Consider the following 249,474-nt stretch of genomic DNA (forward strand, 5'->3'; position numbering starts at 1 on the left):
CAGAAAGTGTGGACATTAATGGCTGGAAAAATGCTTGTAGTACAGATACAGTAAATGAATTACACAATCACAAAATTAAATCGTAGTGGAAAGATTGTTAGGCATGGAAAGATAAAAATAAGTTGGTTTACAGTTACTGTAACTATAAATACCTTCTAAAGATATTAAATGGTATCCTTTCTTCCCTCTACAGATGACAGTGGAACCTCCACAGGGCCTAAAGGCCAATATGCTGCGGGCATTTGGTAGTGGAGGGACGGGTGTTGTTACGGAGAAGATGTATGAGAATCCAGAACTGGGACCAGCCTGGAAAAAACTTCTCTTTGGACTCTGTCTCTTTAACAGTGTCATTCATGAGCGTAAAAAATATGGACGTCTTGGCTGGAATATTGCATATGAATTTAATGACTCTGACTTAGATGTAAGCATTGTCTAAGATGTGTTTATTCTTAATAAAATAAAGTGAATATTCTTTCTATACACAACATAATACAATTTTGTTATTAAATGGATGCATATGATTGGTCAAAATTTTCATAATAAGATTTAAATTCAGATTCAGATTAAGATGAAAATTTGATATTTGAGGTTTTGAGGGATACCAAGCATTAATACATAGTGGGATTGTTTTAGGGATATGAATGATGATTTCCATCACAATCTGTACTGGTAGTTTTTGTTAATAACATAACATATAATCAAATCAATATCATATTACCACAGCCCTTCACCTTAGGGACTCAAGGTTATTTCCCATGTGGGGCAGTTGCCAGATACTGTTGAGCGGTGATTTTCTCTGGGTACTCCAGCTTTCCTCCACCATCTGGCATGTCCTTAAATGTCCCTGGCTCAGTTAATGAGACTTTAAACTAATCAAACCAACCCAAGATATAATCAAACCAACCCAAGTCATATCTTATTGACTATAGTCCTGAATCATTAAAAATAATATTTCAGGTCTCAATGCTGCAGCTTCAAAATCTACTACAAGACCATGAACCAGACGATATTCCCTGGCAGGCTCTATCGTACCTGACAGGGGAGGTAATCTATGGGGGCCGAGTGACGGACTGGTGGGATAGACGATGCCTCGATGCTCTGCTTGGCCGGTTTTTCTGTAAAGATGCATTAGACGAGAGCTACAGCTATTCTCCAGATCGGGTAAGCTTTGAAATAACTACCGGTAGATAAATTTATCTATAATTTTGATCAAATTAATCAGTTGATAAGAAATGTTAAAATCTAGACAATGAACATATTTGCTAAAATGTCACAAGGTCACAATATCAGACTCAAGGTCACAATATGGATAATCAAAGGGGTTTTAAAACTGCATGGAAAGCATGAAGGTGATATCAACCTTAAGAAGGGCTGACGCAATATATATAAACTGTCACATTTCAGCATGAGATTGTTATATTTTGCATGCATGGACTAAGCTAGAATGTTCAGAGATTGGCTCACTGGTTGCTACTAGCTACACAAAGTATATAATTCAATGCTTTAAAAGACTTCAATAATTATTAAATGATAATATATTACATTCTATGAAACTCAATAATTAAATCTTATGATAACTGTAGTTGATACTTACATTTTCTGAGAACTTTAGCTGAGAATATAGTCTAGGCCTGAAATTCAAGATCTGATAATTCTAGATAAAATAAATGTTGAAAACAATGAACAGTGAACTAGAATTGACATGATAATTGTATGATGTATATTTATTGTCCTTGCTCCACTAGTGTATTGTCTGTTGTCATATTATTGTGTCACCATTTATTGTCCAGGTCATGGTAGAGGTAAGCGTAGTATTCACCTGCATGTGTCCTTCAGTTGGACAAACGTTCTTTACATTGCTCCTAGTGGGGCAGATTATAAAATATACCATTTCCCTTGGCTGCAGACATACACAAGTCTCATGTCTCTCTTGGTAGAACAGGACCACACATTTTTTTAATGCTGCACTTAGAGAGACAGACTATATCGGACATAAGTTCTTAATATCGTTACTGAAAGGACAGATACAGTCTGTATCTCTTTTGGCACCACAACATACAAAATCCTGTGTCCATCTTTTAAGTGGCCTTCTAAGGACAATTTTGTCCCTCTTGGTGGGACTGACAGTCGTGTGTCCTAGCTATGTCCCCTCTTCTTTGACAGAACTACAATATTTCCATGTCCCAGATGATATTGTATTGCTCTATCCAGCGTGTACAGTAAATGTGTGTCCAGAAATTGCATATACTGATCAAAGATGTTGAGGAAGTAAATTGCATATACTGATCAAAGATGTTGAGGAAGTCTTAGAATTCTACTAAAGGGAGATAATCTGTCTTCACGTTGAATTCAACTAAGGGGAGATAATGTCTTCTCCTAATTAGAACAGTTGGTTCTTTCCGGTTTGAGCTCTTTAGTAAAGGGCAGATAAGTATCTTCTGGATATCTCTCTACCCAGTTTGAGCATTACTTCATTTACTGTATCTATAAGCTGCTGAATTAAAGAAATATCATCTGAATACAATCTGTTATAGTTTCTTGGTCAGTTCAAATATATTTTCTTTGTTTGGGGTAAATATGGAATTAATACAAAATGAAACCAAAATAATATCAGAATGTAAAATAATAAGTAATGTTCATCTGCAAGAAATACTTAAACAAATCCTATACCTATATTACTACATAGTTTGAACTGACCAAGGTGTTACTTAAAGCTTCTCCTTTGCATGCATGCATGGTATTACATGATACAGATAAATAAATAAGTCTGTTATAGGTCTCACGCATATGTTTCCTGCACTCCCTACAGACTGTAGTACGATGTATTTATCATATGTTACTTACGGTATTTGCATGCTGAGGTTTGGAATTGGAGATTTATTACTATTGACTTTGATTATTATTTATCATTTTTCTTTCTTTTCACAGAAAAAAACTTTATCAGTATATTTATGTTACATATGCTTTTGTATTATCATTAGCACACATGACATTACATGTGATTTTAACACGTTATATTTATTCCTTAGAAGTTATATTAAGTTCTGTCCATTATCAAAACTTACATACCATACCATGATGATGACCCAGTATACACCTATATTGACCCCTCTCAGTCTCCTTATATAAGTCGACAGAGATTGTTCCACATAATCCCAAACGATTGCTAGGTTTTCCTGTTTCCATGCCCTTGCCTTAAACTTTGGGGAGCGGTATAGTATTACCCATGTCCATCCTGTATCACCTTGTTCAGATTGTAAGGAGGCAAGAGCATTAGTTATGTTTTACAGATATTTCTAGTTATGTTTTACAGATATTTCTAGTTAAGTTTTACAAATATTTCTAGTTATGTTTTATAGATATTTCTAGTTATGGTTTACAGATATTTCTAGTTATGTTTTACAGATATTTCTAGTTATGTTTTACAGATATTTCTAGTTATGTTTTACAGATATTTCTAGTTATGTTTTACAGATATTTCTAGTTATGGTTTACAGATATTTCTAGTTATGTTTTACAGATATTTCTAGTTATGGTTTACAGATATTTCTAGTTATGTTTTACAGATATTTCTAGTTATGTTTTACAGATATTTCTAGTTATGGTTTACAGATATTTCTAGTTATGGTTTACAGATATTTCTAGTTATGGTTTACAGATATTTCTAGTTATGTTTTACAGATATTTCTAGTTATGGTTTACAGATATTTCTAGTTATGGTTTACAGATATTTCTAGTTATGGTTTACAGATATTTCTAGTTATGTTTTACAGATATTTCTAGTTATGGTTTACAGATATTTCTAGTTATGGTTTACAGATATTTCTAGTTATGTTTTACAGATATTTCTAGTTATGGTTTACAGATATTTCTAGTTATGGTTTACAGATATTTCTAGTTATGTTTTACAGATATTTCTAGTTATGGTTTACAGATATTTCTAGTTATGTTTTACAGATATTTCTAGTTATGTTTTACAGATATTTCTAGTTATGTTTTACAGATATTTTTACAGATATTTCTAGTTATGTATTACAGATATTTCTAGTTATGGTTTACAGATATTTCTAGTTATGTTTTACAGATATTTCTAGTTATGTTTTACAGATATTTCTAGTTATGGTTTACAGATATTTCTAGTTATGGTTTACAGATATTTCTAGTTATGGTTTACAGATATTTCTAGTTTTTCCATCTGTCATTGTGCCTATTGGGTCAAATATGGTAAAACTATTTGTATGCATTTTCTCTAAGACTTACTTGCTAATATTGTCAATCAATATTTGATAGCAGAGGTAGTGAAAAATGAATTTGAAAATATATTTCTTTCCCCACACATACCATTAAGAGGATTACTATGACAAAAATAGATAAATTTGTTCAGAATACTTTTGTCCAATTGTAAGGTACTGATAATTTAGATTGGATGTTCTAAAATAATAAATGGCTCTAATTTTCCTGCTGCAAACATTTTCAGAATCAGCTTTGGCACTTTATATAAATATGATAGCTTGACTTCTGATCAGACTGTCTTTGATATTCAGATTTACCACCCTGTGAAGGACTCGTACACTTTCCCGGATGTTCTGAATTACCTGGAAAATCTCCCAAACTATGACTCTCCGGAGCTGTTTGGGATGACGGAGAATGCAGAGAAAGCGTGTCGAGAATTACAGGCAGTGGAAATGGTCCAGACCATTATCACAATACAGCCACGAGTGTCACTTGAACTCATGGGGTAAATATTTCACTGTTAAAATCATCTCATATACACGATAAAAACTATATCCTTTATCTGTCATAAATTTAGAAAAATATAAGAGGATGTTTATGAAGTGGCATATTGAGATTTCATTACTGAAACATGCATTATGAAATTAGTGTTTTACTTCGTTATTTATTAAATCACTTCAGTACCAGATTTAATGACATCATCAAAAATTGTGTACACATTTAGACTACATTTACCATTGTTTCTAAGGTTGTTAATGTAGTATAAATTTTGTAATCCCTTTAGAGCTGAGAAGAGTAATGATGAAATAGTACTGGAGATTGCCCGTGACATTAAATCTGCCCTACCACGGTTGGTTGAGGACTTTGAGGAATCGTCTGGGCCAATCCACACAATGCCCACACCACGACCTACGCTGAAGAGCATCCTGTACAAGGAGGCACCAGACATGAAGGATAAGGAGAAAAAACGAAGTAAGACTTACAAGTCTATTCAATCTGAACACCCTAAGTCTAGTGTCCAAAGACTGTCCATGATGTCTCAAGAAAAGACCATACTCATGACATCAGTGTATCATTTATGTTCAGTGATATCATACAAGTCTTCTTTTTAAGTCTGAGGCTTTGTCTTTCTGTTTTAGTGAAAATAACTGTTTAGTGATAATAAGGAAATGGTCATTTTTGTTTTGCTAATCTCAGTCCTGCCATATTTCAGCAAGTGAGAAATGTCATGAATTATCATCTTTGATATCATTGATACTGTAGATATTTTATCAAGTGTTTTATCCCCTACAGTTGTACAAGAAGCTATTGATACTGTGGTTGGAAACTCGGCACTGATGACGGTACTCAGACAGGAAGTGGACCGGTTTAACAACCTTCTCAACATCGTACACACTTCATTACGATCACTGATTCTCGCTGTGAAAGGAGAAATTATCATGTCTGAAGTTTTAGAAGAAGCTTATAACGCTCTTCTTAATCAGAAAGTTCCTAAACGTTGGATAGTAAGTAAACATATATTTATGTGACAACTTTTGAATTGGTAGAGTTAAATGCATCTTAGGGGAGAATGATTTTAGAAGATTTTGGCCATACATCACATGATTTTCAATTATGAGAATATAAAATTTGAAGGTGAAAGGCTAATGGCAAGGTTACTATAGGTATTCCTAGATGTCACTATCTTAGTGACTGGTGAAAGTTCATGAATTTAAAATGCTTCATGTCTTTTTGAATTGGACTAAGAATGGAATTTCTTTGATGCCTTCATTGTTTTACATGATCTCTCCACTTGTGTACAGGAAGCAGCATATGAGTCTTGCAAGGCTTTGGGGTCGTGGATATATGACTTGAAGATGAGGGTACAGTTCTTCTCCAGCTGGGGAGAACTGATCTCAAACAATGTGGAGAAGTTGATAAAGAACGCCATATTGGTATCAAAGAATGCAGCGCCTGCAGATACACAGGACCAGCCTCCGATGAGGAGTGTACCGCGGGCATACTGGCTCTCCGGATTCTTCTTCCCACAAGGTCAGTACTTCATGTGTCTAGACAATTTTAAGTCAGTTTGTACTACACAGTACTTGTCTAAACATCATGATGAAAATTTGAAATAGATAATACAGAAATAACTAACAAATATTGATAGCAAGCCTTGATACACAACACAATGTCATGTATATAGATAATTTACTGTACTAAAAAATATTTTGAATGTGAAAGGCCTTTTTACTAAAATAAGGGAAAATGAAGATTCCATAGTGTGTAAATGGTTTTGTTTGTTTAGGGTTCCTAACTGGGGTCCAACAGAACCACGCCAGAAAATTAGGAATATCCGTCGACTCTCTGGTGTTTAACTTCAAAGTTCATCAGACCGTGGAGGATACAGAGGAGAAACTGGGCGACATTTCACACAAAGTTTCTATCAAAGATGCAGCATTCAAGGTAAATAATACTTAGTGGCTCGGCTCAGCTTCTGCAGAGGCACATTTTGGTCTACTTATAGGAGATATCAGAAGCTAGTTACTGAAGACAGGATAGCACTGGTCCTATTCAATCAATTTAAAAAAGCATGATATAGCTATAGATACTAAATTGTAAATAGCTCAATATATCTCTTATAAAGCAGTTCTAGAGTGAATGTTAATACATCTAGTACAACTTAATCACATGTAAAATATCTTAATTTGATGAAAGGTAAACGTTGAATGATTAATGTAACAATTATTCTGTTCCCCTCATTTTAGTCAGTAAAGAAAAAAAAGTCTACTGCCTGGCAAATATTTTCTTTAAGGGGAGACAAGCAAGGAGAAGATTACTTTATGTTTCAATGTGTAGACTCCTGATTTAAAGGACTTATTCAACTTGTTTCCGATCTGTAAGAGAATTGACATGGGTATCAACTTATTTGTGATCTGTATGACAATTGACATGGGTATCAACTTATTTGTGATCTGTATGACAATTGACATGGGTATCAACTTATTTGTGATCTGTATGACAATTGACATTGGTATCAACTTATTTGTGATCTGTAAGACAATTGACATGGGTATCAACTTATTTGTGATCTGTATGACAATTGACATGGGTATCAACTTATTTGTGATCTGTATGACCATTGACATGGGTATCAACTTATTTGTGATCTGTATGACAATTGACATGGGTATTTCAGGGTCCATCACCTCCTGATGACGGGGTGCTCATTTTTGGACTTTACCTGGACGGAGCGCGATGGGACCCAAAAGACAAATGTCTGCAGGATTCCAGAGCTGGGGACCGCTTTGCCAGACTTCCAGAAATCCACTTTGTCCCAACACAGGTATTTATATACTACCATCAGCCCAATAAGCATCCAGGCTGCTAACATATCAGAAAACTGACTGTCCTATCAAAGCTCTCATGGCTTAAATTAAAACTTATTACATCTTGGTAATTGATTTGGTCTGACTTTTTGATATTTGAAATGTCTTGCAGCTAATATTGAAAATTAAAAGGTAAATGTTCAACTGAACTAATTGTATTTAGTCTTAATGCAGAGTTGTCTGCTCCTAGTAGCAGAGGACAAAAATGCATTGTGCTTCATTTATCTAAGAGTATGGTGTTCAGCCCTGTATTTAATAAATCTGAGAAATCATAATCCCATGGACAAGATTCTTACCGTAAGCATTATAAGTGTTCAGACAGCCTCATCATACTAAATTGCTATTATATAAGATAAAAAGATTGTATATTAGCCTCAGACGTGAAAAAGAGTCGACAGAATTGTTTAATATTTGTATCACCAATACAGGCACATTAGGCCTCTTTTTTCTGATAGTCATATTGTGTTTTCTGTTACAGACATCCCAAGGCACACCAAGTACAGAGAGGTCAGACAGTCCAGTAGTGGACAATGGAAGTATGTACGAGTGTCCACTGTACAGGACATCGTCCAGAGCTGGAACGCTTTCCTCGACTGGTCACTCCACAAACTTTGTGACTGCGGTCACTCTTCCCTCTAACAATCCGCCACATTTCTGGGTGATGAGGGGTGTGGCTATGTTATGTCAGCTGGATGATTGATAAAATGTGAATTAGTTGTTGATTTCACCGATTGACAGAAATCTTGATTAGTCGATACTTCTGAGTGTTTCTACATAATACTGCAATTATACATGTTTTGGTGGTAATCTTATTTACACATACCTTCAACTCTGAACAATAATTGTGATAATAGCAGTTTATATCGCTTTGAAAACAAGTGTTGAAGGTTTTAATTCCTATGACTTAAGGATGTATCCTACATTCATGAAGTAAAAAGATACATGTGTTATCCTGGTATGTAGATTTTGTTATGCAATGCCAAAATGAATTTAACAGCTAAAAAAAAATGTACGAGAAACTGATCCCCTGCATAATGAATGTTGTTACTACAATCAATGTTTCTAACACTAGCATTATAGTGTATAGTTATTATTGTCACAGACTCATCAGAACTAAAAAATGGCTCATTAACTTAATGTCTCCAGTCTATAGCTGCAAAATGTATTCTGTGATAATTCAAACTGCTGAATTTTATTATTATAGATTTTGCGAGTCTGATATGCAACTATAATTTCACTTTTGACTTTGCACTTTATTCGTTTTTGACTAGCATTAGAACTTCAGAAAGTAAGGCCTTCTCTGCATCACCACTTTTTACTGCTCAATATCATGTTGGAATGTATAAATGTACATTTGTATATACACAAATTACTTAGTGTCTGTTCCATTCAATGACTGCATGTTCATTGAGTATTTATTAAAACCTAGAAAGTGCTTATTTATTATTTTTGGATAAATGGGTTTTTATGATATATTGTTCTGGAAATAGAGATTGTTTTAAAGCCAGATTCAGCTGACAAAGAAAAAAGTTTGAATATATCATATGCATGTTACTAGACTGTTTTTAAATACCCATCCAAAGGAATTTCTGTTTCAAAAGATTCATTTTGAGCCAAATACAACTACATGTTACCAGACTGATTTTTAAATATCCGTCCAAAGGAATATCTATTCCAAAAGAATTATTTTGGGCCAAATACATTATACATGTTACAAGATTTTTTTTAAAATATCCGTCCAAAGGAATTTTCATTCCAAAAGAATTACTTTGAGCCAAATATATACATTATATACATGCAAGAAGACTGTTTTTAAATAAGAATTTATTATTTGGACAGTATTACTGGTTATTTCTGTGATTGAGAAACTAACTGGCGTTAATCTAACGTCTGATCCAAGAGACGCCTTTCTCCTAATTACCGGTATTTTGCCAGTAAAAGCTTGTGTGATATTACAGCATTCTACAAAGACTTATAAGTCACATTTTAGTTGTTGTTTTTGTTGTTGATATGTAAATAATAAACAATGTATTATTTATATTTTTGACAGATTTATTTTACTTTTGACTTGTCTTATCTGTGATAGAATTTACAAACAAAATAAAATGTATTTGAAGTCAGTGAATTATTTTTATATTTTGTTGTTCTTAAGCTTTTTTGTCTCCCTTTCCTTCATTTTGTAACAACAGATCAAATTCATACTGAGAAGGTGAGGACTAATGATAGAAGGTAAAGTATCTCTGCTTTAAGCCAATATGACCTAAAGATTTAGGATCCTACTTTTGCAGTTCCACTGCAGGTCGCAGTAATAGTATCAGATCACCGTGTCCTACATGCATGCATGGTGTTCTCTCTGTTGATCACATACCATAATCACTATTAAGAGCCAGAGTATTCAACTTGATTTCCCATTTGCATGCCAGATTGCTAAGTAAATGTACCAAAATATGTTGAGAAATAGACTGGTCTGTGCTATCATAGTAATTGTTTTAAATGACATGTGAAGGGTCTGTTATATATCTTTCTATCTTGAGGTAGCCACAAGCTACTACAAGGAGGTCCATCTTTAAAATGACACTAACTGTGTCATAAGGTCACAGCAATCTACAAACCTAGTGATCCGAATCTTGTGACCTATATACTCTATGATCAGTGGTATAACATGTATTGTTGGGTAATAGACCCACGAAACAAACCGATTTTAAAGTTTACTGTTAGGTTCCTATTGTTATCTTCCTGTCGGATCATCAGGATTTCTCAATGTGATTTTTTCAGAACCTAAATACATTTAGACGGTAGTGTTCTACGACAACATTTAGCAAACAAATCACAAAGTAAATCAACAGTAGCAACATATTTATTTTTTGTCAGTGGCAGGAAAACATCAGGGTGTCATAGATAGGACAGATCCTGTAGTCACAGGCAATACTGATAGGCAGCAGGTCATAGCGACACATTCAGATAATAAATTAGGTCCTACATAGTCACAGTAACTATACAAGAAATAAGATCAAAGTGACCTACATATTAAATAAAAAGGTTGCCATGACCTACAAATATATAAGAAGGTCACAGTGACAGATTCGGGTCATGTTGACCTACAAACATAAGATCAGTGACTTGTATGTATAAAAAATGGTCATAACTATCTTCATTTATATGGTAACATAAATACATGAAATATATATTATTGGGTCATAGTGACCTATATACAATTTACTTATAAATATAGTGACAAAGTAGCCCACAATACATAAAACAAGTCACTGACTTTAATGTAGGTAGAAATGTCATGCTGACCATTATAATAAATAACATTGATATAAAGGAAAGGCCACTATCATTCATACTTAGGTCAACGTGACTTACAAACATGATAAATAAGGTCACAGCAACCTACATACATAGCAATCAGAATCTGGTGACCTTTATACTCGATAATCGGTGGTATAACATCAGTTATACATATTTTGATACAGACGCATACAAGTGATTTAATGACTTGATTTATAGAGCAGTTGCTTTACAATGACATACATGTATGACTGAATTCTAATAGAGGGTATTACTTAACTTAAAAGTAAAGTCCAAACTTCATAAAATAACGTTATATGTAGTGAGCGGAGATCAGAGATTAACAAGTACATGTTATCGTCAGCTTTGATATATTGACCTTTAACCTATAGAAGGAAGATTGGTTATAAAGAGAGTGTGATAATTCACGTTAACATATCCAAAAGTTACTGAGCAAATGTGACCTTCGTTTACAAACAAATATATATCATAGAGAAGAATATCACAGATAAGCTTTAATTGGAAAACGCGTGGCAATATATGTCTTCTGATAATATCACATTCCTTTTAATGTAATATTCCACATAATACAATATTTCATATAATAAATTACATATATACTCGAATTGATATCCCTTTCCACAAACTAACATTTCATAATAAGTATTATTATTTGGTATTTTGAAATTAAATGTTAATCATCAATTAATTTAATTTTCCACTTTGTTGAATTTGATATCATTAATTATCTCTTTTACATCTGCTTCAATACAAAACACATAGAGATTCTTTGAATAATGCCAATATCGTAAAATTAAATTATTGATTTTAATTTTTGTTCAATACTTTTTGGCTTTTTACTTATCCGTAGTCCTGTAAAGCTGTAGCACTGTAACATGCCACTTACTTTAGGTCTTTTATAAAAATTATTGCACTTAGTTCAGAAAAGATGCAAGTGAAAATTCCATTGGATCCATAGTATTTCTAATATATGTATTTAGGCTAGTATCAATAGATTCAAAATCATATGGTTTCATTTCCGATCTTTGTATAGATATCAAATTATTTGTTTAGATATCAGATTATTGGTATAGATATTATGAGTCTTTTGTATTATTTCACATAGAAATTCTACATCAAAACCATACATACAGTCTTCTTTGGAACCAAATGGAGGGCCCTGTAGCTATCAGCCAAATATTATTTGAATCTTAAAAGCAATATTTTTCTGACTATTAAAATTTAATTATGTTACAGTGTCTCTGAATTTAATTTGAAATTTCAACACTGAACAGCTGCCCAACAATAGATAGGGGACCATTCTCCATCTCATCACAGAATATTTTGATAATAGGGATGACAGCTTTTAATATAGATGTTATGTATCGTAGATCAATGTTTGTAGTGACGTCAGTCTTTGACTGATACTGAATGTCCAGGAGAAGTACGACCTGAACTCATTCCAGGTACACTCAGGTGTGACTGTGATTTGACTCGTTTCCGTAGCGACTCCACGCCGCTTTTCCCACCTCTTAGAGTTGTCGCCGTCTCAGATCGGTCGATAGGACTTCCTAATATACTCTGAGCTTCTTCAGTTGAAACCTCCTATCAGAATTAAAACAAAAATGATTTAATTTCATGAAAAATTATTTAGATCATTATCCAAAAGATAGATATTTATTCATAACAGAGGATATTATAAATGTGTATTGTATTAAAACAAATCTCAAAACATTTAATTCATATTTGATGAAAACGCAAAAACAAAATAGCGATACATTTTTCCATAGAAACATATGGTTAAAATTATACCTACATATTTACTACAATTTCAACCTGATACTTTCGTTTTCTATGAATTAAATTGTGACTGTCTACAATCACAGCAGCTAAATAATGTTTATAATCATGTTGAACCTTTGTAACTAGTATAGAATATCCTGCTTGATCAGAATATCAAAAGAGTTATCTGCCCTTATTGATTGTTAAATCATTTTTAAGTAACATTTCATAACTTTCACATGCAAACATCTGACTAACAACGGCTAACAAGGGCAGATAATTTGATATTCCAACAATATCTCGCTGGAATCAAACAGTCAGAACATTGAATATTTTACTGATATTTACACATCACAGCATCCTCGATATTCCAGGGGTTCCGATCACTTACGATCTCTACACCCCTGGACTATTTCATAGTAAAACTGGAGGCAACAGAATAGAACAGGTAACTTAGTCATTTGATGTACATCAAAAGAGCCGTATAACGGTACACTGTGGTTGACTCTGTGGCTTTGATGTTAGGCGTCGCTCTCTCTGTAGTCTTCAAATGAAATATTTGCTAGCCTGTGATTGGTCAAATGTTTTCCGCTGAGCTGCCTTCAATTTCACTATGAGATAGTCCAGGGGTGTAGAGATCGTAAGTGATCGAAAGCCCTGGAGTATCGAGGATGACATCACAGTAAAAGTTGTCTAAACCATATGCCACTTGGACCAGCATATCTTGCCCAAATTAACAAGGAATCAGATTAGACAGGGGCCAGTTTTGACAAGTTTTTAACTGTACTAAATTTGATTTAGTCTTACCAAGAGCTATATTAGCCATTGGGATTGTTATGGGTTTGTATGAGAACCATGTTCTTCGGATTTTGAAAAAAACACAATATAACAAAACCTGAATGCTTGTATAACTCTACATAATGCACATGATTTATAAATAGTTTAATTTTCCACTTCTACTATGATTACTAAGGTAACTCTACAGGTTAACCAAAATCTGTGACAGTGCAATTATCTTGGTATGGATCAGGGGAAATTATAACTACATGTACAATAACAATATCAATATGTGAGCATTCCCAATAAATTTACCCATTTTTTTTTTAAATTCAAATTACAATGCAGTTACTGACATGGAAGGGGAGGTAACAATATCAAAAGAAAGAAAAAATCAATAACTGACTTAGAAAATTAAAACTTTTATATCACAAAAATATATGGGGGACAATAAATTCACAATATCAATTCAATAATCTTTTTTATGAGGAAATTAACAATTTACGGTATGTAACATTGGGTGAAAAAACAACTACACATATTTCCAAGTTATATTCAAGTCAGGCCCAGTTTCATCAATATGTATTATCTTAAAGAAAACCCTTAACATAAAGAAATTCCACAAGTGCACGATACAGAATAGAAGTGTGTTCCTTTACTCATTTAAGATTTTTTTCTCCGTACATTCTGTAATACATGTACTTTTCTTTGGAATATTCTAAATTAGGAAATTTCCTTTAGTTAATGTCAATGTTGATGAAGCTGGGGCCTGAAGAATTATGACGTGGTGTAAGCTGACAGCTGGGTCCAAGGTGTTTACAACACCAACATTGTCACAATAATGACAACAAGCAAATCTACCTACTTGGAGATTCTATTCCTCATCGCCACTACCGACAAAAAATACACATCACTTTATTTTCTTCAACATATAATGTCATATTCAGTGAAAATGGTAATTCCATTTTACTTTATCCCATGAGTTACATATATCAGCACTTTTATCCAGGGTGAACATAAAGTGAAATGTTTGAAAAAAAATGTTTCTAGCAATAGCACTAACGGAAACTGTGATGAAATACCAAAGCTCTACTGGAATTAAGAAGGACAATTATTCTAAAACTCTCCAAAATAAATGCAAAAATAAGGCTTCCTAAACATCAAGTGGCTATATTTGGCTCATAAAATGGACTTCATGTATTACATGGTGCATAGTAGCTTTCATTTCTATTCTAAATGGATGAAATTTTATATTCCTTAATTATAAAAGAAATGATGTCTATGACTTCAAAATTCCTGAAAAAAAAAATCATTTAAAAACATTTCATATAAAACATAATGTTAATATGATAAGTAAAATAGAAATCCTTTTATATTGACCTTATCATACATAAAAAAGAGAAGTTGTATAAATTCTATTTCACTGATACAGTTTGGTGGTGAGATCGAGCTACAGATGCTGGGCTGTACATAGTGTGCAAAGGTATGATACAAACTCCACATATATACTACTTCAATGGATCTGTTTGTCATGCTGAGGTACTTGCTTTTGTAAGCAGGTAATTATGTAATATAGAATAGAGAATTGAAGACAAAGCATTGTTTCATAAAGACAGAAAAAACAGGCACTAAGCAATATTTCTTAAATGACCGAAGGACAAAAGACAAACACTGGCTTTGGACAAGAGCAGATACTTTCTAAAAGACAGAAGACACAAAACAACAAAGGACAGACACAAGACAATGATTTAAAAAGACACATGTCAGACTTCATAGAGGACAAGGACAAACAAGAGTTATTACTTAAGAAGACAGACATTTTGAAGGACACAAGAAATACACTTTTATGGATAAGCTTCGCAAAAAGACAAGATAGCTTTGACAGAGGACAAAAGATATTTCATTGCAGTATTTGAAGGGCAAAACTTCAAAAGGACATAGATGTACTCTGTAGAAGACAAAAGACATGAACAACTGTTGTATACATATAGATATAATAAGACCTGTACAACTGTTGTATACATATAGATATAATAAGACCTGTACAACTGTTGTATACATATAGATATAATAAGACCTGTACAACTGTTGTATACATATAGATATAATAAGACCTGTACAACTGTTGTATACATATAGATATAATAAGACCTGTACAACTGTTGTTAACATATAGATATAATAAGACCTGTACAACTGTTGTATACATATAGATATAATAAGACCTGTACAACTGTTGTATACATATAGATATAATAAGACCTGTACAACTGTTGTATACATATAGATATAATAAGACAATAGTAAAGTCAGTTGAAAGGAAGGACATTTATAGTATTGTCACTAGGTAGCAGGATCAGTAAACTGTTGTAGAAATCAGAAGGCGTTCCAAGATAGTGGATAAACATATGTTTATCTGATTACATATATTATAAGGAAAGACACAACTACGAGTCAGATAGGCTAGATAAAGTATCTGAGTGGACCAGAATAAAGGATACACACACAATGGATGGACGTCTGTAAGAGACCTAACTACAAACAGTTTTCACATTGGAACACTCACCGAGAAACTAGAATTACTCGTGAGCAGCTTGAATTCAAAATGTAAACAAACATCTTTATCTCCCTGAATAACTTAACAAAATTAACTCTTCTAGCCATGTTTTAAATATTTACTAGTTCTACCCTGAAGACATATTTGAATTCTTCAAAATATGAACATTTGTTTCAGAAATTTAGAGGAATGAATTAAAATTACAATACTGAACATGATAGTTAATAACATGAAAGTATCTCATTAACTTTGAATTTTCTTGAATGAAAGAAAAACTTTCCAAATTTTGAAATTCTAAATTTGAAATCTATATGTCAACTCATACCTAAAATCATATACATTGTACCAGTCAATGAGTTTAAAGATTTTTATCAAAATTGCTTTTAAAAATCTAAATCTGATGGATTAAAAAAAGTCAAGAGCATGCAGTTAGACCATTTTTTTTGTATTCACATATCTGATTTAAAAAGATATTAAACTTTTAAATGAATTAATTTATCATTTTCTTGCAAACTAAAGATTAACATTAAAAATAACATGCAATAAACAGATTTAATTGTTAAATAATTCCTATTTAATTCATGCAGTTAGAGAACAAAGTCAAACTCTAATTCTAACCTTCTAAATTATTACTCCCTACATCATCTGAAATAAGTATAGGACTTGATCTTAATCAACTTGCCATAATTGTGCATGTGGTTACATATTCGCTACATTTGGAAATAACCCTAAATCTGTATTCCAATAACCTCAAGACAGATTCTCTTCATTCAATGAAAGCATTACTTCATTTTGAAAATCTTAAAATCCTGCACTTCTGTCCATGAAATAATTATCCATGCCCACTATAATCCTGTTTCAAGGCAGATAGTGTAATGTCTGCAGTATTAACTGACTGACCGACCTGACTGACCCCCAACCCATCCGCTCTCTTGGAAAGGCTAGTACTGTCTGCAAAACAGCTCCACCCAAAGATTATATCCATTAATATATTCATCTTGAAAATCTGTTGAACAAATTACAAACTGAACTTTAAATGGTAAACTTTATCCCAATTGATGTTTTAAGGTAAATTTTATAGAAAAAATCTTTCCCCCAGTGAAACTTACCCCTTCATCCTATGTGTGTGCATGCATAAGAAATAAAATTAATTAGTTTAGAGCTGAAACAGTCTGATCACAATACTGGTGTTTAACAGTAGCAGTCAGTAAGCTGAGAAGGTCGTTAATTTGTTGTATTTTAATTGCCCGTTGTTCATTGGCATCCAAGGCAGGGTGAGATTAACCTTTGACCTTTTATCAAACCTTTGGAAGACTTGCAAGAACTACAGCTGAATTTTGTCTTTTGTGAAGAATGGTGTTGACCAAAATTTAAGAGAGAAAAAAAGAGTAATAAGCCAGAAAAAAAAGAATGAAAGCAATCTTTTTATGGTCAAGAAATAGAAAATTGGAGACTGACAGAAATGTGATAGAAAGATTAAAAGAAAGAAAGAAAGAGAAAGAGATTGTGTATGAAAGACTTAAAAGACCATACAAATTTCCAATGATGAAGGTCATTTTAAAGGTTATCATCACCATGGTTACCTGGATGTCAAGGTTACAGAGATTATAAATAAAGCCTGCACCCTCTTTAGCCTACCTTCAGGGTCGCCTCACGCTGGAAAGTGTGATTAACCGATACATATACATACAACAAACATTTACCTGGCCTAATAATTAATTAGCATTTTATGCACACAGGTAACATCCACAGGTGAAATAAACATTGACATAACAGTGATATCTGAAGCATTACCTTTTTGTGTCATAGTTCAATTTGTATCAACTAAGTACAAAGTGAACATGTAACTAAATCATTACTTAGTACTTGTATATGTGTCTAACTTAAAAGTACATTTTATTCTATAATTAAATAAAATATGAATTTCTAAACATGTAAAAATTCTAAACATTCATAACATATATGTTATCCTAGTAATCACTTACCAACTCTCTATAAAACAAGAGAAACAGTTTTATAGTAGACCATAAATTACAGTTCACTATATGGAAATTTCTACATTAAAGATGCTCCACCGCTGACAAATGGTGTTTTGTCACTATCTAAAACAGGAGCAGACGATTTACCTAGTAGTTTTCTTCAGTTACAAAAGTTACTTACTTTACACCATTACCACCACTGAAAAGTTTGAGCTTCTACTGAAAAGTTTGAGCTTCTAATTTGACTTCAAATTTAAAATATGAAAAATAATTAATTGCATCCCGAAAAAATTACGTGGCACTATATCTTATATGGAATGAAGTAATGATTGCGCATGCACCAAAGGCGAAATAAATTATTTCATGTTATTTTCTGTGTTAATTAGGCATACATATACTTGATTCAACCCCAAATATTGTTCAAATGATGAATACCATTTATGCTCTGTCGGCGGTGGACCATATCTTTAAATGTACCATATAAGAAAAAAGAGCACAAATGAAAATGCGAATGAATGTATCAGTATGTCTGAAAAATGACTTTAAATGTTTGTGTAAAATATCATTGGACTCAACACAATCGTTAAAGCTGTGAAGAAAAATGGACCAATGAACAGACCATTATTTTCATACTGCATATCAAATTGACTTTTACAAATCAGTTTTATCTGACTTATTGACAGCAAGGGCAAGTAATACAGAAGGAACAACCATTCAAGGGATTCTGGATTATATAGAATTCAAATGCAAGTCTAGCTACCAGGATACCATCTACATGAAAAGCAGAAAATAAACACAATCTGTCAAACTGGACTCCATCCTAGCAAGCATGCTTCATAACATAGCGGGACTAGCATATCAAAGGACTATTCAATCTACAGAAGACTTTTACAAAGGTTTGAAACATTCTCTTGAAATATTTCAATGAAAAAAAAAATCAAAAAGACTAGAAATCTATTATCAGATTCAAATATTTTACGGAATATAAAAGAGAAAGCAAAGTATGCCTTATTTAGACTAGGTACTACCGGGTATCTATATCCTCCAATCAAAGCCTAGGAAGCTACCCTAGGATATATACAGGCCTAGCTCTGGTTATCCCTGCCTTTACTCACACATACTGTTATAACACAAGGCTCTGGAGACTTTGGGAGCTAAAACTCGCAGCCTCATTCTGACTCAGCTGACCAGATGAACCATGAATACTAGTGATCCCTCCATTTTGTACAGAGTCGACACTTGCATGCCGGGTGCGGACAGGAAGCCCTCGGACTGACCCCTGGTCAGACTCGGAACGAGCTGATCCTGGCTAAAATGTATTGAGCATCCAAACACCCATGATTCTGTACTTATTTATTTTACCCTCCAGGCTTCATTAGGTAAAACTGATCAATTTATTTCAAAAAAGAAATATTTTCAAATCATGTATATTGTCTCCAGAATTTGAACTTAAAATTACAAATTGAAAAACTTTAATTAGCTCATTGAAGATTTCACTTTAATTGTTAGTCAAGAATGATCTAAGTAATATGATGATGAAGCAATTTATTTGTCTTGGGTTTTCGAATGTTATCAAATAAAGCAATTTATTTGTCTTGGGTTTTCGAATGTTATCAAATAATACCTACCTATATCTTGTCAGTAGGTGAAGAATTATAATGGTCGTATGTATTAATCATATAATTCAAAATGAAATGATATGATGGTTAACAGTATACTAACAATGGTGTTAGCTGCTCACTGCTACTCCAATTCCATTTGTTCTAATCGTATTTTATTCATCATGCTTTCTCAAAACATGCCACAAACATGTAATATATTTTCAATCTTAGCTAGAAATCTAAAACGAATTATTCAATTCCTTTTACCACAATCTCTACCATTTAGTTTGACTACAAGTATGCCATGCGTTCATGCAACCTACACGAACATATATTCACAAGGAAATTTGGTGAATTATAAAGGATGTTAACAAAAGAGGACAGTTCAGGGGAGATAACTCAAGGGAGATAACTCCATATAACCACAACTTACCCGCCATCTGACTCCATCAGAAAGTGAAAATGTATATGCTGCTATAGATCCCTCTGGGATGGATGGAAGGTGGAATTCATTAGATGGGATCTCATAGTTCTCAATGGCCTCTAGTCTCTTCTTTAGCATTTTCTCATGTTTAGTGACTGAAATAGAAAATATTTTCAATATGGGGTCAACTGTAAATTGCTTTTCAAATTTACAGATGGGACCATTCAAATGCTTTAACTAAAAGTTGAAATACAAGAAATATTTTTCGGTATATGACTCCATATAAAAATGAAAATGCAAAGGGACAGGACAAAATATGAAAGGATAGATACAAGCAACAATTTTGCCCTCGACCTCTTCCAAATTTTATGAAGAGAAGATGAAATAAAAATTTTCTAAGATCCATGACCAAGTATGACCCACAATGGGAAGAAATTGATTGTTACAAGGGAAAAGCACTCTTTGATAATATCCTAACAACAGTGAAAATTTGAAATGAGGGCGGCATCTAAGGATTCAAATACAATAATTAGGATCAAAACAAATACAGTAGTTGCTGATCAACATAAACAAAGGATTATTATAAATGTATACCTGGGCGTTTGGTTGGATCGTCTGGAGGTTGGAATGTCCGTCTAAACCCTGCCCAGTAGGGTAGTAACTCTTTGAACACCATTAGTTGTGGCTCGTCAAATATACTCGCCATCACATCCTTCCCTTGTAAGTAGCGCTGGGCTGCCCGGATGGCCTTATCCTGAGTGGCCTGAGTCACGTCAATCTGATCAATAAAAATTTCAAACCCTTTGGTGATTCATTGAAATTATCCAATGCTTAACCAATCAAAAAAAAATTCTAATGATTTAGGGATTCATCAGAATTATCTAATGACTAAATAGCATTTTCTTCATTCTTAAATATCTCATTAATGTACATTATTTCTCTTCCCTTCAACAGGAGGTAATTTAAATGATCTTCTGGCACAATTACCTGAAGAGCTGGGCTGGTGATAGCGTCCAGAAAACATTCCATGATAGACTGTACTTTCTTTCGCAGAGATTCCTCATCAGCATAAGCATGGCTACAGTCCTGTTGGTGAAACGTTTAATTGGAGTTGTTTTATGTCGAGAAAAGAAACACAGAAGAGCAGTATCAAAAAGAACTCAAAATCTTAATTACAATAAAAAATCTTAAATAACAATATATCAAAGAACATTGTACTATAATAAATTTTTTCCAACTAAATTTACCTTGAATTTCTGAACTTCAATGTAGAAGAAAAGATCTTTGTCAAGAAGTGGAGCATTTTCTTCCTCGCCATGTTTCTGTAGATATTTATAGAAATACAGCATTGTTAGGGTCAGGTGACCTGCAGCAGACGATTTCAACGCCTTGAAGAATTCCTCTCGGTCATCTTTAGTTGGCTGGGCACGTCCAGTCTAAAAAAGATAATAGGAAAAAATGCTAAAAAGGATAAATTTACTTCACAAGCAGTTAAACTGCTTTCAAAATGTCTTAACATTTGAATTAGTATAAATTCTTTATATGCATGAGTTCAGTAACTCTGAGATAAAATTAATAGATCTTAAATCTTTGCTAAGAGGGAATCCCGTATTAGTAATAATGTAAAATGAATGAGAAAGAAGAGGACGCTGAATGCTGCGAAAGAAAGATAGGTTTTACAAGTTTTATCAGATCATTTGTACCCCTGGTAAATGATTTATGTAAGAAATATATTTAGATGACAAAATTTGCAATGGAAATTTTTTATGTATTGAAAACCGTAATTTTTTATTTCATGTTAGTAAAGTTTAAGCATATTGTGTGAATCCATACATGCAAGCAGTGTTATTTATTTTAACTTAAGCAATAATGAAAAATAAACCATTACATATAGCAACCCAGTCTCCATGCCTATAAGACAGCATATATATATATACACAGTGTGCCTAGAAAACTCTCCAAATTAAAGCAACACATTTTTGGTCAACCAACTTTACAAGATTAAATATATTTTGTATGTCAATCCACTCATTGTAAGATAATTATAAGAACTCTGGCATGCTATAACCCTTACCAATACATCCGTAAATACCGTGCAATTCCATTATATGTCCTTCACCAATCCAGAAAAAAAATCCTGAGATTCAAATCTCTGCTAGATTTGTGCTGTCTCTTTATCTACAAAAGTGGTGCTGGGGTGGCATATAGAGGGGATGGGAAGTCCAATCACCAGGTATGGGATGTTCTTGACATCAAAATAAGATTGTGCAAAAAATCAAGAAATGTATGTTGTGAATAGAGTAGTAATTATTCCTTGTAACTCAACACGGTGAAATTGGTGCAATCTTGTTTTTGATGAAGCTGCGATGATAAATGGAGGTCAAAGATTTAAGAGTAGGTATACTTTCGAGTATGTAACAGCAGAGTATATATTACAAGCTTGATAAGAATATGGTCAAAGTCCCAACAATAGTCCAGTCATCCACATACATACCACCAATATTCACTAATACTTGAATGAAAAAGCCTTTTTTAAATGGGTAATGTTTGAAAAATTATACATTATCTCTGATACTTGGCCAAAAAAAAAATACCTGAAATATTGAGACTGACTTGTTACACTAGATTCTTCTTTTAGAGACAGACTTAAACCTTCAAAGTTATCTTGATAAAAGTTGTTATCTCTAGACAACAAGTATTGATGATGTCATTTGTTTGTGAGATGTACTCAGTATGTGAAAAAATATAGGTTTTTTTTCACACAACCAAACAACACTACCATGGCAACCTGTTTAGTAGAGAAGAAATCATAACAGAAAAGATTAACTAACTAATTAGTAACTATCCTCATTACTAATAGTTAATTACTAACTACAATGTATCTTCAATACTATTAGTTACTAATAAGTTCTTTTTGTTTAAATTCTTGCTTGTTTCTTTTTTTCTTTGGATTGAGGAACAGACCATTTTTCCATTAAAAACTTTTTAAAAACATCTTTGATACTTTTGTCAATTAAAAAAGAATCTGTTTTTTCTTCTTTTTTTTGAGTGATAATGACTTTCTCAATTTAAAATCAAATGGTTTCAATTGATTCCTTCCGAATTTTGTGATGAAAAAATCTTAATGAAATAGGATTCTTTCTAAGGCAGGTAACTCTATATTGCAGTTTGTCATGCAAAGCAAAAAAAATCTCAAAGCTGAGCAACCCACAGCAGCAGGTCTAGGACGGTATAGGCTACACCGTCCTCTGACAATACCTTCACATTTAATTTATTTCTGCGTCCCCGCCGACCACCAGGCCCCTGGTCGGTCTGTGATGCAGTTCGTGCTGATTCATCCTGATAGAGTGACCAATCACAGAAGGTTTTACAATACAGACACATTGTTATACAATTCAACATTCCAAAAAAATAAGAATACAGAATTAAGTACATAATTACATGTAAAGATATTGTACATGCATCAAATATACATAAAATAATTTTAGAATCTCAAATTGTATTGGTAATAATATAAAAATTACTCTTTGACAACTATATCAATACAATATTTTACAATACAATAAATTAATTATAGTATAACAGTGAATCAAAAACAAAACATTTCACCACAATCAGTGTGAACAATTTCCAAAATACACGAGTGCCAAAAAGATCAAGGCAACATTTAACATCTGACTGACATTTACTCAATATATACATAGACCCAAATCACGCATCTTGGCATTCACTCTGATTTTTTTCTACTATAAATCCAATCAAAATGAAACTTTCTCTATTTTTTCTTTCTTTTTTTCTTCCCTCACACTGTGATAATAATACCAAGAACAGTTAGTATGGGTTTTAACAATTATATCCACACTTTCAAGGATCTTGATGACTTTTAAAAGCTGCATAAAAATTTTGAGAAACATCTTTTCATTTCATTTTATGTTCCAATTAGAGTCTAACTTTAAACTTTTTAGATCACTGTACATGCAGCATTGAGAAAAGATAGACCAAGAAGAAAAGGCGATTTGAATTAGATCCACAACTCTTTGGTGATACATCACTCAGTGGAACATTCATGTAAAATTCAGTACATACCGTAAATTTAAAGATTCAAAAATAAAAAAATAAATTTTAAAAATGTTAAAAAGTTTATAAAAATGAAAAGTTAAGTCACTTAATTTCTAAAATTGAGATGTGTTATTTTGATCAGCATGCTTAGTTACCAGAACTTAACAATAGATTTCAATTGGTAATTATTTATTTTTTAAAACAGGAATTTTGTTAGAAATTAGACCGTATAAGAAAATTAGATGTACTACACTTTATCTGGATTAGAATTTTGAGACAGAGAATTTATTACAATGAATTGGGAAAAAATGTGAGGTACTTATCAAATGTATTTTAAATTACACATTAAATAACAACTTAACAAAAATGAAAATATTGATAAGTGCTATAAGATTTTTACTAGTAATAATATTGTTTTAATAGTGTTATTACACTTCTTACTAAATTAAGAAGCAACTATAAATTTTTGATGCCTAAAATAATTAAAATTCAAATATTATGTTTTTTATGTGAAGGATTAGATCTTGAAGAGATTTAATGAAAACCTTTATGTTTCTTTTCCTTGTATTTTGAGGTCTAGAATACAAAGTTCTCCTGATGCTGGGAGTGGCACTTTTGTGCAGTTGTACCTGTACAGGTATGGAAACTCGTTAATACAGGTATGATATTGTGTATCATGAGTTAACTACATTAACATTCACAATTCATGAGGTAATATTGTATTTAAATAGCATCTTTTTGTAGCTGGTTTGTAAATTATATCATTTTTCCACATAAAACATTTCAACAATAAATAAAACAACAATCAAACAGAGAATTAGTAGATCATCACAACAATGTTTTGTTGCCTTTACCATTTTTTAAATCTTACAACATAATGAACAACAACACATGTTTAGTTATAAACACTGCTAGGAGATAAATAAAAACAAAACATTAGTACCAGATACATTTTTAACAACCCCATTGACCTTGATGGTATATACGCAGGAGACATGACCTTTACCCTCATAGTTTGACCTTGCTACCACAGACCCTGTATGACCTTTTGGGTACATACTAAGGAGACCTTTAAGATTGAAAGTAATAACTTCATTTATCAGTAAGGGTGTGTTAGCATTATGGACAAAACAGCAGCCCCACCCCTTCCAATTTATCTTTTGTTAAGTCACAGGTGATTTAGTACATTAGCTGAGTACCATATTTTACATTCTATTTCTTCAGAGTTCTCTTGGTAGTAGGGATTTTTAGTACTCCACATGCTCATGGATTTTGTCAAACAATACGAGAAGAATAAATTAAATTCCCATAACAAACAATAAACAGGAGTACTAATAATGACCACCAGGCAGACAGAAGTTTACCACCTATATTTCTTTTTCAGTGATCGAATGGTGTATTATATATATATATTTATATATATGTATTATATATATATTTATATATATATATATATAGTGGTTATAATTACCGTAGTTATGCCTTGTATCTAGCTTGCCGATTTGATTTATTTAGTAACACCCTTTGTGCACTTCAGGCCATCGTAAGTGAACTGTATAAGTTGCTCAACTATTTTACAATCAATTTTGAAATAAAAGAAATTTTTATTTAGTTTATGAGGTGTTTCTTTCTTGAATGTGAGTTGTCTGCCCTTCAACTACGTACATATTAACTAGAAGGGTCAAAGAAGTAATATCAACTGGATTTTCCAGATGACACGGGATCCAATCAAACGTAAGTCTGTTGGATACGAATTACTTCAAATGGTAAATATGGGACAAGGAAGTAATTCTAACCGTGTGGACAAAACAAAATTGTCAAATTTTCGAGGCGATCTGCCCCGAAATTGCTGCCTGTCGTGCAGCATGGGACAGACGTGTGTCTAACCATCCGTCGACCCAGAGTTTAGTAGATCTCTTTTAACTTGTCCTCACCCTTAACAACTTTAACAAGTTTAGTGACGACGACTACTTGCAAATCAGTGGTACATCTATGGGCACCAAGATATGCCAATGTATTCATGGGACACCTTAAATCTGCAATTTTAATATCAGCCCCAATAAAACCTTTCAGCTGGCTCAGATTCATTGACGATATTGAAATCAAATGGACCTCCAATCGACAGTCTCTCGATGAATTTATTGAACATGCCAACACATTCCACAATACCATCAAATTCACTGCAGATATATCATCAGATACCAATATATTTCTAGACACTAGATCCACCTTAGTTGAAGGGGCCATTAGTACTGACTTGTATTCCAAACCTACTGATTCTCATCTATACCTCCGTCCCACCAGTTGTCATCCCTCGCATACCACCAGAAGCATTCCCTATTCACATGCATTACGAATCCGTCGAAAAGTGTCCGACAATTCCACCTTCTAACGCCAGTGCAAAGAGATGAAATGCCACCTTCTCTCTAGAGGATACAAATCACATCTGATCGACCAAGAAATTGACAAGGTTCACGCCCTCTCCTCATATACCAAACCAGAATTGCCACTGAACGTGTTCCCTGTGTGGTATCATTCCATCCTAACTTACCACATCTCCCTTCTATCCTCAGGAACCACTGGAAAATCGTTACTTAGGCGTATTTTCCCAGAGCCACCGCTTCTAGCCTACCGCAGACCAAAAAATGTAAAAGACCTTGTAGTGAGCAGCAAACTTCCTCCCCTTGCTCCTGCTGCACAAACGGGTTCATTCCAGACATGCAGCAATAAACGGTGCATGATTTGTCCATACACAGCATCCACAAACACATTTGAATGTGCTATCAACAACAGAGCATACAACATCCGACAGAACCTGACATGCAAATCCAGCAATGTCATCTACCTCCTCTCGTGTAGGAAATGCACAATGCAACTTTGGGGAAACCAGTGATCCACTCAACGTCAGAATCAACAATCACCTCTGGTCTACTAAACAGAACAAACCTGACTATCCGGTTGCCAGACATTTCAACTTTCCCATCCATAGTTGGAAAGACATGCAGGTGATTGCAATTGAGCACTGTTCCTACTGGACACAAACCAAGCATCGATCGAGAGAGGTATTCTGGATTACCTATCTACAGACCCGCTATCCCAAAGGCATTAACGAACGTTAAATATACTTATACCTTCTTCCAGCATTTTCCTGTTCTGTTCTATGGGTTTTTTATCCTTTACATATGCTGCCCAGCAAAAGGCGGCTAAATTTGGGACTTTGCTTCTTTGTCAACACACTGAGAAGATAGGCGAATAAATTTGCATCCTATACCAATAAGCACTATATATATATAAATTTCGCCACACATTTGACGTCACACGTGGCACGCTTTCCAGTCATCGCTCATATTTTAGCGTTCTGCCGAACAGCATGGATACTTTTTTGTCGATCCGGCCTTCTGCTGCCACTGCGAAGGGTATATTGCGCTCCATTGTGCTGTATAGTTTGATATTTGTCTACTTTGTCCCGCATTACTGTTCGTATCCTATTATGTAATCATGTTCGTTTTGTTTGTCTTGATAAAGGGGCAGATCGCCTCGAAAATTTGACAATTTTGTTTTGTCCACAAGGTTGGAATTACTTCCTTGTCCCATATCAACTAGAACACACAGTTGGGGCCAGAATCAATAAACTGCATAAATTGATACCATTATGGTGAAAAACTCCTTTAATGTTTTTCAAATGCTCTTTTCTGGGGTTTTTCTTAAAAAGGACAGCTTCTAGAGATAATTCTAAACTTTCTGTTACTAAATAGATGAATTAAGAAATAGAAGTGGTAGACCTTTGTATTGTTTATTCAGTGATTACACACACAAGTCAGCAACAAAGTACTCTTTTATCTTTGATACATGTGAACTGTATACATACATATTTTAGCTAAAATTTAGGTTTGCTATTATTTGAATGTGCTAAATCTGAGTATTCTATTATTTCAATATAGTAAATGTCTGAAAGCTAAAACATGTGTGTTTACAGTAACAACACCGGACACATCATTTAATTCAATGACAAACATGCTTAGTCAAAGTTAAGTAAAATTAAAACAATATTCCTGGTTATCAAAAATGTATTAAAATCATCATAATATAACAGTCACACACCATTGGACACAAATCCATATTAACATACAGTAGTCACACATCACTGGACACAAATCCACATAAGCTCCATCATGCATGCCACAAACGTGTGTGGTTACCTGGAAATTTTCATCCTCGTTATCGCCCGCAAAATGCACTTTGCGGGTCGCTCTATTGTCCTCATCTTGTTCGTGTTCGTAAAGGCTAACAGTAATCGCAGGAAATTCAATCTCCCGAATCACTTTACCATTAAGTCCTTTGCTTAAGTTGCTATTCGATAATTCAAGTGGATCAGGTGTCTGAGATGAAAAGTTGTCATTTTTTTACCTACCTGGATTTTATGATTAGTAAACTAGCAGTATACATTCACATCTATTTTGCAAAAAAAGCATATAGAGTGAAAACATATTGTTCTATAAGTTCTGTAACTATCCAGTACTTTTGTTAAATACCATATTATTCATTATGTGAACAGTTATTGATAATTAAAAGTTATCAACAAAGAGAAACTTATGAAAATAAATGATCTTCAGAGAACAAAAAATCAAACTAAAAATGAATCCTCCACAAAGAACCAATTTCTATGAAGTACTCATTCCTAAATAAAAAACAATTCAATTACTGGTAAAGAGTGCTTACTAGATAAATTATACTTCAGTATCACCTTAGAGAACAAAATATTAAATGAATGATTTTCCCAAAGAGAAAAGTACAGTTGTATTGCCTGGAACAAATTTGAAGTTTTACCTCCTGACCTCTAAAACATACACAATATATCTTATCTAGTGGAGAAAGTGATCAAACTGTTTATAAATAAACGTGAATTAAAGTGGGAAAAAAGAGGAATAGTGAAAATATGTTAAACCAAAGAAAACAGAAAAAAAATGAAATATCAATGAATACCAAACCATTGTCTACAGATATTTATGTATTATGTAAAGAAAGTGATTTTTTTCCAGTTATCTGAATATTGTGGATGAAGATATAAGCCTTACCTTTCCCTTTCGACCCTTTTTCCAGTTCATTGATGTTTCTGTGCCCATACGAAGGGCTAGTTCTGCTTGAGAAAGATTGGCAAAGTCTCTGGGGTCCATTCCATTCTCAGAAGCTTTTTCCTACAATCAAGATCACAGATATTTTCTTTAATTTGATTTTATAAAATTTCTTCCATATTGGTGACCCTGCCATGCTTTCCCATCTACTGTTCCTCCATTCCCTCCTGTTATAAGCCCTTCCCTACCATCCACACCCTTCTGTTATAGGCCCCTCCCTGCCATCCATTCCCTCCCGTAATAGGCCCCTCCCTGTCCTCCATTCCCTCTTGTTATAGGCCCCTCCCTGCCGTCCCTTCCCTCCTGTTATAGGCCCCTCCGTGCTCTCCATTCCCTACTGTAATAGGCCCCTCTCTCTCGTCCCTTCCCTCCTGTTATACGCCCTTCCCTACCATCCACTCCCTCCTGTTATAGGCCCCTCCCTGCCCTCCATTCCCTCCATTCCCCCTCCTGTTATAGGCCCCTCCTTCCATTCCCTCCTGTTATAGGACCCTCTCTCTCGTCCCTTCCCTCATGTTATACGCCCTTCCCTACCATCCACTCCCTTCTGTTATAGGCCCCTCCCTGCCATTCATTCCCTCCTGTTATAGGCCCCTCCCTGTCCTCCATTCCCTCCTGTTATAGGCCCCTCCCTGCCGTCCCTTCCCTCCTGTTATAGGCCCCTCCCTGCCCTCCATTCCCTCCTGTTATAGGACCCTCTCTCTCGTCCCTTCCCTCATGTTATACGCCCTTCCCTACCATCCACTCCCTTCTGTTATAGGCCCCTCCCTGCCATTCATTCCCTCCTGTTATAGGCCCCTCCCTGTCCTCCATTCCCTCTTGTTATAGGCCCCTCCCTGCCGTCCCTTCCCTCCTGTTATAGGCCCCTCCGTGCTCTCCATTCCCTACTGTAATAGGCCCCTCTCTGCCGTCCCTTCCCTCCTGTTATAGGCCCCTCCGTGCTCTCCATTCCCTACTGTAATAGGCCCCTCTCTCTCGTCCTTCCTCCTGTTATAGCCCTTCCCTACCATCCACTCCCGCCTGTTATAGGCCCCTCCCTGCCATCCATTCCCTCCTGTTATAGGCCCCTCCCTGCCCCAATTCCCTCCTGTTATAGGCCCCTCTCTCTCGTCCCTTCCCTCATGTTATACTGCTCCCTTCCCTACCATCCACTCCCTTCTGTTATAGGCCCCTCCCTGCCATTCATTCCCTCCTGTTATAGGCCCCTCCCTATCCTCCATTCCCTCTTGTTATAGGCCCCTCCCTATCCTCCATTCCCTCTTGTTATAGGCCCCTCTCTCTCGTCCCTTCCCTCCTGTTATAGGCTCCATCCATTCCCTCCTGTTATAGGCCCCTCCCTGCCCTCCATTCCCTCCTGTTATAGGCCCCTCCCTGCCCTCCATTCCCTCTTGTTATAGGCCCCTCTCTGCTGTCCCTTTCCTCCTGTTATAGGCCCCTTCATTCCCTCCTGTTATAGGCCCCTCCCTGCCACCCATTTCCTCCTGTTATACGCCCCTCCCTGCCATCCATTCCCTCTTATTTCCCTCCCTTCCTCTTCTTCATTCTTTTTACACCTTTCCCTCCTATTTCTCCTACCCTTCCCTCCCCTCCTGTAGTCAGCTTCCCCCTTGTTAATCCATCCTTTCCTCCTGTTATTCCCTCCCTACTCTTCATTCCCTCCCTGATTTATATACCCCTATTGCTGATCTCCAATAACAAGAACTTACCACTAGGAAGGCATTAAAAGCTTCCTCTAGTTTTGGTACGACAATGCTCTGCATTTCCTTGATGGCTCCAGTCTTAGGTCTCTCTCCAATCTTATTTGTCAGCTTGTCGGGGAAGCTCAGGTGCTTCTTACCATGAGAATCAACGTAAGTTCTAAAGGGAAACAGTAAACAATTAACATCTACCAATAAAGGAAAACAAATTGTAGATATCAGGTTTTATCCAAAGAGAAAAAATAAAAGGATTTTGTACATGAAAATTCTAGCAAAATCTTATGATAGGCTAATTCCATTTTGTAATGATCAGATGCTCAATTGCAACATTTAAGGAAAATGCATTGTATATAATTAACATGTAAAAGAACTTAAGGAGGAAATGTTAGATGAGTAAGATGTAAAGAGGGAGGTGGTATTGGGATAGCATTAAGAAATCTGAAGCAAAAACAAAAAATCTTCACTCAAGATCACATCTAACAGTCACTTAAGAGAGTAACAGTATGGTCTAGATGGTGACTTACTTGAAGATAAATCCAGCGTGAGTTTCCTTCTTTTTCTGGTCAGTTTTACTTGAGCCTAGGTTGAGGTAGGTGTCGGTGTCCAAATACAGACTGACCATGTTGAGACGTTCCTTGTCCTCAGACTCTTGTAAATGCTTTTTGAAGTTTGTCATAAATCTAGAATGTCATTAAAAAGGTGTACTTTTTTGTAAGTTTCTTGCAAGCATTGATTAATATCTTTTTTTTTGTGTGAATTGAATTTTAAACATGTATAACAGATACAACAAGAGAGCCAAGAAACAAGAATTACTCCTAAGAAAGTAGACATCTTTGTGCTACCCAGTCATCTTCGGTATTTTTTAAAATCTTTTAGCTATGAGGACTTGAATCCCCAATTAAAAGTATATAATTTTTTTTGGTGTCTTAGCTGATCAACAACGGTTAATGACAATTAACCCATGGTACATATCTAAAAGAACAATGCTCTAATGAATGCCTTTTTTTAAGTTGGACATCTTTTACAGTAATAGGTAGCATTTATGGCTAATTCCCACCATTTTGATGATCACTTACTGCTTGTTGTGTGTCATCTCTGTAAATGGTGGCGGCGGTTTGGCTGATCTTTTCTCGTCTCCTTCTATGTCATAATCCATATCATCCCCATCTTCTTTCTTCTAAAAAACAGTAAACATACAAATATCAGCATTTAAGGAGATCCGTGGTTTTGAAGGTAGGTGAGAAAATCCAATGACCTATGGTTGGTACCTTAAACAATTGCTTCAGGCAGGTTTGAAACTCACCACCTCAAAGTAGACGATAAGAAGTAGAATGTTGCAATATTGTACCGTATTCAATCTACCACCCATGAGAAAAGATCATTTGACTAGTATAGAGAAAAGCAAAAGATTCAGGTTTCCACTTGAAGCTCTAACATTCTTCTAAATGTTTTTAATCTGAAGCTGGTTTTTGATATTTGCTCATACATCAATCAATGATTGGAAAATTGTATAAATAAGACTAAGCTATGTACCTATAAATTATTTCTTGTCTCATGCTGATACTGTTCTATTATCATAGATTATCATATTACAGTAAAACCTGCCTTAATATTCACCTCTGTATAAAGACCAACTGCTTATTAAGACCATTTTCTTTGGGTCCCAGTGAGTTTTAACCTATTTGACCTGTGTATAAAGGGCACTACCTATACAGTGCCTTAGGTAGAATTTATAGACAGGTTTGACTATGTAAACGAATGTATAAATCAATTACTGTAATCTTATATTCATTAGGATTATTTTCAATAAACAGACCTCAGTATCCTTCTTCTGTTTTGCCTCCTTCACTCTTCGGTAAGCCGCCCTTATCGCCTTTTTCCTCTCTCGTTCCATCTCTTTACGTCGCTCCCGAGCTTTAGCCCTCATCTCAGCCCTCTGTTCGCTGTTCATATCAGCACCGAGACCCAGTGCTTGCCGTAACTGAGCTGCTCTCTGGGAGTCAGTTGTTGGGACCCTAAGAGGAGCAAGAAACTTAAATTATCTTTTCATAAATCCCTTTAAATTGTCTTAGTTTACATCTATATTTCATCATTATTTTATAATCAGGCAGAGCTCTATTAATTGTGGAAGAAATGTTGAAATGTCTATTCAAATACTACACACAACAAGGATTTAAATATTACAATGGTATATGTATTTAGATATAGAATAGGAAAATATGATACAAATTATCTACTCAAAGATAGGTTAGCTTTATAAAAATAATCTTATTACCTTTCTATAACATAACAAATTTGTTTAATCATTTATTTCATTCCATTTGATAAAGTATCTAAAAAATAATTTCATTTTTTTTATGTTTTACTTGTGACAATTAAAAAGCTTGAAAAAATACTACCTTGGTATATGTGATTTTGAGGTATTTTTGACATAAGTACAATGATAAGCTAACGTGTGATGCCGATTGTTGTGTGAGGATCTAGATTCCTGTAGTATATTGTTATGGCTGTTTGTCGATTGTCTTTAACCAACAGATCTATTTTCCTTTGTAAACAATACACATAGCTATAAAATCTGTCACATGTCTAGGTTTGGACCATGCTTCATTACTGACAGCTACTACTGCAGCTAGGGAAGATTGGGGTCTATTTAACTTAATGTTAAAAGTAGTTCATCACAATAAAGTTTCAAGATTCACAGCAATAACTTAGACTTGGTTTTAGATACATCATTGTCAGATAAATTAGAATCCATATTCTTGTCTTAATTTAGCTTTATAGGCTTCATACTTCATATCACATAAGTGATATTTTCAAAAAAAAATATGTAATGCCTATAGCATTATTACATTTCTGTATAAGCAAATAATGTAATATGAACTCAAAGTACATCAGTGTATATATACACAAAATATATGTGTGTGTGTGTGTTTTTAGTATCCTCATTATAAATTATACACAGAACCTAAATACATTATATGGTGTTATGCATGCATGTCAGTTCACAACAATAGTTAATTATACTGTAGGTGTCCACAATATTACATGTATATAATCTATACTGTAAATGTATAAGACTCTTATGCTGGCGCTATCATGAAATCTATAATGTCAAACAAACCATTCACATATCTAAAATAGAAAAAAATTTAAAAGTTACTAATCTTATATGTCTAAAACCTACATGAATAAAGTCTTTTTAATTCCTGTTGTATAGCTTGAGCCACCTGGCACTCTAGTATTTGATCAGTTTTAGATAATATCAAAATTGTTTATCGTAACTACGTATACCAGTCCATGAAAAACCAGACTTGGTTTGACTAAGACAGAGTAACGAGTATTTAATATACCATCAAAATAAACGACTCCATTGTCTTTAATATGTTTATCTCAGTCTTGGTCAATTAAACACAATTAAACAACAAAGGAAATTTAAATGGATTTAAGGACTCATACCTTTTGTGACAGGACTAGCATGAGAACATTTTTGCTATGGAACTTATCCTATCTTTGTCTTTGATTTTCCAGTATATTAGATAATTAGATGTGCTCTTCGTCTGACTTTAATTTTGGGGAGAAATCAAAATCAACATTTATAAAGTTTTCATAGAACAGTAAAGAGACTGATTGATCAAGTAATCCAAATGTGGTTTTTTTTCTCATTGTCCAATACTCATGCATTTTCTCATAGGAAAATCAAAGGGATTCTATTTTAAAACAAATTGAGGAAAGCTTATTAATATTTCTTTAAATCTCCTCCTGGTGTACATGTTCTCTTGAAGACATTTTTTTTAAATAATTTTTTAGGGTTGCAGAGAATGATGTGTTACGTTAGCACACAAATCAGTTCTATTAAATGAAAAATATCAATAATTAGTGCTAACATATATTTCACAAGTGCTTTCATATACTTTTTTCTATGAAGTTTCATGGAATGTTTTATATGTGATTTCCAAATGCCATAAAACCAATACAAAAGTCAATATCTTATAGTGTTAATGCATAAATGATTTTCATCTTAAAGTTGGACCAAGATAACAGTTCGCATACCGATTCAGAAGGGAGTTAACTCTAAATGGCTCTTCAATTTAATACATTCTGGAAACATTATAATGATGCATTCATGAAATATAAGCTATTTTATCTATTACACCATTCACAAGCTTTAATCACATCTATAACAATAACACAAAGTGGAAATAGCTCAGATTTATTTAACAATTTAATGAAAGTAGAGGAATTTTTAAATATGCAGGACACATTTCCTTACAAAGCAAAGTATCTCATGATAAGATTTTAATGAAATACAAATTATTTATATGATGAAGATGATTAATGGAACACTTTCACTGATGAAACACACACAAAAAAAGAAAAAAACAACAGAAACAGAATATTTGAGACCAAATTAGCACTGGAGTGTATGCTGTATTGAGGTCAGACAGAATTTAACAGCATCACACATAGAATTGTATGATATCTATATGACTTGGTTTCCCAGTAATGTTCTGCACTTAACTCAACTGATTTGTTACCTATAGGTCATTCCTTAGTAAAACAATAATATTATCTATTGTTTCAGTCAGTAAGTTTGGTAGAGGGTAAAATTTAGTTACATATTTATAGATAAGTGAAGCAAGTGGCAGATCCTGAAAATCAAACTCTAGTCCTTAGTCTTCAAAGAAAAATATGTACTGAGGATTTCTATATCAAATCTAGGTTTATGTGGACTGAGCAGAAAAGCAACAAAGAAATTGCCACAATTTAGCAGATTAAAACCCCTGGAAATGTAGGATGTCAATATAGAATGAAACTACAAAGTGATGTTACTCCATTGACTGAATATTTTCTATCAATAATTTTGTTGTCAGGATCTGCCACTTTTAGTAATGTTACAGTGATAGATCTGTAGTCCACACTCAACTGTATAACAGGAAATGTTACATTATTCTCATTATTTCTTATCACATTTCACTTTATCTTTTACTTCCCAAAAACAAAGAGATTCTTCTCTGTTGTGTCAATTTATCAAGAAAGTAAATAATTCCTGATGGTATAGTGTGCAGACTAAAGAGGTTCCACATTAGAGGGATGTAGGTAGTTTATCGTAGTCAGACGTTTACCTCCACTGTTTGGGAATTTTAGGAACCTTAGCACTAAAGACAAGAAAACCATCATACATGACATTGTACATTCAGATACATCATTAAAACTACTATAAACATACATGTTTTTGCTGTCATTGTATTTTAACACAAATTGTACTGATATAGTAAAAATTAAAAAGGCTCTTTCACTAGGATCTATTTTGATTTTACTAGATTATCTCCCTTTAGTTTGAAACTTAGGAATATAGACTCGGTTTGAGTTTAAACGTACTTTATTGCAAACACAATTATAACAGGATTGGGCACAAGTTATGACAACATATAAAGGCCCTCTCCCATATAGAATCAGACATGCTGCAGCGACAAAAATTATCAGGCAAAATTAAAGTGTTTATTTTGATATACTAGAAATTGGTCGCCAGTCTAACAAATTACTACAGTTGAAAAAGAATGAAACCTAGTAAAATATTCTGAATATAAAGGGAGATAACTGGATTACAAAATCACCATTTTTACTCTATTTCATAAACATGCTCAGAATTTCAATTTCTTTCATCCAAAATTTGTTTTCTGTTGTAATTTCCCCTCAAGAGAAAAAACTAGATTTTCTAGAATTAATAGATTTTGAACTACAGTACTTTTGAATGTAGATGACTATATCATGAATGGTATAGAATTAAAATTCAGAAAAAGATTTCTACAATAAAGGCCATTCTACTGGAAAAATAAACTACAAATAAGTTAATCAAAGACTACAACTACGTAATAAAATGTTTTTTTCTAAAACTACACCAGAATACATTTTCTAACGCAAGAATATAACTTAATGAACGACTGGATAATTATACCAATACATCTATATATAATTCTCTTTGATTACATATGGTCTTAAAGTTCTAAAAGTTTCAATATCACATTGATTTATTGTACATAATATCACAAAGTTTGATTAAGTTTTCTCCAACTTTTATGAATATAGAAACTAGCAGAAAATTACCAAAAGGTCACTCTAAAAATTACCAAAAGGTCACTTTAAGAATAAAAATTACCAAAAGGTCACTCTAAGAATAAAAATTACCAAAAGGTCACTTTAAGAATAAAACAGGGTGAAGTGTCACTAGTGCAATAAATACCACAATCAACAAAACATAACAAACCTGACAAACACCATATGGAAACATGTTTACCTTTTAACCCATGGCATGGGGCGTGTGATGAGAAGTTCATCTCCAGCCACAGAAATATGGATCACATCAGCAGTAGAGGGGGGACTCTCTGCTCCTGGTCGCACATGGGCACTGAAAAAGGAGACATCATGAAAAATTCTGATGATCGAAACAAATATATAGCTGTGATCGAGTCAGGAAAATTGGGTGTTCCATATTTGTAAGATTCTTGTAACCTTGCAATATCCTCAAATTTATACACCACAACATATATTGAAGAGAAACAAGGCCACTGAATCTTGAGACCTATAGGTTTCAAATTATTACAACTATTCATGACCAAATTATATAATGACATAATAATCTGTAATTTCTTAAGATCGCAAACTTACTCAAGGAATGCTTTCAGATCCTCTTGAAGATATCGCATCCATGCTCTCTCTAGCCTCTCCATAGCATGGAATTTGGCCATGTTGAACACAGAGGCCTCCACAAAGTCCTTGGCTTTGAGTAACGTAGCATGGAGTTCATCTCTCTCAGTTTCAGACAGACCTATTATTGGTCATGTCACAACACACATGTAATGATTACAGCAATTTCCTTTTTATAACAGATACTAATTGGTTTACATGTATATTAGATTTGTTATTCCATTTTTATCATACATAATTTCATCACTTAGATTTCTTCTAGTACACATTTCATGCACAAGGATGTTGTATAGATGATTTATTACTCTGGTAGCTAGGGGCCATATTTCAAGCATTCTGCACCCCGATTTTGATACAAAAATGCCACTTATCAGTAGAGGAAACATAAAAAATGTTATGAAATTAAATAAAACATGGCATTATAGCAATATCAACCTCTGTCTTTGATATCATTCAATAGACTCCTCACTAAACATGAATCCTCATACCCATTAAAAAAAATCCAGAATTGCATAACAGAATTTTTACTGTAAAGAAAAGTACCAGGGAGGTAAAAATGTCATTATCTACCTATACTGTAGTGACTGTTGGGCAGTAAGTATTTATTGTAGATCGTCCAGGAATGACATAGTCGGAGCAGACGGTCAGCGGATCTATCCTCAGCTTGGCCATATTCTGTCACATCCTGCCAGAACAGCAGGTTCGACAACAACAGACGGTCACTTTGCCTGAAATAAACAAATTAAAATTGTCATAAATTGCTAGCAATGCAGAAGTTATGTTCCATGGCTGTCATATCTTACTTTAGGGAAATGTTCAGCTTAGGATGAAAAAATTGGCTACTTCACTGGTTTAGCATATGGAAATTCCATTTATGAGCCTAGATTAAAAATCTCTGATTACATTTTATTTAAAGGATTGTAAATGAAAAAAATATGTTACCTCTCCAGGAATCGCTGGAACGGACCTCCAGCCACTTTGTCTCCCATGAGAGCCATGATAAACCGATTTTTGGCAATTCTGCAACCAAGGCAACAGCAATAATGTAACCAATGAAATATTGTGAATTAGGTAACCATGGCAACATAAGAAGCTATAAACTATTTACAGATGTATGAAAGGTACCAGTTGGAATTTTAACCTTATTTTACCAAGAAAATGATGGGAATGATAAATTGATGTAACTCTAGCAACCCTAAAGTTAGAAAGGGCATTATCACTGTCTGCACCGAGGTGAAAATCTTGGATAGTTTCAGACCATCAGAAACAATATCTGTTTTCAAGACAAAGGATGTCCAACTTAATCTGGCAAGTACCACATTTACTGAAGAAGACATGTCAGTATAGTTGGATCTATGTTCTTCTAGTAATAGAATATAATGCTCTAAAATCAGGATCACACATTATGTTTTATTCATTTTGTATAAAATCTACAAATATCTATAGACTCTGTGCAGCAATCCACAGAATCATGTAACATGAAACATGAAATAAAGAAAACACAACAAAATATTTACCGTAATTTTCAACAATTATGCATGAAAATACAGAATTCAGCATCAAAAGTATACACCTTCTATGTATGCATTCCATCTTAATGCAATAAAGAGTTATCTTATCTAGTAAGCAGGTATTCGATAATTTGTGTAAGAATCTCTCATCATTTTCTCATAATTATCTGAATGAATTTACACTTTCATAAAGAATAAAGTAACAATACATGTACATGTGATACCTACTAACAAGAGGAGATAACTCAGAATCACAAAAGACAGAAAGAGTTATTCATTTTCAATAAGTGACTATGGATACATGCAGTGAAAATTCAGTGAGATTCAGGCTGGTTTTTTGTTTGTTTTGTTTTGTCCAAAACAATTAAGGTAGGGTTTTCGTATTTATGAAATTATTTTCCAGAAGTCAAAGAAAAACCAAAAATGGTTTGCAGTTGAGAAATTATATTACTGAGCAGCCCTACAGAAGTAGACGGCTCATTGGTGAAATATTGTAACCTTACTGATAAAAGCTTGTCCAGCAACACGCTGATATTGATGTTAAAAGACTTTGTAGGGAATGAAAGACAGTATTAGGCATATGTCATTATTCACCAGCCTGGAACTCGGAAGTTATGGTTTTTTTTTAACTAAACCAAAATAATTTGATCAATAACTCAATGTGCATTGGGGTTAATGTAACTGTATACAGTTCAGCCTTACTAGAAGTCAAAGGTTCTGGAGTTAAACTCAGAGTTATAGAGGTATATGATTAAGTGTGTTCAAATTTTTTATGGATGTTTGGTATGGACAGTGAAATACATCCTTGGAAATATACAATTTACATTATATCTTAGTTAAATGAAATTATTTAAAGATTTTTTTTCCAGATAATAGAATTTATTAATTCAATTAATTTCTTTGATATCCAGCTCTGCATTTTTTTTCAAAAAGGAAAGACAGGAAATAAAGGAGACATATATGCGATTAAAATCAGATTAAATTTCACTGCAAACTGTGCATGGGATAAAACAATTGAGGTACATGTAGATTTATATATGAGTTAATTTGTTCAAACAACTAAAGTCATTGTTTAGGAATATAGAATTTCCAGTAGTCTCAATGGCTGCTGAAACAGTTTCCAAATCTACTATACAAAGAGGAGAGTTCATGTATATTCTACCAATCAATGTCTTTCTTGGAAAACCATGGAACTAGACTGGTTTGAATAACAATAAGTTTTTGTGAATGCATTGTCTAGGACTTTTAGAACTCAGTTTGAGTCTGGCCCTGCATCTGATCAAGAGTATTTTCACTTTTCCTGATTTGAACAAATCATGTGTTGAAAATTTAAAGAAAAATGACAGACAGAAGATGGACTGAGGGACAAAATGGATAATGATGGTAGATCACATGAGACAAAAGCTCATATGACCTAAACACAAATATATTAGTATACACTCAAACAGGTGCCACAGACATTTACCAACCTTGTCGAACGTGAATACAAAATTCTGTCACAAAAAAGACACAGAACACATATGCTTAAGTTATTTATAGATACCTGCCACCATGATTACAGTTACCATGGTAACAATAAAACAATCCATTCCCATGATGCTTAGTTGTTATGTGTAGCTAGATTAAAAACTGACACCAAATACACAAGCATATATTGTCACCTTAAAATTATTACATTATTTGTTTTTCAATCTTTTGGTCTCTCTAACAAAATGAAACAGTTTGACCTTGACATTATATCTTCATATGACCTTGAAGTTTGCCCTGCATTTAGTGTTTCAATCAAGAACTTTAGTTTTACTCTATTTGACAACGTACAAATGACTTTGTCATGACTATGAAGTTTGACCTTCTAATGACCTTGACTTAATATCTTGCCATGACCTTGACTTTGTTTTTATTGTGTTTCATATACGCATTTAAAGAAATTTTGTCAGCTTGGAAAAAAAATTTGGATTTAACATGCTAAGCAGAAAAGGATGATTTTCAATTATCTATATTGCCCTGAAGTAAAACAAGAGGCCCATGGGCTTTAACGGCCATCTGACTCATGGCACAAAACAACAAAGTCACAGTATGAAGTATTGCTTAATAATTAATATAAACAGCTAAAATTAAGAAAATTTGCCCTTTTGGGGCCCCACCCTTCAGCCCCTAGGGGTCGGACCAGACTCATTTATATAAAATATGATTTTCCTTCCCCAATAATGTTTCACACCAAATATGGATGAAATCCATCCAAGGATGAAGGAGGAGTAGGATTTTAAAGCTAAAATTAAGAAAATTTGCCCTTTTGGGGCCCCACCCTTCAGCCCCTAGGGGTCGGACCAGACTCATTTATATAAAATATGATTTTCCTTCCCAAATAATGTTTCACACCAAATATGGATGAAATCCATCCAAGGATGAAGGAGGAGTAGGATTTTAAAGCTAAACTTAAGAAAATTTGCACTTTTGGGGCCCCACCCCTCAGCCCCTAGGGGTCGGAACAGGCTCATTTATATAAAATATGATTGTCCTTCCCCAAGGATGTTTCACAAAAATATGGATGTAATTCACTCAAGGGTTTAGGAGGAGTAGGGTTTTGTATAAATAGTTTTACGCACGGTGGACGGCGCACGACGACCGATGAAACACTTTGACAAAAGGCCATCCTGACCTTCGGTCAGATGACCTAAAAAGCTCTGGTTGTTTAAATTATAATTGACAATCCTTCTTGGTAGTTTGTCATTTTCATGTTCAATCCATGATAGATGACTTCCAGTTAAGAGCACAAGCATAGAATCTAAACTAAGATATTTTCTATTACACCATCATATATCTAGCTCAACGAATATATCATCATATCAAAAGCACAAAGTGTACTCCTATACATAAAGATGCAACACAAGTCTAAAATTGAACAACCTAATTCTACATACATAGACATTTTATTGAGATCTACATACCTAGCAGGGGGCATCTGTCTGACCTTAGCAGAGGTCACCCTGTTGTCAAGGCGACGGCCTCCTTGACTTATAAATTCCCAATTCTTTGTTTTGGAGTAGGTGAGCACATCGTCTGGACGGACTGGCATAGAGTTGACTAATGAGATTGATGGAAAGAATGGAAGGGCGTGTCTTGTCCCATTTCCGAGTTTAGCCAACATGGTGATTCCCATTCCAGCACCAATATCACTATTGGAAGAATTGAATACTTTGAAATTACAAAATATTATGAATTTAAAACATCATCAATGTCTTGAGTTAGGGGTCAAATACACCTCTTTACTTTGGGGGCATATGAATGTTTATACATATGAATATCAACTTAATATAAAATAGCATCTTTCTTCTACCAGCTAATTGGCCATTCAACAATTATACCATGTTTTGGTGATGAAAGAAACCTGGTCAGGAGTTCCTAGAGAAAAACCATGAACTTGCCACAAGTACTTTTATCTGTCATATGAATTTGCAAATTTAAGTTTATAATAGCAGAGATCCTAGAGAAAAAAACATTAACCATTGAAAATTCATTATTGATAATTATATTTTTGAAACTTATTCCAAATAGTCACCTAAACTCGCGGAGGCGCTCCTGGTGGATGAGGAAGCGAGGTACCCAGTATGCCCTCAGCCTCCGCAGCACGTCGTACTGTGTACGGAGGAAGATGGTATGGCTAAGGCTGGCACAGCTGGCTGATTTGGAGATTTGGTTTCTAGCATCCTCTGTCAGATTCATCTTATAGCGGTCCCTAATATCCCTAGTACAGGTAAACAAAACATATTTTAAAAAGGGTTAAGTGCAAGGCAATGTTATTATTTTTTTTACATTTTCAAGATTGTCAAGATTATATTGGAAATCTAGATCTAATCTTTTTTAAGATTTTCAAAAGTCTAGATTATGATTTTTCTAGATTGAGGATGCTATGAAATAAGATAATAATATATAAAATGATACATTGTTATGCATACATGCATAAGTCTATACATAAATCAGATAGTTTACCTGAAAAGTCTGTTTCTGATGTCATTTTGAGATAGCTCATCAAAATTTTCCACTGTGTCTTTGTAGTACTCGCAGTCGAGCCAGAAATTGATGAGTTGGTCCCCAGCAGTCCCTTTCAGGAACTCCTTGTAGGCCTCCATACCCCCATACTATAAAGAAGATTGTACAGAATTAATACTCAATGTTAGCCGAATGTAACACCTAAGGGACAAAGAATAAATATCTATATAGCCAAGGGATCTTTATCCACAGATCAAATTATGTGCTGAATTGACCATCTTTTCTGAGAAAAGGTAGACTTACTAAGCAGGTGTTTTGTTTTTACCAAAATGATCACTAAGGCAGGTTTGGCAGTATACACTGGTTATTGATCATGGAATTACTTAAAAGTACAGCAGACAGAAGGAGGTGGAAATGATCTCTGAAAGCCTGATTCACCATATGGTGTAATATGTCTTATATAGTCAGGATTCCAATGTTGACAGTCAGCGAAGTCCTGATGACTAAATGTCTTACCGAGCCAAGGGCCTGTTCTTTGAGCTGCTGTAGAGACATTTTGAGACGCCCTTCAAGGTTTTTCACATCATTTTCTGTCTGTTCATCACTAACATGTTCGTCCTCGAATGTCACATACACCTGGCCCTGGGTGTCAGGCTCTGCTTCACCGAACAAAAAGTCAAAGTCGACATACTTTGGATGCCGCATGTACTCCTCATAGTTAACAGGGGCTGACAAAGCTCTGTAACAAGAATCAGGTAGACATTTATATCTTCTTCTGTCAACATGTTTTTTCAGGTCCTAGACCATAAGATACAACCTGTCGGTAAATATGTCATAGTTTGTGTTTGCTTTAGATCTTACACCAGAGTTCAACATTACAAAAAAACAATATCTTGAAACCCAAATTTCCAATGGCCCTAACTCCAGACTGATAGATATCAGATATAGAGACTTACAATTGTCAGAATCTATACATCTGATATAAAGGCCAAAGAAAACATAGGCATACTCTGTCAGAATGTAAAAGTCTGATGTCAGTGACAGGAAACTTACACTTCTTTATATAATCTTAGTCTAGAATAACGGTTAGAAAGTACTCAGGCTTTGCATACAAAAGACATTCATCTGTCAGAATGTCAAAGCCTGGTTACAGTGCTGATTTTTACCTGACATGTCTGAGGAAAGTCTCCTCCACATCTGAGACTGGGACATTCCTTCGACTCCGTCTTGATGATTTCCGTCTTTTCTCATCACCTGAAAATCGGAAAAAGATTATCTCTTAGTCTTATTCAGTCCAATTCACTAAAATGTTTGAAAACTTTTAGCAATAAGCATTTAGTTTATTCAGATATTCAGTACATATTATATACTTAGTGTATTTTTACTGCTAAAAGATTTAGCAACACCATGCAATTCATGGTTTCTTCTGTGATATTCCTTTCCCATTTTAAAAGCTCTGAAGGCCACTAGCAGTGTTGGTCACCATGTCAGGATAAAGCATACCTGATTGTTTTTCGTCAAACTTGACCACTGTGTTTTCTCTGGACACTGGTGTCTGGTCAGCATTAAGTTCTAAACCTGGTACAGTGCCTTCTGTAAAATTTAGCTCTCTGGAAAAAAAATCGATAATCGTTCTATCAACAATTTCCAAACCAGAAGATGTTATGTTGCTTTATTTCAATTAATTTAAAATTTCAAATTAATTATAATTTGTTCCTTCTATCATCATTCAATTACCAGGTACAGTAAAACCTGTCTATATAGACCACCTAAAGAAATAATACTCTTTATACTCAAATGGTGTTTAAATGAATCTTTTTGGACCCTGAGAAAAGTGATCTTATCATGCAGATTGTCTTTATAGAGTTGGTCATTAAGGCAAAATTGATTGTACCTTTGAACAAATATAATAGGAATGCATTACGAACATCAATTCTACATATCTTTAAAACGATACCTACTTTTTCTTTTTGTTTTTGGCACTTTGTGATTGTCCGCGAGATGAATCCTGGGTAGCTGTTATCGTACTGCCTCTTTGGGTTGTTTCTGTCATTTAAAGAATGATATAAAAGTAGAAATGCTACATTGATCCATGTATATATCATAACAGGTTGGGGCAAAACAGGATGTGATGTGAAGGGCAGGATAAAACTGTCTGTATATCAACTATCAACATTTGTATTTACTTGAAATCCTTACTCTATCTATATTGGTGGATAAGTTAAGTTCCTTAATTCAGCAAACATTTGAGATCTTCATTATATGCAAGCCAAGGAAATTCCATGTACATACATGTCTTTCAGATTATAATAAAGCCAGATTCCTTACCTGAACCTAGACACATTCGAGTGGGCACGCTCAGAGCTTTACTTCCTGGACGCTGATATCTGTACAAGCCTGAATGCCGCAGGTTACTCGAGTCCATAAAAATATCTTCATCATCATCAATTTCATCATGAGCACTGTTGTCTGCGCTGTTACTAAAACTGGACACATAGCTCTCTGACTGTCGGCTGTACCCCCTAATCATGGTTGAGTGGCGTCCAGCTGAGTAGCGGTCATCTAAGGCACGTAGTAGCAGCTTACAAAGTTTGAATTCCCGGAAAAGTTGGGTGCTGAAAAGAGAGAAATGAAATTCAAATTTGTTTGAGATTAAGAATTATTATTGAAGTCTAAATAATATACAAGTACTACACTATAGCTAACTGTTCCTTAGCTCCAGCCTCTGTCTGAGATACGAAAGCTCATCAGTGTAATTAGACAATGCTTGATGTCATGGAAAATACCAATGTGATATCACAGAAGAAAGTCTGTTGTCATACTCATAGAATCAACCAATATAACATCACAGAGGCAGGTCTCTTGTCATAGAATCAACCAATGTGACATCACAGGGGAAAGTCTGTTGTCATAGAATCAATCAATATAACATCACAGAGGCAGGTCTCTTGTCATAGAATCAACCAATGTGACATCACAGGGGAAAGTCTGTTGTCATAGAATCAATCAATATAACATCACAAAGGAAAGTCTGTTGTCATAGCATCAACCGATATGACATCACAGGGGAAAGTCTGTTGTCATAGCATCAACCGATATGACATCACAGGGGAAAGTCTCTTGTCATAGAATCAACTGATGTAACATCACAAAGGAAAGTATGTTGTCATGGAATCAACCAATGTGACATTGCAGAGGAAAGTCTGTTGTCATAGAATCAACTGATGTGACATCACAGAGGAAAGTATGTTGTCATGGAATCAACCAATGTGACACCACAGAGGAAAGTATGTTGTCATAGAATCAACTGATGTAACATCACAAAGGAAAGTATGTTGTCATGGAATCAACCAATGTGACATTGCAGAGGAAAGTCTGTTGTCATAGAATCAACTGATGTGACATCACAGGGGAAAGTATGTTGTCATGGAATCAACCAATGTGACATGGCAGAGGAAAGTCTGTTGTCATAGAATCGACTGATGTAACATCACAAAGGAAAGTATGTTGTCATGGAATCAACCAATGTGACATGGCAGAGGAAAGTCTGTTGTCATAGAATCAACTGATGTGACATCACAGAGGAAAGTATGTTGTCATGGAATCAACCAATGTGACATGGCAGAGGAAAGTCTGTTGTCATAGAATCAACTGATGTGACATCACAGGGGAAAGTATGTTGTCATGGAATCAACCAATGTGACATGGCAGAGGAAAGTCTCTTGTCATAGAATCAACTGATGTAACATCACAAAGGAAAGTATGTTGTCATGGAATCAACCAATGTGACATTGCAGAGGAAAGTCTGTTGTCATAGAATCAACTGATGTGACATCACAGAGGAAAGTATGTTGTCATGGAATCAACCAATGTGACACCACAGAGGAAAGTATGTTGTCATGGAATCAACCAATGTGACATCACAGGGGAAAGTATGTTGTCATAGAATCGACTCACATCAGAAGGTAAAGCCATTTATTGATCAGTATGTGACAAAATGAGGAAAAAATATGTTGTGAAGGAAAGAGTTATTTCAAATCATCAGCATTCAGCATGGATCTTTCTCAAAAGATGAGATTTACATTATCTCATTATTTCACCTTTTAATTCTAACTCATATACTTTCATAAATGGTATGATATTTAGGGTTAATGAAGTACAAAGTGATCAAGGTTTTGGTAGTGGAGTCAGCCAGTGCCCATAGAATCATCCCTACAGATAGTACCTGATACTGTGTTTGTGTCTGCTGTAGATCGACCAATGACCTTAACCCCTTGACCACCATGGTGATACAACATTTTTAATTGTCAATCTTTATTTAATATTTATATATTTGCTGTCATGTTTCATACTCTTTACACAAACAATCCTTGAATATTACATATAGATGAGTTTTAAAATCAGACACTGTGTATATCAAGGTATTCAGTAGATTTTTTCATTGCCTATACCAACGTTGACAAGGTCAGAACTGTATAGACACCGAGACTATTTAACAGGTTTTTTTTTGACAAGGACAGATTTTTTTTCAAGGATATTGAACATTTTAGCTGTAAATCATATACAGATTATTATGAGATGTAGTTAAAGTGTATTTATATGACAGATAAGTATTTCATGTATTGACATTATGATAGCAGATAAATATTTGAAGTGCTTACACACACCAAATTTATAAAACAGGGGCCGTCGTGGCCAAGTAGTCCAATTACAACACCCTTCTACCTTGGGTAAAAGTTTGAAACCCATTAGGGGCAGTTGATAAGTACTAATGATAGGTTGCTGGTTTTTCTCCATGTTCTCTGACTTTCTTCCACGTCCTTAACCTGTCACATCCTTAAATGATTCTAGCAGTTAATAGGAAATAAACACAAAACAAATGTGAATTTGTTGTTCCTATAACAAATGTGGAAGTGTGTATTGATACACATATGTAGTACACGTAGCAGATTGTTTATGACGTTTATAAGTACATTAGGTATAGAGTGTCTTAGAGTGAATACCTGGGAGGGATTATTATAACACTTTCTAAACAATGACAAGACCAACTGACCTAAGGTCCTGGTAACCAGTAAATGACAGAAGGAACTCCTTTAAAGTTGGTCAACTATGATTAATGTATGTCCAAGATAACACAAAAACACATCATTATGTCAATCAGTAAAAAATTTGGTTTGTGCTTGGTATTTTATAAATACAAATAATGAGTATTGTTTTTGTTATCAACTTTCACAGTGAAAGCTTTTGAAGACAATATATTTGTTCATTTACAAAGATAATTGCTATGCCTCTCAAAAATTGAATTAGGAGGTTATGGTGACATGAATGTTGTTTGTAAATTCACAGCCACCTTATATAATAATGACCCATACATTGTCTTACTTTGATTGTTAAGATTCCAAAACAACTTTTAAAAGTCTTATTTGGATGGTCTTCCAGGCTATATGCTACACATGCTAGTTAGCTGGTATGTGTTTAGGGGAGCTGTGGTATAGTTTGTCTCCTTGTGATAATGAGAACTACTGCCTATTTTATAGTGCTTTCTCACTGAAACATGTGGACAATGAGGCTGTTTCTTCTTGTGATAGTGTATGTGTTTAGGGGAGCTGTGGTATAGTTTGTCTCCTTGTGATAATGAGAACTACTGCCTATTTTATAGTGATTTCTCACTGAAACATGTGGACAAAGAGGCTGTGTCTTCTTGTGATAGTGTATGTGTTTAGGGGAGCTGTGGTATAGTTTGTAGTAAATAGAGGGGGGGAGGGGGATGGAGTCTTATAGTTGTAGTAAATAGGGCAAAGAAATCTTTTTTTTCCATTTTATAGTATTAATCTATACTGTTAAAAGTTAAAATGAATCAATTTATTTAACTTGAATAACTTCACCTAACAAAGAAAGAATATCAAAGCACAGGCATACCAATTCCTCCATAGAAAGACTTGAAAATTACAAAGAAAATTTGATTGAAGTTTGGCAGCCTTCAGATACTGGTAGTCCGCTAAACCTACCTATATTGTTAGGCTTTTTTTATTTTTTAATTATATTAGGCAAAAAAAAATATTTAAAAGCCTAATAACATAGACAGGTTTAGCGGACTACCTTCAGAGATGCATTAAATTGTTAGAACTAGATTTCAGAAGCATAACTACCACTTTCTACATGTTATCAAGAAGTTCTAGCCTCTTAAAATGTAAGTAACTTGTCACCTACATAAAGTCTTTTATGACTTATTACTATTACGTTAATGATAAGTTATTACTAATAATTTAAGATTTAAGGAATATTTTTTTCAAATACAACATGTACCTACCGGACATTACTAAAAATAAATATAACATTTTAAAAACCAGGCATTTACATATTTGGAAATTTCAAGTTGACAGTGCTTTGATCAATTAAGTCTGACATGGTGTAAGCATTGCGAGGGGAGGAATTTGGATGATGGTAGAACTTCAGTGTTATAAATAAATATCTTGATATGTTTACACATACCTGTATACCACTAACATCCCCCAGGCAGGAGGCCATTGTTACATAGCCTGCATTGCGTGTTAGCAAATAAAAGCGACATTTAATTTCAGATCCGTTTTAAACACAAAAATGAAAGAAAACATTTGTCACAATCAATTTTTTTTGCAAACAGAAGTGTGCTAAATGTTTGCACAGAAGTTTTTGATACAAAGGAAATGTATTTGAATACTATTAATCAATGTCGCAGAAATGTTTGGCACTTCTGTCAACAATTTTTCACTTTCAGGTTTTTATTTATCTTATTTTTTAAATGAATTTCGTTTCTGACAAACTGTTACAACTTAAAAGCAGTAAGACTGACACAAAGCAACAAGGGCACTTCACGGTGAAATATTGTATGTCTTAAAAGTACATAAATATGGTGCAACAGTTTATACAGTACCCCTGGTAGAACGGCTGAAATCAGTATAGTTTATGATATTTAAACAGTACCACTGCACCATTGAAAGTATTTTATATTATCATTTCAGATATTTCTTTGGTGTCCATTTAAGTAATGCAAATATCATGTTCAGAAGACTTTTAAATAAATTACGAAAGCTATTTGCATTTCAAAAAGCATATTTCATATTTAACAAATAACTTTAAATTTGAGATTGGAAATATTTCATTGTTACGGTAAGTTTATATATTAAAATGAGATCTGAGTATGTGTATTCCTTCTGGTAGTTTTAAGTTGAGTCCAAACTTTTCATATTCAGTAGTGAGTACAATAGGAGAATGCAATTTCAGCAACATAAATATCCTTTATACCCCGCGTAAATTTCTAATTTATTAATAATAATAACGAAGCACTGTACACATATTACTGTGTGTATGTAACTATGTATACTGATTATATAAACATCAGAGGTATAATCTGATGATTAAATGATAATGGTCTTAAGTCTTGTATTGAAAGAGCTATGTAATCAAATGATCATCAACCACGTCACAATGGAGGAGAGATGTCCAACCAGATTTAACACTCACGGACGATTAAATCGTAGTGTTCCCATTACCGATACTCAGGACAAACAAAACATAGTTGCTAAAGCATGACACATCACACAACTTCAGGCCGGTTATCTTAAATTCTGATTTAAATAAACCAACCTGAAGAAGATCTACATTTCTGATAAATAAACTTTCCGAACTTACATACGCATTTAATGCGATACCTTAACAGAATAACTCAGACTTACATAATCATTGATGGCATTCATTACCAGAAAAAAGATAAAAGATTAAATGTTCTTCTCAGATTCATGTCAAGATTGAAACCCAAAATGTCTTATACCAAATATCAAATCTTTGCAAATAATTTTCTGAAAATTTTCTTCACTTTCTGCATGTTACCCAATAATATGGTAAAACCTAGAATACACAAGAAAATCAGAGAAAAACACTATTTCTATGCTTTTATATAACTGATTCCTGTGTGTAATTTGTCTTGGACACACAATGAAGAATCTTGTCAATAACCAATCTAAAATTAAGTGTCTGCCTTTTCACATGGTGATAAATTTTCCTCAGTTAAGTGTTTGTCCACGTGATAAATTACACTTGACCTCTTACGTGTGTTTGGTGAATGTTATATATCTCGAGTGTCACCTGACAAGCGAGTGACGACATTGAGGTAAAAATACATTGATTAACGTTCACCTCAGTCTTACACTCTTATCGATATACACAATCATATCAGAAAACCAAATAGAAAAGCTTTCAATATCTGTGTCCTTACATCATCAAACATGATTTGATCAAATGACTATGCATTCAAGGTATAAGAGGTGGAGAAAAGCTGAAGTACCCAAAGAAAAATCATCAACCTGCAGTTGGTACCAAGTGCTATTCAATATTTGCTAGACCTAAGATGTGTGCATCTTTTGATTTTCAATTTTTTTAAGAGTAGGGTGGAGTGGGGAGGGAATTCAGAAAGAGAGGAAGGAGTTGCTAGCTAGTATTCATTGTGATGAGTCTTACCTGAGGAACAGGGGCAGCCTTTCCTCACGTGCCCACACCAAAAGCTGGTCTCGCTCTTCATCTGTTGGGGCGTACTGGAGCGAACGTTGTGACGACGCTGACGATCCACCATGGTCATCATCAGAGTAATTCACCTCTTCAAATGACCCGGTCAGACGGTTATAGGTGGTGGCGATTGGGAAAACCTACAAACACACAGGATTCAGTTTGAAGTTTCTAGTGTACTACAGTATAAAATCAGGATTTATATCGTCGACATTTGATTAGGTCAATTATATAATGACACCAATTAGAGTCAAGTAGAGCAAAACAAGGGGTTGGAGATATCAAAACAGCGTGGGCAAAATATGATTTACCGTCAAGTAGTCCGAGCTTTCAGTGATTGTGATGTCACAAAAATCACAATATGATGCTGCAATCACTGGAAGGTGGAACTAATCTACTGTAAATCAAATTTTACACACATAACTTTGTTATTTCAAAACCGACTTATTGAATTACTAGAGATGTTCACAAAATAAATTAATTGTGATGGGCTTTACTGTACAATAAATACAAAATCAATGTTAACTTTATTACTTCTTGGTTGCTTAATTAAAACAAAATGTAAGCATTTTTTGTTTGTTATCACTGAAAATATCAATAGATAGCATATAGGGAGAACCTTCAATGTAACTGTACAATTGACTATTGTTTTTAGGATGTGGATGAGACATTGTATACATTAGGGTATTCTGACAGGGTGACTAGGTGCCATATCATGAGTTGACGGCCTGATTAAGACATGATCATCCTTAGTTTGATCCAAAAAAATTGACAGCAATGTGCTTTTGCTCTGTAGTTTCTATAAGCTTAAATTATCAACATATGTAATTAAGAATTGGATACTTACATAAAATAGCGTGAATGACAGGGGCGGGACACCTAATTATAAAAAGTTTGAGCACCTGCGACCTTAACATGTCTCAACTAATTTAAAATTGTAATATTTATTCTGTGTGCAACAATCAGAACCAGCTATGAATACAATTTCACAACTTTATTAGTTTTCCTGCTAACAGTCCGCTGTGATAAATTACTCGTTTTCTCATGTCAATAAAAACCTGTTTTTTAAAATGTTAATTTCTACTCAGGATTTCAATAATGTTTGCATATATTGATCTTACTTCAAGATCTGATGGAAACGTCAAACATTTAAATGTAGATTCTCAATTTTCTTCTTCTTTGAAATATATTCATACATTGATGTCTTTTCATGGCTCCATTGATTAGCTGGTGAAAGTAAAAAAATCTGCAGGATTTAAAAACTATTTCTACAAGTTATCTGAACCTCAGTTAGGTTTAAAATCCCATATAGTGATGCATTTAAACTTGATTTTAATCAACTTGAATATGATAAAAATTCAGAAAAAAAATGCTTATAACACAGAAATCCAACAGAATTCTGATAACACTTTTTGCAAAATACATTCAAACCTCTCTTTAAAGACCACTCAGGGGACAATGGGAAAATGGTCATTGCCACTATCGGTCTTTATGTACACAGCTTAATTTGTACTGAAATTTACTATTTTAAACCTTTGTTAAAGTGGTACCCTTATAAAGAGATGGTCGCTTAAGAAAGGTTTTACTGTATTGAATCTGAATTTAACTTTCAACTTGAAAAGCTGTAAATTCAGAATCTCTTGAACCTGGGATGTAAGTATATTGATCAGATATTGATAATCTTATTTAGATTTGTAACTAGAACCTATACAATTCCATCATAGGAAATTTTAACATACACCTGGTGATATTTTACCTGTAAGGGTATGTAGGAGTGGATCAAGGATCAAAGATTTTATATTGCATTAGTGGATAAACCTTGTGTCCTTATCAACAATCATATTTATTCTGTGTGCAACAATCAGAACCAGCTATGAATACAATTTCACAACTTTATTAGTTTTCCTGCTAACAGTCCGCTGTGATAAATTACTCGTTTTCTCATGTCAATAAAAACCTGTTTTTTAAAATGTTAATTTCTACTCAGGATTTCAATAATGTTTGCATATATTGATCTTACTTCAAGATCTGATGGAAACGTCAAACATTTAAATGTAGATTCTCAATTTTTTTCTGCTTTGAAATATATTCATACATTGATGTCTTTTCATGGCTCCATTGATTAGCTGGTGAAAGTAAAAAGTTATCTGAACCTCAGTTAGGTTTAAAATCCCATATAGTGATGCATTTAAACTTGATTTTAATCAACTTGAATATGATAAAAATTCAGAAAAAAAATGCTTATAACACAGAAATCCAACAGAATTCTGATAACACTTTTTGCAAAATACATTCAAACCTCTCTTTAAAGACCACTCAGGGGACAATGGGAAAATGGTCATTGCCACTATCGGTCTTTATGTACACAGCTTAATTTGTGCTGAAATTTACTATTTTAAACCTTTGTTAAAGTGGTACCCTTATAAAGAGATGGTCGCTTAAGAAAGGTTTTACTGTATTGAATCTGAATTTAACTTTCAACTTGAAAAGCTGTAAATTCAGAATCTCTTGAACCTGGGATGTAAGTATATTGATCAGATATTGATAATCTTATTTAGATTTGTAACTAGAACCTATACAATTCCATCATAGGAAATTTTAACATACACCTGGTGATGTTTTACCTGTAAGGGTATGTAGGAGTGGATCAAGGATCAAAGATTTTATATTGCATTAATGGATAAACCTTGTGTCCTTATCAACAATCAGACATTACCAGTATGTAATATATCTCCCTAATATATGTATAAAAATTTGTCAGAGTCTGAAAGCATTTTGAATCACCCCTTTTACAGAGAATTTTAAATAGCTTGTACCTCCTGTTGCCCTCTATCAGGAGATGAAAATAAAATTATCAATAGTAATAATCTTGACATTAATTCAGCCCAGTAGGGATTTAACACTCTCTAAGGGACAAGACTACATGTAGAATAGAACTTTTCACAGGTAACTTGTGATAAGCTATTGTATACCTGTATTTATCAGGACACACCTGTTTTACCTATAATGGTAACTGTACACCTGTCTTTTTGATGATAAGTACAGGTATATTGTTTATTGAGATAGGCCGAAAGCTTTAAGTACACTTTTCAGATGTAATCGATAGAAATATAGCATTATGCTGGTAAGAAAATCTCTTGATTGCAGTAAGGGACTAATTCCCGCTGCATACCAGGGTTGGCTGGCAGAGTCATTAGCCAATCAAGATACAGGTTTATGGAATGAATACTGGGTCATTATTGACCCAAACTGTGTAATGTCCTAGGATATAAACACAAAACAAAAGCCACCAACACAGGCCATCAAAACCAGGAATATCAATAGTCTATTATCAGGGTCGCTTTAACTATCGAAGGTAAACGCTGTATGGGTTTATATAGAAATGAAATGCTTTGTTGATATTTAAATAGTTTGTATGAAAAGAAAGTTATTACAGAGGAACTTAACATGATCAGTAACATCACTTCAAAGACCACATCTAGGTTTGTATTGCTATTACAGTCCTAACATATCCTCTTGTCAAGTCAGCCCAACATCAAGCTACACATTCTGATTGAGCACCCTATATAGTCAATAATCTTCCTTATGACTCACATCCATGCTTGGTATCTTTGCCTAACATCAAGACTTAATTTTGTATTCTAATACATATAGTCTTACACCCTAGTCACCAATCCGAAGCATTCACTTCCTCAGTAATCCTAAACCTCAACTTCCTAGTCAGCAATCCTAACCCTGGCGTCAACATCCTAGTCAGCAACCCTAAGCATGGCGTCAACATCCTAGTCAGCAATTCCTAAGCATGGCATCAACATCCTAGTCAGCAACCCTAAGCATGGCCTAGTCAGCATCCTAAGCCACTCCTAGTCAGCAATTCCTAGTCAGCAACCTAAGCATGGCGTCAACATCCTAGTCAGCAACCCTAAGCATGGCGTCAACATCCTCAGTCTAAGCAATTCCTAGTCAGCAATCCTAAGCATGGCGTCAACATCCTAGTCAGCAATCCTAAGCATGGCGTCAACATCCTAGTCAGCAATCCTAAGCATGGCCTCAACATCCTAGTCAGCAATCCTAAGCATGGCGTCAACATCCTAGTCAGCAATCCTAAGCATGGCGTCAACATCCTAGTCAGCAACCCTAAGCATGGCATCAACATCCTAGTCAGCAATCCTAAGCATGGCCTCAACATCCTAGTCAGCAACCCTAAGCATGGCCTCAACATCCTAGTCAGCAATTCCTAAGCATGGCGTCAACATCCTAGTCAGCAATCCTAAGCATGGCGTCAACATCCTAGTCAGCAATCCTAAGCATCATCATCCTAGTCAGCAATCCTAAGCATCATCATCCTAGTCAGCAATCCTAAGCATGGCGTCAACTTCCTAGTCAGCAATCCTAAGCATCAACATCCTAGTCAGCAATCCTAAGCATCAACATCCTAGTCAGCAATCCTAAGCATCAACATCCTAGTCAGCAATCCTAAGCATCAACATCCTAGTCAGCAATCCTAAGCATGGCGTCAACATCCTAGTCAGCAATCCTAAGCATGGCGTCAACATCCTAGTCAGCAATCCTAAGCAGGCGTCAACATCCTAGTCAGCAATCCTAAGCATGGGTCAACATCCTAGTCAGCAATCCTAAGCATCAACATCCTAGTCAGCAATCCTAAGCATCAACATCCTAGTCAGCAATCCTAAGCATCATCATCCTAGTCAGCAATCCTAACATGGGTCAACATCCTAGTCAGCAATCCTAAGCATGGCGTCAACATCCTAGTCAGCAATCCTAAGCATCAACATCCTAGTCAGCAATCCTAAGCATCAACATCCTAGTCAGCAATCCTAAGCATCAACTTCCTAGTCAGCAATCCTAAGCATCAACATCCTAGTCAGCAATCCTAAGCATCAACATCCTAGTCAGCAATCCTAAGCATCAACTTCCTAGTCAGCAATCCTAAGCATCAACATCCTAGTCAGCAATCCTAAGCATCAACATCCTAGTCAGCAATCCTAAGCATCAACATCCTAGTCAGCAATCCTAAGCCTCAACATCCTAGTCAGCAATCCTAAGCATCAACATCCTAGTCAGCAACCCTAAGCATCAACTTCCTAGTCAGCAATCCTAAGCATCAACATCCTAGTCAGCAATCCTAAGCATCAACATCCTCCTAGTCAGCAAATCCTAAGCATCAACATCATCCTAGTCAGCAATCCTAAGCATCAACATCCTAGTCAGCAACCTAAGCATCAACATCCTAGTCAGCAACCCTAAGCATCAACATCCTAGTCAGCAATCCTAAGCATCAACATCCTAGTCAGCAATCCTAAGCATCAACATCCTAGTCAGCAAACCTAAGCATCAACATCCTAGTCAGCAATCCTAAGCATGGCGTCAACTTCCTAGTCAGCAATCCTAAGCATCAACATCCTAGTCAGCAATCCTAAGCATCAACATCCTAGTCAGTCAGCAATCCTAAGCATCAACATCCTAGTCAGCAAACCTAAGCATCAACATCCTAGTCAGCAATCTAAGCATCAACATCCTAGTCAGCAAACCTAGCATCAACATCCTAGTCAGCAACCTAAGCATCAACATCCTAGTCAGCAATCCTAAGCATCAACATCCTAGTCAGCAATCCTAAGCATCAACTTCCTAGTCAGCAAACCTAAGCATCAACATCCTAGTCAGCAAACCTAAGCATCAACATCCTAGTCAGCAATCCTAAGCATCAACATCCTAGTCAGCAATCCTAAGCCTCAACATCCTAGTCAGCAAACCTAAGCCTCAACATCCTAGTCAGCAAACCTAAGCCTCAACATTCTAGTCAGCAACCCTAAGCATCAACATCCTAGTCAGCAATCCTTAGCATCAACATCCTAGCAATCCTAAACCTCAACATCCTAGTCAGCAATCCTAAGCCACTCCTAGTCAGCAATCCTAGCATCAACATCCTAGTCAGCAACCCTAAGCATCAACTTCCTAGTCAGCAATCCTAAGCCTCAACATCCTAGTCAGCAAACCTAAGCATCAACATCCTAGTCAGCAATCCTAAGCATCAACATCCTAGTCAGCAATCCTAAGCATCAACTTCCTAGTCAGCAATCCTAAGCCTCAACATCCTAGTCAGCAAACCTAAGCATCAACATCCTAGTCAGCAAACCTAAGCATCAACATCCTAGTCAGCAATCCTAAGCATGGCGTCAACATCCTAGTCAGCAATCCTAAGCATCAACATCCTAGTCAGCAATCCTAAGCATCAACTTCCTAGTCAGCAATCCTAAGCATCAATCACTTCCTAGTCAGCAATCCTAAGCATCAACATCCTAGTCAGCAATCCTAAGCCTCAACATCCTAGTCAGCAACCCTAAGCCTGGCGTCAACATCCTAGTCAGCATTCCTAAGCATCAACATCGTAGTCAGCAATCCTAAGCATCAACATTCTAGTCAGCAATCCTAAGCATCAACTTCCTAGTCAGCAATCCTAAGCATCAACATTCTAGTAAGCAATCCTAAGCCTCAACATCCTAGTCAGCAACCCTAAGCCTGGCGTCAACATCCTAGTCAGCAATCCTAAGCATCAACATCGTAGTCAGCAACCCTAAGCCCCAACATCCTAGTCAATCCTAGTCTAGTCACAATCCTAAGCATCAACTCCCTAGTCAGCAATCCTAAGCATCAACAACCTAGTCATCAGCCAATCCTAGCTCAACATCCTAGTCAGCAATCCTTAGCCTCAACATCCTAGTCAGCAATCCTAAGCATCAACAACCTAGTCAGCAATCCTAGCCTCAACATCCTAGTCAGCAATCCTTAGCCTCAACATCCTAGTCAGCAATCCTTAGCCTCAACATCCTAGTCAGCAATCTCTCAACATCCTAGTCAGCAATCCTAACCCTCAACTTCCTAGTCAGCAATCCTAACCCTCAACTTCCTAGTCAGCAATCATATGCCACAACTTTTTAGTTCAAACCTAGATTTACAAACTAGCAATACCCAAATCGCAATATACCAATATGGCGTCCTAGCACCACATCCGAGTCAAGCCTTACACCTTAACTTATCTGTAGCATTATGTTTTCCTTACAAAGTTATCCTTATTCCATCTAAGCCTGGAATTCTTATCTCCCATCCTAGCCTAGATTAAAATCCTAACTATCCTAGTCAGGTTTTCTAGCCTCCAACACCTGGACCTAGACTGACATATCTGTTCCATCACATTAATTGACGTCCTATTAACAGCTATGGTCATGTAAGGACGGCCTCCCATGTATGCGGTGTGTTGCGTGTATGTTGTGCGAGGTGAGTGTTTCGAGAGACTATGGTATATTCATGTTGTGTCTTCTTGTATAGTGGAACTTTTGCCCTTTTTATAGTGCTATATCACTGAAGCATGCCGTCGAAGACACCAAGCAACACACCCCACCCGGTCACATTATACTGACAACGGGCGAACCAGTCGTCCCACTCCCTTTTTGCTGAGCGCTAAGCAGGAGCAGAAACTACCACTTTTACAGACTTTGGTGTGTCTCGGCCAGGGGACAGAACCCAGAGCCTTCCTCACAGGGGCGAACGCTCAACTCGAGGCCAAAAGTGAGGCGGTGCCAAGGGAGGCATTAGGAAGGATAAAGTCTGTTAGGAAGAATAGAAAAGATAAGATCCTAAATTTAGTCGCCTTTTACGATCATGCAATAGGGGCAGCAGGTACAATTCTAACGCCCTACCTGCAGGGCCAACACCTGGACCTAGACTGACATATCTGTTCCATCAAATCCTACATAACATCCAGGATCCTACATCCTAGTTTCACATTTCCTCACAAATCTATGAATCATCTGCCTAGTCTGCAATCCTCAACTCAAATCCTAGTCTAACCTGAAATCCTAACCTCTCTCCTACTCTAACATGATAAATTCAATCATACCACCCTCTGATGTCCATCCCAGCTTATGATTTCTTTTGTAAAATACTCACATTAAGAGCCAAGAAGGCATTGAAGTAATCCAGGAAGAGGTCATCGTAGGCCAGCAAGTCCTCAAAGTTCTCTCCTGTGATGTCTAGGGCTGCAACAAAATATCATACCATTAAACAACAACATAATCGATCATTGTAGTTTAGCTAAATACTTTAGAATACACATGATAAATGTCTGTTAATTTTTCCTTGTAATACAGCTAGAACTGACCAGTGTTATAACTAAAACATGTCCATACTGTCCAAGGTATGGTGGTCAGTGTCCGGAGACTAGTGGATGGTACCCTGTCACAGTCACTATCCTCCAAGTAACTCTCACTATCGCTCAGAAAAAAGGCAAGATGTTCATATGACATTGCTTCTGCAATGACTAATTGATACTATCTCAACCCAAGTAGAGGTTGAGATAAGTCAATAGCCAGCATTTTTCTTGAGAACAATCCCTGAACAATCAAACTGAATTGATGAATTAAGAGAACAATCCTTGAACAATCAAATTGTTGTTTTAGGTTTTCAACTGATTTTCAATGAAAAATATTCAACTCCATGCCATAAGACTGATCATGGTTGTACAGCGTTTCTCTTAAATGGATGGGTAAAATGGTAGAAAAACTTCAGATTTAAAAAAAATCAATCACCAGCAATGAGTAGTCCTGAAAGAAATCTGCTTAAAATATTTCCTACAAAGATCAATGAAAACATTTCGTTGCTGTGCAAGTATCACATTCAACATGGGGACAATATCAGAGTTCATAGTATATATCAACGGTCAAACTGGGTCAAGGTCATAAACGAATGTACATTAGTGTCTTGAATATTATTCTGATGTTATTGTATCAGTTTGCAAACGTAGGCCTAGATTTATATCAAAGAAGTTCATTTCAAAATGACTGATTCCTGTCAGCTGAGTTCTGACCCAGCTTCGCTAGCCAAAGGTATTTAGTGAAAATGTCCATGTAACGGCCTCACAGTCTGGTCTGTGTGTATCACTTTTTTATCAATTCTTTATTTATTAATCACTTACCACGAAATCTAAACGTATCACCAAATAGATGTTACCATCAGCTGAGTACTCGTATTATGAAACATCCGTACACTCAGCATCCTCTGCCTCCGTAGACCTCCGTAGCACAGGGACCTGGCACGATTTTTTTAAAACTAAGAGTATACATATATATATTATAGTATAATATATATATGTATACTGTTGGATAAAAATTTTCTGCCTCCGTAGACCTCCGTAGATCAACCAAGGTCAAATTTAGGTCTAAAATATTGAAACCGGCGTCGCTTGGGGTTTTCGGCAAACCCAAAAATAATGTACAGTCAAATTGATTTATCTACAGACATTTTCTTAATGAAAATGTGTGCTTGTATTTTCGCTTTCTAATTTACTCAGATAGGCCTAGAAGTAAATACGACGATGCAGAATTAACGTACACGCGCAGTATAACAACAACGTACACCGGTAGCAATTGATGTAGAAAATACTACAACTTGTTTTGTTGTTTACTTGGTGTGTAAACTGCATTTTTTGCAACACGTGCGTCAACGTCAGTTGATATATCTTTACAAAAAATGCCAGTTTTACACACCAGAAAACAACAAAAAATTTAAAACATTCCATATTCTTTACATTTCGAACCGACCATTTTTCATTTAAATTAAGTGTTCCGGTGAAATGAACTTTTGTTGTTTTTTCAACGTTATAAATTGAATACTGAGTTTGATGAATCGCGAAACAGCTGGCTCCAAATGGCGGGAAAATGTTCAAGTTTTCGGGATTAAAAACACTATAACCCATGCTATTGAGTTTTTAATCGTTTAATCAAATGTCCCATTTATTATGTTTTAATATTAACGCAATGCTTTCCATCTGCATTCCTTCCGCTATTGAACATATAAGACAGAAACACATATACGGCTACATAGAAGTACATGCACATATAAATATAATGTGCTAAGTTATGGGCGCAATAAGCCATATTTCTATATTTTACCTTCATTCCCATATATTGTTCATGTGACAGAAGATTAACATTATTAACTATTAACAATCTGACAAAACACTGTGGATAAGCCAGAGCATCATCAGCGGCCCGACATTATCTGGCCTATTTACCGTAACCTAGTACATAGTTTACAATTCTATAATATGCATCAATGACCGCTCTAAATTTAATGAGTGTATTTCAGATTAAACATCTATACAGTGTCCTCTTTACGTAAATCGACTTCAAATCGACTCAGTTCATAAACAAATTACGGATGTCATATTATGCTTTCCAGATTAAGTTTCTATAACCGAATTCACGAGTGTTTGGTAGTTACTTGTTCAAATATTTGTTCGCTGATCGCCAAAGATTGCCTTCCCGTGCGTGTATGTGTTTAGTAAGGCAATGTCCACTTGCAGCCAGCGGACAAGATTAGCCAGGTTAAAGCCCGAATCTATTTCAGCCGATATTTATTTTGTCCATTAATACTCTCTGAAATGAGCCTAGTAAATTTCCTTGTCAAATATCCCCATGTTTGGCAAAGTGTCAACAGCACCGGACGCGAGGACCTGAACGGTTTAGTGGTTCAGTGGAAGTCTATGGAATCGCCTCTATAGCACTAACAGTCTTATGACGGTTCACGACTTTTAAAGTACAAAATTACATTTATTGAATTATTGTTGAATCGGAGGTGTCTCATAACGTATTCCTAATGGTATTGAAAAGCTTAGTCTGAGTCTAATTGGTGATATATATTAATATATTGAGCGATCTCGTCATGTTTCTCATACAACCCCGTGTTTACGCCCTAATAGTATCAAAGTTAATCGTATCATATAGGACTTTCTATGACAGTTACATACTATTGGTCCCTGCTATAGTTCGTGATAGAAGTCTTATCCGTATAGCCGCTAGATTTGTGAGCCCATTCGTCGTGGAAGTAATATGAAGTAGTCAGATTCCGTAGACAGAGGCTATATGCATACATTAGACCAATTTAATTTCGTGATTCCATACCCAACGGATTTTTCCTGAAAATTTCACTTCCCGATTTAGACTCATATACTTTTTCTCTGCCTATGCTTGATTTTTTTTCGCGGCAATCAATTTTCGCTAAGTCCACTCGCACACGAAAAAAAATGTTGGTTTATTGTATCTCCTTCTCCTTCACTAAGATGGCATTAAAAACCATAAAAAACAGCCGACACTCTAACGTTCTTGTTTCTTTCTAAAACTACTTTCCATATGAGCCAGATGCCGAGAACACGGCAAGCCCTCGTGCAAGTTGATATGAATAATGACGATGATATTGTCATTAGTATCTGTTTATTTATACCAAGGTAGGTGACGGGCAATGCAACGGTGTGCAAAAAAGTCCGATTTTTAGAGTTTCCTTTTATTTTCTTAGTTTGAAATCGGTACTGTGACGTTAGTGTGGCTCACCCAAAAGTGATTATGTAATGTCGAACTGTCGATGCATTCATGTGTGAATAAATACGGATATAATGGATTTTGACTGTATATCACTAGCTTTCACCTGTGACGAGTCTGTGACGAGTCTGTGACTTATAGACTCAATACTCCAAATGAACCCAAACCACACACTTCATGCATCCTATTCCATCGTATTGTATCACAGCCTAACTAACATCAGACAGGTTACATTGAATTGAATATTAAGCACACTAGGTGTCATTGGAAGAACATGTACATATATCCTTTCCGATATATCAAATAAGGTCTGAACATTTTGCGCATATTTCTTTTATGGTACAACATTATATAATTACATACTTGGCTATCCCGAGTTTCCTGTCACATTGACATGCCATAATGTCCATGCCTGGTGCATGGGACAGAGGCAACTCGGACTATTGCCTGACTGGACATACTTACACGCTAGTTCGACGCCATCAATATCCTGTACTTCCATCTATATTCCTAAAATAACCTTGAGTGATTTAAAAAAAAATAACGATTTCACATTGTCGCTTCTTTGAGAGCTTTCCTCGGAGAATGCGGTCAGACGTATATCGCATTCCTCAGATTTATTTGTTAGATTAATATCTAAACGAAGTTTCACATTTTTATAGTCCAGCAGCCAAAGACCTTCCTCTCACTCTACAGCAATAGAGCTAAACACAACACTATAACACCACGTTCCTTAGACGTACGGAGATTTACTAATTTAAGAAACCACTTTCCAGCTTCACACTTTCATTACTTTGCACTGAAAAGAGCGTTCAAAACAATGCATCTCTCAGACTAATCTTATTGAAAGCTAAACGAAGAAGTTAATTCCAATTTTCACATTTCCACTGATGTACTTTCTCCAATTACTACCGATCATTATCGTTGGCCTGCGAGATCACGTATATGGCATAGAAGTTCCGCCCACCGTTTCTAAACAACTAATTTAATTTTTCCAGTTTTCACATTTCCATTGGCGTACAGAACTTCCACTGGCACCACTCCGAGAAGGTGGAGAGAACACTAAATCCCTCAGATAAGTTTGCTAACGAAGTTCATTAACATAGAAGGCGGAGAACTTTCCCCAGCTGTACTCGGAGAGAGCGGACAGAAATGTATAATGTATACGGTGTTGTCTTTGTGTTTACACAATACCCGGAGACTCCAGTAGATATTGGCTTACAACACCAGCACCAACTTGTTCACAGTGAAAGTAACTACGAAGTGGGTAGTACTCCGTGTTGTTCTTTCAAATGACTGGAAATCTTAGCCGAACATTTCAATATTTATTTTTTACAATACTTGACGATTGGTTGGCAACTGTCGAGTTCTGGGACACAATGAAGTGCCTGTGATATTTTTTCGCTTCGTAATTTTCAAAAGAAAAACATATCACCGATTTATTTTTACAGTACATTGTACATACATAAACTACAAAGGTTTGTTTGATTGTGAATGCATTTCACAGCACTAGAAATGCACCCCTAATACACCCTTATGCAAACACACCTTGTCGGTGACATCAAAAGGGTTACCTGTGTCGGATCGTTCATCAGCGAATTTAGATGTAATGAATCATTCATTAGGTTACCAGGACGCCAGTCGCTACCTTGGACGAAAACGTACAGTACATACATATGGCTATATAGCAAATAGTGTGATATATTATGGCACTTTCCAAAATCACCAGGAAGCAGCAGATTTTAAATTCTAGATTTTCAACCTCATGATCCCATTTCTTCTCCCTCCTTACGGCATGAGTTTTATACATTTTGCGTAATAATATACACCATTTCAAATTAATCTATTGGTAATTTAGCAACATATTTAGTCTGTGTAACCCACTCCACTTCCATTTGTTATTTCTGCTACAGTTAATGTTTGTAATAATAGTAATTAATTGAAACGAAGTATACATACCGATGGCGTAAGTTCTCATAATAGTTATAGGTATAAAACTCATTTTAATGTCTCAGATACACAATACGTTCAGGAGGGGAAAATAACCATCAACAATTTAGGTCCGACGATTGAAACGCGTGAATTTAAACTAAAGCAATTGGGGATATTGAAACGCCTTGCCGAACACCATCTTTAAATATAATACTAGCATTGAAAAATAGATACATTATAGACATGTTTTAAAATGACACAAACATCAAATTGATTCTCATCGGATATATATCACATGTATACCATTCGAATTTCAATAAAATGAACACATTTTACATTAATCATTGAAAATAAATTTACAATTGAGTATCAAATTTTAACCAAATTCAATGGATATTTGGTAGACTACATACGATAACGACTACAAGGTATGTTTAGACACCATAGGAACTTGAAAATAACTACCAAATGTGGGGTTAAACTGTTTATTATAAAGTCAAAACATTGTCATTAAATAACTACTGAATACTTGACCTGTAAAAGCAGAAAGTTGATCGTATGAGTCTACGCCCTAACTTTCTTGAATATGAGCATTATAAAACACATATGTGTGATGTATGTATACACTGTACTTAAACTTTCGCACGTCATCCGCGATGTTGATTTTATAGACAAGAACCGCAAAATTTGTTAATGTGTCATCGAATATTTCTTTATCTTGCATTAATGTACGTGGGATCATATTGACGTATTTACAAACGATTAGGACGCTACTCTACCCCTCTTCGTCGGACTCCCAGTACCTCTGCTAAACGGCAATCTGCTTAAAATACAGATCTTTATAAACACTCCGTTATATAGAGGATCTGACAACATTCCATATGAGGTCACTTTCTGGTGACCTTTATACATTTACTACCTGTACATATCAGATCAAATGCATTTTCTATACCTTGCTACAGCAATCTAAACGCCATTTCGTCCCCGTATAATATTGAATGTAGCTTTGTTGTGCTATTTGGGCAAGATGACTACGTACATGAAAATAATTGTGACATTTTTTAACCGTTTTGTCATCAGACAAGTTTCTGGCAGCAGCTCTTTTGATTGGCTATTTTCAAAGGTCACCTGAACGTGACCCCTAATGGGATGTTGTCAGATTCTCTGATCCAACGTAGTGATTATAAGGATCTGTATTTTAATCAGATTGGTTGCATGATAACGTGTGACAATCGCCCATCTCTTATCATTTGTCGATATTTTCGTCCACCACAAAAAAACTTCGGAAAGCATGATTTTATACGCCTGCTTCTTTAACAGCAAGCGTCATCATTCCCACACACCAGAGTTACCGCCCTTGGTTGACGCTGTAAGGACCACACAATTATCGCATAAAATTAAAGAATCTTCGGGCTGTTGTGAAAATTTGATAATTTAAACTCCTGATAAATAATGAAATGAATTATGACCGGTACTACGGTACCATTACCGTGAAATGACTATTTCATTGTTGTGTGCCGACAGGTGGTTTTCAGCTGATAACAGGAATCTGCCTTTTTTTAGTAAAAAGAGACAGATAGCGTGCGTCATACTACCAGATAATCACGGCACTTTATTATAAAATGTCCAAACTATGGCTGTCTCGGGAATGTACCGTAGACTAGTCAACTCCAGATAATAATTGTCCCACTTTCCTGTGAGATGCGATGACAATTTCCGCAACAATTGACATTTTACTTGGTTTCACATTGACTGTTGCCGTCGGCCCATGGTCAACTTCCTGTTTTCAAATAATTCGTTGATATTTTGAATGAACATCTCCAATGGCAACTGAAGCCTACTGTTAACTCTGCCCAATAACAGGTTTTATAAAACGTTTGATTGACCACACTGCTGCTTAGAACATGGAATTCCTTTTCATGTCTAAAATTCTACCAATAATTAGATTTAATGAATATTCATAGTACAGGAACGATGAAAAGAAGCTTAGTATCAAGGCGAGAACATATATCGATTGACTTTGAGAGCGTGTAATGGAAACATGTTTGTTTATGAAACAAACATTCAGGTGTCGGAAAGGGACGCTGAGTTGAAATTCAACACATTGATAAAGCTTTATTGACCAGCAATGTGTAATGTCAATGAAATTGTAGCATAGGTCTACGTCACGTATTGGCTTCATAACAGACGATTTTTTGGTGAGCGAAACATTTCTCAAACATGATGTACTCGTAAATACTCCTTCATTTATTGAAAGCTTCCCACTCTTTTAAATTACATTCGTAAGATTTTGAAAAGTGTTATTCCAAATAGATTGCAACAGGCCCAAATAAATAAATTAATCCAGTGGTTTGACATTTCTACCTATCCGCAATCCCCCCGCCCACTCCCACCCAAAAAGTCTGAAAATAACATATTCAAGGTAAAATACGTCCAATTATATAGTTCAACTAACAATGTACTGTACTATATGATACCCCGAGAGCAATATGATTGACAACAAATAGCCCCTCCCGGTTAGAATAAGTTCAAAGACATATGGACCGTAACTAATGCTCAAGTCCCCGTGGTTAAAATGGATTCAAACAATCAGAAACAGTAACTAATTATCAGGTCCTTGAGGTTCGAATAGGTCCAAACACACGTAAGACGCGTACGATTACCAATTCTCAGAAGTCTGTGTTGCATACTTCACTTTAAGATTACTACAGACTATTCAAAATGACGAAGCATTTTTGGTATCTCATCAGAATACAATATGTTGTATTACTAGTAAGTGTCATTTAAAATGAAAGAAGGATTATAATGTGTAGCGTTTATAGCCTAATTTTTAACGGAACTTACATCATGTATACTAAACTACATGTATGTAGTAAAGTTATACAATGAGCCTATAGTCTGCGTTTTCTCAAGGCCTAACAATAGACTTCTGACTTACATTTTGTATGTCTGTCTGATATCCAAATCTGGTGTTAGGGTCAGAGAAAACCAAGGGGAAAAAAGATTAATATTACACGTTTTGATTTCTCCTAACACTATCTTTGTTAAATGGGTGTAGATTATATACATATTCTACATATATCCTTAAGCTGCCAAATATTCCACATTATGAACACCAGAAGTAATAGTAATAAACGATATCATTTTTGTAGTGTTTGATATTGATATACAGGCTAATGGCCTGCATTCATTATACATAAATATCAAATTAACTTCAGTGTGCTATTTCCTCTGGTACAAGAATAAATTAGAATGAGGTTTTATTGATTTAGTAAGACGAGTGTTAAGCTAACTATACTGTTTCATTAACGGTAGTAAAACAACCTGCTATCATCAGCACGTTCAAATCATAAAACATCTATCGTATGTATAAATTTTAATTGGTTTGGTATTGTCATGTACCAGAGCAGACAGAACAACACACACGTATACACTTACACACACATATATCCAATCCACTGTGTATAGCCACGCCATCAAAAGTTTTAATGCCGATTTATTTGTCGCTCTGATATGAATGACAGACATTGGCTATGCAAAGGTTACGTTTATAACGTAAAAAACTTATACAACACTGGTATGTAGTCGTATTATAACTCTGACAGCTGGTCGTGTTGATTTTAAAATAGATTCCGAACGGTAGTACATTTATTTAAATGCCGATAATCGAAACAATAGCTCATATTGAAATACTTTAAATAACCTTACGACCATATGTAACTTACTGCAGAGTTTGTTTTAAAGTCATTGTTTCAACCGAGGAATGTTGACATATTGACTATATAGACAAATATATACTGATGATCATACAAGATTTAAAATAAATCATAGTTAATATCCTTTAATACTAAGTGGTGTATATATATAATTACATATGTGGTATTACCCCTAACACAAGACCTATAGTGTCCACTACTGGTCACTTACCATTCTTCATCCGCCCTCCAAACGAACGATGAGTAGTATCCTCACTCTCCACATTCTGCATTTGGCCACTTTGAATTTTGTCACAATTTTTCTCCTCTGAATAAAATCCAATTTGGCACAATTTAGCCCTTTCTCGTGTGTTGCTAGGTACGCCAGTCAGCCATGTTGGTATACGTACGAGCCGGATATCAACAGACGGTATCGGATCGTTAACTATATTGTACGTATTTACTCTACCGATCGACAGCGTACAATAGACAGATTTATGAGCGATTTAAACTCTGCAAGGCGACACTTTTAATTGCTCGATAATTTCGAAAACCCTTTTAAAGGATATCCTCACCTATGGATTTAAAAACCGACGGATGATTGACAAGTTCGGACAGATAAGACACAGGATTAATTTCCTTATCAGAGTCGTCGCACTTTTCATCGAATAAGAGGATCTATTTACCTGTGATATAGACTAGTATCACAGTCATAATCCGTAGTGTAATAATAAAATATAGATATATTATTATTATTATTATACAATAAAAAAAATGTCACTGGCATAGAAAATAACACCGTCTCCGACTATTCAACGTGAAACCTCCGTAATCCGACCACTGATTTTATTGTTGAACTACAAGGACAATATTTACGCCAGCAAATTACATATCTTCCATCAAAATTATCTAGATCTAATGATTATTACAATCAGAAATATAGAAGTTATGGGTCAGAGGATAATGAATAAAGTGTTGAACTTTCCATTAACCATGTTGTACGTGTTATACGTGTTAGAACAACGGAAATTTATGCAACTTTGTTTAGGCTAATAGAAGGTGAGATGCAGCATTTACTATAACTTCCAAGTAAAAAAAGCACACACACTGTTTTATCAGTTGAACAAATTCTACTCTACACCTTGAAGCATATAGAATCATTATTCGCTTACAATAGTTCGAAAATCAAGTTTATCATGAGGTATAGTTCCGTTGGAGTTACGTCCCTTACTATCGTATATTTTGGGTGTATGAATTATTTAGATGGTAAATTATTATCACGGTGTTCCAGAATAATCATACTGCTAACTTATTATGCTTCAAATTTTATAACTTGCGTCTGACCACGCTCACAATATGTTTACTGCATTTGACAAATGTAGACCAGTTACCGCATGACCGATCATTTTCGCGAGTAAAAAAATCGCGATACTTAAAGGCTAATAGTCGTTCCGAAACGGCCTTTGATTTTTAAAATAGGAATGTAAAATTGTCCATTTATATTGCATACAATCTTATATCACTATTGAATGTGGCCATTTCATCTTTATTTTTGTTGTGAAGCAATCACTGCTAAACTTTCTGTGGTATTAGCCAACCACCCATCCAATTCGCTTTTCGTCCGTTGTCTGTCCGTTAACATTTCTTGTTACCGCTATTTCTCAGAAAATTCTAAAAGTATCTTTCTAAAATTCCATATGTAGGTTCCGGGTTCCACTTCGTGCCCTAGTTGTGCATATTGCACTTTGGGACAAATTGGTCAACAAGATGGCTTGAGGCCGCAATCTTGTATTCTTTTCTCAGAAAGTACTGAAGGGATCTGTCTCAAATATTATATGTAGATTCCCCTAGGACCCTAGTTGTGCATATTGCATTTAAGAACAGAGCTGTCAACAAGGTGACAAACAGGTAGCAATCTTGTATTTTGATATTTAAAGTCTGTTACCATTATTACTCGAAAAGTGCTTTAGGGAACTGTCTCAAATTTAATATGTAGATTTCCCTAGGACCCTAGTTTTGTATATAGCTTTTAAGGACCGATCGGTCAACAAGATGGCCAACAGGCCGCCATCTTTGATTTTGATAGTTAAAGATTGTTACCGCTATTTCTTGAAAAGTACTAAAGGGATCTTTCTCAAATTTCATATGTACGTTCCCCTACGGCCCTAGTGGTGCATATTTCATTTTGGGACTGATCGGTCATCAAAATGGTAAAAGAAGTCATTGTTTTAAATGTCATTGAAACAGAGAATTCCATTTTGTAGATTTATATAAAGCATGGAGCTGAACACAGCAATAGTAATTCAATTGATAAACTTCATAACCATGGTGTGGGACCACAGGGACCTGGCACGAACATTTTTAACCAATTATTATAGTATATATATGTATACTGTCAGTTAAAAAAAATCGTGCCAGGTCCCTGTGTGACGGTCATTGAGGTTAACCATACAGACGTCCTTGAAGTATGGTGACTGGCATAGCAATGGAACTAAATCTGACAGTCCAACGTAACCATGGGGACACAGTAATGCTAGTCAACTTTTTCTTTCATACCTTCGGGTGTAATACTGGCTGGTCCAGGGCAATACCAGGGGTGCCAATCTGCGTCATCGATAGGTTGTTGTATACTCCATTTTTAGCCCACCATCATCAGATGGTGGGCTATTCAAATCGCCTTTCGTCCGTGGTCCGTCGTCCGTCCGTCCTTCCGTCCGTCCGTCCGTCCGTCCTCCGTCCGTCCGTCCGTCCGTCCGTCCGTCCGTTAACAATTCTTGTTACCGCTATTTCTCTAAAAGTACTGAAGGGATCTTTCTCAAATTTCATATGTAGGTTCCCCTAGGACCCTAGAAGTGCATATTGCATTTTGGGACTGATCGGTCAACAAGATGGCCGCCAGGTAGCCATCTTGGATTTTGATAGTTAAAGTTTGTTACCGCTATTTCTCAGAAAGCACTGAAGGGATCTTTCTCAAATTTCATATGTAGGTTCCCCTAGGACCCTAGTTGTGCATATTGCATTTTGGGACTGATCGGTCAACAAGATGGCCGACCAGCCGCCATCTTGGATTTTGATAGTTAAAGTTTGTTACGGCTAATTCTCAGAAAGTACTGAAGGGATCTTTCTCAAATTTCATATGTAGGTTCCCCTAGGACCCTAGTAGTGCATATTGCATTTTGGGACTAATCGGTCAACAAGATGGCCGCCAGGTAGCCATCTTGGATTTTGATAGTTAAAGTTTGTTACCGCTATTTCTCAGAAAGCACCGAAGGGATCTTTCTCAAATTTCATATGTAGGTTCCCCTAGGACCCCAGTTGTGCATATTGCATTTTGGGACTGATCGGTCAAAAAGATGGCCGCCAGGTAGCCATCTTGGATTTTGATAGTTAAAGTTTGTTACCGCTATTTCTCATAAAGTATTGAAGGGATCTTTCTCAAATTTCATATGTAGGTTCCCGTAGGACCCTAGTTGTGCATATTGCATTTTGGGACTGATCGGTCAACAAGATGGCCGACCAGCCGCCATCTTGGATTTTGATAGTTAAAGTTTGTTACCGCTATTTCTCAGAAAGTATTGAAGGGATTGTTCTCAAATTTCATATGTAGGTTCCTCTTGGACCCTAGTTCTGCATATTACATTTTGGGACTGATCGGTCAACAAGATGGCCGACAAGCAGCCATCTTGGATTTTGATAGTTAAAGTTTGTTACGGCTATTTCTCAGAAAGTATTGAAGGGATTGTTCTCAAATTTCATATGTAGGTTCCCCTAGGACCCTAGTAGTGCATATTGCATTTTGGGACTGATCAGTCAACAAGATGGCCGCCAGGTAGCCATCTTGGATTTTGATAGTTAAAGTTTGTTACCGCTATTTCTCAAAAAGCACTAAAGGGATCTTTCTCAAATTTCATATGTAGGTTCCCCTAGGACCCTAGTTGTGCATATTGCATTTTGGGACTGATCGGTCAACAAGATGGCCGCCAGGTAGCCATCTTGGATTTTGATAGTTAAAGTTTGTTACCGCTATTTCTCAGAAAGTACTGAAGGGATCTTTCTCAAATTTCATATGTAGGTTCCCCTAGGACCCCAGTTGTGCATATTGCATTTTGGGACTGATCGGTCAACAAGATGGCCGACCGGTGGCCATCTTGGATTTTGATAGTTAAAGTTTGTTACCGCTATTTCTCAGAAAGTATTGAAGGGATTGTTCTCAAATATCATATGTATGTTCCTCTAGGACCCTAGTTCTGCCTATTGCATTTTGCGACCACCATCTTGGATTTTGATAGTTTAAAGTTTGAAAAGCAGAAAAAAGAATTGTAAGTTTGAAAAGCAGAGAAAAGATCCCTCTTTCATTTGTCAGACATAGATCAATCTTTGGTGGGCGCCAAGATCCCTCTGGGATCTCTTGTGATTGATAAAGTTTGTTACCGCTATTTCTCAGAAAGTACTGAAGGGATCTCTCTCAAATTTCAGTGGGTTTTTTTGGTCGAATCTACAGCCGAACTTCGGCTGTTTCCCCTAGCCAAAAAATGCCTTATTTTCCCAATTTTGAAATCAAATTTCCCAATAAAAACTGATCAAATTCAGTGACTTTTGTGTTAATAATTTGTAATAGATTTTCATTCCTAAAATGTGGAAATATAGTCTTCATTACTTAAACAAATAATTTGGGATTAGAAACAATTTTTATTTCACAAAATGAAAACAAAATCGAAATGAGCATAAACTAGGTCGCAAGGTGCACCTTCAGTTCAGAGACGTTTTACAGACTTTCAAGCTGATAAAAACAATAGTTAACTGCTTTTAAGTTATATTACAATGTTTCTAAGGTTAACTTACATTTTTAGTCGTATAATTATAATTTTTTCGACATAACCAAGGAGTTTTTCTGTGTAAAACGATCTCTGTTCAAGGTAGGAAGTAGCACTTGGGATCTAATAATGGAGCCGGAATCCGGTTTCCGGAATTCAGGAATTTAGAAAAAATGTAAAAGTGAAACGAAAAAAAACGTTTTAAAAATGCAAAAAGTGCTGAAAATTAATTGTTTTATTTTTCTTCTAATTATAGAAGTAAAATATCCTGTGAAATAGCATTAGAAATTTTTATTAGATAATTCTCAAGTTTTTGATTTTCAATTTTCTAGTAAGTACAGAACTGCGAAAAAAATATGGTATTTTTTGGGGGCAATGGAATTCAATTTTGGGCAATTGCAAGGTAATAGTTGGGCCCTACTTGCCTGGGGCAAGTAGTTTTGAAAAATTTTTACACCCCTGAAATTTTTCCCAATTTCTTCCAAATTCCGAGTTATTTTCCCAATTGAAAAGGCATGGGCTGTTGAAAATAATAAGTGAAAAAAACACTGAATTTCACATGTAGGTTCCCCTAGGGGTGTTAGTTGTGCATATTGCACTTTGGGACCAATCGGTCAACAAGATGGCCGACAGGCCGCCATCTTGGATTTTGATTGATAAAGTTTGTTACCGCTATTTCTCAGAAAGTATCGAAGGGATTGTTCTCAAATTTCACATGTAGGTTCCCCTAGGGCCCTAGTTGTGCACTATGCATTTTTAGACCGATCGATGAACAAGATGGCCGACAGGACGCCATCTTGGATTTTGACAATTGATGTTTATTACCGCTTTATCTCAGAAAGTACTTAAGGGATCTGTGTCAAAATGCATGTGCAGGTTCTCTTTGGGGTCTAGCTGTGCATATCAAATTTTCGGACCGATTGGTGAACAAGATGGCTGACAGGCCGCCATCTTGGATTTTGATAGTTGAAGCTTGTTACCATTATTTCTCAGAAAGTACTGATGGGATCTGTCTCAAATTGCATGTCCATGTTCCCCTAGGGGTCTAGTTGTGCATATTGCATTTTGAGACCAATCGGTCAACAAGATGGCCGACAGGCGGCCATCTTGGATTTTGATAGTTAAAGTTTGTTACCGCTATTTCGCAGAAAGTACTGAAGGGATCTCTCTCAAATTTCACATGTAGGTTCCCCTAGGGGTGTAGTTGTGCATATTGCATTTTGGGACCAATCGGTGAACAAGATGGCCGACAGGCCGCCATCTTGGATTTTGATTGATAAAGTTTGTTACCGCTATTTCTCAGAAAGTACTGAAGGGATCTCTCTCAAATTTCACATGTAGGTTCCCCTAGGGGTGTAGTTGTGCATATTGCATTTTGGGACCAATCGGTCAACAAGATGGCCGACAGGCCGCCATCTTGGATTTTGATTGATAAAGTTTGTTACCGCTATTTCTCAGAAAGTATCAAAGGGATTGTTCTCAAATTTCACATGTAGGTTCCCCTAGGGCCCTAGTTGTGCACTATGCATTTTTAGACCGATCGATGAACAAGATGGCCGACAGGACGCCATCTTGGATTTTGACAATTGATGTTTATTACCGCTTTATCTCAGAAAGTACTTAAGGGATCTGTGTCAAAATGCATGTGCAGGTTCTCCTTGGGGTCTAGCTGTGCATATCAAATTTTCGGACCAATCGGTGAACAAGATGGCCGACAGGCCGCCATCTTGGATTTTGATTGATAAAGTTTGTTACTGCTATTTCTCAGAAAGTACTGAAGGGATCTCTCTCAAATTTCACATGTAGGTTCCCCTAGGGGTGTTAGTTGTGCATATTGCACTTTGGGACCAATCGGTCAACAAGATGGCCGACAGGCCGCCATCTTGGATTTTGATTGATAAAGTTTGTTACCGCTATTTCTCAGAAAGTATCAAAGGGATTGTTCTCAAATTTCACATGTAGGTTCCCCTAGGGCCCTAGTTGTGCACTATGCATTTTTAGACCGATCGATGAACAAGATGGCCGACAGGACGCCATCTTGGATTTTGACAATTGATGTTTATTACCGCTTTATCTCAGAAAGTACTTAAGGGATCTGTGTCAAAATGCATGTGCAGGTTCTCTTTGGGGTCTAGCTGTGCATATCAAATTTTCGGACCGATTGGTGAACAAGATGGCTGACAGGCCGCCATCTTGGATTTTGATAGTTGAAGCTTGTTACCATTATTTCTCAGAAAGTACTGATGGGATCTGTCTCAAATTGCATGTCCATGTTCCCCTAGGGGTCTAGTTGTGCATATTGCATTTTGAGACTGATTGATGAACAAGATGGCTGACAGGACGCCATCTTGGATTTTGTTAGTTGAAGCTTGTTACCACTATTTCTCAAAAAGTACTGAAGGGATCTGTCTCCATTTTTTTTTTTGCAGGTTCCCCTTCTGGTCTAGTTGTGCATGTTGAATTTTAGGACCAATCGGTCAACAAGATGGCCGACAGGCCACCATCTTGGAATTTGATAATTGATATTTGTTACCGTTTTATATCTCAGATAGTTCTGAAAGGATCTTTCTCAAATTTCATATGTAGTAATATGTAGTAAAAGATTTAAAAGCAGAGAAAAGATCCCTTTTCCGTTTGTCAGACATAGATCATTCATTGGTGGGCGCCAAGATCCCTCTGGGATCTCTTGTTTATAAAACGGCAGCCATATTGATCCACTTCGCCGGCAAGTTCGCCATATCAACCACAAATAACAGCCACCGGTGTTAAAGAGACAACGCTCACGGAACTCGGACAATAGACCATTTGCATTTCTCAGTGATGTAAGCGGCATATTTTGTAATGACGTAAGGAACACCTGACAAAAACGGCACTTCCTGTCTATTACCTGACACATTTGTTACCGATGTCAACACGACGAAACGCGTTGTTTTTGGTGTAAATATCGGCGTGACAACTCATGATAAGATAATAAGTGCTTGAATAAGGTATTTTTATACTATTTTCTTATTTATGAAACAGTCAAAGATGAAATATAAGGGTAACTCGTCGCTTCAATGCAATGTTATATTACACACTTTGATCATCCATTTGTCAGCTGTTTGTACGGAACGCAGATTGAAAAATGTTAAAAATCCTCAATTTTCCATATGAATTATGAAACCTGATTATACTGACAGTTTATATATGAAAGATTATTGAGAAATAATTGTGGACCAATCTCTGTGTCTGTAGTTACCGCCATTGAAATAAAAATAATAAATTCATTGATCAAAAGTACATGTACAACACGTACACTTGTAGGCCCCCTACATTACGGGAGGCAATGTACATGTATACGTATGCACATTAAAATTATACATAATGTACATGTCCGGTATATTTAATACCTATTTAACACCAGAAACATTAAGTACATGTTTTGACAACACAGTCAATTTAAATATGATGAACATTTCTTTGCAAATAGAAACAGATTGCTAATGCACTAGGTCTACTTTAGTCAGTATAAGTAAAGTGTACTAAGTTTGCTCTGGTGAGTTACACATGAGTTTCACATTAAGAGTACTCTGTAGAATGAGAGGGAGTATTACTTCAGTAGATATTTGAAGAAATCTACTTGTCTTCCTTTCATTTTATGAAACATTAAATATTTATACATGTACCATGTATATAGAATGTATTTACAAATGTACATGTAAATATACATGAATCTTTTTTGGTTTATTTGGGACAATTATGATGACACTTCAAATGTTTTTAAGAAGAGAAATCAGTCTTCTGGTTGTCTATTTGATGATCCATTCAAATGTTTCTTGTGAGCAGCAATGAAAAAGAAAACCACAATTATACAAATTGGAGAGGATAAAACTTTTTCTTGACAGCCATAGGCCAATGTCTAATATCTATGAGTCAATAACATTTATTGAATTTGAAATACTGATGGATTTATTTGAGATTAAATATTCAATTTTATTAACAAACCAAATAATATACTGTATATTCAGTTTTCTCCATGTAAATCTGTAAACAAACATAAGGCAAAATACATGTAATGATCAATCCCTTCCTTTTTGGATTTCGATAAGAAAGCAATAGAGTATGATCAAAGCTTTAATATGCTAACATTGAAACAAACAGTCATTCTAGTTACATTCAGGCTTTTCATTTATTTAATATTTTGTGCAATTTCATACTCTCTTTTCAAAGATTTTAAGATTTAACAGAGATTAAGAATAAGATGTCAGAACTTGACTTTTGATATCATTGCAGCTGTTTGATAAAATAGTTACCACTAAATCTTAAGATTGCAAAGCAGTCAACCTATAACAAAATTTATTTGTGAATAACATATTTATTAAATGAGGTAAAAAAGATAGAATTTAACTCTAATATTTAAACAGTGCAATAAAACAAGAATAACTCCAGACTTTTTTGTATATACACATGTTACATGTAAATACTTTACATTAAATCAGATCTTCACCTGTATTAGGTTTGAATGTCTTGTTACCTTTTCACATCTGAAGAAACACAAATGCATCATCACTATTCTTTTTATTGTAATAAAATGATTGTGTGTTTTTGGATGGTCCAGGTCCAGATCAGTGAACCTTAACTGAGGTGGTAGATGTATTCAGTTCAGCCTCTTACTAGCCATGTATATTTCCCCTTCTACTACAGAACAATGACATATTCATAACATGGGAGACTGCATCCTTGATACTCCAGAGGTTATTTTCACTGTCATTATATCCACTAGAAACTGTTGAACACTTAAAGCTGAATGGAAAATTATGACAAGAAATTTAAATGATATTTCATTAATCTCAAAATATATTTTTGCATCTAGAGAATAATCAGAATATTGAAGAAACTCTTGTGTTTGCAGGTCAGACTGTGAGTGCTTTTGTCCTGCAGTGCTGCACTCTGCAAAATTGAAAACTTTGAGCAAATAAAATTATTAGAATATGTGTGTTAAATCTATTTATTAATAATTTATTCTCAAGAAGAGAATAAAGGTTATGGCAGTAATTTTACCATTATAAAAACTGAATAAAAACCCCACTATCAATGGTTGCATGTTCAATGTTGCTCTCAAAAGCATGTGTGCCACTTCATAGAAATCTGTTATTAGTTATCTTAAATTATCTTAATATGAAATATATTTTGTACCACCATATTTTAATCTAAGTTTACAAAATTAATGATCCTGCAGAGTTGTATCCTCAATACTCCAGGGGTTACTATCTACTGACATTATATCCACCCTTGGGCTATGGCATAGCAAAAATGAAGGCAACAGAAGACACAGGTAATTTGATCCTTTGATGATCTTGTACATCAAAATAATCTAATAATGGTACACTCTGGTTGACTGTGGCTTTGAAGTTGGACATCCTCACTCTCTGAAATCTAAAAGGATTTCTCTGCAGACCTGTGATTGGCCAGTTTTATTCTCATGAACTGCCTCCTGTTTATAATGGGATAGTTCAGGGGTGGATAGGATGTCTGTGTCTTAAACCCTGGAGTATCGAGGGTGGCAGGGTGTAACTTTCAATAATACCTTTAACAGATGCATATACATTTGTATAGACTGTCCATATTATTCTTTTGAAAGAAACCCTGAACATTGCATTTCTGTTTAAAGACTGTTCAGTTATTACTGTATACACATCTGATGCAAGGGAACTACATAAAGACAATATTATCACTATCACTATCAGTGTCAATGGACACTGTTTCCATTTCTTGGGTAGGAAAGGGACAAGGAGCTGGAATCCGGGACATTTCGACTGACTCAAATGAAGGGAATACTGGCTACATGTAGCTGATAAAGTTTGGAATACAAATAAAACAACAAAGTGCTGTCATAACTTGTATTTTTCACTTTAAACACATTTTAATAAAAATACTGGATTACATTTGTAGTGTTCTACAATGCATTTGTATAAAATTTCTCTCTGTCTATAAGTTATGATGTCCATTCTTTTAATCCAGTCCTTTCCTCATATGCATGTATGTCCTTTTGATTTAAGAACTGCTATCAGTCAAAGTTTTCCATGATTAGCTTCCTGTAATTAAAAATAAGCATGTGATTTATTGTTACACTTTGACTAAGGTAATATGTCATTTATTGACAGAAGATCATTTGTCATTTAATACAAATGATCTTTAGTTCTGTAGTATACATGTAAATATAATATTATTGTTATTGATAAAAACTGGACTTGACAATCTACACAAAATATTAAACTTTAAAAGCTTTAACTTGTCTTATACTCTTGAAGGTGCTTTTATGTTTCATCTGTAACAATATAAAATATTTCTGTCACAATTACATGCATATTTTTTTTTAATTTTAAATAATTACTATGACTACATGTATAATATTGGATACTTCTCATTACTCTAAGAAAAGTTTGGAATTTACCTCGTCAAAAGAGTCATACTAAAGACCTGAATGGACCTGAACGGGACCTGAAGGAGGACCTGAACGGGGTTTTAGAGTATTAAATGCATATTTATATGCAATATCTCTTTATTATATGCTAGAATATATATTAATACACATCTTGATGTCTTTTTTTGTGAAAATTTTTTTTTGAAGACTTAATTATAAAGCTCGACAAAAAGGTCGCTTACCGTACCGATAATATGGCGGACCTGAACGGGACCTGAAGGAGGACCTGAACGGGGTTTTAGAGTATTGAATCGATATATATAAGTAACATCTCTTTGTTTTCCGTTTGAATATATATAAATTCACATATGGTTGTAATTTTTTTGAAATATTATATATTTATTTAAATATAGCTCGCCAATAAGGTCGCTTACCGTAACAATAACATGGCGGACCTGAGCGGGACCTGATACTGATAGGCCTATTATAAGTTACCTGTGTTAGTCTTAGTAGTACATATGTATATGTAATTTCAACAAGAAATATGTAGAACTCTTGGCCATATATGTTTCCAGACTCAACGACGGGGACGTGGTTCTACACTGAGTCCATATAATTTTATTTACACAATAGATCTTGGAGACTGAATTAAGACAAACAATTTTTTCTTACTTTTATTTTTGATACACCTGCATATTGTTTTTACTAGTAATGAATTGATAATAATTATTACATCTACATTAAGCCTACTTAACACAATAAAAATAAAGTCCAATGGTAATCAAATACTTTATTTCTAAAAATTAATTACAAAAACAGCAATTTACTAAATACTTACCATGCATATTGTTATGAAAATGTTGTACAGCTATACCAAGAAGCACTAAGAATAAATGCAAGAAAAATGTTTAACATCCGAGTATCTATACGCAACAAGGCGAACTGCAAATGGAAACATTTATTAGCTAAAAAGCACTAGACTAATTACATATATATTTTTTACATGAAAATGTGTACTATGAAAAAAAATGTTAAACATCCGAGTATCTATACGCAACAAGGCGAACTGCAGATGGAAACATTTATAGGTTAAAAAGCACTAAGACTAATTACATATCTGTTTGACATGAAAATGTGTACTATGAAAATAAAATGTTTAACATCCGAGTATCTATACGCAACAAGGCGAACTGCAGATGGAAACATTAGTAGTTAGAAAGCACTATAAATTAAATGTATATTTGTCATCAAAATGTGTAGTCTGCAAAAATTAGAAAAAACATCCTGGATGTTTGTACTGAATGGTGAACCTACTAATATCAACTAATATCAACTAACAGTGTTTATCGCAAAACCAAGTGTCTCCTGCAGATAATTTTACACAGTTTTTGTGTTTCCAAACATTACAGACTTTTTTGCCTTTAATCCATTCACATCCTACCATATCTTCCCAGCAATCTGGTTTTCCACAAGAACAATTAAATTCTATTTTAACAGATTTAATTTTGGAACTACCACAAGTCTTACTTTGAGTTTTTGGAAATGGTGAAAATGATCTTTTTTCTAAACAGCTAACCAAATGAGGTCGAAGATACTGGGGACAGAACTCTATTTTCTTAGACCCTGTGAATGTATTAAAACAAAATTCTACCAAAAATGCTATAGCAAATAGACCACAATCAAAGCTGTTACTTTGTTGTTGAACTTCCACTGATACTGATCACGTTTCCAATCATCAATATGTTTACCTTGAATCAAAAAAGCTTCCCCCCCTGAAGGTTTAACTGCAGGTGTACTAATAATTTTAGATGTGTCATTTTCCTGTAATATGTCTATAATTTCACTAATAGGTAATTCTTGATGTCTAATAAATAATGGTTCTAAACCACCTCCATGTTGACCCCTTTCAGACTCTACACTATCCCTAACCTTAACACTGTTGGACTGTTTCACTTTCTTAACACTATCTCTAACCTTAATACTGTCAGACTGTTTGTCTTTCTTAACACTATCTCTAACCTTAATACTGTCAGACTGTTTGTCTTTCTTAACACTATCTCTAACCTTAATACTGTCAGACTGTTTGTCTTTCTTAAAAATATCCCTAACCTTAACACTGTCAGACTGTTTGTCTTTCTTAACAATATCTCTAACCTTAATACTGTCAGACTGTTTGTCTTTCTTAACAATATCTCTAACCTTAATACTGTCAGACTGTTTGTCTTTCTTAACAATATCTCTAACCTTAATACTGTCAGACTGTTTGTCTTTCTTAACACTATCTCTAACCTTAATACTGTCAGACTGTTTGTCTTTCTTAAAAATATCCCTAACCTTAACACTGTCAGACTGTTTGTCTTTCTTAACACTATCTCTAACCTTAATACTGTCAGACTGTTTGTCTTTCTTAACAATATCTCTAACCTTAATACTGTCAGACTGTTTGTCTTTCTTAACAATATCTCTAACCTTAATACTGTCAGACTGTTTGTCTTTCTTAACAATATCTCTAACCTTAATACTGTCAGACTGTTTGTCTTTCTTAACAATATCTCTAACCTTAATACTGTCAGACTGTTTGTCTTTCTTAAAAATATCCCTAACCTTAACACTGTCAGACTGTTTGTCTTTCTTAACACTATCTCTAACCTTAATACTGTCAGACTGTTTGTCTTTCTTAAAAATATCCCTAACCTTAACACTGTTGGACTGTTTAACTTTCTTAACACTATCTCTAACCTTAATACTGTCAGACTGTTTTGATACATATTTCACACACAATTTGATGGAATTGACCACTGTCCTAACTCCCGACATGCTGAAATGCACGCCATCCCTGCCAAAAAGTGACCTATCTAGACAACCATTTGTCATGAAGTATCCATGGCCAATAAAGAAAAGCTGAGGGAGCAAAGAGGATACTGAGGAAAGACCTGTGTTTACAGACTTGGCTTCTTCGTTAAATGACCTGATGTAGGAATCTTTCACTATCATGTTAGTGAATCTGTTATCACCTCTTGGTGGTATACCTGAAATGACTATTTTCAGTGTTGGATGGATACCCCACAATTTCTCAACCAGAGCCTGATACTTTGATAATGTAACTTCATCACTTTCCCTCTTAGCTATCTCATCAAAACCCAAGTGAAGAACTAGAATGCTATAATTTGAAACTATGTTTCTCAACTGAAGCCATGCCTTCTCAAATGTTAATCCACTCTTGGAAATTATATGCATCTGATCATTAGCATCAATATGCTGGTAAAAATATCTAGCCTGAGAATTGCCTAATACTAATGTACTGGCCATCATGAAATACAAAACTAGAAAAAAATTCTAAGTTAGGAGCAAAAATAAAATCTATTTGAAAAAAAATCTACAGCACTACTCTTAATTATAGAATTTCTGAAAAATGAGCATAAAAAAGGATATAAAAAGGAAAGAAAAATTTATCTTAATTTCTACACATACAGACCATAGCACTAGTAATGCAGATTATGACTGGATAACAGACTGGATAATTAGAACCCTGATGACTGCTAATGATGAACACTTGTTAAATGTAACCAATCAAAAGTTGTCTGTGACAATGATAACCAATCCTTACTTGGTCCAAACTATTATAAAATGTACTCCATTTCAAATTTTATTCACTGTTTCCTTTTTCCTTGGAATACTACACATTATACTAAGATCATGGCTAAGCTTGCAGTCTTTGGTAGCAGCTATGTCACTCGCCTTGAACGATATTGTCATGGTGACCTTAAGGTAATATATGTAACATGTCTGGATATATGTAGAGTACCAGTTGTATTTTTAATCAATTTAATTATGTTACATGTAGATCAATATTTCCAATGTTGCTTTAATCAATTTAAATTCAGTTATATGTAGATCAATATCTGCAATATTTTTTTTATCAATTTTGATTCAGTTATCAATATTTTACATGGTATGTTTTTTGTAATATTAGTTTAAAATGTCTTTAATTCTTTATGTAGGTCCCTGGTACTGTTCGATTCTTCGGCAAGGGTGGTATGCGTTTGGATTCGATTCCAAGTCATCTTCTACAAGATCTCATAGAGTACAGACCCGACGTTGTTGTAGTTCAGCTTGGAGGTAACGACATTTCTGCTACTTCATCCCCCAACGAGATCTTTCAGCGACTCCAGACACTTCAGACAGACCTACTTCGAGCCGGCATACAGAAGATTTACTTCGCAGAGATTCTCCGACGAGGAAACTTCACCAAGTCCCCAGGCCTGACACAGACATCTTTCAACAAGCAACGGAACAAGATCAACCGATTGACACAGACGAAGCTCAACTTTATCAGGATCCATGTGAAGTTCCCCGACCACTACCTCCACGACCTTGTACATCTTAATGACACCGGACTCCAGACACAGTTCCTTTCAGTGCGTAGGCCAATGTTTTTGTGATGTATGTGTACATATTGACATTTTACTTCTGTAATGTACTTTTTGAACATTATCTGTAAATACCGTGCAAAATGTTTTGATGAATTAGATATGTGAATGTGAAATGTACAAATGTACCATGTAAAATAATTGTGTATTGATAAATAATAAATTAATGATGTATTTTATATCTATGCATGTATTATGTGAACTGATGTGTATGTAAATAATGTTTATATATATATATTCTAATAAATAAATGATTTAATTCACTCTGTGTCCTATCGTATTTTATTTTTTGACTATAAATATTAGGTTAGCATTACTTGCTATTAGCTAACAAGAGTCAATCACCTTTACATTGATATATCTGTATACATGTATGTGTATATACATAAATTAATTCAGTTTTTTACTAAAAAAAATGAGAAATTACTGAAAACTTCACTCATGTCCATTCAGTTCATGTTGTCTTCAGGTCCACCATATCGGCATTAACTATACAGTAAGCGACTCTTTTCTACAAGCTTTGAAATTAAGAGTTTTTTTTTACTCATAAATAGCATTAATATAGTTTATTAGTGAATAATATTGGATAAAACAAAGATATATTGCTTCCATACACGAATTAATACTCTAAAACCCCGTTCAGGTCCTCCTTCAGGTCCCGTTCAGGTCCGCCATATTATCGGTACGGTAAGCGACCTTTTTGTCGAGCTTTATAATTAAGTCTTCAAAAAAAAATTTTCACAAAAAAAGACATCAAGATGTGTATTAATATATATTCTAGCATATAATAAAGAGATATTGCATATAAATATGCATTTAATACTCTAAAACCCCGTTCAGGTCCTCCTTCAGGTCCCGTTCAGGTCCATTCAGGTCTTTAGTATGACTCCATTTTGACCCCTTTTGGCCCCACCCCTCTGGCCCCTGGGGGTCGGCCAGGACCAATATGGATATGATGTTAAAATGCTATCTCAGACTAATAATTCTAACCCAGTTTGACTAATTTCCTATGAAAAATAGGCAAATAATGTTCATAAATGTGTTTTTTCCTATATAAACTAAAGTAAACTTGACCCCCTCCCCAGAGGGAAACATGGGACCCCAGGGCCATGAAATTCACAATTTTTGTAAAGGACTTTAAGACCTTTCAATCTATGCAGAGTATTTGATTCTACCAGTTCCAGAATTTCAGAAGAAGATTTTTGAAGTTTTAGCCTATTTGACCCGTTTTGGCCCCGCCCCTAAGGCCCCTTGGGATCAGTCATAGAAAATTTGGTAATAAGATTCAATGGTCATCACATAGGGATAATTCTGACTACAATTGACTAATTTCCTATTATAATGACTAAATAATGCTCAAAAATGTCTTTTCCCTTTATAAACTACAGTAAACTTACCCCCCTCCCCAGGGGGAAACCTGAGACCCAAGGGTCATATAATTCACAATTTTCATAAAACACCATAAGACCTGCCTTTTTTATGACGAGTATTTGATTCTACCATTTCCAGTATTTAAGAAGAAGATTTTTAAAGTTTTAGCCTATTTGCCCCTTTTGGCCCCGCCCCTGTGCCCTGAGGGGGTTGACCAGGACCAATATAGATATAATATTTAAATGTTATCTCAGGCTAATAATTCTAAACAAGTTTGACTCATTTCCTATGAAAATTGAGCAAAAAATGCTCATAAATGTGTTTTCCCTATATAAACTATAGTAAACTTGACCCCCTCCCCAGGGGGAAAACGTGATGGGTCATATAATTCACAATTTTCATAAAACACCTTAAGACCTGTCCATCTAAGAAGAGTATTTGGTTCTACCATTTCCAGTATTTAAGAAGAAAATTTTTAAAGTTTTAGCCTATTTGCCCCTTTTGGCCCCGCCCCTCTGCCCGAGGGGGTTGACCAGGACCAATATAGATATGATATTAAAATGTTATCTCAGGCTAATAATTCTAAACAAGTTCGACTCATTTCCTATGAAAATTGAGCAAAATATGCTCATAAATGTGTTTTCCCTAGTAAACTTGACCCCCTCCCCAGGGGGAAACGTGAGACCCCAGGGTCATATAATTCACAATTTTTGTAAAGGACCTCAAACCTTTCCATCTATGAGTATGTGATTCTACCATTTCCAGGATTTCAGAAGAAGTTTTTGTAGTTATAGCCTATTTGACCCCTTTTGACCCCACCCCTAAGGCCCCTGGGGGTCAGTTATGGAAAATTGGTTAATAGGATTCAATGGCCATCTCATACGGATAATTCTGACAATATTTGACTCATTTCCTATTACAAATGATCAAATAATACTCAAAAATGTGTTTTCCCTATATAAACTATAGTAAACTTAACCCCCTCCCCAGGGGGAAACCTGAGACCCCAGGGTCATATAATTCACAATTTTTGTAAAGGACCTCAAGACCTTTCCATCTACGAAGAGTATGTGATTCTACCATTTCCAGGATTTCAGAAGAAGATTTTTGAAGTTATAGCCTATTTGACCCCTTTTGACCCCGCCCCTAAGGCCCCTGGGGGTCAGTTATGGAAAATTGGTTAATAGGATTCAATGGCCATCTCATACGGATAATTCTGACAATATTTGACTCATTTCCTATTACAAATGATCAAATAATACTCAAAAATGTGTTTTCCCTATATAAACTATAGTAAACTTAACCCCCTCCCCAGGGGGAAACCTGAGACCCCAGGGTCATATAATTCACAATTTTTGTAAAGGACCTTAGGACCTTTCTATCTATGAAGAGTATTTAATTCCATCACATCTGTGAGTGGAGAAGAAGATTTTTGAAATTTTAGTCAATTTTACCCCTTTTAGCCCCTCCCATAGCTCCCTGGGGGGTGGGGACCATATAATTCACAATTTTGATTGGCCTTATGCCTTAGAAGGTTTGTGCAAAATTTCATTGAAATTGCTTCAGCAGTTTTGGAGAAGAAGTTGAAAATGTAAATTGTTTACGGACATACGACGGACGACGCACGACGGACGACGACGGACAAAAGGCGATTAGAATAGGTCACTTGAGACTTCGTCTCAGGTGACCTAAAAAGCCTAATAATATAGGCAGGTTTAGCGGACTAACTGCTATCTGGAGATAATGCTATATTAATTCATTATATTTGTAGAGAAAATGGTTGAACTTTGCCGTTTTTGTGGGAAGACGTTAAAAACAAGTATTCGCTCAGACATCATAAAATGTCCCATACAGGCAAGGGGAGGTATACATGGCCTCATTGCAACAAGGTTATGAATAGTCAGTCTCTGTATACCAGACATTTATATACGCATGGAGGTGGGAGTAAGAATTTTGCATGTGCAAAATGTGGTACTGCCTTTTTTTACTAACCATGAACTTAAACGACACGAGAGGAGAGGTTGTTTTCCAACAAATGTAAGGTATGCGAAAAGTCCTTTGAGACCAAAGACCAACTAAAGGATCATATTGGGACCCATGACACGAGAAATGCAGCATGTCATGTACGCAATATTTGCTTTAAAACTTTGAAGTTCAGAAACAGTTTGAATAGACACCGGTTGATACACAGGGAGGAGGAGCACATATGCAATGAATGTGATAAAATGTTCAAGTCCCGACGTAGTCTCCGGGATCACATAACATGTTTACATTCGGAAAAAAAACATTTCAATGTGACAAATGTCAAAGGTCAAAAGAATGTCAAAAAATGTCAAATGTCAAAAGAAAACATACTTATGCTGAGTAATTTGTTTGATTTTTTCATGGTTGAACAGTATCGTTTTATGTTTTCAAAACAAAATTTAAAGGCCTACTACCTTTGCGCAACAAAAGTTTTAATTTTCTTAGAAACCATAATAATATACGAAAATGTATATCAATGGTCTAAGAGGATGTTATAACACCGACCAAATGCTAAGATTCATGTCGCTTTTAGCTGTCTGGCGCAGTGATAATCAACCGACGCGCGGTAATTAGGACGACGACGGGAAACATAAAACGACCCGTGTTATGAAAATTAGCATCGGGTTTATTAAAATTAAATTGTTAAGAATGTGATGGTAAGTGTAATATTAACGGTAAGTTAACAACTTTGTGACTCTATAAAATTATCAAGTAGGTTTTACATTCCTATTCAAAAAATTAAAAGTCGTTTCGGAAGAGTAGTGTCCCTTTAAAGTCTATTGGTTAACAACTTCAATGTATAAAAATTCCAAAGATGGAGTTACATCACCAAACAAATCCATGATACCTTTTGTAAATCTATGTTAAACAATCGGAAAACATGGCGGTAATTACGACGAAGAAACATGAGACGACCTGCGTTATGGAAATTAACATTTGCATGTCCCAAATTGTTCGTGATGTGATGCTATAGGGAAAGATTAAAATAAGTAACTTACGTTTGGAACTCTACAAAATTATCAAACTTTTTTTACTAGTACAAATGTACATGGCTACACTTTTCCTGTTTATAGACAATACTTATTTTCCTTTAAAGGCCCACTACCTTTCCGAAACGGCTTTTAATTTTTAGCCCACCATCATCAGATGGTGGGCTATTCAAATCGCTTTTTGTCCGTGGTCCGTCCGTCCTTCCGTCCGTCCTTCCGTCCGTCCGTCCGTTAACAATTCTTGTTATCGCTATTTCTCAGAAAGCACTGAAGGGATCTTTCTCAAATTTCATATGTAGGTTCCCCTAGGGCCCTAGTTGTGCATATTGCATTTTGGGACCAATCGGTTAACAAGATGGCCGCCAGGCAGCCATCTTGGATTTTGATACTTAAAGTTTGTTATCGCTATTTCTCAGAAAGTACTGAAGGGATCTTTCTCAAATTTCATATGTAGGTTCCCCTAGGGCCCTAGTTGTGCATATTGCATTTTGGGACCAATCGGTCAACAAGATGGCCGCCAGGCAGCCATCTTGGATTTTGATACTTAAAGTTTGTTATCGCTATTTCTCAGAAAGTACTGAAGGGATCTTTCTCAAATTTCATATGTAGGTTCCCCTAGGGCCCTAGTTGTGCATATTGCATTTTGGGACCAATCGGTTAACAAGATGGCCGCCAGGCAGCCATCTTGGATTTTAATACTTAAAGTTTGTTATCGCTATTTCTCAGAAAGTACTAAAGGGATCTTTCTCAAATTTCATATGTAGGTTCCCCTAGGGCCCTAGTTGTGCATATTGCATTTTGGGACCAATCGGTTAACAAGATGGCCGCCAGGCAGCCATCTTGGATTTTAATACTTAAAGTTTGTTATCGCTATTTCTCAGAAAGTACTGAAGGGATCTTTCTCAAATTTCATATGTAGGTTTCCCCTAGGGCCCTAGTTGTGCATAATGCGTTTTTGGATCGATCGGTCAACAAAATGGCCACCAGGCAGCCATCTTGGATTTTGATAGTTAAAGATTAATATCGCTATTTCTCACAAAGTACTGAAGGGATCTTTCTCATATTTCATATGTAGGTTTCCCTAGGGCTCTTGTTGTGCATAATGCGTTTTTGGATCGATCGGTCAACAAAATGGCCGCCAGGCTGCCATCTTGGAATTTGATAGTTAAAGTTTGTTATCGCTATTTCTCACAAAGTACTGAAGGGATCTTTCTCATATTTCATATGTAGGTTTCCCTAGGGCTCTTGTTGTGCATAATGCGTTTTTGGATCGATCGGTCAACAAAATGGCCGCCAGGCTGCCATCTTGGAATTTGATAGTTAAAGTTTGTTATCACTATTTCTCAGAAAGTATTGAATGAATCTGTCTCAAATTTCATATATAGGTTCCTCTATGGCCCTAGTTGTGCATATTTCGATTTGGGACCGATCGATTTACAAGATGGCCGCCAAGGAGCCATCTTGGATTTTGATAGTTGAAGTTTGTTACTGCTATTTCTCAGAAAGTACTGAAGCGATCTGTCTCAAATTTTATATGTAGTATGTTTGCAAAAGTTTGAAAAGCAGAGAAAAGATCCCTCTTTCCATTGTCAGACATAGATCATTCTTTGGTGGGCGCCAAGATCCCTCTGGGATCTCTTGTTAAAATGGGAATGTAAAACAAGATCGATAATTTTGTAGAGTCTTAAAACTTATTAACTTACCATTAATACTACATTTATCATCACCTTCTGAACGATTTGATTAAAATAAATAAAATGTTGTTTTTTTTCATAACGCGGGTCGTCTTATGTTTCCCGCCGTCGTCGTAAATACCGCGCGGTAGTTGACTATCACTGCGCCAGACGGCAAAACAGCGAATTGATTCTCCACTGTTTTCATATATTACGCAGGAAATCTTGCATATGTTTGGTGTCGTAACCTTATTTTAGGTCATCGGCATGCATTTTCTGATGTTATTAATGTTTTTTAAGAAACCTTATATTTTGCTCCGGAAAGGTAGTGGGCCTTTAAATAGAGTAATATTAAGCAAACAATTTGAACCTAAAATATAAGAATTCATAGTGATACGAATATCTAGAATTACAAGAACAATTTATCCCATACATATGCATGCTTCACAATGGAAAAACCATGTCCATAGCAGTTGGTTATCGTTAACGTTTTTGTTTGCACCTATGACACCTCTCATTAGCCATTTCCAACCTATCTTCACTCTGATTGGCTTGAAACTTTGGGCTACTTTTACAGCGCATTTTCTTTTAAAATTCATTCATAAAAGGTATTTACTTTTTTTTAAAGTATAAGCAATATAATATCGCTAAGATATTTTGATACAATATATATAATGGTTGGCATATCTGAATGTGACCAGAAACAACTGATCATCACAGTATAAAGATCTATAAACAGGTCGATACGTTTTGATATTTCTGTTGTCCTCATTACTAAGTAGAGTTACATATGTATATGGGCTATATGTTAGATTTTAAACACTCGAATGGACGACTTCTGGACACTTTCATTGTGAAATATCTCCAGATAGTAGTTTGCAATGAGTCCAGACTCTACTACAACCGTGCTGTAAAATACGTTTATACCACAACCGGGTCACCAAGATTGGATTTCGGAATCGTGGTAGGTATAACGTACAAAGTGATTCATCAAGAAAGCATTTCAGATAATTGACAAATAGGAAGAGTTGAATGTGTCAGAAAAAACATTTATTACGAAGAAAACCTTAATTTCTGTTGATATCGACAAACGATTATACTACAACCTAGCCACGGCTTTGTTATGTGCACCAGGTAATCTAAGAAATCAGACATTATACAAAAGATATTTTATAATACGTAGGTTCTATATAATTGTCTGGGTTCCGTGAGCGTTGTCTTTTTAACACCGGTAGCTGTTATTTGTGGTTAATATGGCGAACTTACCGGCGAAGCGGATCAATATGGCTGCCGTTTTATAAAAAATGGAGTATACAACAACCTATCGATGACGTAGATTGGCACCCCTGAATACAGTCATGCCGCCTGAGGCTGTATTGCGTGGCTACCTATGCAATAAAGCCTCGTGACGTCACGGCGTCAACAAAAATTATATTTCTTCGGTAAATTTTTAACATTTTTTTCACAATCTTGACTGGTTTTACTATAAAAGATGCAAACAACGGAATTTTTGTATTAAATATCACGTAATTTTTCATGTATGAAAAATGTTTTTTCAGCCGTGGATTTCTTCGAATTTATTTCAAAATGGTGAGATATTATAGTTCTAAAATTGCAATAAAACGTCGAGGTATGAAAGAAAAAAACTCTTTCATAAGTGGATATGAAGGATAGGGACATTCTATCCTCGGGATCACAAAATGTTGCAAAACCCTCGGCAAGCCTCGGGTTTTACTACACTTTGTGACCCTCGGGTAGAATATCCCTATCCTTCATATCCACATATGAAAGAGTCTTATAGTATACGTCTATGGGGTATGGCTACTGGCAATGCAATAGAGGTATTAAACTTTGTAGCTGTCCTTGAATTATATTGTTACACAAAGCAGTGCTGACAAATTGTATGCATGATATTAATGATACTTATTGTAAGTTGAAAATGATGAAAAACTTACAAGTCGTGGTCCTTGATTCAAAGTTCAGGACAAGGAAATGAGTGTAAACTTTATAGACTTGTAAAATCAACACATTTTTTTTTTCTAAATCCATCATTGCAGTTAAAATATACATGGTATATAAAACAATCCTTTCAAGAGTTATATATTATTTATTTATCTTATAAAAATGTACATATATTACAATATCCTACAGTCAAATGCCACATATAAATGTCAATACACTTTCTAACTGTTTAAAAGTTTTGTAAAATGCATGGATATATCCTATGTATCTTGATGATGATATTTTAATAAAAGAATAATAAAACAATAATTGACAGTTAACTGAGATATCAAAGTTTGAGAGCTTTGTCACAAATATTTTTTAAATCTATTCTAGTTCACAGATCACGGAAAAAATGTTTACTGAAAAATCACCTAGAAGTTCCTATAACGACTGGGAAAGCAGTCTTAAAAAGATTTTATATTCTTGTATATCCTTAGTACTCTAGGCTCTAGATCTCACCTAAAAATTTAGTAAATCAGAATATGCTCATGTAGCAAGACCAACATTTTGTATATAAAAGTAGCATGATCTAAGTTTGTTCATTAATCTATGTCTTTTGATAAAAAAGGCTACATAAAAGAAATAGCAAAGGTTATGTCATTCTATTAATACAATGGCCTATTTCAGAAAATTTCTGATGAACAATATGCTAACATGATCTAATGACTTTCAAAAATATATGATAAATAACTATATTGAAATAATTTTCTACAATATTCAGTATTTAGCATGATTCAGAATGCATTGAGAGTTAAGTATAAGAATCAAATTAATAGTATTATTCATCCTTTTGTCACAACATTATAACATGGAGTATGATTTAGAATGTATGAAGGAGATTATTTTATCACAGTAGGAGCATAGATTACATATGTACAAAACAATACACATGGATACACATCAACAAAGAGCACTGACTCTGACAACGAAAACGTTCAGGTGTGACCATATGTACAAAACACAAAACAATACATCAAAACTAAACAATAATTTCACAAAATGTACAATTATTAACTAATTCACCCCTGGAATTTCATAATGGATTGATCTACTCTTTGATTTAGAAGAGCCTGAATGTGTTTTCAGGGGTAAATGAGTTCTAAACCAAAAAGGAAAAAAATCACTAACATTATTATCTTGTAAAAAAGGATCAGATCTCATCTCAACTGTAATACTGGTACACTAGATACAGTAAAATCAATTCTGGAAAACACAACCTCCAATAACCTGTTACACTGAATATGACCAGAGGAGAATGCTGCCTTGGCTAATTTTACAAAGTTATCTCCCCTACATATTGCTACCTACATACAGATGTATAGGTACTATCATGGCGTGGACAGGTTAACATGTGATATGTTAGGGAACATGGACATGTCATGTTAAAACAAATCTAATCTTTTATACAAATGATCTACCTTTGAGAATTTGTTAAAATAGGATGGTATACTTTCATCAAAGCAACAATTCATTCAGAAACTTTAATATTTAATGACAAAAATAGATATTATCACAACAAATGTTCTGCTTAACATTACAAAAAGTTCAACATTCATCTGAGAAATCAGAAAGGTCCAGTATAATGAGACAGATAGGTCTATACATAAACTACCTCACATATTATACAAGAACATTCATTTATGTGTTACAATAACATAATATTTAATATCATATTATAAATATCGTTTTGATTAGGAAAAAATAGCACAATTTGTTTAAACCATTTATTGAAAATGTTAGAAAAGACATCTTAACAACACACGTAACTCCTGTCTCTAAATATGGCAGCATCCAAGGAATTATTTTGTAATTTAGTCGATTCAATGACATACGATCTTGGTAAATCAAAGATAGACTGATCTAGGAACAATATACACACATAGTATTGATGATACTAATAAGGTAACTGTTAAAGGGACCATTTATACCAATGAATAAGCCTCATGAATAAGGCATATAGAAGATATAGAAGGAATAGCAGTTGCAAAATTGAAAAGTTAAAAATCAAACATACATGATACTTATTTCTCACATGACTGATGCACTAGTTTCTACTTTTCCTATATTTATAGCTACTTCTCTGTTTGTCATGACTAAGGTCAATACACCATCTGATATTTGACTATTGTCTACAGCATAAGAAAACTTAGTAACGATAGATTCCCCAGAAAATGCCACTAAAACCATTGTTAAATGTGTGAAACCTTGTTTCTATGTAAAACCAGGACCTTCTGAAACTGTGTCATATTATGTGCCACCTTGACCAGTGTCACAAAAAAGTTGTAACTACCTACTGAAACTCATCAATCTGTCTCAACAAGTCAACAGAAATTATTGATTAGAACACCTAAGATATACTTGTATGCCTATTCATTGTAACAGTTCCCACACATCAGTAACTGATTTGTTTAGGTTTAGTCATCTTTCTCAGGGTTGACTGTGCCATAAATGCATTAAACTTATCCACTATGCTATCGTAGCCTCCTTTCAGGGCTAAGTCATGAGCCGTCTCTCCTCGATCATTCTTCCGACTCATATCAGCATTACATCTACAAAATCAAAATGCCAACTTATTTCATATTTTTCCAAATCTTTATCTGTATAAGTGTATATTATATTGTTTAATGATAAAGATTATCAATAGTTCCTGGTTGAAGTCTTTGCTGTTAACTTTGACAATAAGGTAGCTTTTTGTTGAAACATGACTGGTTAGAAATGTTTTCCATTTTCATTTTAATGTTTTGTGTAATGCCAACATACTTACCCTAACAAAGCATCAATTGTCTTTAAACCAGACGGGCCAAGATTGACAGCTTCGTGAAGTGGTGTGTTTCCTTTCCTGAAATGTATCAAATGAATTCAATAAACATGTGGTACTCTTTGTTTTTATGTAAGACAATGTTAAGTTTATTAGTTTTCTTCAATTATAAGTTGAAATGAAACTTATTTTTTCAAATACCTATTGGAGATACTTTTTGATTAAAGTCACTTACATGGAAGACGGTCCCTTCTGATTGATGTCGACACCATTCTCCACCAGGATGGGAATACAGTCAATTCTCTTATTCTTCACTGCTACATATATGCATGGCAACCCATCCTTGTTAGTGCATGTGGCTTCTGCACCCTGTCAACACGTGTAGCAATATATTTAGTGGAATACTTCAAATACTGCTTTGAATTCTACCTAAAATCTCAATTCAAGTTCTAATGAAAATCCAATGTAAACAAAAAGACATTGTTATTGTAAGCAAAATGAAAAATGTAAAAATGAAAAAGTCAATATACATGTATAGATCAAAGCTGATGAAGGGCGACAACTCCATCATATTTACTCTTCCCTACCTCATCAATAAGCTGCTGCACCTCTGTTGGATCTCCTTCCCCAGATGTGCCCAATTCTCTCAACAGCTTCTGGTCCATAGCCTGTTAATACACAACACAACAAATTATAGACGGAATAAGTCACTTTCAAAGTAAAACACTTGACACAAACAGAACTTGTGAAGGCTTAAGATTTCATTAATGTCTAGCTCTATAGATCACTTTTTAGAGACATTTTCCCATTACTATCAACCTCATTGATATTTGACTAGTATGTGAAAATCCAAAAGATCCAATTTCCTGTATGGCACACTTACTGCAATTTTTGGACCTGGCTTCTTTTTGGGTCTTTTCTTTGTAGTTTTTGTTTTGACAGGTATCGTTGTATCATCACTTACTGATAAGGAAAGAAAAGAACATACATCACCAAGTGCGGTTCAATTCAAAATTATTATATTTTTTCTTGATAATCAGATTCGAGAATGTTGGATGTGCAGATGCAGTAAACTGCAAGAGAAAACCTATCATTACTGGGGAAAATATTATGGCCATCCTTGAAGCTTTTCAAAGTTGGTAAAGTACCAAAAGTCAGGATGATCGAGTAAAATTCAAAACTTACCATTCTTCATTTGCACCATTTGCATCAAACTAATTTACTTTCCCACAAAATGGCAGGTAATTGAATAATTTATAAAACACCTAATGTAAATATTCATGTTTTTCAAAACAGTCCTTCTGAAGTGAAAGCATTACCTTCATCATCACTGCGATAGGTGGACATGTTGGATCTTTCTGTATGCATGCTCAAATAGTCTCCTGTCATTCCAATCTTACGGCCTGTAAGTGGGTCCTTATTTCCTCGGATGGCAAAGGTCAAGGTCACACTTAACTCGTATCCATCCTCTTGGACTGTACTTGACAGCAGCTGTGTGATCATATGAATTCCATTATTAAGAGTTTCTCACTGGATAGAGTATTGCTCAATTTTCTGATAGTTTAATGAAACTCTCTCAAGACTGAAGTTCTGATTCTTCCTAAAATTTTACCCAAAAGCTCCTATTGTTCCAAGCTTATGACCTAGAAGTGAGTATTTCTTAAATTTCCTCATATGGCTAAGGTCAAGGTCACAACTCTCTCAAGACTAAAATTCTGAGTTCTGCCTATGAGTTGTCAGATAAAGTTGTTATAACTAGTCTCCACAAGTGTAACTATACCACAGATTTATTTCAAGTCACACAAAATTGTCCAACAAGTTACATGTATGTGAAAAAAACCAGAATTGATATTTTATCAAAGTATTGATTTAATGATACAGACCTTGCCCATCTTGGGTTCGCCGATCAGGGCCCTAAACTCTGCATCATTTTGTGCATGAGCTTTGAGGTGCTGACTGATGTGATCAACCTGCTTCCTCCAATAACCTAACAATAAGATATTGGTTATTTTTCATATGCAATATATTCCCTCTTTGTATATTACAGTGTTTATACCTCTGCTGCATGAATTTATTATGACATCATTATTTTGTGAAGAAATATATATATATATTATATATATTTATATTAACAAAGCTCAAACCAAATGTAGAGCTGTCATTGATATAAATTTTAATATATCGAAAGGAAAATATCACGATGTATCGATATATATCAAAACAATGGTGTTGTTAAGAAAAGGATGAAATCTGGAATGGTCGTTTTGTTTATAACATAATCGGTTTATGAATGAAAACAATGTATCTCACTCGGGAACTCTTGCTGAGTATTTTATATATAATTTGTGGTAATTGTGAAAAAATCTAAAGTTAACATGATCAAGAACCTTACAAAATATAAATTGCTGCCATTTAAAATTACAATGTTACTAGGTAATTGGCAAGTCATCAAATACAATTTCGGTCATTGTATCAATTTTGGAAAATAGTAATCGATTTCGTACCGGAAGATGAGAATCGTCAATACATCAATTGTGTTTGTAAAGATGACAGCTCTAACCAAATGGCATCTATTGAAGACTAACCAGAACCACCTCGAACTTTAAAACAATTCAGTTACTACAAAGATTTTGGTTTGTCCTTGTCTATGATTTACCGTCTTTTCAATTCTTTCCTTATCATTTGCACTAAACTACTTATCACTTAATTTAAACAAAGATGCAAAATTGTTCAGAAATGATCAATTATAAATTGGAACCCCTTCCACTGAAATTTAAGGTAGATCATACTCCCCTTCCTCTAACATATTGTAACACAGTGAAGAAATACCTTTGCCAGGACTGACTGAGGTCAAAAGAGGTCTTCGATCCCGCATTTGTTTCTCAAATGCAATCTTCTCCTCTTCCTGTTCCTTCTTCTTGCTGATTCCCTTCTCTGAGGGGTAGAAAAGGCCCACAGTCTGGGTGCTAGTTGATGTGGTAGGGCGTTTGGGGGGTGCTTCCACCGGGAAACTTACAGGAAGAAACTGTACAAAAGGGCAATCAAAATGTAGCTATACGTAATTACACCTTTTTGTGTTCTTACATTACTACAGTAAAAGATGAGAAGATCAATAGATGAAATTTGTATGCATGGTGAAGTTAAAAGTTGAATTATGGAAACATTTCAGATAAGAAAGAAGAAAAATTTTCTGAAGACAGGAATTTCTACACTTTTTATACTATATATCGTAAAATGTGTAATATGAATTGCTTTTTTATATACAACTTTATTTTGTCTAATAGAGTTTATAAAGTTAGTATTTTCATGTATTTTGTAAATTTAATTATAGAATTTTACTGGTACACATATTCAAACATAAAAGAGGAAACAAGAGGTCATGGGCCTTCACCACTTGAGTTCAGATACAGAATGCAACAAAGACATTTAAACACAATATATTGGCCCATCATCAGGTCTTTGAAGTCAGTCAGTGATTTTATAACTTTGACTTTTTAATCTATGAAGAGTATTTTGTTCCATCAAATCTTTGAATTCTGAAGAAGATGTTTTGAAATTTAAGTCAATTTGACCCTGTTTGGCCCCACCCTCTGGTCCCTGGGGGTCAATGCAGACCGATATGGATATGTTAAAATGCTATATCTCAGACTTATTATTATAACCAAGTTTGACTCATTTCCTATGAAATTTGAGCAAATAATGCTCATAAATGTGTTTTTCCTATATAAACTATATTAAATTTGACCCCCCCCCCACCCCAGGGGAAAATCTGGATTCTAGGGCCATGAAATTCACAATTTTTGTAAAGGGCCGTAAAACCTTTCAATCTATGAAGAGAATCTGGTTCCATCAAATCTGTGATGTCGGAAGATGATTTTTGAAATTTTAGCCATTTTGACCCCTAGTGGCCCTGCTCCTCTGCCCCTGGGGGTTGGCCAGGATTGTTATAGAAATGATGCTAAAATACTATCTTTGGCTAATAATTCTAACCAAGTTCGACTCATTCAGACATTTTCCTATGAAAATTGAACAAATAATGCTCATAAATGGTCCTTGGGGGTCGGTCAGGACCAATACGACTGTGATGTTAACATGCTATCTCAGACTAATAATTCTGACAAAGTTTGACTCATTTTCTATGAAAACTGAGCAAATGATGTTCATAAATGTGTTTTTCCTATATAAACTACAGTAAACTTAACCTCCTCCAAAGGGGTCATATAATTCATAAGTTTTGTAAAGGACGTTAAGACCTTTCTATCTATGAAGAGTTTTTGATTCTACCACATCTGTGAGTGGAGATGAAGATTTTTGAAATTTTTGTCAATTTTACACCTTTTGGTCCCTCCTACAGCCCCCTGGGGGTGGGGTTCATATAATTCACAATTTTTGATTGGCCTTATGCCTTCGAAAATGTGTGCAAAATTTCATTGAAATTGCTTCAGCGGTTTTGGAGAAGAAGACGGAAATGTAAATTGTTTACGGACATACAATGGACGACGACGGACAAAAGGCGATTAGAATAGGTTACTTGAGACTTCATCTCAGGTGACGTAGAAATAAATAAATTTACAGTTACAGTGTAGCTACATGGGAGGTAGAAAGTCAGTCATAATTTACCTAAGGGCTCCAGTATTTGTTTTACTGTAGAAATAGTAGGAATGAGAATTATAGGTAAAAGTCATTTATTTTGGAGCCCTGTGGTGATTTAGGTATCTTAAAAGATAAATCATGAACCACAGAAATGATCACTTACATTGTTAGGAACTGGAACATGTTTGGTATCGACCAAATGAGCACCGGGCAGTGGACCCTCACATACCACACAATGTGTGGTGTTAAATGGCACCATAGATTTACAGTAGCTACAAATATCCATCTGTAATTCAACCATACAATTCTTTACAGAGTGATTTGGACATAATACTCTGTAATGAAATTTACAGTATTGAAACCAATTAGGTTTAGCACTCAATACATTAAAAGAGAATAAGGGTTCTTGATTGGACCAAACATTCTACCTTTAAGTCACAAAATTTAGTTATTTTTGAAACATATTAAGTTATAAATAGCAATAATTAACTTGAAAATAATCAGTTTTCCATGTAACAATTTTTTTATCTTTCATATTGGAACTCTCATCTAAATCTAAATCTGCCTTTATATATTACAAACCTTGCGTCCAGTTCCATATGGAGAGAGAGCTTGCTGTGATGCCATCATATTGTTGTTGTATGATGAGTTATAGTAGGCAGGGTTTTGTTCTGATAATCGATCAGCATAGCCGTAAACATTCCTGTAATCAATGAAATTTAGTCCTATAGTTATCAAAATTTATAAACAAGAAATGCTTTTTCATTGTCCTTATTTCAAAATGAGATATTATAAGATCTATTATTTTCATATTGTTAGATAAAATCATCAGTTTTAACACGATATCAGTTTCAACATGACCATTTTCTTTAAAAATACATTTCTTCTTGCAAAAGAACTTAGAAGGTAGAAATGAAGGCAAACTGATTAAATTGACAAATGACAACGTGTTTTATGTTCAGAGAGTTGGCATGGAATGTTCTTTTTTTTTTTTTGGTAATATTGGAAAGGCCATTTTGACTGTGAACTTTTCTGCTCCAATGATTTTGAAAAGAATTTGTGTAAAATATACTTTTAGCATGGAAATATCCCCAAACTGTTAAATTTCCCTATCAAAACTGTGAAATCAAACCCGAACTGTAAAATAACATTTTTACAGACTAAACCATCTCTCCTCCTCTATAACTAAAGCTCTTAAAGATCTTGATTAAAGATGCTCCACCGCTGACAAATAGTATTTTTCCACTATCAAAAACATGAGCAAACGATTTAGTATTTTTCTTCGGTTATAAAAGTTACTTACTTTACACCTTTACCACCATTGAAAAGTTTGAGCTTCTAATTTTACTTTAAGTTAAAAATATAAAGAAATAATTAATTGCATCCCGAAAAAATTCTGTGTCACTATACCCTATATGGAATGAAATACTGATTGCGCATGTACCAAAGGCAAAATAAAATATTTCATTATAGCTTTTGTATTAGTTAGACATATATATACGATTGAATACCAATTATTGTTCAAATGATGAATGTCATTTATGCTCTGTCGGCGGTGGAGCATCTTTAAGCATTGTTGATTGAGATACATTGATACACTACACACATAATGACTAAAACACACACTATCATACATCTTTGTCCATCCTCTACCTACCTCATGTAGTCTGCCTGTTGTTGATGTCGAGGGTTTGGAGTTATAGTCTCCTGTTGGTGTCTGTCCCAGTAACGCTCATTACGGCTTAATTCATATGACTTTCCTGGCTACATGAAACATATGGAAAGTTTAAACTTCAAACTTGAAATAAAATATAAACAAGAGTTTACCATGATACTTTTATATTACTCATACTGATTTAAAAAAAAAATCAGGTCAAAGATGCTTCATCCATATATCGATCTTATAAGTTAATCTTAAACGTTCAAGCAGATTTAAAGCAGTCTTGTATCAATTTTTTTCAAAGACTGACATATTCATAGTGTAACATTACATGACCATGTTGTAAAACTTACAGCAGAAGATCCCTCTCCACGCCTTGAGTTCAGGAATCGTGGCTCAGACTGGGGCTTGTGTCTAGAGCTTCCAGTCACATGCATGTCTGTCAAACAAATCCAAAATACGATGTTACAGAATAAGATTTAACAGGCAAACACTGTGAACTACAAAACGTACAATTAATTTTGAATCAGTACATGTATATCTATTATCAGTACAATACCCGTTGATGCAACAGAGAGTAAGTTTACTAGAGCGGTGTGGAGATCAAGAAATGATATATTCATTATGCCTATAAAGATGTCTTTTTTTTTTTACTTTTCTCCTTTCTGTTAAAACTATAAAATAATAATCCTCCAAGAAGAATTGTCTAAAGTTAGTCCTTTATACTAACCTGACATTTTCTGTGTTGTATTCTTCATGGCTGCCACGTCAGTCCAGGCTGATTTACTTGACAACATCAGGTTCTTGGCAGCTCGCTTCACATTTAACTACAGGTAAACAAATATCATTGGCATAAATAAGACAGTTGGTTCATTTTGGTAGCTTGCACAGGATTGATTGATAGAAATATACCAAAATGGACCACCATGATTAAGACTCGGGTTTACTTGGGCCAATAAATATTGATACTTACTCTTTGTTGCTCTTTTTCAATTTCTTCCTGAAATTCTAGATCATCATCTTCTGGCATCATGGCAGGACCAGGGACATATTCTACTTCAAAAACTTTTGTACAGACATTACTTTCTCGCATACCATCTCTACAACATAAACATTATCAAAATATACTTTGATATTGGGAGATTTAAATCTATAGGAGACAACAAAAGACTTTAACTCACAACTTTAAACAACCAGTCAAAATTAAACATTATTTGTACAACTGACCTTGTCCCTTTTTAGATTTGAAGAATTGAACTCAAATAACTGATTACCAACCGATCAAACTTGACCATATTTTTTCCCTATATATCCTAATGGATACTTCAGATTTACAGGTTTAAAATAATTAAACATGACAAAAGAATCATATGCATAAATAAATTATTTCCTTTGAGAAATCATTAAATTACAGCATGATTATGAGACTACCAATTTCACTATTTACGACTTAAAATTCCCAAATTAATTATCAAATGGCCCCGAGGCCTGTTTTTTTCAAACTTAAGAATAGACCCTGCCTCCTGCAATTTTATTTTTTAACATATCAGCCTTAGAATCAAGCAGCAAGGTATACCTATAAGTGAACAAGTGAAGCTATATCTTAGTACTTCCACTTACTTTGACACTGCCACACATCGAACTGTCTGTTTTCCTGGAGGTAAAGTGAAGGGACCAACATATTGCATTGTACATCTGACAACTCCTGTTTTAGGAAAAGGGTCAGGTTTTGTCCCATTAATTGTGTAGTGGATGTCAACATCTTTAGAGTCTGAAAGTTGTAATATTAATGTTTTAAAAATCTTTATAAAGTAAAGAAATAATGGCTTATGCATCAGTCATACTAATAGCACAAAATATCATTGCATTATGGATGTATTTTTAGTTTTTATGTTATTTTATATTTTGGGAATTTTCACCAATTTTCTGTCTTTCATTGTAACAAATAAAATCTCTAAAAGGGTTAAGAAAAACTTGCAAATAGTTTACATATACAAAAGAAAATAATTCTCAGTGTCCATAAACAAGAAAAAATATAGAATACCATTTTCATACTGATTTACTTCAGGTCTATTTTCTTTTACTTGTAAAACTAATAAAAAAGTAAACAAAGGAAATTGGTTACCAGAATGGAGCTCTATCTTTGTGTTTGAGTCAATGGATGTTTTAGATCGACCATGCTGAGGAAGCCGTAAAGGAATAATGGTCGGCACAGCGATAGATCCTGCTGTCATTTTGCTTTATTGACTCTTGGTCAACGTCACACAAGCAACTGAAAATATATCATTCCGAATGAATACACAGTAGAACTGTTCTAGCTGTCTTGTTACATTGTGTATATATATGTTAAGATGTTCTAACTGTGGTTAAATTAGATAGAGCATACATAGGCTTTGACAGGTTATTTATGTATTAATTTTTTCAATATCTGTTTTTATGTACGAATACAGGGGGAGAGTAGTATATAGCATCAGCCAGGCTCGAACCCACGACTCCGGACATACTGGTCTGCCGATCTACAAGCTGAGCTAAAGGGACACTCCTCCTAGCGCGTAGCTAAAAGGCGACTGTATCACTTTGTACAATAAATACCTATTCCACTACTCCCCCATTCGTAAGTACATATTTGGGGGCACCTACATTGTAGGTTCTCTCTCGATCCAAGGAAGCCTCCAATACTTCCACTTTGAGTGATCTACAGCTCCATTGAAGCCTCCAATACTTCCACTTTGAGTGATCTACAGCTCCATTTAATGTAACAGGATGGGAGTAGTGTGCTGCTAGCCGGGCTCGAACCTGCAACCTCGGACTAACTGGTCGCAGTTCTTATGAGCTAAAGAGAATTCCCCCTTAGCGTGAGGCTAGAAGGCGACCGTATCACTATGTACAATTAAAACCTGCTACACAATGTATACATGGTAACTTTTCAAATGCTCAAAATTCCTTGCAATTAATCTTTGATCACTTTTTAACTACTAAGCTTCTTGCAGCTTCTGACAAACTGATCTAGTTGTGTCACAAATTAGTTGTTGGTCTTGAAATTGTAACGTCATGTTACCCAAATTGGCACGCTACCCAAAATGGCACACTTTTCGACAATATTGCTTCCGTTTTAATTCACTTTGGAAATTTTCTTTTAGCTGTTGCTATAATTATTCCCTGATCATCATGAAATACTTTAATGGTGATATTTCCACATGACCATAGCTAGGAGGGATTTTGTTCAGCTATAAACTTGAGAAAATACCTGAAATCAAGTGTTACGGTAAATATTGCCCCGTGCGATGACTCTAGTTTTCTACTTTTCGCTCAATAGTCTGCTCTAAAAAGTGTGGAAATGGTATAAACTATGTCTAGAACACAAATTTAATCAATTTAGTTGTCAGTTACTTGGTAGTTTCATAGTTCAGAGCTGTTTTATCCTCAGTAAATGTTGATTTTCTAGTATGGAAATTTTTCATCTGCGATAATGTGCGCATGCGAAATGAAACAAAGGTGCGCTCGAATAGCACTTATTCATCCAAGAGTTACTTCCCTTATGCCATTTATATGTTTATTTACAGTAAAACACAATCAAAGCTTACAAAGGCAAAATATGCTTAAATATTGTCGTAAAAATTATGTAAGTAAGGTAAGTGATAACCATAAAGATGAAATTTTACCTGCGTAATGACTACATTGATTTTGACGTAAATCATCCAAATAATGCATATGGAGAAAAGTGTTCAATGGCATTTATTGTTGATTTTTGTATTGTAGTTTCAATATAAGTCAAATTATATTTGAAATATCCCGATATTTTTCTATGCTCACTGTTTTTAACTGGGTGTGCCAATCTGGGTACGCGCACCTGGTTGATAGCAGGTGCGTTCCAGACCTGTATCCAAGGATGCTATTTATGGAAACACGTGCAGAAAGAATTCCTAACATGAACCAACAGACAGATGATAGGCTCTATTTGTAAGATTGATAAAAAAATTGGAATTATATTGCAATCTGACAAATAGATGCTTAAAAATAAGAAAAATGTGTGCCAATCTGGGTAACATGACGTTATATACTATTATGACACACATTATGCTTTTTGAAGAGTCACTTTGGTCGAGTTTGTCCTTGGAGATCCAATGTAATTATACGGCGAAGCTGTACACATGAACATAATGTTGTGATAACAAAAGCGTCAGTATCAGACTATGCTAGAACTTCTAGCATTATAGAAGGTGTCAAATTATGGTGACAAGATAGCCAACCCGCGAATCTGGCATGCAACAATAAACCGGTTCGGGTGGAAGTGGTTAATGCGTTTAAATCCACCCTTTTCCACAGATCGTACTGATATAAAAGAGATGTTGTAACATCAGCTTTACAGTCAAATCGGCCAATATTTTGTGCATTTAAGAAATGTAACTTACCCACCGCTGGACCTGTTCGGACACCTGTTTGTCGCAAATCTCACAAATGTTTGTAAACAATGACGGATCAGAGGGAGGTTCTAGTCAAGCGTCAAAAAGACCTGGATAATGTTTTGTTCACGATAGCAACGATACCTAAATGCAAATCTGTTACAGGCATTTTGATTGGTCAATTTTTTGAATTAGTTTTGGGCTCTAATTTTTAAATTGACCTTGTTAGGCTAGATGTTGAGTGCGTGATTTTGAAATAGAATGTCGGGTTTCCCACAACGGGTTGATTATTGCATATTGCATGAAGGGAGTCAAAAACAAGTGTGACGTCTAACTTTTTGTATCAACCTTTTTGTATTTTATGTTTTGGTTACGAATGTCGCATTTTCTAAATACCAGTTAAATGTGCTGATTTTCATGATTTTAAAAAATTACATTAAATAACATCAATCGGGAAAACTGGTCACATCAAACCATGATATACTGTTTAATTTTTTTGTTGATGCAAATATTTCATGTTTAAAAGGATACACTTAGAAGAAGTTAGCCAAGGGAAAATGCCTATAAAGCGAGGTCCAGCTGCCTGTCAACAAAAACAAAGACGGAATTTCCAATCTCTGTGTATATATATATATATGTGTTTCTGCTATAATAATTCGTTATCGCCAAGGATGTAACAGCCATTTGAACAGCCGTTTGCACGTGAAGCAACTATATTTTTCTATTTCTGTTAAGTGTTTATATCTTAAAGGCCCACTACCCAGCCGAAACGGGAATGTAAAACAAGATCGATAATTTTGTAGAGTCGCAAAAATTATTAACTAATCGTTAATACTACATCTATCATCACCTTCAGAACGATTTGATTAAAATAAATAAAATGTTTATTTTCATAACGCGGGTCGTATTATGTTTCCCGCCGTCGTCCTAAATACCGGTCGGTAGTTGACTATCACTGCGCCAGACGGCAAAACAGCGAATTGACTCTCCACTGTTTTCATATATAACGCAGGAAATCTTGCATATGTTTGGTGTCGTAACCTTATTTTATGTCATCAGTACGCATTTTCTGATGTTATTTATGTTTTTTAAGAAACCTTTATATTTTGCTCCGGAAAGGTAATGGGCCTTTAAATATCATTAGTCTATTTAATAAAATTTTCTTTTAGGAGGCCTTACGCTTTGAAAAGAACACTATTATAGTACAAATAGTAATTGTCGCATGGCCACATTTCTAGGGATTATTACGTTTCAGACAGAGTTCTCAATCTTCTAAGTTATGTTTCAGAGAAAATGACAGAAATAGTTGCATAAAACGAAGCGTAATTATCAATAAATGATGCATCTTTGGTATCACCAGTGAAAAATGAGGTAATCTTTCCCAAAACAAATGTTTTAGGTATTTATTCAATTTGGGTACAATGGCGTTACTGTTAATTTATTTTGTGTTCTCATTTTAATGAGATCTGTGCTTTTAAGGGGGTAATCAAATTTCAAACTGATTTTCTTATTGTTTTATTAATGAAATACCTTAAAGGATTTGTGCAGCCAAATTTTTTTTTTTTTTTTTGATAATACGTCAGGATATTGCTTTGGATGAATGAAAAATTAAGTCCCACCCAACGAATCGCCTAACTTTTAGCGCTATCGGTTGGTTTTGGTCGTGATTTACGGGTAGTGTCGACTACGGTTCAAAGATAATGAGCTAGGTGGTCACGTAGTCTTGTGATGTCAGAGTAGTCCGCGGCTACACAAGGTAAGCCTAGTACTATACATGTATACATCATATATACGTATACGTTAGATCTACAATTTGAGTTTTTAGAGTAAATGGTTATTCTAGCTTTATGATGTAGATATTTTCAGTTTCAAAACATTCCATTTACACCACTTCAAAACTTCAAACAAGCATATCTAACTTTAGATTAGATAATCAGTCCAATTTGATAGCCATTTCCAGCATAAACTGAAATTATCATTTTTGACTGCACAAATCCTTTAAAGATCTGATGATATTATTTACAAGAGATCCCAGAGGATTCTTGGTGCCCACCACAGAATGATCTATATGTCTGACAATGGAAAGAGGGATCTTTTCCCTGCTTTTCAAACTTTTTCAAACATCAGTGGCGTAGCTACCATTGACGCAAAAACGCAACTGCGTGCACACCAATTAATTCTCAAAAAAAAAAAATCAAAGTCATAACTACACGTAACCGAGACTAACATTATACATTTTAATTTGTTATCCGAATCACCTTTTATTTTGACGTTAAGGTTGACTTTTTCGGGAAAATGTTTCTGTTCCGTTTCCACGGTTTACAATTATACTTGCTAAAAGTTGGTGCGAGGTCGTGTCAGAAAATTGACGTTTCTACAATGTAAGTTGAAAACCCGATAGGAACAAGACGGTAGGTAACTACAAAGGAGTTAAATCCCAATGTAAACAAGATCTTTCAGATCTTAAGAATCATGCCATCAACAACGGCAACAGCAGAAAGAAGCTTTCTAGAGTGTTATGATTGTGGTTCTGTTACATGTGCACCACAACATGCCCATAGATGTGGATACCGTTATTGACATTTCCGATGGGCAAAAAAACAGGAGGATGTTATAACAATGAACTTTGATGTGTGACTAGGCTTCGTCGCTATCACAATAAAATAAGTGCACAAATAAAGAGTACATTTGTATATTCAATTTTCTTTGAACTTTTAACTATGCGTTTTCATGTGAAGAAATGATCCAATGAGAGTATCAGCACGTGCACTTACATGCATAAAGAAATTGACTATCTATTAAAACTCTGTTTTCTTACAAATTGTCAAAATTGCTCTAGGCCTACCATTTAATTGCAGTGTAGTAAGTCACCAAAGACACGGCCGTGTTTGGCAAAAATACAGTACTTGTTAGCATAAAGATACGACGACATTTACAGTTATAATTTCTTAATGTAGATAACTTTCAATCTGCAATATTAATTAATCTGTTTTCAATGTTATTTTTTTCGAAAAATTACCACGTAAAGAACGCTTTAAAATCATAAAAATTAAAAATTACATCGTAAAATTCATCTCAGTCATTCTAAATTGATTTTTTTCAGGGGGAGGGGGAGGGACCGGGGGAAGGACCCCCCCCCCCTCCCCTGACACATCCCCCACCCCCCCAAACCAAAATTGTATACAGATCTGTTACCAAATGCAATATGCAAAACTAGGGCCCTAAGGGAACCTACATATGAAATTTGAGACAGATCCGTTCAGTACTTTCTAAGATATAGCGGTAACAAACTCTAACTATCAAAATCAAAGATGACTGCCAGATGGCCACCGATTAGTCCCATAATGCAATCACAACAAGGGGGAACCTACATGTGAGAATGAGACCTTCAGTACTTTTTGAGAAATAGCGGTAACAAACTTTAATTATCTAAATTCATGATGGCCACCGGTTGGCCATCTTGTTGACCGATCAGTCCCAAAATGCATAATGCACAACTAGGGGCAAAGGGGAACCTATAGCTAGTTATGGATTTGAGGGAGATCTTTACAATACTTTCTGAGAAATATTGAATATTGGTAACAAATTTCAACTACCAAAATCCAAGATGGCGGCCGGTCGGTCATCTTGTTGACCGATCAGTCTCAAATTGCAATATGCACAACTAGGGCCCTAGGGGAACCAGCATATGGAATTTGAGAAAGAACGGTAACAAACTTTAACTATCAAAATTCAAGATGGCTGCCTGGCGACCATATTGTCCACCGATTAGTCCCCGTGAAAACGAAATATGCACAACTAGGGTCCTAGGGGAACCTACATATGAAGTTTGAGAAAGATCCCTTCAATACAATTTTCAAAGAAATAGCGATAACAAACTTTAACTATCAAAATCAAAGATTGCCGCCTGGTGGCCATCTTAGTTTTTGAACGATCGGTCCCAAAATGCAATATGCACAACTAACACGTAGGGCCTCAGGGGAACCTACATATGAAATTTGAAAAAGATCCCTTTAGAACTTTTTGAGAAATAGCGGTAACAAGTACTGTTAACGGACGGACGGACCACGAACGAAAGGCAATTTGACTAACCCACCATCTGATGATGGAAAATATAGCCTTCCTCGTTTACAAGACTAAAGGACGACAACTCTTACTCTCGGCACCGGACGCTGCATATCGCCCCGCGCCGCGATTAGTAATCCTTCATAGCCGATCGCTCGACCAATCAGAACAAAGTTAACAAAATTTCAAACATTCGGCGGACATTTCTATTTCAGCTTGGGTTTGTGATTGTTGACAAAATGGACGTAGAAGAAATTTTATCCCTAAAATATAATGAATTACAGAAACGTGCAAAATTACTTGGCATTAAAGCCAACATGAAGGTTTGTGATGACTTTACTACTGTATGATGGTACTGAAAACAAACTTTAGTATGATTTTTCACATTGTGAATGTGTGGCCGTCGTCATATTACGGTCATTTGTCATGTTTACGATTTTATTCCTTAGATGAATAAAATTTTTCATTTAGCTCAGTGATAAATCTACTCGTCCTACTTATACTATAGAAATTTAAAAAGTACTTAAACTTCTTGAGAACTTGTCACTATGTATCATTGTATCCTACTGTCTATACTGTTAGGTTTTTTTGCATCAATTTTCACATAAGATAATGGAGACTACAGCCGTAGCCAATGTGACATTGTCATCATGTAGTAAACTGTTCCGTTTTCATAAGTGTTTGTAGATGAGGTGACATTAATTTTACTTTAAGTTAAAAATATAAAAATATTAATTGCATCACGAAAAAATTCCATGTCACTATATCCTATGTGGAATGAAATACTGATTCAGTTATTGCGCTGCGCATGCACCAAAGGCAAATAAATTATTTTAATACATTTTTTGTGCTTATTAGACATATCTATACACGATAAAACACGAAATATTGTTCATATGATGGGTATCATTTATGCTCTGCGATGGAGCATCTTTAAAATATTTAAAAATATCCTATACCATTGGCCAGATTTGATTGTGTGCCCTGATAATAACTAGGTAAATATTGCTGACAGCAGAGCGATTTATAGAACATTTTTTATTTACCAGGGTACTCATGATCAGTGTTTTACAATGTTCATCCCTATAAAAGAAATTTCATTTTAAAAAGAAATAAATGGTCTACTTTGGACTAGCAGAACTATGTGATGACTTAATCATGCATAACTTAAATTGTTGCAATTTACGTCTATTCAGCTGCACATTACTTTTTAGATTGACAAGTTGAGGAATGCTGTTATAGAACACCTCTTGGATGAAAAGCAGACAGCAGATCCAATACAGGTAATGTTGGTACATAAGAATATCCTGAACTATAAAATATTTGATTTGAAGAACATAAGACTGATATGAGTGATAAGGAATTTCAGATGCAGTTAATTCCTTCCAGTGATAGGGAAGGCGATTCGTTTCTTTGCAACTATGTCTATATATAAAATTTAGATGGGACATTTGATCAGACAATGTGCCAAAACAACATTTTCCAGGGACATTGAGGACCATAACTTAAGCCAGTTGTTCTTGAATTTTCTTTCCAATTTAACCCTTGCAGATCTTGTCACATAACACATGTTACCGCTATTATCGCCTGATTTTCGTCAGTGTCAGTCGTTTCATTCTCAACGGATTTATCCTTGATAACTGTACATGTTCCATCATCGCTGTTGGATAGCTTAGACAACTCTGTGGGCTTTCTTAGACCCAAATCCGCTTGACACAATTTAATTATCTGTTTTGGGGGCATGATTCCGTTGATCGTTTGTTTGTTTACAGACTCATTCAGCAGACATGGTTTGTAATATGTGTCATGTAACCTCTAGATCTGTATACATTGGACAAGGGGGGGGGGGGAGGAGAACCAATCAAAAGCGACCTTTCAACAGCGTGTTTAGAAAATGAGTTCCATCTCAAAAACCATTTGTATCTTATTGATGATCAGTCAAATGTCTATGCGTCGAAAGGGCGCAAAGTATGTTTTTTGATGAGTCATTTATTCAACAAAAATTGGTGTATGGCGCAGGGCACGTGGCCTTCCCTATCACTGCCTACCAATACAAAGTTCTGGTATTTAAATCCAGTATGGAATGTAGTCTTTCATTTTTTATTCTACAGAAAAAGGATTTCAATAGTATAAACATAATAGTAATAAAACAGAAATTTCAAATTGGTTAATAATTTAACATAATGGCAAATTTAATTTACCAAAGTAATATTTGAAATGATAACTTGCAACTTTGAAAAAACTACATTAGACATTTATACAAGTGTATGTCAGCATAATTTATTTTTATTTCTTTTAACACTATATGGCAAAAACAAATAGCATGTCTTCATTATTTTTTCAGGAAACTGCAAGCAAGGAGGAGAATGAAGAAAAACCAAATGAGACACAAAATAATAAAAAAGGCCCAGGTCGCACAGTAAGGAGATGAAAATCTGATAAAAACTATAAAACATAAATATAAGAAGAGGTCTTTTTAATTTAAAAAGTTTTGAAACAATGATTGAAATGTAATCTGATTTAGATACCCTAGTATAAAATGCTAATTTTCATTTCATTTAATAGAGGACCTAACAACATCCCATTAGGGGTCATATTCTGATGCCCTTTATACTCACTGTAATTGAGTTCAATTGTACCTCTGCCATATGACTACATCTGAAAAGGCAATTTTTTCACAGTTTACATATCTATGTAGGTATTAGTGCTTAATGGGTGTAAATGACACGAAAATGATGCTAATTTGGACAAGCCAAGTTTCTTTTTATCCTAATCCAATGTTGGAAATTCTGTAACAGAAATTCTGTTTCTGATTCAGGGAACTCAATTACTGATATCAGAAATTCTTCCTAATTTCTGATATCAAAAATTCTATCTCGTACTATTGCAATGGAGATCATTCATTATTTGTGGAGTTGATATTTGAAATTCTTATATCAGAAATAGAATTCCTGATATTGGCAATATCGGAAATTAGAATGAAAAGTAACTTAATTTGCAATCTGATTAAAACACGGATCCTTATTATCACTACGTTTAAGATCTGACAACATTCCATTAGGGGTCATGATCACATCTGGTGACCTTTGGAAATGGCCAATCAAATTACTGCTGCCAGAATCATGACCGTGGACGAAATAGTTTGAAAAAGCTGTCAGAATTATTTTTGTGTACGCAGTCATCTCTCCCAAAGTGCACAACAAAGCTAAATATTTATTCTACAATGGGACGAAATGTCTCTTTCAATATTTATGTAACAAGATGTAGAAAATTCATTTGATCTGAATTCTGAAGTACAAGTGGATAAAGGTCATTCAAACATGGTATGTTGTCTGATCCTCTATTGAATGGAGTGCTGTAATATAAGGATATGTATTTTCAGATTGCTTAGCCTGCCATATGTGACTGCTCTCTAAGACTATTTAGTTCCTGTTAGGAAATTTAAGAGTTGTTTGATTTGTCAGGTTGAAAGTTCAATAGAAGATGTCCCTAACAGGATATTGTCAGATCCTCTAATATGAATTCAGAATAATGATCTGTAATCAGATTGCATTATAATTTCTTCCTCATGAATGCGCTTTTCAAAATCACATGCTAATTTTTCTGTTTATTTTTTGTAGAAAAAGGAGAAAGTGAAGAAGCAAAAAGCAGTAATTAGTATTCCCAGACCTTCCACACCAACTATAATGAAAGCTTTTAGGCCTGGTCACCTGGGTTCAGAACGACCCATTGGATTATCTCCCTTAGTCAGAAAAAGCCTCACTTCCACTAAACCAAACACTACACCTAAAGGAACTCCCAGACCCCTTGGTACACCAAAAGGAACCCCCAAACCTGTTACACCACAGATAGCCAAAGTGAAGTCTGCAACACCCAGGGTCATCACCCCTAAATCTGCAACACCCAAAGTTATTAGTCAGTCCAAAAAAAACCAAGCTATTCCACGTTTGTCAACACCCAACTCTGCAGTGAAGTCAGCCACACCAAATCAGGTATTGCAATGTAGTTTGATAAAAATATCTGTATAAAGGGAATGTAGCTCAGTAAGGAAATAAAAATCTGATACAGATAATCAGAACTACACTTCATGATCATGATAACATGATCAAATTCATGTATCTACCAGGGATAAAAATTGACTGAATTAATTCTTTCTCTGAAGCTTTATGAATGTGAGCCACTGAAACTGAGCCCTGTGTACCCGTACCACTGGGTATAGTAGGACCCTGAATGTATGTTACGCGCCAATACATGTCAAAAATTTGACAAACAATGCTTTGATATCTTGAAAATTCATATCTATGTTAACATCTTTCAGAAGAGAACTTCCCAGGAACCAAAAAAGAAGAGGAGTACTTTTGAGATTGTCCCTCTTCCTAATGAGCCCATGGAAACCCAAACCTCACGGAGAAGTACATTTGATAAGAAAACCCCAGAGGAAAGAAAGTCAGGAAGTCCAGGAGCGAAGGAGATGCTTGGTGCTCTTACAGAAAACATGGACAGTGCAGAGATGAAAGAAACGCTTCTAAATGCTCTGGATAAAAAAGTGCAAAAGAAAGGTAACATGTCATAATGCAAAACCATTTAAAATTTCCAAAATAAAGGAAAATTTGATTGACCTTCAGTAGTTATGAAACAAACCTTCTATCATTCATCAAACTTGATATATATTTGAACTTTTAATTGAAAGAACTGTACCTTTATCTGGTATTGTCTGTTTGTTATCCTCTTCTACGACTATAATCTCAGTTGAAACTGTTATCTGGCCATGACTGGGGTATTGGTCAGTCAACATCTACTAGACATTCAGCACAGCCAAAAGTCCCATTTCCATACAATACAAGTCGTAGTAAAGTTTTAAAATTTGTATTATTAAATGTTTTCTCTGTAGAATTTGTCTGTTTTCATGTCTAAACCATAAAGATGTTTTAAGCATTTATGTAACTATTTTTGGAGGTCATCTGACCCAAAGCGTCGGGATTATTGACCTACTGTCATCATGCACCGTCTGTTGTCGTGCACTGTCCGCCTGCATAAACTTTTCATTCAAACAACTTCTTCTCAAGAACCAGAAGGCTTAGGGTATTGATATTTGGTCTGTAGCATGCTGGGATGAATGGCTACCAAATTGTTCAAATCAGTGAGTGACCTTGATTTCATTCAAGATCACAGGGGTCAAATAGGCTTAAAATCTTTTGAACAACTTCTCGAGAATAACTAAGAGGCCAAGGGTACTGATATTAGGCTTGTAGCATGCTGGAATGAAGGGCTATCAAGTTTGTTCAAATGAATGACCTTGCTCTTCATTCAAGGTCATAGGGGTCAAATAGGCTAAACATTTTAAACGACTCCTTTTGAATAACTAAGAGACCTAGAGACCTGATATTTGGCCTGTGGCATGCTGGGACAAAGGGCTACCAAGTTTGCTCAAATGAATGATCCTAATTTTCATTCAAGGTCACTGGGGTCAAATAGGCTAAAATCTTTAAACAACTTCTTGTGTATAACTGAAAGGCCTAGAGACATGATGTTGGGCCGGTGACATGCTAGGATGAATTGCTACCAAGTTTGTTCAAATGAATGACCTTGACCTACATTCAAGGTCACAGGGGTCAAAAAAGCAAAAATCTTTAAAACAACTTCTTCTCAAGAACCTGAAGGCCCAGGCTACTGATTTTAGGTCTGTGGCATGCTGGGATGAAGGGCTGTCAAGTTTGTTAAAGTCACAGGGGTCAAATAGGCTTAAAATCTTTAAAACGACTTCTTGTAAATAATTAAGAGTCTTAAGACTGGATATTGGACTTGTGGCGTGGTGGGGACCATGGGACCTTCATTCATGGTCTAATTCATCAAGTACATTTTAATGTATATTAGAACCTGAACTTCTTCTATTAAAAGAGTCTTTGTATTGCCTCAATTGTTTGCCACTACTATATTCTTTGAGTGTTGTATTGTGCCAATAGTCAGATGACCATTAAGGCCCATGGACTTCTTGTTTGATTACGTAGGGGTATGAAAGAAATTTTGTTTGCAAACTGAATCCGCCAAAAAATTAATTTCATAACCCTATGAAGTTAAAAAATTAGTTGCAGTTTTCTAAATCAATATGCAATGTCGACGTCTCTATTGTGACATCATGATTACGTCAGATTTTCGTGCCATTCACAGATTTTTTCTTCATGGTATATAAAGGAAAAAAAATCTGCCAATCAGAGAGTTGGATTTAGTATGAAAACAAACAAAAATTAATTATTATCTCATAACTGTAGTATTCTTTGTTTTTCGTTATCTAAAAACATTATGTATCTTGTGACTGCAAATATTTGATTTCATAGTATCTGAAATGGACCCTAGCAGGAAAACAACTGGTATTCCAAGATTTGCAGCATTCTTGGCAGCTAGAAAAGAAGCTAAAGAGCAAAAGCCCTTGACTCCAGGCAAGTATTGTTTGATGGATTTACTATTAAATTCTAAATAAAGATTTTTATTATATACAAATTCAGTTAATATAAAAGGAAGGGTATCGCTTTGGGCGGTTTTACGACCACTCCATGATAAGCAAAATATTTTTCATGAAGATAGCTGCATATTGTATGCTATTGAGAAAATCCTATTTTTTCTGGGCTCATGATAATTTCATATTCACATTTTCATTGTTAAAGTCCTAATTATTTTTTATTAGTTTATGCCTTCAAATTTTCTGTTTGTGAAGTTCAGTTTAGAAAACTGATGGAAAATTCAAAAAGTAGGTCACAGTGACCTACAAAAACGTTTTTTAACATTAAAAACTTTTAAGTTTTTTGCTGAAAACAGAAATCAAGATGCAATCATCTTAAAGCAGGTTATGACAAAATCAAAAAACATAACTCTAAAGCTATGAAATGGTTTCAAATTGAATTGTGTTCATTTAGGTAACAAAGAAATTAACATATCAAATTTAGTCACCTTTTACTATCATGCAGTGGGGCAGCAGGCACAATTCTAGCATCATATGTTCAGTGAAGGTGTTGCTTTATATTAGCTCATAAACAAGCCTAAATAATTAAATAATGGTAAACCTGCTTTAAACATGGGGAAACATTGGATGCTTAGTGGACAGATGATACCATTAATTGAATATGACCTTATTTATGCACATGACTGCAGTGGGGCAGCAGGCACAATTCTAGCATCATATGTTCAGTGAAGGTGTTGCTTTATATTAGCTCATAAACAAGCCTAAATAATTAAATAATGGTAAACCTGCTTTAAACATGGGGAAACATTGGATGCTTAGTGGACAGATGATACCATTAATTGAATATGACCTTATTTATGCACATGACCTAGCCAATGTGATCCTAGGGTGTAATTATCCTAAGCAGGTCATGTCAAAATTCACATGTTATACTAAACATCAATCTCAAGCTATCAAATCTATATCCCTCCTTTGCTAAAAATAGGAAATTATTTCTCTCTTTAAAATTGCAAGGTTGGTCTTTTCCTCCAACACCAAAACCTAGTGTGTCCTTGAATCAAGTTCTACATAGGTGTAATTATAAATGAACAAAAAAATTGCCAGATTACATTGTAATACCGAATATTTGCTCCCAATGATGAAAAACACCTGAACATGACCTTGTCAAACAATGTTATTACACATGAGATGTTCTTCAAACAGGGAGTAAGAAGTGGACAAAGATTCACAAGAAAGAGTTTGACAAAATGGAGTCAATTGATGTGTACCTCAACAAGAAAAGAAAGCGACAAGATGACTTTGCAAACTCTGCTAAAAAAACAAAGATTTTGCTGGAAGAGACGAAAGCAGCTATCAGTAAACTGAAGAGTCACAAGACTCCAAATGCATTTAAAGTAAGTAGGGTAAGTACCTGTCTGATTTCATAAGTAGCTAAAAATATATCATTTACAACTTTTGTATGAACAGTTACGAGAAGCCTCAGGTGAATGCTGGGTCCCAGAAGTATGCCATAGAAAGTAAAATGAATAGACATCATCTGAATGGCAACAAACTTGCTAACTTTGACTTTCTAAATGTATATTTTCAAGCAGGTTTATTTTTTTGTGTTTTATGTGATAAAATCCTAAATTCAATCACCCATGAAAATATATTTGAACTCCTTTAATTATATGGTTGGAACAATTCATTTCCAACTACAGGGGTTAGTTAGTTTGTGTCCATTTGTTATGATAGATTTGAAACTTATTGTCAATTTGTTATGATAGATTGAAGTAAAAATTGACATTGTTTTTTAAAACGTTATGGTATTATGAACCCTAAGCCTTTGTGTATAGTGTGCTGTAAATTTTAATTAGTTACCTTGGTTTAATGTGTTTAAAATGAATAGTCGGGCAAAGAAAACAAGTCTAAATGCGTTCATTGGCCTTCAGTCTAAATGCGTTCATTGGCCTTCGAAAAGTTCTCACATATTAATACGACGGTCAAGTTCTGCTTAGTTTCCCAGTTCTGACCATTAAAGTAAAGAAAAGTTGAAAGCATTGAAAGCGAGGCTGTGTGTAAATGTAACCACGGACATAGTGAGCCGGGAGGACGTTGTAGAATTCCTATACTTTAAATTAATTTCTTCGTACGCAGACAGATTTTGACGAGAGATTTTATTTTTCCATTTCAAAAGAAATTATACTGGATACATTCACACCATTTTTACCGACTTTAGCCATCCTTGTCCGACTGTTCACTTTAACATAGAGATATACATTAATTGTTATTAATTGATTATCTGTCATTTCAGGAAGCCGACAAAAAAGCAACAAAATCATTATTTGTCACTCCTGGTACAGCTGCAGCAAAAACAAAAACACCAACAGGAGTTCCAAAAACAAAAACTTCAACCGAAGTTCTAAAAACAAAAACACCAACCGGAGTTCAAAAGACAAAAACACCAGGATCTGCATCTCTGAAATCCAAAACACCTTCGACATTCAAACCGACTGTTTTCAGCACAAAGAACATGAACTTGGACTTCAACAACACAAGAAAATCACCAAGGACTTCGACTGGACCTTTTAAACCAACAGTTCTCTCCACTAACAACATGAACCTCAATTTCAGCAGGGCTAAGACACCAAGCACTCTGTCTAAGGATACCAGCAACCGAAAATCCTATGGTAAGGATTGTATGGGTGTTATAACAGGGGCTGTTTCTCAGTATGAATCCATTATGAAACATTTATATTCATTGTTAAATTTCCTTCCCGTGACATAATGTTATTACAGAATACATAAATTAATAAAAAAAAAAAACGGGAAAAAGTAACAAAAAAAATCTGGTACCTAGTTTGAGATAGGTGTTAAAAAGAATAGCCATCCATATTACAAAGGAATAGACAAGGGAAAAAAAGAACAAAAAAAATGAGGAAATTCAATGAACCACCCTTTTACACCTGTATATTAGTCTCTTATATGACTGTCACTTGTTTGAATGACATACAAACATCACCCAGTACCAATCTTGAGTGCTCAAGATAACATGTAATGTTGTAAGTGTCGACATTTTCATTTATAACTATAATCTTATACGTAACCTTTATCAGGGTTATTGCAGACTACTAACAATGTGTTACCTGTCTTAGAGGTTTTCTTTATATAGTTTGTAGGCCTCTCTGACCTGTCACATTTAATTTGTTCCTAATGCTTCCAATACATTGACATTGTATCAACTCTTTATGAAGAACTGTTTACCATGCTTTTTAGCTGGTGTGAGTCAACTATTGGCAATATAAGTTTAAATATTGGGGGATTATAGTTAAAATTGAAACATATTTTTTCTTTTGAAAATAGAATGGTTTCACTACTGAATAATTATAAACTTGATAAATAAACACACAGATTTGGTTACAAAATTTCACTAGTTACTGTACTTTGTCATCATAAAGACAGATTTAATGACTTTGACTTATTCTTTGTGTCATTTTTTTTTTATTTCAGTCACCCCGTTCAGGTTTAATGCTACTATGAACAGCACCCTTAATGACAGCAAGTCTACGAGTAAGAAATTTGACTTGAAAGCCAGTCTAGCCCGGCCAATCACATGGAAGACGCACAAAGGCAAACTCAAACCACTGGAGACTGCATCCATGTACTCTACTGCAAAGGGTGAACCCAAAGTCAGCATCAAATCTCCAAAGGTCACTGGAAGGTCAGTGTGTAGAGCATGTTTGTTATCAACAAATCTGAACATTTCATTGTTTTACACAGTTTTACAAAGTTGTTTAATAGCAAGAGTAAATATAAATATGTCTTTTTAGCTACTCTTAGAATATGGGGCCTGTAGCTTTGAATTTGGGAAATGGTGTGTCAAAATCTATGTTTCTAGCAATACATGTACACAAATATTTAAAGCTTTAAATGACTCAAGTTTGGCAAAATAAATAATGGATCATTTTCATGTAATTTGATTTTGGTTTTTATTGTTCTAGAAGATATTCAACACAATTATTCTTCATTCTCAATATTCTGTTTTTTCAGAGAAAATCGTCGTGCAGAAGCACTGAGGAGGCGAGCAGACAAGAAATTTAATAAACAGATGTCACGGCGAGACCTCAGTGCCAAGTAGAGATTATGTTTATATATCAAAAACAATTCAGTGGTGCTTAATGTTATTATTGCCTCCAACAGTTACAAACTTTATAGATACATCCATGGTATGCTCTCCTTGGCAGCTTTCTGAATGTGTCCAGCTATTCAGATCAGGATATATCTAGGTGTTTGTCTCGCTTACAGAGATATCAACTCAACAGAGTTCTTGGTTTCATATATTGTAATAGCAATGTATTGCATGCACAGCTATTTGTGGTGAAGAAATGTTTGCATACCTGGTACATGTACCATCCTCCTATTGGACTGAAATGATGCTATAGAATAACATATTTTACTGGTGTTGATAATCATATGATTGAAATGCATATTGTTTTCCTGTGTTCTAATATATATTGTATCACTAACTTGTAGTGTGCAGATGCAACATATACCACTTCCCTGTGTTACTGAACAGAAATTATGTGGTGATAGAGTGATCTGAGCCCATACAGCTTCCTAGTGGTGCTGAAATGATCATAGCACCTTCCTGTGGTGCTGAAATGATCTTATCACATTGTTGTTGTGCTGTAATGATCCTAGCACATCACTGTGGTGCTGTAATGATCCTAGCACATCGCTGTGGTGCTGATATGATCCTAGCACATCGCTGTGGTGCTGATATGATCCTAGCACATCGCTGTGGCGCTGTAATGATCCTAGCACATTGCTGTGATGCTGAAATGATCCTAGCACATTGCTGTGGTGCTGATATGACCCTAGCACATTGCCGTGGTGCTGTAATGATCCTAGCACATTGCTGTGGTGCTGTACTGATGCTAGCACATTGCTGTGGTGCTGTACTGATGCAAGCACATTCCTGTGGTGCTAAAATGATCAGAGTAGGCATATTGTACCTTCATCATATCATCAAATACCTTATTCCTTTTCAGGTAGATCCATTTCACAGACTGTCTTTGTCTCCTTTCTTCTTTTTCTACTCTATCTTTCCTGTTTTGTATTGTTTAGTGTTTGTCTGAATGAATTTGCAATTATTTTTATGTACTTAATCTTTTAATAATATTAATATATTTCAATTCTTATAATATCAAAGGAAATAGAATAATTTTTATGAAAGTTCATAATTGTACATGTTTTATTATTACAGCTTATGGAGCTAATACTCACAATGTTTGTTTTTAAGGATACTGTGTTGTAACTTGCAATTTCCCTTTTGATACACATTACTGAGAATAGCTGTAGTGTATGATTACAATATTGAACATTTGAAATCGCTAACAAAATAAAAGTGTGGGATGTTAAATATAAAACCACCAGACAGTGACACTACACAACATAAATCTGATTTATGGCCAATTCTCTCTTTCTTTGTTACATAATTTATTTATTTGCACAAAGATATAAGAATCATTTGAACAGGTACATTTTCGTATTTAGTGCATTTTAAATATAAATTGAAGCAAAGATGTTTTTAACAAAACATTTTGTAAACCATCAATTTTAAATACTTTTTAGTTTTTCAGAATTTAGATTATCGAAATACAGCTGTGATGGTATGCTGCAGCCATCCCTCATTGTATGTTTCGACCCCTTACTCGGTACACTCTCAGAGGATGGGGGGTCCACGGTGATGATCGGATAAAGTTAATAATTTACTTTTCTGCTATGGTTTTAAAGTATTTTGGTGCGTACTGTATGTGTAAAAAATATAGAAGTTTACTTTATGGTTGATGCCTCAACAGATTTTATCATTGTATCATATGCATTTTTTAAGTCAAATGTCTATATTACATCTTATTGTCTAGTCCAAATGGAAGTACTGTAATTAGTGATATTTCTTGAATTAAATTTCATGAAACTCAATTTTGATAATAATAGAAAATTTTCATTATTATTATTTTTTTTTTCATTTGTTTTTATTTTTCTCAAGAATTTTGTAAATTGTTTTCATGTCCAGAAACATATTATTGTCAAACAGTGGTTTGTCCACACTGCCATTTCTGTCAATCACTGTACTGATACTGTAGTAATGGGAGACTGGTTTGTCTACACTGCCATTCCTGTCAATCACTGTACTGATACTGTAGTAACGGGAGACTGGTTTGTCCACACTGCCATTTCTGTCAATCACTGTACTGATACTGTAGTAACGGGAGACTGGTTTGTCTACACTGCCATTCCTGTCAATCACTGTACTGATACTGTAGTAACGGGAGACTGGTTTGTCCACACTGCCATTCCTGTCAATCACTGTACTGATACTGTAGTAACAGGAGACTGGTTTGTCTACACTGCCATTCCTGTCAATCACTGTACTGATACTGTAGTAACGGGAGACTGGTTTGTCCACACTGCCATTCCTGTCAATCACTGTACTGATACTGTAGTAACGGGAGACTGGTTTGTCCACACTGCCATTCCTGTCAATCACTGTACTGATACTGTAGTAACGGGAGACTGGTTTGTCCACACTGCCATTCCTGTCAATCACTGTACTGATACTGTAGTAACGGGAGACTGGTTTGTCCACACTGCCATTCCTGTCAATCACTGTACTGATACTGTAGTAACGGGAGACTGGTTTGTCCACACTGCCATTCCTGTCAATCACTGTACTGATACTGTAGTAACGGGAGACTGGTTTGTCTACACTGCCATTCCTGTCAATCACTGTACTGATACTGTAGTAACAGGAGACTGGTTTGTCTACACTGCCATTCCTGTCAATCACTGTACTGATACTGTAGTAACAGGAGACTGGTTTGTCTACACTGCCATTCCTGTCAATCACTGTACTGATACTGTAGTAACGGGAGACTGGTTTGTCCACACTGCCTTTCCTGTCAATCACTGTACTGATACTGTAGTAACAGGAGACTGGTTTGTCCACACTGCCATTTCTGTCAATCATTGTACTGATACTGTAGTAAGTATATAAAGGATATAAATAAGGATACCTTGTTTGTTTTATTGTTGTCCAAATATAGAGAGAAATCCTAGATAGAAATAATATCAATTATTGATTTACACTATTAATTCCATTGACTCAATACAAATTTTTTGAAGATCAATATTTTTGGCTTCCTTCTACTTGCAATTGTTTATCTACATGAACCAAACAGACTTCCAAAAGTAACGAGGACAAATGATCATTTGTCATGTTTTAATCACAAAGTAAGAGCTTGTACTTCAAGTGTGTTTGAAAGTTTATGATGTTAAATATTCCAACATTTGATAGTTATTAAAAGTATTACATTTCATTACACCAACTTTTTGATATAAATCAATATCATACAATTTTCTATCAATATGTTGATTTTTTTTCTTCTATCAATAACAGCTCTAGCTACGTATACCTAAGACAAGGTATTTCGAAGGCTTTAATTCTCCATCAAAACACCAAGAATGTTTGAGAAACCTGGGCCAGTTGTTCAAAAGATGATAAGGCTAATCACAGTTAAACAATAATTTTCAAATTGAGATAAAATAATTTCTAATAATACAAAAAAAATCAAAATAAATCGTAAGATTCTAAAGAACCCAATTTCTTTACTGACTCATAAAATTTTGCAGCAAATGAGAAATGAAAATTTCTCTAATCAATTGATTAAGCTGATCATACTTTGAACAACCGGGCCGTGGAATCTTACCATTGATTAGTCACAACAGTAGACCAGCTACTTTACACCAAAGGTCTCAAAATATATAAACAAGAAACATGTTCAACATCATTTTTATTATTAATATGATTATATAATACTTTTATTGTACAATTTCTATATTACATTTACACTAGAAAACATATACACAATATAAAAATTATATACATGGACAATTTTGTCGAGATTGCTTTAGTATAAAATGTTTTGACCTGGACGGTTGATAGACATTATTCAGTACAACATGAATCGGTATTGGAAACAACTAAACCATCTGAATCTTTCATTCTTTCATTCAAACTCAATAATAACAAGTTTTTTCTGCAAAAAATTTTCAAATGAAAAATGCAGTTACCGGTAATTGGTAATGGATTATGAAATATCTGACAGGTGAGGAAATTGGGAAGTACATGTATTTTTCTATATACATGTTAACATGATTTTTTTAATTAGCAAAGTCACACACAAACCTGAACCAAAAATTAAATAATAAATCAACCAATATGGAAAAAAATATATTAACTTAAACAGGTATGTATAATGGCAAGTTTGCATAAGAAAAGTTATAAAGGGAATTATTGTGTAGTAGATTAGTTCTTACAAAACACGACAAAACCAGGTTGATCTGGATTAAAGAAAGCAAAAGAAACTTTATGTGCTGCTGCTTATAATTTCCGGAATTTTTTTAAGATCTTGAAATCTCTGATGCTTCCAAAACTGTTCTTTTGGATGTTCACCAGAATTCCATGATCAATGTAGTTTAAAAAAAAAGTTAAATGCTTCAAAGCCCCTGTTTAAAGGTACAGATACCAAAAACTGCAGGGGCTTGATACACAAAATTCCATCCTATAACCCATTATTCTGTATTAATACTTTGATGGAGTGTGGGTTAAGAAATTATATCAAGCCCCTGTGTCCAATATCATAGTCTATACTCTAATCCAGACCAAACAAGTTTTATTATCACAAATATCACAGATAAGTTGATGCTGAAATTAAAATAAGGAGCATAAATTAATGAGATAAAATTAAGTAGACAAAGCACTGCTGGTTACGAAGTCCAGTTAAACATAGAACAAATGACAATAAACTCTTACAGCGATTCTAGAAAAACCCAAGATATAGCCACTATCTTCCATTCCAACACCTCACAGACTTTCTTGCTCACATATGGTCAGCTTATCATATAGAGCAACAAACATGATGTACTATTTGTCTTCTGCTTACACATCATTCGAGATGTAGAAACAGTACACTTTAAAGAATGTTTCATGATTCATAATGAGATCTTCTGAATTAATATTGCAGCTTTTTTAAAGATATGATTAACAACTTTCAAACAAAATCTATATTAGTTACACTGAACATTCTCTCAAAGGATTGAATTTTTTACTGAAGCTACCAGGTACATGTATCTGTTTAAAACAATAATTGTTAAGATGTTAAGAGCAGTTAATTTTTTACACTCGGTCAAGACAAATAGATTCAGGAACTACAAATAAGATTGATAGCTCCAAATCTACCGGTAAACCAAAGCTGTACAACCATTTCTACACCCCAGTATTGTATATCGGTTATTACTGTAGATATCCTGTAATAAGCCAATTATACCACTAGTCTTTGCCTCTATATATTGAGTCAGTTTCTGGGTTCATTCCGGATCCATAACAACAGAACTCTACCTTATTACCAGCACGGGCTTAATGCAAAATAAATACAATATATCAATACAGTATATTGAGCAACCACCTCTTAACTTCAATCCCACCAGTACATTACAAGTAACCTATTTGATTATAATTTTTTAAATATTTTTGAATGTATGGTCAAGTTTTCAATTTCAATGAAAACCTATTGTTTCTATTAACAGTAAGACTACATAAAATCGTATACGGTACTCTTATTTTCTACCTTAGACAAGTTTCAATTTTATTCATTAGACAAATGGAAACCTTAAATGCTGTATAAATTATCTAAATTATCTACTTAATATATTTTTTGAATATCAATAACTGCAGTATATATTATTAACATCTAAATAATTAACATAACTAACATACCACAGGTAACCAACAATAACCCTGCTATACTCTCCAGACACACCATACAACCAACATTTATACCTGTATTATGACACATTTTTACCATAGAAATAAAAACTGCTGTAGAAGCAAAGGAAAAGACTCACAAATATTTCAGTGGAATGTGTTAAGAAGCTTTTTATGGACATCAGCTACCAAGAGAGAGAGATACTGGTAGATCTTGTGGTAGTCCTTGGATCCTTACATCCGGCATATAGGTCGTGAATTTCCTCTGACCTTGGCACCAGACATAAACATTCAGGCAGATAAATGTCAACACCGGATCACAACAGATCAGTAAATGTAGAAGCGGATTGTTAAAAAGTAAGAAAGTTGTACGGTAGTGCCATAAAATAGCCAGGCTGGGCATTTTCTACACAGCGATCACAGATAGAACTTTGTACAGCATTGATCATACACTACACAGCCTTGATTGGTGAGCTGGCCTGGAATTGGTTTAATGTATATTGATTTTTCAGGTCTATTTCTTCTTGAAGTATTAAACTTCTCTGTTGTAGCGAGTTAACTTGGGATTTCAGTGAGTCAATGGTGTCTTCAAGTTCCTGTAATCAAAGGAAGACATTTCCTGTGAGCAATACAGATGACAAGTTAATGTGAACAAATAACAACACTTTACCCAATTTCTCTCAGAAATCTCTTATTTTTCTTTAAACTAACAATGATAATACAAGTCACTTTATTAACATCACATTCAAGTGTTTTTCTATGCCTTTATAGTGGTACATACCTTTAACAGTTCAAACATTATTCTAAGAATTTTCGAGTTTATGGATTTTGTCTGGATTGCTGAAATCATCACTGTACATACCTGTCTCACAGAAAGTGACATCATGCCTCTCATCTTCTCTTCATAGGCTAACTTCAGCTGGGTAGTCTGTGGCAACACAAACAGTAAGTTTTATTTTCAACTAAGTCGAGACTTATCTGCTCATGTGATATGTCATTGTCACTTACTCAATATGAAACGTATGAAAACTTCAAAGATACAGCGTCAAATAACAAAGTACTTTAAATGTCTGTAAATGCCTTCACTGCTGTATATGTTATTTCGGACTGAAGAAGGCCCTATAGTGGCTGAATACATATTCCATAGAAATGATTTTGATTTTACATTGAATTTATTTTGGCCTTTTATTTTGGATTATTAATATACTAGCTTTATACCATTTTTCCTCATTATGCTGTATACATGTATCAGGACATGACAGACATGAATAACAATATATGCTCTCCCCTCATTTTATGTGAGGGACATGAAATTCCATCATTTTGAGATGTAAGAGGATTAAGGAAGTTATTTTTGTTTAGTTGTTATTACATTGAATGCCCTAACAGTATACAGTTGTTTACTGGGGGTGAGGGCAACAGATGATTTGTTGGACACGAAGACAAACTTCACAAATTCATTTATTGGCATTTTTGTCAATAGAGTTTATATAGAAATGATTGTATAGGGGTATAACAGTTATTGCTGTAATGAGTGCAGGTGTCTCTGGCAAACAGCATGGGCTTGTGTTCATGTTCATTTTATAGTGCTACCTCACTGAAGCATGCTGCTGAAGACAAAGCAGAATAAACACCTAGGGGTATCTAAACACTATTCACCTTTTCATCAAAGTCAGATTCCTGTTGGTCAAGTCTACGCTCCAGAGTTCGCACACGGTTCTGCTGAGCTTCCAACTCCTTCTGTAGACTCTGTAACAGGAAAAAAAGGAATAATAAAAATAACAATTTCTGATGATTGTGGTTTTTAACTCACCTTCATAACTAGGCACAGAATCTTAATTTTTCAAATAAACACCCACCCTTTTGGAGCTTTCTAGATATTTGTGAGGTTAAAACAAAGGATTTTTTTTCCAACAAGCAGTGATTTTACATTACTAGGTAAATCTTTTTGTAACCATTGATATTTTTCAAAACAAGGCCACGGACACAGCTTTACTTAAATCATACAGAAAGTGTAAAGTTTTCCTGCAACATCATATCAAAATCAACTACATACAATGTATATTTATTTGAAGACATGAAACAAATGGGAATTTTGAGAAAAACTGGTGTTCAATCCAAATGACAAGTGAAACAAAAGCTTTGTTTTCATTTAGATGTAACTCAGTCATCTCTGAAATTTCATAATCAACAGTTTTAATTGAAGAAATAGAAGAGTTCATATCTGTATTCAAGGAGGACAGAGTTCAAACTTCTAACAACAATCAGGGTCATATTAGCATGTGTGCCAATGAGAAATCTGTAGAAGTAGATAAAGAATAGAAAGACTGAGCTGTAGGAAAAGAAAAATGTCGGAAAATCCTGAGTTTTTAAGGAGTTTATAATAACTTTGAACTACAGCTACATATACATTACTATAAAACACTCAACAGACAAAAACTACCATCACATGTGTTATTCCAAACCTGTCACACACGTGTCCTGTACCCCGAGTAAAATCAACCCAATAACTACCATGTGTTAGTTCACCGACGCACCACCACAACAGTATTTGTTAGTTTGACAATCATATCACACATACATCTTTTACTTTGTTTTGGTAAATTTTCTAGTTTTCTTATAATAAAAACAAGGACATAGTCATTCAGATCCCCTGCCAATGGAGATATCAAAGCTGAAGTAAGTTTGATTGAGGAGACTTATGTGTATGAAAAAAAACCAGGAAAAAGGAAGTTGAGCTAAAGAAAGATGGAGTATAATTCAAGTAGAGTGGGGCTGCAATTGTTGAATCAGGTACACAGCCTTGACATTTATATTAGACTATATACACAAATATGGGTGGAGTTTTGCAAAATAACATTTACCATTTACCCTGATATTTTCAGCAATGCTTCCATGGTAACGGAAAAAGTGCAAAAAATGAAAACCTAAAAATAGCAAAAGGTACTACTAGACCATAAAAAGAATGTGTCTATGAAGTTTCGTGGAAATATCTATGCTGGTTTTAGAGTTATGCTCCGGAAATGAACCTACTACAAAAATATGATATTTTCAGCAATGTTTCTATGGTTACAGAAAAAAGCACAAAAAGTGAAAACCTAAAAATAATAAAAAGCACTACTAGACCATAAGAACAATGTGTCTATGAAGTTTCATGGAAATATCTCTGCTGGTTTTAGAGTTGTGCTCTGGAATCAATTCTTACACAAAAATCTGCCATTTTCAGCAATGTTTCCATGGTAACAGAAAAAAGTACAAAAAGTGAAAACTTTAATATAGGAAAAGGCACTACTAGACCATAAGACTAATGTGCCTATGCAGTTCCGTGCATATATCTCAACTGGTTTTCCAGTTATGCTGCGGAAACGAACCTGGTACAAAAATATGATATTTTCAGCAATGTTTCCATGGTTACGGAAAAAGTGCAAAAAATGAAAACCTAAAAATAGTAAAAGGCACTACTAGACCATAAAAAGAATGTGTCTATGAAGTTTCATGGAAATATCTCTGCTGGTTTTAGAGTTATGATCCGGAAACGAACCTGGTACAAAAATATGATATTTTCAGCAATGTTTCCATGGTTACGGAAAAAATGCAAAAATGAAAACCTAAAAATAGCAAAAGGCACTACTAGACCATAAGACCAATGTGTGTATGAAGTTTCGTGGAAATATCTCTACTGGTTTTAGAGTTATGCTCCGGAAACCATTCGTATGGACGGACGGACGGATGGACGGACAGACGGACGGACGGAACCCATTTGTATATCCCCCTCCAATTTCGTTGGGCGGGGGATAAAAAATTGCTGTTGTTATGAAATCAATAAAATATCATCCACAACTTCAGACCATATAATGAACAATTTAGTTCACAATTGGATTTCAATGAATTTTGTTTTAACAGTTTCAGAGAAGACGTCAAAAATATTTACGGATACACAAGGCATGATTGATGATGATGGACAAAAGGCGATTAGAATAGGCACTTGATACTTTGGCTCAGGTGACTTGATACTTTGGCTCAGGTGACTTAAAAAGATTGCATCCAGAGGCAACTGTTATGATTCCTAGTGACAAGTCAGTTCACAACAGCTAATAGAACCTGGACAACCAGTTGTTTTCCCATTGATCAGGTGAATTTGGTCATTATCTGTGATGAGATTATGATAAGAGTTTCTATGACTGTGTAACAATGAATATATAAAGTCTAATTTCAATCTTAGAAAAATTAGATTTTTAACAGTCATTATCATGTACAATTGTATATATCTACAAAATCAGATTTTCCCACACGAAGCCACTCCAGGATAAAATCCATGCAGAAACAACACCACACTATAAACACAGAAATATTAGATTTCTGGACCTGAGACATTGTCTCTATCTTCAGGTTTACATGTAACATTTAATTTTTTGTGAGTGTCATCTATTATCAGATATCTCTATTGGTTCTTACAAGCAGTCTACATCAGATATCCAAAATATAACATCTATCAGTGTGCTGAATAAGATATCTTTATGGCAAAGCACTCCATAAATTCTAGAAACATATGAAAGAATTTCCAGATATCAGATATATGTACAACCTAGCTCTTTACACAAGATCACAATATCTATTTTGCCATATCAGAAAGTTCATTGATATTTGATTATCTGTACAGAATTATGTCAGACAATCTTCATAAATATCTCTCATTTATAGCTAACTCACTATCAGACATCTGTTAGGCAGTGCTGCTCAATAAAGATGCCATTAACAGACCTATAGGACAGGCCCAACTACTCTGACAAAGCTACTAGAGTGTTAATTCACGCGAATGTTTACCCAGCTCCAGGCTTTAGCCCAGGCCTCCTGAGATTCCAACTCTGTCTGTAGGTTCTGTAACATAAACTTACAAACTAACATCTGCTACTGTCTAATTCTAGTCATCTATCAATTACTGACCAAGGGTGGTCAATAAATGTAATACTACCAAAGGCTTTTCAGAAATACTCTACTCAGTAAAGAGTCTAATGAAAGTACTATGTTAGGAAAATGCTATTTTGACCTAATCTAAGGTTCCTAATTTGAATTTCATATAAAGATTGGTCAAAATTACATTATCTTTGATGCCAAAAAAAAACCCAACAACATTTATATGGTACTTCTGATATCAGACACAATTTAAAAATTTAAAAATAGAGGATATCATTTCCTGAAGCACAGATGAAAAGCTGCATTTAGAAACTTGCAAGCATATTTTTAGAGAGACAAAACATGTATCTTTTTGTTTCTGACTTGTGAAATCTTGAAGATCAATAGTTCAAACTACAAGTTCACTACAAATGAAGAAATAACAAGTTCACTAATGTTGAGAGCCAGAGACGTCTAAATATACACAGATAAGTTTAGGTGCCCTAAACCTTCACTACAATTTAAAAGTTATAAAGCTTTATATTAATTACCCTGCACAGAGTAATTAAAAGTCATTCAAAGACCCGGGATATTCATTTAAGGGCAAATAAGTTCATTTTCTGAGTTAAAGATAAATCTCTGCTCAGTTACCCTTTTCAAATGTGTTGGTTTAATTAAGCCTTAGAGTTAATGATTCCCAGTCCAGCACAAGCTTACCCACCGGTACCATGGTGAAAGTAAGTTCAAAATGTCAGTTAGACATTAAATAAACATAAATAATGAGTTAGAACAATGTTACAGTTTTTATTAAAACCTTCACCAGTAAGTTAAACCCAAGGTTTATATAATACAACAAAAAAGCATGACAACATCCCCTGCTGATATAGAACCTGTATGTTTCATGATAACCTATCTATAAAGAATTTGGTGTTGTCCTAGATAAGATTTGAATATGTTTCTATTTGGAACAGAGAAAATATTAACAATAGGGTAATAACATGATAGTTACAAAAAAAGGCATTTTTTCTGAAGGATTCAAACAAACAGTACATGATACCAGTAGTAAAGTTTATGTCTCAAAACGACAGATTTAGTTTCTTCCAAAACATTTTAAGCATCAACTTTGATTAAAAGATCTTTATAAACTAAAGATTTAAGATTTTATCCAATTAAAGGAGGATTTTCTGGAAATTTAAAATACTTTTGCTCAGTAAAAAGGAAAACTGCTTATACTAACATTGACCAGTCTTATTTGCCAGACCACAATGATCTCCCTTCCTTTCAGTACAGACTGTCCTCATTTAAACAATGGAAGTCATCGATAACAGATCACAGTTATCTGCCTTTACCTCGACATTATTTCTATTACATCTCTCTTTTGATATACATAGTCTACATCTGGTGTTTAGTGTTGTTGTTGTGGATCTTTATATCAAATTCCACAGTTATCAGCATCTTGATATCAGGTGCGCCTTTATAAAAAGTGTCCACAGTTATCTTCCCCCTTATAAACACTTTTCACAGTTATCTGCCCCTTTATAAACAGTGTCCAACAATTATCTACCCCTTTATAAACAGTGTCCATAGTTATCTGCCCCTTTATAAACAGTGTCCACAGTTATCTGCCCCTTTATAGATAGTGTTCACAGTTATCTGCCCCTTTTTAAACAGTGTCCACAGTTATCTGCCCCTTTTTAAACAGTGCCCATAGTTATCTGCCCTTACCTCCACATTACTACTGTACTGCCTCTTGATATACTTGGTCTCCTCCTGGTATTTAGCATTGGTATCGTGGATCTTTTTCTCACTTCCATCTTGTATCCTATGAGAAAATGGTTTATTTAACTTCTCTTGCAACAATAAAACGATTGATCTATCATGGTAATAATGATATTGTTCCATTCAAAGTAGATTCCAATAATGCTGAAAACACTTTGTTCTGTTATATATATTTTCATACATTTTTTAGAAATCTATAATGTTTCAAATACCTTTTTATTTCCTCCCTCAGATGGTTGCAGGTGGCCTGTAGTTCTGCTATTGTCTACAAATTAACCAGTACATGTGAAGGTAATATTTCATGGAAGACTGTCAATTATGGTTTAATGAAAGGTGACCTTAAATCAGATTTTTCTTTTTCTAAGGAAAAATAGTCTATTCATAGATTTCATTGATTTGATTTCAGACTTGTATTTTTTCCAATAACTATGAAAAGCTGCAACCGAGCTTTTATGTAATAGTAATAAGGAATATAAAAAGGATCTAAACACCAACATAAGATTGGTCTATTAATAAAGACTGATATTTCCCTAGGTGTAGAAAGAAACTGATAATGAAGGGAACATTCACATATTAAACTTATTATCAATATCTAAGAGGACAATCATATAACAATAGCAGTACTACGCTTTCAACAATTTTGTTTTTGGATCAAATTCAAAATCAAGGAGACTCTGGAAATTCTATACATGAACAGTAAGAAAAACTTTCAGCTCTTCTTTGGACTCCGGAATCAGACAGAATACACACAATGAACAAAAGTTGATGAAGATAAAAGTCCAATTCAAACCTTCTTACTACCCCTTTCAGTCTCCTTACCTCTGTTGCCTTCTGACCTCTCTGCATATACTCTTTTTCAATATCTTTTAATCTTCCGTTTGTCTGAGAGAACAAAATGAGTTACTTCAACAAAAGTTTTAGCTGTCAACCATTGAATAGTTTAGATTAAAATCAAGCCTTGTTCTTTTAGTTTTACTTTTGTTTTGATAACAAATATCAAATCTGACAAAATGTGACAAAATATCTGATTATCCTTAAAACCAAATGGTCACACATGTGACTACAGGCTATCGAAAAAGAGCAGCAATTTTTAAAAGCCCATGAGAAAATTGTTTTTTTATAAAATAAGTTTTGAATTAAAATGAGGAGATTTAGGGTTTAAGTGAATAGTTGGGCAAAGGAAGGCTGAAATCTGTTAAAATAGTGTCAAGATATCCAGTAAAATTTCTTATGAAATAGAAAAATAAAATTTGCCATCAAAATCGCTCTGCATGCGACAAAATTAAATTTATAATATAGGAATCCTAAAACGTCCTCCCAGCTGACTAAGTCCGTTTTGACTTTCCATCCAGCCCCACTTTCAAAGAGTTGGGCAAAGTGTTTAGAACTGGGCTTTTCCATAATTTTATTGGTCAAAACTGGACAACATATTAAAGGAAAATTTTACCATCGTTTTGATATGTAAGGACTTTTGGAATGAACAATGCCAATGAACGCATTCAGAGTGGTTTTCTTTGCCCGACTATTCACTTTAAATGAGAAACAAACTGACCTTTTCTAGCATTTTCTCCATCTCTGTGCTGTGAGTTTTCTGTAGATCCAATCTCTGTTGTTCCATCTCGGATCGCAATCTTGCCAACTACAACAAAGATACAGTCAAAATGAGAAACCATATCAGATAAATGTTTACTGATCATTTATGTCAAGACTTCCGCTTTTTTCTAATGCAATTAAATTTCACAGTAAATAGCAATGGTGAAGTTCTATCACTACTAAACTGTTTCAATCAAAGGCACAGTGAAACCATTCGACTCTAACTTGCAAAAATAAATTGCAGTGACAAAGATGTTGGCATGAAAATGCAAAATTAATTGATGCAAAAATAAGTTGTCATGAAAAAATCTTTATCTACAGAAATTCACCGTTATACCATACTAAAATATCACATCAGTGATATCTTAACAGTATGATAGGTCAAAGTACCTCTGACTCCTGTTCTCTCTGCATTTTCTGTTTCTCCTCCTCTCTCAACAGACCTAGCTCCACTAATTGTTGTTTACGAAGCTGGTTTGCCTGAACAATTTCTTCTCTCAGTTCCTGGTTTTGTCGTTCAACACTCGAAATTTTCTGTTAAATCAAAATTTATATTCAAATTAGATTCCTTTATTACAGTCAAAACCGGTATAAACTTATAGCTATGAACATACTTGTCAATAAACAAGCATTTGTCAGTGAAACTATTATAGGAATTTAGAAGTTTTCTTTCATAACCCAGCTAATTAAAACAACTCTGATCCAAATGTTTATAGATCCAGTCAAAATTTATACAAGAAATTATTTGATAAATTAATATGAATAATCATGTAATCCTAACAAACTCAACTGACTTTGGCATCACGATCTGTGCGTTCTCGCATCCTTGTGTCAAGGTCATAGAGTTCTGACTGGTGGTTTTCCTTGAGATCTTGGAAATCTTTCTCGTGTTGTGACAGGACCATTTCCTTTTGTTTGTGGAAATCTTGTAACATCTGTGCCTTGTCATGTTCCAGTGTCAACTTCAGTTCCACCATCTAAAAACAACAAACACACATTCTGTATTAAACCTCTGCAAAGCGTGGGGCAACACATCTGAATTTTAGGTAAAACTGTTGATCATTAATGAAAACAAACAACATAGACTGTAAGAGTTTCACTGACCTGTCGTTCATGCTGGGCTCGTTCATCCTCCAGCTGTTTGTTGAACTCGCGTGCTTGTCTCTCCCTCGCTTGTTTGGATTTATTTAAATCTGTCTCCACTCTTTCCATCTGTTGACATGAAATAAGTATGGTATTAAGACACTTCACATTAAAGCTCTTCTTATCCAGTGCTCAGTCAACCACCGGGTGTAGGAAATCGTTTGTACTTTTTACTAGGGGGAAAAAAACCACTATTTTACACAATTTTAGGAACATTCCATTTTCGGAAAAATCCCAAAACAAAACCGAACATTCCTAAAATTGTGTAAAGTAGCAATTCTCCAACCCCCCTCGTAAAAAGCTATTTCTCCCTCTTACAAGTAATTTCCCACCGTACCGCCTAAACCCTTTGTATTTACTAATGAGAAATTAACAATTATGGATAGCTTTATCTGATGTGAAACCTTAAGATAAGATTTCATTGGTGCAGTCATAATTTTAAATTGCACACAAACTAACAATACACAATAGGTGACCATTAACAAAATTGAGAGGTTGCCACATATGACAAACTCATCAAAATCCATCCAGTACCATGTCTATATGTGGACACATGGTAATAAAGATTAACAAACCTTTGTTTTACTCTGAAAACCCTACCAAAAACTTCAATCTTTGTATTAAATTCACAAAATAAAACCTTGGTATAATGCATACTGATTTCAAAATATTCCCCAACCTTTTTTTTTTTTAATCTTGCCCTGTTATAACAGCCACACTTACCTGCTGTTTCATTTCATTGTACATGCGATCTTGGTTTTTCTCCACTTGACCTTTGAACTCTTCCAGAGCTTTCTCTGCCTGTTGTGATTGCTGTGTATTTTTGTCATTGAGTTTCTTAATCTCATCGTCTTTCTCTCTAGTGTACAAATGAGTTAAAGGTACAGTCATATTAATCAGATATGATTTCCAATGATTATCTAAATTTCACAAATACATGTATCTATAATTCTCAATGTATATGATCAAAATTTTATATTAAGTTGACAACATGCTGAAGGCATTTGCACCTTATCATCAGAAACCCTTAAACACTTTTATTTCAAGCCATAAACAATAGAAACTGGAGCTAGTCTGAAATATGGTCTTTTGTTATTTGTGTGAAATATCAATTATTTAAGTAATGGAGTTTCTAGATCCCTGAGTAAGATAGACCTGAAGAAGCCCAATGCTATGTACTTTTATCAAAATCACTCAAGCTTTTTAAGTTCAGGATTGACCCAAGCAAGTAAGTATGTGACTGGATGATGAATCAGTAGAGCTTACCTTATCGTCTGATCCAGTTTCTTGATCTTTTTCTGGAAGTCCTGTTCCATTTGTTCTGTTTCTAACTTCATGGCTCTCGTCTGAAAATATAAAAGTAGGATTCTATAATGATTTTTTTTCCAAAGGCTTTTCAGAATCATGCACATAGACTAGTTCTTTTTTATAATTAAATCATATTTTATCAACAATATATATATATATATATATACAAATGATTTAAAAGGATTAAGTTTAACAAATGAAAGTAGAACAAAGAACAAAAAGCTAAATGAAGCATAGGCAGAGAAAAATGGTTAAAATGTAATATTACAGAGGAAACATGTAGAATATGAAAATAAATTAAGTTTTATCTTAATAAATACAAAGCTTCAGACAAAGAGAGAGCTAATTGAATACAATATGAAAAATATTAAGATATAACATGATAGTAGGTCAATATGTTTAGCTGTAAGACACATTAACCAATATTTTTTATTATTATTATTACTGGATCTCAAAGCCTCAAAACAATGATGATCGTTTTAAGAGGGAAAGATGATGATGGCTGAATGTATTTGTATGAAGTTTGAATGTATTTGTATAAAGTCTGAATGTATTTGTATAAAGTTTGAATGTATCTGTATAAAGTCTATTCTAAGCTGAAAGAATTTAGTATTAATTTGGCTACATTGGGGGAAAACACAATTCAAAATGGAAAATAACTATTATGCAGTACCAAATGCTGTTAAAAGTAAAATGTAAAATTTTAGCAATCCACACTACAAGCAAAAAGGCAGACAAGGGGAGGTAACCTTATTTGTATGGATGACAAGAATCTCTTTGGAGAAGCTCCTCACTTGGGTGCGCAGTAGAGGGAATATACTCCACTAAAAGTGTAATGGAGAGCCTACTATTACCCTTATAATACCCTACACCTGCAGGTCTACATCTTATCTTAATTTAAGGAAATCATCTTAAACTTAAAACATATCCCTTATTTATTTTTTTGACAATTCCTCTTGTAACATCAAACCAAAAGATTAAGTATCTATATTTTGGGGGAAAAATCCTAAAAAATATCTGTGATAAATGGCATTCCATGATTTTAGAAGAGGAACTATTATACTTATATCCTGTGGTACTTTGATGTTTTATAACAGGAAATCTTTTAATGAAGGATGGTAAAACAGGGCTTAGAATTTTTGTGCTTTATGAACAAGACACTTTTAAAAAGAATGTCTTTATAGATTTTATAAACATATTCTTTTTTCATTTAATCATTATCCTATACCACTGAATTACACTATATTAAAGCTCTACTAGCCACACCCCACTGACAGACTGACGACAGGAGAACTTACCTGTTTATCGTGGAGATTCTCCATGTGTATCTTGTCTTGTTGTTGTACTTGTTCCATTTCCTAATCAACAAAATATCAAAACAATCTATTTTAGATAATCCACCTTTTGGTCATTGAATCTTCTCTGATTTACGACCTATAAGTATCATATCAGAACTATAGAATTGTTACCAAGGTATTCACTAATTTAAATTCAGATTTCCTGACACAAATGATTTATGATATAGAACTATAATATTAGAACGATAGAAACGTTACCAAGGTATTCACTAATCTAAATTCAGATTTCCTGACACAAATGATTTATGATCTAGAACTATAATATTAGAACGATAGAAACTTTACCAAGGTATCCACTTATCTAAATTCTAATTTCAGATTTCATCATCTAATTTCAGATTTTCCTGATAGAATAATAATAACAGAACTATAGAAACGTTACCAGACTCATTAAAATATCTACGAAAGTTTTATGACCAATAAGAATAATAAGAAACTAACAGAACTATAGAAACATTACCAAGGTATTCACTAATTTAAATTCAGATTTCCTGACACGAATGACTTATGACCTATAAGAATAATAACAGAACTATAGAAACGTTACCAAGGTATTCACTAATTTAAATTCAGATTTCCTGACATGAATGACTTATGACCTATATGTATCATATCAGATAACTCCTACCCTCATTTGTCTCTGTCTCTGTTCTTCAGCATCCTTCAAAGCCCGCTTCAGCTGGTCCACATGATTATCTAACTCAGATATGTTGTCAGCAGCCTAAATATCAACAAAGTTGAACATCAGCACTATACAATAAACTTACATAACTAATATCCAGGGGATCAGTATATGTACTTGTTGGAGAGATTGTGATGAAAACGTCAAACATGAATCATGAAATATATATTAGATGTGAAAAACAGAATCATATTGAATGAAACTTTTGGTAAAACAAGAAACTTTATTAAACAATAGAAATAAAATTTTAAAACAATATTTCATTGTCTAAAACACTTTGTTGATCTTTGTTGATGCATAACATTATCATTAATTGACATTCAGATTTCAGGATAGATGAAGATGACAATAAAGACAACAGTGAAGATGATGATGAAGATTATTGACACCAGACATACCACATTGTAATAGATTACCTTAGCTGATGCTATATTGTGTTCTTGCTTCATAAATTCCAAACTAGCTTCCATCTTGTTTTTGAGTGTCCTCATTTCTTGATCATTGACTTCTAAACTTCTCTTGTGTTCCTTCTCTAGATTTGTATATCTGAAACACAAACATAACCACTTACAAATCTTAAACAATACACTATAGTCAGTTTACTGCAAATATGTAATGCTTATATCAATTTTATCTAAAAGACATTTACCTAAAAATCATACTTTTGAAATAAAATCATATTTATGAATACAACATATATGAAACAAATTTTTCAAACTAATAACACAAAGTGTGGTAAAATATAAAGAAAATGGGATACAGTAATTGGATCCAGTTATGACAAAAAATAATAAAGTCATCTTCAGTAAAAAGTTATAATTGAATTAATGGTAATCAGAAATGCTTCTTTTAGCCATTTGATGTTTCTTTATTTTTGCTGTTAGTGTTTTTGTCTGCCCACAAACATATATCAACTTGTACATCAAAAGAAAGGGGGTTCTCAAAGGAACATGGTCTTCGGATTATGTAAGTGACTTACTTATCTCGCAGATCTTTATAGTCTGAGGTCAATCGGTCATATTTACTATCAAGGTCCATTTTCTCCCGCTCAACATTATTTCTAGCTTTGGCTGTCTGGTCTGCCTCGGACATTAAGGCCTGAAGACGATTCTCTAGTTCTTTGATGACAGCTGACTGTAAGAAATTGAAGTTAAACCCATTGTTCAAAACTGCATGATATGTGTCAGTCAAAGATATACCGTATAGCCAGTGGATATTTTTGTGATTTTGCATAATTTTGTTGTGTTCATGTAAATTTAGTCCTTGAAATATTAATTGACAGTTAATAAGTCATATATACTCTACTAGCAAGATTACATTTAAGTAAAAACTGAGAAATCATGAAGTTTGAGAAATAGACACGTCACCACAACTCCTGTGATCTTGCTTTGCTTAACATTACAATACCATTGCTCTTTGTCTGGAATATGTAGCCTAAATATTAATCAAAATATCCCTATACAAAACACAGTTCATCATTTTAGTGTTAAATATAACAACAGTCAGTAAGTTCAAGGTGCTTCAGTCTTAAGACTAAAACCTTTATAAAATAAGGGATATCTTTGTTCTTACGGTTGTGTTTGTCTGTTGGTTATATTCCTTCTCCATTTTCAGCAGACGGCCGTTTGTGTCATCCAAAATCTCCTGTATATTCTTGGTGTGAATCTTCTGCATATCAAACTTCTCCTGTTCAAATTTGGCTACCATGTCATTCAACTGAAACAAAAAACACACAATTCTGTTTCAATAATGCTCTAAAACTCCACAAATAATATCTTTTAGGAAAATCAGACATGGTCTTAGCACCGACAGATTTATCATATATTCATCAACTCATCTGCCCTTCATATGCATTTTTGGGGATAAGAGAATAATTAAATAAATGGGCTTACCTCTTTTTCAAACTCATTTCTCCGTGTGATATTTGACTCCTCCACCATCTTTTTAAGCTCCATGATGTGTTTGTCCTTGGTGTCTCTCATAGCCTGGGAGTCCTTGACTAGTGTTTGGACTGAAAATATATACATCAAATAAACTAATGTTATTTTGCCATTATGTAATTTTTCATAAGTATTCATGAAAACTTGCTTTATGTTTTGAAAATTCATATTAGTTTTCTGTCTATTAACTACATAAATGTTTTTTATTACAGCTAGTAAACAATTACATCACAGCATGTATATATTTAAAGTAAGCTTACTTTTCTTTTCCATTTTTGAAATAGTTTCTTCCAACTCCTTTGCCTTTGATCTGTAGTGGGATTTTAATTCTTCAATCTCAGCATTTTTTCTATCTAATATCTGTAAGAAAAAAATATTTGGTAAATCAGACCTCTACCCTTGGAGATACTGGTCTCAAACCCTAGAGAACCCTGGAGAAGAATGTCCATACATGTACAGCAAAGACAGGAAAGTTCACAATATCCATCCTGTGATGTATGGTTTAATCCAGACAGTAATAAATATGGAGTTAAGATAAGGAAGTCCAGAGGATGCTGTTGGTTGGACACCAACTGACAAAACATGTATTTTAACCCACCTTCTGAACTGCAGCGTCATGTTTCTGTTGTAGTCGTAATTTTTCTTCATGAAATCTAGCTTCTAACATTTTTGTCTTCATTTGTAAATTCTGCAGGTGAAAACATTAAAACCGATGGTAAATCAACTGATTAAAAATATCATCATGGAAAACATAAAAAAAATATTGATGACGAAAGAAACAAAGATCGTAAAACTTAAGAATGCAGCGTGTTTTAAGTATCAGCTTGTTCAAAATATTACAAGTCTTTTTAAAGATATCATCTGATAGAAAAAAAAAATCTTGTGCTAACAAAACTTACATCTTTTCCATAATCCTTGGTTTGATCCATGTCAAATGTTAACTTAGTGGATGCAATGGAACCTAAAACATATAAGAGAAAGATTAATTACCTAACATTTCCACATTTCTAATGGTCACAGCAACTAACACTAAGCACAATATCCCAAGTTCCTATGGAAGACACAAAGCAACAGATCCATTGATCTATTGGTCAAACCCATGATTTTTGGATATCAGTCACAGGTTAGATTTATCAATGGAAATATTTCCCTATTTGAGATTTATATTGCAGCAAGTATTTTTCCAGGGTTACAAATATAATATTTTTCTCAGAATAGAGAACTGACCATTTTATATTTTAAATTTTATCAGGATTACTCTGACATTTTAAAACTTGATGAGAGAGATAACATATGTACATATATGTAATCACTTTGTGATTTACCTCCATGACCAGACCCCAATTTCTTGAAACAAAATTTAGTCAGAAGGGTTACATAAGATTATGAGTTTTTGACTAAAGTGTTTTTTGTTCCGAAAGATAGGGATCAGACAGAGGATTATAACAATGTGTTTTAACGTTATAAGGATACTACATTGATAGAGATATGACTTACCTCCAAACAGACCCGATGGAGGATTATAGTGATGTGGGGGTGAAGGTTGACTTAGCTCTTCTTCCTGGAAATATAACAAGTACTTTTTATACAAATTGTACCATGAAATATTTTGGCTAAAACAGGAAATGACTGTAATCTGAAAGAAATGATTGCCATGCTCCATTGTCATTTCCACTAAAATGGTTTATATTTTGGTTAGGCCTATATCCACTATATACTAAGGGTCTCTTTACTATACAAGTACTTTCTTATCAAGGATTTACAAATACCTTGCCTAGACATTACAGTTACTGATTGGCAGTATTTCTTTACATTTGTGCTTTTATTTACTAAACTAGGTATGTAGTAAAGGTAGTTTTCAACTTCATTATTTTGGATATAATATTTAATTGCTTTAATATTTTATTCCACAAGAGTATAATTGATGGAAAGTTAAAAATATTTTTTGATATGCATTGAATGTACCACAGATGGTTAAATACCTAAAATAGGGTTTGTGATATTTCACTGAAAACCAGATGTCCTGCATTATAATTCTAATACATGTATATATACATTCAAGTTGGTCTGCTATCTTCCAGATTTGATAGATTTTGTATGCTGCAATAGAATTCCTAACACAAAATTTCTTTACAAGCTGGAAAGAAGAAATCAAATCGAATCATCCCTCAACCATCACTAACATTGGTTGTTAAATCTGTAGCTAGCACATGTACATTGTAGCACAAAAACCACAAAATCAACCATAATATATTCAACAAAAAGTTCCAATGAGTCTTTGCTCTTTAGCTACCAGCTTCTCGGTGGCCTCTTGGTAATAAGTAAACTATTCCGTTTTTGTATACTACAGAGTTACCTCCCTTGACATCATTGTTTTGTGAACACTATGATGTTACACACACAAAAACAATATGAACACTTAAAAATGCTTCACACCATCATGCAAGGGACAAAATCTTCCGGCTTTTTGGTTATTGAGAATTTGTATGATTGGAAAATATGATTTCTGGATGAACAACGGACATGAATTAACTTGCCTTTTAGCAAATGAGCTATCAAACTAAAAACGAAAAATAAAAAACATTTTAAAGTTACTATGCCTTAAAATTGTGTTTACCATATACTATTTCTGGCTGGTAAATTAAACTCATAAATTTCTCATCTGGTGAAAGACTTATCTAATCAAAAATTCACAGTATTCTTGATCTCTGAGAAATGCTAATAGATTCTGGACAGTATCTTGGGACAAGCAGAGAAGACATGCATATTAAATAAATCCCTGCCCCAACCACTTCAGTTTGCAAGCCTCTCATTTCCAGGATCATCATTCTTAATACTAAACACATGTGTATGCTGGAAAATGAAAAAAAAGTGATTGTAAATCATCTGCATTAACTCAAGTTGAATTTGTGAAAATTTTCAACCATGATTTAATTTTCCAGAAACTTTCATTTTTAACAGGATTTTCTAAATTCCTCTCAAATGGTATTGACAATATAGCAAATGAAAATTAATCCAGAAAAATACAATGATTGAAAAGAAGTCCAGTCGTAACTGACAGTGAAAAAACTTATAACACTAAAGGACAATCTCATTGAAATTCTCTTGTAATTCTGTTTCACTACAATGCTCTATATATGGTACGCTCCAATACAAGATCTAACAACTTTCCTTTCGGGGTCACCTCAGCATGACACCTATGGTTAGCCAATTAGCATGTCGCCTATAAAATCTTCAGTGTGATTGAATCTCTCAGAAGTATGAATGGTTATTAGATCTTGTATCGGAGCATATCGTAGAACATTGTAGTGAAGTGGAATTACAAGTCTGATAATTAGATTGCACTAAAGGATGAAGAAAATTTCCAGCATTAGAGCTGACAATCCAAAAATAGACTTAGGTTAATGTTCCCAGGAAAGAACTCTTCGTTGTATGAAAGCAGAAATTCCTGTCAGATAACAGTAAGGCGGTTTATTACATAAAACAAAAAAACAGTCTTGGTGAAGGATAGACCAGATCTTAAATATCCTATCTGACAATTGACTATCAAGTACCAAGACCTTTACAGCTTTCTACTAGTTTTTTTTTCTTCAAATTAGCTATATTACAAAATATTACAGTTTTACTATTGAAAGAGTACTGTGTCAACAGTAATATAATTAAAGATAGTGATGATGGAATTACCTTTTTAACAAGACATAGAGTTCATTAATGTAATGATTGAATACAATGAATATTAAAAAAATCAGCACATTTGCACAGCATACATATCATATCATATTATACACATACTTAAAAGTCAATGTATGTAATAAATGATACATTTAAATATGAGACTACATTTGTATACAATGGTAAGGTTATCATAAAATAATATAAGATAGTTGTTTTTACTTGATGTTAGGTAACTATGGATATGGGAAAGGAAAACTGTGTAAGTAAAACGTACAAAAGTGTGAGTTAGGCCAAACTAATAAAATGTTTGTATGATTACAATCTATACTATATACTTCCTAAGAAGTATTATGTAGTATTTCAAGTTAAAGATATCAAGTTGATGAAAAAGCAATTGAATAAAAGGAAAGCTCTATTGAAATTTTTATGTATATCTAAAGAAAGAGAAAAATATTTCCTTTTCAATTTTTAAAGTGTTTTATCATCAACAGATACTTTATTTTGTTTGGCCTTTATTTAACACTGGGTAAAATAGGGCACTAGGAACAGGTGCTCTAGTTACTAGCCCGCAGTCTTACCTTCTTCCGTTTGTGTTTAGGTGACTCTTTGAAAAGTTTTCTCTCATCTGGCATAAAATGGGTATAGTACATGTATATAAATTCACACAGGTTGATGTATTATTTACTTTCACACACGTGCATACATACAATACACAAAAGAAAGGAGTCAGAGAATGTTCAGAAGATTACTGGCAGAGATAGATTGAGGTTAAATGACTTTATTTAATTAATTTCTAGGCTCTGTAATTAATACTTTATTTTAAGATTTTTATTGTCTATGACAAAAGATTTTTTTTCTTAAAGCTGACAATGCAAGTTAAAATTATTAACATGACTTTTTTTTAAATAAGTATACTCGTTTTTCCAAGAATCGTTTATGAGACATTCCCCGGTTGAGGACAGCCATTTTTGTTTTACATTCCGACGACTCACCGACCCCTATATAAAGCGCGTGAATCGACACACGCGCGCTCATTCATGTACATATACACCTAGTAGTCCACAGGTTATATCACCTACAAATAAGTAAACAAAACCCTCACCTGTAAAACTATATGGAACTATTTTTAGCAAGAAAACATGTCAACTCCTCTAAGTTGTCATTTAGATGTTTCTCAAAATAAAATTCCAACGCAAGTGAATAGAAATCCAAAAATAATCCGTCCACATATCGCCACGTATATCATCGTACCCGACGCACTCAACTGACCATATACACGTGATTACGTACCTGACCCGAACGAGCGACACTTAACAAGGACACACACGTGTCGTTGTACATGTACGTGTAAAACTTAGTGTATATTGAAGTGTTTTATTAGTTCGTATTGGACATATGTTGGGATATAGCTGACAACACATTCATCTATTACTTCAATGAAATATTGTCAGGTGAGTGCAGTGTTTATTTTCAATTTGACATTGTTATTTGCAATATCGGGGCATGTGTATCTGAGACAAGATATGTTTAGAATGATACACGTGTGTCAAGTGTCCCGTGCTTTATATAGGGGGTTGGCCAGTGAAGGTTACTAAGCAGAGCAAAAGAAAAATGGCTGCCACTTCCTTAGATACCACACTGTCATAACTAGGGGATGTCTCAGAAACAATTTTTGAAAAAAAAATATTTCGTTAATATTTTTTTTTTTAATTTCAACTGCATGTTTTTAACTTGCATTGTCAGCTTTAACATTATTTTCTATGATATAGACTTAAAGATAACATCATTTTCAATGATATCTGCTTCAATTTTAATAAGAGTTTCTAATTAAAAGCCTTAATCACATCATGATTTTTGTGATGTAAGTCATCTTTTTCTATTGTCCAGACATTATTTTTCTGTGATATAAGGGACACTCACCGTGTCCCCCCAGCCGCAGACTTTCTTCATCGTCAGACAGGAAGTGGGGTTTCTTTATCGTGGGTGACTTTCTACCGATACTAATATCATCCTATATCCCAAAGTTAAAAAATTAAATCTCGACATTACATATTAAACATGGTTTTATATAAAATTGTGGGCTACCTGTTAACTCTGTCAAAAAATTGTTCCGAAAACAGGGGGTCAGATTTGGTCTGAACTGAGCAGCAGGATCAAGAAACAAAATTTTGTAAGTTCTGATTTAGCCATCCAGAGACGGTATTCTAAAAAGGGATTGCAATTTTGACAGACTTTGACAAAAATTACAATTAAGATTCAGTGCTTCATAATACAAGAATGTGTGGAGTTCATACATGTAGTAACTTTTCACATCCAAAAAGTACAATGACTATACTTCATTTAACATTAAAAAACCCAGAGAAAAATAAATTCCTAAAATGCCAAATAAAATTTTATCAAGCAGGGGAAAGTCGGGTGAATATTTAGTAGATTGTTACACAAATATGTGTTATCAATTATGATTAATACATTTTTGTCTGCTATTTGTGTCCTGCCATAGACTTTATCAGTTATCAGCAAAGTCAATTGAGCCTAAGTCATGCATTACTACAACCGTACCACAGAACTAAACCTTGTCTAATAGTTGAACAGTAGAAATAAAATCTACATGCAACAAGAATAATAGCTGCTGTGTATGTTATAGTTAAAACCAATCAAAACAGTGGAAACCACTATGTCCAGATTGGGGATTTAGGTAATGGAGAATCATTTTAATGTTGATGATTCAAATGTTTTTTGTCAAAACGTCGAAGGGCATGGATGTTTAGAATGACATGGGTGGATTTGTTTTCTAATATTTGATCATAATTAGCTTTTTTAATTTGATTGTTTAAAATATGGACTTTATCTTAATTCTAAATTGTTCTGGGCAAGTGAGTTTCCAATGTTTGTGCACAATGAATGGTAAAAAGTAGGCAGGAGAGACAGAAAACACTGAAATAAATAATTATTATAACCTGAAATCAAAACAAACGTTGTTAAATATTGTTTAAACAGGAGGACAGCTGCAAGCTAAACATTAAAACTATAAGTTTTGAAAAAATCTTAGAGGGATCTTGGCACACAATAAAATCCAATCAAAGTTTGAAATATTGATCCACAGCAACATAGAAAACAAGAAAGGGAGAGATAGATAGTAAACATCTTGTGAATTGAATGGTGCTTTGATTAAACCAGACAGTCTAATTTAAAAAAGACCTTCTTCCAAGTGCTACTTACAAATGACATAACACCATGGTCTGGCATCTCCAATCCTCTGACGGGTGAAGTTGTGATGCGTATCGGTGACGTCATACCCCGTATCGGAGATGCTATGCTCGGGTCTTTATCAAGTTCTATTCCCATACTTGTATGAGGTCTCCTGTTTTAAATCGAATAAATTAATAAATATTTCACAAATCAACATTGCTTAACAAAATTAATTTAATAGTTCTTTATTGTGCATTTGTAGTTTTCTTTTCATACAAAGCTACAATTCATATTTGACCTTTAAACATCAGATTTGAGAGTATAAGTATAATCCAACTTCAGTCAAATTATCTAAATAAAGTTAATGATTCAGATGTTATAAAGAGGCGATTCCAGTGTAAATATTTAGAAGTTCAGTATTTTTGTCAGGGATTCAAATGAGTGATGTTGTGGCAGGGTGTATTTATTACTAACCTTCGAAGTCCCCGTTCATGTCCTATTGGTGATATCCCCGACCTAAACGTTGATGAAGCTGTTGGGTTTCCTATAGAACCTTTAAATAATGATGACCCAACTGAGGATGTCAGTTCTCCAGCCACCCAATCTGGTACTTTGTCCTGCATCATATTTACATCATATTTACTATATTACACATAAATTATTACCCTTTATAGAAATACATTTGAATTATTACTCTTAACCTATAAAAATTTGCTCAAGAAATTATGAAAGTTTTGAACATTTTGGTCACTTTTTCATGTGATATGCTCCTTAGAAACATAGTGTGTCAATGACATGATAATACGGAAACAAATTGGGTCTAAAAGAGACTTGTATTGGGCGAGGCAAAGAAAAGCCTGATATGTTTATTTCAATCTTAATTTTTTTATTGACAAGGTTACTAACAAACCAAGTAACAAATTAAACCCATCAAAGACACTTTGAAATAAATACTAACAAATAACTGTTGAAAATATAAACCAAACTGACTTCTGCAATTTGTACCTTATAGAATCGAATCACTCAAATATGTTGCTATGATTAACATCTGTTAATTAGTGTTAATTAAATAACCATATAAATAATTGTTGCTTTAATTTTTTTTACAATTGCTAATGCATTTTATTCTTATGATTTAAAAAAAATAGAATGTGACCTAAAACATAGACTTTGGGTACACTACAAGTTTACATACATCAGCTTGACCTTTCTTGCCTGATGGCTCATCAAAGTATATAGACTGAAATTACAAAGAGCATCAATATTGAAAATTTATTACATGATAAGTCATATTAAAATCCCATTTCTTTCCTCATGATATAGCATATGATTCTCTTTTTCTATGACAAATACATACATGGGTTTAGTAAATACATAACACTGTCTTCTTAACATAGAAAATCTTGATCTGGGAAACTTAACCAAATTAGAAAAAAATGTAAATGTCAACTTATGCAACATATATTATGGAATGTATTATAGTAAGGCAAGACAGCAATCCAATGCATTCATAATTGTGAACATTTCAGCATTGATGCAGTGTTTTTCCTGGGTATTTTGGGAAATTGCCACCTGGTAAAAATTGGGAAATTTTGTGCGATAAAAGTAGGAAATGAAAAATTTAAACTGTGTTTATGGAAATTTTGTAAAAGGTAGAAATAGACAATTATGCTTCCTAAGAATCAAGTGTAAGAATGGATATTAAAATACAACATTCAGTCTTGGGATTTCAGGAATTTTTTTAATTTCCTCACACAAAATATGCTTCAACTCATTGATTTGGGAAATTTAGACATAGATTTGAGAAAAAATAACAAGAAATACAATTGGGAATGGGGCCTAAGTTCGGCCCCAAATATATAGGCAGGAAAAACACTGTGATGAAAACAGTTTTTCAGGTATTTGTCTTAGGAAAATAAAAAATATTTTTCCAGAAATAGCAAACAAGTTAATAAACGATAAGAACAGGTGGTCACCATATATGGAGGTAGAGTGGGTAGGGGTCCGTCTTGAGGTTTACTGGTGAATGGTCCCTCTAAGACTCCTCTTTTCAGCATGTGTAACATCAGCTGGGCATAGGCATTACGATTTTTTCTGTTGTCACCGAAAAAACAGATCACTTAATTAATGGCATATACAGTACATCAAGTCAAATAATCCAATGAATATCAAAGATAACTTCACTTTCACCATAAACAGTTCAATATTTGTAACTTTGTACATGACATTCTCAATGACTTTCTAACAAATGATGTATAACCTTGTATATTATTTGTTACAAAAGTAAAACCTACCTTCCTGTTATTCCCATAACTGGCTCACAAAGTTTTTTTATCCATATTGCACATTTTTGTCGATCTGGAATATAATTTAGATAAAATATGATATATATATTTAAAAGAGCATATCATCAATTGCTCAATCATTCAAATCTCCACCACTGTTTTCCCTTTTAATTTTAAGAAATTATGTTTTATTTATAACACCCAAAAATAACATTTTACAAGTGTAATTAATTAACCTACAATTACATCACATAAACAATTACATTACTAAAGCTAGCTCTGTCTATATATGTCTATATTGTGTGTTTTCCATCAAGATAAAAAAGTATGAAATAATGATGTACATTTATATTTCAATTTTGATGATAGACTGTTTAGCAGCTTTCTATGTTGATGTTAAATGGAGATGATGACAAACCTGTTTTATGAGGAAGTTTCAACACATGTGGTTTCATGTCAGCCAAAACCTTATCAAACTTTTGGTCAAGGCCAAGATAAACTGGATCAGTTGACATACTGACAGCCATTGTATCTTCTTTTCCTTTTCTGTCTACCAGGAATGCTTAATTGTATATTGATTAATGCTGTGGGACTCCTCACATTTTGGTAACTGCCTCACAGCAACTGGTATTATTCTATATTGATACCAAAGAAAAACAATAATTAATATCAACGACATATTTAGAATAAATAGAAATATCAATATCTGATCCTAATTTGACTGTCGAAGTCTTAAATTGAGATGTATTTCAATAAATTGTTTTTTAATGAATTAACCCAAAGTCCATAGCACTGTGACGCTATATGAATTATAATGCATAGACATGTTTCCATATCAATTATTTCCTTTGATGTTCTCTGGACCTACTAATAATATCACCCTTCTGAATACCAGTGAATTCCAAAAGTGTGTGATATTTTACCATTCCCAGGCATTTGAGTTGAATTCAAAATGTATCAAATGACTGACTGGCATTAACAAATTTTTGTGAAATTGGGACTTGGCCATGGTTTGTCTCCCCTCATATTGAACCCTGTCAGTGTGTGCTAGTACTTCATATTATTGAACACAGACACAAAGTTATGGTGAAAGCAATATAATTGTCTCCCCTCAGGGATTTATCACCAAGCCATTTAAGGATTAAAAGTTATTACAAGCAATTATCCAGTCAAAGTCAATTAAGTTTTAAAAACCTTTCTCTTTATATTTAAGGTTTAGCAAAATTGGAAAGTAATACTCAGAAATACTTCATATTCAGGAAACAAGTTTCTAGCTAAGCTTACAGTATTTTGCAACAGGGGCATGCAACTGCAAGGGGTCGACTGCAAGTTCCGTCGTTATTTTGTATGACTTATTCAGTATCTGTTCTGACTAATGTACTTATTTAGATTAGAAAGCCAATATCATGTAGGCTATTTGCTAAGGTGGGGGCTAAACCATGTAGCCCGCCCCGAACCCGAGCTTTAAAACCCGAGCCTGAGCTTTGGTTATTTTGGTTGTGTTTTCTACACAACGAAAGCATATATTAAAGCGATTTTTGACACAACATTTCTTTGTGTTATGTTTTATCTTTCTATGTAAGTTATGTTTCGTGAAATTAATTTGAATTTCATAAATCGACCTTTATCACTTTTCAAGGGGCTAAACCATGTAGCCCACAATGGAGCGTGACATTTTACGATTTTTTCAAATTATTTAAGGATTAACTTGAATAGATTTTTTTATGTTATGGAGATATAACACAAAAATCTGAGTGTACTCTAAATAAACCGCAAAGCGGTTTATGATGAGAGTACACTCAAATTTTTGTGTTATATCTCCATAACATAAAAAATCTATTCAAGTTAATCCTTATAATTCAATTTATTAAAGATAATCTCTTCAACATTTAAAATTCATTTTGGGACTCTTTTGTCTATGAAATTATTACGCCGTCATCTCAGCCAATCAGAAGCGACGCTACAAACGACGACGCCATTTTTTCCTTTATGGGCTGATAAAGTAAATTTTTAAGCCAATGAAAATGCCTGTAACAAGCAAAAATGAATTATTAAAATATGATGCCTTTTTGACAAGAATTGACGTAACCCAAACACCAAGTAAACCTAGCTGATCATAAAGGTATAAATTTAAACATATCTATCCAATTATTTCATAACAAATTCTGTCTTTTTTGTAACTGCGTTGACAAGTAACTGTCTCGCCGATCTCTCTGTTTACCCGAGCCCGAGCTAAGGGCAGACAACTCTCCGACCCGAGCTTTTTTAATGACTGTACATGTAAAATGCACACATTATTATTACAATATAATATAATGTAATTAATGTAATAGCAGTTTATATGATATATTAATATTTGAATTTTAATTAAATGACATTCAGTAAAAAACTTGACTAAATTCAAATGAAAATTAATTAGATAATTAACTTTGTCCATGTATGAAATAAACATCAGTTATTCATGATATTGTTTATTTGGAGTGAACCATTTGTAGATTACTTCAATTCTTAGATCAAGGGAGATGTAGTGAAAATTTTACTTATCAGACCAGCTATGTTTACTTGTTGTTTGGATTAAAACAATTCTTCTAAGAAAAGCACAGATTTAAAATAATTTGGGAAAATCGTAAAATGTCACGCTCCATTGCGGGCTACATGGTTTAGCCCCCTGAAAAATGATAAAGGTCGATTTATGAAATTCACATTGATTTCGTGAAATATGAAATATATATATAGATAACAAATACCTCAAAGATTCTTTGTGCCAAAACTTGTTTTAATACGTGCAATTTTTGAGGAAAACGAAAATAACCAAAGCTCGGGCTCGGGGCGGGCTACATGGTTTAGCCCCCACCATTTGCTAACGTTTCTCAGGCATTACACTACATTACCCAATATTTCAAAGCTTTGGAACTTGCAATGATCTTAATTTCTGCTCTTGTTTCATGATTAAATTCTTTAGAAGAAGACCATATATATGTGTATAATACTACATAATTATCAAGCGCTAATTTGCTGTAATCGTCCAGCATAAGGCTTCAAGAAATCACATCACAAATATGAACAATCCTAAAACATGTGAACAGGCACAGGCTTGTCACCGACTTTTTGACACTTTACATTTTAACAAATTAAACAATTATTTGAATGCGTGCGACCATTTGAACTAAGTGAGATAAACATAAACCCTTACACGTCAATTTCTGCTGCTGCTAAACTATCCTTGTTCCATGACGAATTAAACGCAGTAACTTTTTTCGGTGTGTTATGATTATTCTGTTTTCAATTTTGCCGCAGCCACACCGGAAGAAACATCAAATAGTTCTTAGTGCGCATGCGCACAAGTAGTTTGTAGACTTCCTGTTATGAATCGCCGAACAACATGTGAAGTCAGAAAAAATCCAGAAATATGACAACAATTCGACCATTCAAGTGTGAGGATTTGTTCAGGTTCAATAATGTGTAAGTTCATATACTTTGAGTTTCATGATTTTCTTTGATTTTGTCGTTGACACCCGAACAGTCTGAAAGATGGGACGAAACATGTCGACATCCGTGCTAAAAAATAACGACAACAAACGACAAGAAACGACAACAAACGAAAACACGTTAAATACAAGGAAAAGTTAGTGACAACACAAGATATGTTATTCAGTACATTAAAATGAATATTCCTACCAAGTTTTATGAAGATTGGTGCAAAAATGAAGGAATTAGAGCGATTTGAATATTCTGAAATCGGCTGCTGGTCAACGATAAATCGAGTGACAAGAGGTTTGCCGTGACGGTATACCGACAACACGTTGTAACATCGAAAATGTTTTAAAAACCTAACGACAACAGAAGATATGTTATTTGTCATACTATAATGCATCTATGTACAAAATTTCATTAAGATTGGAACAAAAATGAAGACTTTATACCTGTTTTAATGTTACGTGATCGGCGACTGGTCAGGTTTATATCGCGAGTGTGTATGTTCAGTATTACCGACAACACATCATAGCATTAAAAAAATTACAAAAACCTAACGACAACTTAAGATATGTTGTTTGTCATACCATAATGCATCTCTGTACAAAATTTCATTAAGATTGGAGTAAAAATACCGGAGTAATGACGATTTCAAATATGAAGAGACGCAGAGTGTATACATGTGTGTAAGCCAAGCTTATATGTACAGTTCTAGATCCGACCGACAACACAAAGTATTTTACGAAATTACGCAGTAATGTTACCGTAAATAATAATATATGTAACCTATATCTAAAGAAAGTAATTCATGTCAATTGTAATGACTATTGATGAAGATTTGAATGAGTAATGGTCATTGAAATTCTCAGTAGACCGACGGCTTGCATACAGTATACATAGAAGAAGCACACACGTGTGTATATTATCAGTGTGATTACAGTTTGTGATTGTATTTATTGTTATGTAAAACATATGGTGTGTATATATACTTCCCATATGTTATCTTAAGAAATACATTATTATATGTTTTTTTTAATGGTACATTTTTGTATAAAATATTTGCGTATATTTTCGAGAGCATGAATGAACAACAAAGAAAAAACTCCGATAACGTCGTCTGTCTTTGGCGAGGATGGACTGATCAATTCGGATACTATCAAAGAATTTGATTCAGTATCAAGCAAAATCGATGATATGTATGGTGAACGTATGGGTACATATTGGTCTGAAAAAACTTTACCAACTATCCGGCGCAGGGTGGTTGAGGCCCCCATATACCCAAAGGCTGGAAAAACAACAACTGCGAATCAATGAATGACATCATAAAACTTGTTGGTGACTGGAAAAATTCGAAAAACGATTAGAGCACATACAAAACACGCAGTACAACCATGTGCGCAGATCGCGTCACAGAATAGGAGAGTACGAATTAGCTCCGCATGCGCAACATTTAAAAATAAGTTCAGTATTTTGGAGAGAACTGCCCGTTGTAGAAAGACAACGGAAAGTGCACAAGTTTTTGAAACTTGTGAAGCAGAAAAAGGAACTTATGTCTTCAAAAATCATTCAATAAATAAAATATGTAAGTTCAGTAATAAAAAGTGTTAAATAAACGTAATATTTGTAAGCTTCCCGAAATTAAAACTTACGATACGCAAGCGAAATCTTGTGTGCCCGCAAGACGGGATTCAAGATATTAAAACTTAATCTTTCAAATAAAACGTATTAAATAAAGTCAAAGTTACCGCGTAAATAAAAAAGTGAATTAATATAAAAATATTTACGCAGCTAAAAATACACACACACAAAAACTAACGTGACGCTACCCAATTTGGAACGCTACCCAAAATGAAACACTTTTAAAAATATGTGATACAGAATTTTCAGTTTGCAATCTAAACTAACAATAACAGTCCTGAACAAAAATTAAGGTGCTGACTAATAACTGTGACAATTTTAATATGCCATTTTCTTTCCAGTTGCTTATTATCTGTATTTTAAAATGAAAATAATTAAATTTTGAAAAACACCGGGAAACGACATTGTGCGACAACCCTTAAAACACCATATATTTAAAAATGAGAAAAATAAATGCTGAATGGAATATTTTTGAAAGACATGTGCCCTGAATAAACTAAAATATGTTTGAACTTTCTTTAAATGAATTCAAACATTTTTTATCATGCCTGGACATTTATTAATCAAACTTTATTTAGGAGGTGTTTCATTTTGGGTACTCAAATCTGCTGAAACACAGGGCTGACAAGTAAACAAATCATGAAATTAATAATTCAAGCATCTATTTGTGGAATGTTAAGAAAAAAATCTGGATTCAACCACATGTAAGAAATTTTTTACAATTATCTTCAAAAAGTGTTCCAATTTGGGTAGCGTCACGTAGGGTCTGGAAACATACTCGTGTATTGAGTATGGCCTAGAGTTCTACACCGACTATAATTATGATTACACAATAATGGCTTAGACAAACAGTATCGAGACCCTATGCACTCGTACACACACGTGTACAGGCGTGTGTGAGTCGTCGATCTGTTGTCGGTAGTAAACCTGACCAGTCGCCGATCTCGTAACATTAAAACAGGTATAAAGTCTTCATTTTTATTCCAATCTTAATGAAATTTTGTACATAGATGCATTATACTATGACAAATAACATATCTTCTGTTGTCGTTAGGTTTTTTAAAACATTTTCGATGTTACAACGTGTTGTCGGTATACCGTCACGGCAAACCTCTTGTCACTCGATTTATCGTTGACAAGTGGCCGATTTCAGAATATATTTAAATCGCTTTAATTCCTTCATTTTTGCTCCAATCTTCATAAAACTTGGTAGAAATATTCATTTTAATGTACTGAATAACATATCTTGTGTTGTCACTAACTTTTCCTTATATTTAACGTGTTGTCGTTTATTGTGCAGGCGAGGCCGAGAGCTGACGCACGCTTACACTTTTGAGTTTGCCCGAAAGTTGTCAATTCTTGTCGTTTGTTGTGTCGTTATTAAGCTTGTGACTCGCCCAATGAAACAAAAGCTAACCCGTGAAAATATATACTAGATCTAGCCTATATCGTAGGTCTCATTTTGTGGATGTGACTGAAAACCATATTTTTAATCAAAATCAGTGTATTTTCCAGTTTCTTTATATACGTATTGTTTTAATATATAAAATTAAACATGTATTTGATTTTCCTTCAGAAAAAACAAAATTCAAGATTTGCGAAAATAAAAAAAAAGTCCTTTTTTACGGTTGCACAGAACATTTCTATCTCTCTTTTTTTTTTCAGCTCCCGCATCTATATACATATTGATTGTCCATTTGTTTGGAGGGACATCGAGCAACAAGAAATTGCCAAATTGATAAAAAATTAAAAAATTTTTAATTTAAACTAATCTCAAGGACCCGATGACATTCATCCAAAGTTATTAAAAGAACTTGAACCTGTAATATGTAAACCACTATAAATTCTTTTCAACCAGTCAATCCGTACAGGCTTGTGAATGGAGCTTGGAAAGTAAAAAAATAACAGCAATTTTTAAAAAAGAGATAAGTGATATGCAGGGAACTACAGGCCAGTCAGCTTAACGAGCATCGTAGGGAAATTTTTGGAATCTATTATTAGAAATTGTGTGATGGATCATATCTCATGAAGAACAATCTCATAAGCAGTCAGCAATTTGGATTTGTTAAAGGCTGGTCCACAGTACTCTAGCTCCTGAAAACCATGGATGAGGATGAATGGACAAAAATAATAAAAGTTCAAAGGTGGGCTAACAATTTACTGCCTGGATTGAAGAACTATTTATATGAAGAAAGATTAACTCAGGCTAATTCTTTTACATATAACCGAGAAGCAAAATATGGCATAAATGTAAGTTTGCAAACAAAATTTATTTCATACCCCGATGAAATTAAAAAATAGTGACTTCAATGCTTATAATTAATTTTTCAGGCTACTTTATAAAATGAAATACGTTTACACGTACGATTCCATTTATTTTTTCCAAGGGATTATTTTTTCCAAACCAATGCGCAACATCAATGTTTCTATTGTGACGTCATGATAACGTAGGGATATTTTTTTTCATCGTGGAATGGAAAAAATGAATAGGCCAATCAGAAAGCCAGAAACAAAGAGAAAATTTTATTTTCTTATGAACCATATAACATAAAGTATTGACAAATTCCAAGTCATTGTTTCTGTAATGATACATTTGTAAAGAACATTTATACAGACGAAGTTATCTGAAGATATGGCGTTGTCAGGTATTAAACCGCCCGAATTAGATTGGAATAGTGCTTGAATAAACCGAACATGTGGAAAAAGTTTAGGCAGCACTGTGAACTTATTTTCAATGGTCCCCTGAAAGGAACCGATGAAGAAATTCAATGTTCATATCTACTTCTATGGATTGGCCAATGTGGTCGCGATGTGTACAGTACTTGGACACTTACCAGCGAGCAGTGTAAACTTTTGAAAACTTGTTATGATGGGTTGGAAAACCATGTTCAGCCCAAGACAAATCCTCATTTGCCAGATACAAGTTTAATAACAATGTACAAGGGTCTAGTCCGTTCGACGATTTTGTCACACGACTCAAAATGTCATCAAAAGATTGTTCATTTGGTGAAGAAGGTGGACGATACGATGAAATGATACGAGACGGAATTGTGTTTGGAGTGACGTCACAGAAGGTACGTAAAAAACTCATAAACGAAGGGAAAGACTTGACATTAGAGAAAGCTATACAGATAGGACAAAGTTGTGAATACGCGCATGAACAACTAAAGACAATGAAAACTCAGGAAACAACACAAAGTCAACAATCATCAGTAAATGCTGTAATGGGAAACTCGGGTCAGAAATGAGGACATTGTCACCACAGGAGGAAAAAGCCACTTAGGCAGCAAAAAATGAAGAGAAGTCTCACACATCAAAGGACTGTGGTTACTGCGGATACGATCATTCAAAAACAGACAATTGCCCCGCAAAAGGCAAACAATGTAACAAGTGTCACAAGTGGAATCATTTTTTTAAGAAATGTAGATCTGTTAACTCTATTGATATTGATAGTGAATCAGAGTCATCTGATAATTATTTCATTGATGTTGTCCGCTCAGGTGTTAAGAATAATGCCCCTATTTCCACTGACCAAGCTTTTGTCCAGGTAAATGTGGGTCCCAGCCATAAACCTGTGAAATTTAAGGTAGACACAGGTGCCCAGGTAAATATCATACCTAAAGATTTATTTTGCAAATTGTACCCTGAGTTAGAGTTGTCCAGACCCCGCAAACATTTGTCGTCCTATAATGGCTCAACAATCCGTATGTCAGGTTGTTGTAATTTGAAATGTGTGTACAAAGGTCATGGTATAACAGCTGAGTTTTACATAGCTGATACGACTTCCATTCCCATTCTAGGTCTCAAGTCTTGTCTAGATTTGAAACTAATAAAGTTGATCTACTCTGTAGGTGAGACTACTCCGAGTAGCGGAGCACCCTTAGACAAATTGTCGGTCCTCAAGGAATATGCCGATGTATTCGATGGTATCAATAATTTTCCGGGTACATGTAGTATCCAACTCGATCCAAAGGTGCAACCAACCGTGCACCCACCGCGCAAAGTACCTGACGCGCTTCAGGAAAAACTTAAGCATGAGCTTGACCGCATGGAGAAAGCGAACGTTATAACCAAAGTAGACACACCTACTCCGTGGGTAAACTCCCTGGTCGTCGTAGAGAAGTCCTCGGGTAAGCTTCGGATATGCCTCAATCCGCAAGACCTTAATAAGGCAATTAAGCATCCCCATTACCCCATGAAGACTTTGGAGGAGGTTCTGTGCACGATACTTTACAAAACTTGATGCAAGTTCCGGATATTGGAACATTAAACTCGATGAACCATCATCTTACTTGACTACATTTAACAGCCCATTCGGAAGGTATAGATTCCTCCGTATGCCCCTTGGCGTACAGTCATCGCAAGACGAGTTCCAACGCATAGTCGACGAGAGCTACGAAGGGCTATCTGGTGTCACCGCTATCGTCGATGATATTTTGGTCTTTGGTTCGATGCGAAACGAACATGACGAGCGCCTCCGAGCTGTGCTAGATCGTTCTCGCACAGTAGGCATTAAGCTTAACGACGACAAGCTAGAGGTCAGTGTAAGCAGTGTTCGATATTTTGGTCACGTGTTGACGTCGCAAGGATTAGAACCGGATCCCGACAAGGTCACCGCCATTCGCGAAATGGAACCCCCTCGTGACAAATCTGAACTCGAAACCGTCCTCGGAATGATAAATTACTTAGCAAAGTTTGCTCCGAAACTCTCCGAAGTGACATCTCCGTTACGTCAATTATTGCCACGTGACGTAGAATTTGTGTGGGAACAGCCGCAGATAGACGCATTTCTAAAGATCAAGGATTTGATCGCACAGAGTCCGCTACTGTCCTATTTTGATCCGAATGAGTCAACTACCTTGCAGGTAGACGCGTCAAGATACGGATTAGGCGCTACTCTTATGCAGAATGGCAAACCTGTATCCTATGCGTCCAAGTCTCTGACCCCGACCGAGGTCAATGTTCGCCATAGTATTTGGGTGCAAGCGATTTCATCATTACGTATTTGGTAGACCGATCGATGTGGAATCCGATCACAAACCACTTGAATCAATACTTAAGAAACCTATAAGTGTCGCCCCTGCACGCTTGCAGCGTATTATGTTACAGTTACAGAAGTATGACATTACGGTCCGACATGTACCAGGAAAGGAAATTCCTGTAGCAGACATGTTATCACGCAAGTCTATGCCCAACACTTACCCCGAACTCTCGGAGGGCATGGAAGTTCAAGTTCACGCTGTTATGTCAAACTTACCGATTAGCTCGCGTAGGTTAGAAGAACTCCAGAACGCGACTACGTCCGGCCAGCAGATGAAAAGGTCATACGAGAAGGCTGGCCGGAAATCAGGAAAGATTGTCCTATGTCAATAATTAAATACTGGAACTTTCGTGAAGAACTGACTGTCATGAGTGATGTGGTCTTTAAGGGAAACCGCATAGTCATTCTCAAGGCACTCCGAGCTGAGATGTTGAGTATACTCCATACAGGCCACATGGGTATCGAGAAATGTCGTAGTCGAGCTCGCGACGTCATGTCTTGGGCGAGCATGCGCGACGTCATGTTCTGGGCGAGCATGAACTCAGACATTTCTGAATAAGTCTTGAACTGTGACACATGTCTTGAATTACGGAACTCAAATCCTAAAGAACTGTTGTCTCCGCGTGAGATACCTACCTGTCCCTGTCAGGTAGTAGCCAGTGATCTGTTCACATGGGATGATCAAGAATTGGTTGTTACTACTGACTACTATAGTCGTTATTTTGAGGTCAGCTTGTTGACCAGCACAACAAGTTCTAACGTTATTAGGAAGACATATTTGCACAACACGGAACACCCATAAAGGTGATTACAGACAATGGGCCGCAATACTCCAGCGCAACATTTGCAGATTTTTCATGCGCATGGGACTTTGTCCACGAGACATCTAGTCCTTTATTTCCGCAATCCAACGGCCTCACAGAAAGAACCGTCCAAACGGTCAAGAGGATATTTTCCAAGGCTAAGACTGACCAGAAGGATCCATATTTGGCGTTGCTCGAGTATCATACTACGCTTGACTCCGGTCTGTCTCCTAGTCAACTGCTGATGGGTCGTCGTCTACGTTAATTATACCGACGTCAACCGAACTTCTAGAACCTAAATCTAGTCAGTCCGATCACTCCCGACATCTTTCCGAAATGAAAAGAAAAAAAGAAAATCAGAACTACTACCACAACAAAGGTTCAAAACACCTTGCTGAACTGGAAATAGGTGAAACGGTGAGGATCAAACACGATAAAAAATGGTTACCAGCGGCCGCCGTAAAACAAAATGATGCAAGATCGTACACTGTGCACACTCCTGATGGTGGATTTTACCATCGTAACCGCTGACAGTTATTGAAGACCAATGAAAAGTTGCTAGACGTGAATGATCTAGAAACTCCTAAACTGAACCATGACTTCAATTTTGGCGATAGTTCGACCAGAAGCTCAGTTGCCTTGCCCAAAGATACTGCCCCAGCAGTAAAACCAAAAGCAGTTGTCCCGGGATCCCCTGTAAAATCTACTTCCCATGTAAAGCTGAAGGTAGATCTTCCAAAACCCTCTTCTCCTGTTGTAAATACCCCCCATCCTACATCACATGACTCTGGTTACACTACACGTTCAGGTCGTCAAGTGAAACCCAAAGTAATTACATCAATGTAATGGAATCAAAACACACGTTATGTGGACAAACATTATTACCGATTCCTAATGTGTTAATTTGTGGATAAACTGTTTAGTTTCAATTTAGTGATTTCTGCAATCATTCAGCGATTATTACGATTATTTTGCGTTATATGGACAACAGACTAGTAGATTGAATAATCATTAGTTTATTGTTTATCATTTGTTTTTCAGTGGTCACCCGAGCAGGTATATAAAATGTGTTATTAATCGTGAATATAATCCAGTACAAATTTCATTTGTGGTTTATAGACATTCATGGACTATGGACAGCAACAAATAAATTCTTTAATTAAAAGAAGAGAGATGTAATGATATGCGATATCTTATGGCATAATATTAATGGTGTGCTGCTCCCTAGAGGTGCAGTTGTCTCCCTTGTGTAATTGTTATGTAACGCATGCTCGGTGTGACATCCGGTGTAGCACATGGCAGAATAAAGCTGGAGCACGATGTTGTTCCTCTTATCTTGTTTGTCATTGTCAGAGACCTCTACCAAGCGGTAGCATCATTACAGTTTCGTATTTCAATTGAGACCGTTGTAATTACATAACCACTGAGGAGGTGATAAAATGATTTTTAGGCAAGACAATGCACATAACAAGGTAAACACACTACTATCAGAGCGATTGGAGCAGTTCTATACAAAAGTAGCATTACTCTACAAGCAAGGTACAGGGTTCGGCATACAAGATGTTCGACCACAATATGTGTAAAGGCGGACAGCGAGCAAGTTTGAACATTTCACACGCATTTCACCACCATGGACTTTTCTGGCATATCACAGTAAAACCGACTGATCTAATTTCCATTAAAAACAGGTTTGTCCCGATATACCTATAAATTCTAATGTTCTCTTAGACTGAATTGTCTCTTTAAGCTCTCATCCTTAGTATATAGGCGCAATGAAGGAAGTATGATTGATTTTTTTTAAAAATGTGCTATCATCCACCCATATCACAGGGACTTTCATTGTGTCATTTAAACAGAGAAACAAATCCGGGAAATGCATTAAGCCTGGATAAATCAAGGTGCAGATTGGACGTGAGGAAATATTCATTTACCGAGCGTATTGTTGGCAACTGGAACTCTTTAACTGAAAGTGTAATACAGTCACCTAATCTAAAAACCTTTGAAAAAACGTTTGGACAAATTTTGGGATAATGAAGAAATGAAATTCAAAACAACGCCGGTATAACGTCACAAGAAAAACTTTATTCCGTTATTTGAATAAATGAGTATGGACTATGATCTGAATATAGAGGCATGTATAGTGCCTGCATTCAGAATAAACTAAATTAAAGTTAAAATTAAGTTAATTAATTTAATTTTATTAGATATGAAACACTGTTGTTATGAGCACTTATTTTTAGTTTAAAAGAGAAAATGTTCACTTGTTGTCTCATGGTCATGATATTTATAATTTATAAGATGAATATAATGTACCCAGTAACTAAATTTGTTTGTGTATATAAAATTTGCTGAATTTTAATCTTAATTTTTCTTTTTTTATTTCTAGGAACCTGGACCCTCTCACAGAAACTGTATCCTTTAAGGGAAAAGCATAAATTTCACTAATTTCATAACAAGATATGATCCTTGAAATGTGATTCATGAAATCATTTAACTTCAAGATAAAGGATTGTCTGTGTCAAAACTTCATATAATTTAAATGTAGATGAACAGGGAAAATACACATTACTTTGAACTTGGACAATTGCGACCTGTGTTCGATTCCTGGTCGGGGCTTTCGACCACAAATCGAACACGGGTCTGTGTGAAAACTACGTCTCTACTGCTGGAGCCAAAGAAGCATGCTCTAGCTGTCAGCTGAGTGACAGAGACCATATTTAACACTATAAATACACTGGTAGTTCTAGATAAGAAAACACCTTAGCAAAAAATGCTGAAACCTTTCTTTTTTTCTTTAGCAAAAAAGAAATGTTTTTAGCAGAACTCAACTAGTGTCTGACAAAGTTACTTTTTTGTTCTTTAAAAATTATCAAAAATATGAGTGATTTCTACAATAGTTTACAATGCTTTTAATTGCTAAAAGTAAACTAAGAAAATAATAAAAGAACATTTCATACTCTTTCACATATTTCCCCCCCCCCTATTTCTCAAGGCTATAACCAGGCCATTATTTTATCAGTGTATCATTTGGAATAACAAATGTTTAAGCACTTAAATTCCATCTAGCATCATATGAACTAAAAAATGGAATTACAAATATATTTTACTTCTTCAGTAAAAAAAATGACTTAGCAAAAAATGCTAAAATGATTATTTTTATTTTAGCAAATAATGTCTACCATTAGCAGAATACCCAAAATGCTATCCATAGAGTGAGCACAGATATACAAACCACACTGACACATTTCTTTTAAAATAAAAGACTTGTATAGTCCTAATAGTCCTAGAGAATGTGTAATTGTATCTTAAAGCTGACAATGCAAGTTAAAAAGTATACATTTAAGATTAAAAAAAATAATTATGAGTTGTTTTTTTTTCAAAATTTTTTACACGACTTCTTCTTAAGAACCAAAAGGCCCAGGATATTCATATTGGGCCTGCAGCATGCTGGGATAAACAGCTACCAAGTGTGTTCAAATAAATGACCTTGACCTTCATTCAAGGTCACAGGGGTCAAATAGGCTAAAATATTTTAATGACTTCTTCTCAAAAACCAAAAGGCCCAGGATACTCATATTGGGCCTGTAGCATGCTGGGATGAAGGGCTACCAAGTTTGTTCAAATGAATGGCATTGATCTTCATTCAAGATCACAGGGGTCAAAATGGCTAAAATCTTTAAATGACTATGTTGTATTGTGCCAAAAGTCAGATGACCGTTAAGGCCCATGGGCCTCTTGTTCTATAATGGGTTAAATTTGGCAAAAATGTCTGAAAATGGTGCTTTTTGTAGCTCAAAATTAAGGAGTAGGGGTATCCATATGTTGTTATTCTGAGAAAAATTATTAGTCTTATTATCAAAACTGGTATATTTTTTTAAAGAAGACTACTAGAAAAATAATAAATTCTACAAATATCCATACATATCAAACACCTCATTAGGAAATTATGGCTTTAATCTCTTGTATATATGGTCAAAACGGCAAAATTCCCATAAAATCCAATATTTTGTCAACTAGGAACCTTTGAGTGACAATAGCTTAAAAACGAGCACACAGACATATGATTTTTCTTCCATTTTCTTTTATGGTATGAACTCCTATTTCAAAAATCTATGTCAGAAAACAAGTTTAATACAAGAAAATTTTGACTTCTCAGAGGAGTATTAACCTTAACTAGACTCAGTATGGGCTTCCATTTTACATGCAGTATTTAGCTCATTGGCCAGAATAACTTCCAGGGTGGCAGAGTCTCCAAATGGCCAAATTATGGGTTACAGTGAGTAAACATTAATTTTTTTTATTATCTATTTCTATGTTTTTGCCTCTATCCGGTCACAACTATATTCTGTTTTGGTCCCCCCATACTGATCACCACACAATCCCCACTCACTACTTCCAAATATATGTCCTAGGTCACACAATCCAGTCACCACTAATCTGTGTTTGCCCTACACTCCTCAGTCACCTTTAATCTGTGTCCTAGGTCCCACAATGAAGTCTCCACTAATCTGTATCCTTTGTCCTACAACCCATCTCACTATTAATCTGTGTCCTAGATCCCACCATCCAGTCACACTAATCTTTGTCCTAGATTCCCCTAAACAGTCACAACTAAGATATTTTTCCTAAGTCCCACTATCCAGTCATCTCTCATCTGTGTCCTTGGTCCCACAATCAAGTCACCACTAATCTGTGTCCTAATTCCCACAATCCAGTCACCACTAATCTGTGTCCGTAAGTCCCACAATCCTCAAGCACCACTTATCTGTGTCCTAAATACCACAATCCAATCACCACTAACCTGTGCCTTGGTCCCACAATGCAGTCACCACTAATCTGTGTCCTAGGTCCAACAATCCAGTCACCACTTATCTGTGTCCTAGGTCCAACAGTCCAGTCAACACTAATCTGTGCCCTTAGTCCTACAATCCAGTCACCACTAACCTGTGTCCTAGGTCCAACAATCCAGTCACCAGTAATCTGTGTCCTAGGTCCAACAGTCCAGTCAACACTTATCTGTGCCCTTAGTCCCAATAGTCACCACTAATCTGATGTCCAACTATTCAGTCAAATAAATCTAGTCACCACTTATCTGATGTCCAACTATTCAGTCGAATAAATCTAGTCACCACTTATCTGATGTCCCAACTATTCAGTCAATAAATCTAGTCACCACTTATCTGATGTCCAACTATTCAGTCAAATAAATCTAGTCACCACTTATCTGATGTCCAACTATTCAGTCAAATAAATCTAGTCACCACTTATCTGATGTCCAACTATTCAGTCACATAAATCTAGTCACCACTTATCTGATGTCCAACTATTCAGTCAAATAAATCTAGTCACCACTGATCTGATGTCCAACTATTCAGTCACATAAATCTAGTCACCACTTATCTGATGTCCAACTATTCAGTCAAATAAATCTAGTCACCACTTATCTGATGTCCAACTATTCAGTCAGAATAAATCTAGTCACCACTTATCTGATGTCCAACTATTTCAGTCAATAAATCTAGTCACCACTTATCTGATGTCCAACTATTCAGTCACATAAATCTAGTCACCACTTATCTGATGTCCAACTATTCAGTCACATAAATCTAGTCACCACTTATCTGATGTCCAACTATTCAGTCAAATAAATCTAGTCACCACTTATCTGATGTCCAACTAATTCAGTCAAATAAATCTAGTCACCACTTATCTGATGTCCAACTATTCAGTCAAATAAATCTAGTCACCACTTATCTGATGTCCAACTATTCAGTCACAATAAATCTAGTCACCACTTATCTGATGTCCAACTATTCAGTCAATAAATCTAGTCACCACTTATCTGATGTCCAACTATTCAGTCACATAAATCTAGTCACCACTTATCTGATGTCCAACTATTCAGTCGAATAAATCTAGTCACCACTAATCTGATGTCCAACTATTTAGTCACATAAATCTAGTCACCACTTATCTGATGTCCAACTATTCAGTCAAATAAATCTAGTCACCACTTATCTGATGTCCAACTATTCAGTCAAATAAATCTAGTCACCACTAATCTGATGTCCAACTATTCAGTCAAATAAATCTAGTCACCACTTATCTGATGTCCAACTATTCAGTCAAATAAATCTAGTCACCACTTATCTGATGTCCAACTATTCAGTCAAATAAATCTAGTCACCACTAATCTGATGTCCAACTATTCAGTCAAATAAATCTAGTCACCACTTATCTGATGTCCAACTATTCAGTCGAATAAATCTAGTCACCACTAATCTGATGTCCAAATATTTAGTCACATAAATCTAGTCACCACTTATCTGATGTCAAACTATTCAGTCAAATAAATCTAGTCACCACTTATCTGATGTCCAACTATTCAGTCACATAAATCTAGTCACCACTTATCTGATGTCCAACTATTCAGTCACATAAATCTAGTCACCACTTATCTGATGTCCAACTATTCAGTCAAATAAATCTAGTCACCACTTATCTGATGTCCAACTATTCAGTCAAATAAATCTAGTCACCACTGATCTGATGTCCAACTATTCAGTCAAATAAATCTAGTCACCACTTATCTGATGTCCAACTATTCAGTCACAAAAATCTAGTCACCACTGATCTGATGTCCAACTATTCAGTCAAATAAATCTAGTCACCACTGATCTGATGTCCAACTATTCAGTCAAATAAATCTAGTCACCACTAATCTGATGTCCAACTAATCAGTCAAATAAATCTAGTCACCACTTATCTGATGTCCAACTATTCAGTCAAATAAATCTAGTCACCACTTATCTGATGTCCAACTATTCAGTCACATAAATCTAGTCACCACTTATCTGATGTCCAACTATTCAGTCAAATAAATCTAGTCACCACTAATCTGATGTCCAACTATTCAGTCGAATAAATCTAGTCACCACTAATCTGATGTCCAACTATTCAGTCGAATAAATCTAGTCACCACTAATCTGATGTCCAACTATTCAGTCGAATAAATCTAGTCACCACTAATCTGATGTCCAACTATTCAGTCACATAAATCTAGTCACCACTTATCTGATGTCCAACTATTCAGTCAAATAAATCTAGTCACCACTGATCTGATGTCCAACTATTCAGTCAAATAAATCTAGTCACCACTAATCTGATGTCCAACTAATCAGTCAAATAAATCAAGTCACCACTAATCTGATGTCCAACTATTCAGTCACATAAATCTAGTCACCACTGATCTGATGTCCAAACTATTCAGTCAAATAAATCTAGTCACCACTAATCTGATGTCCAACTATTCAGTCAAATAAATCTAGTCACCACTTATCTGATGTCCAACTATTCAGTCGAATAAATCTAGTCACCACTAATCTGATGTCCAACTATTTAGTCACATAAATCTAGTCACCACTTATCTGATGTCCAACTATTCAGTCAAATAAATCTAGTCACCACTGATCTGATGTCCAACTATTCAGTCAACATAAATCTAGTCACCACTAATCTGATGTCCAACTATTCAGTCAAATAAATCTAGTCACCACTTATCTGATGTCCAACTATTCAGTCAAATAAATCTAGTCACCACTTATCTGATGTCCAACTATTCAGTCGAATAAATCTAGTCACCACTAATCTGATGTCCAACTATTCAGTCAAATAAATCTAGTCACCACTTATCTGATGTCCAACTATTCAGTCAAATAAATCTAGTCACCACTTATCTGATGTCCAACTATTCAGTCAAATAAATCTAGTCACCACTTATCTGATGTCCAACTATTCAGTCAAATAAATCTAGTCACCACTTATCTGATGTCCAACTATTCAGTCGAATAAATCTAGTCACCACTTATCTGATGTCCAACTATTCAGTCAAATAAATCTAGTCACCACTAATCTGATGTCCAACTATTCAAGTCAAATAAATCTAGTCACCACTTATCTGATGTCCAACTATTCAGTCAAATAAATCTAGTCACCACTTAATCTGATGTCCAACTATTCAGTCACATAAATCTAGTCACCACTTATCTGATGTCCAACTATTCAGTCAAATAAATCTAGTCACCACTTATCTGATGTCCAACTATTCAGTCAAATAAATCTAGTCACCACTTATCTGATGTCCAACTATTCAGTCAAATAAATCTAGTCACCACTTATCTGATGTCCAACTATTCAGTCAATAAATCTAGTCACCACTTATCTGATGTCCAACTATTCAGTCGAATAAATCTAGTCACCACTTATCTGATGTCCAACTATTCAGTCAAATAAATCTAGTCACCACTTATCTGATGTCCAACTATTCAGTCAAATAAATCTAGTCACCACTGATCTGATGTCCAACTATTCAGTCAAATAAATCTAGTCACCACTAATCTGATGTCCAACTATTCAGTCAAATAAATCTAGTCACCACTTATCTGATGTCCAACTATTCAGTCAAATAAATCTAGTCACCACTTATCTGATGTCCAACTATTCAGTCACATAAATCTAGTCACCACTTATCTGATGTCCAACTATTCAGTCACATAAATCTAGTCACCACTTATCTGATGTCCAACTATTCAGTCACATAAATCTAGTCACCACTTATCTGATGTCCAACTATTCAGTCACATAAATCTAGTCACCACTTATCTGATGTCCAACTATTCAGTCAAATAAATCTAGTCACCACTTATCTGATGTCCAACTATTCAGTCACATAAATCTAGTCACCACTTATCTGATGTCCAACTATTTCAGTCAAATAAATCTAGTCACCACTTATCTGATGTCCAACTATTCAGTCAAATAAATCTAGTCACCACTAATCTGATGTCCAACTATTCAGTCACATAAATCTAGTCACCACTAATCTGATGTCCAACTATTCAGTCACATAAATCTAGTCACCACTAATCTGATGTCCAACTATTCAGTCAAATAAATCTAGTCACCACTAATCTGATGTCCAACTATTCAGTCAAATAAATCTAGTCACCACTTATCTGATGTCCAACTATTCAGTCAAATAAATCTAGTCACCACTTATCTGATGTCCAACTATTCAGTCAATAAATCTAGTCACCACTTATCTGATGTCCAACTATTCAGTCAAATAAATCTAGTCACCACTAATCTGATGTCCAACTATTCAGTCACATAAATCTAGTCACCACTTATCTGATGTCCAACTATTCAGTCACATAAATCTAGTCACCACTTATCTGATGTCCAACTATTCAGTCAAATAAATCTAGTCACCACTTATCTGATGTCCAACTATTCAGTCAAATAAATCTAGTCACCACTTATCTGATGTCCAACTATTCAGTCAAATAAATCTAGTCACCACTTATCTGATGTCCAACTATTCAGTCAAATAAATCTAGTCACCACTTATCTGATGTCCAACTATTCAGTCACATAAATCTAGTCACCACTAATCTGATGTCCAACTATTCAGTCAAATAAATCTAGTCACCACTGATCTGATGTCCAACTATTCAGTCAAATAAATCTAGTCACCACTAATCTGATGTCCAACTATTCAGTCAAATAAACTAGTCACCACTTATCTGATGTCCAACTATTCAGTCAAATAAATCTAGTCACCACTTATCTGATGTCCAACTATTCAGTCAAATAAATCTAGTCACCACTTATCTGATGTCCAACTATTCAGTCAAATAAATCTAGTCACCACTTATCTGATGTCCAACTATTCAGTCAAATAAATCTAGTCACCACTTATCTGATGTCCAACTATTCAGTCACATAAATCTAGTCACCACTTATCTGATGTCCAACTATTCAGTCACATAAATCTAGTCACCACTTATCTGATGTCCAACTATTCAGTCAAATAAATCTAGTCACCACTTATCTGATGTCCAACTATTCAGTCAAATAAATCTAGTCACCACTTATCTGATGTCCAACTATTCAGTCAAATAAATCTAGTCACCACTAATCTGATGTCCAACTAATTCAGTCAAATAAATCAAGTCACCACTTATCTGATGTCCAACTATTCAGTCAAATAAATCTAGTCACCACTTATCTGATGTCCCAACTATTCAGTCAAATAAATCTAGTCACCACTTATCTGATGTCCAACTATTCAGTCAAATAAATCTAGTCACCACTTATCTGATGTCCAACTATTCAGTCACATAAATCTAGTCACCACTTATCTGATGTCCAACTATTCAGTCAAATAAATCTAGTCACCACTTATCTGATGTCCAACTATTCAGTCAAATAAATCTAGTCACCACTTATCTGATGTCCAACTATTCAGTCACATAAATCTAGTCACCACTAATCTGATGTCCAACTATTCAGTCACATAAATCTAGTCACCACTTATCTGATGTCCAACTATTCAGTCAAATAAATCTAGTCACCACTAATCTGATGTCCAACTATTCAGTCAAATAAATCTAGTCACCACTTATCTGATGTCCAACTATTCAGTCAAATAAATCTAGTCACCACTTATCTGATGTCCAACTATTCAGTCACATAAATCTAGTCACCACTTATCTGATGTCCAACTATTCAGTCAAATAAATCTAGTCACCACTTATCTGATGTCCAACTATTCAGTCACATAAATCTAGTCACCACTTATCTGATGTCCAACTATTCAGTCAAATAAATCTAGTCACCACTTATCTGATGTCCAACTATTCAGTCAAATAAATCTAGTCACCACTTATCTGATGTCCAACTATTCAGTCACATAAATCTAGTCACCACTTATCTGATGTCCAACTATTCAGTCAAATAAATCTAGTCACCACTTATCTGATGTCCAACTATTCAGTCACATAAATCTAGTCACCACTAATCTGATGTCCAACTATTCAGTCAAATAAATCTAGTCACCACTTATCTGATGTCCAACTATTCAGTCAATAAATCTAGTCACCACTTATCTGATGTCCAACTATTCAGTCAAATAAATCTAGTCACCACTTATCTGATGTCCAACTATTCAGTCAAATAAATCTAGTCACCACTTATCTGATGTCCAACTATTCAGTCAAATAAATCTAGTCACCACTTATCTGATGTCCAACTATTCAGTCAAATAAATCTAGTCACCACTTATCTGATGTCCAACTATTCAGTCAAATAAATCTAGTCACCACTTATCTGATGTCCAACTAATTCAGTCAAATAAATCTAGTCACCACTTATCTGATGTCCAACTATTCAGTCAAATAAATCTAGTCACCACTTATCTGATGTCCAACTATTCAGTCACATAAATCTAGTCACCACTGATCTGATGTCCAACTATTCAGTCAAATAAATCTAGTCACCACTTATCTGATGTCCAACTATTCAGTCAAATAAATCTAGTCACCACTAATCTGATGTCCAACTATTCAGTCAAATAAATCTAGTCACCACTGATCTGATGTCCAACTATTCAGTCACATAAATCTAGTCACCACTTATCTGATGTCCAACTATTCAGTCAAATAAATCTAGTCACCACTTATCTGATGTCCAACTATTCAGTCAAATAAATCTAGTCACCACTTATCTGATGTCCAACTATTCAGTCAAATAAATCTAGTCACCACTTATCTGATGTCCAACTATTCAGTCAAATAAATCTAGTCACCACTTATCTGATGTCCAACTATTCAGTCAACAAATAAATCTAGTCACCACTTATCTGATGTCCAACTATTCAGTCACATAAATCTAGTCACCACTTATCTGATGTCCAACTATTCAGTCACATAAATCTAGTCACCACTTATCTGATGTCCAACTATTCAGTCAAATAAATCTAGTCACCACTGATCTGATGTCCAACTATTCAGTCACATAAATCTAGTCACCACTAATCTGATGTCCAACTATTCAGTCAAATAAATCTAGTCACCACTTATCTGATGTCCAACTATTCAGTCAACATAAATCTAGTCACCACTATTATCTGATGTCCAACTATTCAGTCAAATAAATCTAGTCACCACTTATCTGATGTCCAACTATTCAGTCAAATAAATCTAGTCACCACTTATCTGATGTCCAACTATTCAGTCAAATAAATCTAGTCACCACTTATCTGATGTCCAACTATTCAGTCACATAAATCTAGTCACCACTTATCTGATGTCCAACTATTCAGTCGAATAAATCTAGTCACCACTTATCTGATGTCCAACTATTCAGTCACATAAATCTAGTCACCACTGATCTGATGTCCAACTATTCAGTCAAATAAATCTAGTCACCACTTATCTGATGTCCAACTATTCAGTCAAATAAATCTAGTCACCACTTATCTGATGTCCAACTATTCAGTCAAATAAATCTAGTCACCACTAATCTGATGTCCAACTATTCAGTCGAATAAATCTAGTCACCACTTATCTGATGTCCAACTATTCAGTCAAATAAATCTAGTCACCACTTATCTGATGTCCAACTATTCAGTCAAATAAATCTAGTCACCACTTATCTGATGTCCAACTATTCAGTCACATAAATCTAGTCACCACTTATCTGATGTCCAACTATTCAGTCAAATAAATCTAGTCACCACTTATCTGATGTCCAACTATTCAGTCAAATAAATCTAGTCACCACTTATCTGATGTCCAACTATTCAGTCAAATAAATCTAGTCACCACTAATCTGATGTCCAAACTATTCAGTCAAATAAATCTAGTCACCACTTATCTGATGTCCAACTATTCAGTCAAAAAATCTAGTCACCACTATCTGATGTCCAACTATTCAGTCAAATAAATCTAGTCACCACTGATATCTGATGTCCAACTATTCAGTCAAATAAATCTAGTCACCACTTATCTGATGTCCAACTATTCAGTCACATAAATCTAGTCACCACTTATCTGATGTCCAACTATTCAGTCACATAAATCTAGTCACCACTTATCTGATGTCCAACTATTCAGTCAAATAAATCTAGTCACCACTTATCTGATGTCCAACTATTCAGTCAAATAAATCTAGTCACCACTTATCTGATGTCCAACTATTCAGTCGAATAAATCTAGTCACCACTGATCTGATGTCCAACTATTCAGTCAAATAAATCTAGTCACCACTAATCTGATGTCCAACTATTCAGTCAAATAAATCTAGTCACCACTTATCTGATGTCCAACTATTCAGTCAAATAAATCTAGTCACCACTTATCTGATGTCCAACTATTCAGTCAAATAAATCTAGTCACCACTAATCTGATGTCCAACTAATCAGTCAAATAAATCAAGTCACCACTTATCTGATGTCCAACTATTCAGTCAAATAAATCTAGTCACCACTTATCTGATGTCCAACTATTCAGTCACATAAATCTAGTCACCACTTATCTGATGTCCAACTATTCAGTCAAATAAATCTAGTCACCACTTATCTGATGTCCAACTATTCAGTCACATAAATCTAGTCACCACTTATCTGATGTCCAACTATTCAGTCAAATAAATCTAGTCACCACTTATCTGATGTCCAACTATTCAGTCAAATAAATCTAGTCACCACTTATCTGATGTCCAACTATTCAGTCAAATAAATCTAGTCACCACTGATCTGATGTCCAACTATTCAGTCAAATAAATCTAGTCACCACTAATCTGATGTCCAACTATTCAGTCAAATAAATCTAGTCACCACTTATCTGATGTCCAACTATTCAGTCAAATAAATCTAGTCACCACTAATCTGATGTCCAACTATTCAGTCACATAAATCTAGTCACCACTTATCTGATGTCCAACTATTCAGTCAAATAAATCTAGTCACCACTTATCTGATGTCCAACTATTCAGTCAAATAAATCTAGTCACCACTTATCTGATGTCCAACTATTCAGTCACATAAATCTAGTCACCACTTATCTGATGTCCAACTATTCAGTCAAATAAATCTAGTCACCACTTATCTGATGTCCAACTATTCAGTCGAATAAATCTAGTCACCACTTATCTGATGTCCAACTATTCAGTCAAATAAATCTAGTCACCACTTATCTGATGTCCAACTATTCAGTCAAATAAATCTAGTCACCACTTATCTGATGTCCAACTATTCAGTCACATAAATCTAGTCACCACTAATCTGATGTCCAACTATTCAGTCAAATAAATCTAGTCACCACTTATCTGATGTCCAACTATTCAGTCAAATAAATCTAGTCACCACTTATCTGATGTCCAACTATTCAGTCGAATAAATCTAGTCACCACTTATCTGATGTCCAACTATTCAGTCAAATAAATCTAGTCACCACTTATCTGATGTCCAACTATTCAGTCAAATAAATCTAGTCACCACTTATCTGATGTCCAACTATTCAGTCGAATAAATCTAGTCACCACTAATCTGATGTCCAACTATTTAGTCACATAAATCTAGTCACCACTAATCTGATGTCCAACTATTCAGTCACATAAATCTAGTCACCACTAATCTGATGTCCAACTATTCAGTCAAATAAATCTAGTCACCACTGATCTGATGTCCAACTATTCAGTCAAATAAATCTAGTCACCACTAATCTGATGTCCAACTATTCAGTCAAATAAATCTAGTCACCACTAATCTGATGTCCAACTATTCAGTCACATAAATCTAGTCACCACTTATCTGATGTCCAACTATTCAGTCAAATAAATCTAGTCACCACTTATCTGATGTCCAACTATTCAGTCAAATAAATCTAGTCACCACTTATCTGATGTCCAACTATTCAGTCAAATAAATCTAGTCACCACTTATCTGATGTCCAACTATTCAGTCGAATAAATCTAGTCACCACTAATCTGATGTCCAACTATTCAGTCACATAAATCTAGTCACCACTTATCTGATGTCCAACTATTCAGTCAAATAAATCTAGTCACCACTTATCTGATGTCCAACTATTCAGTCAAATAAATCTAGTCACCACTTATCTGATGTCCAACTATTCAGTCAAATAAATCTAGTCACCACTTATCTGATGTCCAACTATTCAGTCACATAAATCTAGTCACCACTTATCTGATGTCCAACTATTCAGTCAAATAAATCTAGTCACCACTTATCTGATGTCCAACTATTCAGTCAAATAAATCTAGTCACCACTTATCTGATGTCCAACTATTCAGTCAAATAAATCTAGGTCACCACTTATCTGATGTCTAACTATTCAGTCAAATAAATCTAGTCACCACTTATCTGATGTCCAACTATTCAGTCAAATAAATCTAGTCACCACTAATCTGATGTCCAACTAATCAGTCAAATAAATCTAGTCACCACTTATCTGATGTCCAACTATTCAGTCAAATAAATCTAGTCACCACTTATCTGATGTCCAACTATTCAGTCAAATAAATCTAGTCACCACTAATCTGATGTCCAACTATTCAGTCACATAAATCTAGTCACCACTTATCTGATGTCCAACTATTCAGTCAAATAAATCTAGTCACCACTTATCTGATGTCCAACTATTCAGTCACATAAATCTAGTCACCACTTATCTGATGTCCAACTATTCAGTCAAATAAATCTAGTCACCACTTATCTGATGTCCAACTATTCAGTCACATAAATCTAGTCACCACTTATCTGATGTCCAACTATTCAGTCACATAAATCTAGTCACCACTTATCTGATGTCCAACTATTCAGTCAAAATAAATCTAGTTCAGCCACTTATCTGATGTCCAACTATTCAGTCAAATAAATCTAGTCACCACTTATCTGATGTCCAACTATTCAGTCAAATAAATCTAGTCACCACTTATCTGATGTCCAACTATTCAGTCACATAAATCTAGTCACCACTTATCTGATGTCCAACTATTCAGTCACATAAATCTAGTCACCACTTATCTGATGTCCAACTATTCAGTCAAATAAATCTAGTCACCACTTATCTGATGTCCAACTATTCAGTCACAATAAATCTAGTCACCACTTATCTGATGTCCAACTATTCAGTCCAAATAAATCTAGTCACCACTTATCTGATGTCCAACTATTCAGTCACATAAATCTAGTCACCACTTATCTGATGTCCAACTATTCAGTCAAATAAATCTAGTCACCACTTATCTGATGTCCAACTATTCAGTCACATAAATCTAGTCACCACTTATCTGATGTCCAACTATTCAGTCAAATAAATCTAGTCACCACTTATCTGATGTCCAACTATTCAGTCAAATAAATCTAGTCACCACTTATCTGATGTCCAACTATTCAGTCAAATAAATCTAGTCACCACTTATCTGATGTCCAACTATTCAGTCAAATAAATCTAATCACCACCGATCTGATGTCCAACTATTCAGTCAAATAAATCTAGTCACCACTTATCTGGATATCTAACTATTCAGTCAAATAAATCTAGTCACCACTTATCTGATGTCCAACTATTCAGTCAAATAAATCTAGTCACCACTTATCTGATGTCCAACTATTCAGTCAAATAAATCTAGTCACCACTTATCTGATGTCCAACTATTCAGTTAAATAAATCTAGTCACCACTTATCTGATGTCCAACTATTCAGTCAAATAAATCTAGTCACCACTGATCTGATGTCCAGAATAAATAGTCAAATCTGGAAATCTAGTCAGTCACCACTTATCTGATGTCCAACTATTCATCAAATAAATCTAGTCACCACTTATCTGATGTCCAACTATTCAGTCAAATAAATCTAGTCACCACTAATCTGATGTCCAACTATTCAGTCACATAAATCTAGTCACCACTAATCTGATGTCCAACTATTCAGTCAAATAAATCTAGTCACCACTTATCTGGATATCTAACTATTCAGTCAAATAAATCTAGTCACCACTTATCTGATGTCCAACTATTCAGTCAAATAAATCTAGTCACCACTTATCTGATGTCCAACTATTCAGTCAAATAAATCTAGTCACCACTTATCTGATGTCCAACTAATTCAGTCAAATAAATCTAGTCACCACTTATCTGATGTCCAACTATTCAGTCAAATAAATCTAGTCACCACTTATCTGATGTCCAACTATTCAGTCAAATAAATCTAGTCACCACTTATCTGATGTCCAACTATTCAGTCAAATAAATCTAGTCACCACTTATCTGATGTCCAACTATTTAGTCACATAAATCTAGTCACCACTTATCTGATGTCCAACTATTCAGTCAAATAAATCTAGTCACCACTTATCTGATGTCCAACTATTCAGTCACATAAATCTAGTCACCACTTATCTGATGTCCAACTATTCAGTCACATAAATCTAGTCACCACTTATCTGATGTCCAACTATTCAGTCAAATAAATCTAGTCACCACTTATCTGGATATCTAACTATTCAGTCAAATAAATCTAGTCACCACTGATCTGATGTCCAACTATTCAGTCAAATAAATCTAGTCACCACTTATCTGATGTCCAACTATTCAGTCAAATAAATCTAGTCACCACTTATCTGATGTCCAACTATTCAGTCAAATAAATCTAGTCACCACTGATCTGATGTCCAACTATTCAGTCAAATAAATCTAGTCACCACTTATCTGATGTCCAACTATTCAGTCAAATAAATCTAGTCACCACTTATCTGATGTCCAACTATTCAGTCAAATAAATCTAGTCACCACTTATCTGATGTCCAACTATTCAGTCAAATAAATCTAGTCACCACTTATCTGATGTCCAACTATTCAGTCAAATAAATCTTGCCACCACTTATCTGATGTCCAACTATTCAGTCACATAAATCTAGTCACCACTATCTGATGTCCAACTATTCAGTCACATAAATCTAGTCACCACTTATCTGATGTCCAACTATTCAGTCAAATAAATCTAGTCACCACTTATCTGATGTCCAACTATTCAGTCACATAAATCTAGTCACCACTTATCTGATGTCCAACTATTCAGTCACATAAATCTAGTCACCACTTATCTGATGTCCAACTATTCAGTCACATAAATCTAGTCACCACTGATCTGATGTCCAACTATTCAGTCAAATAAATCTAGTCACCACTTATCTGATGTCCAACTATTCAGTCAAATAAATCTAGTCACCACTTATCTGATGTCCAACTATTCAGTCAAATAAATCTAGTCACCACTTATCTGATGTCCAACTATTCAGTCAAATAAATCTAGTCACCACTTATCTGATGTCCAACTATTCAGTCAAATAAATCTAGTCACCACTTATCTGATGTCCAACTATTCAGTCAAATAAATCTAGTCACCACTAATCTGATGTCCAACTATTCAGTCACATAAATCTAGTCACCACTAATCTGATGTCCAACTATTCAGTCACATAAATCTAGTCACCACTTATCTGATGTCCAACTATTCAGTCAAATAAATCTAGTCACCACTTATCTGATGTCCAACTATTCAGTCACATAAATCTAGTCACCACTTATCTGATGTCCAACTATTCAGTCAAATAAATCTAGTCACCACTTATCTGATGTCCAACTATTCAGTCAAATAAATCTAGTCACCACTTATCTGATGTCCAACTATTCAGTCAAATAAATCTAGTCACCACTTATCTGATGTCCAACTATTCAGTCAAATAAATCTAGTCACCACTGATCTGATTTCCAACTATTCAGTCCAACATAAATCTAGTCACCACTTATCTGATGTCCAACTATTCAGTAAAATAAATCTAGTCACCACTGATCTGATGTCCAACTATTCAGTCAAATAAATCTAGTCACCACTTATCTGATGTCCAACTATTCAGTCAAATAAATCTAGTCACCACTTATCTGATGTCCAACTATTCTATTCCACTGATCAGTCAAATTCATCAAATAAATCTAGTCACCACTAATCTGATGTCCAACTATTCAGTCGAATAAATCTAGTCACCACTTATCTGATGTCCAACTATTCAGTCAAATAAATCTAGTCACCACTTATCTGATGTCCAACTATTCAGTCAAATAAATCTAGTCACCACTGATCTGATGTCCAACTATTCAGTCAAATAAATCTAGTCACCACTAATCTGATGTCCAACTAATCAGTCAAATAAATCAAGTCACCACTTATCTGATGTCCAACTATTCAGTCGAATAAATCTAGTCACCACTGATCTGATGTCCAACTATTCAGTCAAATAAATCTAGTCACCACTTATCTGATGTCCAACTATTCAGTCGAATAAATCTAGTCACCACTTATCTGATGTCCAACTATTCAGTCAAATAAATCTAGTCACCACTTATCTGATGTCCAACTATTCAGTCAAATAAATCTAGTCACCACTTATCTGATGTCCAACTATTCAGTCACATAAATCTAGTCACCACTTATCTGATGTCCAACTATTCAGTCAAATAAATCTAGTCACCACTTATCTGATGTCCAACTATTCAGTCAAATAAATCTAGTCACCACTTATCTGATGTCCAACTATTCAGTCACATAAATCTAGTCACCACTTATCTGATGTCCAACTATTCAGTCAAATAAATCTAGTCACCACTTATCTGATGTCCAAACTATTCAGTCAAATAAATCTAGTCACCACTAATCTGATGTCCAACTATTCAGTCAAATAAATCTAGTCACCACTTATCTGATGTCCAACTATTCAGTCAATAAATCTAGTCACCACTTATCTGATGTCCAACTATTCAGTCACATAAATCTAGTCACCACTTATCTGATGTCCAACTATTCAGTCAAATAAATCTAGTCACCACTTACTGATGTCCAACTATTCAGTCGAATAAATCTAGTCACCACTATCTGATGTCCAACTATTCAGTCAAATAAATCTAGTCACCACTTATCTGATGTCCAACTATTCAGTCACATAAATCTAGTCACCACTTATCTGATGTCCAACTATTCAGTCACATAAATCTAGTCACCACTTATCTGATGTCAAACTATTCAGTCAAATAAATCTAGTCACCACTTATCTGATGTCTAACTATTCAGTCAATAAATCTAGTCACCACTGATCTGATGTCCAAATATTCAGTCACATAAATCTAGTCACCACTGATCTGGATATCTAACTATTCAGTCAAATAAATCTAGTCACCACTTAATCTGATGTCCAACTATTCAGTCAAATAAATCTAGTCACCACTTATCTGATGTCCAACTATTCAGTCACATAAATCTAGTCACCACTGATCTGATGTCCAACTATTCAGTCAAATAAATCTAGTCACCACTAATCTGATGTCCAACTATTCAGTCAAATAAATCTAGTCACCACTTATCTGATGTCCAACTATTCAGTCAAATAAATCTAGTCACCACTTATCTGATGTCCAACTATTCAGTCAAATAAATCTAGTCACCACTAATAATTACTATTCTGATGTCCAACTATTCAATAAATCTAGTCACCACTTATCTGATGTCCAACTATTCAGTCAAATAAATCTAGTCACCACTTATCTGATGTCCAACTATTCAGTCACATAAATCTAGTCACCACTGATCTGATGTCCAACTATTCAGTCACATAAATCTAGTCACCACTAATCTGATGTCCAACTATTCAGTCAAATAAATCTAGTCACCACTTATCTGATGTCCAACTATTCAGTCAAATAAATCTAGTCACCACTGATCTGGATATCTAACTATTCAGTCAAATAAATCTAGTCACCACTAATCTGATGTCCAACTATTCAGTCAAATAAATCGAGTCACCACTTATCTGATGTCCAACTATTCAGATCAAATAAATCTAGTCACCACTGATCTGATGTCCAACTATTCAGTCAAATAAATCTAGTCACCACTTATCTGATGTCCAACTATTCAGTCAAATAAATCTAGTCACCACTTATCTGATGTCCAACTATTCAGTCAAATAAATCTAGTCACCACTTATCTGATGTCCAACTATTCAGTCACATAAATCTAGTCACCACTTATCTGATGTCCAACTATTCAGTCAAATAAATCTAGTCACCACTTATCTGATGTCCAACTATTCAGTCACATAAATCTAGTCACCACTTATCTGATGTCCAACTATTCAGTCAAATAAATCTAGTCACCACTTATCTGATGTCCAACTATTCAGTCAAATAAATCTAGTCACCACTTATCTGATGTCCAACTATTCAGTCAAATAAATCTAGTCACCACTTATCTGATGTCCAACTATTCAGTCACATAAATCTAGTCACCACTTATCTGATGTCCAACTATTCAGTCACATAAATCTAGTCACCACTGATCTGATGTCCAACTATTCAGTCACATAAATCTAGTCACCACTTATCTGATGTCCAACTATTCAGTCAAATAAATCTAGTCACCACTTATCTGATGTCTAACTATTCAGTCAAATAAATCTAGTCACCACTTATCTGATGTCCAACTATTCAGTCACAATAAATCTAGTCACCACTTATCTGATGTCCAACTATTCAGTCAAATAAATCTAGTCACCACTAATCTGATGTCCAACTATTCAGTCAAATAAATCTAGTCACCACTTATCTGATGTCCAACTATTCAGTCAAATAAATCTAGTCACCACTAATCTGATGTCCAACTATTCAGTCAAATAAATCTAGTCACCACTTATCTGATGTCCAACTATTCAGTCAAATAAATCTAGTCACCACTGATCTGATGTCCAACTATTCAGTCAAATAAATCTAGTCACCACTAATCTGATGTCCAACTATTCAGTCAAATAAATCTAGTCACCACTTATCTGATGTCCAACTATTCAGTCAAATAAATCTAGTCACCACTGATCTGATGTCCAACTATTCAGTCAAATAAATCTAGTCACCACTTATCTGATGTCCAACTATTCAGTCAAATAAATCTAGTCACCACTTATCTGATGTCCAACTATTCAGTCAATAAATCTAGTCACCACTGATCTGATGTCCAACTATTCAGTCACATAAATCTAGTCACCACTTATCTGATGTCCAACTATTCAGTCAAATAAATCTAGTCACCACTTATCTGATGTCCAACTATTCAGTCGAATAAATCTAGTCACCACTAATCTGATGTCCAACTATTCAGTCACAATAAATCTAGTCACCACTTATCTGATGTCCAACTATTCAGTCAAATAAATCTAGTCACCACTTATCTGATGTCCAACTATTCAGTCAAATAAATCTAGTCACCACTTATCTGATGTCCAACTATTCAGTCAAATAAATCTAGTCACCACTTATCTGATGTCCAACTATTCAGTCAAATAAATCTATGTCACCACTGATCTGATGTCCAACTATTCAGTCAAATAAATCTAGTCACCACTTATCTGATGTCCAACTATTCAGTCAAATAAATCTAGTCACCACTTATCTGATGTCCAACTATTCAGTCACATAAATCTAGTCACCACTATCTGATGTCCAACTATTCAGTCACAAATAAATCTAGTCACCACTTATCTGATGTCCAACTATTCAGTCACATAAATCTAGTCACCACTTATCTGATGTCCAACTATTCAGTCACATAAATCTAGTCACCACTTATCTGATGTCCAACTATTCAGTCAAATAAATCTAGTCACCACTAATCTGATGTCCAACTATTCAGTCACAAATAAATCTAGTCCACCACTTAAATCTGATGTCCAACTATTCAGTCACATAAATCTAGTCACCACTTATCTGATGTCCAACTATTCAGTCAAATAAATCTAGTCACCACTTATCTGATGTCCAACTATTCAGTCACATAAATCTAGTCACCACTGATCTGATGTCCAACTATTCAGTCAAATAAATCTAGTCACCACTTATCTGATGTCCAACTATTCAGTCACATAAATCTAGTCACCACTTATCTGATGTCCAAACTATTCAGTCACATAAAATCTAGTCACCACTTATCTGATGTCCAACTATTCAGTCAAATAAATCTAGTCACCACTTATCTGATGTCCAACTATTCAGTCACATAAATCTATCACCACTTATCTGATGTCCAACTATTCAGTCAAATAAATCGTCAGTCACCTAATCCAGTCACCAGTAATCTGTGTCCTTAGTCCCACAATCCAGACATCACTAATCTGTGTCCTAGATAGCACAATCCAGTCACCACTTATCTGTATTTTAAGTCCAACAGTCCTCAGCCACTACTAATCTGTGTCCTTAGTCCACAATCAAGCCATCTGATGTCCCTACTAATCTGTGTCCTAGGTCCCACAATCCATTCACTACTAATCTGTGTCCTAGGTCCAACAATCCAGTCACTATTAATCTGTGTTTTAGGTCCAACAATCCAGTCACCACTGATCTGTGTCCTAAGTCCCTCAATCCAATCACCACTAATCTGTGTCCTAAGTCCCTCAATCCAATCACCACTATTTTGTCCTAGGTCTCACAATCCAGTCACTACTAATCTGTGTCCTAGGTAGCACAATCCACTCACCACTAATCTGTGTCCTAGGTCCAACAATCCAGTCAACACTAATCTGTGTACTAAGTTCCCCAATCCAATCACCACTAATCTTTGTCCTAGGTAGCACAATTCAGTCATCCCTAATCTGTGTCCCAAGTCCCACAAATCCCACTCATCACTTATCTGTGTCCTAGGTACCACAATTCAGTCACCCCTAATCTGTGTCCTAGGTCCCACAATCCATTCACCACTGATCTGTGTCCTAGGTCCCACAATCCAGTCACCACCAATTCAACCAAATTTTCTATTCCCAAATCAGAGGGGAAGATATTTTGTGTTTAATTTGTCTGCCCAAATTGGTTACTTACTATTGTTATCTAATGTGTACACAAACTGCTGCAGTGTATGCATCACTCATAATTACTCAGTTAGTCGTATTTATTAAGTAATTGTTAATTATAACATATCTATCCATATCAACATGGACAATTTATTTCAGATTGTCTAGTTGTAAATGTTTATAACAATCTATTCACAAGTAAATGCAGGAAACACTTTGATTAAAAAAAGAAGCGTCTTGAGTAATTTGAAAGTTTAGATTTATTTGTTGTAAGGTTAAATGTGATGAGGATATGCCAGAAATTTCCTGTTGTTTTTTTTTGAGTCTGTAAAAACAATGCAGAGATAAGGAATGTCCTGAAAGTTTCCAGATTCATTCTATTGTGGAGAAAAATGATAAAATAAATGAACACAGGAGCTGCAGTGTGTAACTATAGATAAAGTTTGACACTAATGGTTCTTTGGTTTATTACTATTAGTTTTGTATTTAATTTTAGTTTTTGCCTGTATCCTTCTATCATTCTAAAATTTCAATGGTACCATATATATAAAGTTTTTTAAAATGTATGATAATTCTTGTGTCTTGTAAATCTTGTCTCATCTGCAGGTGCAGAAATGATAAGTAGATATAGAAAATCTTAGTTTTCAGCATTTACGATAAATTTTTCATTAGATTTCTCACTAGGAAGTTGCTCGTATTTCCTATGTTTCTGATCACTGATATTTTTCAGAAGGATTAGAGGGATTTTCCTCAACTTTGTTGGTTCCCATCAATTACTCCATAATTACATAGGCATACAAAGTAGTTTTGAGGTTTATTCTGAAGCTAAACTACCCTCAGGTGAAGATTATTACTTACTTTGTCTTCTTTGTGTAAAGTTGCTTGAAATTTATCTATTGTTTTAATACACATACTGTACATTGTATTAGCAATGAATGATGATGAAACCTCATACAATTTTTTTAGAAGTTACCTCCCCTTTATCATTCTAAAGGAAGTGTTATTTTGCAAAAGCTATTTTGACTCACATACTAAGTGAGACTTAGGTGTTGTTTTTCTTGCTGTGTCATAATTTTGGGTGTTGTATGTACAAAAAGAAGACTTTTCTCAATTATCAGCAGAAATATATTCCCAAATGCATTAAAATCTTGTAACAGGAATTTGCAAACTGCAACCCAGAGGTGACAAAGCAGCTATAGCTGTCCGACACCGGATATAAACCGATTAGCCATCAGGATAGATCAGATCTGCAATACTAAATTGATGACTGACAGCCATCTTTAATTTCTTTCCTTGAAATTGGTTATCTCTATTTAAGAAAAACATCAGAAATAGATACCTAAGGTACCAGTACTTTTTAACTTTACACTTTAAGGATGCATCCTCTTATTTCTCAATTTAGCTCTGATACTGACAGTTTTCTCAAATCTTTCTTTGAGTTTAATCCTTTTTTTTTTAATCCTTTTTCATTGGATCTAAATTTTGAAATGGCTGATAAACAGTAAGTCTATTTTAACTGTTTTAATTTGTTTTTAAAATGTGTTCTTGCGGATATACTAGAAGATGTGAAAAAGAAATATTGTATTCATCCCAGTAAGCGCCCAGGGCACTTCAAAAATTGAAGCAAATAAGGAGGCCCTTAAAAGAAATAAATTTTAGCCTTCCATAAAATTATTCTACAAAGCAAACCATAAATCATCCTTGGTAACCCACTGTCAGCAATGTATCATTTACTGATATGACCATAAATCAATTTGCAAAAGAAATCAGAAAAGGAAACCAACACAGTTTTCATATTTTCAGTCTGCATTTATAATCAAAATAAGTGAAATTGAAGCCTAAAAAGGAGGCGCTGGGCTTATAGGGATGGGGGCACTATTGGATCAAATACGGTACTGTATTTGCAGTAATTAGCACCCTTATCCCTATAAGCATCCGTAATGTTTATGATATTATGAGTCTTTCACATGTGAAATGCGACGGGATAATGCATAATAATGAAAGAAGGCATGTGCATGTTTACTGTCAGATTAATGTGCCATAAGTATGAAAAGATTTAAACTTTGTTAAATTAATCCAAATATACATGTTAAGCAATAATTTAATATGTACTTTAATATATATATAAACAGCAGGAAGCATAAGTCTCGTTTGGACCAACAAAACACTTAAAATTAACAGGGTCTTCAATTTATATGAGTTTAAGTGCAGCAATATTTTGTCCACAGAAAATAGTATTTATCATTTTCCTGAATTTAAAAAATTAAATATACCGTATTTTTGCGCGTATAGTGCGCACCCGCGTATAGTGCGTATATGAAAAGAACTACGTATTGATTATTATTAGATCAACATTTTGCTTATCCTAGAGGAAGATTTTCTTTCAAGGGGTCTATTTTATATCAGGATATCCTGACAACAGTTTTATTTCTTGATTTAGTAAAATTCCATGGTAATTTTGGGTAAAAAACACTAACACTTCAACTGCAGTTTGGCTCAAAATCAAAAATCTGTTCACTGGTGGAAAGTTCTCCATTTTCGATTTTGCATATGGAAGTTTTCTGTTTATAATACTGAAGATGAAAACTTTTAAAAGAAAAGAAGGAGGGTGGGGGATCCAAAGACGGATCCTTAATAGAGTAAGACAAAGGAAACTTTGGTGATTAAGTGCATATTGTATATGAAATGTGGGATCATGTTTAAATCTCTGACACGTTCCTACCAGCAAAACATACATGTTAATTATCCCAGTGAGAGATACCCATCATTTCAGTCCATATTTTGTTTATATGCCTCGCCACACTGATCAAAAGCATTTGGTAGAATCCAAGTAATAGGTGATCAGAATCTGCCATAAGGGAAAAACTGCAGGTAATTAAATGTGTATGAGGGTGTTAAGAATCTTGTTTGTCTGGATAGCTGGAACTGCTGGTGGTTAATGATTACCGTCGTTAATTTGAAAAACCTGTTAGACGATTGTATGCGATATTGCATGCATAAGTCTGGCATGTTTTAGGAGACATGAAAGTAAAAATAGCTTCTGTGTTGGGCTGATAAAAAGATTTAACAGTGTTGGGGTGATTTAATGTCAAATTCTGTGCATCTTTTCAATGAATCTATTGCAACAGTTGATTGTTGTTAGTATTAACTGGTAGCATGCTGTTGCCTGTACAGTGGTGATATGATTTAGATAGTTTCCTCAAGGCTACTCAAACAACCCAATTTAGATTACCACTGCTTTCCACCATGGGTAGCATGGCAGGGTTTGTTTGAAAAAACCTTTGAGAATCTGCAAAATTTGCATAATTATGATTATGCATCAATAATGCAGATCTCTGTTCTTGTGATGCTTACAGAAAATAGCCTGTCATGTGACTTATATATCACACACAACATTTTACATTTAGATAAACTAAGGTGGGTGCATATAAAGAGATAATAAGTCTGCATTTCACAAAATTCAAATAAACATTGTGGTGAAAAGGCAGTTTTAAAAGTTCCAATTAAGATTTAGTACCAAATATTTAAGGCATAGCTTTATTTCTATCTCCTGTTCAATGCCCATTAAAATGTGGAATCAGTAGTAATCATAATTAAATTTCTCTTGAAATCATTATGAGTTTATATATGAACCATTCAGACCACCTATGTATGACATACATGTACCAGCAACACATTTCCAGGTTGTTGTTTTTAATTTTTTGTTTTTTGGATGTCTTGTTTTATCAGTTCTCTTTATCAGTCCTTACTGAAACTGAGTTGCTTGTTCTAAACGTCTGATGATTATCAAATAAAAAGAGAAAAGAGATTTTTGTCAAAATTCATCAAAGGAAAACAAATTTCTGTATGCAGGTAAATGTGATTTTGAAATTATCAGCAGGGTATATATAATCATTTCAGTGCCCCAAGGTCTATACTGTATCAGCATTAACTGAATAAGAATATAGAAATGTACTGGGTTTCAAGGATGGGTGTTACCTGGACGAGTCTAGATATATTTCGTCAAAGGTATGAACATGAGGAGTGTCAAGGAGATGTTCCCTTTTTATGGCCATTAAACTCCCTACATAAATCTATTTATGTTAATGCACTGCCGTTTGCCCTGTAATGCACTTTAGCAGATTGAAATCAGGGAAACGCTCTATCCCATTTACCCCTATAGAAATGAAATTGAATCAAATTATCATTCTCACAAGTTAAATACCTTAACTTTTTAATCTTTTGACAGGATCTTTGAAAAACTGTTGAGATAAATTGAATAATTATATGTTCAGATATCCTCGGTATCTAATGCCAGGTTTTTTTTAAACATGAATTTGATGAATATAAAGCAATAATTGTCATAAGATTGTAGTACTGGGTGTGCCATTCTAAAGTACAAATACATCTTGATTATATTCTATACATACTTTATTGTTACATATATAGGTGATATTCAGCATGCATGTGGAGAAGTGTAGACTTGCGTTAAAGGGTCCACATCTTACATTCATCACACAGTGTGCATCTATACAGATCAAATATGGACATGTACAGTGGTGCTGGCAGATATTTTACTACTAATGTTCTGGTTTACACATTTGAAACCATGGTGGGAAACTTGCCATTATGAATTACAGTTTTTAATGTACTCTCAAAGAATTTATTCATTCAAATTTTATACTTAGTGTTGTGTTAAATTCTTTTTTCACTACCATATGGGCTATTACAACAGTTGGTTTTAACTTTTCTCGCTGAAGTTTATTCATCACCCAGCTCCCCCACACACAAGATGACAAGATATGTATGATGATGATGGGCAATTTTGAGGTATTCCAGCAGAAAATAGGCCAGATGATGAATGCCGATATCTGCCAGATCATGTCTATTTGAAAAAGTGACATTCAGAAGTTAGATATTATGTCAGATTGTGATAATCAATCAGAACAGCCTGTCAGCTGTGAATATTAGCTGAGATTGCTTACATTGACCGTGAAATTCATCACCATTTCGCAGATTTTAAAGATTATATGATGTGGTTATTGGCCTATAAACCTATAAAACCATTATGTAGTCTGGAGCAGTTTCTGGTGTACAGTTTATACTCACTGTATACATTGTAACTAAGATTTCCCTACAATTCTTCCATTGATAAGTACATATATTAAATATGTAATGGCGTGATTATGAGTTCCAAGGTTTAGCATTGTAGATTTGATTTTCCAGACAGATAGACAGACAAATAAAAAACATGCATCTGATATCATAGACAGACGAATAAATACATGTATCTGATATCATTGATGAGCATTGCAAAAATGCAGCAATATGTTTCTCACCACCATCAGTAAGAAATCTATATAGCATGTTGTAGGAGTAAAAATGAATTGGGAGATCATGTACACATCGTTATGAAATAATTGCTGGAAAGGTTCATATATGTATTTCAGTGTAATGTTCTTATTTTTACTGGTACTGGAACTATTTTGCCAAGATATCATTATGCTCATCACAAATTGTATTTGTAATTTTTGTAGAAAACAGCTTATTTCTGCCAATTTATTTTTGTAAGGATTTGAGTATGGAAGGGGATGTTTGTCTGAGGAGGATGTTTAACGTATTTAACTGTTAGCTCCTTGAGTTTTAGAATAAATAAATACTTGTATGCACCATTGATATTATGTTTCTGACGTTAGAGAATATCTAGCTTGGATGTGATTCAAATATAGTTTTTAGTTTTTATTAAGAGTATACTTCCGGAAAATGGAAACAAAAACATGCTGGGATATGGTTTTGTAGCATTTTCGACTGTATAAATCAGGTAATTATAGAGTTAATGGAAGCCAGGGAGGATCATAATGGCTTTTACTGATTGTAGAGATTTGTAAAGCATTCTCTCATCACAATGAAAATGTTGATAATAAAATTATGTAACAGGATTTGTGTCTTCATTGAATACATCTGTAGTTATTTACGTGTAGATTAGATTTTTGTTATAAAACCAGGAATTTGTATCTATCTGATTGACGTAGATTTACAATGTAGGTGTGTTAGATATTATTAAATAAAGACAGATGTAAGCTTGTAATTGCTGTAATTCATACTTACACATGTCCATGTGGATATGTTCTTTTTGTCATTAAACACAATATTTGCAATGCAAAGAAAAAGAAATTCAGTAATTAGAAAATTTGTTTAAATAGCTGAAGAAATTGCGCATTGCTTTCTAGATCGATCTGATGTTGTTCCTGAATTTACTTACCAGATATCATAGCAGTTACCAGTATTGTAAAATCTTCATTTGGTATAACATGTACTCTGAATTCTTGTTTCCAGTATCATTTGAAGTTTTAGCAAACCATCATCAGATGGTGGGCTATTCAAATCACCTCTGGTCCATGGTCCGTCCATAAACAATGCTTTTTACCGCTATTTCTTGAGAAGTATTGCACAGATATTTCTCAAATTTTACATTCACGGTTCCCGTTGTCCAGAGGAGTATCATCCTGATTTTCAGACTGATCGAAAAAACAATATGGCCACCAAGCAGCTATCTTGGTCAGATTTTGGCACTTGATGTTTGTTACTGCTATTTCTCAGAAGGGATCTGTCTCAAATATCAGATGTAGGTTCCCCTAGGGCCCTAGGAGGAGTGTGATGCTGCTTTTCAGACTAAAAAAAACCCAAACAAAATGGGGGCTAGGAAGCCATCTTTGATTTGGGCAGTTGATGTTTGTTACCGCTATTTCTGAGAAAGTACTGCAGGGATCTATTTCAAATTTCATATGTAGATTTCCCTAGGGCACTCAGAGTGTCATATGCATGCTGATTTTGAGACTGATCAGAAAAAACAATATGGCCACCAAGCAGCCATCTTGGATTTTGGCAGTTAAAGTTTGTTATCGCTATTTCTTGAAAGTACTGAAGGGATCGGTTCAAATTTAATATGAAGGTTCCCCTAAGGCCCTAGTTGTACACATTACATTTTGGGACCGATTGGTCAACAAGATGGCCGACCGGCCGCCATCTTTGATTTTGGTAGTTAACTACTTGATTTAACTACTAATTTTGAATTAACTATTTGATTTTTTTTTGCAGTCATGGGGAAGGCAGAAGGAGGTGGTGAACTTTGGCATGGTCATGTGACAGCCCTTACGATAGCCCCAGAGTATCGACGCCTTGGTCTTGCTGGCAAACTTATGAATATATTGGAAGAAATCTCTGAAAAGTAAGCAAAACTATTTTAAAGGTAGGTTTCGCACAAAGAAATATAAAGACTACGAAATTGAAATTTATCCTGTACATAGGTAAAACCTTCAGGCCATTTTCAAAGCATACAGCGAACAATACAGGTGGTCAGTTGCCTACCTTGACCAGGAAAATACTCCTGAGCATAGTCAAGCATTACATAGAATATGACATATTTTTTTCCAAAACGAGACTGCATAATTCAATCTTAACCATCCACCACCAACCCTTCAGAGGTGGATGGCCATGGCAGAATGTCAGACATCTTCCACCACCAACCCTTCAGAGGTGGAGGACCATGGTAGAATGTAGGACATCTTAGCCAGTCCACCACCAACCCTTCAGAGGTGGAGGACCATAGAATGTAAGAAGCCAGTCACCACCAACCTTCAGGTCTTAACCAGTCCACCACCAACCCTTCAGAGGTGGAGGACCATGGTAGAATGTCAGACATCTTAGCCAGTCCACCACCAACCCTTCAGAGGTGGAGGACCATGGTAGAATGTCAGACATCTTAGCCAGTCCACCACCAACCCTTCAGAGGTGGAGGACCATGGTAGAATGTCAGACATCTTAGCCAGTCCACCACCAATCCTTCAGAGGAGGGGGCCATAGTAGAATGTCAGACATCTTAGCCAGTCCAACACCAACCCTTCAGAGGTGGATGGCCATGGTAGAATGTCAGACATCTTAGCCAGTCCACCACCAATCCAGCAGAAGAGGGTGACCATGGTAGAATGTCAGACATCTTAGCCAGTCTGCCATCAATCCACCAGAAGAGGGCGACTATGGTAGAATGTCAGACATCTTAACCAGTCCACCACCAATCCACCAGAAGAGGGCGACCATAGTAGAATGTCAGACATCTTAGCCAGTCTGCCACCAATCCACCAGAAGAGGGCGACCATGGTAGAATTTCAGACATCTTAGCCATTCTGCCACCAATCCACCAGAAGAGGGCGACCATGGTAGAATGTCAGACAACTTAGCCAGTCCACCACCAATCCACCAGAAGAGGCCAGAGGGTGACCATGGTAGAATGTCAGACATCTTAACCAGTCTGCAACCAATCCTTCAGAGATAGACGGCCATAGTAGAATGTCAGACATCTCAACCAGTCCGCCATCAATCCTTCAGAGAAGGAGTACCATGGTAGATTGTCAGACATCACAACCAGTCCACCACCAATCGTCTAGAGGTGGAGGACCATGGTAGAATGTCAGACATCACAACCAGTCCACCACCAATCGTCTAGAGGTGGAGGACCATGGTAGAATGTCAGACATCACAACCAGTCCACCACCAATCCTCAAGAGGTGGAGGACCATGGTAGAATGTCAGACATCTCAACCAGTTCTCCACCATATTCTTTAGAGGTGGAGGACTATGGTAGATTGTCAGACATCACAACCAGTCTCACCAGTCCACCACCAATCGTCTAGAGGTGGAGGACCATGGTAGAATGTCAGACATCTTAGCCAGTCCACCACCAATCCTCAAGAGGTGGAGAACCATGGTAGAATGTCAGACATCTGAACCAGTCCTCCACCAATCCTCAAGAGGTGGAGAACCATGGTAGAATGTCAGACATCTCAACCAGTCCTCCACCAATCCTCAAGAGGTGGAGAACCATGGTAGAATGTCAGACATCTCAACCAGTCCTCCACCATTTCCTTTAGAGGTGGAGAACCATGGTAGATTGTCAGACATCACAACCAGTCCACCACCAATCCTCAAGAGGTGGAGGACCATGGTAGAATGTCAGACATCACAACCAGTCCACCACCAATCGTCTAGAGGTGGAGGACCATGGTAGAATGTCTGACATCTCAACCAGTCCACCACCAATCCTCAAGAGGTGGAGGACCATGGTAGAATGTCAGACATCACAACCAGTCCTCCACCATTTCCTTTAGAGGTGGAGGACCATGGTAGATTGTCAGACATCACAACCAGTCCTCCACCAATCCTCAAGAGGTGGAGGACCATGGTAGAATGTCTGACATCTCAACCAGTCCACCACCAATCCTCAAGAGGTGAAGAACCATGGTAGATTGTCAGACATCACAACCAGTCCTCCACCAATCCTCAAGAGGTGGAGGACCATGGTAGAATGTCAGACATCTGAACCAGTCCTCCACCATTTCCACCTTTAGAGAGGTGAAGAACCATGGTAGATTGTCAGACATCACAACCAGTCCTCCACCAATCCTCAAGAGGTGGAGAACCATGGTAGAATGTCAGACATCTCAACCAGTCCTCCACCAATCCTCAAGAGGTGGAGAACCATGGTAGAATGTCAGACATCACAACCAGTCCTCCACCAATCCTCAAGAGGTGGAGGACCATGGTAGAATGTCAGACATCTCAACCAGTCCTCCTTTAAGGTCTTTAATCATAAGAATAAATTTACAACATATAGGTTATAAAGCCTAAGTGTAAAATCTGTATCACATGGTATATGTGTTAGATTAATTGTTAGTATTTGATTGATGTGAAGTACTCTTGGTTTACAGGAAACACTGCTACTTTGTTGACCTCTTTGTGAGAGTGTCAAACAAGGTTGCTGTGGAGATGTACAACAAGCTTGGGTATGGTGTATATCGGCGGGTCATTGAGTACTACTCTGGAGAAGTGGACGAAGATGCGTTTGGTAAGTGTATTCTAAACCACCGTCCCTCTGAAATAGAAATAGTGAGGTTTGGTTGTATACAACGCATATTCTAAACCACAGTCCCTCTGAAATAGAAATAGTTAGGTTTGGTTGTATATGACGCAAATTCTAAACCACAGTCCCTCTGAAATAGAAATAGTGAGGTTTGGTTGCATACGACGCAAATTCTAAACCAGAGTCCCTCTGAAACAGAAATAGTGAGGTTTGGTTGAATACGAAGCGTATTCTAAACCACAGTCCCTCTGAAATAGAAATAGTGAGGTTTGGTTGTATATGAAGCGTATTCTAAACCACAGTCCCTCTGAAATAGAAATAGTGAGGTTTGGTTGTATACGACGCAATTTGAACATAACATATTTAATTTTTGTCTTGAAGTTTACAAACAGTAAGTTTTGTCTTTTGCAGAAATTTATTTTGACTTGGAAAGTTTGGAGAAGTAAGAGTGCAATATTGTTTTTAAAATTCAAGAATAAGGTTGGGGCAAATTGATGGATAAATATGTTTTCATCTCACTTTAGTATGATGGCACGTACAATGCACAATTTTTCCTTGCGATCAATGTTGCCGGCTCTATTTGTTACATTTTGTCAGGTCACCATTGCTTTAAAAACATTTTTGTTGAGGAGATGATGAGGGTTTGGGGTTAGCTATTGCTGTTCTTACGGTAGTTACTTATTGTCCTATGAAATGATAAAATCATGCATGATAATAGGATCTTGAGAAGTCAAAGTACAACACTACCCTAAGACCTTTGACCATTTAATCATTATCTGAAGTGCATAAGGCTTACAACTGCTTTCTGTTGTCATAAGCTGTAGCATATGCCAGCTTTCATCATTTAAAATTCATATAGCTATATCTCTCTTTGACATGTATATCAAGTTGTGGTCTATAGGTTTGTAAAAAGGAACAAATGTACCAGCCCACCATGCAATAAAGTGCATTTAGATTTATAGCGGTGCATCATATTGCAGTTGATGCATTAGTTTTGTGTCTACGAATTATGTTATCCCACAAGGAAATGTCCATCATTGTTTTTGTTTTAAGTTGTATCGTCGTGACACTCTGGTTTGTTTTTTGTACATCAAGCATAATTGTACCAGGTTTAAAATATATTGGTAGTCCAGATCTATGATAAATCCCTATCTTGTTGAAAACAAAACAGTTGTTTATGAAAAAAAAGTTTTGTGTACAGAGACTGCCTGGTAAATAAAATATGTGAAAACATTTTGTCAGCATGCATGGTAAAACTTGTCTTGAACGACCATCAACCCTTACTAAAGGTTTACAAGAACTTGTCTAAAAGAGGACTGGTCATAGGCAACCTTACTACTGGTGGTTTGTGTATCTGAAGTTTATACATGATGTTTCAGATTGTCGGTTGTGAAACTTAAACTCTGGACATTACATTATACTATTTGTGGTTTATACATCCGAGGTTGTAAGGACACTTCAGTTTGTGGTTTGTGAAGCTAACCAAGAGATACAAGGCATTAAAGTCTGATGCTTTTCACTCATTAAAAGTGAGCTGCTTCCAAGATTTTTTTAGTATCCGACTTCCAGGCATGTGCTGATGCCTAAGCTTTAGAATTAGTGTGAGCATTTGATCTTTATCAATGTTGCATGCAAGGGATCATGACAAATTCATAGAGAAGTACAGTGGTTCGTTCTGCTGCAGCCTGATTGTGTAATAAACTTAACTAATGAAGGGAGTGTTCATCCCTGTAGATGTGCCTGGACATTTATACGACGCACTTACGCCATACTAATTCAAGCATTTCAGCCAGATTCTGGTGATATATTGGGTGCCTCACAAGCATGTCTTGTACTCCAACAATGATCTATTATATGTTGTGGCTATTGAAGGAGCTATATCCAGATTCAGAAGACAACATTAACCTTATCAGTGATGTAAAGGTTTGAATCACTTTCCAATGTATAAGTGAGAATAATCTTTGAAATGTAGGATAACCCTGTCTAGATGCATTTGTTTCTGTCTGCATAAAAATAGAAACCATCCCAACAGTCAATGTAGTTTAACCTGACTAGAGAGACCATCCTTCTGTGAACCTCTCTAAATAAACTGTCCTCCAGTCAATAAGTGAACCTCTCTAGAGAGACCAACCTTCTGTCACTATAGTAGGACCTATTTAAAGAGGCCAGCCCTCTTACTATTAAAACCTATCTAAAGACTATCTCTCTCACTATTGTAGGACCTGTTTAAAGAGACCCCCCTTCTGTCAATAAAGTAGAACCTGTCTCGAGAGACCATCCCTCTCACTCAAGTAGGACCTGTTTAGAGAGACCACCCTTCTGTCAATAAAGTAGAACCTGTCTCGAGAGACCATCCCTCTCACTATAGTAGAACCTGTCTCGAGAGACCACCCGTCTGTCAATAAAGTAGGACCTGTCTCAAGAGACCATCCCTCTCACTAAAGTAGAACCTGCCTCGAGAGACAATCTCTCTCACTATTGTAGGACCTTAAAGAGACCACCCTTCTGTCAATAAAGTAGAACCTGTCTCGAGAGATCATCCCTCTCACTATAGTAGGACCTGTTTAGAGAGACCACTCTTCTGTCAATAAAGTAGAACCTGTCTCGAGAGACCATCCCTCTCACTATAGTAGGACTTGTTTAAAGAGACCAACCTTCTGTCAATAATGTAGAACCTGTCTCAAGAGACCATCCCTCTCACTATAGTAGGACCTGTTTAAATAGACCACCCTTCTGTCAATAAAGTAGAACCTGTCTGGAGAGACCATCCCTCTCACTCAAGTAGGACCTGTTTAGAGAGACCACTCTTCTGTCAATAAAGTAGAACCTGTCTCGAGAGACCATCCCTCTCACTATAGTAGGACTTGTTTAAAGAGAGACCACCCTTCTGTCAATAAAGTAGAACCCTGTCAATAAAGTAGAACCGTCCGAGAGACCATCCCTCTCACTATAGTAGGACCTGTTTAAGAGAGACCACCCTTCTGTCAATAAAGTAGAACCTGTCTCAAGAGATCATCCCTCTCACTATAGTAGGACCTGTTTAGAGAGACCACCCTTCTGTCAATAAAGTAGAACCTGTCTCGAGAGACCATCCCTCTCACTATAGTAGGACCTGTTTAGAGAGACCACCCTTCTGTCAATAAAGTAGAACCTGTCTCGAGAGACCATCCCTCTCACTATAGTAGGACCTGTTTAGAGAGACCACCCTTCTGTCAATAAAGTAGAACCTGTCTCGAGAGATCATCCCTCTCACTATAGTAGGACCTGTTTAGAGAGACCACCCTTCTGTCAATAAAGTAGAACCTGTCTCGAGAGACCATCCCTCTCACTATAGTAGGACCTGTTTAGAGAGACCACCCTTCTGTCAATAAAGTAGAATCTGTCTCGAGAGACCATCCCTCTCACTATAGTAGGACCTGTTTAGAGAGACCACCCTTCTGTCAATAAAGTAGAACCTGTCTCGAGAGACCATCCCTCTCACTATAGTAGGACCTGTTTAGAGAGACCACCCTTCTGTCAATAAAGTAGAGAGACCATCCCTCTCACTATAGTAGGACCTGTTTAGAGAGACCACCCTTCTGTCAATAAAGTAGAACCTGTCTCGAGAGATCATCCCTCTCACTATAGTAGGACCTGTTTAGAGAGACCACCCTTCTGTCAATAAAGTAGAACCTGTCTCGAGAGATCATCCCTCTCACTATTGTAGGACCTGTTTAGAGAGACCACCCTTCTGTCAATAAAGTAGAACCTGTCTCGAGAGACCATCCCTCTCACTATAGTAGGACCTGTTTAGAGAGACCACCCTTGTGTCAATAAAGTAGAACCTGGCTCGAGAGACCATCCCTCTCACTATAGTAGGACCTGTTTAAGAAGACCACCCTTCTGTCAATAAAGTAGAACCTGTCTCGAGAGATCATCCCTCTCACTATAGTAGACCTGTTAGAGACACCTCTGTCTAAGTCTGAGAGACCATCCCTCTCACTATAGTAGGACCTGTTTAGAGAGACCACCCTTCTGTCATAAAGTAAACGTTAGAGACCTCCTCTCAGAGATACCCCTCTCATAAAGTAGAACCTGTAGAGAGACCATCCCTCTCACTATAGTAGGACCTGTTTAGAAGACCACCCTTCTGTCAATAAAGTAGAACCTGTCTCGAGAGATCATCCCTCTCACTAAGTAGGACCTGTTTAGAGAGACCACCCTCTTCAATAAAGTAGAACCTGTTGAGAGACATCCCCTCACTATAGTAGGACCTGTTTAGAGAGACCACCCTTCTGTCAATAAAGTAGAACCGTCTCGAGAGATCATCCCTCTCACTATAGTAGGACCTGTTTAGAGAGACCACCCTTCTGTCAATAAAGTAGAACCTGTCTCGAGAGACCATCCCTCTCACTATAGTAGGACCTGTTTAGAGAGACCACCCTTCTGTCAATAAAGTAGAACCTGTCTCGAGAGATCATCCCTCTCACTATAGTAGGACCTGTTTAGAGAGACCACCCTTCTGTCAATAAAGTAGAACCTGTCTCGAGAGATCATCCCTCTCACTATAGTAGGACCTGTTTAGAGAGACCACCCTTCTGTCAATAAAGTAGAACCTGTCTCGAGAGATCATCCCTCTCACTATAGTAGGACCTGTTTAGAGAGACCACCCTTCTGTCAATAAAGTAGAACCTGTCTCGAGAGATCATCCCTCTCACTATAGTAGGACCTGTTTAGAGAGACCACCCTTCTGTCAATAAAGTAGAACCTGTCTCGAGAGATCATCCCTCTCACTATAGTAGGACCTGTTTAGAGAGACCACCCTTCTGTCAATAAAGTAGAACCTGTCTCGAGAGATCATCCCTCTCACTAAAGTAGAACCTGTTTAGAGAGACCACCCTTCTGTCAATAAAGTAGAACCTGTCTCGAGAGATCATCCCTCTCACTATAGTAGGACCTGTTTAGAGAGACCACCCTTCTGTCAATAAAGTAGAACCTGTCTCGAGAGATCATCCCTCTCACTATAGTAGGACCTGTTTAGAGAGACCACCCTTCTGTCAATAAAGTAGAACCTGTCTCGAGAGATCATCCCTCTCACTATAGTAGGACCTGTTTAGAGAGACCACCCTTCTGTCAATAAAGTAGAACCTGTCTCGAGAGATCATCCCTCTCACTAAAGTAGAACCTGTCTCGAGAGACCATCCCTCTCACTATAGTAGGACCTGTTTAGAGAGACCACCCTTCTGTCAATAAAGTAGAACCTGTCTCGAGAGATCATCCCTCTCACTATAGTAGGACCTGTTTAGAGAGACCACCCTTCTGTCAATAAAGTAGAACCTGTCTCAAGAGACCATCCCTCTCACTATAGTAGAACCTGTCTCGAGAGACCACCCGTCTGTCAATAAAGTAGGACCTGTCTCAAGAGACCATCCCTCTCACTAAAGTAGAACCTGTCTCGAGAGACCATCCCTCTCACTATAGTAGGACCTGTTTAGAGAGACCACCCTTCTGTCAATAAAGTAGAACCTGTCTCAAGAGACCATCCCTCTCACTAAAGTAGAACCTGTCTCGAGAGACCATCTCTCTCACTATAGTAGGACCTGTTTAGAGAGACCACCCTTCTGTCAATAAAGTAGAACCTGTCTCGAGAGACCATCCCTCTCACTATAGTAGGACGTGTTTAAAGAGACCACCTGTCTGTCAATAAAGTAGAACCTGGCTCGAGAAACCATCCCTCTAACTATAGTAGGACCTGTTTAGAGAGACCACCCTTCTGTCAATAAAGTAGAACCTGTCTCAAGAGACCATCCCTCTCACAAGAGACCATCTCTCTCACTATAGTAGGACCTGTTTAGAGAGACCACCCTTCTGTCAATAAAGTAGAACCTGTCTCGAGAGACCATCCCTCTCACTATAGTAGGACCTGTTTAAAGAGACCACCTGTCTGTCAATAAAGTAAAACCTGTCTCGAGAGATCATCCCTCTCACTATAGTAGGACCTGTTTAAAGAGACCACCTGTCTGTCAATAAAGTAGAACCTGTCTCAAGAGACCATCCCTCTCACTATAGTAGGACCTGTTTAAAGAGACCACCTGTCTGTCAATAAAGTAGAACCTGGCTTGAGAGACCATCCCTCTCACTATAGTAGGACCTGTTTAGAGAGACCACCTGTCTGTCAATAAAGTAGAACCTGTCTCGAGAGACCATCCCTCTCACTATAGTAGGACCTGTTTAGAGAGACCACCCTTCTGTCAATAAAGTAGAACCTGTCTCGAGAGATCATCCCTCTCACTATAGCAGGACCTGTTTAAAGAGACCAACCGTCTGTCAATAAAGTAGAACCTGTCTCGAGAGACCATCCTTCTCACTATAGTAGGACCTGTTTAAAGAGACCACCCGTCTGTCAATAAAGTAGAGCCTGTCTCGTGAGACCATCCCTCTCACTACAGTAGGACCTGTTTAAAGAGACCACCTTTCTGTCAATAAAGTAGCACCTGTCTCGAGAGACCATCCCTCTCACTATTGTAGGACCTGTTTAAAGAGACCACCTGTCTGCCAAAAAAGTTGAACCTGTCTAGAGAGACCATCCCTCTCACTATAGTAGGACCTGTTTAGAGAGATCACCCTTCTGCCACGATAGGTTCTATTACTAGTAGTCCTGAGACCATTCCATTTGTCACCATAGTACATCGTATAATCTGTATAGAAAGAGCCTCAAAATTTCTATAGGTTACACATCACAAACTTTCTTGGGAAAAAGGAATTTTTAACTGATTTACACATTATGATTGCAAAAGGAAGGATTCAAGAAATTAATGTATATTTTGCTGTAATTTGAAGTAATTTCATACTGGAAATTTGTCAATCTCAAAAAGACCTTAAAAATTTCTTCTAGCATGGTGGACTTTGTTATGCTAAAAATCAGACTGGTATTGGAGTACTGTCTGGAATCTGCCACCTGTCTCTGTCATACCAATACTTGTGCACTGTTTCTGTACTATTTGTGTATTGTGTTATTTGTGTACTATTTTTGTACTGTGTTAGAGTAGGAAAAGAGAGTTTCTTGAATGTGTTGTATATTTGTTCAGCACATTGTTCTAGACTGCATATATGAATGCACATCATCAGATAGGCCTTCAACAAATTCTTCTAAGTATGGTGCTCTTTATCAACATTACTTCTAGCTACTTTGTTATCTATAATGTATTTACTTTTTTATGGAGAAACATGATAATTTCTTTGATTAAAAACTAAAATATCTGAATTTTGAATTTTTTTCAAAAAATATTAACTTTCAGTGATATCAGGTTTTTGAAAAAGTTTTCTGTTGTGTTCATCAAGCTAACAAAGCAGTAAAGAATGATGATTCAGATTCCACCTGTAATTGTGGTTGAATATACAGAAATAAAAAGCATTAGAATCACACAAATAGGGAGCCTATTACCGGGCTCCAGGAAGTATGTGATGAAGTTCTCCGATGTTTCCTGCCTTCTAACATCAACCAGTTCCTGGCATGGTGGCTTTCATGCGTTTCGCGTTTGTAGGTCTTTGAATTCTCCATGAAAATGTCTTAGTAGCTAATAGAACCAGACTATGATCTTGTACATACAAAATCTGGATTCTGACAATTCTCTCTCTTTCTTCTGTTTCTAAACAAGATACTAGTATAACAAATTTTCAAAATTACAATTGGTAAATAAATTATGTATTCTTATATTAATAATTGAAGAAACTAATACAAGTTTGTAACTAGAAAAAGTTTAAATTGAATTTTGTATTTTAAATAAAAATGAAATATGACAGAATAAAATCAAATTGCCACTTAAATTCTAATTTATATTTTATTACGAATTTCCTTTGTTACTACCTGAATTAAACAACACTGGGTTTACTTACTTTAATACAGAGAAATTTTACAAAAAAATACTTTATATCTTTACCTTGCTTTCTTTCTACACATGACTAATACTGGTACATGTAAAGGATAAGATTTTGAGTGGTTTTGAAAATGTCTGTAAAAATAAGATAACTAAGCATTGGCATTGCTTCCAACATCTGAATTGACAAATACATTTGTATGATATCTGATTTCAGGGTTGTGTGCTACACAAGCTTTATTTTTTTGTATATTTTTGGGGGCATTACTATTATCCAGTCTTTTCTAAAGTCTGATTAACATATTTGTATATAACACTCGGAAATAAACTGTATCAGTAGGCAAAATTCAAGATTTTTAAGCTGTACTTCAACATAATTTATTATAATGTGGATAGTTTATGCTGAAATTATGTAATATTAAAAAAAAGGTCAAAGGCAAAGGGGCTGTTTTAATGTATTCATGTTGAAGACTATAGATTTCCTATTGAGATATAGGCACAGCTTACTGTCCAAAGAGCCACATAAAATAACTATAATTTGAATGTATACTTGAGAATATGGGGCTGTATGTCAAAGTTCAAAGGCCAGTAGGTACTTTTGTTGTCTGGCAATGTGTACTACTGAGTATTTGGCAGTGGTTCAAACCCCTGTTGACATGCTCTATACCACTTGTACTAGGCCTACCTAATGTTGTAGTGAAGGCTCTCTGGCAGGATCAGACACATCTGGGAAAAGTGGAATCAACATATCCTGTTCCTAAGGGACAGGACACATCCCCATAGGGTTCACAATGTGGAGAATTATTCATACTCTTCATACATTACAAGAGGGTTGGGAACAGTCACTGAAGGTGGGGCAAGTCATCTGAGGCTGGGACATGTCACAGATCATCAGAGGGTGGGTTAAAAATCTAAAAAGTATGGTATACAAAGGTACCAACTGGGTGTATGGTGTATGTCAGTAGGGTATGGTGGTGGGATCTTGGAAGGTATCTTGCTCGACATTTGCTAGCAGAGTGGGAAATTTTGCTACATAGTAAGTGGGGATTTCAGTTACAGAATGAGACACTCAGACAGGCAGTTAGCATGCTTGGAGCATGTCACTAACTAAGGAAATGGCATGTTGTTTGGAGGGTGGGGCTTGTTGTATTGGTATACCGAATTCATTGCATCGTTAGAAGGATAATGAATATTGTTAGAAAGATAAGGAATGGTTTTTTTCTGAGTGTGGCTTGTCCTAAACAGGGTGACATGTCACTATAGCAGGGTGGAACACGCATGTTGCCTTGCTTCCATAAGATGTTTAAGGTATACAATTATCTGAAGTATTACTTGATGATTTGCCAGTGTACTCAGAAAAGACAAAGTGGTTTTACAGTGGTTACACCATCTTACATATGTTAGCTGTTAGAGTCATGTAGATCTAGGTAATGGTGGTGTGTTACTACTACTAGATCAAATGTATTCTGAGAAAAGGTGGCTGATGTGTCTGTGTATTGTATAAAGGTGTTTTGTGTAACATGTGTTTCTTACTTCCGACCGGACAGACGGGTCAGGACTTCATATAACCAATGTTTTTTGTCCTTTATATTGTTCTGTACAGAATTTCTTTTCTTTGCACTTAAAACTTCCTCATACAAATGCTTAAGCTTAACTGCAATGATACTTTTATAGTTTTTGTTGTGTCTTTTCATCCATTTTCTTATTAAGACTTTATGTCAAACACTCTCACTGGAACTGAGTTACCAATTAAAAGTAGGCCACCATGATTTACATTTTGACCTTAACCTCTGGCAGTAGGGTTTTACTTGGACCCAAATGATTGCTTCAGATTAGAAAGGACCTTAAAATAATAAGGTTCAACTGTTCTGTTTAAAGTTTGAGTTACCACCCTTTGTTTGATCTTTTGTCCCTTGATTGTCATAACTTTTTCTTAGGATTTTTCTGATGCCCCCAAAATAAAAATGGAGGTATAAAGAAGGTTTATGTCCATCTGGCCCTGTCACTTTCATGTTACACCGGGGGTACCCCATTCTGGTTTTATATACCAAAACATAAATAATTCTAGTTCCATTAGCTTCAGCAATGCATGTTTATTCTACAAAAGGCACACTTCATTAGGACTACATGAATGACACATCAGCTCTGTTCAATGTTTGATGGCTATCTATAGATCTGTTCAGTTTTAACAAGCTTCAAATTGAAGATGACTGATCTAGTGTGAGCGGCAAGTGTTACTGTAAGTAAAGCAAACTCCCTGGTCAGGAAATCTTACATAAATATGTCTGGCATTTCGTCATGCAGTAGAGTATTTTTGGAATTAATTCGGATGATAGGTATTTTGTCTTTAATCACTCAGCTGTTGTTTAACTACATCCCAAGTGCTATCATTGGCATTCAACACATCTTTTTTTAAATATAAAAGAAATTTTGCCATAACTCATAGGAAAACGACTGGTGCTTGGTGATTTAAAGAGATTATTCACTTGTGAAAAATTCTGAGCTGCCATTAGTATGTTTCCCTCCCATGGTGAAATTTGTAATAAAACGCTCAGCAAGAATAGTTTATCTGAGGGTATCATTGATGTTTTACCTTACAACATTAGAAACAGCTTGTTAAGATAAACAAATGTACAGCATAAAATTTTAATTTTACAGGAAATTAAAAGTAGAAAATAAAGCAAAGTCCTCAAATTGGTTTAAATTCCTCTTGAAATACACTTCATTGAACAGCATAATAAAATGTTTTGCAGAAATTGAAAGAGAAAACTTCTCATTGATAAATATTAAATGATATTGACTAAGCAATTAAATATATTATAGTTTTGAATATATATATCTATACTAACAACAGTGATGATTAATTTGGAATTTTGGCCTCAACGTTTGGCCACATTATTACTAAAAAAATACATTAAATTAAAATTTAGTATTATCAAAACTTGTCAAAATACATGGGGAAAAAATTATCATTTTCACAGGGACAAAAATTGAGTGTGAATTTTCAGACATCTGCCTTTATGATGTTCATGGTTGTACACATTATAACGAGGTGCTGTACCCGTGTCCTAATTAGTGCCGTAATCAGATAATACAAAATTGACCATTAAAAACAGCATTTACCTCTACAATGCACAAATATATTCAAATTTACATCATATGATTATAATCCTAACCATCCAATATATTACGCATAAAATTATTTTCACATGCTGATATTTTGTTGTAGAACAGTGACAAATTGATAATGATATGCCTTCAAAAGAACATGACAGTTTATATTTATTTCAACCATGAAATTAGATGGTTCCTGTTTTCATTTTAATTTCCCATGAATGATTTATTTTCAATTTTGTTTATAATTTGAACACAGCATTGTGCTGGTATTCAAAGTGTAACATATAATACACATTTTGTTTTGCAAATTCAATGCAGCATACCTTGGTGTAATAAATCTATTCCATTTGATCATAAAACTATTTTTTAAACTGAAATTAAGTTACTGTGTCTTACCAGTTGTACCTTTGAAGTGTCTGTGGCATTTAGTTATATCATACTTACATGTTACATAATCCAAACCACACACATCTACAATATACGTCTCAAGCCTCAATTACACTCGAAACTCATTCAAAACACAAAATAAGATTTAATGCACTTCGGATTTATTTTTATACAGGTGTACTGAGTGACCTTGAAATTAACAAAAAAGAGTCGTTAGTAATGAAACAATAAAGACTATAGCTTGTGATAAGGATATTTTCATAGCTATTAATGCAAATAAAATGAATTTGATAACTTGCCATAGAGTTGTACCTTAGTAAACCTCCTGGTATCAAATCAATGGGATATCTTAATGAAAATATCTTCTATACATATTGTACATATAGGCAGGATAACAAGTTGATCAGTTTTGGTTGAATACTTTTCTAATTATCAGTCCCTGTGGTACCTATAACTCAAAATTAATTATTTCCTAGAGGTGATACACTACAGATATATTTCAAATAATTATATGAGAAATTTTGTTTGAAGGTATTCATTGAGCATTGCAGTTGATAACCTTGCATCTCAAATAAATAACCATCTATTCCACTGTAAATGATGGGGTTCACAAATCTATTTAGTACAGAAAAAAATGATTTCTTTTTCGTGTATTTTGTCTGATTAATTAATCAGTAATGAACTAGGGAAAGAGACATGAAGTGTAATACGAGAAGAAGAGAGAAAAAAGAAGAATAAAACTTGGCTGGGTTGGTTATCACCAAAGATATATTTGTAGGATCTAGTGCCGTCCAATCAATACTTGGGGCATTAATCCTGTACAAATCAGGTGTCATGGGATAGGAATACTCTGATTTATGAACCTATAACATGAAAGATTGCATTATCTAAGTGCAATGTGCTGCACAGCCCTCAGCGGACCAAGGGTATGTAGAAGGTCAATAAGTACATTTATCACGTACCTGGTACATGCAATGTCACAATATTTTGTCACTTGGAGATTTCTCTAGGTGTCCTCACTTAAAATGACATTTCTACTTTGATTTTTTGTATTGAAAACCTGACAGGCACAAAGTAGGCCAAAGTCACAACCATGTATCATCAAATTACCTACAGTAAAATTCAAAGTTTTACTTCAAGTTCTAGAATTTTTTTTTTTTTTTATCAGACTTTTCTCTGAATACAAATTAAAATGAAGACATTGTCTGTATTTTGGAAATAATATGCATATAAAAACCTCCCAATTGACAAAGAGATAATAGTCCTTATAGGTCTATATACACAGATCAACATTTGTTAAATCTGGTCATTTTGGACCCTAAGAAAGTGGTTGTATTAGCAAGGGATCTTTATACAAAGGTGGCTGCTCAGGCATGTTTTATTGTATCTAAAATATTAAAAAAAGTTTAACTATTTTGTTGTAATTCAGTATTATGTTGATGTATTTGAGGAAATATGAATAAGTACAATGTCATATTTTGATGTCATGGATTCAAAAGAAAGTTGTAAGCTGGTGAAAATCAGAATGTTGATGTTTTTCATCTATTATTACTTTGGCCATGCCCTCTCAACCATGTTATTGAAGACATAAATCCATTCAGAATGGCTGTAATCTTGGTGATTCATATAACTATCTAAAACTCCTAGGAACTGCAGGGTTACACCTCATCAATCATTATCATTTTGGGAAATGGGAATTGCTTGGGAGTATCAACTGGAAACAAACATGGCAATAAAAACAGAAGTCTACAGTTAATAAAGACGTTGAACATTCACTAGCTACCATAGCAAACTGATGGCCATCATCTGGGAAACTGAAAATATAATACTGATAATGCTACATCGTACATCAAACTGAAGTAAGGGATCTTTGTCATTGGTAACTCAGGCAAGAAATTACTAACGTTAAGAAAATTATTTGAAGCTTTCATGATTTACTCCAGCACATTTGGTACAAGTAGAGACCAATTATGATGATTTACCCGGTATAGTAAAAATATCAGGTTTATATTTAATCTAGATGAAACACACATATCTATACATAGCTGTGTTTCAGTAAATGAAACACACATTAGACATTTTTCTTAATCAATCAAATATTTAAATCTGTACAAGAGTAATGTCCCTTTCGGATATTGTATCTTTTATGCCAGTAGTGTGAAGAGTTACTTATCTATTTTAATATCCATGTTAGAGTTATCTCCCTTTGGAATGCTTACTCCTCATCATGTTATATGATATCTGTACAATAGTTATCTCCCTTTGGGATGCTTACTCCTCGTCATGTTATATAATATCTGTGTTAGAGTTATCTCCCTTTGGAATGCTTACTCCTCATCATGTTATATGATACCTGTACAATAGTTATCTCCCTTTGGGATCTGTACAATAGTTATCTCCCTTTGGGATGCTTACTCCTCATCAAATAAGTATCTATTTTAGTTGTCAGTTATCTCCCTTTATAGTATCGGTATGCTTATTCATAATCATTGTATATAGCATCTCTGTCAGAGTTATCTCCCCTCAGTATACTAATTACCTAACAAATTAAATCTTTGGAGTTTGTCAGTTATCTAATTTCCTGTGTTTTGCTTGCAACCTATACAAACTTCTACATAAGAAGATTCTTCATGTTATTGATCTGCCAAATGGGGTAACCTATGGAATCTTGTTCCAAATTCTTATAATATGCAGGCTATACAAGCAATTTTTTAATAGAAAGTTACCTCTTTCCATGCCAAAGTTTTTCAGATGAGATGATTTTCTTGCATTTGAAGCCTTTTTTCAAACAAATAAACAATACATTTACACTTTTAAGATTACATATAACCACTGGGTAATCCACCACTCTGAGTTATATGGAATTTGTTCTACAAAATCATAGAAAATGTAAGTTTTTGCTTTTGACAGACAACAGTATTCTTGTGCATGTAAACAAAAGTATAGGATCTTTCCTTAAAATGCTTTCGGGGGTCCTGTGCTGGAAACAGTAGATGCTTTTGTACACCTAGATGTTTTTGTATGTTGCAGATATGAGGAAAGCCCTATCTCGGGATGTAGAGAAGAAATCCATGGTTCCAATTCCTCACCCTGTCCGACCCGAGGAGTTGGATTGAACCTAAGCCAGGCGAATCACCATGGAGACATGTTTTGGTTTACCATAGTGACTTTAACTTCCTGTGTCCTTGCCCTTGTCTTTATGGCTACTTTGATGAACTTCTTGTCTCTAGTAGCCCAGCACTATTCTCATGTCTCTGGAAACAGGCACACAGACTTGTAAGACACAAAGGCTTGGACAGATAAGGACTTGTGAGGCACAAATTAATTCTGAAAACACCAAATAATGGGATTTAAGGCTTAATGAACTGCCATTGGCATTCACAAGAAAAACTTGTCACAGTAATCAACATCTCTTTAGAACTGACTGGTGCAAAGAACACTTTCTAAAAGAAAGTATAATTCATCAGTTAAAAAGATTAACTTGAATTTATTTCATATTTTTGAGCTATTGCACAAAAACAGAGTTTACGCTCACAAGAAATCAACTTTCTGAGTGCACTCTGGTTTTGAGTTATATGTTCATGATATGAAATCATATTCAAGTTAATCCTGTTTATTATACAAACTCTTTTTATAAAATCTGAAATGAGATCACTAAAAGTGAGTTTTATAAATACGGTACATATTTTTGAAACTGGTAATACTGAATGGGAACCTCATTGGGCAAGTATCCATGGTTTTACGCCTGGCAACCTAATTAATTAATCAATTAAAAGAAAGAAATTGAGGGTTTGTCTTGATTTGTTATTTAAGTTGCTTACTTGGATAAATTTTCATTTGAATACTAACATTACATAGTATGCTTACACTCCAGACTAAAGTGGATTCTTCATCCAATTCATAAATAATCATGATTCTAATTAGGTGTACTTGGAGTTATTTTGAAAAGTGTCATCAAACTGCATGATTTACACTCCAACTGAAACAGAAATATAAAAGATTCAGGATTGTAGGAAAGAAACACAGAAGCACTAGCAAAACATAGATTTCCATATCAAGGTGGAATATATTATATATATGGATAAAGAACAAAATAAACGGTCTAATGTAAGGATTGGACAATAGACACATAACATACATGAAATAACAAATAAACTTGACTACATACTACACTTATTTCAACTTTCTAAGAATCCTTCTTGATGAAGGCTATCATATGTTAATTGTTAGTGATTGGATGCTATTGTAAATGACTAATTATGGATCAAAAGGTGAACATTATCTCTAATTGTATGAATTTAATCAATGTTGATGAATTTTTAAAACTTTCAATGAATTAACAAATTTATTTTACCGTTTTAGTAAGATGTGTACAAAAGTGTTTGATGTTTCTCTTGGTTAAAAAATAAATAGAGATGTGAGGAGCAACTTTGCCATAGTTGTTTGGAAATCCAACAGCTTCCTGATACTATATCACCCAAGTCTTACTACATGTATGTTGTATATAAGACACACTTTATAAACATAGGTGATCAAACGGCTGTACCACTTGTTATATATACGTGTATATAGTGTATGTGTAGTAGTTAAACAAGTTTTAGGAGAAAAACATATTGAATACAGTTTGGAAACTTAAGCTTAACAACGAACTGTTCCGGAAAACTGAATCAATTCGGTTCCATAATTATACTGCTGTAGCCTATACGCCCCCGCAAGCCATTTACATATTGGAAATCGTGATGATGTGGGGCTTCCAGCGATTGTTTCATCTAGAACACCCTATAATTTACAAGGCATGCGAATTAAAATATTGTTTGCAGATCCTAATAATTGCAGCCATTACATATAATGATTACAGGACCTAGCCCACGCCGAAATAAAAATAATCTAAATAGCCATTGAGAGAAATCTAACAGTGAGACTTGTCATCAGGCGTAAATATTATGGAGAGGCCATTCACAAGCAGTTATTTCCGTCCGCATGGATTTATATATAATGTTTCCTCATTATTGAAGGCAACACCTTCCTCTTAGGAGGAAGCGTTCTGAAACTGCATACATGGCCCAGATGTCTGAAAAGGCCATGGGGAATCAATTCTAAAAATATTCTGTGTGTCAAGTTTTATCTTTAGTCTTTTACGAAATCCATGCTAATCAAAGAAAAACGTTATTCAATTTTGATTGTAAAGATAACGGTTTTATTACATGTACTAACAACTGACATTGTATGTAGTGGTTTGCTCCTCATAGGAAATTCTGCGCTATGTTTAATCCAGAAAAAAAGACGCTAGAAGTTACTGATGCCTGTGTGTCATGTTGAAACAATTCAAGTTTGAAACTAGGAACAAACATTTTGTCCAATCAAACGTGAACTGTACAGAGGTCATAATCGATGTCGAGTGCAGAAGTGTAGGTATTACCGATGTTAGTCTTATGATAAAACTCGGTTTTCAAATTCAAAACGTGTGATATTTCATGCGACATTTACCACTATGTCGATAGTATATTGATGTTTTTATTGATCTGAACCATCATATATAACAGTGTATGTTTTATGACAGTTTGTGATGGTGAAATTACAAGAAATACAACTTTAAAAATCGGGCATGATATGCCTATAAGTGTAATGATATGACTATAATTGTAACCATTGTGCTCTGGACAACTCTTCCACTCGGAGAATGAGATTAATCTAATAAGTTAATCGGAGCCCCACAATGTTGACATAATAACTGTTTTAGCCACAAATACGTACGTAACCGAACTTTGGGTAATTTCTGAAGCAGTAGGCTTCTATGTGGGTACCAAAACATAACAAAACTGACTTGGTCAGCGATTATAGATAATAGCTGATATTGCCATATTTGTTCACATTTAGACGGCGTTCTTACAGTTAGAATTACTGTATTCCGTGTGCAAAATTTTAGACTAAACAGCATTTGCGGCCACATGAAGGTATATATAACTTTTCGAAGGAAATGTTCTAATTAAAAATCATATGTCTGACAAGTGTAGTTTCTTAGAGCGATATTAACAACCCATATAGTCATTATCTGATCTAATAATATAACTTATCGGTAAGTTATAAGTACGGTAAAAATCACATTCTGTATAGTTACAGTCACCGAATGACATGTCAATTTCATTATAGCATATGTATAATTAACCACTAAAGTTCACTTTCTTAACCGTTTATGACAATGAAGACATGCAGTGCAGAAAATAAATGTCTCTCCCATCATTTCCATTGGTGACAATACTTATTTCCCCGTTTTTTCAATTAGGTCGGATTCCGTTATAATTTGATTTCAATTCCAGTTTTATATATTTAAATTACAATTTAATTCCAAAATATCATATAAAAGGTAAACTCATTGGTTACACCGACGGATTACTATGGAGATCACGTTCTAATGTTCGCAACCGTGATGCGTCCTGGTCGGGTAACACACAGCGGGGCAGACGACATCCTTTCAAAATTCCTACCCAAGATCGGCCACAAACGCGAAGAAATATTCACGCTCAACCAACCCCACATAGATATGATTTAAGGAGTGATATAAGTACTGATATAAGTCCCCTCTCTCGTCTGCTCTCTGAAGGACGACACGGATGGTCATGGGTCTTCTGCACCTTTTCTGGACGTTCATATTATTTCCCATTTTTTACGAACATGACGACCTATTCAAAATGAAAACTTTAGTCTTTCAATTATCGTTTCTGTCTGTGTTTCTTGTTTTACTGAAATGATCGACTATTTCATACCTCTCGCCGTTACTTTGATTTACTTTTTCATGTTTTATAATGTCTACGATTAGGCTACACATTGTATTGCAATCGTGTTACGACTAGCCCTCCACTCCTGGGTTGCTGCTAGGGTATATGTGTGGTCAGAAATTTTACTCAGATGATGCTTGGCAGCTGTCATTATATGCAATTATTCATCCTATTGTTAAATGTTAAGTTATTATATAGTCATATTATAATGATGAAAACATAAACATAACTAAAAATTGAATAATATATTTGTAATGTGATATGCAAATAAGTATGAGATATAAAACATAATAGACGGACAATGCCATTGACGGCATGCTACAGTGAGAGTGCGCTATAATACAGGCAAAAACACGAATGATACCGCAGCTTCCCTCTGTACAGCCCACACATCTCGTCACATACAGGAGAGACAGTCCTTAAATGACCTTAGTTATCAAAAGGACGACAAAGAAATTAACTAACAAACCACACAAAAACATGCATTTACAAATGTTTGGTGAGATATTAGTCGAGTCACTGTGACATGGTCTAAAATCATTGCATTGGTACATTATATTGTTACCAACCAAGTTTGTAATATTGATGATGTAGGCGGGACTTGTTTTCCCGCGCATGTTATCGTTAGGTAATAATTAGACTCGACGGACCTCTGCGATCTCAATCGTTTGACCTTTCAAAGACTTTAAACACCAAATTAAAACAAAGTATAAATACTTTATAAAAGCTGACAGTTTCTAACTCCAGGAGGGACACAGACTGAACGAAGTCATTTTGTTTCGGGTTGCTGCAATAATATTAGATATTTAAACATTTTGAAATAATTAAATGTGAACTGGGGACTTGTGTTGATTTAAGAACATAATTACGTATTATAACAATAGGTTGGCAGAGGGAGGCAAACCAAACCAATGTACATTCTATATCATTTTAATCTTTTGTAGAGTATCTAAGAGGTGTTTGATATTATTTCTCTTATACAAAGACATTCTTTGTTAATACTTATAGTATTCGTTCCGTTATCGCTACTGTATGTGAATCATACAAAGCTTTTATATATAAAACGTTTATATAAATAACAAGAGATAGCTGTGTTGTAATGGGGAAAACGCCTTCGCCACCTCTATTTAGAAGTTCTTCTCAAACTTGAAATTTGTACACCACGTTCTGTTAAAAGAATTATACAATCGAATACATGATAAATTATATGAGATAGATTTTTATCCTTGATTTCTTTGAGGGGGTCAAAAATGAGTCATATCTCTTGAAATGAAATACGATGTGAGATTCTCTGGGCTCTATTACACTAAATCTTATATCAGTTTTCTCCTTCAAATACAATATTCCTAAGCTCGGCTTTATGAAACGATAATAAATTACATATAATATGACTATTTTTTACATGAGTCATTTGTTCCGGCGTGAAAGGAAAACAAAATTACTTACAACTATACATTTTTGTCCATTTTCAAAATGAAACGAGAAATTCCAATGAATTCGATTATTCCAAACCTTGGTTTCAGGTAATAGTGGAATGTTTGATATCACTATACTAACTAATATACCCGTATAAAATCTTTTATCGCATTTATGATAATACAGGCGACTAAATTTAAGTACTTATATTTTCTAGCACTACAAAAAAATTCATTTCTTTTTGATACCATGCCTTTCTTCTAAGTTTCGTTCTTGACATCGCAACTTTTTTGGATTTTGAGTTGAATGTTTAACTTTCTGAGGAAGGATCTGTGTTTTTTCTGCTCACCATTTAGCTGATGAAAACGAAACCAAACCCCTACCTATTATAGTCCCTTGGTTTATAACTGCCAAATATATCATGGTTTCTCTAGACTGGCATAAGCGGACGGGGTGTGCTGTTTGATATCTTTAATTGATTGGTTGAATTAACGTCTTTTAATAGATAGGGTCCTTGGCATTTAAAGATGGACTCTTGTTGCGTGTGTGAAGTGCGTGTATTTTACTAATTCGTGTTGTCTTCAGGCAAAAGAGGAAGTCTTGACCTTTTTAGCTCACCTGGTCCAAAGGGCTCTGAGCCCCCGTGGGCAGAAGGGTTGGCCCAATAGGGAAAATAGAGGTAAATCCTTTAAATCGCTATAAGTCATAGAGTTCTGTATGGATTATTACCACATTTGGCCAGAAACATCCTCTGGGGAAGGAGAAAAGAGTTTGTTTTAATTTTGGCTCTGACCCCCGGGGCAGGAGGGACGGGGCCAATAGGGAAAGTAGAGTTAAATCATTTAAATCGTTCTTAGTCATAGAGTTCTGCATGGATTGTTACCAAGTTTGGCCAGAAACATCCTCTAGGAAGGGGAACAGAGTTTTGTATAAATTTTGGCTCTGAGCCCCCGGGGGGAGGGGGGGGGGCAGGAGGAGCGGGGCCCAATAGGGGAAATAGAGGTAAATCCTTTAAATCTAGTCATAGAGTTCTGCATTGATTGTAACTAAAGGCCTGAAACATCCTCTACAGAAGGGGAACAGAATTTGTATACATTTAGGCTCTGACACCCAGGAGCGGAATGAATGGGGCCCGATAGGGAAATAAGAGTTAAATATTTAAATTCCTCCAGAAAAGGAGCAATGAACCTGTATTCAGAACATTATTTGGCATTGCAAACCATGTAGGCGATACAGACTCTCTGGACCTCTTGTTTATATTGCTATTGTACTGAAGCATGTAGTCGAATACATCAAACAAGCCCTTTATACTGACAACGGAGGTACTAGTCGCTCTTTATGCCGAGCGCTAAGCAGGGGCAGAAAATACAACTTTCATAGGCTATGGTGTGTCTCAGCAAGTGGACAAAACCCAGAGCCTTCCTCACAAGGGCGAGTGCTCAACTGGTAAAAAACGTTAGAAAGAAAAAAATAGTTAAGAAGAATAGAAAAGATAATATCCTAAATTTATTCGCCTTTTACAATCATGCACTAGGGACAGCATGTACTATTCTAACGTCCTACCTTTTCTTTGATAGTATGCTTCAGTTAAACACCAATATAACAATGACAGTCTCTCACAGAGTTCATTGCAGTCCCCTGGATGAGGGAGCGGAATGAAACCTGGGAAAGATTGGATCAATGAATCTTTCGCCGTTCACTCCACAGTGCTCAGGATCTGTAACTCGCCTTGGACAGTTCCGTGTTCTGCTTCAACATCTACGTTTCAGTTCATTGTTGTGATGTAAAATGTATTTGGGCATGGCTTCTGTCCTATTGTGTATAATGTTCCCATGTCCGAGGGGATGACGTTAGCTTCAAGCCCAATATAGTTTACTGCATGTTCTTCCTTGTGATAGTCTTCTTCCCTGACATTTAGTTGTTAAAGTTCCTAGTTATACCCACGGTCTTTACGGAGGATATTGTCGTCCCTGTGGTGTTGGATTATAAAACCCGGTAGTACACATCAAGGGCGTAGGTGTATCGGTTGTCCTGTTTTTAGTGTCATTAGACCAGGATGATATTCAGCGATGTCTCTAAAGCAATAGTTCAGTGAACCTTTACTATTTTCATTTGGTTTGCTGAGTTTAACGTCTTATTAAACAGTCAGAGCCAGTTAGTGACGTGCCAGGCTTGTTGGCAGAGGAAAGCAATATCGCAAGGGGCCGTGTACATTTTACTGATACAACATTCGCCATTTAAACGCCATTAAATGATCATTGGTTAAAATAAAGATTAGTTAGGTTTTTAGTTTAGTTTAGTTTAAATTAATTTTATTGTAACAAAAGACAAATGGATTGGACAAAAGTTATTACAACTTACTGATGTCCTTTCCGAACTGTTAGGTAGGTTCAGGGACATTATCATTTTTGCAAAGGTTTGATGACTCTTAATATGTTTGTCTATGTGTCACTTAAATTTACTGGCGATGATTTTGTTAAACAAAATACATTTGGAAATGTTCGCCCTGAATTAGAATGGATTTGAACTAAATACTTCTGAACATTTTCGCAAGTAATTTCCTGACTTAATCTATGATGAAATGCTTGCCATACTATAGACATTGCTTTGTTGTCCCATGGGTGGAATAACACCATATTACTTCCAAAACATGTTATACTTACACAGTAATAAATGTTCGGTATTTACAACTGAGCAGACGTTACTACTGGGATTTTACTTTGTGCAACCATAATCATGAGGACGTGCTGTTAATCACACCAGGTAATCACTCTGACACCCTCGGACCCTATAACATTACGTACCTTCCACCTGCTCAACGAGACCTATACCTGGTTTATCTCTCCTCCAATACTTCTATAGACTTCTGCCGTAGGCATAACTCCACATTAACTCTTCTTTCAAAGTAACCGTTGCTGTCCTAATCCGTTTAAGTTTGAACTGACGCTATATAAAATTTAGTGGGAATCATTTACGAAAACACCAGTCGGTATTTTCCCTATTTTTTCTCAAGTTTAGGAAGTATCGACTTTTTTCGCAAGTACCAGTTTGGACCGTTTTCGGGCCATTCAGTGATAAGCTAAATATTTTGTATAAAGATAAGTTGCACATGATATGCTATTTAAAATATCCAATTTGTGGGCTCAATTTGAGGTCATATTGTTTTAAGACCTAACAAATGAAATAATAGAGTAAAAGGAATGTTTTGCGAAGGATAGGTATATGAAAACAGCACAGAAAATGAAGAAGTTGGTCACATTGATCTAGTTCGCACATAAGATGCTCTATTATACAACAAATCATTATAGTTTGCTAAAACCTTCCATTTCTGCACTTGAGATTGGTGTTTAGCACCATGCGTAGATCTTGATATATTGTAGATGATTCCAATCTGGGGTCAAAATGGGCTGGCTGACGAGGGCAAATTGAGTCAAATTCAATAACTTGTATCGTGCGGCAACTAAGAATTGTTTCAGTTTTTCAAATGTATGAAGCAGAGTTATAACTTATTTATGTTTGGTTTTGAGAGAATCCGAAACAACACGTGCATTGGAAATAGGATATATCTGCTTCCCCATTGGATAAAATCGTAAAGGCGACTAAATTTGGTGTCTCCGTTTGCGTCAACTGTTCCCCAAATACTGCCGTCAATACCCGAACTGGTGTAACAACGAATGGACTGACGTTAAACTAAGTAGATAACGAGCAAATAACGGTGGTAAAACAAGTTTCCATGGTCTGAATATAACGACCAAGCTTGAAGAAGTATATCTTAACAAGTCTATAGAAGTTAAAAACGTGGTAGATTTGTCGAACTACAAAGAAACAGAAAGAACTAGGTGACAGACACAAGTGTACCCGAGTGTTGATTCAGCATGAATTATTTATGAATACCACGTCATTTTATGACAAAAGTGAAACTAAAAGCTCATAAAACGGCGACGGTCTGACCTTGAAAAAGGGACAAAGGTCATCCATAAATGAAATCGTATTAAATCATTCGAGGTATGCCGAGTTTCAGACATAACCGACTTCTTTTAACACTCTTGGCTTGATCTAGTTTATATATAGTATAAAAAGGACACATTATTTGGCATTTATCTTGGAAAGGCGTTAGGTTCCATTCTAGATTAGACTACTACCTGAGTGTGGCCAGGTGGGTATGTAAGGCATCTTCACTTACAGTTCAGTGTGATAGCACTATAAGCTTTCTCCTAAATCTTACTGAACGTGAGAAGAATTTTAAAGAAAACGTGTTTTCAAAATGGCTTCCGTGGCAGTCATCTTGGATTTCGGATCTACTTGAAAAATAATAACACGTTAGAAGAAGTTTAAAATGTGGAAAAATTGCGCACGGCGGTAATCTTCGGACGAAGCATGATGGCTTACAACGTCCCTTCTAGTATGATGAAACGCGTAGCTCGGTTGAGTGAATTCTCGGTTGACGTATCGCCCACCACGACAGGTGCACTTTATTGCTGTCCGCTGCACTATAGTTGTAGACCTGTCATTTAACCCGACCAGACTGACAAACAACATAGACTTAATGTTCATCATTAATTTCAACTGCAAGAAATGCCGATGCAGAAATATTACATCTGCATTTACGTCCACTTTAGAAGTACTCTTGAGTAGCCGAGCTGATTGAATTCAAGTTGTCAGATTTTTTGCATAAATGATGTAATGAAATGTCGTTAAACCAAAAAATGCAAAGTTCATGATATCAAATGAGTTTGTAGAATTGACAACACGGCAAAAACCGTGATATGCAAGAAATGACGATGCAGAAAGTTGCATTTTGTCTATTTTACAAACACTCCCAGAGTAACCCTATTGCTTTGAATTCCAGTCGTCAGATTTCAACAAGATGTTTTTGCATAGATCAATGAAATACGAAATTAGCAAAACAAATGGAATATAGAGTTCATTACAGGAACAAAATTATCAATCATTTAAAACTATTCAACAACACTTATGGCAGACCAGGTATGAAAACCTTTATTCTGTGTATCAGGTTTAAAACTATGAAATCCTATTATTTGTTCTTCCCAGCTGACTTTATTCTTTCTATCGTGTTCTTGACACTTATTTTGCCTATTGTGTAGGCGACTAAATTTGGAATTTATTTTTGTCTCTTCTTCCTGACTGGTTTTACCTTTCTTACGTGGAGGTTAACACCGCTTTTTGTTTGTGTCCTTGTGATGAGCGATCGCCAAAAGAGTGGAAAGCTCTGAGTTCTGTCCCTTGGCCAAAATATACCATAGTCTATAAAAGTGGTAATTTCTGCTACTTCGTATCCTTCAGCATAAATGAAATGGGAAGACTGGTGTGTTTACTGTTGGTATGTGACTCGATGAACTGCTATAAAAAGAATATTGCGGTCTTCCAAAAGACACAAACAAGTATCACAGGCAACGAATTGAGTAACGTTACGCACAAACAACCCGTTCCGGTAATTATAAAAATGGGCAACAGAATACAGAAATGAGAATTTTACCATCATATTTAAAGTTATGTTCTACAACTCGTTTTCAACATCTCGTCGCGTTGGCCAAGCTATTGGGATGTTTGCCATTCTGCCACTTGTCCTCGACCTTTGTGTCTGAATGTCAAGGGCAAGGTGTTAAAATTCATTCTTCACTGAAAACCCCTCCCTCCATCTCTGAGTAGCTGTGTAAATCGGATCTGGTGTACCGAGCTCGCGACGAAGCAGGTACTACATCAACACCGTCACCACTTTGACATTCAGGAATTCTGCCCAAATAAAAACTAAATGGAATTTGCATTTGTGGAGTTTTTACATTCATGTCGATGCAAGCTCATTGCATGTAAATGTTTTCATTTGATTGCAATGTCGTGAGATCGTTTCGCGGTACTCCCCAAATGTTTACATTTTTGTTTATGATCGCTAAAAGAATTTATTACCAGGCGTGTTTGTTAGATTAGTATTTGTTTATGTAACTAACGTAAAAGGGTATTATTATATAATTATTTATTTTAATTGTAAATGTCACATAGTTTGCGTTCATTCTTTTGTATTTACCTATGTAAAAAAATCGGTGATGTAACTACAAATCGAGTTTAGGGCGTCATTACATGTTAGCCACCGAATTTGACATTCTAACGCCGACCCTTTACAAGACACACATAGACCCGAGTTTCCTCTTGCCCTAACACCAGACTAAGACGTCTGCTTTGGGCATTTATATGTTTCTGTCAAAATGTCTGAAGTACGCCGTCTGAAACCGATGAAAGATTGTGTAAATACGGGCATCAAACAGCTTTTTAAAAATGAAGCACATGTTATACAAGTCAATTTCTAATGAATACCTCTATCAATCTGCAAGTGTCGATTAAACCTTTGATCCCCGACTAAAGCAGACGATAACGTTCAAATTAATTTGCGTCGTCCATCGGCATGCATACATCTGTTGCTATGTTGGACTAGTCAATGGGTTGTATTTTATTGAATCGCTTTTGGAATTTTAACCTTCACTTACATATAGGTGTCTAAACGACGCATTTATTCATTGCCAATAGGGTTTCTTGTACTGTAAGTTCAGCTTTCTTTTCTTTATGGACAATTCACAATTTTCATTTGAGTTACCAAGATGTCCATCCGACAATCTGTATACTGAAGGTTTTATGAATTTTTGGCACAAATTATACATAGGTCTAGCTAGTCAAATAGGTACTGCATGTCGTGAGCTCCAGACAGAACCTCAGTTCCAATCTACATTGTTACGTATATTGAACACCGAACGATAAAAGTCAAACACACGTTAATTCACATCAAGATTTAATTAACACTGACATAACGTGACGTACGGAAACTGTTTCAGAACTTTCGCACCCAACCTTACACTTATCTCCTTCAAACACATCTGAAAATCATCTTTTATCTCACGAGTATCTAGCTTATCCAGGAGACACTGCTACATCGCCTTACCAAATTAACGAAAAATGGATAGATGTTGTTTGAAATTACAAGATGAAGAATGTAAGAAATCATAACAAATGCGCAATTTTCAAGTGGAGGAAGTCAGTCTCTATTAGGTATTGTATTTTAAAACAAAACTGATTTTTTAGTAAAAGAGGACATATGTCCGATTAAAGTGAACATTGTCCGCATAGACAAGAAACCTCTCTCCTGTCACTGTAATTGAAAACAATGAAAGAGGGAAAACATGGACGCATCGATTGCGGGAATAAAGTCTATTTATCGAGATCAAAGATTACTCCCCGCAAAATGACAATTGTACACTACACATTATATACATAACACTCGACTCAAACATGAAGCATTCAAACCCAAACTCGACTTATCACATACAAATTATACGTCTAAAGTTACAATATTTATTATGTTAAGGTTGTTTCATTTTAGCACTGCAGTTTAGTCACATTCAATAAACCAAACCTTTGCTTTCTCCGACTTCTGATGTGCACAGCTTGTATGAAATTCAAAGCTTTTTTTCTTACAGTAAGCGCCTAATTGGTTCCAAATGACACAAAACAGTCTAACATATGACATAGATACAGATGGTTTTACGGTTGGCCAAACACTGGAATGACATCAACTCCTTAATATACTTCCATAGCCATTTCCAGTATGTATTATGCGTTCATTATAAATACTATTTTCTATAGAAATTGCAAAGTATTTCTGTCTAGATTTTGATTCCATTTTAAACAGAATTTCAATGCCTCGCTTGAAAAATGTACATGTCCGTGTAAACCTAAACAATGCTTAGAAATATCTGGTGTTTTTTTATCTTTGTTATTACCACAAACATTTGAAATCTGCTATCACTACATCTGCTATAAATTTCTCCTCTCTGCTGACGGTTTAGTTAGTTTATCATTAAAGTATCTTGTCTTCCGTCGCCTATGTCGCTGATAACTATATTTCCTTTTCCTATATCGTCGTTTTCTTCGTCTAAGTTTTTTATGTTTTTGCTTTCTTTTGTCCTTTCGGCGGTTCTTCTTCCTCCGTCGTCGCAAGTCGTACTCACTATCCGGGTATTTCACGGTGTCGCCATACTGTTGCGTGGCAACCATGTAAGAGTTTGGTGAGCATGAGCCCTTATGTCGGACTTTCAACCTCGTTTTGATTGTACATCCGGTCACTCTCATATGACACCGAGAATAATAAGTATTTCCGTCACTTCCGCACACTTCCTTGTCTTTGCGTCTACGCCGTTTGCATATCAGAATGTTTGGACACGTGCATAGTGGTAGTCCTTGCATATTTTCCATGCATACTTTGAATCTGGGACATTTGACTTGCTCGCACGAACCACCTAGAAAATAAAGAAAATACAAATACTTTAACTAAAAGTTCAATTATGTGGTTTGTTGTTTAAACAACTAGAATCTACGCGCAAATCGTCATGAAAAATTATAAGGAATTCTTTCTCATAACTATGTCAGACAAATTCCTTCTTTTCATTTGCTCTGACTGACAAAATTTTGTTCTACTATTATATCAGATAGCTACAAAATGTAATCAGCGTTCCGTGCGACAGCAGCCAAAGTTTCAAAACTACGGTCTGATTCTCCTAGACGTACATTTTTGTACCTTTACAATACTATCGCTGTGCCAACATTATCTTATTAGCCATGAGGGACAGGCGAACGAGGCATAAGGAAGCATCGCAAGTTGTTTTATTAAGATTTTACGTCTAGTTTCTTCAGAAGCCGCTGACATAAACCTATCATCACTCGGGTGTTCGGTTTCTGTGGCCATCAATCGTCGTTAATCTACAAGGGTCTGGCGGTAGTCAGAACGGTACATCACTCTGTAATCACGTTAGCTAGCACGCACGGTTGGGGGCCGAACGGGAACAGACGAATCGAATTAGTAGTAGAAATTGTAAAGTGTATCCCCTCTTATCCATTCAATATCTTTCATTTAATAATTTCACGAACAGAACCCGTCTTTTAACCTTCACTAAACCGAATTAAGATGTTTTCATTTCAATAGCATTTCATTATATTGTTTAACGAACAGCATACGAACACGTATTTTGGTTTCTAGAACACGCCTGATTTGAAATCTGATGCACCTATTTCCGCTTTGTCAAGCATCTGATGTGGTCAATAAACCGTTTGAATAGCATGCTCCTTCGTTACATTGGGAAGTCGGCGATGCCACAAAGCATATACTGATGTATCAGTAAAATTTAATTATGGTTACATCCGCTTGTAACATGTATTTAAAACGCTGTTTAAAGTGGCCATCTCCGATTACCATTGATTGTAAGTATTTATTAAAAGAGAGGGGCTCGGTCCATTTGGGAAGTGCACGTAATCGTAATCAAAGAAACAGACGATACATCATAAGATGTGGCTGTTATATGGGTGTTCTTTCAGATACATATATTATAAAGTATCCGACAGCTATTTTCTGTATAGATGGCTCCTTTCTGTTGACTATGGTGGTGACGACACTCAATATAGACCTACTGTACCCGAACACATTGCTGATGAGTCCAGGAGGGACCAAATCTGGCGCTGCAGTGCAAGACTTTAAGTCCTTTTATTCTCTGGCTATAACTATGTGTAATTGACAGTTGTTAAAACACCGTATTTCATTTTTTCCTTTACGCTAACAATGAAATATTCTGATTCATATCGAACCAAGTATGAAAACCAGACTAATATACCTTCAAACAAAGGTTCCATAAAAGGTACATAGTTACCGCGAATTTATAGGTTTTTACTGAATACCAATGTTAAGAGTGTCTTAGTGGTAGTTCACTTTAACCTAAAACTGATTAGACAATGTCAACAATGATGAATGGAAAAATGCAATAGACATCAAAGTGTAAATTAAGTTTCAAAATTGGAATAGACACACCCCGATAAAAAACGTGTCCTTGGTCTTGTAAGTAACGTCTTTATGGCAAAACGTAATGTATGCACTTAACTCGTCATAACTAGTCGAATTCAAATATAAACGAAACTAAGCTCGTTTTCACAAAAATATATATTAATATATTGTAAGATGTTTTATCAGATTGAAATAGTATGATAAATTACGTGTCTCTAAAAGTACAAACAGATCAATTTAAATTTAAACATAAAATTCATATAATTAGAAATATATAAAGGGGTTAAGGCTAATCCGAGTCGTTTTGGCGACAAGATTTATTGTTCTGCATATAGAAATAATTGATTGTACAAACTTATCCCGATCAATGTCAAGGCTAGTGTATTCTGTGTAATAAACACTGATGTCAGTATTTAACACCCGACAGGTCACATTTATCTATGTAAGAGGATAATTCGACATTAGTACGGCAGTTATTTTACATTTAACCTGGGTGTGTAAGGTAAACTTTTACCGGGATCGGCCCGTCAAATATACATTATATGTATTAATATAGATCCAAGATCAAAAACACAGACAGAGTTCAACAGACATCAAATTATCAATTAATTTATTAAGGATATCATTACAATCAATTAACATTGTAATCAATACCAATACTCTATACGTACAATTAAAAACGCTTCAACATCCAGATATAATAGAATATAAAGGTATTTATTATGTATAATTGTGTGTAATATAAGAAGATATCGAACGGCAGTTTAAAGGGATAAGATCTCGAATATCTTGTATCCGTCGCTACTCAAGCCGAGTGGATCAGGTTACACACGGAGATGTATCGGTGACATCGTGCGAAACGCGACACTCCCCCGCCCCTCGGGTACATGTTATGTTCTCACCCGTGGAAACAGGTCCGTCAGGCCGGGATAATACAACACTGCTTTTGTTTTATCCACGTTTTTTATTGCCAAAATTTTGATGGACATGAGATTATAATTGAGAAGTTTGTCTGGTTGACGTTATCTTTTGTCGGTATGACGTATTAAGATTGATTTAATAGACAGTCCGTGTTACCAACTTTGTCAACTTCACTCCGAATTGATTATACGATTTGTCAGCTTTGTGTTTCAACATTATTGAGTGTGTTAAAAACAGATAAAGAAGTATATTGATCAAACTTAACCTATCTAAATCATGTTTCAAACCGTTTATCAAATGATAAAGATTGTTGACTTCGTAATGCTTTTTCTTTGTTTTATATCCAATATTTCTGTCGGATTAAATCAACAATTTTTTATATTAATGTTTTTCTAAGGAGTTCCGAACAGGTCAAATCTTGATACTCTGTCTTGTTTTCTTCGATAGGTCGGATATAATCCTTAATCGTGACCAACAGATCACGGTAAAACGATAAAAACGAGATACCACTCCTGATAAAGGGTAAGGGTTTAAGTGGGAGGGATGTTAACTTTGTGTTTATTTAAAGATGGGAGAGGGGATGGAGCGACGAAGGGTTCAAAAAGCTATCAGCTTGATGTGTAGACTTGGACGCAATTTATATGTGTTTTCAAAATTTCAGTCAAGAGAACTCCTGGACCAGTATTACATTAATATATAATAATGTAAGGAAATAAAAAAGAGGTAAATATGAAAAATAAACATGGTGAAATATGTTTGAAAAAGTTCATCAGCTACATAGGGAGTCGCTAGATACAACAACTGTTCTGAACCTTGTTGAAGTCTGACTGATTATACTTAACATACCTTTAACAGCTACATGTATAGGGACGTTTTCGGATTGCTATATATATTACAGAAGCATGTCGCCAAAACTGTAGAATTATACATGCTCTCCCCATTGCATGCAAATAAATTTGGAATCTTAATATTTCTGTTATTTTCAACTTCCATCTTCCTAACGTCTCCCTTTACACCGCCTCACTTTTGGCTTGAGTTGAGCGTCCGCTCCTATGAGGAAGGCTCTGGTTCTGTCCCCTTACTGAGACACATCGTAGTCTATAATAGTGATAGTTTCTGCTCCAGCCTAGTGCTCACCACAAAGGGAGTGCATCACACGACTGGTATGCCCGTTGTAAGTATATTGTGACTGGCCGATGCGTGCTGACAAACTTCAGTAGGATATCAGTATAAAAAGAACAAAGATCTTACTATACTACAAAGATACTTAACATGAATATACCGAAACATCCCATTCATTCTAACGCGACACACACATTACATTAGCAATTCATGCTACACGCTAAACAGGAGTAACGGCTACCATTGTCATAGACTAAGGTGTGTCTCGGCTTGGGGACCAACTCCAGATAAAAAGTGAAGCGGTGTCAAGGGATACGTTAGTAAGATTATAGGGATAGAAAAGATAAGATTCCAGATTGCAACGGGGATGGCAGTTATCCATTTAAACGTCTGACTTACAGAGCAGTGAATATCAAAGAACATATCAGATTCAATACGGAAAGTAAACCATTATCGAGAAAAAGCAGTTTAGGAAAACTAGAAAATATAATTCCTTAATTCAGTCGCCTTTAGTGATCATGCCAAGGGACAGCTACCATTCTAAGACACTACCTGCAGTACAGCTAATAAAGGAGACAATAACAATCAAGTCCAAATGAGCTCGGTAGGTTAGGGGGAAACAAACATTCAGAACAAAACATTCCAACAAAAGAAGAGAATGGAGAGGAGCAGACAAGAACGATGGGGGGAATTCCGGGGTTTGATCATTGTTAGAAACAGAGTTATCTGTACACCAATAAAGCTACGCCTGTTATCATGATGTGGTATAACTTATCGACGGATTAGAAGGTCAACTAACCGAAAGGACTTAATTTACCACAGCTAATTGGAAAATGCCTTTATCTCAATCGGTACCACCTGTCGCTGAAAGTAACGGCGTTCTATAGATAGTGCTTTATCGGTTAACTGTTAGTAATCTACTCTTGTTTGGGGTTTTGCAGACAATGAATCTTTCTATACATTCAAAAACAGTTTGTGGTATTTTGAATGAAATTTGGCAGTTAAGGAAAGCATAATGCATGGAGTTTTGGTACCTACTGAAACCTGTTATTTTTGCAGACTGGAGCAGGTTTTTCTTATTTCGACAAAAAACTAAAGGCAAGAATAGATTTTCGTGGTATTTTGTAAGAAGTTTTGTAGACTAGAATAGATTTTTGTGGTATTTTGTAAGGAGGTTTGTAGACAAGAATAGATTATTTGTGGTATTTTGTAAGGAGTTTTGTAGATAAGATTAGATTTTTGTGGTATTTTGACTGTAAGGAGTTTTGTAGACAAGAATATATTATTTGTGGTAATTTGCGCTGAGACATGCATTCTAGAATAAATAATTACATATTTAATTAAATACATGTAACTCGAACTGATTCACATAGAATTTCGTGTGGAGCATATTTTACTGGTATTTTCATCTTATGAGAATGGCGAGTCAAAAAAGCTTCCACGAAAATTCTAGACTACTGTATTGGAAACAGAGCTAGCCACTGAACTCCAACTATTATACATGTAGTTTCGTATTCCTATATTTATGATTGACAGCACCAGCTGATGGAACTGTTAATGGGCAAAACTGTACATGATATCAACATGTATAATGAATTGATATTAAAAAAACGGTTTTATCGCGGCAAGTATCAAAATAAAAATCAAGCAATCAATATTTTACTGTTCCAAGAACTAGTTAGATTTAAAATCAAATTATCATAGTTTCTACTTGAATGGTTAATCGAATTGTAAAGCTAACCATAATTAACACTTAATTTTCTAACTACACCAGGGGACAATGTGATGTCATACGTCATTAACTCAGAAAACGTGGTAACCACGTAATTGGTAAATATTTCTTGTACTTGCATACTCAGATTTGGTTCATATCCCGACACTTTCTCTTCAGATAAATGATGATGGAGAGACGGTTGTAGACACATGGTAGGGTGTATATTTATTATTAATAAAACTGATACAACACCTCCGTATACCGACATGGTTTATAAGATGTTCTGGTCTACTTCACGTGTGAGCGGTTCAAGAGGTCAGCCATGGGCCGAATGGTTTGACTCGTATTCTCACAAGATTTTTAGTATCACATATTGAATATTAAGAACGAATAAAAATAACGAATAGAATAAGTTGGTGACAATACCTATTTTCTCAAGCGATTTTTCTCTCTTTTCTTACATTTACACTCCCAAGTAATGAATTGTATTTAAGTTAATTCAATTCTTTAGCATTCCTTTACAATTGATATTTTTGAAGTGTCAGTCCAGAAATAATTATCAATAATATCTATATATTCTCTCAACCAATCACCGATTAGATATCAGAAGTCAGGCAAAATTGAAATGTAATATGTATTCATAATAGAAAATGAAAGTTAAACCCCATTTAGGTAATCACAATGTATTCGAGGCGTCTTAGATTCTTAGTGCGATACTTAAATATGCATGTATTGATATACATGTATCTAAATGCAAAATAGTATCTGTGTTTTTTCCCACCTCATTCACTGACACGTGTTCTGAAGAATTTCACAAAAAGTAATAGCAAAAACAATTCCGACACCGCGATTAAAATACCACGATTAAAATACCAGTCTGATGGGATCAGTGTAAGAATTATCGTGTCAGTCTTGCTAAATACTTGTGCGTTCCCCTAATGTACGCGTATCTTCCATTCCGCATCCATTAAGCAATGTTTTAATACATTAAATATCAATTACGTATATTTGAGACACGTGCTATTGGGCTCAGAAGTGAAAACTTCACAGGAAATCTCTATTTTTATTCTCTATTTTGTTTCAGACCTCTAACCTCAGGTACTTCAAAAGACATCCATGACGTAATTCTCTTTACCTGTTTACATCTGCATAATTCTTTTCTTTTAAAACACGCCAAACACAAAGGTAGCTGGCGTATCAGGCTTATTTCTGTCTCAGTTTGCCTTTTTACGTGTTGACTTGTCACGTATTTCAGTATTTTAATGTCTCCACTTTAAACAAGCATATTATATATTAATTTTTAACTCAAAGGATTTCAAATGGAAATTAAAATCAAAGTCATCTTGAATTTGGTTTTAGATTTCTGGGTGTTTTTTTGGTGTGTGTCTTTCTTCTTATCTCAAAAATGTCAAAATGAAAACAAAATTCAAACAATGCCCTTCAATTTGATCTTAAACTTCTGTTTTGCATATTTTTCAAAACCACACCGATTACATATAAATATGTGAATTGGTGATTAAAATGCTAGATGTTTTAACATTATCACTCCTCTTCTTTGTTTGCTTGTTCGTGGCAATAAAATGCTGGTTTTTATGGCACCTTGACTGTCCAAATGACCATGATTGGGCGTGAGCTCACATTTTGCCATTAAAAGATATTGAAAATTACGCCATTGAAATGATAAATCTCTTTTTTTCTCTCTCAAAAAATCAAGATGATAAATATGAATAAACAGGTAACGTAGCGGTCTCATCTGTCATCAACTGTAAGTAAACTGATAGTATCATAGTTTGAATTTCTAAGAATCACGGTGGTTCGGCTCATAGTTATACTATTGCAGCATAATAAGGTGAACTGTTGTTGCGGTAAATTATATGAACACGAGCGTTGTCCATATGTACGTGTTCATTAACGTAATTCATTGTGGGAGATTGATGATTGCTTGTTGGTGTATGTATATATGGTTAATTAAGACATTACTCAAGAAGTACTAGAAAAGCCGAGGAGGTTTTACTGGTCTAACGTAACGGGATAGGCAATGCGGAGGGGAGCAATGTGGAAAGGTATATCAGGTATCTCAAGAGTATATTGATTTTATTGACGAGATCAATGATTTCACTGACAATGTGATGAATAGAAGAAAGGCTGATGATTTTATTGGAGGATTTAGAAAAAGAAGGGTCAATGATTTCATTGGTGATGGAATGGGTGATTGTAACCGCGAAGGGATACATGAAGTTGAGAATGATTGTTTTAGATGACTTGTAAAGAGGAATTGGGTCATTACTCATTTCTGATGAGGAGGGGAAGTATAAACCATCAATTAAAATGAAAAGCTGGGGACTACATGACGAACAGACGAGGGACTTCGACTGGTGATGATAGGATGGTGCCAGGGATAGGAACGTGCTGGGTCGAGGACAGACTAAAACCAGACCAAGTCAGCTGATGTCAGACACGTGTGCTGTCAAGACATTTATGCACCGAGTTGAATTTCTCATCTAATAATATATTCTACGAAAAGAATGTCATACTTTCAAGTAGCTTATAACATTTCTCACCATAGGGGAAACGGTATCATTTTCACTTTTTTTTTTATCTGGCATTCAATTGAAATGTGAATAGTTTATTGCATATTTACCGGCATAACTTGAAGTTAACCATGCCTTCACAGGTAGTATAATAGTATGATAATAAATGCCTGTCAGATAGCACTCGAGCGTTTTGTGTCAGTCTAGCGTACTCCCACGGTACAGACATTAAAGATTTACAACTCCAGTATAGTTTAAAGATCTCTTAAGGCTGAACATACTTCAGTGACAATGCAAAATATCGTTTATTCTTTACTTAATATATGTTCTCAGTTATATGTTAAATCGTTTACGACTTCGTTGCTTTGAATATAAACGCAAGTTTCTTTGATTTCCCGTGAATGTGTGTTACGTCATCATTGGGCTGTGAAAAGACATTTCGTGTGTTTAAGCCTTGAGCCTTATAGTCCGGACCGTATACTTTACTGTTCTGTCAAAGTTACGTCACTAAACAAACACAAGACGGATTACACTAATGCAATGTTTATTGACAAACCTTAGTCAAAATGTTCATGTTCCTTCCCCAAGAAGAGAAACGAATGACATTCAGAGTTTAATGGACTAATTCAATTAATTTGCTGACAAGTTAATTGGTTAATTAAGGGCTGACTGATATCCTTCATTATTTTGTTTGCTTGATGTTAAATTGACACGAACGTGTTTATCGGCTGTCAGACGTAAATATGTTTACTGATTTAAAGGCGTGAAGATATTTAACATCAAATATGACGTCTAAGTTTTTTTTTCTTTCTTCAATTTTAAGTTTTAAGCCCGTCTACAATCTAACGTCTTTGAACTTGACTGATAAAGAATATGTATAAAGACGACACGTGAGTTATCTATTGATCATACTTAGTAATTACTAATTAGTGTCTGACTAAGGGGTCTTCCCATTGTCTGATTTGTCCATGTAGTCTTTAAATGTCAAACCTAATTTGTAGCCTCAAAAGAGTGATGAAATTCATGAGCGGCTTAATTTAAAATATTTTATTATGCTCGATTAATGTTTTAAATTAATGATATGATAATGAACTTGATTTGGACACGAGTTCTTCCATCATTTCGCAGTGAACTGTCCATCATTTCGTCTGTCTGGGATAGTACGGATTGACAAATTGTGCAATGTAAGCTTAAAGGTTACTGTACCGTTCTTATAATAGCCACTACAAAACTTGTCAAGAAATGTTTTCGGAATATGGAAACTTTTGAGGAATGAAAACAAAAATGAAAATAGAAATGATTCATAATTTTCTGAAAAATATGATATTCAACTCTTTTTTGTTAATTACATATATTGTTTTGTTATATTTTCTATTGATCTTGAATTTAAATTATTTTAATAAAATAATTGTATCTTTAATCTTGTAAACCTTAGAAGAAGGCATAATTGAACTACTATTCGCATTTTAAAATCATTAACCAATACAATAAAATACCTTTTTTGACCACTGGATATTTGGTATGGATCCATGTGTCCGAGGAGCATTCCAGACAGCATCCACACGAATCTCTGACCACATTCCCCCTACAATACTGGACAACTGGACATTTCGTAGGGTCACATTCTGACGGACAGGATTTTGACTGTGGCAATGCAAAACACTGACCCTCATTCCAAATTAGGAAAATAATCCAAAATGCAGATACTGTGATGCAATAACTCCCATCCATGGCAAAAATAAGTCAAGTTTGTAAACCCAAGATTTCGCCAGGTTGTTGGGAGAAAAAAATATTAATGTTTATGTATATGAAATTCGACTGGCTTCAATAAGTTCATCTCCTCACAGCGATACCTGCTCCCTATATTCCTTCCATTGTGTCGTCTGCTCAGCGAGATTATGACTTACTATATACATGTCTATCCTATTCAATGTGTAGTAGGCTAGACCAACAATCCGCTGAATGGGTTTACTACTCAACCATTGGCTCAGCCCAGCAAACAGACAAGTCCATTGAATAAGGTTAAACAAGTACTCTCTCAATGTTATATACTCATTTTGACGGACATTTAAGCATAAGTTAATGTCGCTAAACACTTAAACAATTTTTAAAATGATCGTTTTCACGAGTTTGCAATTAAAATTTGTTAAATGATTAAAAATCCGTATCGAGCACCCAGACATGCCCCTACAATAAAAATGGACTATCCAAAGTTGTGCGCATATTTGTAGTCTGTGGTTTCGTCTACGGGGGCATTAAGGGTGAACTTTTCGCGAAGTATGATCAATATTGACAAATGAAAATCAAATTAATCGGAATATTGATCTTGTATATATATGTATATACTGTACCACTCGGTGGCTTTTGTTCCCCACGAAGAATTAACACTTTCAAACATATCTATGTTCACAGACTATAGAATAGGCACTAGGGAAATCCAAAGATAGACAAAACATGTTCCAAACATGAAAAACCAGAAACGGATTATAACAGTGAGTTTTCCTTGGATAATGTTAAGCTGAACAAATAAAGCTTTACTGGATGAATGAAACTGGTTTTTGCAAGTGTTGTTAAAATAAAATATTTGTCGACGATTTTCTTATGAATTTGAGAGTGAAAATGAAGAAATCGGGGCCACACACTAATCGGCCATTGACTTGCATTTTGTTAACCAAACTTCCCGAGAAATGTAACACAGACTCTTCTACTTCACTGAACACAGAGAAAATGTTTAAAGTATGAAGTTTAGTAAAGCCAACTAGATAATAAGTTATGTTACGAAGGGTTCGCCGATTAGACACCACTTCATGTTAGAAAAATTTGAAAGCTTATTTCCTATGCATATAATCAAAGTACTGGTTGTACTGTACTTTTCCAACATTAAAATAACCTAATAAGTTTATACGCTATGATGGAGTTTAGCTTGACAGCTACGGCCCTTGAAGAACGACAAGTCAGTATCACTACCCCTGCTCGATTCGTTCTGAAAAGCGGCTACTGGCGTACGCCGGTCATGTGACCGGGCGACGACCGGGCGATCTGACAACACAAGCATAACCGGCGTATTCCACCATGGCGGACATTTTTTCGGAGCTTTAGTAATATTTTAAGTTTTACATCAAACACAATCAAAGACTGAATTTAAGTTTATCAATGCGTATTTGGAAGCAAAAGCGATATTGCCAATAAGAAATTTAGCATTCAAATATTCGTATTTTTCATTACCGGGCCAATAGCTTTAAGAAATTCATAAATCATTAGAGTTTAATATTCAATTCAATTCATTTTATTCACTCCAGACACACGATCTATGTGTAACAGGAGGTCAATCAAACAAATACATATAGAGATGATATTAATAGGACACCATGACTGGCTAATGTTATTGTTTTGTTGCTTCGCCTTTGGAAAATGAATACCCCCCCCCCCCTTCTTAGTTTTTCTTCATCATGCGTGCTACTCTATATAATATACACGTGTATGCTGTTTTATTCCAAAAGAACAAATATAAGAAATTGCATCAAACCACATTAATCTCTTGTGTTGAAGGGTGGCGCCTGGCCTTATGCTTATAAGGCCAGTTTGGCGTTATTTTCGCTCACCTTCGCTAAAATTTTTCAAGAAACTTAAAATCATATTTCCTTATAATATAAATCTAATAAAATAAACGGCTTCCCCGCTTTATCAGGGGTATGCCAAGATTTAAGAGCCATCCTATTGTTTAGTCTTTATTTCATGAAAATTTTGAGCAAACAAAGCTCGAGGTATGGACCAAGAAGCCTTACTGATTTGAATGTAAACATGTACGTAACTTTAATCTTTAGCAGGACAAAAACATATGTGATGGCCTATTTCGGCCATGTCGCATTGTCGCTCCTCACAAAATCGCTCCGTGCGTTCCTATTGTAATGCACATTTGATGCAATGTATGATGCATTGTAATTTGTATTGTAGAATTATATACATGTAATAAGACATAATTTTCTAGCATTACAGCTTGGAATTTAATTACACATCACAAGACAATACGCGAAGCAACAGTGAGACAATGCTCGGAGTGACATAGCAACAAAAATAAGCTGTTGGTGCGACAAATTTTATTTTCTCGTTAATGCGACAGAGGCACATGATTGTTTTATCGCACAGTCGCGTGATATCGGCAAGGTTTTTTGTCGCCCCAAGCACTGTCGCTCCATGCATTGTTGCAATGGGCCACATACCAATCATTATTTATTCTAACTAAAATTCAAGAGATCGCTGAAGCACTGGTTAGTCAAGCATGAGTTATCTTACTAGTAACAAACTGGGTTTAGATTGATACCCTGGTGTGGCAATGTTTATTTCTTTACTACATGTCACCAGTAGAATTCTTTATCTCATGTCTTTATATAGGAATTAACAGAATGCCCGTACAATCATATTCACTTTTGAGCATTCTTTCTGAATTATGTACTTACAATGTATATGTATGTATAATACTGTACACATAAATCTATTTTCTTATATTACACTCTGAATTACATGTGTTTGACGAAAACGATTCATTAGAACTTTAAATGTGTTGTTTTCGAAAGTGTAAATCTTAAATCTGTTTTTATTGTTATTGATAAGCAGTCCAAGAGAAGTCATAGAAATTTAATATACTTGGAATAAAACGTTCAATTTTTATATACATTATATTTACAAATTTTATAATAATCGCACTAATAGAATGTATATACACAGGCATTTGATATAAACCGCTGTGACACCGTATGCATTACATTATATAGAGAAAAAATATATATAGATCCAAACGCCTGGGGTACATACATCTAAGTCTATACATCACCGCTCGTTTCGATGTATTCGCTTCATAAATGGATATCTACATACCTTAGCGTGTCAAAAGAGGTTTCAATTCCTGTCCGTTAATGAATACAACAAGAAAATCACAATGTTTGGAGAATTTATGTCTGAAAGGATTGAGTTTTGCTTAAAGAGAGTTTCGTCAACAAATATCTAACCCTCATTCCGCCATCTTGCGCCGGTATTAGCCGGTGAATCAAAACCGGCTGATCCGGCGTACGCCGGTCGCGCCACCGGCGCACTTTTTCTTTGAATCGAGTGACTTAGCCGCCTCGCCGGGTTGCCGGCGGCCGCCCGCTCTTGACGAATCGAGCAGGGGTACTGGGACTTGCGACCCAGATGTGTGTGTTGGGCCTGGTAACATTTTGAACCTTGAACCTCCCGTGTTTTGAGATACTGCGGTATATTCGTGTTGTGTCTTCTTGTATAGTGTAACTCTTACCATTTTTCGCTACGCCGCTTGAGGCGTAGCAGTTAGTTTTACGAGCAATTCACGCCATCCTTGCAGGAGAGTCATGTCGCAAGAATGCTTGAATCAGACGCATGATACGTGTATTACACGCAGTGTCTGTTGAAGTTATACTAAAAAACGAATTACGGAAACAAACTTGAATCTGTCCGGATTCGGACACAATTTTTCCGGATAAATCATGGTCACACAAAGTGCTTGCATCCGTTGAGATTTAAGTGAAGAACAAGTATTCGTGGTAAAACTATTCTGAATATGGATTTTCTATTAATCATGCATTTTTTCATGAAATCTGGTTCCATTTACAGGTGGAGCAAATGTATCTATAGTAGTATACCATATTAGCGACATTTTTAATATTTCTTATTTAGAACACCATCGCGTAATCATAAATATCAGACAATTCGTATGCTAATTGACGGAACACGGAATACTTAAATGAGGAATGCGGAATGACAGTACATACTATAAGCGGAATGAAACATAGGAGATAAAGTTCAATATTTTCTTTGTCTTTTTTTCTGAGCTTAGCTATTTCTGCATAAAACCCTTTTTATTTGTTGATGACAAAAGAGTCTTAAATTATAAAATGGCTTCCAACAAATAGAAATTGAAATTGCTAAGCAATATCATCATATCGTTGTTTAATTTCTACATTCTTTCCAATCCAAAGGTTCCAATCCACTTAGGTTTTGGGGAAGCTAATACTTGTATAGAGCTATATCACCGAAACATGCAGCCGAAGACACAAAGCAATATACCTCACCCGGTCACATTATACTGACAACGTGCAAACAAGTCGCCCTTAAAGGGATATGAACCTTAAACTATTTGTTCTGTATGCTTAGATATGGTTTTCAGATGTTTATTGAATATTTTATTACAATGACTGGTTATCTAAAACGACAGGAAAACGTGGGGAATATCTACCTCAAAAATGATAAAAATAGACCGTCATATTCTATTTTTGGAACACAAAACGAAAGCTGGCCGAAAGCGAGGTTATAATGAACAACAAACTTGCTTACGTGACAAGGAATATTAGTTTTCCACATTTTAAAATTATTTACTAATTTAAGATGGCTGACAAATGAAGTTTAAGCCAAAATTGTTATAAAACAATTTGTATTTAGCGTAAGAATGATAAGTCAAAAGTCAAACGATACTTTTCATTCGATCATGACAGGGCACCGCGAAGGTTCCCGACTAATTGCACATATGTAAATCACGCAAGTATAAAGTATAAATTGGGGAGTTGCTCCCGTCTCTTGCATTTCAGCGATCCGTTCATATTTACCTACTTTCCCAATCGCGCACGTTACTGACTTTTGACGTACACTGTTTTCTATCGGAATTCGTTTGTGTTCGCTTCACCCACGTTTTTGACCCACCATTTTGTTTACATGCATTTGATTTGTTCAGTGCATTGTGGGAGTTCACTAAAGTTCAACACTATTGTACTATCGTTACAAAATTCGACCGGGCCTGTTTAAAATACAGAAAGATGGAATTTCCATCATAATTATTTTATTTGACACATTTGCACAATAACTTATATATATTACTTAGTAAGGTATCTGACACGTCTTTAATATGTATTTTACTCAAATTTTCATGAATATTTAGGTTCATGTCCCTTTAACGCTGAACGCTAAGCAGGAGTAGAAACTACCACTTTTATAGACTATGTTTTTTCTTGGCCAAGGGACAGAACCAAGAGCTTACCTCACAGGGGCGAGCGCCGAATGTGGTGTCAAGAGAGACGTTGCGAAAAAAAGTTTACGATCATGCCATAGGGGCAACAGGTACAATTCTTACGCCCTACCTAAAGGGCAGATATATACCCTGTTGAACTTGTCATTGACATAGCAACGATGCATGTTGCGTCTTTTTCTTGATTCTAATTCATGTCAACACGACTTAGTTCGTATTGTATCAGTATATTTAAGTTTTATTTTTTTCTTCTGCTCAGCGCTCAGAATTAAGTGAATGGAGTGACGGTTTTGTCCTGTGTTTCTGTGTCTTTAGAGGTATAATTCAGTGTGATTACACTATAAATAGACAAGAGTTCCACCTTACTCGGAGATAAAACACAGCATACCACAGACTCCTGAGCCACACGCGTACTCTACACTTGTTTATATGACACATTACGGAAGATTTCACTATGTAATCATTCTATATCTCGATTTGTTTTTTGGGTTGTTTTTTTTTTTGGGGGGGGGGGATGAATTACTTTTTGGGTTTAAGTATACGTATAATAAGGGACACGGGGTAATTTTGCTTATCAACGGTTTTGTGAATATTTTCGCACATTTCATGCACTAATAAATCAATTCCGAACTTTGCGGTCAGACATTCATACTTGTGGCGAGTACCAGGGCCTGTCTTCTGCGAAAACAAGGTTCACTGCTTCCTTTTGTGAATAAACGGTTCACGGTGTTACAGGATTAAGCACCCTTATCTTTGATAAGCTGGTTGTAATCTTTACGTCAGGACACCATCACAAGGGAGTTAACTAACAGAATAAACCACAAAACAAACGAGGCATGAACCCGCTGATTCCGAGGACAGCTTTCTCACCACTGGTCCGGGCCATGCATTCATCAACACGTTACACGTTAGATTATCTCGGAAATTATAGCGATACTGGGGCGATAATACCAGATGCCCTGTCGAAACTCTGTAAAAATTTTGGCTATCTTCGGGCCTGATACTGTAGTGATTGACCATTATTTCCGAGCATTCACTTTTCAATGGATTGGTATGAGCAATTGGAATTTAAAATAAGATATGGCATCAACCAGTGAGTTGAAATAGTTTTATGTAATATAATTAAATTAATGTCGCGAACATCTGGAGATGGGAGAGGCGTAATGTAGGTAATGTAAATATCATACTAATACATGACTTACAACCAATCATCATTTTGTAGCAGGGTTTTAATTTGTTACAATTGTTTCACATATTTTGCTACGTCACCAAAGAGTTCATCTGGACAAAGACATCAAAATAATTAACAACAACTCATAGGCGACAGAAAATGAAAAATTAGTTTTCGTAAAAGAAGGCTTAAAGGGAAAATTCAGTAAGGCTAATTCGTTACATAACCACGAAGCAAAGGATGACATAAATGTATTGTTCTACATTCCTTATGAAACATATGACAAGAAATAGTGACAAATTCCACAACATTGTTAAAGATGCTCCACCGCCGACAGAGCATAAATGATATTCATTATTTGAACAATAATTGGTGTTCAATCGTGTGTATGTAAGTCTAATTAACACAAAAAATAATATATATTTTTTCATTTTGGCTTTGGTGCATGCGCAATCAGTACTTCATTCAATATAGGAAATAGTGCGTAGGAATTTTTTCGGGATGCAGTTAATTATTTTCTATATTTTTAACTTGACATAGAATTAGAAGCTCAAACTTTTCAATGGTGGTAATGGTGTAAAGTAAGTAATTTTTGTAACTGAAGAAAAATGCTAACTCGTCTGCTCCTGTTTTTGATAGTGAAAAAATACTATTTGTCGGCGGTGGAGCATCTTTAAGTATATTGATTAATACCATTGAAATTCCAAATCGTTGATCAATACGATTAAGCAGGTACAACATGTACGCTGTACCCTTACCCGAGTCAAAGCCACGCACATTAAACAAATGCAATACATAACCACCGAGGAGTTGATGAAATTATTTTTAGACAAGAACATGTATCTAATAATGTTAACACAACCGTAAGAGCGATTTGAGTAGTTCTAGACAAAACATTCTTTATTTAAGGGTCGGGGTTCGGCATTCAAGGCTATGTGTAATGGCGATTGAACATTTCACATATATTTGACACAGTGGGCTTTTCTGACATATCACAGTAAAACCAACTAATCTAATTTCCATTAAAACTTGTTTGTTTCCGAAATATGTGCAAGTTTTAATATACTCTTAGACTGAATTGTCCCTTTAATCTTTGGATATTTGTGGAAATACGACAAGACATGTACAGTGTATACTTTTGTAGCGTGTCTGGTGATTGCTATTATGATTTTATTAGTAGACCGGCTCTGGCACAAGTCCATTTCTCGACAATAATACTGAGATCGTAACAAAGTCAAAGTAAAAAAGAAGCGCATCCCTTGTCTTCCTACTGTCTCCTCGTACCCCAGTTAGTTTTATTCCCCGCCAAACAGTTACAAAGTAAAAAATAAAAATCCTTTCCCATAGATAAATGAAATGCGTGAATACTATGAATGTATATCGATATATACAAAGATTTAAACTGACTACTAAGTCCCTTAGTCCGCTAAACCTGTCTATATAATAGGTTTTTTCTTCTTCATTTTTTTGCCTATATATATATATACATAATCTGTATAAGGCATTTTTTTAAAAGTCTAATAATATAGGCAGGTTTAGCAGACTACATGCATGTCCCTGTGCAGTTTTCTAGACGACCATAGTAAACACGGACAACCCGGACTTGAGCAAGTCTATCATTATGTGTGTCAGTGAATGTCTAATAGATTCTAATTAATTATGCATGAGTTAATGAATGCCTGCTATCTTGACTTCCATGTTAATTAGTGAAATGTAGTTTCGTTGTCGTCTTGACACTTGACATTGTGAAGTTTGACATGTTGATTAATACTTATGACATTGCATGAACTTTACACGTGTGTGTATGTAACCTCTGTTTGTCTGGCTTATAATGGGAAACCACAACACGTCTATTTACCAAACGCTACATGGCTATACGTAAATATATGTACAGTAAACATATATATACATAAGTAATTGTCGTCTAACCTGATACGGTGACGAATCTCAACTAAGACTCACCTCTAAAAACACATACGTTTAATGTATATCGCCTTCCGCGACGTAATAAGATGACGAATCCCAAGTACTAAGTAAAGCAGGTAACGTTACCCGATGTTCAGTTATAACACATTTCGAGTGATTTTGCAGGGTTTTTTTCCAGATCTTACTGGCGATTTGCTATAGCAACTACTTAACTATTTAAGGGGACAAGATCACCACTGCCGACGAAAACATTAGTGATGCTGCCTTTTGTTGCATTGCCTAATGATGATGATGGTGATTTATGGTGGTGGTGGTGGTGATGATGATGATGATGGGGCAGCGACGACTACGACAATGATAATAGCAACGATGACAATGGTGATGATGATATCGTGTAATGATATAGAGGAGCTAGGGCATTCCTTACAGTCTTACCGTCGTCCGGTACTTGTAAAATATAGACCACAGCTCTGACTGTCTTAACACTTCACGATGACAAATCTCGGGGGCTGGGAATATCTTAATGACTTACACACACTCCTTATTTACCTAACTGCATAGAGGCTGACTCCTGTATTAACGCGCTTTGAGGTTAACCTAAAGATTAACATACCTTTGCCAGCCGTTAGTAAATATACATGTAGGTGTACATGTACATTGTAGGTGTTTAAAAAGCCGCATTCTCGTCATAACTTCATAATGTCTTGGGTAGTATTTCTAAATAAATAAAGAAGAATTCGCCCCCGGTACAAATTAATACGCTCATACAATAAGAGCGTTATGAATTAAAAAATATAATCATACGGGTATTTTAAAGGTTAATTTTCTGGAATGAATGTAATTCAGCAGCTTTATATAATATAATATGTATTCTGGAATGTACTTTCATTATACCAATACTACTATTTGACTTACTGCCAGGAGGTTTTCATTTATATTTCCATAATTTTTTAACAAATCGAAAAGCATATTTCAAAGAAGAATAAGAATTTTTCTGTAATAGTTACGTGTTCAACGAGCGACGGAACATATTGAAAGATAACTGAACAAGAGCATATTATAATCATAAATTTGTCTCAATACGTACAGAATATAGCCGCTCGGTCTCTTTGATAAAGAAGATAACATATTATTGAATGAAATGTTATTTTTAACATCTCTTTAAATATCATAACACATATCAAGGAACTTCCTGCATGCATTATTATCCTCATTGTTTAAAATCAAATGTTTTGACACAATCAAGGCGATGAATACAGAGATATTGCATCAAAAGTTTGTTGTTAAAATCCGCATTATAGTTTTGTAGTTGCTCTTTGATGTTAGAAATGGAAAAATCCATAAGCAGAAAGTGAATAACTTATTTTAAAAGCGGACAATGGATGTTCGATCATGATTGACATTGTTTTAATATCTTATTATAACAACGAAAGCTAAAAATAACAGCGATGTTGTAGTCCTATGACTGAATTAGATTTAAAAGTACAAAAAAAGAGTACAATGGGATACAAGAAGGTTCCTACGGAGACCCGTGAAAAGCAGAAGGCAATAGGCCCAGGGGTTCCAGGGAAAGGAGCGCTTCATATACATTATAGTATCACCAATCATATCTATACATGTACCGCTGTAGACCACATTACATGAGAATATAGTAAACTTTGTCGATATAAGCTTAAAATACAGTGTCGTGACTAAATACACAATCCTAGTTGTTCATACACCAACTTTCCTAGACGCTGGAATATTTCTTAACTGAAATTTTTCGATAGGTAATAATAATGAAGTTAAGAAACTTTCCTTAACTTCTGTAATGCTTCCCTATGGGGAATTTTAAGTAAATGGGTTCCTTAAAGTTAAGGAATGTTTGTGAAACTTAGACATGTAAACGCAAACGAAAAGGTCCAGCTAGCAACACCGAACCGAAACTGTACATACTGTATATACAAACTAAAGGGTCCACAAAAAACCAAAATGGTCACGCTAATAAGGTGTAATTGTGTACACAAACCAAGTTATTTCTAAGTATTCTACTGTACACACACCAACCAAAGTGTTCAGTGAGGTTCTGTTGTACACACACTGACCAAAACTTTCCGAATACAAAGTTTTGATGTACACACTTGTCGAAGTGCTCTATTTTCACTAGAAGTACATTTTTAACAGCGGACACTAGACGGTTTCACTCGCCTGTGCCATTTTGATCCGTAACCATTACTTTTACAAGTAAGACACACTTCAGAAATGCATTCAGACATCAGAGATGGGTCATCTAGTACAAATGAACCGAGTAGGTTTACGATGTCTGTCTGGTTTCTACTTCATACCTCTCAAACCTTATCATAACCATCTCAAGTTCATACATTTCAAAACCTACATCTAATATAGCGATGAAAGCTCTCTCTGTGTATCAAGTGGCTGTCACTTGGCGAATATGATATTAACATTACAAGCGTATTACGTACATTCCAGCATATTCCGGACAGTCGGAGATTCTTGTTGAGCAGTATCCGATTCTTCAAGGCTTTGTTGTTCAGTGAGATTCAATCCAAGACGATGATAGTGAAGGTCAAGGTCAATGTAAAGTGCATTTTTAATTGTCAAGGTCTTAATGCAAGGTCATATAATGATGCTAATTTGTACTTTTCTATCGCAAACCAGAAAATGACGGGAAAGCCGATGATCATGCGAGACGATATCAGTGGCTATATATATTGTGAAAGGGTTAACGTTTTCTCATTTTTTTAAATGGCGAGAAACACGTGTCCGTGTTTTTATCTGTCCGTATTTCATCAAAAAAACGAAAAATAAATTGTCGCAAAAATATGCTGGTTTCGTCACCTCTTCCTGGATACATTTAGACAACCGGCTTTCCAGAACCTTGAGGTGAGTCTCAAAGCCATTTCTCTTTGAGAATGACCCAAACTCTCACAAATGATACAAAAGGCATATAATATTGTAGTGTGATACAGTGAATTTACAACTGACAGAACATTGGAAATGCAGATATTCTGCATTGACGAAGAATTCTGCATTGACGAAGGCAGAGCTGATACAGTCGTTAATGTATCAAAACGTCATAATCAATTACATGCATATCTGCATGCATGTAGAATGGGGAAATGGTGTTAAACGATGAACCACATAAGGAAATGGAATTGAACATGGGAAAGAAATCTTATGAAGATGTCAAACTGTACTACGCCATGCATAAATATTCTAATTGATTATACAGGTGTTGGCTCTGTATTAGAACAATGGTGGGAGGTATCGAAGCAGACGACACTCGATATCTCTTTAAACAATAACGTTGTAGGTGGCGCTGTTACGTAAATCACCTATCTATTCCAATTAACAGCGCTAATTACACAAGGAGTGAATGATCACAGATCGAATGGTTTGAAGTCAGAACTTTTAGTCTACCGTCTTCTGTTTACAACATTTTATCTTACAACTGACATCTTTGCATGTGGGCTTGGACGAAGTAGACGATTTATTTTTTTCAGTTTGTCTCAACGGCCACTCTGGTCAATATAAAAAACAGTTAGACATGATTTTATCGGCTTCAGGGAGGTCTGCATGGAATCTTTGTTGATTTCTAATTTATGGTTTATGCAATTTTTGGCAATTGTCCGTATTTCTTTCAAAGGACGTTCAAAGAACCACAAAGCCAATGGTCGTTTCGGGTTGATATTGAGACATATTTTCAATGCATGCATATACGAATCAGAATTGTGACATTTCGGCGATTTATCGTTCAGATTAGATGCATTGAAAGGACATATACATTACAATATACCATGCATACATTTTTTATAAACCCAGTTGGCGAAATGGCTTTAATTTTGATTATTTAAAAATGCTATTGCTGGTTCCCGCGTTGCATTTCCATCTAAAAAATATTTTTCAGGGGCTTTGACTTTTCGTCATATTGTTTAGATCACAAGGAAACAAAGCTAACGGAATAACATAGTATATAGGAAGTTGTAGATGGATTCACGTAAAGCATTGTATTTGTTGTAGGAAACAATGGAATTAGGTACAAGATGCACTTGTACAAACAATAAAATATGTTTAAAGTCAATTTGTTGTAACATTTAAGCTTTGTAAATTCGGATAGAACTTGAGGCAAGGTTTATTGTAAGCAAATATCCCAAATGAAACAAAAACACGTCATTATTTATCAGTTGCCGAATGATTTGCTCGTAAAAAGAGCGAAGAATGAACTCGCTTCTATTGAAACTCTCCTGGTTCTCAGCTTAACAAACCTGCCTGAACTTAAAAGAAAATTATTTTAGGTGCCGCCGTGGCCAAGTGGTTAACACATATTACCACAAACCCTTCACCTCTGGGTCGCGAGTTCGAATTCCCTGTGGGGCAGTTATCAGGTACTATCCGCTGGTCGGTGTTTTTTTCACCGGGTACTCCGGCTTTTCTTCACAAACAAATCTGGCACGTCCTTACATGGCCATGGCTGTTAAAAGGACGTTAAACTAATAAAACCCAAATCCCACAGAAATTCCTAAACTTGGAATTGAGGCCGCGTTGACTGAATGTTTCAAGTGAAGAAAGTTCGAGGCGAGCAACAACTACCATGTAATGACTGTTGGCACTTGTTTTTCCCTGGCAACTTCGGATTCTCTCTGTCATTCAAAACCGACACATATTTAAGCGGAGTATAAAAAACACGAATCAAACCAATATTACAGATAAATTTTTGAACAAAAACAATATTTACAAAAAGACAGACATATTTTACCTATCCTTTATCCTTAAAACTATCAAATTAGTTTTAATGATTAAACCATTATAAAATACTGTATCCTAAATCCTTCTTGAATTCACATTAAATGAGAGGAGGATTTTTTAAAACTTCTTTGTTCACGTTGCATGACGTTAGACATAGCTAGATTGTCTATATCTCATGGCGTTGATATATCTAGGTCTGCATCGTGTCTAAGCTACCGTAGTTTCTAAAGCAACAGAGTAATAACGGGTAGGGTACAAATTGTCCAGACCTCCTGAAATCATTACAAATTAGGCTGTCCGCCAGAGTGACCAGTGGACGTGGTCAGTTATTGATTTTGTCTGGTCAGTCTGGGTAAAGTACATATAAGCCTGGACAATCAATTAGAATTACTTTATTTTACCATTAGTCAACCGCTAGGTAGCCGCTGTCTGAACAGCTCTCTTGGTAATAATACCAGACCTCAACATTACCCCAAGGGTGTAGAAATGTATAATGTTTTAAAGTTTTATGCTACAATCATGCTTTCACTCTTATAATATATTTTGTGACAACTATAGAACCGGTTTGTTCCTAATATAACGAAAAACAAAACAGCTAACAGAATTTATATCCCTGATAAGGAAGATAACTACTGTGTTTTGTATATCCTTTGAATCTTCAAAATCTCAACGTTTAGGAAGAACTTGGTTAAATCAATTACGCGAGCTCCAAGTTTCCTGAGAAATCAAGAGAAATCTAAGAGACGAGGTATTAGAAATTGTCTAACTTATTACAACATCAAAGCCGTATCATAACTCAGGAAAATTTGATAAATTCGCCCTTTTCAATCAATCAATGCGATGCATGAATAATCATGCGAAAAGCGACAATGCGTCAAATAAGGAGCAACAACTCGCCAAGCGAAGAGCGACAATGGCATGAATGTGCCATACAACAAACATACTGTCAATCACAGACAAATGGCTCTATAGACATTCTTCTCTCTATACAGTATACTGTATATGTATGTGTAATATTGTGTGTTATGCGAAATGCGACAATGCACCATGCGAAGATCGACAATGCCATGAGTGTGCCATGCAACAAACAGACTGTCGCTCTTCGCATTCATTGGTAACCTATGTGACATGGTCAAAATCAACCATTACAGATAGACCGTGAAAGTCGTATTAAGCATGTAGCCTTAATGAAAATTTGGTTGCTATCACAGCATTAAAGACTTCTAGACAGATACTGCATCGTCTTAAAAGCAGTATGCCAGGTACGTATATTTGTTTTACTGTATACTCGTATATATATGTGTCATTAAAAACCAATAAGTTAAAATAGTTCAAGGGATAGCGTTACAGAAAGGTTGACAATATACTGAATATATAAGTAGAGATCGAGCAATGAGGCCCTGAGATTGAATCAGATGTGGTTTACTTGTAGGTCAAGGCCAAAGTGACCTTATTGCAGTGCACATCGTAGATATGTTTTTGGGTATACTAAAAGGGTCAATAATGAGTTGAACTGTGTATAGAAAGCTACTAATTAACCCAAGAGGTCAATTGTCGGAAAAGATGCCTAGAAGCCAAACCGAAACCAACGTACGTAGACAGTGTATAAAGGTATGGGTTTCGTCAAAGGGAGGTAACTAAGATCAATATATCTTCCATGCATGTTATATAGCGTTCGCTCCATCAATCATCGCTTTAGATGTTCATTACAGTTCAGCGAGCTTACCATTTAATGAGCGATCTGTACAGTCTTTCGTCAGGAAATGATGAAAATAAACTGTTAAAAGACGAATGCCATGCTCCACATACACACACAACCCCAAGGCAACGTTCGCCCAGCCGAAAATTAACTATCTTTACAGCACCTAATTATGATTATATGCTTCTGCTCATCTCGAACGACTAGTCGGAGCTGGAAAAGAAGTAGAGGAAAATATATTATAATTCACATACGGCGTCTTATCAATCACATTTGTGGTGTGTCAGCATGAACAGACAAATATATAATTTAGTTTTAGTGCAACAGGAACTTTTTTGAACTTTAATAACAATTTTAACTTGCAAAAACATGAAGTTTAAATCTGCAGAGCATAAACTAATAATTGCACATTATTTGACGGGATGTACTATAAGTTTGCAAGTTCCGCAAGTTTGTCGTGGTGTATATCTCCTTTTAACGGCCAGATTAAATACCCTGTGGTTTCAAAACTTATTGCCCCCCCCCCCCCCCTGTGTTCTGTTTTCTGTGCAACCACAAATATGTCACCACATGTATGTCACGTTCGAACATATGATGATTGACCACCAATCTCTAAGATTTACTGTAAATCAGTGCCATTTAATTCGCGTATTTCGTGCATTTTAGTTGCTGCGAAAATCCAAGAGTGATCTTTTCTCTGCTTTTCACTTTTTTCTCTCATCAACTGAAAAATACTAATGTGGAAACAGTTGTAAGTGAAATTAAAGCTGTGTGACATATGAATCAAAACCCATGATGGTCGTCTGTCTGCTATGTTGTTTTCAAATGTGTTTTACATCCGATTAAGCAGAGCCTGAGCAATCACTGTGAATAACTATAATCATTTTTGTAAAAATCAAGACGTCTTCTTATCGGCCATGCTGGTGTCGGATGAGATCGAAAGTTAAGAAAAAACACTCGCCTTTCTAAGAAATAACTATTATAACAAAGGATTGTTTACGGAAGGACCCGGAACGCGAGGTGACTGGAATACCTCTGTTTACATCTGATAATGTTGGGTTGAATCATACCAATTAATTGGAGTTAAGCTCTTTTAATTTTGATCTTTTCCATTTGCAGTTCAAGATTTCAAGTAAGAGCGGAGATACTTAACATGCCAGTAAAACTCAATCTACGCGACAAAATGTTTACAATAGAATCTATTGCAACACTCCACAGAGCTTGATGCTGAACAGAGCTTATAGCAACAACAAGAAAATGGCAATCAGTGGCAAGAGTAACTAATCGGATGTCACGGGAAATAAATCGTTTTGGATATATCTCTCCACACAGAACTAATCCGGCCCGAGCAGACGATAGAGTCCCGCCAGCAGACGACAGCTTAGTCGATAAACGGGCAGATCGGATGATATTCTACGGCAGCCGCTAAGCAAAACCAGGAAAAGTAGCTCGTAACAATTTGAAATCGGTAATAAATTGATACGCAGATGGAATTGCGTTTTTGCAATGAGAAGAGGACATCATCATACAAATAGAAGGCTGCAGCTTTACAGCATCGTGAACTAAATTGAATTGTTGTTTCATACATACATGTATGTAGTTTTGAAGTTCCAGAGTTACTGTATATCAGCGTTGCGTTAGGATGAAGAAACGGCAACTGTGATGGCATTTCAATGTTGAAGGTAAATCATCGATAAAATAAAGGTGATCTCACTACTTCCAGCCACTGCGACACTATTTACATAACATTATAATAATGTGTCAGGCATCTAACAATTACGTTAGAAAATGTGAATATACATAATTCATTATGATAGAAATACACTGATGTGATAATCTGCAGCAAGAATGTGGAATCTGGAACCGTGCAACCGCATTTTTATTCACACTAATTTGAATCTTATGAATATAAATACACAACTTGGGCATTGTTTCCAATCTTAAAATTAACACGCTTATTATTGCAACATTATAATATGATTACGAGATCTAAACACGTAGTTCTTTGATGTGTGTCATCTAAAACTTTCACAGTGTTATTGACAAACTCTAGTTTCATAGATTTTGTGGTCAACTGGAAATGAAATCATATTTTGTACCCTTTTTACTTTTCCACTTATTACTTACTATAAACTGACTGGACTCAAAGGTCAGCGCCTCTACACACTAAGAGTAACTTTTTATTCAGTAAATTAAACGCTAAACTAGACTGATCACTAAAAGAGTGCTATTTACAGTAAACAATACGGAAAAGTGTGTATAAGCTAATTCTTATTTAATGTACGGTAACCTTTTATTGTTATGACTGCAGACATACAATTTCGTGTTAACATCACAATGTTTTAAACATACAAGAGAAGTTGCGATAGATTTGTCCGTCGCGAAATCCATACTTTGGAAGAGGCGCGCTTGGTTGATAGATAAGGAAGCCACACGTCGTCAAATTTGAATCTCCGCCTGAAGTGGTTTGAGGAAAATTGATGCTTATTTAAGTACTTTGTACTTGTGGATTATAATTACGTACATACACATATGATTAGTATCTGTATAGGAATGTTATAATGAGAAGTTTAATGGAATTTCACGCTCCCGGTGACGGAGAACATGAGATAAGCGTGAAGATAATCGGTTAAACGAATGGTTATTTGGCAGATTGTCTCTCT

General features: G+C 35.2%; 10 protein-coding genes and 1 long non-coding RNA gene across 35 annotated transcripts in view; 4 read left to right on the top strand and 7 right to left on the bottom strand.

The window, feature by feature from the left end:
* The window catches only part of LOC138318660 (dynein axonemal heavy chain 6-like), an 84,736-nt gene extending 75,015 nt beyond the window's left edge, over positions 1 to 9,721 (top strand). For all 5 annotated transcript variants that reach the window (XM_069261233.1, XM_069261235.1, XM_069261234.1 and 2 more), the window contains 9 exons: positions 194 to 421; positions 958 to 1,161; positions 4,545 to 4,738; positions 5,018 to 5,205; positions 5,527 to 5,738; positions 6,036 to 6,264; positions 6,521 to 6,678; positions 7,412 to 7,558; positions 8,080 to 9,721. In XM_069261233.1, the coding sequence (XP_069117334.1) occupies positions 194 to 421; positions 958 to 1,161; positions 4,545 to 4,738; positions 5,018 to 5,205; positions 5,527 to 5,738; positions 6,036 to 6,264; positions 6,521 to 6,678; positions 7,412 to 7,558; positions 8,080 to 8,301 (1,782 nt within the window). In that variant the 3' untranslated portion in view covers positions 8,302 to 9,721. The remainder of the gene's footprint in view (positions 1 to 193; positions 422 to 957; positions 1,162 to 4,544; positions 4,739 to 5,017; positions 5,206 to 5,526; positions 5,739 to 6,035; positions 6,265 to 6,520; positions 6,679 to 7,411; positions 7,559 to 8,079) is intronic.
* Positions 9,722 to 10,442: 721 nt separating this feature from the next.
* Positions 10,443 to 69,152, bottom strand: LOC138318661 (regulator of G-protein signaling 22-like). Of its 13 annotated transcripts, none has more exons than XM_069261240.1 (30): positions 68,903 to 69,151; positions 59,619 to 59,707; positions 51,606 to 51,790; positions 45,438 to 45,724; positions 45,071 to 45,155; positions 44,613 to 44,719; positions 44,276 to 44,363; positions 43,626 to 43,848; positions 43,110 to 43,258; positions 42,679 to 42,864; positions 42,068 to 42,295; positions 40,589 to 40,612; positions 38,551 to 38,628; positions 38,179 to 38,336; positions 37,570 to 37,729; positions 37,199 to 37,309; positions 32,720 to 32,918; positions 31,980 to 32,077; positions 31,428 to 31,583; positions 30,913 to 31,063; positions 29,150 to 29,269; positions 28,274 to 28,453; positions 24,620 to 24,703; positions 23,274 to 23,354; positions 21,263 to 21,451; positions 21,003 to 21,101; positions 20,610 to 20,793; positions 20,025 to 20,170; positions 17,650 to 17,667; positions 10,443 to 12,500 (listed from the first exon to the last, which is right to left on the bottom strand). In XM_069261240.1, exons 1-30 carry the CDS (start codon positions 68,961 to 68,963, stop codon positions 12,306 to 12,308), a joined length of 4,119 nt encoding a protein of 1,372 aa, XP_069117341.1. In that variant the 5' UTR covers positions 68,964 to 69,151; the 3' UTR covers positions 10,443 to 12,305. The 13 variants fall into 13 exon arrangements, with proteins under 13 accessions (XP_069117341.1, XP_069117340.1, XP_069117344.1 ...); XM_069261239.1 differs by having other exon boundaries at positions 31,980 to 32,080; positions 68,903 to 69,149; XM_069261243.1 differs by lacking the exon at positions 68,903 to 69,151 and adding an exon at positions 63,509 to 64,350 and having other exon boundaries at positions 31,980 to 32,080.
* A 10,382-nt stretch (positions 69,153 to 79,534) lies between these two features.
* Positions 79,535 to 83,199, bottom strand: LOC138319686 (uncharacterized). The gene is made up of 2 exons (XM_069262831.1): positions 82,447 to 83,199; positions 79,535 to 79,558 (listed from the first exon to the last, which is right to left on the bottom strand). The coding sequence occupies exons 1-2, from the start codon at positions 83,197 to 83,199 to the stop codon at positions 79,535 to 79,537; spliced, it is 777 nt and encodes a 258-aa protein (XP_069118932.1).
* A 172-nt stretch (positions 83,200 to 83,371) lies between these two features.
* On the top strand, positions 83,372 to 85,200 carry LOC138318663 (uncharacterized). Its single transcript, XM_069261252.1, has 2 exons — positions 83,372 to 83,655; positions 83,889 to 85,200. Exons 1-2 carry the CDS (start codon positions 83,515 to 83,517, stop codon positions 84,327 to 84,329), a joined length of 582 nt encoding a protein of 193 aa, XP_069117353.1. The 5' UTR covers positions 83,372 to 83,514; the 3' UTR covers positions 84,330 to 85,200.
* A 7,262-nt stretch (positions 85,201 to 92,462) lies between these two features.
* Positions 92,463 to 105,854, bottom strand: LOC138318664 (double zinc ribbon and ankyrin repeat-containing protein 1-like). Of its 3 annotated transcripts, none has more exons than XM_069261254.1 (17): positions 105,803 to 105,854; positions 103,516 to 103,662; positions 103,011 to 103,161; positions 102,364 to 102,490; positions 102,121 to 102,217; positions 101,744 to 101,829; positions 101,388 to 101,494; positions 100,313 to 100,433; positions 99,894 to 100,016; positions 97,967 to 98,162; positions 97,021 to 97,124; positions 96,457 to 96,628; positions 96,021 to 96,100; positions 95,725 to 95,805; positions 95,373 to 95,506; positions 95,144 to 95,218; positions 92,463 to 94,928 (listed from the first exon to the last, which is right to left on the bottom strand). In XM_069261254.1, exons 2-17 carry the CDS (start codon positions 103,622 to 103,624, stop codon positions 94,772 to 94,774), a joined length of 1,920 nt encoding a protein of 639 aa, XP_069117355.1. In that variant the 5' UTR covers positions 103,625 to 103,662; positions 105,803 to 105,854; the 3' UTR covers positions 92,463 to 94,771. The 3 variants fall into 3 exon arrangements, with proteins under 3 accessions (XP_069117355.1, XP_069117357.1, XP_069117356.1); XM_069261256.1 differs by having other exon boundaries at positions 105,807 to 105,827; XM_069261255.1 differs by lacking the exon at positions 105,803 to 105,854 and adding an exon at positions 104,031 to 105,755.
* Positions 105,855 to 110,047: 4,193 nt separating this feature from the next.
* On the top strand, positions 110,048 to 123,365 carry LOC138318666 (nucleolar and spindle-associated protein 1-like). Of its 3 annotated transcripts, none has more exons than XM_069261262.1 (10): positions 110,048 to 110,181; positions 111,073 to 111,141; positions 112,203 to 112,277; positions 113,479 to 113,850; positions 114,177 to 114,417; positions 116,194 to 116,299; positions 117,523 to 117,718; positions 118,609 to 118,984; positions 119,805 to 120,015; positions 120,345 to 123,365. In XM_069261262.1, the coding sequence occupies exons 1-10, from the start codon at positions 110,098 to 110,100 to the stop codon at positions 120,430 to 120,432; spliced, it is 1,818 nt and encodes a 605-aa protein (XP_069117363.1). In that variant the 5' UTR covers positions 110,048 to 110,097; the 3' UTR covers positions 120,433 to 123,365. The 3 variants fall into 3 exon arrangements, with proteins under 3 accessions (XP_069117363.1, XP_069117365.1, XP_069117364.1); XM_069261264.1 differs by having other exon boundaries at positions 117,523 to 117,709; XM_069261263.1 differs by having other exon boundaries at positions 114,180 to 114,417.
* Positions 122,320 to 123,324, bottom strand: LOC138319687 (uncharacterized). The gene has a single exon (XM_069262832.1). It carries the CDS (start codon positions 123,322 to 123,324, stop codon positions 122,320 to 122,322), a length of 1,005 nt encoding a protein of 334 aa, XP_069118933.1.
* A 769-nt stretch (positions 123,366 to 124,134) lies between the features above and the next one.
* Positions 124,135 to 153,309, bottom strand: LOC138318665 (centrosomal protein of 112 kDa-like). Of its 5 annotated transcripts, XM_069261257.1 has the most exons (33): positions 153,159 to 153,309; positions 150,384 to 150,600; positions 149,975 to 150,038; positions 149,657 to 149,774; positions 148,876 to 148,920; positions 148,155 to 148,297; positions 147,711 to 147,852; positions 146,412 to 146,502; positions 145,070 to 145,116; positions 142,314 to 142,377; positions 141,716 to 141,777; positions 141,415 to 141,504; positions 141,077 to 141,176; positions 140,769 to 140,887; positions 140,449 to 140,592; positions 139,856 to 140,010; positions 139,293 to 139,422; positions 138,823 to 138,915; positions 138,135 to 138,194; positions 137,586 to 137,660; positions 136,795 to 136,874; positions 136,252 to 136,387; positions 135,490 to 135,597; positions 135,180 to 135,362; positions 134,776 to 134,919; positions 134,345 to 134,431; positions 133,612 to 133,674; positions 133,005 to 133,057; positions 132,739 to 132,835; positions 130,945 to 130,998; positions 127,780 to 127,869; positions 126,983 to 127,048; positions 124,135 to 126,716 (listed from the first exon to the last, which is right to left on the bottom strand). In XM_069261257.1, the coding sequence occupies exons 2-33, from the start codon at positions 150,490 to 150,492 to the stop codon at positions 126,573 to 126,575; spliced, it is 3,156 nt and encodes a 1,051-aa protein (XP_069117358.1). In that variant the 5' UTR covers positions 150,493 to 150,600; positions 153,159 to 153,309; the 3' UTR covers positions 124,135 to 126,572. The 5 variants fall into 5 exon arrangements, with proteins under 5 accessions (XP_069117358.1, XP_069117360.1, XP_069117359.1 ...); XM_069261259.1 differs by lacking the exon at positions 137,586 to 137,660; XM_069261258.1 differs by lacking the exon at positions 130,945 to 130,998.
* LOC138318668 (N-alpha-acetyltransferase 20-like) lies at positions 153,300 to 209,712 on the top strand. The gene is given in 7 exon segments (XM_069261265.1): positions 153,300 to 153,427; positions 163,308 to 163,332; positions 165,105 to 165,149; positions 165,152 to 165,197; positions 191,747 to 191,876; positions 194,413 to 194,549; positions 208,955 to 209,712. Coding segments are annotated over 7 exon segments (522 nt in total). The 5' UTR covers positions 153,300 to 153,374; the 3' UTR covers positions 209,041 to 209,712.
* LOC138318669 (uncharacterized) lies at positions 209,561 to 216,098 on the bottom strand. Its single transcript, XR_011207903.1, has 2 exons — positions 215,680 to 216,098; positions 209,561 to 209,903 (listed from the first exon to the last, which is right to left on the bottom strand). It is a non-coding gene; the product is annotated as an uncharacterized lncRNA (long non-coding RNA).
* Positions 216,099 to 220,898: 4,800 nt separating this feature from the next.
* Positions 220,899 to 232,181, bottom strand: LOC138318670 (follistatin-related protein 3-like). The gene is made up of 2 exons (XM_069261266.1): positions 231,736 to 232,181; positions 220,899 to 222,419 (listed from the first exon to the last, which is right to left on the bottom strand). The coding sequence occupies exons 1-2, from the start codon at positions 231,968 to 231,970 to the stop codon at positions 221,938 to 221,940; spliced, it is 717 nt and encodes a 238-aa protein (XP_069117367.1). The 5' UTR covers positions 231,971 to 232,181; the 3' UTR covers positions 220,899 to 221,937.
* Positions 232,182 to 249,474: the final 17,293 nt, after the last annotated feature.

Source organism: Argopecten irradians, chromosome 3, assembly GCF_041381155.1.
Source record: "Argopecten irradians isolate NY chromosome 3, Ai_NY, whole genome shotgun sequence".
Taxonomy (NCBI): domain Eukaryota; kingdom Metazoa; phylum Mollusca; class Bivalvia; order Pectinida; family Pectinidae; genus Argopecten; species Argopecten irradians.

Excerpts from the sequence above, each read along its gene's own strand:
- LOC138318661 (XM_069261239.1), bottom strand. The coding sequence starts at position 68,963 with ATGCAGAATGTGGAGAGTGAGGATACTACTCATCGTTCGTTTGGAGGG. Across the intron at positions 40,613-42,067 it reads AGACAGATGCCCCCTGCTAG|AATTTTGTATTCACGTTCGA; the intron begins GTATGTAGATCT and ends TTTTTGTGACAG. Across the intron at positions 32,081-32,719 it reads AACAGAAGAAGGATACTGAG|AAGAAAGAAGATGGGGATGA; the intron begins GTCTGTTTATTG and ends ACTGTTTTTTAG.
- LOC138319687 (XM_069262832.1), bottom strand. The coding sequence starts at position 123,324 with ATGATTGACAGAAATGGCAGTGTGGACAAACCAGTCTCCTGTTACTAC.
- LOC138318664 (XM_069261254.1), bottom strand. The coding sequence starts at position 103,624 with ATGACAGCAGGATCTATCGCTGTGCCGACCATTATTCCTTTACGGCTT. Across the intron at positions 103,162-103,515 it reads AAAGATAGAGCTCCATTCTG|ACTCTAAAGATGTTGACATC; the intron begins GTAACCAATTTC and ends TACAACTTTCAG. Across the intron at positions 96,629-97,020 it reads GCGAACCCAAGATGGGCAAG|CTGCTGTCAAGTACAGTCCA; the intron begins GTCTGTATCATT and ends ATGATCACACAG.
- LOC138319686 (XM_069262831.1), bottom strand. The coding sequence starts at position 83,199 with ATGATGGCCAGTACATTAGTATTAGGCAATTCTCAGGCTAGATATTTT. Across the intron at positions 79,559-82,446 it reads AACAGTCTGACAGTATTAAG|GAAGCTAATCATGGAAAACT; the intron begins GTTAGAGATATT and ends TTTTAATTACAG.
- LOC138318670 (XM_069261266.1), bottom strand. The coding sequence starts at position 231,970 with ATGGATGGGAGTTATTGCATCACAGTATCTGCATTTTGGATTATTTTC. Across the intron at positions 222,420-231,735 it reads ATATCCAGTGGTCAAAAAAG|GTGGTTCGTGCGAGCAAGTC; the intron begins GTATTTTATTGT and ends TTTATTTTCTAG.
- LOC138318666 (XM_069261262.1), top strand. The coding sequence starts at position 110,098 with ATGGACGTAGAAGAAATTTTATCCCTAAAATATAATGAATTACAGAAA. Across the intron at positions 114,418-116,193 it reads TAAAAAAGTGCAAAAGAAAG|TATCTGAAATGGACCCTAGC; the intron begins GTAACATGTCAT and ends TTGATTTCATAG. Across the intron at positions 118,985-119,804 it reads CAGCAACCGAAAATCCTATG|TCACCCCGTTCAGGTTTAAT; the intron begins GTAAGGATTGTA and ends TTTTTATTTCAG.
- LOC138318663 (XM_069261252.1), top strand. The coding sequence starts at position 83,515 with ATGTACTCCATTTCAAATTTTATTCACTGTTTCCTTTTTCCTTGGAAT. Across the intron at positions 83,656-83,888 it reads ATTGTCATGGTGACCTTAAG|GTCCCTGGTACTGTTCGATT; the intron begins GTAATATATGTA and ends TTCTTTATGTAG.
- LOC138318665 (XM_069261257.1), bottom strand. The coding sequence starts at position 150,492 with ATGGCTGTCAGTATGTCAACTGATCCAGTTTATCTTGGCCTTGACCAA. Across the intron at positions 135,598-136,251 it reads ACAATGAAATGAAACAGCAG|ATGGAAAGAGTGGAGACAGA; the intron begins GTAAGTGTGGCT and ends TCATGTCAACAG. Across the intron at positions 134,432-134,775 it reads AGAGAGAACAGGAGTCAGAG|TTGGCAAGATTGCGATCCGA; the intron begins GTACTTTGACCT and ends TCTTTGTTGTAG.